At 42.3% G+C, this 264,746-nt stretch overlaps 8 protein-coding genes, 2 long non-coding RNA genes and 4 pseudogenes across 44 annotated transcripts; 8 read left to right on the forward strand and 6 right to left on the reverse strand.

Annotated features, from left to right (window-relative positions):
• Nucleotides 1–6,754: 6,754 nt before the first annotated feature.
• LOC147375225 (small ribosomal subunit protein eS27-like pseudogene) lies at nucleotides 6,755–8,192 on the reverse strand (annotated as a pseudogene). Its single transcript, XR_015158157.1, has one exon. The product of XR_015158157.1 is annotated as a small ribosomal subunit protein eS27-like pseudogene (transcript).
• Nucleotides 8,193–21,665: 13,473 nt separating this feature from the next.
• Nucleotides 21,666–23,348, forward strand: HPDL (4-hydroxyphenylpyruvate dioxygenase like). The gene has a single exon (XM_086385684.1). The coding sequence runs from the start codon at nucleotides 21,935–21,937 to the stop codon at nucleotides 23,105–23,107; it is 1,173 nt and encodes a 390-aa protein (XP_086241810.1). The 5' UTR covers nucleotides 21,666–21,934; the 3' UTR covers nucleotides 23,108–23,348.
• Nucleotides 23,349–23,914: 566 nt separating this feature from the next.
• Nucleotides 23,915–32,800, reverse strand: MUTYH (mutY DNA glycosylase). 17 transcript variants are annotated; one of them, XM_086385577.1, is made up of 18 exons: nucleotides 31,705–31,859; nucleotides 28,235–28,330; nucleotides 27,967–28,093; nucleotides 27,680–27,800; nucleotides 27,295–27,379; nucleotides 27,166–27,205; nucleotides 26,971–27,044; nucleotides 26,792–26,833; nucleotides 26,638–26,709; nucleotides 26,447–26,560; nucleotides 26,269–26,366; nucleotides 26,043–26,187; nucleotides 25,893–25,956; nucleotides 25,527–25,718; nucleotides 25,280–25,422; nucleotides 25,044–25,196; nucleotides 24,812–24,853; nucleotides 23,915–24,109 (listed from the first exon to the last, which is right to left on the reverse strand). In XM_086385577.1, the coding sequence occupies exons 1-18, from the start codon at nucleotides 31,738–31,740 to the stop codon at nucleotides 23,978–23,980; spliced, it is 1,776 nt and encodes a 591-aa protein (XP_086241703.1). In that variant the 5' UTR covers nucleotides 31,741–31,859; the 3' UTR covers nucleotides 23,915–23,977. The 17 variants fall into 17 exon arrangements, with proteins under 17 accessions (XP_086241703.1, XP_086241634.1, XP_086241615.1 ...); XM_086385508.1 differs by lacking the exons at nucleotides 27,680–27,800; nucleotides 31,705–31,859 and adding an exon at nucleotides 32,753–32,800 and having other exon boundaries at nucleotides 27,295–27,440; nucleotides 28,247–28,330; XM_086385489.1 differs by lacking the exons at nucleotides 27,680–27,800; nucleotides 31,705–31,859 and adding an exon at nucleotides 32,753–32,800 and having other exon boundaries at nucleotides 27,295–27,443; nucleotides 28,247–28,330.
• Nucleotides 32,801–32,899: 99 nt separating this feature from the next.
• On the forward strand, nucleotides 32,900–36,567 carry TOE1 (target of EGR1, exonuclease). Of its 3 annotated transcripts, none has more exons than XM_086385662.1 (8): nucleotides 32,900–33,102; nucleotides 33,827–33,969; nucleotides 34,056–34,096; nucleotides 34,242–34,338; nucleotides 34,467–34,625; nucleotides 34,896–35,155; nucleotides 35,356–35,515; nucleotides 35,594–36,567. In XM_086385662.1, exons 1-8 carry the CDS (start codon nucleotides 33,051–33,053, stop codon nucleotides 36,254–36,256), a joined length of 1,575 nt encoding a protein of 524 aa, XP_086241788.1. In that variant the 5' UTR covers nucleotides 32,900–33,050; the 3' UTR covers nucleotides 36,257–36,567. The 3 variants fall into 3 exon arrangements, with proteins under 3 accessions (XP_086241788.1, XP_086241795.1, XP_086241801.1); XM_086385669.1 differs by having other exon boundaries at nucleotides 33,013–33,102; nucleotides 34,284–34,338; XM_086385675.1 differs by lacking the exon at nucleotides 34,242–34,338 and having other exon boundaries at nucleotides 33,013–33,102.
• Nucleotides 36,464–174,178, reverse strand: TESK2 (testis associated actin remodelling kinase 2). Of its 8 annotated transcripts, XM_086385599.1 has the most exons (13): nucleotides 173,873–174,178; nucleotides 162,751–162,885; nucleotides 161,854–161,990; nucleotides 141,600–141,911; nucleotides 106,408–106,529; nucleotides 75,057–75,105; nucleotides 50,096–50,242; nucleotides 40,407–40,489; nucleotides 40,097–40,181; nucleotides 39,540–39,623; nucleotides 39,241–39,327; nucleotides 38,424–38,541; nucleotides 36,464–38,111 (listed from the first exon to the last, which is right to left on the reverse strand). In XM_086385599.1, the coding sequence occupies exons 4-13, from the start codon at nucleotides 141,819–141,821 to the stop codon at nucleotides 37,387–37,389; spliced, it is 1,722 nt and encodes a 573-aa protein (XP_086241725.1). In that variant the 5' UTR covers nucleotides 141,822–141,911; nucleotides 161,854–161,990; nucleotides 162,751–162,885; nucleotides 173,873–174,178; the 3' UTR covers nucleotides 36,464–37,386. The 8 variants fall into 8 exon arrangements, with proteins under 8 accessions (XP_086241725.1, XP_086241732.1, XP_086241737.1 ...); XM_086385606.1 differs by lacking the exons at nucleotides 161,854–161,990; nucleotides 162,751–162,885 and adding an exon at nucleotides 142,633–142,732; XM_086385611.1 differs by lacking the exons at nucleotides 161,854–161,990; nucleotides 162,751–162,885 and having other exon boundaries at nucleotides 173,951–174,178.
• LOC147375230 (uncharacterized) lies at nucleotides 72,013–92,113 on the forward strand. Its single transcript, XR_015158169.1, has 2 exons — nucleotides 72,013–72,148; nucleotides 91,924–92,113. It is a non-coding gene; the product is annotated as an uncharacterized LOC147375230 (long non-coding RNA).
• On the forward strand, nucleotides 80,825–83,331 carry LOC147375231 (NADH dehydrogenase [ubiquinone] 1 alpha subcomplex subunit 1 pseudogene; annotated as a pseudogene). The gene has a single exon (XR_015158159.1). The product of XR_015158159.1 is annotated as an NADH dehydrogenase [ubiquinone] 1 alpha subcomplex subunit 1 pseudogene (transcript).
• On the forward strand, nucleotides 87,738–90,821 carry LOC147375232 (BCL2/adenovirus E1B 19 kDa protein-interacting protein 3-like pseudogene; annotated as a pseudogene).
• Nucleotides 104,671–105,948, reverse strand: LOC147375233 (large ribosomal subunit protein uL30 pseudogene; annotated as a pseudogene). Its single transcript, XR_015161691.1, has 2 exons — nucleotides 105,581–105,948; nucleotides 104,671–105,344 (listed from the first exon to the last, which is right to left on the reverse strand). The product of XR_015161691.1 is annotated as a large ribosomal subunit protein uL30 pseudogene (transcript).
• A 4,952-nt stretch (nucleotides 174,179–179,130) lies between the features above and the next one.
• Nucleotides 179,131–182,539, reverse strand: CCDC163 (CCDC163 homolog). Its single transcript, XM_086385780.1, is given in 8 exon segments — nucleotides 179,131–179,422; nucleotides 180,496–180,563; nucleotides 180,855–180,922; nucleotides 181,034–181,220; nucleotides 181,382–181,463; nucleotides 181,548–181,738; nucleotides 181,877–181,910; nucleotides 182,011–182,539. Coding segments are annotated over 8 exon segments (912 nt in total). The 5' UTR covers nucleotides 182,182–182,539; the 3' UTR covers nucleotides 179,131–179,311.
• A 253-nt stretch (nucleotides 182,540–182,792) lies between these two features.
• MMACHC (metabolism of cobalamin associated C) lies at nucleotides 182,793–187,688 on the forward strand. Of its 4 annotated transcripts, XM_086385709.1 has the most exons (5): nucleotides 182,793–182,890; nucleotides 184,844–185,038; nucleotides 185,715–185,867; nucleotides 186,698–186,810; nucleotides 186,914–187,688. In XM_086385709.1, the coding sequence occupies exons 1-4, from the start codon at nucleotides 182,810–182,812 to the stop codon at nucleotides 186,770–186,772; spliced, it is 504 nt and encodes a 167-aa protein (XP_086241835.1). In that variant the 5' UTR covers nucleotides 182,793–182,809; the 3' UTR covers nucleotides 186,773–186,810; nucleotides 186,914–187,688. The 4 variants fall into 4 exon arrangements, with proteins under 4 accessions (XP_086241835.1, XP_086241845.1, XP_086241818.1 ...); XM_086385719.1 differs by lacking the exon at nucleotides 186,698–186,810 and having other exon boundaries at nucleotides 185,715–185,875; XM_086385692.1 differs by lacking the exon at nucleotides 186,698–186,810.
• Nucleotides 187,689–188,701: 1,013 nt separating this feature from the next.
• On the reverse strand, nucleotides 188,702–202,579 carry PRDX1 (peroxiredoxin 1). 4 transcript variants are annotated; one of them, XM_086385722.1, is made up of 6 exons: nucleotides 202,536–202,579; nucleotides 200,545–200,661; nucleotides 198,767–198,920; nucleotides 197,916–198,038; nucleotides 197,518–197,648; nucleotides 188,702–189,042 (listed from the first exon to the last, which is right to left on the reverse strand). In XM_086385722.1, exons 2-6 carry the CDS (start codon nucleotides 200,648–200,650, stop codon nucleotides 188,957–188,959), a joined length of 600 nt encoding a protein of 199 aa, XP_086241848.1. In that variant the 5' UTR covers nucleotides 200,651–200,661; nucleotides 202,536–202,579; the 3' UTR covers nucleotides 188,702–188,956. The 4 variants fall into 4 exon arrangements, with proteins under 4 accessions (XP_086241848.1, XP_086241853.1, XP_086241873.1 ...); XM_086385727.1 differs by having other exon boundaries at nucleotides 202,268–202,579; XM_086385747.1 differs by having other exon boundaries at nucleotides 201,859–202,579.
• On the forward strand, nucleotides 202,363–215,962 carry LOC147375237 (uncharacterized). Its single transcript, XR_015158165.1, has 2 exons — nucleotides 202,363–202,498; nucleotides 215,655–215,962. It is a non-coding gene; the product is annotated as an uncharacterized LOC147375237 (long non-coding RNA).
• A 21,164-nt stretch (nucleotides 215,963–237,126) lies between these two features.
• AKR1A1 (aldo-keto reductase family 1 member A1) lies at nucleotides 237,127–248,856 on the forward strand. The gene is made up of 9 exons (XM_086385808.1): nucleotides 237,127–237,232; nucleotides 242,679–242,767; nucleotides 245,762–245,881; nucleotides 246,052–246,203; nucleotides 246,806–247,001; nucleotides 247,334–247,533; nucleotides 247,782–247,854; nucleotides 247,994–248,080; nucleotides 248,702–248,856. The coding sequence occupies exons 2-9, from the start codon at nucleotides 242,684–242,686 to the stop codon at nucleotides 248,765–248,767; spliced, it is 978 nt and encodes a 325-aa protein (XP_086241934.1). The 5' UTR covers nucleotides 237,127–237,232; nucleotides 242,679–242,683; the 3' UTR covers nucleotides 248,768–248,856.
• Nucleotides 248,857–264,746: the final 15,890 nt, after the last annotated feature.

Genomic DNA, 264,746 nt, shown 5'->3' on the forward strand with positions numbered 1-264,746 from the left:
TTAGGGCTCAGTTCAGTTCGGTCACTCAGTCATGTCTGACTCTTTGCAGCCCCCATGGACTGTAGCACCCCAGATTTTCCTGTCCATCACCAAATCCTGGAGCTTGCTCAAACTCATGTTCATTGAGTCAGTGATGCCATCCAACCGTCTCATCCTCTGTAGTCCCCTTCTCCTCCTCCCCTCAATTTTTCCCAGCATCAGGGTCTTTTCCAAGGAGTCAGTTGTTTGCATCAAGTGGCCGAAGTATTGGAGTTTCAGCTTCAGCATCAGTCCTTCCAATGAACATTCAGAACTCTTGGGGCTCATACACACACAAAAAAGCTTTAATCTCCTTTAAATCAGAAAAAGAAGTCTTAATAGATAAAGATGTTTTAATAGAAATTCCATGGACAGAGGAGCCCAGTGGGTTGCAGTCCATGGAGTTGCAAAGAGTCAGACACAACTGAGCACGCACACAATACACAATATATTCATCTTTACACCAATGCAGTCATAAAAGATAATTTTAAAAGAAATGGTTCCCTAGGAAGGAGCAAGCCCACAAAAGTCCTAATGCTGTCCTGGTTGTATTAGTAAGGATGCTTCCTACCACAAATATCAAAAAGCCCACTCTCAATGGCTTCGGCAGGGACGATATTTAATTTCCCTTGTTCAGCATTAGGGTGGCCTCCAGAAATGACAGGAAGCTCATGCCTTCAAAGCCAGAGGCTCCTTCCAACTCTACTCTGCCATCCCTGCTGTTAGCTCCATCCTCAGCTGGGAGCACACCAGTGCAGTAGGTCCAGAACACATCCAGACTTATCAACATTCCCAGAAAGCAAGCTCCCGAGAAATGTCACGTCCAGAGAATGCTTCTCTCCTAGGAGTGAGAAAACCTTTCCCAGAAGCCCTGCAGCAAATGTCCTCTTAGTCTCACTAGGCAGATACCCCTTCCTAAATCAGCTCTGGCAAGAAGGAAGGAATTTATATGATGGGCTCAGACTAATCATCTGGGGTGCAATAGAGGTTAGGGGGTCAACCACAATGCCTTCTCTCAAAGACTTCCTCCAGGAGGTGGGACTAGAAACTAAAAGCAGGGATGAGCTCACCCAGGGAAGAGTGTTCAAGAGAGAGAAGCACAGAGGACCTAGGAACTTCAGTATGTCCATGTTATGAGGGCTTCCTCACTGATGGAAGAGACTCATCATTAAATACAGTTGCAAATGGACTGGAATGTGAAAGCAGCCTGGGTGTTGGAGGCCCAGGTGTATGTTAAAACCTGTGTGACTGGGTAGGTTTCTTAAACTTTCTGCCTCAGGTTTCCTCTCTGTATAATTCCCTACACATAGTAAATATCAAATAAACTCAGCTATTATTGTTTTATGGTCATCCACATTATTATTATATTTAGGTGATGGGAAGACACTGGAAGGGAATTGACAGGCAAGTGTCCTGGGCAGATTTGTGGCTAGGTTATATGGCTTGAGCAGTTGTGCTCTGTGCTGGGTTTCCTTTTCACTAGATCACTGCAAGCAACTCTCCAAGTTTCCCTCTGGCTGCCCCCAAGGTTGAACCCTACCAGAACCCTCCAGGCCCCAGCAGCATCTCTATAAAATCTCTGTGTTGGTTTTAGCTACACTCCTGTGCCTTGGAATCAGGATAAATTACTATCTCTCCTTTCACCCCTGCCCGCTTGCATTGCTGTCACTCAAAGAAATTAATCAGGTTTATTAAGCATGACCTCTCTTTTGTGAGCCTTGCTCCTGGTCTGCAGATCTGTACCTGTCTGTTGCTCTCCTAGCTCAGTTCCAGTTGGGGAGGCCTCAGCCTCTCTCGGTGTTCTGGTGGGGGCAGGGACAAGCAGCCGAGTGGCCACATCTTTTGTTATTTGTAGAGACTGACGCACTGGGCTGGATTGGACAAAGGCAGGATGCTCCGCTGTAGTGAGCACAAGGCTCTTTGTTGCCATGGCTGTGGAAGAAATAGGAACAGAAAGGATAAATGTTGCATCCAAATACACTAATAATTAACACTTAGCACCATGGATATAAAAAGCACTTAATGCTAAATTACTGTGATCATAATAGCTCTTCTTTATTCAGCCTGACTCCATATGGCATCATGGTTTGGTAGTTAAGTGTGTGTGAACTGGAGCCTGACTGTCTGGGTCCAAATCCTGGCTCTGCTATTTGCCAGTGTGGGCCAGTTACTTACACTCCTTGAGTCTGTTTTGCATCTGTAACACACAGACAGTGGAAGTACATAACCCATAGTGTTATGTGAGTTCATACTAAAAGCACTTAAACATGACCTGCCACATAATAAGCACTCAATAAATATCATATTTTCATATAAATTGGTGGGCAAATTTGGACCTCAAAACAAACTTATGACATAGATGTTATTATTATCCCTATTTATTGATTGAGGATTCCAAGACTCAGAGAGGTTGAGTAACTTTCCCAAAGTCACCCAGCAAGAAAGTAGCAGGACCGATTCTGACTGACCCTAAAGCCATGTGCTTTCTACCGCACATGTCACTGTCTTCCACGAGCTCCTGGCAAGAGGCCCCACATCAATGTGATGGTGCAGTATTGGTGACTTTCACAACACTCTTTCATCATAGGTGGTACAGACCAGGCATTTTCAGAATGAAGGACAGAGGAGTCTTGTAGACAAGGCAGCTTACTCAAAGTTTCTCTATTCTCTGGCCCAGCTTCATGCCCAGACCCCCAGGCTTCCATATGTACAATGCCCAGTTCTCTGGTGGAAGGTGGAAGGCCAGCTAGGGAAGAGCAGAGACATAGCCCAGGTCTGTCTCAGGCACCATCCGTCTGATGGCTTGGCTTTAGAGAGGAGTCACAGGGCAGAACTTGGCCATGGGACACCAGGCTACACCAACACCAGGTCTGACCTCAAGATGGTCCAGGACAGATCTTGCACCCCAAAAGTCTTTGGACACTACCAATAAAATAAAGTAAAACAGCACAGCCCAAAGCAACTTCATGCCAAAGAACTTAAAATTCTTGAGGGATGTCTGCATTTTTTTTTTTTAATGTAAAAGAATCCAAGTCTGGCTTTTCATACCTTCTGTGGAGTGGACATCTGGCTGCCAGACCAAAAAGTGCCCACAGGGCTCTGACCACTGTCTAGCCTAGTCAGGCCTCTGCCCATTCCTCCACACAACCAGTCAGGCCTCTGCTCATACTTCCACACAACCAACTCTTGTTATTTATTCAAAAGTAGTTCAATTCCTAAATGACCACCCGGGCAAAAATAAAACAGCCTTACAAATATCTCTGAGAAAGAGAGGCAACTGGCTATATCATTAATTGCAACCATTCACTGAGCCCAAACTCTAGGCAAGGCACTGTACTTACCATGGCCCTTGTCCAGGCCCTACCCATCCCTCACTTATCAAGTTTAAGTTTATGGCTAGCTCCTGATGGCTCCTCCTCTGTGATTCATGTTCAGATGTCCATTTGCAAGCCGGTAAGACGTGGCTGGGTTTACCCTTGACTCTGGGAAACACGGCCTTGAATATATAGCCTGGTGTCAGAAGAGCCTGTGAAGGGGGCTCCCTAGAGTCCACAGGCTATGCCCACCTCTACTTCAAGACAGCAGAGACTTCTCTTGTGTGGACAGGCAAACTCTCAGTGCTATGTGGATCCCCCACTCCTATGCAGGCTCTGATCACAGACCCTCTTCCTCAATCCCTTCCACCCACACCTGCCTCTTGCCTCCTCCTCACACCCCTGGGGCTCTCAAATGGTGACCAGAGAAGGAAGAAAATGGCCAGGCTAAAGATTCAGTGAAAATAACAGGAGCTTTATACTTGGACAGACATGGGTTTGAATTTCACCATGTTATTTAATAGCTCTGTAACCTGGGCTGGTCACTTGACTTCTCTGAGTCTGTTTTCTAATCACTGAAAGAATAATCTTCTGTATTCTTAGGGTTTCTGTGAGGATTAGAAAAGGTATAAATCAGTATGTTATGCTCAGTGATACTCAATAAATGGTAGATATCGTCAGATATAAGTTGGTCTCTTTTTTTAAATTTTTCAAAAGATTTTATTTATTTATGGCTGTCCTGGGTCTTTGTTGCTGTGCGGGCTTTTCTCTAGTTGAGATGAGCAGGGGCTATTCTACAGATGCAATGCTCAGGCTTCTCATCTCAGTCGTTTCTCTTGTTGCCAAGCATGGGCTCCAGGGCGCACTGGCTTCAGTAGTTGTGGCTTCCAGGCTCCAGAACACAGGCTCAATAGTTGTGGCAAAGGGGCTTAGTTGCTCCATGGCATGTGGGATCTTCCCCGATCAGGGGTTGAATTTGTGTCTCCCCTATTGGCAGGCAGATTCTTTACCACTGAACCACCAGGGGAGCCCTATAAGTTGGTCTCTTTCCATTCATTTAAAGTATATACACTTTCTCTCTCTAAATGCTTACAACCACCAGGCAACAGAGTCAGCCCACTAGTGATGCTGCTGTAAGGAGCTTGGCTGGGTTAGAGTATCTTTCCTGCTGGGCTTGGAGCTTAGTCTAGTACATATGTTTGGGTTTCAGCCCCTCTGTCCATGGTTTGGTGACCAATACTCTCGAGTTGCCTGAAGTTCAGCTTTGGGAAACCTGGTATGATTGGTCACCCTATCAAGAGAGTTGACCCAGAACAGATGGAGAAGGTGTGAGACCTGGAAAATAGCTGGGATTCCCATAACCTCTCCCAGTTTGCTGGACTGATGAGCCAGACTGGGCATCAACTCCACCCTTCCTTCTAGGTTCCCAGCCAAAGCCTAGTTAAACTGAAGTCAAGGGCGACACCTAGAGTCTGTGTGAAAAACTACAGGCTGGTAACCACCTACCTGGCCCCTGAGGCCTTAGTTGGTTAGTTCCTTTCAGTTCAAGTCAATTCAGTCGCTCTGTCGTCGACTCTTTGCAACCCCATGGACAGCAGTATGCCAGGCCTCCCTGTCCATCACTAACTCCCAGAGTTTACTCAAACTCATGTCCATTGAATTGGTGATGCCATCCAACCATCTTATCCCTCTGTCATCCCCTTCTCCTCCCGCCTTCAATCTTTCTGAGCATCAGGGTCTTTTCTAATGAGTCAGTTCTTCACATCAGGTGGCCAAAGTATTGGAGTTTCAGCATCAGTCCTTCCAATGAATGTTCAAGACTGATTTCCTTTAGGATGGACTGGTTAGATCTCCTTGCTGTCCAAGGAACTCTCAAGAGTCTTCTCCAACACTACAGTTCAAAAGCATCAATTCTTCAGCGCTCAGCTTTATAGTCTTTATAGTCCAACTCTCACATCCATACATGACTACTGGAAAAATCATAGCTTTGACTAGATGGACCTTTGTTGGCAAAGTAATGTCTCTGCTTTTCAATATGCTGTCTAGGTTGGTCATAACTTTTCTTCCAAGGAGTAAGCGTCTTTTAATTTCATGGTTGCAGTTACCATCTGCAGCGATTTTGGGGCCCCCAAAAATATTCTGTCACTGTTTCCATTGCTTCCCCATCTATTTGCCATGAAGGGATGGGACTGGATGCCATGATCTTTGTTTTCTGAATGTTGAGTTTTAAGCCAACTTTTTCACTTTCCTTTCACTTTCATCGAGAGGCTCTTTAGATCCTCTTCACTTTCTGCCATAAGGGTGGTGTCATCTGCATATCTGAGGTTATTGATATTTCTCCCCACAATCTTGATTCCAGCTTGTGCTTCATCCAGTCCAGCATTCTCATGATGTACTCTGCATATAAGTTAAATAAGTAGGGTGACAATATACAGCTTTGACATACTCCTTTCCCAATTTGGAACCAGTCTGTTGTTCCATGTCCAGTTCTAACTGTTGCTTCTTGACCTGCATATAGATTTCTCAGGAGGCAGGTCAGGTGGTCTGGTATTCCCATCTCTTGAAGAATTTTCCAGTTTGTTGCGTACACATAGTCAAAGGTTTTGACATAGTCAATAAAGCAGAAGTAGATGTTTTTCTGGAACTCTTGCTTTTTTGATGATCCAATGGATGTCGGCAATTTGATCTCTGGTTCCTCTGCCTTTTCTAAATCCAGCTGGAACATCTGGAAGTTCACAGTTCACATACTGTTAAAGCCTGGCTTGGAGAATTTTGAGCATTACTTTACTAGCATGTGAGATGAGTGCAACTGTGTGGTAGTTTGAGCATCCTTTGGTATTGCCTTTCTTTAGGACTAGAATGAAAACTGACTTTTTCCAGTCCTGAGGCCACTGCTGAGTTTTCCAAATTTTCTGGCATATTGAGTGCAGCGCAGCACTTTCACAGCACCATCTTTTAGGATTTGAAATTAGTTAGTTTAGTAAATATTTATTATTGAGCTCTCACCATGTGCCAACCCTTGTATTAAGCACTAGGCACAAGTCCTGGGTGCTGAGGTCCAGCCCCGGCTGATCCAGGGTATTCGAAGAAGAGACGGCCTAGGTGACTATTTATATGCTAATTAGAAATATAAGAGTAATAGAATGAGGATAGCTCAGTAGGAAAATTCAGTGGAGAAAAGAGGCTGAGTAGCTTGGTTTACGCGGAAAATCAACATAACCCGTGACACCAGGTTAGCTCTGACCACGGAGGCCACAGGTGCCCTCTCGAATAGCGAAGGTGCCCCACCTTAGACACCTTCTCGAGTGGGTCTTAGAAGCCCAGGCAAATAAATGGTCGCAGAGGATATCCACGCTCCAGATGGGAGACTTCAGCCAGAATGTGAAAAGAAAGAATGACATAGGGAGACCAAGCGCTGGTGAACAAGGCCCGTAGCTTTATTTTCAACAGGGGTTTTTATAACCTAAGTTACCCTAAGTTACACATAGAGGATAATAGGGGATGCAAAGTCAGCAGTTTTTGATCCTTATCAAAAACCAGGGTTTCTTTCCTGCAAATTTATCGTTCACAAATGGTATACATCATCTTCTGGCCAGAAGGCCTATTAACATTTTATGGCTCCTAACAAAGACTTATCAACCGTAAGACTTATTTTCTCTAAGAGTAATTATTTTAAGGTTTGGCGCCATCTTCCGAAGATAAAATTGCATTCCTATAGGGTGGATGTGTAATGGGTTTACAACAAAGGAAAGAATTTATTACCTTAAGGGTCTAAAGTTACTAACACCAAGGCCACTACTTATTTTTTCTACATACCAACTATTAATTAATACATATACAAGGATACAATTCAGAGGATGTGAAAACTTGGCAGCAAGCATTGGCTCATCAATGAAATCTTTTACTAGTTTGTTCTGACAGTTTCTAACTCTCTGAGAGGTTCTAAGCTATTTGAATATCTTAGGCTTCCCGTGCCTCTCGAGGCTGGGAGACTGTAAACAATCGTATGCATAGCTGTAGGAGTCCGGGTAAACTTGTCAGGCGAGTTAGAGAGCCATCTGAGGGGTTGGATTTAAACACTCCTAATCGCCCAGGAACTTTATTAATTGGAGTTGTAAGTTAACTCTTTGACAGAGAGAGCGAGATGGTGGTGGGGGACAGTCCCCAGTAAAGTCAGAGGTGAGAGCACAAAGCAATAAAGTAGGCAGACTCTGGTTTTTTGGGGGTAGATGCTCGAGAATATCCGGGGGGATTCCTGAGGCTCGATCCCGCCTTTGCATATGCCGAGCCTCCTTCCTCATGACCTTTGTCACGAGTGGAATGTTTCTCACCGGCTCCCGGCACCTGGGGGTCTTGGAAGACATCCTCAAACAAGTTAAATTTTTTTTTTTTTTTTTGCCCATAATCAAAACTTTATTGAAAAACTGACACCAAAATAGGAGAGTGTTGCTGTATACCTTACAAAATTAAATGTAATTACATTATCTTGGTAGATTAACTGGAATTACTGAACTGATAAGGCTTTCTGTGATAGAACACAAATTCAAGAAGTTGTGTGGATCATTAGTGTTGCTTCCTTCTAAATGAACAGCCTTCTGTGAGTCTGACTTTTCCTCCTGTTGGCTGGCACAGCACTGTTGAACAGCCTACGCAAAGCACTACTGTCTGAGCATGGCTGAAGACCGTGGTAATCTTGTAGCAACCTGGACATTTTACATCCATGAAGTAAGAATTTGGACTTTGAACCAGCCGTTTCTTTTTATGTTTTTTCTTTTCCTCGTCCAAGGAAGGATGCAGTAAATCTCTAGCTAAAGGCATGTTGATCCTTTCGCAAGCCCAGCCCGTGCAGATCTCTAAGGCGACAACCCCAGCGAGCAGCACTCGACGAAGCACGTGGCATCAAACAAGTTAAATTTATGTTGAGACATGAGGTTGGAGAAGGAAATGGCAACCCACTCTAGTATTCTTGCCTGGAGAATCCCATGGACAGATGAGCCTGACAGGCTACAGTCCATGGGGTTGCAAGAGATGGACACGACTTAGCGACTAAACCACCACCACCACCTATTGAGGTATTTGCTAGGTCAAGGCAGGAGGGAAAGAGTATTCCAGGCAGGAAGAAATAGCAAAGACAAAAACTCTGAGTGGGAAGGAGCATTAAACATCCAAGAAGCTAATCACAGTATGAAGGAGGGAGTCAGTGATGACAACAGCAGTTGGGAGGGTTACTAGGGCCTATAAAAAAAAGTCAGGGGATTTTTGTCTTTCAGGTTTTTTTTTTTTTTTTTTTTGGTCTTTACCCTAAGTGCAATCAGAACTTAGTGAAGGGTTTTAAGCAGGACAGTAACATAATACGGCTTCCCCAGTGGCTCAGTGGTAAAAAATACGCCTGTAATGCAGAAGCTGCGGGTTCAATCCTTCGGTCGGGAAGATCCCCTGCAGAAGGCAATGGCAACCCACTCCAGTATTCTTTCCTGGGAAAGCCTATGGACAGAGGAGCCTGGCAGGCTACAGTCCATGGGGTCACAAAAGTCAGACACAACTTACCGATTAAACAGCAATAACATAATCAAACCTGCATTTTTCAAAGCTTACTCTGGCTTGGAGAGTATTAAGTCTAAAGCCAGGGAGGCAATTAGAAGATCACTGCAGTGTCCAGATGGTCCACAGTCTGGACCTGGATGGTGCAGGAAGATAATGAGAGATGATGGTTTGAGAGATGTTATGGAGACAAATGGGCAGAAACATGGTAATTGATTGGAGGTGAGGGTTGAGGAACAGTGAAATTCAAAAATGACTTGCAGGTTTCTGGCTAGGATCACTGGACAGCAGTGGGACAGCTGCTGCAATGGAAGCACAAGAAGGAGAATGATGTTGGACACATGGAATCTAAGGGACCCATGGGACATCCACGTCAAGATGGCAAATAAGCATGTGAATAAAGATTTGTTGTTGTTCAGTCACTAAATTGTGTCCAACTCTGCAACCCCAAGGACTGCAGCACACCAGCCTCCTTGGTCCTCCACCATTTCCCAGAGTTTGCTCAAATTCCTATCCTTTGGGTCAGTGATGCTACCTAACCATCTCATCCTCTGCTGCCCTCTTCGCCTTTAGCTTTCAATCTTTCCCAGCATTGGGGTCTTTTCCAATGAGTTGGCTCTTCACATCAGCTGGCCGAAGTATTGGAGCTTCAGCTTCAGCATCAGTCCTTCCAATGAGTATTCAGGGTTGATTTCCTCTAGGATTGACTGGTTTGATCTCCTTGCAGTCCATGGGACTCTCAAGAGTCTTCTCCAGGTTAGGAAGAAGGAAATAATGTGGGGGTCATACACTTGCAGATGGTAACTGAAGCCCTGAGCAGCACCAACCTTTACAAGTGGGCAGAGGAAGACCAGGCAAGTATGGTATTATAAAAGCCAGGGCCAGAGTGTTTCAGAAAGAAAAGTGTGGTCAACCCCATAAAACATTTCTGAGAGGCAGTGAGATGAGATCCGGAAATTGTTGACTGGACAACATGAAGATCATTAGTAACCTTAGATCCTTTTAAAGTGGAATGATGGAGAGAAGTCAAGTTAGAGTGAGTTGTGCTGTGAACAGGAGGTGAAGAGGTGGAGAAAGTAACTGAAGCCAATTCTTTCAATAAATTTGGCTAAACTATTGCAACTTACCAGTGAGAGTGTGTGTGCTATATCACTTCAGTCATGTCCAACTCTTTGTAACCCCATGGACTGTAGTCTGCCAGGCTCCTCTATCCATGGGATTCTCTAAGCAAGAATACTGGAGTGGTTGCCATGCCCTCCTCCAGGGGATCTTCCTGACCCAAGGATCAAATCTTTTGTCTCCTGCATTGGCAGGCGGGTTCTTTACCACTGAGCTACCAGGGAAGCCCTAGCACTTCAGGCAGATGGATGTGCTAGTAACTTTAAGAATGTGAGAGTGTAATTAGGTACAACTTTTTGGAATGGCAATTAGGCAGAACTTATGAAAATTAAAAACACACATAGTCTTTATCCCAACAATTCTACTTCCAAGAAGTTAGACTATAAATGTACTTTACCCATGTACAATGACTTACAGAAAGGGTGTTTACTGTGGCATTTTATAAATAGCTAAAGTGAAATACAACTAACACATTCATCAACAGGGGGCTGGTTAAATTAGCTGTAATACATCCATGCGACAGGATGTTAAATGTCCATTAAAAAGAACATGTTAGATTGATATGTATTGAAATGGATACATACCTAAGACCGGATTTAGCAAGGAAAAAAGTATGCCATATATATGCTTGTATAAATGAACAGAAAATACTTAAAGTGGATACATAAGAAACTCTTCATAGTGGTTACTTCTGCAGAGTAGTCAATGTAAAAATTTTACTTTTCATTTTATGGTTTTTCTTATGTTTGGATCTTTATTGCGAGCAATGTACAGTGAAAATTTATGTAATTTATATATCTATATAATAATTGATATAACTATTTTAATGGGCAGCAGACTTAAATAGACATTTCTCCAAAGAAGACATACACATGGTCAGCAGGCACATGAAAAGATGTTCAACATTGTTAATTATTAGAGAAATGCAAATCAAAACTACAGTGAAGTACCAACTCACATTGGTCAGAATGGCCATTATCCAAAAAATCATAAATGCTGGAGAAGGCGTGCAGAAAAGGGAACGCTCCTACACTGGTGGTGGGAATGTAAATTGGTACAGCCATCATAGAAAACAGTATGGGGCTTCCTTAAAAAGCTAAAAATAGAGCTACCATGCAATCCAGCAATTCTGCTCCTGGGCAGGTTATCAGGGAAAGATGAAAACTTTAATTCAAACAGATACATCCAGGGAATCCCCTGGCAGTCTAGTGGTTAAGACAGCACTTTCACTCCCATGGGCCTGGGTTCAATCCCTGGTTGGGGAACTAAGATTCTGCAAACCATGAGGCATGGCCAAAACACAAGTAAACAAAAATGCACAAGAAGAAAAATGCACTGTAATGATTAAGAAACTAAAAAAACTAAAAAAAATTTGTAAATTTAAAAAATTTTGAAATTCCATCCTCTCCATTTACCAGCTGTCTGATTTGCTGACTTGGCAAATTATTTAACTCTTCTTTGCCTCAGTCTCCTCATCCACAAAGTAGACAAATTTATAGTATTTTTGCTTAATGAGTTAATGTGTGTTACAGAAGGTTTTGTTCTTATTACAAACACTCATTATCCATAATTAGATTAAAAGTAGAAGCAATGTCAAATGTGTGTGTGTGTTCTTAGCAGATCGTAAACTTCCTCATACATAGTATGAGTATAACAAATATTTATTAAATAAATGAAATACTAGAAAGAAAAAAGTACTTGGAAAATCATTTTTTGTTCTCATTTTTTTACTTTGCATATGTTAGTTCCATGAAATAATGTTAAATCAAAAAAAAAAAAAAATGTAGGGGACTTCTCTGGTGGCCCAGGGGTTAAAAATCTGCCCTGCCATGCAGGAGACATGGGATACCTGGTTGGGGAACTAAAAATACCACATGCCACAAAGCAAATAAGCTGGGCAGTGCAGCCACTGAGCCTGCATGCTCCGGAGCCTGTGTGCCACAGCTAGAGCGTCCACGCACCTCAACAGAAGGTCTCTCATGATGCAAGGAAGATCCCATGTCCCACAGCTAGGACCCTCTGCAGCCAATAAATTTGTTAGTGTGTGTGTGTGTGTGTGTATATATATATGTATGTATGCTGCTGCTGCTGCTGCTAAGTCGCTTCAGTCGTGTCCGACTCTGTGTGACCCCATAGATGGCCGCCCACCAGGCTCCCCCGTCCCAGGGATTCTCCAGGCAAGAACACTGGAGTGGGTTGCCATGTCCTTTTCCAATGCATGAAACTGAAAAGTGAAAGTGAAGTCACTCAGTCGTGTCCGACTCCTAGCGACCCCATGGACTGCAGCCCACCAGGCTGGAGTCGGACACGACTGAGCGACTTCACTTTCACTTTTAAGTTTCATGCATTGGAGAAGGACATGGCAACCCACTCCAGTGTTCTTGCCTGGAGAATCCCTGGGACGGGGGAGCCTGGTGGGCGGCTATCTATGGGGTCGCACAGAGTCAGACACGACTGAAGCGACTTAGCAGTAGCAGCATATGTATATATACACAATGGAATATTAGTCAGCCATAAAAAGAATGAAATATTGCCATTTGCAGCAACATTCATGAACCTAGAGAATATCACACAAGGTGAAGTAAGTTAGAAGAGAAAGACAGATATTATGTATCACTTATATGTGGAATCTTGAAAAATACAAAACAGAAACAGATTCACAGACATAGAAAACAAACTTATGGTTACCAAAGGGGAAGGGGATGGGGGGAGAAGGAAAATAATCTGAAAAAAAAAATATATATATATATATAACTGAATCACCCTGCTATACACCTGAAACTAGCACAATATTGTAAGTCAACTTTACTTTTAGAAAACTTATTTTCACAAGTTTGACTCTGAAAGGGAGGAGAATTACACAGAAACAGTTGTAGAAGTAAGCAGGATAGAAGAGAAAGGAACAGTTTGGGTTCTTTTCTCTTTTTAAGATGAGAGACAGAGCAGGGGGTGCAGTGGCAAAATAGATGACACATCTAACTACAGAATGGAAGATTCTAGATGAGAGAGAACTATTGATCTCTTAAGAGGGAAAGAGTAAAGATATATAGGAGAGAGAGGAAAATCAGTAAAGCAAGTTCACTAATTTTAAAGGGATTTCCAACTGTGCAGGGATTGTCACCCCAACTCTATCCTTTTCTTCACCACCTGTGTTGTTCATGCATGCATGCTAAGTCACTTGAGTTGTGTCCGACTCTGTGTGACCCTATGGACTGTAGCCCACCAGGCTCCTCTGTCCATGGGATTCTCAAAGCAAGAATGCTGGAATGGATTGCCAGTATCACATCAGTGTCACTGATGATGTGAGTGTTGGTAGGATCCAGTGCCCTTGTTAGTCCAGCAGGTCTTCAGAGCCTGGCCCTAGGGCTATGGAAATGAAAACACATTCCGCCACTCCCACCCTCCCAGGAAGCTCCCAATCTAGGGGTTTAATTAGTTGACCCCTGAACAACACAGGGCTTCCCAGGTGGCACTAGTGGTAAAGAAGCTGCCTGACAATTCAGGAGACATAAGAGTCACGGGTTCAATCCCTGGGTCTGGAAGATCCCTGGGTCGGGCATGGCAACCCAATCTAGTATTCTTGCCTGGAGAATCCCATGGATGGAGGAGCCTGGCGGGCTACAGTCCATAGGGTCACAAAGAGTCAGACACAACTGAAGCGACTTAGCATGCATGAACAACACAGGTGGTGAAGGAACGGATGGGGTTGGGGTGACAATCTCTGCACAGTGGGAAATTCCTGTAAAATCTGCATATAACTTTATAGTCAGCCCCCCATATCTGCTGTTCCAATCCTTAGATTCAACATACCATGGATGATGTACTAATACAGTATGTATTTATATATAGTATGTGTATTACGATGCCAAAACCATCACAAAGAAAAAGAAATGCAAGAAGGCAAAATGATTGTCTGAGGAGGACTTACAAATAGCTGAGAAGAGAAAGGGAAAGCAAAGAAGAAAGCAAAAGATATACTCAACTGAATGCAGAATTCCAAAGAATAGCAAGGAGAAATAAGAGTCTTCTTCAGTAAACAATGCAAAGAAATAGAGGAAAACAAAAGAATGGGAAAGACTAGAAAACTCTTCAAGAAAATTATACCAAGGAAACATTTCAGGCAAAGATAGGCACAATAAAGGAAAGAAATGGTATGGACCTAACAGAAGCAGAAGAGATTAAGAAGAGGTGGCAAGAATACACATAAGAACTTTACCCAAAAAGGTCTTAATGACTCATATAACCATGATGGTGTAATAATCACTCACCTAGAGCCAGATATCCTGGAGTGTGAAGTCAAGTGGGCCTTAGGAAGCATTACTACAAACAAAGCTAGTGGAGGTGATGGAATTCCAGTTGAGCTATTTCAAATCCTAAACAATGATGCTGTTAAAGTGCTGCACTCTATATGCCAGCAAATTTGGAAAACTCAGCAGTGGCCACAGGACTGGAAAAGGTAAGTTTTCATTACAATCCCAAAGAAAAGCAATGCCAAAGAATGTTTAAACCGCACAATTCTGCTCATTTCACATGCTAGCAAGGTAATGCTTGAAATCCTTCAAGCTAGGTTTCAACAGTATGTGAATCGAGAACGTCCAGATGTACAAGATGAATTTAGAAAAGGCAGAGAAACCAGAGATCAAATTGCCAACATCCACTGGATCGTGGAAAAAGCAAGAGACTTCCAGAAAACATCTACTTCTGCTTCACTGACTATGCTAAAGCCTTTGACTGAGTGGATCACAACAAACTGGGAAATTCTTAAAGAGATGGGAATACCAGACAGACCACCTTACCTGCCTCCTGAGAAACCTGTATGCAGGACAAGAAGCAACAATTAGAACTGGACATGGAACAACAGACTGGTTCCAAATTGGGGAAAGGGTATGTCAAGACTGTATCCTGTCACCCTGTTTATTTAACTTATACGCAGAGTACATCATAGGAAATGCTGGGCTGGATAACTCACACACTGAAATCAAGATCACCCTCAGATATGCAGATGATATCACCCTAAAGGCAGAAAGTGAAGAGGAGCTAAAGAGCCTCTTGATGAAGGTGAAAGAGAAGAGTGCAAAAGCTGGTTTAAAATTCAGCATTCAAAAACCTAAGATCACGGCATCTGATCCCATCACTTCATGGCAAACAGATAGGGGGAAAATGGAAAGAGTGGCAGATATTACTTTCCTGGGCTCCAAAATCATGGCGGACAGTGACTACAGCCATGAAATTAAAAGACGCTTGCTCCTTGTATGAAAGCTATGACAAATCTAGACAGCACATTAAAAAGCAGAGACATCACTTTGCTGACAAAGGTTCATATACTCAAAGCTATGATTTTTCCAGTAGTCATGTATGGATGTGAGAGTTGGACCATAAAGAAGACTGAGCATTGAAGAACTGATGCTTTTGAACTGTGGTGTTGGAGAAGACTCCTGAGAGTCCCTTGGACAGCAAGGAAATCAAACCAGTCGATCCTAGATGAAATCAACCCTGAATACTCATTGGAAGGACTCATGCTGAAGCTCCAATACTCTGGCCACTTGATGTTAAGAACTGATTCATTGGAAAAGACCCTGAAGCTAGGAAAGGTTGAAGGCAGGAGGAGAAGAGGACGACACAGGATGAGATGGTTAGATGGCATCACTAACTCAGTGTACATGAGTTTGAGCATACTCTGGGAGATGATGAAGGACAGGGAAGACTGACATTTTACAGTCTATGGGGTTGCATAGAGTCGGACACAACTTAGGGACTGAACAACAACAGTATGTATTTACTGAAAAAACCCCGCATATGAGTGGACCTGCATGTAAGTTTAAACTCATGTTGTTCAAGGGTCAACTGTACTAACAACTGTGAATCATCTACACTTGCTCTCACCTCCCAGGCCTTTATATAACCTGTGTCCTCCACCTGGAGCACTTCACTACCAACCTCCAACACATAAAGTTACCCCTCACCTTGTCAATTCCTACTTAAAAATCTGGTCTCAGCTTCCCCTGGAAGCCTTCCCTAGACCTCCAGATAATGTTAGAAGCAACAGTTTCTTCACTGGCCTCCCCAGTCTGCCCTGGCACCCCTCCAGCCTATTATCAACTCAGCAGCCAGCTAGGTTCAATGAAAATGCAGTCTGATATGTCAGCCTTCATCTTAAAACCTCCAATGGCTTCCTATCTTGTTAGAAAATGAAAGTGTTTTTTTTTAAGCGAGTGTTAGTCACTCAGTCCTGTCAGACTCTCTGAGACCCCATGGCCTGTAGCCCGCCAGGCTCCTCTCTGTTCATGGGATTCTCCAGGCAAGAATGCTAGAGTGGGTAGCCATTCCCTTCTCCAGGGCATCTTCCCTACCCAGGGATCAAACCTGTATCTCCCACATTGCAAGCAGATTCTTTACCATCTGAGCCACCAAGGAAGCCCATCTTACTCAGAGGAGTAAAAGCCAAAGTCCTAACAGGCTAAAAGCCACTATTACCTCTCCTCCCTATCTTCTTCCAGCTTCACTGGTCCTTTGCTCCAGCACACCAGCCCCATTCCTGCCTCTGAGCCTTTACGTTTGTTCCTCTTGCCCCACACTTCCTTCAAGAATTAATTAAAAAGTCACCAACTCGGAATTCTGACATGTTACAACATGGATGAAACTTACAGGCATCAAGCTAAATGAAATAAACCAAACACACACTGCCCAATTTCACTTACATGAGGTACCTAGAGTAGTCAAAATTATAACAGAGACAGAAAAATAGAAGAGTGGGTGCCAGCGGCTGGGGGGAGGGGCGAGTGGAGAATTATCTAATGGGTAGCGCTTCAGCTGTGGAAAAAGGGTTCTGTACTTGGAAGAGGTGCTGGTTGCACAACACGAATGTACTCAATGCCACTGAACTGTATCTTAAAAATGGAACATGGTAAATATTATGTGTATTTTACCACACACACACACACACGCACAAAGTCACCTTCTTTAAGGTCTTCCAGCTCACTCCTTATAAAAAGTCAAGGACTCAAGGAGAACGGAATCATGCGGAAGAAGGGCGAGGGCAAAGCCAGAAAGGAGGGAGCTACAGAGGGAGTCTCCTTGAAAGGGTGGGGGCCCGGAAGAGGCGCCGCCTGAAAGGCGGGACCTTCCTGGAGCGTGTTTCTGAGGAAGAGAGTAAGTCCGGAGCTTGGGAGGGGCGGGCTCGGGGAAGGGCGGAGTCGGGCGCGGTCAAGGAAGGACGGGGCGGGGAGGAGAGGGGTGGGAGGGGCTTGAACGGTGAGAGCTCTTGTGAGTAAAGAGGCGAAAAGTGGGAGGGGAAGGGGTCGGGGAAAGAGTTGGAAGCTGCTGAGGAACGGAATTTCCTCTGAGGTAGAGGGCACCTCGGATAGCCGGCTTCCTAGACTGAGCGCTCCACGAATTCGACCTCTTGGCCCTCCACACCCCCCACCTCGACCTCTTCTGACCTTGTCGTTGTAGACGGCAGATGTGTTAGACGTGGCGTCACCACCTCACCTCTCGGACCACGCGCCCTCGTGTACTACAGGCCGGTTTGCTCAGGTCTCCACCCTCAGCATCAGTAGCCCCAGTCAGTCAGTCAGTTCAGTCGCTCATCGTTTCCGAATCTTTGCGACCCCATGAACAGCAGCACGTCTGGCCTCCCTGTCCCTCACCAACTCCCGGAGTCTACCCAAACCCATGTCCATTGAGTCAGTGATGCCATCCAACCATCTCTTCCTCTGTCGTTCTCTTCTCCTCCTGCCCTCAATCTTTCCCAGCATCAGGGTCTGTTCCAATGAGTCAGCTTTTCGCATCAGGTGGCCAAAGTATTGGAGTTTGAACTTCAACATCAGTCCTTCCAATGAACACCCAGGACTGATCTCCTTTAGGATGGACTGGTTGGATCTCCTTGCAGTCCAAGGGACTCTCAAGAGTCTTCTCCAACATCACAGTTCAAAAGCATCAATTCTTCGATGCGCAGCTTTCTTTATAGTCCAACTCTCACATCCATACATGACCACTGGAAAAACCATAGCCTTGACTACTACTACTAAGTTGTTTCAGTCGTGTCCGACTCTGTGCTACCCCATAGACGGCAGCCTACCAGGCTCCCCCGTCCCTGGGATTCTCCAGGCAAGAACACTGGAGTGGGTTGCCATTTCCTTCTCCAATGCATGAAAGTGAAAAGTGAAAGTGAAGTCGATCAGTGGTGTCTGACTCTTCTCGACCCCATGGATTGTAGCCTACCAGGCTCCTCCATCCATGGGATTCTCCAGGCAAGAGTACTGGAGTGGGGTGCCATTGCCTTCTCCAATAGCCTTGAGTAGACGGACCTTTGTTGCCAAAGTAATGTCTCTACTTTTTAATATGCTGTCTAGTTTGGTCATAACTTTCCTTCCAAGGAGTAAGCGTCTTTTAGTTTCATGGCTGCAATCACCATCTGCAGTGATTTTGGAGCCCAGAAAAATAAAGTCAGCCACTGTTACCACTGTTTCCCCATCTATCTGCCATGAAGTAATGGGACTGGATGCCATGATCTTAGTTTTCTGAATGTTGAGCTTTAAGCCAACTTTTTCACTCTCCTCTTTCACTTTCATCAAGAGGCTCTTTAGTTCTTCATTTTCTGCCATAAGGGTGGTGTCATCTGCATATCTGAGGTTATTAATATTTCTCCTGGCAGGAGTGCAATCCCTGCCAGGCTCCAAGGACCCATCTTGGGAAACTTCTGCAGGGTCCTGATGCCAGGAGGACAGGAGTCCTACGTTGGGCATGGCCAGAAGCCAGCAGAGCTACAGGAATTAGAGTCTAGTTTTCTACTCCCAGCTGGTCTCCAGACCCCAGTCTATGCCCCGGACCCGAGACAAGCACAGTGCCCTTGCAGGGCAACGTGCCACAGTTGAGGTCATCCTTTTCTTTCAGACAGCCCTAACTTAGCCTCCAGAAATCTACCCTCTCCCAGGTCAAAAGTGATGGGCCAAGGGTCCTGTTTCTGTTCCCTTTGTCCATAACTGGGGCCTTTCAGTGGAAATTCCTTCTCCTGGACCAAAGACTTGGAAGCTGCTCCCTTGGTGCCCTAATCATGAGAGCTGGGGCAGAACATCACATTTTAGGTACCAACCCTCAGAACCCTATTCCCATGGTTCCTTCCCTCAGAATCTACAACCAAAGCCAGAACCCTCCCAATGCCTTCCCAGTGCTCAGGCCTAGGAAGGAGTAGCCCTTTCACCCCACAATTGGGCCCAGGTTCACAGGCTAAAATTGGCGTCTTGCCATATACTATCAGTTCAGTTCAGTCCAGTTGCTCAGTCATGTCCAACTCTTTGCGACCCCATGAACTGCAGCACACCAGGCCTCCCTGTCCATCACCAACTCCCAGAGATTACTCAAACTCATGTCCATTGAGTTGCTGATGCCATGCAACCATCTCATCCTCTGTCGTCCCCTTCTCCTCTCGCCTTCAATCTTTCCCAGCATCACGATCTTTTCAAATGAGTCAGCTCTTCGCATCACGTGGCCAAAGCACTGGAGTTTCAGCTTCAGCATCAGTCCTTCCAATGAACACCCAGGACTGATTTGCTTTAGAATGGACCGGTTGGATCTCCTTGTGGTCCAAGGGACTCGCAAGTCTTCAACACTGAAGTTCAAAAGCATCAATTCTTTGGCACTCAGCTTTCTTTATAGTTCAACTCTCACATCCATACACAACTACTGGAAAAACCATAGCCTGAACTAGACGGATCTTTGTTGGCAAAGTAATGTCTCTGCTTTTGAATATGCTGTCTAGTTTGGTCATAACTTTCTTTCCAAGGAGTAAGCGTCTTTTAATTTCATGGCTGCAGTCACCATCTGCAGTGATTTTGGAGCCCCCAAAAATAAAGTCTGCCACTGTTTCCACTGTTTCTCCATCTATTTGCCATGAAGTGATGGGACTGGATGCCATGATCTTTTTTTTTTCTGAATGTTGAGCTTTAAGCAAACTTTTTAACTCTTCTCTTTAACTTTCATCAAGAGGCTCTTTAGTTCTTCACTTTCTGACATAAGAGTGGTATCATCTGCATATCTGAGGTTATTGATATTTCTCCCAGCAATCTTGATTCCAGCTTGTGCTTCATCCATATACTATACCACATACTATTTCTTTTAATCATAACAATCCCATGAACTAGGTAATATTATTATTCCTATTTTTACAGATGAAGAAACTAAGGCTCAGAGAGGTTAAGCAACTTGCTCAAAGTTATACAGGTGCTAGTCAGAATTGGAGGTGAATTTTAATACCAGGTCTTAATGGCTTCTGAAGCTCATGTTCTCAAAATCACTGGTGTGCAGAATAGCACAAAGTGCCTTTCACCACTAATGACCAGCTTCCAGGTACTGACTTACTGACTATAGGCCTGAACACTCAGCCAGGCCTTTTGCTAAGCCCTGTCTCCTCGTTCCATCCTTCTTCCTCTTGCCAATGAAACTCAATAATAAGTTGTCACACCAGGCCGCCTGATAAAGGAATCTCTTTTACAATGCCTCAGACCATAGCATCCGTCCCACTGTCTCCCCAACCTTATGCTCCATGGGTCCTCTGAGGGCTTGGCTCACACTCCTCACTGAGCTTTTATTTATGCAATTTGCCCTTCTTGGAATGCCCTTCCAATCCCTTCAAGAGTTACCGGTGAAGTTCCAAAAGACTCCTAATTTCCTCAACCCAGGGATCTCACACTGTTCTGAATGACAAGACCAGAAGTGCCCCCACTAAGCTTCTCTGGCCCAGTACCCAATCAAGAAACTGCAAAGAGCAGGGAGGGCTTGTTCAATCCTAAGGCTTTCCTGGTGGTTCAGCTAGTAAAGAATCCACCTGCAATTTGGGAGACCTGGGTTCGATCCCTGGGTTGGGAAGATCCCCTGGAGAAGGGAACAGCTACCCACGCCAATATTCTGGCCTGGAGAATTCTATGGACTATTCCCTGGGATCTCAAAGAGTTGGACACAACTGAGTGACTTTCACTTTTCTTTTAATAGAGTCAGGAGGGTGAGAAAGGACACCCATGCAGCTGTTCCTTTCAGATCCTGAGCCACTGTTTTTTTGTGTGTTTTTTTTTCCCTGTAAATCTTGTTTAGGATAAGGAGGGTAAACCATATTAAGGGAGAAGTGGGATTGAATAAAGAGGTGCAACTGAGAGATTTCCCAAAAGATAGATGCATGTAGGAGCTATATAAATGGTTTATCTTCCTATAACATAAATTTCTCTACACTATTTTGGAGAAAGAGTGAAAATCTGTAACTTAAAGCATTTTTTTTTTTTTTAAGTTTTAGGAACATTAGGACTTAAAAGCAAAATTCTCCAAATATTTTAAGCTAAAGCAGGAAAATTGCTAAAAAATTCCGTGCTTATAGGGAGAAAATCCGGGCTTTTCCCCCAACTAGAGCTGATTCCCTTTGCTCTGAGGTTGGGCATGAATGGGAGCCCAATGCCTGGAATCTAGTGAAGGCAGCTATTGTGATCTCGAGAGTTGGGGGGAGAATCAGTGCCCAAGGGTGTGTGGCCCAGACAGAAGCCATGGGAAGGTCAGTGCTCAAGGGTAAGGCCCAGCCAGAGGCCATGGGAGGGGGGCAGTCCTTTGTCCCCGGGGTACCGTCTGCGACACAGGCTGAGCAGAAGGTGGAGAATGGCAGGCACTGGCTCCGCCCCCTCTCCCGCCCCTTTCCTGCCGTGCCTCCACGTGGTTCTCAAAAGCCGCAGCTCAGACTTGGTGGTCCCCAGGCAGCTCCAGTTTGTGGTAGCTCGGCAGCAGGAACTGCAAGCCCCCAAGGGGGTCCGTCTGTGGCTTCTGCCAGAAAAAGATCGAGGAAGGTGTTTTGCCGGCAAAATTGGACTCCACCGGCTTCCGACGACAAGACTGAGAGTCTCGGAGTCCTGAATGACAAGTGAGTGTCCCCAGGGGAAGGACAGGCCAGGGTCGCCATACAGACCGCTATGGCCGCGCCCGTCCGCCGTCTGTGTCATATCGCCTTCCACGTGCCGGCGGGGCTACCCCTCGCCCGGGATCTGCAGCGCCTCTTTGGCTTTCAGCCTTTGGCAGTACGGGAAGCAGACGGCTGGAGGCAACTGGCTCTGCGCAGCGGCGACGCTGTCTTTTTGGTGAATGAGGGCGCGGGGCCCGGAGAGCCACTGTATGGCCTGGACCCGCATCATGGGATACCCAGCGCCACAAACCTGTGCTTCGACGTGGCCGACGCGGGCGCTGCCGCCCGGGGGCTGGCAGCGCTGGGCTGCAGCGTGCCGGTGCCCCCTGTCAGCGTGCGAGATGAGCAGGGCGCTGCCACCTATGCCGTGGTAAGCTCGCCGGCAGGCAACCTCAGCCTGACTCTGCTGGAGCGCACTGGTTTCGGTGGGCCCTTCCTGCCTGGCTTTAGCCCTGTGCCCTCCACACCCGGCCCGGGCTGGTTCAGCCACGTCGATCACCTGACCTTGGCCTGCAACCCCAGCAGCTCCCCAAAACTGCTGCACTGGTTCCACGACTGTCTAGGCTTTCACCACCTGCCACTGAGCCCAGGTGAGGATCCAGAGCTGGGGCTGGAGGTGGCAGCAGGGTCTGGGCTTGGCGGGCTGAGGCTCACCGCCCTGCAGGGCCCTGTCGGCAGCGCTGTCCCCACCCTTGTGCTGGCAGAGTCCCTGCCAAGGGCCACCAGCGGACAGGACCAGGTGGAGCAGTTTCTGGCCCGGAACAGGGGACCTGGATTGCAGCATGTGGGGCTGTACACACCCAGTATCAAGGAAGCCACTGAAGGGGTGGCAGGGGCTGGGGGTCAGCTTCTGACTCCTCCTAAGGCCTACTACCAGCAGCCAGGCAAGGAGGAGCAGATCCTGGCTGCAGGGCAGGAGCCTAACCTGCTGGCCCGACAAGGGGTATTGCTAGATGGTGACAGAGGCAAGTTTCTGCTTCAGGTCTTTACCAAGTCCCTGTTTGCGGAGGACACTTTCTTCCTGGAGCTGATCCAGAGACAGGGGGCCACTGGCTTTGGCCAAGGCAACATTCGGGCCCTGTGGCAGTCTGTGCAGGAGCAAGCTGCCAGGGTCCAAGAAGCCTGCAAAGGGCCCAAGCTGGATGCAGCCGGCTGTCCCGGAGCATTGGAAAGTTCGGCATAGGGCCTGCTGGAACTGAGGGACATTCACGGAGGCCTGGAGTAACAGCTTTTGTCTTTAGGGGCTTCCATCTCATCAGTACCTGCCAGAAGTTGAAACTCTCACAGGGGTCCAGAGAGGTGGGATTTTTTTTTAACTGTGAAACATTTCTCATATTGTCTGTATCTAATATATATGCAAAGTGTAAAGAATAGCAAAATTATATGATTAGGAAATAGAACATAACCAGTATTTCTGAATCCTCTTTATGTCTTTCTGACCTCATTTCTCTCCACCACACCTCCAATTTGATTTTCTGCATTGTTTCACTCCATATATAACGTATTCCTAAACAAATGATCTAAATGGCAACCCATTCCAGCATTTTTGCCTAGAAAATTCCATGGATAGAGGAGCCTGGTGGGCTACAGTCCATGGGGTTGCCAAAGAGTCACTGAGCACAGGAGTCTAAGGCAAAATAAATTCTCCTCTGTACTTCCCTGTTCCCTAGGGAGAAGGCACTGCAGGAAGGAGGGGCTGAGTCAGGGCTAAGCCCAACCACCTGCTCTAGGGTGATAACGCAGCTCCAATCAGAGACCTGGCCGGAGAGTGCTGGATGTAAGCCACTGGCAGGGGCTCTCTGCAGCTGCCTTCTCCCTTTCTGGGGTTGGAGGAGGACAGATCACTCAGGACAGAACACCCCCTCCTCCATCTGCCCAGGGCTGGCTAGGAGCTCAGCAGAAGTCAGCACCAAACAGAGCTCTACCACTTTCTGGGTCCCTCAGAGGTGAGGAGTGAAGGGGCTCAGGAGAGGGTGGGAAGCCTCCAGAATGACTACAAAAATAAGCATTTTATTAAACAGGATTCTCAGCGGGGTGGAGGATTCCAAAGGCATCACTGGGCTGCAGTGTTGAGGCTGGGTGCATCAGTGGGGACGTGGGGCCAAAAGAAACTCTCCAGGACTTGCTGGCCTGGACTGGGCTTTTTCCGTTTGGACAGGGTGGCCACCTGGGATCTCTTGGAACCCTGTGCAGAAGACAAAGGAAGGAAACACCAAGGTGACAGTAGAGTCTTCTCCTTCTACCTCGCCCTCCCCGTACCACTGATCTAGCTCAGATTCTAGCCTTAATACTGTAAAGCTTCCATCCTGTTTCCAGTATCTAACTCTTCAATCAATCAATTCTTTAAAAGGCAGCCTGAGGTAGTCTTCCTAACAGGCAAATCTGACTCCTCTCTCCGCCTAAAATCCTTCAGGGCCTAGTGTTCACGGCCTTAACTGGCCTGGGCCAGTCCTGCTAACTCCAACTAATCCAACAGCTCACAGGCTGTATGGTATTTCACCTTGGCTCACACTACTCTTGGGCCAGGAAAGAACATCTTTACTGCTGATTCTCCTTCCAAACCTGGAGAAAATAATTTAGTTCTAGGACCTAGATTACCAGCTGCTTCTTCCAAGCATCCATTCCTGATTCTTCCAGATAGATACGATAGCTCCCCACTTCATATCCCACAAAACTGAGTACATTTCACACACTGTGACACTACTGTCTCCATCATTTGCTCCTGTCCCCTCTCTACCTGTAAGGTCTTCAGGTCAAGAACTATTCCTCTCGCCCCAGTGAACTCTGTCATGGAGACTGTTCACCCAAACATGCATCACTTAACTCACTGAAAACCTGTAGATTTGGCCCTGGGGAGAGATGGCTGGGTGAGGGCCAAGAGACTCACCTTGCAGGTGCCAGGCTGTTGGCCCTCATACATGCGGAACACCTAGACGAGAAGAGGGAAGTGCAGGGCTGGCATCTTTCCCGCAAAGAGACAAACCTCTGTATTCTACCCTTAACTTCATGCCCCAGCACTTTTGTTTAAGATATGTTTTTCATTTGTTTACATAGTAATAGGTTTACTTGGAACACGCAGGGAACACGAAAAAACACAACGAAGACAACAAAGGTAGTGCCTTTTTCATGGCGGTGGAGACGGCTGCAGTGTGAAAGTCCTCCCGGGTCAGCCAGCGAGCGGCGGGTGGTACAATGGTCACTGGGGTGTGTTCTTCCAGGGCCAGACTGTATACTTGGTATGTCATCTTGATGTGAGAGAAGGTGTGGACCACCTAGGGGGTGCCAAGAGGCTGAAACAGACCCGGAGATGGGGCCACAGAAGCCATCATTCCTGGTCACTCCTCTCCTCACTCACCTGCCCCAGGTGCTGAAGGCGTGTGTCCGGGAGGGGCCCCACCCAACTCTGCAGTTCCTGCAGCAGGGCCGCCCGCTGATGCTGCCCTGAGGCTTCCGCATTCACACTCACTGACGGGAACTCCCACAGTCCTGCCAGCAGACCTGAGAGGGAGGGCAGCCAGCTGTGGGTGGGGCCTTAGCTGCTGCTGCCTCCATTTCTTCCCTGTTGCTCATGCCACCTCGCTGCACTGCCAGGGACCAGGTACCTGAGTTGGGCCTCTGCACCAGCAGAATGTGGGCACCCCCAAGGGCCTTGGGCTGCTCCAGAACACAGATGGCAGAGCACTCCTCCCTGGGGGGCTTGCGGCTGGCCTTTCTGGGAAAGTTGGTCACTCCCAGGGTCTGGTCCCAGGGCTCTGTGGGAGGCGCACACAGAGGGCACTGTCCAGTGTTGGGAGCTGGGAAGAGAGATCCAAGAGCCTCACTCAGGCCAAGTGGGCTTGGGTACCAAGCCCAAAGAGCAGGTCTTTGCCCAGCTCTGTAGAATCTGACTCGGTTGTAGGATGAAAGGGAATGAGGCTGCCACAGGCAGCTCCCTGACAGCACAGGGAAGGGCTGGGGCTGCCACTCACCACACTCCTCCACGTCACAATTGCCTGGCAGGCTCTGTGAGGCTGAAAGCTGCTCCCGCTCCACCTGAGAGGCACAGACAGGGCAGGATGCCATGGGGCAGGGGTCACTCCCTAGGACCCCTGACTGCCTCCCTTCCTTGGGTGGCTCACCCTCTGGCGTGCCCGGCACAGGTTCTGCACAGGGCAGTGGCTGCAGAGTGGGCGCTTCGGGGTGCACACTATGGCCCCCAACTCCATGGCTGCTTGGTTAAAGTCCCCTGGCCGGGCTGGGTCCACCAGCTGCTGGGCTAGGCTCCTACAAGAAGGGAACATTGCTCTGAGCCAAAGACCCTTTGGAGACACCTTTCCAATTTTCCTCTTTACCCCAGTATCCTACCAGAGGTGCTGGGAGACAAGAGTGCTGCTGGAATCAGCACCTATGGCTCGGACACGGCACAGCACCCGTATGACGTTCCCATCCACCACTCCGGCGGCCTGGCACAGAGGAGTCCAGAGTCAGCCTGGTCTGGGAGTAAGGTGGGCATGCACAATATGGGGGTGGGCAGTGGGCTCACCTGGCCAAAGGCTATGGAAGCAATAGCTCCGGCTGTGTACCGCCCTACCCCAGGTAGGAACTGCTGCAGGGTCTCTGCTGTACGTGGCATGTGGCCCCCTAGCTCCTCTACCACCTGATTGGAATGGGAAGGTTCATGATTATGAGGCACCCAAGGTCCTGGGGCTCCCAGACCCCTCGTCAACCCCTTACCTTCCGGGCTCCTTCCTGTAGCCACCGGCCTCGAGAGTAATAGCCCAGGCCGGCCCAGAGTTGGTTAACTTCCTGTGCGTGGGGTCAGAGGTCAGAGGGGTCAGGGATCGGTCCTCAGTAGTCCCCATTCCCCCTACCCTAGGGTGGTTCTCACCTCCAGGGAAGCACTGGCCAGGTCCTGCAGCGTTGGCCACTTCTACAGCCCGAAGGCAGACAAAAAGAGATGAGGCCAAAGGTGAAGGAAGTGGAGGAGACCTTATTTTATCCCTACCCCCAAGGAGTCATCTGGGGTCTGGACCATGACTGACCCTTCCCTTTGTTCCCAGAAGTCACCTGCATCCATCGGGTATAATAGTTGATCACCGTGGCAACCTGGGTCTGCTGCAGCATGACCTCTGCGACCCACACTGGGGAAGAGCAGCTGGCATGAGGACACTGCTGGCTGCCCTACTCTTAGCCCACAGCTCCTAGACCCCAAACCTGAGGTCGTCTAGGCAAAGCAGCCCTGCTCCAAGGAGATGTACTCACCAGCGTATGCCCGCCTGTCTAGGTCCACCTCACCCTCCACCTGCCAATGCAATCCCAGATGGGCAGTTAGTGTGGAGGGGGCTGGGCACCAGCCTCCTACCCACCCCCTCACATCCATTGTCCTCCTACCAGCCTTCTCCAGGGTAGGTCCCGCTTCTTTCGGTCATACCAATCCAGCAAGCTCTCCTGGAGGGCTGTGACCTCGGCCACATCTCTGAATAGATGGTATGAGGAGACAGAGGCCTGCAATAATGCCTTCTGCTGCCTGGCCGGCCCTGCTGGGGTTTCAGAAAACTCAGGGATCGTCCCTGCACAGGCTGTGCACCAGAGGCCTGGTTTCAGGCTGTCCACTTAAGGCTTCACCCACCCCAATCCCTTGCTTGAGCTCAGACTGGGAGGCTCTAGGGTTTTGTAGCCTAGGTCAAGTTTCTAGCCTTTATTTCCCCAGGGAGGTACCCCTGGCTCCTTTGTCTCTGGATCATAATGAAAATCCAAGTTTCTGCCAAACATACACCTGTGGAGGGCCTTCCCATTCACAGAACACTTTCGGGCTGATAAACTCGTTGGATCCCGTGAAAGCCAAGTGAGGAAGGAAATGCACAGACTACTGCTCCATGTCACTGATAAGAAAGCATCTATTCAGAGCAATTATCCCAAAGTCACAGAGCAAAGTCAGAATTAGATCCTTAATTAGTCCCTTAATGACTTGATACATACCATGCTCTCTTCCCAGCCTGAATTTGCCCCCTTTCACGGCCAATTAAACCAGCCCCTGAGTCTGATTAGGACCCAGATCCTTACCACTGGGGGCAGAAGGCTTGGCCTGGCTGCTGCCGAAGGCACATTTCTCCTTTCCCTCCTGGCTGGATGCCTGCTTCCTGCGACCACTTCGATTCCCCACAGCTGCTCGTGACTTCTTCATGATCAGCTAGAACAGAATGACCCAGCCAAAGTATGTCAGTCACCATGAGGCTGAATCTTAGGGTCCTGTAAAGGGTAAAGCTACCTCCCTCCCCACACCATTCATATAAAGTGTCTAGCTTTTCTCAAGCACTCCCTGGATACTCACGGGCTTACTTACTCCTGGGGGGCTGTGGTACTGAGATATGACCAGTAGGGCTGAACTTCTGCAAGTGGCCTTAGTGGGACCAGCATTAGTATACACCTGGAGACATAAGTAAGAGGCCAGAGCTGGGCTGAGTCAAGGACCAAAGCCTCCTGTGCAGGAGCATATGTGTACCCCTGGGAGCTCAGGTATAAGAGGTTTATCTCCTTAGAGATGTAGCACATTTACACTGAAGCAGCTTTTTTTTTTTTTAATTGGAGGCTAATTACCTTACAATATTGTAGTGGTTTTTGCCATACATTGACATGAATCAGCCATAGGTTTACATGTGTTCCCCATCCTAACCCCCCTTCCCACCTCCCTCCCCATTCCATCCCTCTGGGTCATCCCAGTACACTAGCCCTGAGCACCCTGTCTCATGCATTGAACCTGGACTGGCGATCTGTGAAACAGCCTTTAGTAATCATCTAGTCTAAACCTTCATCCTATAGAAAGGAGAAACCTCAATGATGATTTTAAAGATAAAATGCAAAGGGAAAAAAAAACAGAGAAACTAAGGATCGGAGAGGGTAAAAGATTTGCCTGAGAGCAGATGGCAAGTTGGGAAGAGGGGGAAATGAGCTATTTTTATTTCTAATCTACTGATTTAGTAAATCGCAGCTGCCTATCCACTAGTAATGAGAAAACATCTGGTTTATCTTCACTGCTCCCTAACTGTTCTGGCTGCTGCTTTTACCTTTTATCTAACAGCTAAGTTAGTGAGTGTTATACATGCCAGACCCAGCGTAAATGCTTTACCAGTTTTCTTACTTAGTCTCTTAACAATCTCATGAGGTATGTTCTAGGATTACCTCCATTTCAGTTATGAGGAAGCTGACGCTTGTGATTAAGCAACTTTTTGATTCAAACTCCAAAGATCGGCCTGCAGAGTTATACTTGACTATACTGCAGTCCCTGCTGAAACTCTGGTTCAAACCCTCTCCTCAAACTTTTTCCTTCACACCTGATTTTTTTTTTAAATTGTAGGATAATTGCTTTACAGAATTTTGCTGTTCTCTGTCAAACCTCAACGTGAATCAGCCATTCAGTTCAGTTGCTCTGTTGTGTCCAAATCTTTGTGACCCCATGAACCACAGCGTGCCAGGCCTCCCTGTCCATCACCAACTCCCGGAATCCATCCAAACCCACGTCCATCGATTCAGTGATACCATCCAACCATCTCATCCTCTGTCGTCCCCTTCTCCTCCTGCCCTCAATCTTTCCCAGCATCAGGGTCTTTTCCAATGGGTCAGCTCTTCGCATCAGGTGGCCAAAGTATTGGAGTTGCAGCTTCAGCATCAGTCCTTCCAATGAACACCCAGGACTGATCTCCTTTAGGATGGACTGGTTGGATCTCCTTGCAGTCCAAGGGGCTCTCAAGAGTCTTCTCCAACATCACACTTCAAAAGCATCAATTCTTCAGTGTACAGCTTTCGTTATAGTCCAACTCTCACATCCATACATGACCACTGGAAAAACCATAGCCTTGACTAGATGGACCTTTGTTGGCAAAGTAATGTCTCTGCTTTTTAATATGCTGTCTAGGTTGGTCATAACTTTCCTTCCAAGGAGTAAGCATCTTTTAATTTCATGGCTGCAGTCACCATCTGCAGTGATTTTGGAGCCCCAAAAAATAAAGTCTGACACTGTTTCCACATCTATTTCCCATGAAGTGATGGGACCGGCTACCATGATCTTCGTTTTCTGAATGTTGAGCTTTAAGCCAACTTTTTCACTCTCCTTTTTCACTTTCATCAAGAGGCTTTTTAGCTCCTCTTCACTTTCTGCCATAAGGGTGGTGTCATCTGCATATCTGAGGTTATTGATATTTCTCCCGGCAATCTTAATTCCAGCTTGTGCTTCCTCCAGCCCAGTGTTTCTTATGATGTACTCGGCATAGAAGTTAAATAAGCAGGGTGACAACATACAGCCTTGACGTACTCTTTTTCCTATTTGGAACCAGTCTGTTGTTCCATGTCCAGTTCTAACTGTTGCTTCCTGACCTGCATACAGGTTTCTCAAGAAGCAGGTCAGGTGGTCTGGTATTCCCATCTCTTTCAGAATTTTCCACAGTTTATTGTGATCCAAGGCTTTGGCATAGTCAATAAAGCAAAAATAGATGTTTTTCTAGAACTCTCTTGCTTTTTTGATGATCCAGCGGATGTTGGCAATTTGAATCATCCATAGGTATACATATATCCCTCTCCTTTGAAACTCCCCTCCCGCCCCACCCCTCTGGGTTAATACAGAGCCCCTGTTTGAGTTTCCTGAGCCATACAGCAAATTCCCATTGGCTATCTATTTTACATATGGTACTGTAAGTTTCAATGTTACTCTTTCCGTATCTTACCCTATCCTCCCCTCTTCCAATGTCCATAAGTCTATTCTCTATGTCTGTTTCTCCACTGTTGCCCTATAAATTAATTTTTCAGTACCATTGTTCTAGATTCCATATATATGTGTTAGAATACAGTATTTATCTTTCTCTTTCTGACTGACTTCACTCTGTATAATAGGTTCTAGGTTCATCCACCTCATTAGAACTAGCTCAAATGTGTTCCTTTTTATGGCTAAGTAATATTCCATTGTGTCTATATACCACAACTTCTTTATCCACTTATCTGTTGATGGACATCTAGGTTGCTTCCATATTCTAGCTATGCTTCACACCTCATTTTCATCAAAAGAGCTCGCTTCCGCTTTCAGAAAAAAGAACCAATGCATAAACTTCCCCCCATCTGCACTTTCCTTCTCCTTTATCCCATTATATGGAGGAATGTTCTCTCCTCCTCCTCCTCCAATCCCATCCACAGACACACCCACTTCCTAGCAAAACTTCTTGACCAAACTCACTGACTTCCATAATTCCTTATGGAGTGCCTACTAAGTCCAAGCAGTTTTAGGTGCCTGGAATACTTCAATAAGTAAAACAGCAAAGGTTTGGGCCTTCATAGAGTTTATGGGATCTACAAAAAATAATGCATAAAATCAGCCAATTATATAGGATGTTAGGTGATAAAAACCAGCATAAACAGTCAAAGTAGACTTGTGAAGGGGATAAGAAGTAAGTGAGGGTGGTGGAATGTTGCAATGTTAAAGAACGTGGTCAAGGTGGGCCTTGTTAGAGCAATATTTGACCAATGACTTAAAGCAGTTAAAGGAGTTATCCATACGGATGACTACCTGTGCTAGTGCAGCAGGGTTCCCGGTGTGTTTGTAGATTGAAGAAGTCAGTGTGGTTAGAAATGGAATAGGAAGGGGTGAGTAGTAGGTGAGGTCAAAGAGGTAAAGAAGGGGAAACTGAAAGTCGCTCAGTCATTTCTGATTTTGTGACTGTAGCCCTCCAGGCTCCTCTATCCATGAACTTCTCCAGGCAAGAATACTGGAGTGGGTGCCATTCCAAACAAGGTGCGGGGAATAGGATTACAAAGTACCTTGTAGGCCATGAGGACGTTGGCTGTCACACCCATTGCTCTCAGGAGCCAATCCTCTTAACGTATCTTTGCAGGATACAAACAGCTCAACCTGCCTCATCCCCTCACCCACCGCGCTCCAGCCATGTTTGCCTGAAATAGTTGCTTCAATTCCCAAAGTGTCTGTCCACCTTGAGGCCTCACCCAGTTCATTTCCTCTGCTTGGACAGCTCTTGTCCTAACATTTATTTACTCTTCAGGTCTTGACTTAAATGTCCAAATCAGATCCCCCCCAGTCTTACCCTCTTCTGTACTTCTCCACTGTTGCTCTTATACCAATCATAATTTCATGTTTATTTGTGATTCTTTGATCAGTGTCTGCTTTCCCCACTTAACTGTAAAATTCCATGAAAGAAACTTGGGTGTCTTTTGTTGACTGTTGTGCACAGTGCCAGGCAAACTGCATTAAAAGTACCCCTTTTTTCCAGAATGGGAGAAATCCAAACAATTCAGAATGATGATGAAAAGATTCAGTAGAAAGGATGAACTGGAAACAGCAAATAATCAGAGACAGAAAAGGTTCAGAGTCCTTGGTGGAAACCAGAGCTCTTGAGAAAGTTCTGGTCTACGGTAGGGACAACTCTCAGTAGCAGAAATCAAATCCCAAACCCCTCAGGAACAACTATAACTCCTAATTGCTTACAAGCTGTCACTGCTGGAGCCTAATTCAAGTCCTTATTATCACGCGCGTCTATTGTTTCAAAAGTGTCCCTGCTAGCGGTCGCTTTCACCCTCCGCAGCCTCATCTCCTGTCCCCTTCCCCGCTCCTTTCACTTGCTGGAATGCAACGCTCTCCACCCTCCCTAAGAGCTAGCCTTTTCCCAAACCCTTTTTCCACCCACACTCTCTAGTCTGCATAACTTCTACGGTTGCTTTAAGCTTAGCTCAGGTATCATCTCATCCTCTACAGACATAAAAACCCCAACCCCCACCCCGGGGCAGAGTCGATGAAGACAGCATAACACGAAAGCCTGCGTTCCCGCCAGGTCGCACAGGAAGAAGGAATTACCTCCCGCGCGATCTCCCGCGCCAAGCTCTCCGACGAACTCCAGGGGGCGTGGCCCCGGCCAATATTGGCGGCAAGCCGATCCACGCCGGCCAATAGGATTCCAGCGCGCGCCAGGCTGCCTCTAGCGCGCCAGGCTGCCTCTTCCGCACCAGACCCAGGAGATCTTAAAGGAAGTCCGACTGTTCGGCGATTCTGGGCATGAGACCCCGCCCCAACCCCGACTGCAGGAACCGAGACAGGAGACGAAGCGGAAGTCCCCCGTGCCCAGTGACTATACTAGCGAGGGACCCGCGGTGTCATGGCCGCCGACAGTGACGATGGCGCAGCCTCAGCTCCCACGGTCTCAGACGGTGAGTGGCTTTCCCAGGGGCCGTTTTCAAAGCCTGTGCGCTCCGAGGCAGCGGAGGGCCTCGGACTCATAGTTCTAAGAAACCTGCCTCAAGTTTCGGAGGACTAGCGCCTTCCTTTTGGATCAGCCACGAGGAGACTACATGTCCCGGTGTGCACCGCGGTCCCGCCTCCAAAAGCCTGGAGTGTTGGGAGGATAGTTAGGACCCGTCGGGGCATGTCGGGAGATGTAGTCTGGAGTTTATAGCGCTGTTATTTGGGGGAGGTTGGGAGTTGTGGTCCACAGGAAGTGGGACGGATTGGGGCGTTATCTATTAGGCTCTGGCACATACTGGCTACTGCCACTTGTGGCTCTGAGGCACCATGGGAACGGTTACAGAGCTTTGTGGGATATCAACGGGCCTGAAGTCCTCAAACCTTGCAAAATATTTCCTGCAGGATATGGGGAAAAGGAACCTCAACAGATTATCTAGTTCAGCCTTCCACTTTTACAGGTCTTGATGCTAAGGGGAAACATTTTCCCAGAATTTTACATTAGCCACTGGAAGGCCCAAGCTTTCTCTCCCCAAATTCAGGGCACTGTTCACTCCAATCCTGTGTATAAAGCATATGCAATATAACTCTTGAGGGGGAAGCTGCCCCTGCTCCCAGCCATGGCCTAGCTTGGTGTCTGTTCCCTTGGGCTCTTCCCTGTGCATTAATATCCATCACCCTTCTTATCTCCAGATGGTGTCCGCCAAAGCACAAAATCTGGAGAGGAGCTAGTAGTCCAGGTTCCCGTGGTGGATGTGCAAAGTGACAACTTCAAGGAGATGTGGCCATCCCTCCTCCTGGCCATAAAGACAGCTAACTTTGTGGCTGTGGACACGGTGAGAGCTAGGGAACTGGGAGAGCAGGTGGTGGTTAAAGGGCTGGTACTGCAGAACCTAACAGCTCTCCCTTTACTGATCCATAGGAACTGAGTGGGCTTGGGGACAGGAAGTGTTTGCTGAACCAGTAAGTATAAGCCCTGATCTCTTTAGTCCTAGCCTTGCCAGGAAGGGCAGACCTCAACCCTAGAGTGGAGGTCACAGTCCTGGGTGGTTTGGGTCTTGCATGAGGCTAACTCCCAGCCACAGCCACCCCCAAACCCAACCCCAAGGTGCATCGAGGAACGTTACAAGGCCGTGTGTCATGCTGCCAGGACCCGTTCCATCCTCTCCCTGGGCCTCGCTTGTTTCAAGCAGCAGCCAGACAAGGTATGGGTTACTGTCACCCCCATCCCAGGTCTGTGGCAAGGGAAGGAGGGATTGAGATACTGAGGAACATCAGCTATAAGGTTTTTTTCTCCTAAGGCTGGATGTAGTAGAATCTCTTTTTCTCCCAGGGTGAACACTCATACCTGGCCCAAGTGTTCAATCTGACCCTACTGTGCATGGAAGAGTATGTCATAGAACCAAAGTCTGTGCAGTTCCTGGTACAGCATGGCTTCAACTTCAACCGCCAGTACGCTCAAGGAATCCCCTACCACAAGGGCAATGACAAGGTAGATCTTCAGCCTTGAGACTGCCTCTTTTGTGAATTCATTTCTTAACTACTCTAGGGTGGGTACACTGGGGAGGATCTGCTTCTTAGGAGTATGGGGACTCACCAGTGACAGAGCTGGAGAAACAAGATTGATAAACCGGTGAATAGCAATAAATTAGATGAAAGCAAGGGAGAACTTTCCAGGTGAGGCTGCCTGGGACAGGTGTCCTGCAAGAGAGGTTCCCTAAGGCACTCTATCCTTCTTGATGACCCCTTTCTTTCTACCTAGGGTGATGAGAGTCAGAGACAGTCAGTGAGGACACTGTTCCTGGAGCTGATCCGGGCCCGCCGGCCCCTGGTACTACACAACGGCCTGATAGACTTGGTGTTCCTCTACCAGAACTTTTACGCACACCTGCCCGAGAACTTGGGAACCTTCACTGCTGACCTTTGTGAAATGTTTCCCGCTGGCATTTATGACACCAAATATGCTGCCGAGTTTCATGCCCGCTTTCTGGCCTCCTACCTAGAATATGCCTTCCGGAAATGGTGAGGAACTGGTTGAGGGAACGGGGTGGGGCCTGGCATAAGCCTGATTATTTCATTCACTTAAGATGTTAAGTGAGTGCCTACCATGGGGCAGGCACTGCTTTAGTGCCAAGGGTTCAGCAGTGAACAGAACAGACAAAAACCCCTACTCTCATGGAGCTTACATGCTAGTGGATCCATATCCTCTTGTGATGTTGCAGTGAGCGGGAAAATGGGAAGCAGCGGGCAGCTGGCAGCCCACACCTGACCCTGGAGTTCTGCAGCTATCCTTCTAGCATGAGGGCCCATATTGACTACCGCTGCTGTGCACCGCCCCCCACCTACCGTACTCATTCCACCAGCATTTGTGACAACTTCTCGGTGAGCACACCTGCCCATTTCCTGGGGAAGGGACTTTGATGCCTGGAAACCCTCTCTAAGCTTCTTTCCTACCTCTAGGCCTATGGCTGGTGCCCCCTGGGACCACAGTGTCCTCGGTCCCATGATATTGACCTTATCATTGACACTGATGAAGCTGCGCTGGAGGACAAGAGGCGACGGAGACGACGCAAGGAAAAACGGCGGAGGGCTTTGTTGGGCCTGCCTGGGAAACAGCCTTCTAGGGAAGCTGAAGACAGTCCTCCCACCAAGCAGGTCTGTAAGGACAATCGCAAGCCTGAGGAAACTGAGCAGGAGGTGGCTGAGGATGAGACTGGGACCCAACCTGGCTCCGAGCAAGGTCACACAAATGACCTGGAGATGGAGCCTAAAGCAACAAGTGCTGAGACAACTGACACGGCCACCTCAGAAGCACCAGAGAGGCAAGTCACAACTGACATGGCCACCTCAGAAGCACCAGAGAGGCAAGTCAGTCCTAACCCAGTGCCTGGGGATGGACTGCATCGGGCTGGTTTTGATGCCTTTATGACAGGTTACGTGATGGCCTATGTGGGAGTGAGCCAAGGATCCCATCCCTGTAGCTCTGAACCATGGCTACCTGAATGTCACAACAAGGTATACCTGAGTGGCAAAGCTGTCCCCCTCACAGTGGTTAAGAGCCAGTTCTCCCGTTCTTCCAAAGCCCACAACCAGAAGATGAAGCTGGCTTGGGGTAGCAGCTGACCCAACTTCTACACAGCACTCAGGGCCTAGGAACAGAAGCTGAGAGTGGATCAGAGGAGTCTGGATCCCTCTAGCCTGTGAGTGACTTAATCCCAACTACTCGGGGATAGGATGGCATCCTGGCAGAGATACTGTTGCACTGCTCTGGCATTTCTGCCTTTACCCCAGAGGCTGAAGAACAAGAGTACAAGTAAGAAGGCTGACCAGCACCTGTAACACCGACTTTATTCATTTTTAAATCTCAAAGTGTCCTGGGAAAGTTTTACCAAAAAAAAAAAAAAGAAGAAAACCAGAAACAAGATATGAAAATATCTGACCAGCTTCATCTTTGGTTATTTCTTATTGTGGTTCTATTAGGACAGACTGTTCCCATAGCTCTGGCCATAGCAGAAAGGGAAGAAATCAGTCCATGTATAAACCAGTTGGGTGTATCATGTGTCGACAAATTCACAGAGCAGGCCCTAGGGCCTACAAAATCAGCCCCACTCCCAACCACAAGGTTGAAAGTCTTTTAGGGCAGAACATTAAGACTCCTTCATAAATATGAAAATAGATTAATCAACTGGAAAAGATCTTTGAATAGGTTAGCTGAGAGCCACGACCACCACTCTGCCTTGTCTTGCATAGAAATGTAGTGACATGGTCTGGCCGTGCAGTAAGTGCAAACAGCAATTATTATTCAAGTGTCTTAGACATTCTGGCAAGAAGCACCCCAGTCTTCAGGTCTGAGAAATAGCCATGCCCTTTATGATCTCCTGGTCAGCTACAGGTTCCATCCATTAGCTTATATGCCCCAGGAAAGGGCAAGAAACAGACCTGGGGTAGGAGAAGAACCTGGGGTAATAGCTGCCTGCCAGCTCACACTAGAACTAGGAATCCTCTGGTCCTGTCGGGAAGTCTTGGGGATCTGGTGGGAGCCAGAGCTCCTTGCTGGATTTCAGAGGCTTCGTATCAGCCATTGGCCCTAACTAGGAAGGCCTCTCATGGCTGCCTCGCCTCACAGATAAGTCTGGCTTGGCTTAGCTTGTGTGCTCTCTGGGCCCCCGGGAAGAGTCTAGGCTTTGCACCAAGGGGGCCCTGTGGCTTCAGCTGAAGGTCTGTCCCCAAGGTGAGGTGGGGATGAACTCTGCTCACCCATCCTGCTCTCCCTGGGTCCTCAGGCCCATGCCTGAGACAGAGAAGGGGACTGGAGCCAAGTCTCTTGGCCTTTCTTCTTCCACTTCCATCTCCTCAGGGGCACCTGCAAGGCACGGACTGACCCCTTGGGGCCTGGGCCCAAAACCATTTTCTTCCTGGGCGTTGGAGCAGTCCATGGCCTCATGGGCTGGAGCAGCTGGCTGGGCAGATGCTCGGAATGGTGGGATCTCCCTTACTCTGTACTTGTGACTGCTGAGGCGTGGTGGGGGCCCATCAGATAGTGATTCTTCCCGGCCCACAAATGGACAAGCCTCCTGATGCAAGAACTCAGGTGAACTAGGCAAAGAACGCCACCGGCGAGCAGGTGGGCCCAGGGGCTCCTGCCAGTCAGCCATGGGGATCGTTCCAGGCCCTGGTGCATCTAGGTCAAATACCAGGGAGATGACAGACTTGCTGGGCAGGTCAAAGAACTTGATCTTGCCACCTTTGAGGTCCTGGCGAGCACTGAAAGGGTTGATTTTGGGGGCTCGGGCAGCACCAACTCGTTGTGGCTGGTAGTAGGGATCTAAGACGTTCACTGTACGTGGGGGCTTATTGGAGAAAATGTCTGACTGGCTTCGAGACAGCCAGATGGTACGTCTTGGGCGTGGGGACTTGGGCGGTATCTTGTCATCCAGTAAGCTCAGTCGCTTCACCCCAGGTCCTTTCTCCAAGAGTCCTGAAGAATAGTGAGTCAAGTCAGGGTTTCTCTCTAGTCATAACAAATAAAAGCAATATCTCATACACAATGTTTTACCACTTGAGAAAGCAAAGGTAGGTACTGTTGTCCCCATTCAACAATGAGAAAACAGAAGGGAGGCGGTATGCTAGTGCAGAGCTCCAGGACTTTTCCCATCATCCCCTGCTTCTTTACCTTTCTTCTGTACATGGGATCCTGTGATCACAGCCCTAGAGGGGAAGCCCCTTCGCCCCCCACCATCCTAATATCCTCCCATGGGTTCAGGCTGGACATTCTAGTTTCATCTCTTACCCTTGGCTGTGGGCTGCAGCTTCCTGTCCCTCTCCAGCTCTTCCTCCTGTAGGCGGCTCAGAATTTCCTCCAAGGTCTTCCCAATCTCCACAAAGGATGGGCGTAGTTTGGGGTCCATCTGTAGTCATCCACACCAGCCATTAGCCCTGACCTCCTATCTTCCATCCCGAGGATGGCATTTGAGTCTGTTTCTGGCATCTTTTAAGAGTCAGATGTGTATCGAAGAGATCTTTTCTGAAGGTTCCAGACCGTAAGACTGAGCCCCAGAGTGAAGGTCAGGGAAGATGCTATTGTCTAGTACCCTCCCCTACCTCAGTGGCCTTTCTATGTCTTGTCCCCTTGTTTGGCATAGAACCCTCCAAAAGGGAGTGTTCACATTGGTTGGTTCTATTCTTTGAGTTCTGCAGCTAACATGTTTCTGGAAGCTACCTGGACCAGTCCCAGCTACCCCTTAGTCATAACTGGTAGGTGCGGCCCCAGACCTAAAATGCTAACAAGAGCCTTTCTTATGGGCTTTGGACCAGTTGGATGCATGGTCCAACTAAAACCTGACCAAAGCTCCATCAATATCCAAGAAAAGGGTAGTAGGTTTACATTACAAGCTGAGGACTGGATAATACAAAGCAATTTTCCTTTCCTTGGTCCAAGGCTTTGGGCCAGAGTCTGACAGGCCCAGAGGAAGGAACATAGGCACGGCCACTCATCATTGAGACAGAGGTCCCTCATGAGGCTAATTAGCAGCCTCTCCCTGTGGTCCTAACCAGGTGAACAGGGTTCAGCCAGCCCCAACCAAAGCCCAGGAGAAAAAGATACTCACATTACAGCAGTTGAAGGTGAGCTGCAGAAAGTCTGGGGGACAGTCTCCCACCATGTGCTGGAAAGCATCATAGTCTAGCCCGAAATTCTGTGGATGGGTATGGTGGAGAAGGAGCAGGGACATGGGTAGACAGGTCATTAACCCCTCCACCCATCCTGGCCTGCTCAGGAGAGGTGGAGAACTGCCCCAGAGAAGAAGCCACAGACCAAGTTCCAGGAACTCCACCCCAAGAAAATAAAAAATTCCATGGCCTCGAAAGCAGCCATCCCAGTGGCACTGATCCCCATCCTGGAGCTCACCTCTGTTCGGGGAAGATAGTCTGGATCAGCCTGGATGCGGGCGATGATCTCACAGAGGATGATACCATAAGAGAACACATCCGCCTGGTGGGTAGTGAAATCTCAGTTTCCCTCGATCGGGTAAGAGGTGGGGTTTCTGCCTCTCATGTTCACTAGCCCAGGCTTGGGCCCTACTGACCATGTGCTCAGTTGCTCAGTCATGTCTTAACTCTGTGACTCTGGACTGTAGCCCGCCAGGCTCCTCTGTCTGTGGGATTTCCCAGGGAAGAATACTGGAGTGGGTTGATATTTCCTACTCTAGGAGATCTTCCTGACCCAGGGATCAAAACCACATCTCCTGCATTTGCTGGGGGATTCTTAACCACTGAGCCATCAGGAAGTGGAATGAAATACTGACCATATTTCATTCAGTTCATTCACCAGGCAGCTGACAGGTACCAGTGCTGATTTTGCAGGAAGGATATAGATCCTTACCCTATACGTGAAGGGTGATCCAAGGCACTTGATGCTAAGAATGGATTCTACAGAGAATCAGGCCTTGGGGTCCCCAGACTCACCTTTTCATTGTAGGGCTCATCTCGGAGAACCTCAGGTGCCATCCAGAAGGGTGAGCCCACCACAGCTAGCTTCTCACCGCCTGTGCTGTGGGGTAAGAATGTATGGAAAATGAGCTTGCCACTGGTGGGTGCAATGGGAGGTCTGACCATTGGGAATTTCTCTCCCCCAAGGATGGGCACACCAAAATTGACTGAATTTAGGGAGCTGAGATTGGGCTGTGACCAAGTCCTAGCCTCTGAAGAGGACACTGGAGTCTTCCCCTTTGCCTCAGTCCCTTCAGTGACCCCAGCACCCATTAGGGTTACCCACCTGATATCAGGGATCTTCTCAGCCAGGCCAAAGTCAGCTACCACTGCAGAGTAACCATTTTCATCCCTCTTTATCAGGCAGTTCTAGGGTTCCCAAAGAAGAAGACATGTGGATCAGAAGAGGGGACCAGCCAGCCATAGAGTTTCCCACCACCCCTCCCTACTACCACAGGGTACCTTGTCCTTTGCTTCTTGGTGAAATCATGCTCTTGGGCTGACCCCAGTGGGGCTCTGATAGCCATGTGAGGTGAGTTAGGCCTGGATCTTGGGTGGCTGCCCTAGGATTCATACCATGCTCCAAACAAATATTTATCTTTGTTTTCCATGTGCTAGGCAAGGTTCTAAGTATCAAAGATATCACAGTAAACAGAAACCCTTGTTCTCTTGGAGCTTATAATCTAGTGGAAGAAGACAGGCTATCAGACCCTGGCCTCCATTCTTCTCTCAGAACGTAGAGACTCAAAGACCAGGCCTGACCTTGCCAAGTAATGTAAGCACAGGACAAGCCTATACCAACTTTCACTGCCCACAAGATTACAACCACCCTCTCCTCTGGCATTAAAATTCCACAATCTGGCTTTGTTCTGTGATCTGAGCCCCTGGTGCCCCTATGTACATATCTTCATCCAAACTTCTTACAGACAAGCCTGAACAGGCCCTTCAAACCTTTGTCTTTGCTTTTACTTTTTCTTTCCATTTGGAATATTCTCCCAATTCTTTTTTCCTCAGAAAATTTAGTGTGCTTTAAGGTAAGCTTACCTTTCCAGTCCTGACCTCTCCAGTTCTCACCTTCAGCTTTCTCAACTCCATTAACTCCTCTCTGCCACTTCCTCTTACAGCCTAGCAGAGAGGCCATCAGCCTCTCAGGGGCAAATTCGGGTTTGGGCCTTCCTTACACTATTCAATTTATGAGAGAGGTTCAAGACAAGCTTGTTGAACAAATGCTGCTGTCTCCAGAGAATGGATGAACCCAAATGACTTTAAACATAAAGCAGCAACGAGCTCTCCTCAAATATTCAAAATGGACCTACACCACTCTGGCTCAGGAGGCATCTCATTCGATCCCCCCTTCCTCCAGGGGCAGCACAGAACAGGGATCCTTGGCTCACAGGGACATTTCTGGGACTGGCAAGGCCCTCTAGCCCTCCCTCTTCCTCACCTTGGCACATAGTTGCCAAGGCATTGCCAAGTCACCTGGTTACTTCGCATCAGATACAAATTAGTCCCTTACTCTGGCCTTGATGTGATCACACTATGCTCTCTTTTTCTGAGCTGGAAGCAGCCTGTGATTTCATTACATCTATTGCCCTTGGTTCCTGATAGACTGTCTCTGGCTTCTAAGCAGGCCTCTCCTTGTGCTTGTCCTGGCTTCAGCCCTTCCATCAGTCCCCTGGCTCAGCAATCCACCCCCACCCCAACTCCCTGACTTTACAATCTATGAGAAGATGGGTTCTAAGCCAGCCTGTCTATTAGACAGCTGAAGTCTAGGCTATTGGGCACTGGCTTGTGAGGCAGTGGCGGCTCAGATCTGTTGCTTGTTTTTCTCCCCTCCTCTTCTTTCATCAACAACTCAGGCTCCTGTCTCCAAGGATCAGTCTGAAGTCCTGTTTACTACTGGCTTTTCAGCCCTTAGAAACAATCCTGCGAAATTCAGCTTAGGCGCAGCAATAAGGAACAGAGCATGGCCGGTACCCCTTATCAAAGCTCTTCAATTTCTGTCCCATCTTCACAGTCATGAAGCCCTCTCATACACTCACTGTAGACCAACCATCCAGGAGGAAGCGACTTACAGTAGCTTCTCTGAGCCGCTAAAAGATGGCTACGGCAAGGTTGATCAGGGCCCCACAACATGGATAAGCCTGCCTAGCCCAGTCTGCCTCTGATCTGGAATGTGACCCCTGCCTCTCTTAAAGCTTCTCCATAGCCAGCAGCCAGGGACTGGAGCCAAAGACAAAGATGGAATACTGAAAACCAAAAGAGCCAACTTTAGGAGTCTGTATCTGAGGTGATGAGGAAAATGGGGAGGATCCCTGACCAGGATTAGCTCCTATGGGGTTTTTCAATAAACTCCTGAGCCTGCTCTTAGTGGAGTCTAGACTAGTGAAGTCTGGCTTGCAACACTTGCTGTTTTTACTTCCTCATCTCCCACCCCTTCCTCACTGGCTTCTGCTGGAAGTGTTCTCCGGGAGGATCCCTCTGAGTTCCATGTCATTAAACTGAGTAGACAAAATCAGTCCTTAGTATTACTTGATTTTGCTGCTGTTGACATTGCTGATTATTTCCTTCAGCATTTTTATATATGATTCAGGGATCCTATCAATGCTGGACATGTAGAGACTAAGCCATTGTGGCCCTGGAGCAAACAGACTAGCTATCAAAGGCTGCTGCTAAGTCGCTTCAGTCGTGTCCGACTCTTAGCGACCCCCTGGACTGCAGCCTACCAGGCTCCTCCATCCATGGGATTTTCCAGGCAAGAGTACTGGAGTGCCATTGCCTTCTCCGATCAAAGGCTAATTACAAGCTATTTCTGTTGCTTTTGATTCTTCTCTCCTGGCTTCTGTGACACTATAGATTTCCTTCTCTACCTCTGGCTACTCTGAACACTCTAGGGCTTTTCCTCCCACCCCCGAGGGTGATGGTCTCAGGGTTCTCCTAGGCCTATAGCTGTGGAGACTATTCCACATTTCTTTTCTAATTACCACTTCTGTACTGATGACTCCCAAATGTATATCCTCTGCACTGACCTTTATTTCTCAATCTTCAGCTTTGCACATCTGGTCTATATCTGAACGACATCTGGATTATTCACACTTAACTCTATACATGCAAAGCTGAACTCATCTTTTTCCCCAAAAACTAAATCTCTAGCTGTATTTTTATGTCAGCTAGTATTGCTGTTTTCCACCCAGTTTGCTAAGCTAGAAACTTGGGATTCACCTAGACTTTCCACTCTTAACTCCAAATAATTTTAGCTTCTAAATGTTTTCAAATCGCCCCCTCCTTTTTCATCCCCATGACTGTTGCCTTAATTCAGGTCCTCCTCTGAATACTCCAGTATTCCAAATGGTCTCTGCCTAGGCTAGGCTTGATCTCCATAATCCACCTTCCTCACTTCTGCCAGCATGATCTTTGTAAAATGCAAATCTGTTACTCACCTACTTAAAAGCTAGCAATAATATATTGTATGATTCTATTTCTATGAAATGTCCAGATTAAGCAAAGCTATAGAAACTGAAAAAAGATTAGTGGTTCCCAAAGGCTGAAGGGAGGGGAGAACAGGGCATGGGGTTTTCCTTTTGGAACGATGAAAAGATTTGAAATTAGATAGTGGTGATAATTGAATATACTAAAAACCACTGAAATGTATACTTTGAAAGGATGAATTTTATTTTATGTGAGTAATATCTCAAAAAAGTTGTTATTTAAAAGAAGCCAACAATGGTTCTTCATTTCCTATCTAGAAGATAAAATCCAAGTTAGATAGTATATCATCAGACTCCTCTGCTTTCAATTCTTATCCCCTACCACTTCAGCCTCACAGTCTGCATATCATACTGTTCATGTCTCTATGCCTTTGTTTATACTGTTCGACTGATGTGATCTGGAATATAACCCCACCACACACACAATGTGGGTTGCCATGCCCTCTTCCAGGGGATCTTCCCAACCCAGGGATCGAACCCAGGTCTCACACACCAGGGCTTCCCTGGTGGCTCAGTCAGTAAAGAATCTGCCTGCAATGTGGGAGACATGGGTTTGATCCTTGTGTTGGGAAAATCCCCTGGAGGAGGGCATGGCAACGTACTCCAGTACTTATGCCTGGAGAATCACCATGAACAGAGGAGCCTGGTAGGCTGCAGTCCATGGGATCACAAAGAGTCAGACATGTCTAAGCAACTAAGCACAAACACACAATACTTACTAAGTAGAATTCAATTTTCAAGATTCAGCTCAGGCATCACCTTCTCCAAGAAGTCGTCTCTGTACCCTCAGGTTAGGTTCAATATCCTTTTCCAAAGTATCCTTTGCATTCTCTTCTCTCTAACCTTAGTATTTGACCTAAGTGTCTGTTTCTATAGTCCCTTCCTATAGCTATAGGCTGTACACCATATACTAAAAGATTCAGCAAAGCAGCAATATCTTAAGAGCGAAGTGCCCTTGAGAATATTTCCTAGCCCCTTGTGCAAGGGAAAGACTGTCTACTTCTGCCTGTGTGGTACCTTACGAATTAATTATAAAACAGTATTCATAAACTAGTCCAAGTGATTCAAACAACCTTGTCAGGTGGGCAGATCTGAGATTTTTACATTTAAGATGAGAAAAGTGAAGCTTCCAACTATGAGTGGTAAAGCTGTGGGTCTCCTGATTCTAATAGGATCATCCCCTAATGATTCTGACCTTTCCAGAAAAACTGGTTGAAAAGCTTTCCACTAGAGACAGCAAGGCTATGGCAGGAACAATGCAGTCTTAAGACAGAAGCAGAGGCCCAGGCCCATGGAGAAGGCAGCACTGTTTGTGCAGGCAATACAGTAAGACCCCTTCATCTGGGATGCTAGCCCCCACCTCCAAAGCTGATTAATCCAAGGGCGCCTACTGTAATGCTTGCATTTCTCACCCAACTTGGACATGGCCGCAGTACAGACTGACGGTACAGAGCACAAAATATGAACTCAGACCACTGTGGGGTTCTGAAGAACCCAGACTAATTTTCAGGCTGTGTGGGATACAAAGTCCATTAAATCAAGCTGAAGAATGCTTTATTCAAAAGTATGCCTGGAGTAAGCAACAGATATAAGAAAGGCCCAGTCAGACTTCCCTGAGGTGAGAGGTGACCTTTTCTGGTTCAAAGAGGAGCCCAGGCACTGCTGCCACCTGGCTCCCATTCCTCTTTGTCCTTCCTCCTATTATAATACATCACACAGTAGCAGAGGCTTACAAGTCTGCCTCTTCAAAGGGCAGGGACTGATCCTATTATCTCTGTATCTCTAACCTAGCACAGACATGCAGAAAGAACTCGGCCAAAGTTTGTCATGTGAAAGTCTGACGAATAAAGCTTCTTTTGAAAGCAAGTGAAAAGGCACACACTAATCATACATTCGACTCTCCATGGTGGGGACCAAGCTGACAAGAGATTCAAAAGGTGGCCATGAACGCATTTCTGTAAGCCAGCACAAACCCTTCAGGACTGCGCCAGAGGAGACACCTGAGAGCAGATCCTGAGGGCTCCTAGAACAGCCGCACAGCCTGTACTGGCACTGAATAAAACGACCCAAACAGAGAAATGCCAGGTCCATTTGTAAGTGTTAGCTCTAAGTGAAGTGAAGTCGCTCAGCTGTGTTTGACTCTGCGACCCCATGGACTGTAGCCTACCAGGCTCCTCAGTCCATGGGATTTTCCAGGCAAGAATACTGGAGTGGGTTGCCATTTCCTTCTCCAGGGGATCTTCCGACCCAGGGATCGAACCTGGGTTTCCCGCATTGTAGGCAGACACTTTACCGTCTGAGCTACCAGGGACCTCTCAAAAAGCTATTTCTATAACAACAAAAAATGGCTTTCCATGTGCCAACACCTCTTTCCCCTTACCCCCAACAAATTCACTCCATAAATCCAGTTAGAAACAAAGTACTGATTCTATGTCTCAAGAAAGGTTAAAAGTTTCTTTTCACAGCACAGCCAGATCAGAAATTGAACTCCCTCCTAAATATCCCAGAGACAACTAGAGTCCAACTTGGAGAAGATTATCTGGTTTGCTATAGTGTGTCCTGTCCCTTCCTTTCCACTCCACCATATGATCCTATACCTTCTCCATAGTTCTTGGGAAGTAATCTGCTCACATATCTGAATCTCCAACTTGACTCAGAGCCCATGGATGGTATAGATTAGGTTCTAGCAATTTCTATCTCCTCTAACAGCACAGTATAAGTGGTTCCAAAAGGCTAATGATGGTTCTCATTATAAAAAATGACTACAGAGTGCCCTAACACACACTCTCTACATCCTCCAGCATTCAACTGTTTCTAATTCATGTTCTCTTCAGTCTCTGAAACCACTCTCTTGAGTTTGATGTGTGACACAGGGAACCCAAAGCTAGTGCTCTGTGAAAATCTAGATGAGCGCGACGGGGAGGGAGCTGGGAGGGGTGTTCAAGAGGGAGGGGACATATGTATACCTAATGCCAATGTATGTTGATGTATGGCAAAAACATCACAATATTGTAATTATCCTCTAATTTAAAAAAATATATATTTAAAAACAAAGAAGCCCTCCTTAGCTGCCCTTAAGAGCAAGGCTCACATACAACTGAATCAACTGCTTCTAGCCTGCATGCAGCTGTTGCCACTTCTTGATGGAGCTCAAGAACTGAATGTTTTTAAAGCCACACAACCTCCCATTTCCTTCTAAGTAATCAGCATTGCCACTGCACAAACCTAAATCAGCCTGTTTCTTAGAAGTAGTTACAAAATTAGACTGAACAGCTATATGTGACAGACTTTTCATTCTTGAAAACAGTGTTTCAGTAAACAATGATGTGTGAATTCTACAAAGGCAACACTACTTTCAGTAGGCACTCAAAACTAGGATCCTCTCTGCCACTACTCTGGGCCCAGGATCATTTGGAAAATGGCATATGCTTCTCTCTGTCCTGGTTTACCCACCTGAAACACACTGCCAGTATTCTAAATCCCTCTTATTAGCTCTGGTCTGAGAAGCCAGGGCTGATGTCAATAGCCCAAGAACACTGAAGTCATTTAAAGAGGTGGAATAAAACTGGATGTGGGACTCAAAATCTCAGTTCTCAAGCAGATGTTCTGGCCTCTGTGCCATCAAGCACATTTTCTGCAAGAGGGCCAGGAAGCCTCTACTCTGATAGGCTCTATGTTAGGTGCTAGGGGGAAAAAGGTGAATAAGAGCAGCACTTGAGAAACTCATGTGTTGGTGGGAGACACAGACACAGTATACCATCAAATAACTGGAAATGTACACACTAAAATATAAGTAAACCTTTTACTGCACTTAAATTCAGATCCAAGGCTGACAATGAGGAGATAGTTTGGAAATTTCAAAGCCCTGCTCTGTCCCTTTAGCCTTATTTTTCCCTTGGGATTCTCATTCTTAGAGTCACTGTCACCACCACACAGGTCTCCTGGGTGGGGCTGCTTTGGTCTAGGTGTGAACATACAACCTCTCCTTAATCTCTGCAACACTGTGAAGTTGAAACATTTGGATAAAAGGGCAATAAATAGAGTCTCTCAAATAGGATGGTCTGGCTTATAAAATTTGCTTGTTTTTCTTCAACTTGAGATTCCCTAAAGTGTAGTTCCCAGCCTGTCTTCCAGTTGCAAAGTCATTTGTTCTCACCACCACCTAAAGTTCAGACGCAAGAAAGTACACCAATAATACCAGAGAATTTTTCTCCTAAATTCCCAGTTTCTCATCTCAAGCCAGCTGACATGGGAGCACCCACCATCAACTAGGAAAACCAAAGGACAGTGGTCTTACCCTAAAGATCCAAAAAGGGTAGTCATTTTTACAATACATACAATATGACAAACTCAGAACCACACTAGCACAATGGGATAAAATATTTTGGGTGCACAGAATGGAATACAATGAGTTCCTCCAGAAAACCTAGGTACCCTGGTTTACTGATTTTTTTTTGCTGAAAACCCATAGTCTATAGCTAAACACTCAATTATAAAATGCTATGAACTTTTCTTCAGTTATTTGCCAATAGACTATCTCTGGTCAGAACTTATCTTTCTCGAATATTCCTTCATGCATGGTGCCAGGCACAGAAGACACTCATGTGGGTGTGTAGGAAATATCTGTGTGATTGATAGACAACTGGTCATGACCTCCCTCTATGTTAGAAGACATGATGCTCTCTGAGTAGGAAGCAACAATTTTATTTTAGTTGCATGCCCAAGGTAAGGATATGCCATCAACTTAAGACAGTATCTAAGTTGATACAACCCAACCCATCTGCCAGGAACAGGTGCAATTTTCTAAGTCTTGACTTTCTAAAACATTCTAAGGAAGGAGAAGAGGCTGATGAAGGGATAAGATACCACCTTCCAGCTCCCAGCTGTCCAGCTCTTGCTTATACCATTGAAGATAAAGGACTTCTCACAACTAGGTCTCAGCTGGTCACCAGATTCCACCAATCTTAGGGTTTCTTCAGTAACAGTGCAGCTGACTACAAATGGCACTGCCACACCTAGAGCCCTACGAGCACTACTTAAAGCTATTTTCTGTGTAGTAGTCACAAACCAATGGCCAGGGTCCCTTGGGGACAGTACTTATGTTTAGAACACCAGGTCTATTGGCTCTGAGAGCACAGCCTGCTTTTGTTCCCTTTGCAAACTTTTTCCTGTAACAGGTTTCCTTACCCCTCATCCATGACAGAAGAGCTGCACGAATATGTATATGCATGTGCATATGCATGTGTTAAGGGTGCAGATTGAAGTGACCACTGTTCTTGGATGGTCCATATACCTCCCCTGCGTGCATGTGTGTGTGCTCAGTTGCTTAGTTGTGTCCGACTCTTCGTGACCCCATGGACTGTAGCCCACCAGGCTCCTCTGTCCATGGGATTTTCCAGGCAAGAATGTTGGAATGGGTTGCTATTTCCTCCTCTAGGGGATCTTCCCAACCCAGGGATCGAACCCATGTCTCCTGCATCTTCTACATTGGCCGGTGGATTCTTTACCACTGAGTCACCTAGGAAGCCTCATATACCTCCCTAGGAGAATTTTAAATCAGCTTCTGAACACAAGTTATATTAGATGATTTATAGTTCCCATATCAATGGTCAAACAGTATTATTTTAAAAAAAATTTTTATTGGCATATATTTACAATGTTATATTACTTTCTGCTGTACAGCAAACTGAATCAGTTTTATATATATGCATATCTCCACTCTTTTTTAGATTCTTTTCCCATATGGGTCATTACGGAGTATTGAGTAGAATCACTGTGCTATATAGTAGGTCTTTATTGGTTATCTATTTTTTATATATAGTAGTACAAACAGTACTATTTAAATAAGCCTTGTCATGTGGTATCCTGTGCTACTTGGCCCTGAGGTGTCTGCCTTGTAGTATAGCCAACTTCCTCTAAAAGCAACTCTTTTCTAACCTGGTCACACAGCAATTTGGACAGCAAGAGAATACTACAAAGACCAGCTGATGCCAAAGAGGAACTGGCAGGATGGCAGAAACTCAATCACACAGAAAGAAAATGGGTCAGTACATTATGGCCTCCAAAACCTGTACTCAAGTGACTAAAAATCACAGAACCCCTGCTGGAGACCATGGGAGAGAATACAAAGAGGCAGGTTCCCACACAGCCTTGACTGCTGTCACCCCTAAAGGGCAAGAATCTCTTATGTGTTCTCGTGCCATCTATTCCTGCAACATACATTCAGTAGTGAGTGAAACCAAGAATAAACGTTCTCAAGATGTATGTGCTGATGGACTCAACAATGAAAGGAACCTGCTGTGAGCCAAGTTTGGCTTTCTAAGGACTAGCTATACACAGTAATAAGCTGTATCTTCCATGATTAAATGTTGAATTTATAAGAGATCTCCAACATTCCAAAGCTCATTAATGACTGGTTTCTTAATGCAGATTTCTTGGTAAATGGAAGATAGTGTCTCAAAGAGTTGTCCAAGTAAAGCCTTCGTACCTTAGAGGTGAGGTCCCGATGGAAAATGCCTTTGAAGTGAAGGTAGCTGAGGCCCACTGCTATGTCATAAGCCAGTTTCACCCTCACAGTCCAGGGCAAATGCAGGTTACTGTCTAGCAACTGTTCCAGGTTTCCAGAGTTGATATACTGCAAAACAGAAGGAAAACCCAGCTACCATTTGTCAACAACGTTTAGGGTGGGGGTAAAACTGCTGGAGGGTAAAAACCTAGAAGACAGAGACTGTTGTTTTTCTTTTTTTTTAAGTTACTGAGCAGTTATTCTGCATCTGGGCACTATGGTAGATGCTGCACCTTCCTTTGAGATCACAATCTATTAAGGGATATAGACAAACAATATCATGTAGTAAATGCTAAAAGATAGCTTTGTACAGGTACGACAGCACAAAGGAAAAAGGTACAGACTCAATCTAGGCATGTCAGAGAAAGCTGCACGAAGGAACTGAGGAGTTCAAAGGATGACTTGGGGGAGCAGGAAAGAAAGTCCACACAGAGGGAACAGCAGACATAAAGCTATAGGTTAAGAGCATGGTGTATTCAGAAAACTAATTTACTCAGTATGGCCAGAGTACATGAGAGGTGAGGCTGATACGCTTTGCTAAAGTATATGGACTTTATCCTATCTATAGGGAACAAAAGAAGCCTTTTAAGCCAAAGAGCAACATGTTCATATTTGTTTTTTTAAGGAAAAGATTATTTCAGCAATGGTAGGATGGATGGATTAGAGTGGAGAATATGGAGAAGGAAAAATAGGTTAGGAAATTATTGCAATAATCCTGGTGAAGGAAGAATGCCTGAGTTAAGGCAACAGTGGAGGCACTGGAACAGAGCAAGATTCAAGATTTTAGATGGCAAAGTCAAAAAAACTTGATGAATGCCTTGATGAGGAGGAGGAGAACAATGAAAAGCTCCTAGGTGGATTGCAGGCTATTGGCCCCTGTGTGCCATTATTAAATACCCAGAATATAGGGAGAGGAGGTTTTTAGAAGAGGCAATGTTAAAAAACAGGGAGTACAACTAAGACATGCTGGGCTTAAGGGCATGTGGAGATACCCTATACCAAGTCAGTTTGAAGTTTAGGAGCAAAATCTGGGCTAGAGACTAACATTTAGGAGGCAATGACATTGAGCTGAAGTAGTCACTGAGGCTAAGGAATATATGGGATTGCCCAGGGGTTAACATATAAGGTGGGAAATTAACAGAATCCCAAACAACTGGAACATATACAGAAGCAGGCAGAGGAAGAACCACCAAACAAGAATGTCACCACAGAAGCCAAAGAACGAGAACATTCCAAAAGAGAAAATGACCAAAAGTATCAAAATGCTACAGATCAAGTAAGATGAGCCTGAAAAGTGTCTACTGAATTTGCCTCTAACAAGTCACCGGCAGGACTTCCCTGGTGGTCCAGTAGTTAAGAATCTGCCTTCCAATGCAAGGGATGAGGGTTTAATCCCTGGTCTGGGAGCTGAAAATCCCACACACTGTGCCTCAACTGCCGAGCCCACAATCTGGAGCCCATGGGATACAACCAGAGAGAAGCCCATGTGTCACAACAGAAGATGCTGCGTGCAGCAAGACCCAATGCAGCCAGATAAATAAATAAGAAGTCACTGGCAACCATGGCCAGAGCAGTTTCAGTAAAGTGGTTAAGACCAGAATAAGATCAAAGTGAATTGAGGAGTGAGTAGGAGACAAGGCTAAGTGGAAACTACGTGAAGATATACTCGTTCAAGAAATTTGGCTGTCTGTCATTCCTACATACCCACAAAGAGCCGCTTTGTTTTGTTTTGTTTTTAAAAAGAGCAAATACCGAGATAATAATAATAACCACAATAGCAGTGGCAGCTGCTATTAGTTGGTGCTTACTTTGTGCCAGGCACTACTCTGAGGACTTACCATTAATTACATCATTTAATCTTCACAAAACCTCTAAGCCTAAAAATAAGCACTTCATATCTTTTCGGAGTGGGGGGTGATATTGGATTTACAAAAGAGTAGGGAACTGATGGGAGAGAAGACAAGAAACCTGAATTTTAGTCCAACTCTGCCTCTTAACAGCCATTTTACTTTGGACAAATAGACTAATGAGGCTTTCCTTCTGTTTTCCCATATATACAATAGGTATTATAATCCATGATCCATATACCTCATGATGTTATTATAAGAATTGAATACAAATACATGAAAGTGCTAAGAAAAAAATAATAGAAGTTTCATATAATCTTAGATTCTCTGATGTGGTAACATGAGTACCAAAAAGAACCAGTTGGGGGCAGCATGAGGCAGCATTTCAGATCCTTGGATGAAGTAGATCAGGTTTGGCAAGGCAGAGAGAATGGCTAAAAATACACCAAATTTCTCAAAAGGGAAACCTGTTGATCTGCTTCATCTTGTTTGATAATCCATCTTTGGAAATCTCAAAACAAAGCATAATGACGATATTAGCATAGCACCTTAGCCTCTTCACTCCAGTTGAATTTGTTCATGGTTCACATCTGAGGTGCCCATTTGCTAAAAGGAAAGTGAACTTGCAAATTCCAAGCTATAGAGGGGCAGTGAAGCTGACAGCTAATCACGTAGACAAATTTCTCTAGCTCTGAGAGTAGAAAAGGTGTGACAAGGTTGTAGTCCACTTGTCTGGCACCGTGACAGTGTGACATGGAAGGCTTGACTTCAGGAGCCACTCAGGTTTCCCACTGAGGGCCAGGCAGAAAAGACGGGTAAAAAGCCTGTATGTGTACTCTGTGGGCCAGGGTAAGCCAGGACTCTTGGTTCAAACACATGTTTACTCTGTCCCGCCATGTCTCTGAAAGTCTGAGAAATCCACAGACCAAGCCACAGGGTGGAGAGCAGAGGAGAGAGGTGAGACAAGGTGAGGAATCACATTGGCTATTTGGCTCTGACTATTCCAGACAAGATGGAAAAAAAGCACAAACCCAGGACCAGAGAGGGAAACCAAATGGAGTTTACTCACTTGCCTGCCTTCAGTGAACACTTTGGTGGGGCTGATAAGCCTCTGGGGCTCTCAGAAACCACAACTTCTCAATGTCTCAAGACCTTTGCATATATGAGGAAAGGAAGTTTGAGATCTGCCAACAAGGAAGATTTCTAAGTTGCTACACACTCTGTGTGCCATTAGTCGGAATGTCCACTTCCCCATAAGCAACGCCACGTGCAGACTCAGCTGGTGTGTGCTCTGTGGGAAGCAGAGGCAAGAACAACTGTCCCCGCACATTCAGCCTTCTGGGCTGGGGATAACAGCCACTTTGCTTTCATTTTCTTCCAGACCACTCCCTTAGCTCTACGAAACAACCAAAGGCCTTGGCAACACATTTAAATACCTACCAGAGAGAAGATTTTATAATTTTTATTGTTGCTCTTTTTAACTTTCAAGTTCAGAAAACTATAATATCAGCCAATCAAATGTGTCAGAGGGACTTAATACCTCTAAGTGACTGTTCCCCAAGTTCACCTACACCAAAACCTGCTTCTCCTCCTCATGGTTTAATAAAATGTTAAGAGTTTCTGCCATTTCATTTGTGTGATATTCGATTTCATTAAAGACTTTTTTCTTAAAAGGCACCAAATAGACAAATATGTGTTGGTGACTGAACAATATTACTATGTATGTAAAAAATCATATGCCAACACTCTAGAAAATGATCAAAGGAACAGGTAAGCACACACTCAGTTCACCACTCAGGAATATCAGCTTATTTCTCCAAATACTTATTGAGCACTCCTCTCCTTCCTACCACCCCCATATGAGAATAAGAACTTGTCCATTTACATCAACATTATATCCCCCAGTGATTACAAGAGACCCATCCACACAGTAAATGTGGGTATATAAATACTCAGTTTATACCATTAAGAAAGAAATACTCAGTTTATACCATAAAATGTGTCATGAAAGACACATTGGTAAACAAATAATACTAATAACCTTTTAGCAGAGGTAAATACTTGGGGTATAAAAGTAGATATTGAGGAGTTTGGAAAGTTTCAGAGAAAAAGTAATATCTGAGTTGGATCCTAAAAGGCTGAGAATGGCTCTTTCCATATATGCCCTATAGAGTCTGATGGTACCACTCAAACACAGACAGACACATAAACTTGTACATACAAAGAATATTCTGGAGCAGGACTAGGCAATACATACCTCTCCCTGAGGTAACATGCACTACACCCAGGACTCCTGTTCTCGATTCCTGCTGATTCTAATCATAACCTCACCCAATCATAACCAGTCAGAAGAACAAGAAAAAATGGTTACCCTTTCTTAACTCTGAATTATCAAAGTAGTGATATCTATAATCAAACAAACTTATCTATGAATAGTAGTTCAAAGGCATATTCAGAGAGGTACTAAAGAAAATATCAACTCTAAGAATTATTATTCCTTTGTGAAAAATCTACCCAAATAGCCTAGAGCTAGGGCACTTATCTAAGGCAGATGAATGTGCCTGCCATTCCACTAACAGACATCATTTGCTGCCACCTAACTAGCGGGATTGTCCCGAGAGAGATCCACCCACCTGTATCCATACACCTACAGAAATACTGAAAACCTACTACGTGAAAACACAAAACTAAGTAGGGCCAATCCCTGCCCTTAGTTCACAGTCTAGTAGAGATGACACAAAAATTAACGATTTTTTTCACCCAGGACAATGACTAGATGTGCTTTAGAAATATCATTTTAACAGTAATGTAAAAACTGTACAGAAAGGTCAGGAATTGAGACTGGGAGAAGAGTTAGGAGGCTTCTGGAATCCAAGTGAGAAGCAACAAAGGCCTGAAAAAGACTGGGAGCGAGAATGGAAAAGAGGTTAATATCTGGAGACATCTCAGAGGCAGAACCAAAGTGATTTGGTGTTTAATCAAAGGCAGAGAAAAATAAAAAGAGATAAGATATACAAAGTATTAATGTGTCTAGCACATGCTTAGCTTAGCTCACAGTATACAACTCATTCTTTCCACTATTAATATCTTATCATCATTCCTCCCCTGGGTTACTCTACTAGCTTTCGAAGTAGTCTTCTTTCCTTAGCATGTCATACATGTCTTTCACTCCTGTTTATAAGGGTCTGATCCCTGCTTACTTGCACATTTGTGCACATTGCTGGCCCCATTACCTGGAATACCTTTTCCCACTAGGCCTGGCTCATCACCCATTGAGGATTCAGTTCTATTTCCTGGAAGCCCATATACAGGGTTGGGAGTAATAAAGATATACTATACAAAAGGAACACCAAGTTCAGCGATTAGTAGTTATTCTTCTCTTTTTTGTTTCCCTGCATGAAGTATAAGCAGGGGAGAAGAATGAAGTTAAAAAGTGAAGCCAGGCAGTGCAATATAGTGATGAAGCCCACATAGTGCAGAGTTAGGCTGCCTCTGATTGAAACTCACCTCTGACTAGTTGTGTGACCTGGGTTGGTTACTCTTTAACATTCATCTATAAAATGGGAATAATAATAGAACCTAACCCATAGAGTTATGAAGATTCAATGAATTGATTACCTGTGAATGTGACCTTATTTGAAAATAAGGTCTTTGGCAGATGTAATCAAGTAAAGATGAGGTCCTTATGGAGTAGGATGGATCCTTAATCTAATATCTTAACAAAAAGAGGAGAGGAGACACAGACATACAAGGAGAATGTCAGGTAACAATGGAGGCAAAGATCCATTTTCATGTGTCTATTAGCTAAGGAACACCAAGAGAAACCATGAAGAGGCAAGGCTCTTCTTCCTTTAGGGCCTTCAGAGAGAGCAAGACCCTGCCGACACTCTGATTTCAGACTTCAAGCTTTCAGAACTATGAGAGAATAAACTTGTATCATCATAAGCCACTCACGTTGTGGTGCTTTGTTATGGCAATCCTAGGAAACTAATACATGACAGAAACTACATTTTAGAAAGCTCATGGTGTTAACAGAAGAGAGAAGGACCTAGAGGGAGGTTTAAAGGCTACTGCATCAGCCCAGATGAGAGATGACCAAATACCTGACTTACAGTGCTATTACAGGCATGAAAAAGTAGTCTAGAGTTAGAATAAACAGAAGTAGAATCTAAATGATTTAGCAACTGAGTAGTAGATATGAGAACTAAGGGAAAAGAGTCAAAGGCAACTCAGAGATTCCAAATAGAGGTTTTTGGAAACAATGGGAAGAAATCCTACAATGTTACACACCAAAAGTAAGTCAGAAAGCCCATCAGAAACCAGCATCAATACCAAACAGCCAAATCAGAGGCTTGTCCAACCTCTGTTCTTTGGATGGGCCCTCTGCAGAGGAGGGCCTGGGCCACGACCTACTTTTCACTGAAGCCCAACAATGCCATTGTACTGGTCACTGTATGTTTGTTGGTTGGCTCCAAACACAAAGGCTAGCAGACATCCCATCCTGCTGGCTTGGTGTAAAGAAGAAAAGAAAGCTTTGTTACTGCCCTGGGTAATTCCGGGACAGGCATCCCAAGAGCGCCCTGTGGGAGGCTCATGCTCCGAAGGAGCCCCCTGTTCTCAGCTCGAGGTTCCACAGCCACCACACAAGTGCACATCCACACATCTGCCAAGGCCTGAGTTCACCACGGTTCAGCCTCCACTCCAGGAGGTCCACCGGGACCTGCGTGACTCAAGCAGGCAGCAGTAATGAACTGAGTCAAAGAGAAAGGGAACCCAAGATGTATTTCAGAATATTTAAATGTTAAACTCTCTCTGCCTTCATATATGCTTAAGTACTATGCAGAATACTCTTCTTCCCCTTCATAGCTTTGCTAATTCTTATTCATCCTTCTAAACCCAACTCAAGTCGCTTATTTTGGAAAGCATTTCCTGATACCCCATCCCATCCTCTGTGCCTCTTGGGTCCCTTGTATTTCTACCATTGCTTATCATATTGTACTATAACTTTGATGACAGGGACCAGATCTTTCTCAAGTTTGTAAGTCTAGTATCCAGTAAGGTAAATAATGAATCACTGAATTAATAAATGAATGATTAAGTACATTTAAATAATAGAGGCAGGTTTTAAGTTCCCTCTTTTATTAGAAGCCCTCCCATTTCTGTCATTACTGTAATTTAAGATAAAAAAGAGAGATGTACTTTTAGAGGAATTTTCTGATAAATATCATGCAAAACAAACATTTAATAATGCCTACTTGAAGGCTTCTCAGATGGCACTAGTGGTAAAGAACCCACCTGCCATTGCAGGAGACATAAGAGATGTGGATTGGGAAGATCCCCTGGAGAAGGGCATAGCAACCTACTCCAGTATTCTTGTCTGGAGAATCCATGGACAGAAGAGCCTGGTGGGCTAAGGTCTGTGGGGTCGCAAAGAGTTGACACAACTGAAGCGACTTAGCACACATGCACTATATGGCAGATACTATGGTAGCAATAAATACAAAGCAAAATACAAAACAGCCTGTCTGGCCACTCAGTGGAAGGAAATTCTGAGGATCTTTTGACCACTCTATCTGCAGACTCCTTAAAGTGATCAGAATCACATGGACTTAAAAATATATCTAAGATCTCTTTTTGAAAATTAGAGAAGGCATTTCTTTTATCAGTAGCTGAAAAAACCAGTTAGAAGAGGCCATAAAGATACCACTCACTTTTTCCTCATACTTCCTGCAGACACTAAGTATAACCCGCTCACCACTTTAAGAACATGTTTGTTTAATGCACCTGAAGTAGTACGAGTGTTTTTCTATGCACATAAACTACTATAAACATCAAAATGACTGTTTACCCACAAGATTCAAAAAAGTATGACTAAGCTTCTCCCACAGATCTTTAACTCTTAATGTAAACATCTGTAATCAAAATCAAATTTGTTTAAAAAAGTAAACATTAAAAGATAAATCTGTAAAACTAATCTTCTCAAAGAAATGAACTAAGATAACACTAAGACTATTTTATTTGCCCCATAAAGCTCTACTAGCAATCAATGGTCTCAGACATGATTTAAGATCAGCCTAGGTCTGCTGACTACTCTATCCAGTCTGCTTTCCTATCCCCACCTCCATGATATCTTCACCAGTGACATAGTTATTAAGGTCATGTTTGAAAGTTTTCTTCTATACTTCAATAAAAATTTTTTTAAATTCAAATCCAACTTGCTACCCCATATCTACTACAACCTCACATTTTCCAGATTCTGACAAGAACCTCTGACATTCACCTCGTGATTGAACTCACACTGAACAAAGCAATCTGTTAAGGAAGACAACAGACCCTGCTTCCCCCTTCACCAGATCTCAAGAGTAAGGGCTTGACAATGGACAAAATGAAAATGGAAACCAAAAGAGGTTTAAGTTTCTAATTAAGATGATTTATATCAAAGGAAACTACAGCGTGGAAACTTACATTGCCATACGTAAAATAGATAGCCAATGGGAATTTGCTGTATGGGTCAGGGAACTCAAACAGGGGTTCTGTGACAATCTAGAAGGGTGGGATGGGAGGGGGATGGGAGGGAGGTTCGGGAGAGAGGGGACATAGGTGTCCCTATGGCTGATTCATGTAAATGTTTGACAGAAAACCACAAAATTCTGTAAAGCAATTATCCTCCAATTTAAAAAAAGGCGGCGGGGGGGGGGGAACGCTATCATCAAATGAGCCAATCATTTCTTCCACTTCTTCTGTCCATATCAACACACAACTTGGCCTATGGATAAGGAAAAAGTCGAGCAAAATTTAGAGGCAAACTATAAGCCCAGATGGTATCTTCTAGTGGCAAATGGTAGGTAGAAGGGCAAAAAGGGAGGAAAGGTTTCCAATTTGCTATGTGGAAAACAGCTTCCCAACTCAACAGTCACTCCAAGTGCAGGGAGAAATCTCCTCTAAAGGCTAAGGGTTAAATAGGTAACTAATTACCTGCAAGATCACAAAAATTCACAAAGACTAGCTGGAGTTATCAAAAGTAGGGGGCGGGCAAAGAGGAGTCAGCCAGTTTAGTTTCAACTGCAGAGAAAACAGATTTGAGGTCTGGTGTATACATAAGTGAGCTTCCCAGGTGGCTCAGTGGTAAAGAATACAGGAGACACAGGTTTGATCCTTGGGTCAGCAAGATCCCCTGGAGGAGGAAATGGCAACCCACTCTAGTATTCTTGCCTGAATAACCCCATGGACAGAGGAGCCTGGTGGGCTATAGTCCATGGGGTCACAAAGAGTCAGACATGACAGCGACTGACCATGCATGTATACATAAGTATCTACAGCTATAAAGAAAGAGAGAAAGCCTTTTCTTTGGTTTCAGACCATCTCAAATGTTGGAATTATGTGCCCTCTGTAATGACAGAGTAGAGAATTCCTGGGTGGTCCAGTGGTTAGGATGCCATGCTTCCACTGCAGGGGCACAGGTTCGAGCCCTGGTTGGGGAACTAAGATCCTGCAAGCTACACAGGAAAAATGAGAAAGTAAATGAGAAAAATGAGATGATTAAACTTGAGTGAAGTTAAGTCTAGATTTTTTCTATCAACATGTTCCAAATTATCTTTTCTCTATCAGTCACTGGACTCTCTGAGAAGCAGCTAACGCTGGTCTAAGGCCAACTCTCAATTCAAACAAAGCAGCAGATCTGGATATGATATCACTCAAAGGGGTTTTGCGGATACTAAATTCTAAGAAATTTTTCTAAATGGCTAAAAGCAGAGAATGACCAAGGTGCTGAATTCTGAATACTTTTCCAAATAAATTCAGAAGGTTCTAATGTACAATTAACTTCATTTCTTGAGTTCACTGAGATTCAATGCCATTGCTAGATCAGTGTAAGCCTCAATAAAAGGTAATTGAATTAATGAACAAATTAAGCATCTCCAACCATTTATCTACATATAGAGATCCCTTCTACACTCTCCATGAATCTACTCTCATCAGCTACCTCAGTCTTCAGAGCTTAGACCAAAAAGGTCTTGTCCACGGAAGGGCTTTAAGATGCAGTGATGTGTTATCCTTAAAAAGCTCAAAGACTGAGTCTGGTCTTTCACAGCAAACAGACTATTCTGATTAAGTGTTATGTTAAAAAAAAAAAATCTCAGGTAATACATACATGGCCGAGTAGGCATTCCATCAGCATTCTGGAAATTTTCCAAATCTCAGTAAATGAAACAACCACTCACCTAGAAAATGGGCCTCATTTGATTCCTTACTCTTTTTCTTATCAAAGTCATAAGACCTTGTGTTTCTATTTCTAAAAGAGACCTTTAAAAATCTTCACAGATACCACTCCAGTTCAAGCTACCCACATTCTCTCATATAATCTGTGTGTTTCTTTCCACTGGTCTCCTTGTCCTCACTTTTGTCCCTCTACAATCTGTTCTCCACAGCAGCCAAAGTACTATTTTTTAATACAAATTGCATCCTACTGTTCTCCTATCTAAAATCTTTCAATTGCTTCCTGCTGTATTTAAAATAAAATTCAAAATCTTCACCATGTTCTATAAGGCCCTGTATCATCCAGCCTCTATCTCTCAAATTTTTAATATTCTTTTCTCTAATCTTCATAATGTCTCCTTATCTTTTACGTATTCCCAGAAAAGTATTTCTATGAACTTATGTACAGGATAAGTTAGTCAGTATCAACATAGGTACATTTTCCTTCCTGATTTCATGCATGGATCAACAATTTTTTCAAAGATACTCATGAAAAAAACAATGCCCAAGGGTATGGAATAACAATATAATATGGTGGGATAGACCTGAAAGGCAGTCCATGCTAAACTCCACATTATACAATTGAAGTCCTTCTTCATCCTTGCCTAGGGGCCGAAGTAACCCATATTAGCTTTGTAAAGAGCTAAGTTAGAGAAGAGAATAATCACACTAAACACAATGGTCCTCCTTAACTGTGGTGCCCTCTAACTAACACTCCAACTTTCCAGCATCTAAGAATGTGGTCTTTAGCTTCCTGAGCTTAATATAAAGGCAGTAATTGAGGAGGTCCACTACTTCCTCTACCAACCCCATGCTCTTCAATGACCTGCTACTTACTTGTTGCTGGTGGTAAACAAACAGAACATGGTCCCAATCCTACTGGAATTGATATATGGGAGAGGGACAATAAACAAACATCAAATAAATAAAGAATTATATGTTATGATATGTGCTACAATGAAACAGGGAAGAATACTATCAATGAGAATAATAATCTAAGTAATGATCTAGATGCGGGGGGAACCATTAGGAAAAGCCAATATAATGAAGTGAAAATTTAAACTAAGACTTGAAAATTGGGCTAAGTAGATAAAATGAAAGAAGAGCTTTTCAGGTACTATTTAATCTAATTCTCAGCTTCTTTTTACATAAGATAGCAACAATAATGACTACATCTCACAGGGTTGTCAAGTCGTCACAGGGTGAAAAAAGAAAATGCATGCCAAACTTTACATTCTAGAAATATTAACTATTTCTTTAATAAGCATGTGTGATTTCATAATCAGAAAAAAAGTTATTTTTTAAAAAGCATCTGACACTGCCAAGTACAACAAATTATTGGTTAAAAATTAAAATATTTCCTCATCCTAACACTTAAGTTGACTTAAAGACTTATTGGGGAAGTCATATGTCTATTATTTTATTTCTAAGTCCAGTATTCAGTTCTGTTCCTTCTGAGCATATCAGAAACACGTTTGACTAACTAGCTAGTCTGGGTAGAAAAGAAATTGCCGAGTGAATTAGTTACAGAAGGAAAGGATAACTATGCAAGAGGTCTTACAATTGAACAATTTAAGAAGTCATTTAGAAATTATTCCATTCTTGAGGCAAGAATTCTACACATTCGTACAGGTACTAAAAATCACTGGAAGATTTTTCTCAATTTCACTTTTTTGATGACATAACATGTTTACTGTTTGCTTCCTTCCCTCCCTATTCAATCATTCAGCCAATACCTATAAAAGTGTCTTCTAAATATGAGGTACTGTTGGGAGATTAGGAGTATACATCTGAGTAAGACACCATGTTTGCCATTATATAATAACCAGCAAGTGATTTTACAAAGCACTTTCACAGTTACCTCATTTGAACTTTGCAAGATCTTGAAACATTCTTGTCATTGTTTTCTACCGAATGAAGAAACCAAGCCCAAAGAATTTAACTAACTTGCCTTTGGCTATTCAATGGATCTGAGATAGGGATCTGAACCCAAATCTTCGGACCCTGAAGTCTGGGTTCCTCCTTTACTCTAGGAGCTTACACTGCTGCAAGAAAACTAAAGCAAAAATAGCTTTAATACATGGTGAAATGTGTAATAAGAGAGGTACCAAAAAAAAAAAAACTGTAAAAGAAGAACAATGGAGGGAAACATTTTGACTACCTAAGGGAAAGATAGGGAGGTGTAGCAATGGTAAGAAAACAATCAGGAAAGGTTTTATGCAGAAAATAAGTGGTCTTTGAGCCAAGTCTTGAAGAGGGGGAAGATTTCCATAGGATAAAGGGTAAGAGTATTCTGGGTTGAAGAAATAATACAAATAAGGAGGCAGGAAAACACACACTGCATTTAGTAAACACATAAAGCCTACTTTGCCTGAATTATAGAGTACTTGTTAAAGAGGAAGAGAACTAGAAGAAAACAGGCAGGATGATGCTAGAGCAGAGAGGACTAGATACCAGGCTAAGAGTTTATTTTGAGTTCTATGTTTTAACCCTAGCTGTGCACTAGATAACCTATGGTGCCCTATTAATTTCTTTTCAAATACAGATGCCTGGGTCTCACCCAAGACTTTAACTCAATAGGCCTTGTGTGAGGTCCCAGCATCTGTACTTTGTAAAAAACTCCTAAGCAATTCTAATAAGCCACTAAGGTTACAAAACTACACTGTAATCAATGAGGAAATCACAGACTACTTTTGAGCCAGAAAATGCCACTGATTTCTTATTCATTCAATCAACAAATATGATAAGCAGTTATCATTGTCAGGCACTATGAAGGAACCAATGGAGGCCAATGCAAACAAAACAGACCCTGACCTCAAGGAATTTATAATCTACATATAAAGTCAGTTCAGTTCAGTCACACAGTCATGTCTGACTCTTTGCAACCCCAGGACTGCAGCACGCCAGACTTCCCTGTCTATCACCAGAGCTTGCTCAAACTCATGTCCATCAAGTCAGTGATACCATCCAACCATCTCATCTTCTGTCGCACCCTTCTCCTTCTGCCCTCAATCTTTCGCAGCATCAGAGTCTTTTCTAAGTTCTTTTCAGTTCTTCACATTCGGTGGCCAAAGTACTGGAGTTTCAGCTTCAGCACTGTCTTTCCAATGACTATTTAGGACTCATTTCCTCTAGGATTAACCAGTTTGATCTTGCAGTCCAGGGACTCGGAAGAGTCTTCTCCAACACCACAGTTCAAAAGCATTAATTCTTCAGTGCTCAGCTTCCTTTGGGCTTCCCTGATAGCTCAGTTGGTAAAGAATCTGCCTGCAATGTGGGAGACCTGGGTTCAACCCCTGGGTTGGGAAGATCCCCTGGAGAAGGGAAAGGCTACCAATTCCAGTATTCTGGCCTGGAGAATTCCATGGACTGTATATAGTCCATGGGGTCACAAAGAGTTGAACATGACTGAGTGACTTTCACTCACAGCTTTCTTTACAGTCCAACTCTCACATCCATACATGACTACTGGAAAAACCATAGCTTTGACTAGATCGACTTTTGTTGGCAAAGTAATGTCTCTGTTTTTCCATATGCTGTCTAGGTTGTTCATAGCTTTTTTTCCAAGGAGTAAGAGTTTTTTAATTTCACAGCTGCAGTCACCATCTGCAGTGATTTTGGAACCCCAAAAAATAAACTCTGTCACTGTTTCCATTGTTTCCCCATCTATTTGCCATGAAGTGATGAGACCTGATGCCATGATCTTCGTTTTCTGAATGTTGAATTTTAAGTCAGCTTTTTCACTCTCCTCTTTCACTTTAATCAAGAGGCTCTTTACTTCCTCTTCATTTTCTCCATAAGGGTGGTGTCATCTGTGTATCTGAGGTTATTGATATTTCTCTTGGCAATCTTGATTCCAGCTTGTGCTTCATCCAGCCGAGCATTTCGCATGACATACTCTGCATAGAAGTTAAATAAGCAGGGTGACAATATACAGCCTTACCTACTCCTTTCCCAATTTGGAACCAGTCTGTTGTTCCATGTCCAGTTCTAACTGCTGCTTCTTGACCTGCATACAGATTTCTCAGGAGGCAGGTAAGGTGGTCTGGTATTTCCATCTCTTTAAGAATTTTCCATAATTTGCTATGACCCACACAGTCAAAGGCTGTGGGATAGTCAATGAAGCAGAAGTAGATGCTTTTCTGGAATTCTCTTGCTTTTTCTATGATACAATGGATGTTGGCAATTTGATCTCTGGTTCCTCTGCCTTTTCTAAATACAGCTTGAACATCTGGAAGTTCATGGTTCACATACCATTGAAGCCTAGCTTGGAGAATTTTGAGCATTACTTCGCTACATACACAAGCAAAGAGTAAATTAAAGTCAATGATAAATACTATGGTATTATGGAAGCATATAGGAGGGATGTCTAACTAATCTTGGGAGATTAGAAAAGACTTCCTAGAGAAAGTTATATCTAAGCTGAGTCCTAAAGGTTAAATAGGATTTGGCCAGGCCAATGAGAGACAGAAAGATTGTGTTCTAGGCAGAGGGAGAGCTGAGGCAGAGACCCAAAGGTGGAAAGGGTCACATCTCATTTGTGGAACTGAAGGAGAAAGAGGCTCAGTACAGCTGCAGTATACAACTGAGACCAGAACCAACAGATCAGAGAAGAACAAGCAGTGAGGATACAGAGATGGTGAGGGCCAGGGTTAGATATTTTGACTTTACTCTGAGGGCAATGAGGATCCATAAAAGGGTTTATGAAAGGAAAAACAAAATTAGCTTTGCATTAAACATTGTGGTGTTGGCATAAAGACAGACATATAGACTAATGGAATAGAATAGAAAGCCCAGAAATAAACCCTCATATATATCAAAGGGAAAAGGACAGTCTCTGCAACAAATGAGAAATGGAGAAATGCAAGTCAAAACCACAGTGAGTTACCACCTCACACCCATTAGAATGCAACTATTCAAAAAAAAAAAGAAAGAAAACAGTAAGCATCAACAAGGATGTAGAGAAATTAGAACCCTTGCACTATTTGTAGGATTGTAAAATGGTACAATAACTATGGAAAACAATATGCTGGTTCCTAAAAAAGTTAAAAATAGAACTATTATATCATTTAGCAACTCTGCTTCTTGGTATACATCAAAAAAAATTGAAAATGGGGTCTCTAAGAGACATATGCACACCTTTATTCAAAGCAGTACTGTTCACAATAGCCAACAGATGGAAGCAACCCAAATTTCCACAGATGGATGAATAGGTAAGTAAAATATAGTATGTATATACTTGTGATAGAATATTATTCAGACTTAAAAAGGATGGAAATCCTGTCACATGTTACAACATAGGTGAACCTTTAGGACATTAAGCTAAGAAAATGAGACAGTCACAGAAAGACAACTACTGAGTGATTCTACTTTTTTGAGGTACCTAAGTAATCAAAATCATAGAAACAAAAAATAGAACAGTGGTTACCAGGGACTGGAGGAAGAGGGAAATAGGGAGTTGTTTAACAGTACAGAATTTCAATTCTGCAAGAGGAAAAAGATCCAAAAACCTGTTACACAACAATATAAACATATTTAACTCCAATACTTTGGCCACCTCATGCAAAGAACTGACTCATTGGAAAAGACTCTGATGCTGGGAGGGATTGGGGGCAGGAGGAGAAGGGGACAACAGAGGATGAGATGGCTGGATGGCATCACCGACTCAATGGACATGAGTTTGAGTAAACTCCAGGAGTTGGTGATGGACAGGGAGGCCTGGCGTGTTGCGATTCATGGGGTCACAAAGAGTCGGACATGACTGAGCGACTGAACTGAACTGAACTGAATACTAACTATTGAACTGTACACTTAAAAATTGCTCAGATTGTTAAAAAATAGATTTGTATTTTAACAGGAACTCTGGCTGGCAATACGGACAATATGGATGCAAGGCAAGGAACAAGACTGATAGGGAGACTAGTTTAGAAGGTTGTGGCAAAAGATGATGATAGCAGAAGGAACTCGCCTGAGGTGAATGGATTCAAGATAGAAAGGAGGCAAAATGGTCAGGACATGATGATTGATAAGATGTAAAAAATGCGAGAGGTCAAGGAGGAAGGGAACAAGAACTCTAGTTTTAGAAAAGCTAAGCATTATACTAATACTTTTACAAGTTATTAATTAATTTAATAAACATTTATTAAGGAGCTATTTGTGCCAAGTACTTCAGAAGGCTTTAGACAATTGTTCTGCCACCTTCACAGAGCAGCTTCTCCTCTTGGAAGTTCATCTAAACTAGCCCTTGACACAGTGTCTCCTTATTTGTTGAAAAGGATATAGACACGAGCAATTACTATGAGAAGGTCAAGTGTACTAAAATGAGCATGTTGAAGAAAGAAAAGCTTATGATTCATTTTGGAAATCACTGACCTAAGAACCTACTATATAAGCAGGCAATGGTGACTGTGATAACAAGACCAACATAAACAGCAAGGAAACACGGAGTAGAGTGATTAGGTATCAAGTGTAGGAATGCTGAAATGCCCTGAAGTAGTAAGAATGTGTGAAAGGTACGTCCTCCCACCATCGTCCTATTTGCTACAGAATCCAAAGTAGGAGAAGCTCTCGAGTCAACACAGATCCAACTCTGATGAATGATACCACCTATCAAATTAAGAAAAACATTTTTCAAAATTTCTGTTAGAAACAGGTTTAGTCTAAACTCACAAGGGGCTCTATGAATTCAAATGCCACACTAGTTTCACAGTCATGGAGAGGATTAAAAGAAAGATTAGCTAGAAATCTCCTGAACCATTTTGTAAATCCTTTGTCCTATCACTATCAATCACTGAAAAGATTCGTCAGTTGCCCAAAACAACCCTGAAAGAGGCAGATGTCTGTGGCTAACAGCTTAATGGCTGGAAGTTCAAGTGTTGGGAAGCAGTGTCCACTCATTCATCTATTTATCCATTCACCCAACAAATATTTATTGCATGCCAGTTACGTGAGATTCAACAGTGAACAAAATAGCCAGGATCAAGGAGCTTAAAGTTGAGTAAATGGGATTATAGTCAGGTAGAACTTGACTCAATCCCAGCTCCACTACTTAGCTAAGCAAGTGAAAGTAAAGTTGCTCAGTCGTATCCAACTCTTTGCGAGCCCATGGACTGTAGCCTACCAGGCTCTTCCGTCCATGGGATTTTCCAGGCAAGAATAGTGGAGTGGGTTGCCATTTCCTTCTCCAGGAGATCTTCCCAACCCAGGGATTGAACCTGGGTCTCCCGCATTGTAGGCAGACGCTTTACAATCTGAGCCACTAGGAAAGATCACTTAGCTAAGAGACCTCAGGTAAATTAACTTCTTTTTGAGCCTCAGATTTCTCACCTGTAAAATAGGAAAATACCACATATTCCATGGGATTGTATGCTAATGTATCCCCCCCACCCCAAAGGAGAGGCTTAGTAGGTCATGGCACACTTATAAGAAGAACAGCTTAATGTTCTTCTTATAAGAAGAATAACAGAAATAATAATAGAAAATAAATTATTTTTCTTATAATAAGAAAAACAGCTTAATGATTTTCATTATTATCACTCAGAAAGTGATACAAGCAGTTGAAAAATGCCTCCTTCTAAATCAATAAAATGTTTTCTAGTGAAAAAGCTGATAAATAGGATCTGCACAAGGAAGGTATCATTCAGAGCACTCCTTGAAATCCTGATGCTTTATGAAGTTATCTCCACTCCGATGTTCAGTAAATATCTCAAACTCAATCTATTCAAAACTGGCCTCTTGATTATCTTCCATCTTGTACCTCCTGAAGTCTTCCCATCTCCATTAACAGAAACTCTATCTTTCAGATGTTCAGGCCCAAAACTTCAGTTATCCTTGAATTATTTCATCTTTTTACTTCCCTCACCCACTGCATCAGGAAAGTTTGTTTTCTCTACTTTCAAAATAGATCTAAAATCACGAGGTTCACTGCTACCACTCTGGTCCAAGTCACCACTGCCTCTCACCTTTTTTGCATAGTCTCTATTTATTTCATGGACTCTGTTGAAACAGTCTCTCTTAACTAATCTTTCTGCTTTCACCTTTGCCTCCTTTTCAGTCTATTCACCACACAGTTGCCAGGGTGATCCTGTTAAAAGGTAAGTCATATCATGTTGTAATTCTACTCAAAAACCTCCAAAGACTTCTCAATTCATCCTGAGTAAAAGAGGAAACTCTCACAATGGTCTGTAAGGCACTTTGTGGGCTCTGGCCCATGTTTCTTCTCTGACTTCCGTCTACTACTATTCTTTTTATTCCTTCTGCTGCAGCCACATCACCGTCTTCGGAGTTCTTTGACCACACCCAGCACCAGGCATTTCTCCCTCCATATCTTTACACTTGCTGTTTCCACTGCCTAGAACACTTTTTCCTCAGATATTCACATAACTAGTTCCACTACCTCCTTAATTTTTATCTCTTCTGTGATATCTTCTCTATCCACACATTCAAAACCCCAGATCACATAACATCATATATACAATTTGTTTCTTGTTTAGTCTAACTCCTCTCCCACCCCTGATGATTACAATGTAATTTTCATGAGGGCAGAGATCATCATTTGTCCATTATTATATTCTACAGTCTTCCCTGTAGCTTAAATGGTAAAGAATCTGCCTGCAATGCAGGAGACCTGGGTTTGATCCCTGGGTCAGAAAGATCCTCTGGAGAAGGAAATGGCAACCCACTCCAGTATTCTTGCCTCGGAAATCCCATGCACAGAGGAGCCTGGCAGGCTATAGTCCATGGGGTCTCAAAGAGCTGGACACGACTGAGCAACTAACACTACACTATATTTCAAGTACCTGGAATACTGCAAGACACATGGTGGGAGCCAGTAAATTTTTTTCTTTAATAAGTAAATGAGCTAGAGGCATGCTAGCAAATCAGGGGGAAACTTCTTTAAGAAAAAAGTAAATTAAATGAACTCTTCTATTATTTGTAGGTTAGGCTGCCAACCTCAAATTCTTGTTTCTCAAATGTCTTACGGAGTTACTAAAAATAAGGGCGGAAAACATGTACCACAATTTATTTAGAGATTTTAAAAATTACTAAATGACCAAACCAAAAGTTAAATAAAAGCTACATTTTTCAGAAGTAAAGAAGACGCCAACATGTATTCATAGGAATGCTTTAGCTATTTTTACATGTATAAATGGAATGAATTTCTAATTGTGCAAGGACTTGGATGTAGCATTTCACACTATTTTTGACTGCTGGCTCTTTCCACTGCAGTTAATGAAGCTTCTACATGTACTATGGACCCAATCACACAGGGTATCATTATACAGACCCTATTTAAGAGACTGACCCTCACTAGAGAACTCGGAATTTGACATAACTTGGAAAGTGGAAGGGAGAAGAGAGACAAGGGCGTCCCAAGTCCTGGAAGGCATATCTAAGGCTAGCACATGTAGAAGATAGCAAAAAGACCCACCTAACAAAAGGGAGCAATTTGAATTCTGAAATCCGATTAGAGAAAGTCTAGAATACTAAACAGAAGTTTTTAAACAGAATCATCACATTATCAAAGTATGCCTAAGGAAGATTACTTGTGTAGTAACATATCAAACTGAAACAAAGGCAGACCAGGGACAAGAAAAGCAGCCACATGCTTGAAAGATAGAGGGCATGGCTATGCTGCCAAAGTTAACTCAAGGCAGGCACCAGACAACTTTGCATTTGGCTCAAGGTAAGTTAGACCAGAAGAATACTCTGTACTGGGTCACACAAAAATAAGAAAAGCAGTAGGCAAAACCAATGGCAATATCACAGCACACCAAGAAACTGGAATCGGGGTCTGGCTGCTCATTTGTATAAATAATGCATGAGTTTGGTTACTGAACCCACAGAGTTTCCTTTCATTGTAAGCTCTCTGATTATATAAAGGCTTCTTAGAGGTCTGACAGAAACCGACTCAGAAACAATACATATCAACCCACATAAACAAGGAATTTCCAAAGTAACTCTTCTTTAATAAAGAAAGTGGGGAAAGGGGTAGAAACGGTGAGTGAGAAGAGGATGAGGGCTTTGTGAATTAAAAATTCTCTTCAGCCACTTGCAGGGCTAAACATCCCCTCATGAGTAAAGAGCATTTCTTTCAGTACCAAGTATCTGACTGGCTGAGGTGACTTTGCTAAAGAGGCCAAGCAATTGCTCTGTTTATAGCTGCCATGCCATGTTCAGTTGCTTCAGTTGTGTCGACTCTTTGTGACACCACAGACTGTATCCTGCCAGGCTCCTCTGTCCAGGGGACTCTCCAGGCAAGAATACTGAAATGGGCTGCCATTCCAGAGGATCTTCCCAACCCAGGGATTCAATCTACATCTCCTGCATTGCAGGCAGATTCTTTATCACTGAGCCACCAGGGAAGCCCCCTTTTTACAGCTAAATGGCTCTTATAGCCACAGTGGAAAAAAGAATAGTTTTTCCACGGCAGAAATGGCAAGAAAGACCCCAAAACGTCCTATCAATTCTTTTGCTGACTCCCTTGACCAGAGTATTGTCACTTGAGGCCCATACCCCACAACCTTATACCCCGCTCATCCACCAAATTCCCAATCTTCTAGGCACTAAGAGGTTCTGCACAAAGAGGTCCCCCCCAAAAAAGAAGTTCCCCAAACTGTTTGATATGAGGATATTTCCCTCCTTGTGCTTTTCTTAACAAAGTAAAAAACAAAAAATATCCCCAAACAAAAACAAACCATAAAAACCATTATGAGATGACATGTAATCTGTTGTAACCATCTCTCTCTCCTCTCCTTTGACATCCCTCCTACCTGAGTATGGAATAGAAAATAGCATGTAAGTTGGTGGCAGCTACTTTTTGATTATGAATGAGAGCCAACCTTAGGACGAAGCTGACAATGTAAGCATAGAACAAAGAAATGGGGAGAGGTGGGGGGTCTCTGGATAACATCTATTTAGCTGCTGAATTAAACCAAGCTCTAACCTAGTAAGCTGCTAGAATTTCAGTTTATATGAGTCCTTTAGTTGTTTAAGGCCATTTAACTATTTTCTGTTACTTGCACCCAAATACATTATAATATATCCAATAACCAGAAAACAGCTTTCCCAAATAACACAAAATATACAAAGTTAGTCAGAAATGAATTCTACAAATACTATATGTGTTACACATACAAGAACCTGTGCTCAGGACTATGGGGAAACATAAGTGAATTAAGGACAGCATGTACAGACTTTGAGGTCTGATGAACCTAAATCCACATCCTACTTTGAGGAAGTCACTTAATTTCTCTAAGCCTTAGTTGTCTCATCTATAAAACAGAAGAAACAGAACTACAGAATTGTGAGAAGTATAGCTAATATATAAAGCACCAAGCATAGCACTCAGCCCACAGTGGGTGCTTAATAACTAGTAGTTATGATTTTTAAAATGAGAGCAAGTTTTACCCTCAAGTAGAGTAGAAAAGACAAATTATAATGTGCTAACTGGGATGTTTATAGGGTATGAGATATTGCAACAAAGGTTCCAATTCTTCACCCCTTACTGAATCAATGTTTTTTGACACAAAGAACTTTGCAGTATGCTCCCAGTGTGGATTCAGGCATGTGACTTGCTTTGTCCAATCAGATATTAGCCAACCAAACTGGAACATAAGCAGAGTCATGAAAAGCACTTGTACAAATGTGCTGGCACACTCTTGCTATTCTGGTATCATCTTAAGAAGGACAAGTCCAGGCTAGCCCATTGGTCGCAGAAAACAATGAGAAACAGCTGAAGCAAAGTGCCCACACAAAGCTCACCCTACAGCAGACCACCAGCAGACCTGCAGATAGATGACTGAGCGAGAGAGAGAGCAGCAAAACTGCCCAACTGGGCCACTGGGCCCAGTTCAGCTTAGCAGAGCCTCCAGAGGTATGAGAAATAGATGTTTATTGTTGCATGGTTTTGTGGTTGAATATTACATAGCAATAGCTAACTGACCATAGGGTTATATTTCTGTCTTTAAAAACCAAAGATTTCCACTTCCTTGATACTCATGACTAAATGAAAGGCAAACAACAACAACAACAACAACAACAACAACAAAAAAACAAAAAAAATAAATGAAAGGAAAGGTTAGGTCGTCTGAGTCAAAGACATACTTTGGGATTCTTAATTCAACTCATTAAACTCGAAAGTACCTGATCTTTCATTAAACTGCTTTCTCTTTAACAAATACTAATTTGTTAAAAAATTAGAAGTCTATGCTTACTGTAAGTAGTTTTAAAAAACACTCGTAAATGTCTGACTGTTCCAAGTTCAATTAATGTCTACAATTACAATGAACACTTGTAGAAATGCCTGAGGCCCAGAAAAGTCTGTATCACCATTGTATGTGAGAAATATTCTTCTTAATAATATCAATACTTTATAGGCATCAATAAGATCTGTGCTTCTCTACTGTAATTACTGACAAACTATTTTGAGAGAAATAAGGAATGGCGTTCACATTACTGTGGAGGACAGGAATTCCACCAATCAAGAAATATTTACTAAATATCATCCAAGTTCTAAGCAGTGCACTTGATGATATTAGTAATTTATCTTTATGATCCTTAGTGAAACCAACAGCTGTGCTGTCACGTCAAATTATTAGGCCATTAAACCAGAAATCTATGCCATGATGGCCTTTATTGAAAACAAGCAAGAACATTTGGATATTTGGGCTTCATGACCTTTGGCCTATTAATACCATAAAGATTATTAATATGATAAGTTGTATCAATATCTCATTAATTATACAGAAATACACTCACAAAGCACTTACTGTATCTTGCATATGACTATAAACAAGCTACAAAGCAACAGAAAATATTACTTAAGTGCAACATGGCCAAAGGAATGTTGCACTACAATCATCCATTTCTGCCCTTTCTACTGCATCCACTTTCAGATTTGAGGCATGATCACAGATTTTAAAGCATATTCTTATTTGTCAGTAAAACCAACACACAAGCTCTTCCAATGAACTCACATTTCAGAAAACAATGATATAAACAGGGAGTGCAACAAATACTTTTATAAGTGTTTAGTGTCAGAGCTCTGTTGGATAAAAGGCTTGAGAGGAGAGAGTTTTGTCTTTGAGGAATATATATACTCACTTCTGAGAAAAGAAATACACAGAAAATATTTCTTGATCCAGGATGCTGGTTATGGGTGTGTTCATTTGTGAAAACCTAGTGAGATACACATTTTCCATATGTGTGCTTTTATTTATACTTTGTAAAAGGTTTTAAAAATTTAATGACATAAACAGAAGTACAGAATTAAGTACTAAATGAAAACTACTGACAATTCGAGGAGTTCAGGAGGGACTGGTCACTGTTAATGCTATAATAGTTAAAATGTATTAAGCAATTACTGTATGCCAGTTACTGTATTAAATAAGCATTTTATATCTGTGCAGTATCACTGTGGTCATAATCTTACCAACAGCATTTGCCACAACTACGTAATTATTTCTTCCTCCTTGAAACCCCTTCCTTTCCATTCCAGGCCAACACACTCCTGGTGTTCTTATTTTCCTAGCTATTCCTTAATCTGCCTTTCCCACAAGACTTTAAAAATTCAAGTACTTTAACATTCAGCTATAGTCCTCTTCTCTATCTGGACTCCTAGGGATAGGTACTACTGTTATTATTCCTGTCTTACAAATGAAAACATTGCAGCACAGGGAGATTCAATTATTAGATTCAATTAGTTATTAGGGAATCCAAGAATATTAAGAGATATGGCAATCAACACTACAGAGCCCATGCTCTTCACTACCTCACTAACCCACTTTCTTTGGCCTTCCATACAAGAGGCAGGACATAGCTATACACATTCCACACTCTGGTGTTCTCAGTAATTGAGAAAAAAGACATTGAGTGAGGCACATGGGACCCTCCTTGACAATATATTAAGGATTAATACCAGGTACCAAGCCAGTAGGAAACCAGTGTTCTTGCAAATTCTGTTGAACAATTTTCCTTCTTAAATTCTTCACTTTTATTCTGGTGCTTCTCAAGGAGAAATGTGAAATCATTCTAGAAGATAGAATCTGAAGAGTTTTCAAGAATACCTAGGAGCCTTATGAAGACCTACTAAACCTAGAGTATTCTAGGAATCCAAATTTCTAAGAAGCGACCCAAGCAAATTATGAAGCTGGTAACCTAGTACCTGAATTTGGGAAGCATTTATTTGAGAGGGGATTCCCTGGTCCTCAGAAGCTAAGTAGTGACCACTACATATTTACCTGCCTAGAAGAGACTGAAAATGAAATGAGAATAGAGATGTAAACTCTACAAGGAGTACTTTCCTCCAGTCAGGAAACTAGAGCAGCAACAGTGGAATTTTAGATCAGGACCCCACACATTTCTTAATAGTCCGGGAATTTGTTGTCATGATACAGCACGCAGCCAAGTGACATCATCCCTTCGTTTAGGAGGGGGTCATCCAGGCAGCAACAACCAATATAATATTTGAGCACTCATTCCCAGTTCAGTTCAGTTCAGTCGCTCAGTGCGTCCGACTCTGCGATCCCGTGAACCGCAGCACCCCAGACCTCCTTGACTCATTCGCAGGGTACTCACCAAGTGTTATCAGGGAATCCAAGAGTATTAAGAGATATGGCAAACTGTCCCAAGGCTACAGAAGAAAGCTTTGTTAACAATGCCCTTTTTACATAAACATAAATGAATACATATTTTGCATACGTATGCGAGTAACAATTGAGTGGAACCATAAATGCTGAAACTAAGGCAAAGAAGTCACTTCAACACGCTTATTGAAGTCTTACCTCTGTGAGTGCATGCAACTGTCCTTGATGTACACACACACCCATGAACCTACAAAACAAAACAGATTTTTTTTTAAACAAATGAAAAGGACATGAACATAACTAGTGTAGTTGTGCATGCGTTAGAGACAGTCCAACACCTGTAAAGTCTACTGTCCTGAATAACACTGTAGCTTCTCAAACTTTAATACCACTCTTGTAAATTCTAAGTTTATCATGAAATATCTGGCTGTGGCAAGACCTGGTGGTAAAAAGCATTGGTGGAAGAGGGAGGTGAGCAAGCCTTTAAAAACAGCATGGTATCATGAAACAAGCACCAAGCTGGAACCAAGGAAACCTGATACTGGCTTAGCTTGGCCATTATCTGTTTACACGCTCACACACACAAAAAGGTCACTAACCCTATGGTTTCCTCAGTTTCCTCATCTAGGAAGTAAGTAGGTTGAACTACCCAATATGAAGGTCTGTAATTTACAATCAGTGAACTGGGGTTGGGAATACCCACATTTACTAGAGGACAGAGAGCTAACTTCCTTAACATAAAAAGAACTCTTCTAAATATGTAACTTTAAAAAGACCCAATAGAAAAATAAGCAAAAAGCACGTACATAAAAAATAAATAAATAAAAATCCACAGAAAACTAAGAATAAAGGGCTAACCATATAAAGATGTGCTCTCCCTCATAATTAGAGAAATGTATACTAAAACAAGGAGCTATTACTTTTTAAATCTATCAATGAATGAAGATTAAGAATGATAATGATTGGGAGAATTCCTTGAGATGGATCCAGTGGTTAGGACTCTGCTCTCACTGCAGAGGGTGCAGGTTCAGTCCTTGGTTAGGGAACTAGGATGCTGCTTAGGAACGCAAGCCCAACAGGGCAGCACCCCCCAACCCCCAGAAAAGAGTGATAATGCTAAGTGTTGTCCAGAAGGGAAGGAAACAAGAACAGGAAATACTGCTGAGTTCTCAGTACAACTTTTTCAAAGGGTAATTAATTGATCATCCTAGCAAAAATTTTCATTACTCCAACAATCCAGTTCTAGAAATTTATCTTACAAGTATACTCAATTTGGGTGAGCAAAAATTCACATAAAAGGACATCTACTTCACTAGTGTATGTGAATCTAAATACCCATCAAATAAAAGACTTGTTAAATATTTACAGTATAATTCATAGATTAGAATACTATACAGGCATTAAAAAGAATGAAGTAATCCTTACGCACTGACATGACAATATACAGAAAATATACTGCTAAATGAAAATGTCAAGCTTTAAAATACCATTTGTGTAAAAAAATTTTATATATTAATAGAAAATATCTAGAAGCATTAATAATAAATGGTATTGAGGGGGTAAAGGGTGATTTTTATTTTTCAGTGCACAACTTATGTTATATTTGAAGTTTCTTCAAACATCAGCTTACATTTTTAGGTAAAAATAATTTTTAAACAAAAATCACAAACCAATATTATGACTGATGATAATCATTAAGTGACAGAAGATAAATGACATAAAGCCAGTGACACTCAGGCCTTAGGTTGTCAAGAAAAGTCTCATTAACAATACCCACAAGGCCCAAGTAAGCTCTAGTTTAGAAGAGAAAAGAAAAGGGAAGAGATTGACTAAACTGATAGTGAAGGCACAGCAGAGACTGTGCTCGAAAGGACCATAAAGTTCTATGGAGGCAGAGTCCAGGTCATAGCACCTAACAGGGCCTAGCAAATAGTTTGCTTACTCAGTGAATAATTGCTGGGTGAAAAGGAACTGAGTGAGGGAGAAAGCCTGGTCAGCTGTAACACCACAGCAGTTTTAAAGACATGCTGCTCTAAAATTACCAATGTGAAAATTTCACAGTTTCTCCAAGAGGTGTTATCTAGACCACTGGTTTTCTCTAAGGGCATCCAGAGACACGATGGAGACTTGAGAAAGGAAAAAAAACCCAAGGAAATATCTAGGTAGTATTGAAAATAAGATGCAGGTTTCAATGACAGGCTAAAACTTACCTCTTGGGAATAAACAGGCTTAGGAATAAAAAGGAAGTGAAATAATAGAGTAGTTAAAAGAGGTCTGGAAAAAAAAAAAAAAGAAAAGAGGTCCTGGATTTCCCTGGTGGTACAGTGGCTAAGAATCCACCTGCCAGTGCAGGGGACATGAGCTGGATCCCTGATCCAGGAAGATTCCACCTGCCATGTGCCACAACTACACACACGTTTTAGTACCCACGAGCCCCAACTACTGAGCCCTCATGCTGCAACTACTGAAGCCCGGCACACCTAGAACTCGTGCTCTGCAACAAGAGAAGCCACCACAATGAGAAGCTTGCACACCACAACCAAGAGTAGCCCCTGTTCGCTGCAACTAGAGAAAGTCCACACACAGCAATGAAGCCCCAGGACAGCCAAAAATAATTACTTAAAACAATTAAAAGTACAGAAAGAAGATAATTGACAATCTAGATATCAATTTTAAAAAGAGCTCTGAAGTTAGAGGGTGTAGGTTCAAATCCCATCTCCACTTGTTAATAATGTCCACAAGGTAAGGTTGTTGTTAAGACTAAATGAAACAACTTTCGTTCACCGGTCAGTTTCTTTACTGTGAAACTCACTACCTAATATGGAAGAGAATGAGGTGAGGAATGTAGGACAGGTAAAAGTCTAAAGAATAATTAACATAAGTAACATAGAGTGCTGGAAGACTGAATCTGGAATGCTGAATGTTTCTGGGCGGCATGGCATAGTGTCTTTGCAGATACAACATCTGACAGCTTCAGTTTAACATCAGAAACCAGTTGGGTAAAAGAGGAAGCTGTACTAGAACAAAGGAAATCCGGGCAAGATAAATGAGAAAACAATCAATTTGGGGGAGCTAAAGTTTTAGAGGTATCTTTTTTTTTTCCTTATTAAAGACATTTCTTTTTTTTTTTTTGGTAATATTTTTATTGAAGGACAGTTGATTTACAATATTACATTCACTTCAGGTATACAGCAAAGTGATTCAGTTATATATATATATTCTTTTTCAGATTCTTTTCCCTTATAGGTTATTACAATATATTGAGTATAGTTCCATGGCTATATAGTAGGTCCTTCTTGGTTATCTATTTGATATATAGTAGCATGTATATTTGGAGAAGGCAATGGCAACCCACTCCAGTACTCTTGCCTGGAAAGTCCCATGGGCGGAGGAGCCTGGTAGGCTGCAGTCCATGGGGTCGCTAAGAGTCGGATACAACTAAGCGACTTCACTTTCACTTTTCACTTTCATGCATTGGAGAAAGAAATAGCATCCCACTCCAATATTCTTGCCTGGAGAATCCCAGGGACGGGGGAGCCTGGTGGGCTGCCGTCTACGGGGTCGCACAGAGTCGGACACAACTGAAGTGACTTAGCAGCAGCAGCGTGTATATTAAGGATTCATGGTGGCTCAGAGGTTAAAGCGTCTGCCTGCGATACAGGAGACCTGGGTTCGATCCCTGGATCGGGAAGATCCCCTGGAGAAGGAAATGGCAACCCACTCCAGTATTCTTGCCTGGAGAATCCCATGGACGGAGGAGCCATCCCCTGGAGAAGGAAATGGCAACCCACTCCAGTATTCTTGCCTGGAGAATCCCATGGACGGAGGAGCCTGGTGGGCTACAGTCCACAGGGTCGCAAAGAGTCGGACACGACTGAGCGACTTCACTTTCAGCATGTATATGTTAAACCCAAAATCCTAATTAATCCCTCTCCCCTTTTCTCTTTTGGTAACAATAAGATTGTTTTCTATGTCTGAGGGTCTATTTCTATTCAGTGTCATATATGTATACATACATATGTATGTATATATATATCCTTTTTCAGATTCTCTTCCATTATAGGTTATGACAAGATACTGAACATAGTTCCCGGTACTATACAGTGGCTCCTGGTGATTACCTATTTTGTGTATAGCAGTGTGTACCTGTTAATTCCAAACTCCTAATTTATCTCCCACTTTCCCTTTTGGTAACCGTAAGTTGGTTTTCTATGTCTGTGAGTCCATTTCTATTTTATAGATAAGTTAATTTTGTATTTTTTAAGAGTCCACATATAAGTGATATCATTTGATATTTACTTTTGTCTGACTTACTTCACTTAGTATGATAATATCTAGGTCCATTCATGTTACTGAAAATGGCATTATTTCATTCCTTTTATGGCTGAGTAATATTTCATTGTGTGTATATACCACATCTTCTTTACTGTAGAGGTATCTTTAAAAAAGGTCAGTGTTCTTTAAGTGTTTGTACAGTTCCTCAGTCACCAGAATTACAAGAGTCAGTATTTTATTCCTTTATTTAACAACTATTTGTTGAGTGGCCACTATGTGTAAGACATTAGGGACAGAACAGTGAATAAAACAAAGTCCCTGCTCTCGAAGCAGTTTCATTCCAGGGGTCATTCTATTGGAAAGCAATTATAATAAAAAGTTAAATGGATGTTTTGCAGAACGTAGTTAAATTGTTGTGCCATAAATAGCTGTATCTAGTGAACCTCTTACAGGAAGGATGCTTCCCTGAGATTACATGGTATTTCTGCCCAAGGATGATTCTATTCTCATTATCCCACCATAGCAAAAAGAGGTAAATAATACACAATATTCTTTTATTACAATATATAATAAGCTTTTATTACAAAAAATTTTTTATAATATTACAATAAGTAATATACAAAAGCTTCACTACAGCTTTCTAAACTATAAAGAGCACTAGCAGGGGTTAATAACTAAGGCCTACTACTTGTTTTTATAAAATTTTATTGGAACATAAGCAGCAGCAGCAGCAACATGGTATTTTCTGGGGCTGCTTTTGTGCTACAACAACAGATTTAAATAGTTGTGACAGAGACTGTATGGCTTGCGAATACTGAAACATTTACTATCTCATCCTTTACCAAAAGAGTTTGCTCATACTACCTTAAAAGACTGTTAGGAGGATAAAATGGGATATTTCAGGTACAATATCTAGCCTATGATCAAATAAAGATTAAATGTTTTTTATTATTATTAACAATTCTAAATTGTACCATCTCTTATATGACTATTAGAGTTACCTTTTCAAAACCTGAACTATGTAATTTCCTTCTTTATAAACCTTCAATGGCTCCCTTCTGCCTATAGAATAAAGTCAAAATTCCTTACCACAGCATTTGAAACTTTCCACGATATGTTCCAGCTTATCTTTGGAAGCTCACACTTTCCCATGAGCCTTATTCTTCACCCATTTCTCCCTTTCCTCTGCTTCTATCCTACAAATATATTTAAATTTACTCATCTTAAAAAATGCTTCCCTTGCCCCCTCTCTAGTGGTTCAACAGTAAAGAATCTGCCTGCAATGCAGGAGATGTGGAGATGTGGGTTCGATCCTTGGGTCAGGAAGATCTCCTGGAGGAGGAAATAAATTTCTAATGGCACTCCAGTATTCTTGCCCAGAAAATCTCATGGACAGAGGAGCCTGGTGGGCTACAGTCCATGGGGTTGCAAAAGAGTCGGACAGGACTGAGCGACCAAAACAACAATAAAAACAAAGCCCCTTCCTAAAATATGATCCTAAGTCATTCTTTGCATTTGTACCCAACCTTTAAGAGTAGGTTACATACACTATAGGGTTTCCCTAGTGGTTAAGACAGTAAAGAATCCGCCTGCAATGCAGGAGACAGGGGTTCAATCCCTGGGTTGGGAAGATCCCCTGGAGGAGAAAATGGCAACCCACTCCAGTATTCTTGCCTGGAGAATTCCATGGACAGAAAAGCCTGGCAGGTGACAGTCCATGGGGTCGCAAAGAGTCAAGTCGGACACAACTGGGTGACTTAACAGTTTCACTTTACATACATATTTTTACACTATCTGGCTTCCCTGGCGGCTCAGCTGGTAAAGAATTTGCCTGCAACGCAAGAGACCCTGGTTTGATTCCTGGGTCAGGAAGACCCGCTGGAGAAGGGATAGGCTACCCACTCCTATATTCTTGGGCTTCCCTGGTGGCTCAGCTGGTAAAGAATCTGCCTGCAATGCAGGAGACCTGGGTTCAATCCCTGCGTTGGGAAGCTCCCCTGGAGATCTTCATGGCTACAGTCCATGCGGACACGACTGAGTGACTAACACTTTCACTTTACATACATCTACCTATCTTTAACCTTCCTTTGTTCCTAAACTCATTATAACCTGCCTTCTGCCCACATAACTCTTTTTGTAACTTTCCTTACTGGGGAAGATTCAGAGTTTTATTTGTCTCTGCATTTCTAGTACCTAGTATAGTATCTTACACACAGTAAGCAAGATCTCAGTAAAGATTTGTTGAAGGGAATGAATGATTTTTATGACCTGGAAACTTAACTTCAAGCTCCTCCCTGAGCTGGAAGACTTCATTTACTTACTGAAAATTATCCTTCTAGGATAGCTAAAATTTCATTTTCTCTGCAATGATCTTTAGGATGCCTTCAGTTAACATTAGTACTCTTTCTCTTTCTTCCTGGCTCCCAGCAGTGCTAACATCCTTCTTTGCAAGACTGCTCATTAGCATAAGTCAAGAGGTCCAAGGTCTGGAGTCTGACTGCTTGGATTTGAATCCTGGCTCTGCTTACTGACGACCTCTCCGTATTTCAGGTTTTTTCCACATGCAAAATGGAAATGTTGGTATTATCCAATCTATATGGTTATTGTGATGATTAAAATAACTTGAGCTCTTAGAACATAATATGCACTAGAGAATGTTAGCTATTCTTTTTAACCTTTCTGACTTCTCCAGATTGGAATATAAGGAAGGCTTTTAAGAGTACAGAACTCATCTAATTTATTTCTATATACACACAATGCTTTGCACATAAGATGCTAAACAAGTATTTCTTGAATGAAAAGGCAATAATCACCAAATTACTTTCACAACGTAAACTCAAACCAAGAGGTATTTATTTTATTTCATCAAATATTTGTATAGAAGGGAGGCAATACAATGGCTACATTCTAAAGTTAAAAGGGTCGTCTAGAAACTGAAAGTACTTGGTTTGAGTGTGATCTACCCTTGCTTCCCATGCCCTCAGACCCACCATCACTGTTACCGCACCACCCACAGAGATGTCACAGAGGACACGTTCAGGCAGGCACTGGCTTCACGTGACAGTTTTTCCCACCCCCTGCTCACATCACCACATCGTAGTGGTGTTGCACAATTCTACTTCTACGTGAAACTTTTCTGCTAGACCTTCTCAACCTCATTTCCTTTCCACCACCACCACCACCACATCGAAAATGGTGTTAAAGAGCTGGCAAGCTGAGACAGGAATTAGCTTTCTATTGGAAGAGCTTGAGCAGAGCTAATCATTCGAGTTGCTATAAAAAGCATATACTTTTAAAAGGGAAATATTACTCATCCTTTAGGGAAGTGATTTACGCCTAAAAAGGCATTTAATATATCAACAGTAAGTTTTCACTGAAATTTTTATTGCTACTTTAATCAAAATCTAAAATGTGGCCAAAGCTGAAAATCTTTCTTGGTAAGAGACAGGATCTTAAAAAAAAATTACATTATGAATGATTCTTATTCTCCACCTCCACCACCCCAAATCATGCAAGCTTAAATTATTTAGCTCAGAAAGGGGGCATTTTCTTAATGGATATGCTTGAGAGTGAGTGACAGATTACTCAAATTTGTTATTTTTTATTTCATATTACACACACATTTGCATTGTCTTTTAGACCAGCGCTTCCTAAATTTTAATATGGAAACAGATCACCCAGAAGCTATGTAAACTGCAGACTTTGATTCTATAAGTCAGGGGGGGAACTGAAATTTTGAATTTCTAAAAAGCTCCCAGGTGATCCTAATGCTGCCTGGTCTATGGAGCATGTATTGAGTAGCAGGGTTCCGTCTAGACCAAAGACAGCTAGCTGATCACTACTCTCAAGTTACTGAAGGTGTTTGGCCTTTGGAACGGCGTCACGATGTGGTTTGAGGTTCTTCCCGGGATCGCCATTATGGGCGTGTGCTTGTTCATCCCAGGAATGGCCACCGAGCGCATCCACAGGTTCAGTAATGGGGGCAAGGAAAAAAGGGTTGCCCATTATCCATATCAGTGGTATTTGATGGAAAGAGATAGGCACGTCTCTGGAGTAAACCGTTCCTATGTGTCAAAGGGTTTGGAGAACATTGATTAAGGAAATGTTTTCCTGGTTGATGAAGAACAACTCAGTCATGCTCTTCTATCCCTGCTAGTAGATTATGCTGCATATTGTGTAGCATGCATTGTATTTTGTAGTGTGTAATAAAAATAAAGTTACTGAAACTATAACAGGAAACTCCCAACTCTGATGCTACTGGTAAACTAGAGTTTGACCAGAGACTTAACTTTCCTGTCTTTCTTGTAGAATGATTTACCATTCCCCATAAAGTATCATAACCACACTTTTCCATAACTTAACTTTTTTCCTCAGACTGTTTCCAATGTTTAGAATGCCCCACCCTTCATTTCCACGGAGTTATATTCTGCCCCATAGCTCATTTCCTTTCCCCAAAACAAATCTGGCTCTAAGTAGAAGTATTTCTGAACTAGCATGCTTCTGAATTACCAAGGCACTCCATCTACACCACACTGCTACATCATCATAATTTTCTACCTTTAACTGTTTTATAATATGCCTTATATTTCCCTTAGGAGACCATAAGCTTCTTAAAGCATTCTCTTGAGTGGCATACGATAGTATATAAACACTTGCTGGATAATTTAAAACACAACTCTGAACACTCAAATAGTACTGAGTGCCAGCTATGTGCCAGGCACCAGTAATGATCATAACAATTGTAAGAACTAACTCAAAGAGTGCTTACCATTGTTCTAAGCACTTTATGTTATATTCATTTAATCCTCATAATAACCCAAAGAAGTAATACTTTTATTAACCTGAATACATTGATGAAGAAACTGAGGCTCAGAGAAATTAAGTAACTTGTCCAAAGTCACACAGCTAACAAGTGGCAGAGTCAGGAGTCAAATCTAAACAGTGGGTTCCAAAGTCTGTGTTTTTTTTTTTGGCCCGGGCGGGGGTGGGGGTGGGGGTGGGGGAGTGGTGCGTGCCATGTGGCTTGGGGGATCTTAGTTCCCCCTTCCAGGGATCGAATCCAGGGCCCCTTGAAGTGCAGGCATAGAGTCCTAACCCCTGGACCACCAGGGAATTCCCAAAGTCTGTGCTCTTAACCATGATGTTATAATACCTCTCCGTATAGTTATAAAGAGGCTATAAAAATGAGTAAGACACAACCTGTTCACTTAAGAAGCTATTGGCTACTCAAAAAAATTGTTGTGGCAGCTCAGAGCTTCTGATATAAGTCCAAACTCCTTAGCATGTTATTCAACAGTCTTAATGATCTGACCCAAACCTCTCTGTATTACATCCATCTGCATTCTCGATGTTTTACTGTAGTTACATAACCAGCTTCTCCTAAATATGTCCTGAATTCTCCCACTTCCACTTCCATTTTGTTGCTGGAATAAGTCCATCTTTCTCATCAAAATTAATCTTTCTCTTCCCTATACACTCAAATTACTCCATTTAAACTTCTACCGTAACACTAACCAGGCTTGCCTACTACATGTTTTAGTTATGTCCACCTTTTCACTCAATTAGAGGACTCTTGAGGGCAGAGATGGAAGAGTATAGAAGAGATGGTTACTTGTTAACTTCCCTTTTCCTCTTGAAGTAGGCTACATTTCCCAACTGGTTAAGATTGTAACACTGAGTTCTGGCCGGTGGTACAGGGATAGAAGTGATTATATCATTTTCAGGCCTGTCCCATTAAAAACCTCAACATCATCCTCCATATTTCCTTCCTTCATCTGCCAGCAGATGCGCAGGATCCAATAGAGGAATCTGAGGCCCTGTCCTAGGTTAAAAGGAGCCCCCCTTCAAGCTCCACTCAACATGCATTGGATTAGAATATGAGTTAAGAAACAGCTTATAAGCCAATAAGATTTTAAGTTAGCCCACCTGGACTAAATACATCTTAGTTTTGTTTCTCTATATATACCCAAAACACTGCGTTATTCATAATTCAGTTCAGTTCAGTCACTCAGTCATGTCCGACTCTTTGCGACCCCATGAATTGCAGCACGCCAGGCCTCCCTGTCCATCACCAACTCCCAGAGTTCACCCAAACCCATGTCCATCAAGTCGGTGATGCCATCCAGCCATTTCATCCTCTGTCGTCCCCTTCTCCTCCTGCCCCCAATCCCTCCCACCATCAGGGTCTTTTCAATGAGTCAACTCTTGGCATGAGGTGGCCAAAGTACTGGAGTTTCAGCTTCAGCATCAGTCCTTCCAAAGAACACCCAGGACTGATCTCCTTTAGAATGGATTGGTTGGATCTCCTTGCAGTCCATGGGACTCTCAAGAGTCTTCTCCAACACCACAATTCAAAAGCACCAATTCTTTGGCGCTCAGCTTTCTTCACAGTCCAACTCTCATATCCATACATGACCACTGGAAAAACCATAGCCTTGACTAGATGGACCTCTGTTGGCAAAGTAATGTCTCCGCTTTTTAATATGCTGTCTTGGTTGGTCATAACTTCCCTTCCAAGGAGTAAGCGTCTTTTAATTTCATGGCTGCAGTCATAATCTGCAGTGATTTCGGAGCCCAGAAAAATAAAGTCTAACAGTGTCTCCATTGTTTCCCCATCTATTCCCATGAAGTGATGGGACCAGATGCCATGATCTTAGTTTTCTGAATGTTGAGCTGTAAGCCAACTTTTTCTCTCTCCACTTTCACTTTCATCAAGAGGCTCTTTAGTTCCTCTTCACTTTCTGCCATAAGGATGGTGTCATCTGCATATCTGAGGTTATTGATATTTTCCCCAGCAATCCTGATTCTAGCTTGTGCTTCTTCCAGCCCAGCGTTTCTCATGATGTACTCTGCATATAAGTTAAAGAAGCAGGGTGACAATATACAGCCTTGACGTACTCCTTTTCCTATTTGGAACCAGTCTGTTGTTCCATGTCCAGTTCTAACTGTTGCTTCCTGACCTGCATATATGTTTCTCAAGAGGCAGGTGAGGTGGTCTGGTATTCCCATCTCTTTCAGAATTTTCCACAGTTTATTATGATCCACACAATCAAAGGCTTTGGCATAGTCAATAAAGCATAAATAGATGTTTTTCTGGAATAATTAGTGTTCAGTAAATATTTAGAGTCCAGTTAAGTTAAAATTCTTATTGCAAAGCAGAAACTTTCAAGACTCTATTAAAACTAGCGTATGAAAGAGATTATTCATGGAAGTATGGGAAGAAAATTGAAAATTTTACTTTTTTTATACAAAAAAGAGAAATGTTTACTAATATTTAATATGGGTTGATAGTAGCACCTGGGATGGGCTCAAAAATGTTTTCCTAATGGGATTCTATGGGAGACAGAAGATATCCAAAGATGTTCATGTCCTAATCCCTAGAACCTGTGACTATGTTGGATGGCAAGTAGAATAAACTTTAAAAACTGCAGATGGAATTAAGGCTGCTAATCAGTTGACTTTAAATTAGGGAGATTATCCTGGATTAGCAAAGTGGGTGCACTGTAACCACAAAACGTCCTCAAAGGTGGAAAGAGGGAGGCATAAGAGTCAATATCAGAGGGCTACAATATGAAAAAGACTCAACGGGTCACTGCAGGCTTTGACGATGGAAGGGGACTACAAGCCAAGGAATGCAAAACAGTCGCTAGAAGTTGAAAAAAGTAAGAAAATAGATTCTCCCCTAGAGCCTTCAGAAAGGAATACAACCCTCCTTGAATTTAGCCCAGTAAGATCTGTAAGATAATAATTTTCTGTTATTTTAAGCCATTAGGTTTGTGGCAATTTGCTATAGCGGTCCTAGAAAACTAACAATCAAAAAAATCTAAGGGTCACTATTTTATGTTATAACGTTCACAGATCTAAGATAGATTTTGGGTTTTGACTCTTTGTAAAGAAGCATAAGGAAAATAATAACGTTATTTTCTTTGGTGGCATTTACATCTAGTAGGTCAAATATTTATTGAACTCATAGTCATGTATAAAGCTCAGAGTTAAACACTAAAGTTTAAATGTTATCCCTTCTCAAAAGTTTATTACCTAAATAGAAGAATAAGGGAGAGGTATGGTAACAGTCTAAAACACATCTATCCTCCTTCTAAAAAACAGAACAAAACAAAACACTGACACTACTATTTTGAGTGGGACTTCTTCAATTCCGCATAACAGGACCTAGGAAGAGAAATGTAGCCACTGCATCAAAGCTGTCAAGAAAATTACTCTGTGCTGCTCACCTGCAACATACCTGGAAACTGTGCTAGGTGTTTTATAGATACTACCTGATATGAAATTACCCCTATTTTATCATCTAGGAAAATAAGATTCAGGGTATTTAAGTGACTTGACAAAGACTAGAGAAGGTACTGGAAAATGGATCCATTTGGCTCAAAAGCCTATGTTTTGTTCTGTGATAATCGGTATGTATGAAAAAGGCCAGTAGATCAAGAATAATTTTATTTTTGATTCATAAAAAAGAACTATCTATCTGCAAACCAATGAAAATCTGACTAGTTTGCTTTACAAGCCCTTCTACTGCCAACTTTGAGCAGTAAAAACAGGACTCTTATTATAAAAGTTTTTCTGACCTGTACTGGTCTTTCCGGAAAAATGTCTGACTCCAAAGTTTGGTAAAAACAATTAAGAGGCCTGAAATAAACCTATAGCAAAATATTAGAATGTGGGCATGATTTTTATAATAATATGCTTTCTAAAATGTCTGCATTTGAAACTTACTTAGATTGGTTTACTTTTCTTAAAAAAAAAAAAAAAAAGTTTTTCCAGAAGTTTGAATATATTTTTATCTTATTTCCTCACATAATTTTGGAAGGCAAGGCCCTGGAACATACTCCACCAGATTCCACTAAGCTGTAATGTGTGGCACTAAAAGGAACTGCTTTGCATTTTACTCCCAAATAAAGCAAAGATACCAACACTCTCTCTTGGACTAGAAAAAATTACCAATAACCAAAAAGGAGAAGAGGCAGAAACAGCTCAAATCTTAAAGTCCCAAAAGAGCTATGAATCCAGACCCATAAAAAAAGGAGTAATATCCTTGGGTAATTAAGGTTTGCTGGAGTTCAAACGTGTTTTAGAGGTATTACATCACGGAAAACTGGTTGTACTGGGTCCTAGATATGAAAACTCATAAGGAAAACTCAGCTGAACTGACATTAACCACCAGAGCTCACATCAGATGACAATGAGCAGAGCTGGTTCAGTCTGGTTTTCTCTTTTCTGCCCATAGCTTTTATAGTCCAATTTTAAGATTGCTAAAGGCAGAATAAACATGCCTCAGCCATCACTAGGTTATATCAATAGCACTACATATAATAACATAAGGATGAATCAAGTTCATGTTCAAATTTTACTTTTTATTAGTAAAACAATACAAATATCTAAAAAGTTAAAATGAGATCTGCTTGCTTATAAATATTATACCAGTTTAATAAATATAAAAACATCCTAGATTTCTGAGAGAAAAATATCCTCTATCTTGAATAACAACTGAAAAATAAAATGAGACTAAGAATAAATTCATTCTGTACTTTATTTCAGAGAAAATTTTAAACCACATTGCTCAAAACAGTCATACAAGCAGCAAAATACCAAGTCTCCTGACAAAGGCAGAGCTATTAATAAATATATGGGCAGTGACTTAAAAACGTCCCCAGCGTGCTTTTTGTTTGTAAACCCAGGAAGTTCAGAAGAGAACTAAAATCCACAAACCCAAGTATATAGATTGTCTCCCTAAGCACTGAAAAAGCTTCTTCCTCCTTCCCAAATTTATCCTTTAGCCTACAATTACTCATAAACTCATGCCAAAATCGCAAAATACAAACACAAACTTCAATTTATGTGAACATACTTTTGAAACAACACTCTCCCAATGATTTATTTCTTCCCCAATTCAACCCAAGAAATACTATGTGCAAATACTTGTACTCTCCATGGATAAACAGAACACTTAATTTTTTTTCACTGCCTGTCACATATATATAAGCACAGTGCCAGGCAATAAGGATCAAGTAAGGTCCGTCTAGTGAAAGCTATGGTTTTTCCAGTCAGGTATGGATGTTAGAGTTGGACTGTGAAGAAAGCTGATCGCCGAAGAACTGATGCTTTTGAACTGTGGTGTTGGAGAAGACTCTTGAGAGTCCCTTGGACTGCAAGGAGATACAACCAGTCCATCCTAAAGGAGATCAGTTCTGGGTGATCATTGGAAGGACTGATGCTAAAGCTGAAACTCCAGTACTTTGGCCACCTCATGCAAAGAGTTGACTCATTGGAAAAGACCCTGATGGTGGGAGGGATTGGGGGCAGGAGAAGGGGACGACAGAGGATGAGATGGCTGGATGGCATCACTGACTCGATCGACGTAAGTTTGAGTGAACTCCAGGAGTTGGTGATGGACAGGGAGGCCTGGCGTGCTGCGATTCATGGGGTCGCAAAGAGTTGGACACGACTGAGCGACTGAACTGAACTGAGGGGCCATAGAAATAAATATAAATAAATCCTTCTTTAAGGAGCTCACGGACAAATAATGATAATAGTAGATAACATTTACTGAGCACTTATGTGTCAGACACTGTTCTAAATACAGGATTTACCTCATTTAATCTTTATGAAGATATTATGTAGTAGGTACTATTACTCTCTCCATTTTACAGACATGAAGACCGATTAAGTGGCAGTCAGAAGTAGATCCTTAACTCTTTTTTTTTTTTTTTTTTTTTGCTTAACAAGTTATCTATTTATTGTTGTTTGAATCCTTAACTCTAAAGGTTATGCTATAGAGCCTCAATATATAATGCTTCAGATGATTATAACAGCAACAATAATAAAAAATAATAGTTAAGATTTAGTGCCTTGCATTGCGATAAGTTGTTTGTGGACATTATTTCATTTAATCATCTCCATAAAAGCAAGCAGGACCCTGGGCACACAAGCCTTTCAAACAGTTGCTAATCTGGGAAGGGAGGGGATGCTGAGACAAGGGAGGAGCAGTCAGGAAACAAAGGATAGTGTTGCTACCAATCCTTCTGGGGCTGCAGCTCTTCCAGCTGCCCCAACAGCCCCCGCCCCCCGACAACAATAACAACTGTGTGGAAGGTGAACAGTCTCTGCCTCTGCCAGCCAGCCTCAACAGTTCCTGGGCACAGCGCCCCAGGAATAGCAGCAATGGCAATGATTATAACAATGGGGAAAATAGGGGGCTAGAACAGGTACCCTCCTCATCCTCTATCCACAATGGAGACATGGAAAAGATTCTTCTGGATGCACAACATGAATTCAGAGTAGTTCAAGAGACAGTTCTCACTGCAACAGCCCTTTCCCACCAGAAGAGGGGGAGATCATGTTTGATAGGAAACAGCAGCAGGGACCATAGCTCTCAGTCAGAAGAAATTGCAGAAGAGAAAGATGTGGGTGCACTGACGAAAATTGCAGACTGGGTGTCCAGCTGGTCTAGCAGACCTGAAAACATTTCACCTGAGGAGTCCCACTCTGGCACCCTAAATAGTCCATTTCCTTAAGCATGAGGAAAAGTGGAGCCATGAAAAAACGGGAGATTTTTTCTCCGCACAATTTCTTAAGGTATTCATTCCATCTCTCTTCCTTTGCCATGTTCTGGCTTTGGAGCTAGGCACCTACATTGGAAAACGACTAATCACGATTACTGCCAGTACCTACTGAAGGAAAAGAGCCCCTGGGAAAGCGTGTGACTTGTATTGTCAGTAGTTTATTTGAACTTGAGACCATTGTGAGCATGACCCAACCTATACCCTGTTTTTATATATCCAAGTAGTTCTAGTAATTCTCAAATCCACTATTTTATTCAAACTCAAGGCATAGAGTTTTACTAATCTCATTCTCTTTTTGACCTAAAAAACACTTAGGAATTTCTTAACAAAGTTTACTGTTGTTTAGAAATTTGCAAGGGCTTTTTTTCTGCAAATGCTACTAGCAAATTATGATTTTGTCAACAATGCTGTGGTTTCCTTTTAGTTCCACTAGACTTAGACTTGTATCATTTGTGACACAAATTTTACTCTTGCAAGATAATTTCCATCTTTCTTTTTAAATGAGACCAGGTTAGCAAGTGATATAAAAGCTTTGTTGTTTTTCAAGACAAAGGCAAGTTTGAATTTATAGATATTAAAAAAGAAAATAAACAAAAGAAGACACAATAAAAAATATCCTGGGCAATAAAAAATTATTTTAAACCAGAAAAGAGAGAGAAACAAAGAGTAGTTTTGGGGCAGGGTCCTGCTTCCACCTCAAGAGATAAAACATAGTATCTTTGAGCCCTTCTACAGAACTAAAATTTCCACCAAGTGGAAGATGTTAGCATTCTTCATTCCAGAGGAGAACATAGTTTGATTAACCTCAAGAAGACAAAGAGAAGACCACCTAAGGCCAGATAAAAGAAGTACAAGCCCTGCACACACCTTGATCCTTATCAGCAACCCTGCCCTTGAACCGTTGCTATAAAACTCACCAATTCTCCCTGGATTGGGACACACAGGTTTTTCCAGAGCATGAGCCTCCTGTGTCCCTCTTTACCTGGCAAAGAAATAAAGCTATTCCTCTTCCCAAAACTGTCTCCAAGATTTGATTCAGCACCACTGCATAGAGGCTGAATTTTTAGCAGCACCACCAACCTGGTACAGTAGTACTATTATTCTTTTCTACTTCACAGGTGAGAAAACTGAGGTTATAGAGGTTACATAACTTACCTAAGGTCCCCTAACTATTAAGTGATAAAATCATCCTGAACCTCTCCTCTAAATTCCAGACTTGTTTACCCAACTTGCTCCGAGAGGAGCAACCCCACATCCATGGACCAGAGGCTGCGCGGGCACAGGAGGGCTGAGAGGAGCTACTCCATGTTCAAGGTCAGGAGGGGTGGCTGTGAGGAGATACCCCTCGTCCAAGGTAAGGAGCAGCAGCTGCGCTTTGCTGGAGCAGCCGTGGAGAGATACCCCACGTCCAAGGTAAGAGAAACCCAAGTGAGACAGTCGGTGTTGAAAGAGGGCATCAGAGGGCAGACACACTGAAACCTTAATCACAGAAAACTAGCCAATCCGATCACACGGACCACCGCCTTGTCTAACTCAATTAAACTAAGCCATGCCATGTGGGGCCACCAAAGATGGACAGGTCATGGTGGAGAGGTCTGACACAATGTGGTCCACTGGAGAAGGGAATGGCAAACCACTTCAGTATTCTTGCCTTGAGAATCCCATGGACAGTATGAAAAGGCAAAATGATAGGATACTGAAAGAGGAACTCCCCAGGTCAGTAGATGCCCAATATGCTACAGGAGATCAGTCGAGAAATAACTCCAGAAAGAATGAAGGGATGGAGCCAAAGCAAAAACAATACCCAGTTGTGGATGTGACTGGTGATAGAAGCAAGGTTCGATGCTGTAAAGAGCAATATTGCATAGGATCCAGGAATGTCAGGTCCATTAATCAAGGCAAATTGGAAGTGGTCAAACAGGAGATGACAAGAGTGAATGTTGACATTCTAGGAATCAGCAAACTAAAATGGACTGGAATGGGTGAATTTAACTCAGATGACCATTATATCTACTACTGTGGGCAGGAATCCCTTAGAAGAAACGGAGTAGCCATCATGGTCAACAAAAGAGTCTGAAATGCAGTACTTGGATGCAATCTCAAAAACGACAGAATGATCTCTGTTCGTTTCCAAGGCAAACCATTCAATATCATGGTAATCCAAGCCTATGCCCCAACCAGTAATGCTGAAGAAGCTGATGTTGAATGGTTTTATGAAGATCTACAAGACCTTTTAGAACTAACACCCAAAAAAGATGTCCTTTACATTATAGGGGACTGGAACACAAACGTAGGAAGTCAAGAAAAACCTCGAGTAACAGGCAAATTTGGCCTTGGAGTACGGAATGAAGCAGGGCAAAGGCTAATAGAGTTTTGCCAAGAGAACACACTGGTCATACCAAACACCCTCTTCCAACAACACAAGAGAAGACTCTACACATGGACATCACCAGATGGTCTACACCGAAATCAGACTGATTATGTTCTTTGCAGCCAAAGATGGAGAAGCTCTATACAGTCGGCAAAAACAAGACCGGGAGCTGACTGTGGCTCAGATCGTGAACTCCTTATTGCCAATTCAGACTTAAATTGAAGAAAGTGGGGAAAATGACTAGACCATTCAGGTATGACCTAAATCAAATCCCTTATGATTACACAGTGGAAGTGAGAGAGATTTAAGGGACTAGATATGATAGACAGAGTGCCTGATGAACTATGGATGGAGGTTCGTGACATTGTACAGGAGACAGGGATCAAGACCATCCCCATGGAAAAGAAATGCAAAAAAGCAAAATGGCTGTCAGTGGAGGCCTTACAAATAGCTGTGAAAAGAAGACAAGCGAAAAGCAAAGGAGAAAAGGAAAGATATAAGCATCTGAATGCAGAGTTCCAAAGAATAGCAAGAAGAGATAAAGCCTTCCTCAGTGATCAATGCAAAGAAATAGAGGAAAACAACAGAATGGGAAAGACTAGAGATCTCTTCAAGAAAATTAGAGATACCAAGGGAACATATCATGCAAAGATGGGCTCGATAAAGGACAGAAATGGTATGGACCTAACAGAATCAGAAGATATTAAGAAGAGGTGGCAAGAATACACAGAAGAACTGTACAAAAAACAGCTTCACAACCAAGAAAATAACGATGGTATGATCACTCACCTAGAGCCAGACATTCTAGAATGTGAAGTCAAGTGGGCCTTAGAAGGCATCACTACAAACAAAGCTAGTGGAGGTCATGGAATTCCTGAAATTAAGCTATTTCAGATCCAGAAAGATGATGCTGTGAAGGTGCTGGACTCAATATGCCAGCAAATTTGGAAAACTCAGCAGTGGCCACAGGACTGGAAAAGGTCAGTTTTCATTAAAATCCCAAAGAAAGGCAATGCCAAAGAATGCTCAAACTACTGCACAACTGAACTCATCTCATACACTAGTAAAGTAATGCTCAAAATTCTCCAAGCCAGGCTTCAGCAGTACGTGAACCGCGAACTTCCAGATGTTCAAGCTGGTTTTAGAAAATGCAGAGGAACCAGAGATCAAATTGCCAACATCTGCTGGATCATAGAAAAAGCAAGAGAGTTCCAGAAAAACATCTATTTCTGCTTTATTGACTATGCCAAAGCCTTTGACTGTGTGGATCACAATAAACTGTGGAAAATTCTGAAAGAGATGGGAATACCAGACCACCTCACCTGCCTCCTGAGAAACCTATATGCAGGTCAGGAAGCAAGTTAGAACTGGACATGGAACAACAAACTGGTTCCTAATAGGAAAAGGAGTACGTCAAGGCTGTATATTGTCACCCTGCTTATTTAACTTCTATGCAGAGTACATTATGAGAAACGCTGGGCTGGAAGAAGCACAAGCTGGAATCAAGATTGCTGGGAGAAATACAGTAACCTCAGATATACAGATGACACCACCCTTATGGCAGAAAGTGAAGAACTAAAGAGCCTCTTGATGAAAGTGAAAGAGGAGAATGAAAAGGTTGGCTTACAGCTCAACATTCAGAAAACTAAGATCATGGCATCCAGTACCATCACTTCATGGCAAATAGATGGGGAAACAGTGGAAACAGTGGCTGACTTTATTTTTGGGGGTTCCAAAATCACTGCAGATGGTGACTGCAGCCATGAATTTAAAAGATGCTTACTCCTTGAAAGGAAAGTTATGACCAACCTAGATAGCATATTCAAAAGCAGAGACATTACTTTGTCCACAAAGGTCCGTCTAGTCAAGGCTATTGTTTTTCCAGTGGTCAGGTATGGATGTGAGAGTTGGACTGTGAAGAAAGCTGAGCGCTGAAGAATTGATGCTTTTGAACTGTGGTGTTGGAGAAGACTCTTGAAAGTCCCATGGACTGCAAGGAGATCCAACCAGTCCATCCTAAAGGAGACCAGTCCTAGGTGTTCATTGGAAGGACTGATGTTGAAGCTGAAACTCTAATACTTTGGCTACGTGATGTGAAGAGCTGACTCATTTGAAAAGACCCTGATGCTGGGAGGGATTGGGGGCAGGAGGAGAAGGGGACAACAGAGGATGAGATGGCTGGGTGGCATCACCAACTCAATGGACATGGGTCTGGGAAGATTCTGGGAGTTGGTGATGGACAGGGAGGCCTGGCGTGCTGTGATCATTGGGTTGCAAAGTGTCGGACATGACTGAGCGACTGAACTGACTGGACTGAATTGTTCCCCAAAGCCTCCAATAGAACTGCAAAGTTTTTCTGAACATGAATGTCCATCCTGTCAAACACATCTGGGAATCTATAAATTATTTCCTCAGACTCCACTGCCCAATATCTCTCCTGAAGTTCTTGATCCTCCCACTCCAGTTAGACTACTTATTCTCTAGACTATTGCCCAGCAGTCACCCTGGACTTGCTATCACCCTTCTTTCCAGATCTTATGCCTTTTCATTTTTATCTGTTGTTTTGTTTGCCCCCTTACTTTTGATGGGACACATAGTCCAGCAGCTTCATAAGAAACAGCTCACGAGAAGTAACATTTTCAAAACCATGCATGTCTGAGAATGTCTTTACTCTCATGCCTGACTGGTAGTTTGACTGGATAAAGAATTCTAAGTAAGAAATAATTTTCTCTCAGAAAGTATTGTTTTACTGGTAGAGCTTCCAGAGCTGGGTTTCGGTATTTTTTTTAAGATTTATTTATTTACTTTTTGGCTGTGAGTCTTCGTTGCTGCACGTGGACTTTCTCTAGTTTCCACGAGTGAGGGCTACTCTTCACTGCAGTGTGCAGGCTGCTCATCGTGATGGCTTCTCTCGTTGAGGAGCACAGGCTCTAGGCGCAAGGGCTTCAGCAGTTGCAGTGTATGGGCTCAGTAGTTGTGGCCCATGGGCTTAGTTGCTCCGAAGCATGTGGGATCTTCCCAGACTGGGGAATCAAACCTGTGTCCCTTGCATTGCAAGGAGCATTCTTAACCACTGGACCACCAGGGAAGCCCCCAGAGCTGGTTTTGAGAAGTCTGATACCATTTGAATTTTCAGTCCTATATATGGCCTCTGGTTCTCTCCACCCCTATGCTGTAGAAGTATTTAGAATCTTATTTTTATTACCCATATTCTACAATTTCACAACTATATGCTCTGGGATGGGTCTTTTTCTTCATTCATTGTGCTGGGCACTTAGGAGGCCCTTTCACTTTGGAAGTTCATGCCCCTTGGTTGTAGAAAATGTTCTTGTATTAGTCAAAAACAGACTTCCTAGATTGATCCTTTACTTTTTAATTCTTTTCTCTCTTATTTTCCATCTTTGATTTTTCACCATTAATGGATGATTTCCTCTTTATCTCCTTGGCAGGCCAATCAAATGCTTTAAATAAAGCCATAAATAAATAATCATATGAAACTATATATAAACATATAATCATATTTTAAAATTTTCAAGAATCTTTATGGCTTTCTAATTACTCCTATTTTATAGTATACTATTCTTATTTCATAGATGGATTTCCTTCTCAAACCTCTCCTAGAAGAAGCATATTTAGAAGATAATAATTAGTTTTTTTGCTGGTTACACTTCAAAGTTTTCTTCTTTTACTTGGGGCTCTTCAGTTTCTCCAAATCCACCAGTTTCCTGGCAGGTGTGGGTGGGATGGGGATGATTCCTACCTGCTTAAGAGTCAAAGGATAGAAGAGGACTCGAAGTCTCAAGAGCCTCACCATTCAGTACACAGACAGTCCCTTCATTTCCCTCTTCTTAGGATAACATTCCTTCTCCATCAGCTGTCATACTAGATGCTTACCTAGTATGAAGCATGTATGGTTCAATTGTTTTCCAAAAATAAAAATTCACCTCTTGTTGAGGTAAGTGAGACTTAACTGATTAATTGCAATGAATGGAGATGGTGACTTTTAGGCCCAGTTACCCCTGAAAAGACTTTCAATAGTCCTCCTGTTTTCAGGCCAAGCCTGACATCCACCTTCAGTTCCAGAGCTGAACTGTAGGTTTTGTAGGTTCTGTGATGCTAACTGGCTTGCTTCTATCTAGCATCTGCCTCTATAGACAGTACTTTCAAGGAACTCACCCTATCTGAAGGCTACAAACAAAAAGTAAACAAATAAGATATTTTCAAAGACGGTAAGAATGATGTAGACAAAGCATAATAACGAGGGGGTAAAGAGTGATACTGGATGGCTATTTTAGACAGGCTAGTCAACAAAAGTCTCTTTGAGGATGGGATATCTCAGAAGAAGCATGCTAAATGATTCTGGAACAAAGACATTATAGGAAAAGGGAAAAGAAAGTACAAAGACCCTGAAGTATGAAAGAGGTTGGTATATCTGAAAAACAAAAAGGCCAGTGAGGGTGGTTGGGATGGTGTAAGCTAGGAAAGAGTGATCAGAAATAAGCTCAGGGACTTCCCTAGCGGTCCAGTGGTTAAGACTTTGCCTTCCAATGCAAGGGGTGCAGGTTCAACCCCTGGTCGGGGAGCTAAGATCCCACATGCCTTGTAGCCAAAAAACATAACCTCATAGCCAAAAAGCATAAAACAGAAGCAATATTGTAACAAATTCAATAAAGACCTTAAAAATGGTCTACATTAAAAAAAAAAGAAGAAAATAAGGTCAGAGAAGCAGATAGGTCAATTCATTTAAGGTCTTGTATGCACACATCTCAACATCAAAGCCCAGGGTTTAGACTTTATTTGAAGAGTGACAAAAAGTCATAGAAGGAAATTCAGCAGAGGTGGATGGTATGATCTGATTTACCTTTTTCAAGTTCAAACTGGCTACCATGGAACAAGAGAGGAATCTGGGAGATCAACTAAGAGTGTTGAAGTAGGATGGTGGCTATGGAGCTAATAAGTGGTAGTCAGACTCAGGGCATATTTTAAAGATAATGTTAAACTATTTGAAGGTTTGAAGTATGGTATAAAGGAAAAATATTAAAGATGACACCTAAGGTTTTGGCATAAGTAACAGATGAATGGTAATTCCATTTGCTGAGAATGGGAGACATCTAGAAAGTAAAACATGTGGGTGGGATAGGAATATGATCAACAGTGGCCCATAACAGGTGCTCAGTAATTGGTACCCATTGTTTATATTAACAATCATCTTACATTGTATGTCAATTATATCTCAATAAATTTCTTAAAAATCACCTTCTTTCTGGGGTTATACTATGTCACTATCCACAGACAATAACATAAATAGTACTGAAGCTGATTCCACCTTTATTTTAAACAAAAACTTTCTGGTTATATGACATTAGAACTCAGACTCAATTCATAAGTCATCAGACTTTCTAGCATAGTACAGAGAAGAGAAAACAATATTAAGATCCCCTTACCAACGTGCAAGTGTTATAAATTTGCTTTGACGGCTATATTGACACTCTTTCATTTAGTTACTCACTAGTATTACAATGATAAAATCAAAAAGGTGAACTTTAATCCATCATTTTTAAATGCTTCCCATTTATTCTGAACAACACGTGCACACACACAATGCAAACACACCCTGAGATAATATATTTTTCAAACCTGATCATTTAAAAACTATTCAACATTAATTCCGTATGATTTCTAAGCTGATCCATTCTCCTCATTTAACAAAAGCAGAAACCAAAGCCCAGAGGTCAAATAACTTGTCCAAGAGAACACAATTAGGAAATCACAGAGTGCATAAGAATGTGCATAAGAATACCTGAAGATAAGGCTAGAAAAATAGAGCAGACGTTAGCTGTCTGTCTAAAGAATTTCTGATTCAATTCTGAAATAAATGGGAGCCACAAAAAGTTTTTAAGAAATGTTCAGTCGCTAAGTTGTGTCCGACTCTTTGTAACCCCATGAATTGCAGCACACCAGGCTTCCCTATTCTTCACTATCTCCTGGAGTTTGCTCAAATTCATGTCCATTGAGTCAATGATTCTATCTAATGCACTCACCCTCTGCTGCTCTCTTCTCCTTTTGCCTTCCCTTCTCTTCTTTTGCTTTCCCAGAATCAGGATCTTTCCCAGTGAGCCAGCTCTTTGTATAAGCTATACGATTAGAGTTATGTATCAGGAAAAGTGAAAAGGAGGGCAAAAAGAATAATTCATTCAAGGCAAAAGTGAAGAGGATTGAACTGACAGATGCATAGGGGAAGAAGAAGATGCTAAAGTCTTTGAAGGTTTAAAATCAAGAGCTTAGTTTCTGATTAGAAGCAAGGAATAAAAGGAATAACTAGAGATGAATTTGGGATTTTCATAATGGGTAACTGGAAAGACTGCTATCTTAATAATGAGGTTGGGAAAATACTCTGACACATCCTCATAGCATTAGCAGATACTAGTCTGTTTCCTAGGTATACAGTTTGCTTCCTAAGGAGACCATCTGGGAGGTAACAGCCCTCTACTTCTCATCTATTCACCATGGTATTACCTAGCATGGGGTTGGACTGAGTAGTTCTAAATAAATATTTGGTGATTTGAAAGCATATTCTTCATTTTAACAAAATGGCAATCATATTGTTGCATATGGATTCTGAAGAGGAGTTAATTCTGAATAAAAATAGGTAGATAGGAAAATAAATTCAGAATGTGGCCTAAAAAGAAGTAAACATGAGATTGTAAACAAGGAGTCTAAAAGAAATATTAAATTTCTCATGGCATGAAGAATAACAAAGAGGTATGAGAACAAATCTTGGTACAAGTCTTCAAAAAGGCCATTGGGGAGTGGAAGTGAGCAGGGCACAGAATTGGGTTACAGATCTTTGAGCATAAGACTTCCTGGCATAAACAACCTTATTCACAAGAGGTCCAAACTATCGGTCCCTGCCCTCAACAAAGCAGTTTATTGTTCTTTTTCTCAACTGATAAGTTAGAGCAACTGATGATAAAACAATCTTAACTGTATCCATGTATTAAAAAAATATAGACATACAAACAAAATACACACATCTACTTGCCTCTGTGTCTCACCAGGGCCACTCTCTTCCTTCCAACTAGAAATCTTAGGAGGGAGAAAGATAAAAAGAAAAGAGGAAGTAGGGAGGCTGGGGTCAAGAAAAAGAGAGAAATAAAACTGCAAAGGTTCAGCTCATTCACTCATGCTGGGCACAAAATAGCTGTGCCAGCAGAGGACCAATTCACGCCCAGAGGATCAGATGCTCACCATTTGGCAGCTCATGCAGATAGCCTTTTTTCCCAAGTACACCTTCAAAATCACTAATGTAGCAAATTTCAACTTTTTCTTTGTTTTTAAGTAGGAGATCTTTTCTGTAAAATTCTTAGATGGAAGTTCAATATAAAACAGCTTCTCTGGCTGGATGAAGCAGAGATGGAAACCGAAAGGCTCATCTGCTCAGCCACCTCCCTCCTGAGGTTAAACCCCTGAGGACACAAGTCGGTGAAAATCCTAGGGTTCCAAGAAATGGATTCTTCCCAATTTAAATCTCATAATGAAGGAAAGCTTTGGTGCATATTTCTGTCTCAGCTTTTGTACCTCTAAAAACAAACTAACGTGTACTAACAGCTTGAAAATAAGCTAAGAGCCATACTAACGAATGGGAACAAAAAATTTGAATCACAAAAAATATAAACTATGAACAGTAAATTCCTAAGACGATTAGAAAAGCATTCATGGAGAAGAAAATGGCAGCCCACTCCAGTACCCTTGCCTGGAAAACCCCCATGGACAGATAGTCCATGGGGTCACAAAGAGTAGGACACGACTGAGCGACGTCACTTTCACTTTCACTTGTCCTCACCTCCTACTCTACTCTGTCTATAAAAGAAACTGGCATTCAGACCCATATAAGATCATACGCTGGGGCACTAGCCTGCCATCTTCTAGGACGCCTAGCTTTCCAAATAAAGTTGTATTCTTTGCTTCAGCAAAAAAAAAGAAAAGCATTCAGTTCAGTCACTCAGTCGTGTCCGACTCTTTGCGACCCCATGAACCGCAGCACGCCAGGCCTCCCTATCCATCACCAACTGCCAGAGTCCACCCAAACCCATGTCCATTGAGTCGGTGATGCCATCTAACCATCTCATCTTCTGTCGTCCCCTTCTCCTCCTGCCCTCAATCTTTTCCAGTATCAGGGTCTTTTCAAATGAGTCAGCTCTTCACATCAAGTGGCCAAAGTATTGGAGCTGCAGCTTCAAAATCAGTCCTACCAATGAACACCCAAGTCTGATCTCCTTTAGGATGGACTGGTTGGATCTCCTTGCAGTCCGAGGGACTCTCAAGAGTTCTCCAACACCACAGTTCAAAAGCATCAATTCTTCAGCACACAGCTTTCTTTATAGTCCAACTCTCATATCCATACATGACCACTGGAAAAACCTTGACTAGACGGACCTTTATTGACAACATAATGTCTCTGCTTTTTAACATGCTGTATAGGTTGGTCATAACTTCCCTTCCAAGGAGTAAGCATCTTTTAATTTCATGACTGCAATCACCATCTGCAGTGATTTTGGAGCCCAGAAAAATAAAGTCAGCCACTGTTTCCACTGTTCCCCCATCTATTTGCCATGAAGTGATGGGACTGGATGCCATGACCTTAGTTTTCTGAATGTTGAGCTTTAAGCCAACTTTTTCCTTCTCCTCTTTCACTTTCATCAAGAGGCTCTTTAGTTCTTCCTCACTTTCTGCCATAAGGGTGGTGTCATCTGCATATCTGAGGTTATTGTATTTCTCCCAGCAATCTTGATTCCAGCTTGTGCTTCCTCCAGCCCAGTGTTTCTCATGATGTACTCTGTGTATAAGTTAAATAAGCAGGGTGACAATACACAGCCTTGACGTATTCCTTTTCCTATTTGGAACCATTCTGTTGTTCCATGTCCAGTTCTGACTGTTGCTTCCTGACCTGCATACAGGTTTCTCAAGAGGCAGGTCAGGTGGTCTGGTATTCCCATCTCTTTCAGAATTTTCTGCAGTTTATTGTGATCCACACAGAAAACCATTAAGGAAATAAAAATTCTAAGAATTTGAGACTGGGACACAGTTGTGCATCCTCAGTTCAGTTCAGTCGCTCAGTCGTGTCCGACTCTTTGAGACACCATGGAGTGCAGCACGCCAGGCCTCCCTGTCCATCATCAACTCAAGGAGTTTACTCAAACTCTTGTCCACTGAGTCCGTGATGCCATCCAGTCATCTCATCCTCTGTCATCCCCTTCTCCTCCTGCCTTCAATTTTCCCAGCATCAGGGTCTTTTCAAATGAGTCAGCTCTTTGCATCAAGTGGCCAGAGTACTGGAGTTTCAGCTTCAACATCAGTCCTAGGGAAGTATAATAAATGCTTCTACTACTATAGGACTCCTCTGGCTAACAAAAGCCAAGAGGACTTTGCTTGCTCTAGGCCCCCTTGGTAGGATAATTTCCTTCTGTTGTATTCAAAATATACAATGAAAGTAAAGGCATGAAAACATGAAAGATATAAACAACTAGAACTTCTTTTAAAAAGTAATACACTCCCAGGCTTTTAACTGCACTATATTTGAGACAGATGGCTTATGCAGGACAAAAAATGTCACCATCAAAATGAAAACCCACCATGGTTAATAATCAGTATAGTAATTTTCATGTATTATATGCTTACTGTGGATTACAACAGATCTATAGATTTTATATACATAATCTCATTTGTTGGCTTATTGTGAAGATCAAGATAGAATTAACATTACATTTTATATGTTAGAAAACTTAGCTCACAGCAAAGAATATGATTTTTTGTAAGTTAAAAGGGAAGGGCGTGTCATTCCTGAACAACGAGGTGAAAAAAAGATAGGCTGAGAAAGTAGACCAAGGAGACTTGGTCTAGGAATAGTATAGACTTGGAATAGGAATGGTATTCAACAAGAGCAAAGATGTGCATAGACTGAAAGCCCAGGATTATCCAATATAGTAGCTGCTAAGCTTCCTGTGGCAATTTAAATAAAATCAAACAAAAAATTCAGTTCCTTCTTTGTACTAGCCACATTTCAATGCTCATTAGCCACATGAAGCTATTGAACAGCACAGATAAAGAACATTTCCATCATTTTAGAAAGTTCTATTCTATTCAACAGCATCACTCTAGCAGAAAACTCTTGAATGTATTAGAAACAGCAGTAGACCCTCAACAAATGTTTGGTGAGTGAATGAATGATAAAAGACAGATGGGATGCAGTGAGCCATTTAAAGAACTAGCCAGAGGAAAAGAAACTAATAATAATAGCTAACATTTACTGGACACTTAACAAAACCAAGTACTATTCCAGGGTGCTTTATATGGATTAAATTAATCCTCAATAACAACTCTACGAGGGATTTACGGTCATTATCCTCATTATACATGGGAAAACTAAGGATCTCAGAGGTTAAATAACTTTCCCAAAATCCAGGATTTGAATTCAGGCAGCTTGATCTGGAATCCAGAGCCTCCATTTTTAATCAGTACACTGTATAGTATTCTACTTCTTTATATAACAACTACATATTTAAACTTTGCTGTGAGGAAATAAAATTTGTTTAGAGTCAATCTTCCCATGCAATTACCAGTCAAGTTCATAGTGAAGAGAACAAAAAAATAAGTGATGAATAAAGAAGATTGGCAGAAAATATATCAAATGTTAATACTAGCTTGATGCCTAGATGCTGAGATTAAGGACCATTTTTTATTTTCCTGTTTTTGCGAATACTATTTTCTCAATGAATCATCCACAGTGATGATGTATCATTTCTACAATAATAATAAAACACTACTTTTTAAACGAGATGAAAATATAATCAGCTTAAAAATTCCTAAGCAGAACATCAAATCAAAACTCAACCATCTCGAGGAAATGACAACCCACTCCAGTATTCTTGCCTGGGAAATTCCATGGACAGAGGAGCCTGATGGGCTACAATCCATGGGGCTGCAAAGAGTTGAACACAATTTAGCGACTAAACAACATATACTATATGGTATACTATATATTAAATAGTAAAAAAAAAAAAAAAGGACTCAACCATCTGAAACACTGATGTCCCCTAACTGATCTCTTGGCCACCAGTCTCCTCATCATTAAACCATTCTGAATTTGCCATTAGTTACCCTCTGTCATCTAATCCCTGCTCAGAATTCAACACATAAAACATAAAATATAATCTTCTTGGCTTTGGGCAAAACATTTCTGCATAGAATGGCCCAGTTCTACCTTTCCAAATTTATCTACCAATGCTATCCCGTCAAATCCTTTAGGAGAGACATGAAAGAAAAAGTTCTTCTAGGAGAAACATGGTAGAAAGAGTCCTACCTCAAAGTTACAGACCTCAGACAACACATATCTCTTGGCCTCAGTTTCTCCAATGGAGAAAAACTGTGAAAATTAAATCTTTAAACAGCCAAAACAGCCAGCATACAAGGAAGACTTCAATAAGTGGTTTTCTCATTGCTGTTATTATTAACAAAATTTTTTTCAGTCCAATAAATTGCTCTATTTATTCCCTGACCAGATCACAAAAATAATCATAGTAGATATCTTAGTTCATCCTTTGAACAAGCTGTTGATCTAGTCTTCTCTGTGGCCAGCATCTCTACCTTCTACAAAATGTGTGGTCTTTTCCTTCATTCCACCTCATGGAGAAGAGAATTTGAATGGCCACAAGAAGTTGTTTCCTTCTTTGAAGAATTTTCCAACAGTATAGGTCTTATAAATCAGATCCTCCATGTAGATAATGCTATATTTACCAAGACATCAGGCAATCCATGTGTTATTTGTCAGGGAAATTTGCTTCTTGTTGATTTTGTCATAACCACATCTGTAGATCAATTCATCTACTGACTGCAGGTTTGGTTACCACCACGCAATATGTGGTTCCACGGTCCATGGCATGTTAAATGGAGCATAGTCAATCTTAACAAAGGTGCCACTGAAGACTTGACAAAGGTGAAGAAGTTGCAACGTCTTTCAGATCTGTGAACTCACAACACTGATGCCTCTGATCCTAATGACAAATGCCAGTTTGGGCTCTGCATGTGCATAGAAGCTGCCAGCTTTTCTTGCCATCCTAGCCATCAGAATCGCAGTTCTGTACATCTGCCTATACTCTTTGTGAGAGCACCTAACTTCTTTACAGATAAGCTTCATTCCTTACCTTTTGAAGGATCTTTTCGGCAAATTTCTTTCATAGGCACTTGATCTTCAGCTCTGCAAAATTCCTTCCCATTTCAAAAAATATATTTGTTTTCTAATTTTATTTATTTTGCTGTGCCAGTCATAGTGGCAGCACACACAATCTTCCATCTTTGTTGCGGCATGTGGGATCTTTTACTTGCAGAATATGGAATCTTTAGTTGTGGCATGCAGGATCTAATTCCCTAACTAGAGATCAAACCCAGGCCCCCTGCATAGGGAGCATGGAGTCTTAGCCACTATCCACCAGTGAAGTCCTCAAAATTTCTTCATTTTTTTCTTAAGGGTTTCAGTAGGAGCCTTAGTTTTCTCCTCTTCTGCATACTCCATAGCCAAATGGGCTTTTAATTCACTGACTCCTTAAAAAGCTTTGGACTTTTACCTTTATGCTTCATTTGTTATTATTTTGTTCCTTTCTGAGTTTCTAGAAGACTCCTGAGAGTCCCTTGGACAGCCAGGAACTCAAACCAGTGACTTTAAGGAAATCAACCCTGAATATTCATTGGAAGGACTCATGCTGAAGCTGAAGCTCCAATACTCTGGCCACCTGATGCGAAGAGCCAACTCACTGGAAAAGACCCTGATGCTGGGAAAGACTGAAGGCAGAAGGAGAAGGGGAAGACAGAGGATGAGATGATTGGATGGCATCACCAACTCACTGGACATAAATTTGAGCAAACTCCGGGAGATAGTGAAGGACAGGGAAGCCTGGTGTGCTGCAGTCCACAGGGTTACAAAGAGTCAGACACAATTTAGCGACTAAACAACAACTTTGTTCCTTTCTGAGTTCTTTCCCTATCTTCTAAAATCCTATTAAACTTCATGTTCCAATTTGAGTTAACCGCCTCCAAAAAAGCTTTCTGGCTCTGCTAAGGGAATTCCCAAAAGTTGCCTTATTAAATGCAGTTAATTACCAGAAAATTAAGTCTCAACAGGTAGAAAAAGACCTACAGCACAGCTAAATTCCAGCAAGACAGATTCAGCATGAAACCTGGAATCCCTCTTTTCAGCTATTAATACTATTCTAACAAGTCTCCAATAATGTTTCAGCTTTCTCACTGATCTCTGGAAGGAAGGAAAAGCCATTACCTAAGGATGTTGGGATGGGAGAGTCTATTCATGAGCTGCACTTCTTTCAGCATGTTTGCCCGGTTACTGCTCAACGTGTTCATCTTAAGAGCCATCACCTGGCCGGAAGCTCGGTGGCGCACCTAGAAAATAAAATAAAACAAGAGACTCAAGGACGGCAGCTGTATATGAGGTCAAAGTCTCCACATGTAGAGCATGCTGAGATGTTTTACTGCCAATTCAGATAAAACAGACATGGTAAGGGATGTTTTTCTATAAAATCTGATTACATAAGGGTTTCACAACCGTTAACAAAGATGGATTTATTCCTTTGAAGACCAAAACTGTTTCATATTAAGCTGGCTAGAAAATACATGACTATACCTCAAGAAATCATGACTTCTTACTTTGCTGTCCACCTAAAACTATCAGAACATTGTTAACTGGCTATACTCCAATACAAAATAAAAAGTTTACTTAAAAAAAAAGAAAAAAACCACGATATCTTAAAAAAAATACCTTAGAGAAAAATGGGGAAAATGTCTTAGGCTGGTTCCTCATGGCCAATGCTTCTGAGCCTTAGGACACTAACCAGAAATTCTCTTTCGTGGAGTTTTATAACATTTAATGAACTATAAAACTGTCTTTATAGGACACTAAACCCACAGCCTCAAAATCTCTCCCAAGCACCATAAAATGTATATCTATACAGAAAAAATTATTGCATGTTAAATATAGAAAGAAGGCAGTGAATCTTCTGGACCTAATATTGAGTAACCCAACCCAAAGTTCCTTATAATCATTTACACACAATCAAGTCAGATACAAAAAAACCTGAGCCACACCACTTACGCCATTACCCATATACACAGAGCAAAGTCTACTTCTAAAACATTCATCCTCTGTAGAACTCAATCTATTTTACATGTAAAAATATTATTTTATAATTTCAATGCATACTCCACAGGTTTAAAAAACTCAACACTTTGTCTGCAAGAAAATTAACTATGTTTTCAGTCTCCAAAAGTAGTCTCAGGCGTATCAAAATGAGAGAGAATCAAAATGAGAGACTAACAAAATAAGAGAAAATATTTTGTCTTAACCAAAAGAAGCTCAATTATTCACTTAGATATGTGTTTCCTACTGGGCAATTATGAATGAGGCTGTAGAAAAGTTACAAAGTACCAAAGACCTCATTGCTGATGCTGCTGCTGCTAAGTCGCTTCAGTCGTGTCTGACTCTGTGCGACCCCATAGACGGCAGCCCACCAGGCTCCCCCATCCCTGGGATTCTCCAGGCAAGAACACTGGAGTGGGTTGCCATTGCTTTTTCCAAAAGACCTCATTACTTACTGGTTAAAAAAAAATTCATTTCAGATCATGTACAACAGGGACGTGCCATGCACAACTGTCATCATTCTATGGACTTTCAGAGTATCATTTCAGGATATTATTTCTACTTCACCAAGTGGAAATTCCAATAGAAAACACAAAAATCTACTTAACTCTTCAATCTCCAGAAATTCTTTGACAGGACAACAGCCTCAGAAGTTTAGTATAGCTATTAATATAGGACAGACAACACAGCTTATCTTAAAACTCAAAGGTACAATGTTTCAGAGTGTCTAGACAGAAGAAGGGGAAGGAAGAATTAAAACACTCAGAGCCACAGGAACCCTGATCAGAAGAACTGAGCACAACACTGGCTGTCTCTCCCCTCTTCTAGATCCCTGAGTGAGATTTGGAACACAACTCTCTTCCGAGTGCATCAATGATTCTGTTGTCATGTACCTCGTGACTGATGAAAGAGAAGTGGCTTTCCTTTTCAGATCCTGCGTGGATAAGTTAAAAGAGACATTTATATACAAAGAACACACTGACAGTATTTTTCCAGCTTTATTTACAGAAGACATCTGTTTTTTAATAAGGGCTCTCCATTCTGAAAGTCACTCCTCTTTTTTTTTTTTTTCTATCATCTGAAAACTATCACTCTTGAGGTCTTTTTTTTTTTTAATGTCTGCTTTTAAGAAACTTTGATAAAACAATGTGTGAAATTTAGGGATAAAAAAAGTTGTTTCAAATTAATCACAAAAAACCCTACTTCCTTAAACAAGTGGACAAGGAGATGAACATGTTCATTAACACTGTATATCTTTCATGTGCATAAAATATTTTCCTCTTTCTTCTAGCCCCTCAAATTCTACCTATCTTTGAAGGCCACACTCAAATATCCCCTTCCTCTCTGATGTCTTCCTTGTCTGTCTCTAGGAACTGTTTGTGGTTTCCTTCTTTATACTGCCTCAGAACAACAGTATACCACTGAAGACACAGTTCTGTGCATAAATATATCCTCACTAGGCTACAAACCATTTTGAGGCCAGGATCTATATTGTATTAATTTCTATTTTGCAGTACCTAAAACGCCTGGCACATCATAAGAGCGCAATAAAAACAACAACAAGAATGGTTAGTTAAATGATACTTCTAACATACTTTTTAAGGGCCAGTGCATCATTCATTTATCCAGGTAATTTCTTTCGGGGTAGTGCTTTTCTTTTTCTCTTTTTGGTGGCAGAGGTACAGGGGGAGGATATAAACAGAAAAGCAGTACAAGATTTGGCTTAAATTTTCTGGAATTAGCCATCTAGAAAAGGACAAACAATAAGCAATTTGACCAATCAGTAAAGAAAGAGAATAAAGACTCAAATACATCACAAGAGGTATCTATATGAATGTTGATACACTTAGGGGAAAACTTCATGGGACTTCAGTGAAATCTCCAAGAATTAATAGATTTGGACAGATTTTTGAAGCACAAAACTGACTACAGGCGATAAAGAAAAAGGTATCATCCAATATAGAGGTCCACAGGATTTCCCTGGCAGTCCAGTGGTTAAGACTCCACATTTCCAATTCAGAGGATGTGGGTTCAATCCCTGGTCAGTGAACTAAGATCCCACATGCCTCAGAGGAAGGCAAAAAAACAACAAAAAAAACCACATAGAGATCCACTAAACATAGGGAACCTGTCTAAATCCAGGAGGATCTTCATTCCAAGTTGTCAAAACCACAAAAAATTGTTAGCCCTCAAACCTACTTAGATTTTCAAAATAAAGGGAAGGTCAATTTCTGCTTAAGTTTGTCCTCTACACATAGATCATTGTTACTACTACTAAGAGGATTTCCAAGAGACTGATATCTTTAAATACCTTTAAAAAAAAAAATTAAAAACAGAACTGCCATATGATCCAGCAATTCTACTTCTAGGTACAAACCCAAAAGGACTGAAAAAGGGTCTCAAAAAAATATTTGTACACTCATGTTCAAAACAGCATTATTTATAATAACCAAAGGGCAGAAGCAACCCAAGAGTCCATCAACAGATAAACAGATAAACAAAATGTGGCACATGAGGGAATATTATTCAGCCTTAAAAAGGAAGGAAATTTTGGCATATGCTATTACATGGATGAACCTTGAAGATATTATGCTAAGTGAAGTAAGCCAGTTAGGAAAAGGCAAATACTTATGATTCCACTTATATGAGGTTCCTTAGATAGTTTAATTCAAACAGAAAGAATGTAGAATGGTGGTTGCTAGGGGTTGCAGGGAGGGGAAGAATTCAGAACTGTTTAATGGGTACAGAGTTTCAGCCTTGCAAGATGAAAACAGTTCTGGAGAATGGTGACACAAAAATAGGAATTGAATTGTACACTTAAAAATGGTTAAGATGGTAAATTTTATATATACTTTACCACAAGTATAAATAAAGAAAGGAAGAAAAGAAAGAAGAGATAGAAAGGGAAGAGAAGAGAATCACCAAGGTAAGAAAATTACTATCCCTCTTTGATTTTTAAACTTAGCTGATGCTACCACAGGATCTTCAAATCTATTTTCTAAACAAGAACATAGCAGAGTGGTGAAGTACTCAAGCTGTCAATATTAGCAGATCAAATCCAAGTTTTAATGCTTAGAGTGACTTCTTTTTGAAGTTTTCTGTTGTAAAATAAAGAGAATGATAGTCTCTATCTCCTTTGGAGGATAAACTGATGTTGTTATGTTAAAGAAACAAAAAAATGTGTATAAAGTACTTAACATAGTGCTTGGCACATAGTATTCAGATAAATAGGTATTGTTTTTATTAAAGATAAGAAACTATATGTTTGTAATAGTTTAGCATATCAGGTGATTTTGAGATGATATAGAAAATGTATACTAATTTTAAGTGAAAAGAGCAATATTCAAATCTGTATTGGCCTCCAAGATGATTTATTTATCACAAAGGGGAAAAGATGACCTTTATAATGGAGAGGTCTGGCAGCTAGCACCTTAATCAAGGGGTTAGAAATTCAGTTATTAGCAAAAGTGAGACATGCAACATTATCAACGTTCTGAAGCAATGAAATATACTTGCCAAATGTTTAACTCAAATCTAATCATAAGAAACTGACTCATCAGAAAAGACCCTGATGCTGAGAAAGACTGAAGGCAGGGGGAGAAGGAGATGACAGAGGATGAGATGGTTGGATGGCATCACCGACTCAATGGACATGAGTTTGAGTAAACTCCGGGAGTTGGTGATGGACAGGGAGGCCTGGCGTGCTGCAGTCCATGGGGTCGCAAAGAGTTGGACATGACTGAGTGACCGAACCGAACTGTATCATAAGAAAAAAATTAGACATATTCAGAATATCTAAAAGACAACTGTACAGTACTCTTCAAACAAACAAAATGTGGGGGAACATTCTAGATGGAAAAAAAAATTTGGCCATACCTCATGGCATGGGGGATATTAGTTCCCTGACCAAGGATCGAACCCATACCCCCTGCAATGGAAGCACAGAGTCTTAAGCACTGGACTGCCAGGGAAGTCCTGGAATATTCTAGATTAAAAGAGATTAACAGTCATAACCACTGAAATGAACAGATGAAATCTTAACTGAATTCGGGATCCAAAAGTTATAAGTTGTACATTAAATTATTTTACTGAATTAAGGTTAATTGTCTAATGTATAAATAATGATATGGCTTTGTAAAAGAATGTATTCTTAGAAGATACATACTAAAGTATTTAAGTGTTATGATGTCTGCAATTTGCTTTCAAGTGGTCTGTCCAAAAAAATACAGATAGATAAAGCAATGTAGCAAAATATTAACAACTGATGAATCTAGATGAAGGGACTTAGGAGTTTATTGCATTATTCTTTCAATTTTCTATAGATTGAAAAAGTTTTCAAAAGTTGGAATAAACAAGTAAAAACTGAATTTTATTTCCTTACATGAATTTAGGAAATTAGGAAATAAAGATTAGCTTTTAATTGTAGGGAAAAAAATTCTGCATACGGCATATGCCTAAGTTTATGTCAAAACAAAAAGAAGTAGAAGTAAGTTTATAAAATATTAATGATGCTTGTCATTGACAGTAGATCGATGATTATTTTCTTGCTTTTGTTTCTTCATTTTCTACTTTCTTCCATAATATACTTGCTTTAATTTTCTAATAGAAAACATTGAATTTATATTCATTTTTAACTAAATAAGTAATACATGCATATATTTTCTTTGTAACACATTAAAACAATACACATAAGTAAAGTCCCTTTTGACTATCAGATTCATTAATCCCAATCTTCTGTGCTCATCCCCAGAAGCTGTTATTATTTCAAGCTTGACTAGTACCTTTCTGGGCCTTTTACAAAACGCACTGACCAAAACAACAACAAATCACTGGTGTGTATAACGTACACATGATCTAGATGAGGGATATATTATGTATATCAGAAGATGAAAGCTCTACAAAACAGAGGCTTCTTTCAACATGCTCAGAAGTCCAAGTACCCTATATGTCCTAAGTCCTAAGAATGTTTCAGTAGTAAGCTGAAACAAAAAAAACAAAAAAGCCATAGATACCATCACCACAATGAGAAACCTGAGAACCACAACAAAGAGTAGCCCCTGCTCACTGCAACTAGTGAAAAGCCTGAGCAGCACTGAAGACCTAGCAGAGTCAAAAATAATTGATTGATTTTTTAAAATAATAATGATTAAAAAAGAAAAAGATCCAAAAAAAAAATCAACAAACAAACACTACAAACTAAGCCAAGAACTAAGAGTTGGCCAAGTGTGTGCATGCAGCTTGAAAGTAACTGATAATATTTCATTAGTCTTCTCAGTCACATTCAAATAGCAAATACTATCAGTCCAGTTCAGTTGCTCAGTCGTGTCCAATTCTCTGAGACCCCATGGACTGCAGCACACCAGGCCTCCCTGTCTCTCACCAACTCCCAGAGTTTACTCAAAATCATGTCCATTGAGTCGGTGATGCCATATAACCACCTCATCCTCTGTCATCCCCTTCTCCTCCCGCCTTCAATCTTTCCCAGGATTGGGTCTTTTCAAATGAGTCAGTTCTCATCAGGTGGCCAAAGTATTGGAGTTTCAGCTTCAACAACAGTCCTTCCAATGACTATTCAGGACTGATTTCCTTGAGGATGAACTGGTTGGATCTCCTTGCAGTCCAAGGGACTCTCAAGAGTCTTCTCCAACACCACACTTCAAAAGCATCAATTCTTCAGCACTCAGCTTTCTTCACAGTCCAACTCTCACATCCATACATGACCACTGGAAAAACCATAGCTTTGACTAGATGAACTAGAGGATGTCTCCGCTTTTTAACATGACGTCTAGGTTGGTCATAACTTTTTTTCCAAGGAGTAAGCCTCTTTTAATTTCATGGCTGCAATCACCATCTGCAGTGATTTTGGAGCCCAGAAAAATAAAGTCTGACACTGTTTCCACATCTATCTGCCATGAAGTGATGGGGCCAGATGCCATGATCTTAGTTTTCTGAATGTTGAGCTTTAAGCCAACTTTTTCCTTCTCCTCTTTCACTTTCATCAAGAGGCTCTTTAGTTCTTCTTCACTTTCTGCCATAAGGGTGGTGTCATCTGCATATCTGAGGTTACTGATATTTCTCCCAGCAATCTTGATTCCAGCTTGTGCTTCCTCCAGCCCAGCGTTTCTCATGATGTCCTCTGCATGTAAGTTAAATAAACAGGGTGACAATATACAGCCTTGACATACTCCTTTTCCTATTTGGAACCAGTCTGTTGTTCCATGTCCAGTTCTAACTGTTGCTTCTTGACTTGCATACAGATTTCTCAAAAGGCAGGTCAGGTGGTCTGGTATTCCCATCTCTTTCAGAATTTTCCACAGTTTGTGGTGATCCACACAGTCAAAGGTTTTGGGATAGTCAATAAAGCATAAATAGATGTTTTCCTGGAACTCTTGCTTTTTCTGTGATCCAACGGATGTTGGCAATTTGATCTCTGGTTCCTCTGCCTTTTCTAAAACCATGTGGAAGTTCACTGTTCACATACTGTTGAGGCCTGGCCTGGAGAATTTTGAGCATTACTTTACTAGCATATGGAGAAGGCAATGGCACCCCACTCCAGTACTTTTGCCTGGAAAATCCCGTGGACGGAGGAGCCTGGTAGGCTGCAGTCCATGGGATCGCTAGAGTTGGACACAACTGAGTGACTTCACTTTCACTTTTCACTTTCATGCAGTGGAGAAGGAAATGGCAACCCACTCCAGTGTTCTTGCCTGGAGAATCCCAGGGACGGGGAAGCCTGGTGGGCTGCCATCTCTGGGGTCGCACAGAGTCGGACACGACTGTAGTGACTTAGCAGCAGCAGCAGCAGTTACTAGCATATGAGATGAGTGCAATTGTGCAGTAGTTTGAGCATTCTTTGGCATTGCCTTTCTTTGGAATTGGAATGAAAACTGACCTTTTCCAGTCCTGTGGCCACTGCTGAGTTTTCCAAATTTGCTGGCATATTGAGTACAGCACTTTCACAGCATTATCTTTTAGGATTTGAATTAGCTCAACTGGAATTCCATCACCTCCACTAGCTTTGTTCGTAGTGATGCTTTCATAGGCCCACTTGACTTCACATTCCTGAATGTCTGGCTCTAGGTGAGTGATCATACCATTGTGATTATGAGTCATGAAGATCTTTTTTGTATAGTTCTTCTGTGTATTCTTGCCACCTCTTCTTAATATCTTCTGCTTCTGTTAGGTCCATACCATTTCTGTGCTTTCTTGAGCCCATCTTTGCATGAAATGTTCCTTTGATATCTCTAATTTTCTTGAAGAGATCTCTAGTCTTTCCCACTCTGTTGTTTTCCTCTATTTCTTTGCCCTGATTGCTGAGGAAGGCTTTCTTATCTCTCCTTGCTATTCTTTGGAACTCTGCATTCAAATGGGTGTATCTTTCCTTTTCTCCTTTACTTTTCACTTCTCTTCTTTTTACAGCTATTTGTAAGGCCTCCTCAGACAGCCATTTCACTTTTTTGCATTTCTTTTTCTTGGGGATGGTCTTGATTCCTGTCTCCTGTACAATGTCACGAACCTCAGTCCATAGTTCATCAGGCACTCTATCTATCAGATCTACTCCCTTGAATCTATTTCTCACTTTCATTGTATAGTCATAAGGGATTTGATTTTGGTCATACCTGAATGGTCTAATGGTTTTCCCTACTTTCTTCGATTTAAGTCCGAATTTGGCAATAAGGAATTCATGATCTGAGCCACAGTCAGTCAGCTCCCAGTCTTGTTTTTGCTGACTATATAGAGCTTCTCCATTTTTGGGCTGCAAAGAATATAATCAATCTGCTTCTGGTATTGACCATCTGGTGATGTCCATGTGTAGAGCGTTCTCTTGTGTTGTTGGAAGAGGATGTTTGCTATGACCAGTGCGTTCTCTTGGCAGAACTCTATCAGCCTTTGCCCTGCTTCATTCTGTACTCCAAGCCCAAACTTGCCTGTTACTCCAGATGTTTCCTGACTACCTACTTTTGCATTCCAGTCCCCTATGATGAAAAAGACATCTTTTTGGGGTGTTAGTTCTAGAAGGTCTTATAGGTCTTCATAGAACTGTTCAACTTCAGCTTCTTCAGCATTACTGGTCGGGGCATAGACTTGGATTACTATGATACTGAATGGTTTGCCTTGCAAATGAACAGAAATCATTCTGTCATTTTTGAGATTGCATCCAAGTACTGAATTTTGGACTCTTGTTGACCATGATGGCTACTCCATAACTTCTAACGGATTCTTGCCCACAGTAGTAGATATGATGGTCATCTGAGTTAAATTCACCCATTCCAGTCCATTTCAGTTCGCTGATTCCTAAAATGTTGATGTTCACTCTTGCCATCTCCTGTTTGACCACTTCCAGTTTGCCTTGATTCACGGACCTAACATTCCAGGTTCCTATGCAATATTGCTCTTTATAGCATCAGACTTTGCTTCTATCACCAGTCACATCCACAACTGGGTGTTGTTCTTCCTTTGGCTCCATCTCTTCATTCTTTCTGGAGTTATTTCTCCACTGATCTCCAGTAGCATACTGGGCACCTACCGACCTGGGGAGTTCATCTTTCAGTGTCCTATCTTTTTGGCTTTTCATACTGTTCATGGGGTTCTCAAGGCAAGAACACTGAAGTGGTTTGCCATTCCCTTCTCCAGTGGACCGCATTTTGTCATACTATCATCTTCCATATATAAATCACTGTGCTAGATGCTGAGAAGGCTATTACATATCAACATGAGACATCAGTTTGTCAGATCTCCCAGCAATTTTTGTTCCCCAATTGCAAAGTTATGTTGTTGCTCTCCAGCTTAAAATTCTTCAGTGGCTCACCATTACCTGGGGAATAAAGTCCAAACTCCTTTTAGCAAAACTAAATCCATCAACTTCTCCCTGTATATTCCCACCATCCTCTCCCCTTCAGTGCTCAGTGTGTGCTCAATTATGTCTGATTCTTTGTGACCCCATGGGCTGCAGCCCACCAAGTTATTCTGTCCATGCAATTTTCCCAGCAAGAATACTGGAATGGATTGCCATTTCCTCCCCTAGGGGATCCTCCTGACCCAGGGATCAAACCCAAGTCTCCTGCATGGTAGGTGTATTCTTAACCACTGTGCTACCTAGGAAGCCCTTTTTTCCCCTTACCTTTAGTTATTATATAGTAATACTTGTAATTATTTCTAAATGCATCACCCTATCCACTTTTCCTTTCCTTGACACATTCTATTCTCCTTGCCCTGATGTAATCCTCAACCCCCTAACCCCTATCCTAATTTCCCTTCCAAATTCCTTTCAATTATTCAAGTTATAAGAAACTTAAACTTAAGTTTAAGTTTTTCCCGAGAAAAATCTCAGTTCATTTCAAGAAAAGTTAGATGGCTCCACTCTGTTTTCTTAATACTCTGTTCTTATTTATCTCTGTTACAGCACTTGCATATTTTTTCAAAACGTTTATTTGGCTGCGCCAGTCTTAGTTGTAGCACTCAGGAGATTCATTTTCATTGCAGCACACAGGATCTTTAGTTGCAGCATATTGGATCTAATTCCTTTACCAGGGATCAAACCTGGACCCCCTGCATTGGAAGAGCAGAGTCTTAGTCACTGGACCGCCAGGGAAGTCTCAGCACTTGCATATTGTATGCTCTTAGTCTGTCCACTTATCTCCAATATATCTAAGGGCAGTTCTGATTCAAGGTGGCAACTAGGAAGATCCTGAACTTACCTCCTCCCAAAAACACAGAATGCATATGCAACAACTTCCTATATGCTTAAGGGCAAAAACTGCCTTATTCATTATTCATTTATTCCGAGAATAGCTATTCAGCTCCTCCCACCATCCACCCGCAATACACACCTTCTGAGAAGCAAGACTTCTTTTCAGATGGACAAATCTAGATTTTCATCAAAAATCATTAAAAGCTAATCAGAAAAGAAAAGCATGGCAATTATTATATAACTATCAACAGACACTAGTAGATTGCAAACTGTAGACTCAAAAGGCAGATTACAGGTTATACATAATCTTATAGCCACTAGTTATTACTTTACCCGTTTTTATCCCATTCAAGTAAGCATATTAACATACAAGTGACAATGACAGTAAACATAGGTGCTGCTGTTTAGTCACTCAGTTGTGTCTGACTGTGACCCCATGGACTGTAGCCCACCAGACTCGTCTGTCTATGGGATTCTTCAGGCAAGAATACTGGAGTGGGTTGCCATTTCCTTCTCCAGGCAACCTTTCCAACCCAGGGTTCAAACCCGTGTCTCCTGCATTGGCAGGTGGATTCGTTACCCACTGAGCTACCAGGGAAGCCTCAATTGGGGTGGCTCTGTGTGTGTGTGTGTGCGCTTAGTCACTCAGTCATGTCCAACTTTTATGACCCCATAGACTGTAGCCTGCCAGGCTCCTCTGTCCCTGGTATTCTCCAGGCAAGACTACTGGAGTGGGTTACTGGAGTGGGTTGCCATTTCTTCTCCAGGGGTGCCTCTAATTCAGCTCTTAATTTATATTTTTCAAATTAAATTATTTGCATATGCTGGTACTTCAGTAATTTAAAACAACAAACTACATGCAATAACTTCAGCTTTAGCAATGTGGTATGAAACCAAATTGAGAAATTCTTCTCTGGCACAGTGCCTAGCATCTAGTATCTGACTGCTCAAAAAATGTTTGTTGAATTTAAATGGTTAACCTGAGTCAGGACACTTATTTTCTAGAGGGGAAGAAAAGCATAAGCCTCTGACCAGCTCACAGAAATACTAAAGGGAGAATTAAGTAATAAAAACGACAACAATGCAAGAACTGTAACAAAGTAATTAATCATGAAGTTAACTATTAGACGAGTAGCTTAGGACTTCCAACCAAGAAGGCACAGTGAGCCTGTAGTAAATATACAGTAAGCTGGTATAGCAACATTAATATTAGGCAAATAAAGTTTAAACAGTACTCTTCAAAGGAAGCTATAACACCTCACTTCAGAAGTGTTTTTGAAGTTTTTGGGTGAAATGTTTTGGTTCTAACAATGACTGGGGGTAGGGAGTGCTGCAGGCCTGAGATGCTAAGACATCCTGCAGCTACAGGACTGTCATGTACAAGGAAGCATTGTTCCATGTGCTGTAGAAAATGCAAATGTCTTACCAGATATTCATGTAAATAAAGAACACATTTATTATTATCTAAGCTTGGATTCTAACTCCATTTTACATTAAAAACAAAGTCACCTTGCTTGGTATTAGTATAGACCGAACTTCCTAGGAATGCAACTAACTACCTGTAAATTAAGGAAAACTGCTTTTTGTTTTGTTGAGAATATCACTAAGAATTGGTCCTCATTTCAGAAAACCAGACCACCAATGATAGTGCTGCTCCTGAATCCCAATATAACACATCTGTATCAGATCCATTTGCAATTTTTATATTTATGGTGATTTATTTAGCCTTTAAAAAAAAAAAAACACTTTTTATTTTGTATTGGGGTGTAGCCAATTAACTGGAGAAGAAAACAGCAACCCACTCCAGTTTCATGGGAAATCCCATGGGCAGAGGAACCTGATGAGTTGCATGCAGTCCATGGGGTCACAGAGAGTCAGAGAGGATTTAGTGACTAAACAACACCAACAGCATAGCCAATTAATAATGTCGTAACAGTTTTCCGTGAATAGTGAGCGCAGAGACTCAGTCATACATAAAAATCTATTCATTCTTCCCCAAACCCTCCTCCCATCCAGGCTGCCACATAACATTGAGCAGAGTTCCATGTTATTTAGCCTTTTTTAAAACACCAAACATACATAGGACTTTCCTGGTGGTCCAGTGGTTAAGAATCCTCCTGCCAGTGCAGAGGACACGGATCTGATCCCTGGTCCAGGAAGACTCAACATGCAGGGCTTGTGTGCCACAACTACTAAGCCGGTGTGCTGCAGCTACTGAAGCCTGCACGCCCTAGAGCTCATGCTCTGTAACACGAGAAGCCCGTGCTCCACATCTAGAGTAGACCCCTCTTACCAAAACTAGAGAAAGCCTGGGCACAACCACCATGACCCAGCACAGCCAGAAATAAATAAATACAATTTTAAAAGTATATATGTATAAAGTGTATTTTTGCTTTGCCCACAAACTTATCATTGTGCCTATTCTGCCAACTTTTTTCTCTAATGAAACATTCCAAATTAAATGAACATCTGATAAACTTGGCAAAAATATATTATACCTCCTTAATCAATCTGTAATTTGTCTTGGCAAGCTATTCCTATTTCAACTGAAGTTCCTATTTCCTTTATCACATACAAATAAGTCTGGTCTATTAATTACACTTTTATTCTAATATTCTATGGCATCTCTGTTCTTTTTTTTTTTTTTGTATGGAGTGGCTTCTGTCTTCTCTTAAAACTAGAACTAGTCATGCTTAAGAAGGTAAAAGCATCCAACTATTTTATTATGTATTCCAGCATGCTGCTGCTATTACTGCTAAGTCACTTCAGTCATGTCCGACTCTGTGCGACCCCACAGATGGCAGCCCACCAGGCTCCCCCGTCCCTGGGATTCTCCAGGCAAGAACACTGGCATGGGTTGCCATTTCCTTCTCCAATGCATGAAAGTGAAAAGCGAAAGTGAAGTCACTCAGTCATGTCTGACTCTTCGTGACCCCACGGACTCCAGCATAGTCAGGCCCCAAAATGTGCATACTGAAATCTATATTTTTACTAATTTAATTTTACTCTTCTTTTATCATACAATTTTATCAATGATGTTTACCATTGATCTTATATAATCAATTATGTTTACCCTTGATCTTATATAATTATAAACAACAGAACCACAGATCCCTATCAATTTCATTTCAGGGTAATTAAGAGTTAGGTTTTAAAAACCTGTTCTAACACCTAAAATTACACCACTTGCTACATACTAGGTTCTGTTGTGTAACTGCTTTATATGTTTTAACTCAGCTAATCCTCAAAATAATTCTATGAGATATTACTAACATTTCCCATATTACAGCTATGGAAACTGAGGCAAAGAGAGATTAAACAAGACTTTTTCAGAGCTCCAGCAAATGGCAGAGCCAGCAACTGAATTCCGATAATGCAAAGAACAGTGGACCTGAAAGCGTTCAAAACAAGTGTTCTAAGGAAAAAACCACTGCATGCACGAGAAAACAATTTACCAAATGCATGGATACTACATCATAATGATTGAATCACATTCTCAGACCACAATGAAATAAAATTTAAAATCAACAATAAAGAGATAAATAAAAATAAGCATAGTAGGCAATACTAATTGTTTACCCAACATCTATTGTCCCCATTTCTTGACTGACATAACTCCAATTAGGTGGCTTAATTAAAATGTTCAATCTTCCCTTCCCTGCAGCTAGGGTGGACAGATGTCCTAGTCTTAGTAAGGACATGGAAGTGGGAATTGCTTGGTGGAGGATTCTCGGAATGCTAATGTTTTCCTGATGAAATTGTTCTTTTTAACTGCTGAAGCATAGATGTGGTGCTTGCATCAAGAGCAAGAGGACAAAAGCCACAAACTAAAGAGAACTAGTGGAGGCCTAGATTGTTGATGACTTCCTCAAGCAGTTGTAAAGCATAGGAATTTCTCAAGATTTCCTGAGAAAAATTAATATATTATATGAATAAGCCATTGTGTTCTGATTTCTGTAACATAACTGCCAAAGACAGTCCTAACTGATCTGTAAAATATTAAAAATAAATAATTTAGAGTTCAACCTAAAGATTCTAGGGAGGACTTCCCTGGTGGTCCAGTGCTTAGGCATCCACCTGCCAATGCAGTGGCCATGGGTTCAGTCCCTGGTCTGGGAAGATTCCTCATGCCACAGGGCAACTAAGCCCATGTTTGGCAACTACTAAGCCCATGTTCTAGAGCCTGTGCTCTGCAATAAGAGAAGCCACTGCAGTGAGAAGCCAACACACCCAAACTAGACAGTAGCTCCTGCTTGCTGTAACTAGATAAAGGCCTGTGAGCAGCAAAGAAGACCCAGAAGAGCCAAATATTAAAAAAATAATAATAATAAAATAAAGATTCTAAGGAAAAGAAAAAGTATAATAATAAAGATAAAAGTTAATGAAATAGAAAATGAAAAAATAATAAAGAAGGTCAACAAACCAAAAGCTGATTTGGGAGAAGAAAAAAACTAATAAAGAAACATATCTCCAAGGGCTTCCTTGGTGGCTCAGTGCTAAAGAATCCACCTACCAATGCAGGAAACATGGGTTCAAACCCTAGTCTGGGAAGATCCCACATGCCAAGGAGCAACTAAGTCCATGCCCCACAACTACTGAGCCTGTGTCCTAGTAGCTGCAACTACTGGAGCCCAAGCGCCTTGAGCCCATGCTTGGCAACAAGAGAAGCCACAAGGAGAAGCCTGCACATCACTGTGAAGAACAGACCCCCCTGCCCGCACTGGCCAAAATTAGAGAAAATCCCAGGCAGAAACAAAGACCCAACACAGCCAAAATAAATAAATAATAAAATTATTCAAAAAAGAAAACATATCTCCAGAAATCTTTCATTTTCAGGTCACTGCTTACCTTTCTAGACTCATCACAGGCTTCCCACTTCTTTCCATGCTCGCAGCAGACTTGAACCAAACCCATTTCACTCACCACTCTGAGAATATTCCATGCTCTTAATCCCCTGTGCCTCCACAAATGCTTTTCTTCCTGCTTGAAATACCCTTTTCCCTGGTTGTCTTCCTGACAAGCTCTTTCTTCCTCTAGAAAACTCACTGGTGACCTCCTCTGAGAAGCCTTCTCTGACTCCTTTAAACAAAGTTTGTCCTGGAGGCCCATATTAAATTCCTTGGCAGCCTTTGCATACTTTCACACACTTACTAACTATATATTAAGTAATTTGAAGCTCTTGCTACAGGCTCTGTTTTAGCAAGTACTATATTTTAAATATATTTCCTTTTTTTCACCCTAAGCAAAGAGCTCATTTAGGGTGAGATTTTATTAATTTCTCTATCCCTAACACTAGCTCAATGTCCTATACCTAATGAGCTGCTGCTGCTACTAAGTCGCTTCAGTCGTGTCCGACTCTGTGTGACCCCATAGACGGCAGCCCACTAGGCTCCCCCGTCCCTGGGATTCTCCAGGCAAGAACACTGGAGTGGGTTGCAATTTTCTTCTCCAGTGCATGAAAGGGAAAAGTGAAAGGGAAGTTGCTGAGTCATGTCCGACCCTTCGCTACCCCATGAACTGCAGCCCACCAGGCTCCTCCGTCCATGAGATTGTCCAGGCAAGAGTACTGGAGTGGGTTGCCATTGCCTTCTCCAATACCTAATGAACACTAACTATATATTTGCAGAGTAAATGAATGAATGATTAAGATAGCAAATAAATGCAATGTTTATTACACACTCAAAGTATCAGCAGAGTGTTATGAGATCTCAAAGGGGAAGCAACCAACCCTCTCACCTTCCTTACTGCAAAAATAATATGCTTTAAGATAAGCTTTTTTTTTTTTTTTTTTGGCTACACCACAAGGCCTGCAGGACCCTAAGTTCCCCAAGCGGGAATCAAACCTGGGCCTTTGGCTCAGTTCGAAACAGAACACAGTTTCTAACCACTGGACCCCCAGGGAAATTCTAAAATCAGTGTTTTATATCTCTCACATGCCTTCACATATATCAATGTCAACAAAAATACACCCATGCACTGAGTGAATCCAAGTTGTACATATAACTTCTGTGCTTCCAGTTTTTGTTTTTCTAGCTGGATTATCAATTAAGGTGAAGGATCTTGGGAGCTACTTCGGCATAGCAGTACACACACAGTAAAACTCTCAACCTGATAAATCATCCCCCGATGTTACCTAGTGCTGAGTTCATCCCCCAGAGACATCTGCAAAATTCTTTACTAATCAGTAGCCCAACTTTCCACATCAGCTCTGGAGGAAATAGTAAATGGATGGAATACGGCCAAAAGCTACAATCATACACTACTGTGAGTGAACCTTAAGAATAAATGTAAAAAAAAAAAAAAGAATAAATGTGATACAAATAGTCTCCTTTAAAACATACCACTTTACCCCAAAACCCTGAACCTCCACATGAGAGCTCCCTCTCTGAAACCTCACTGTACCTCAAAGAGGTTGCAAAACCAGATAAATGCAACAAGAAAAACAGCAGGAAATTTAGCAAGAAGCAGTTTTGACAGACAGCAAGGATATGTAACAAGGACCATTTCCAAGGTACAGAGCTCTAAGAAGCCTTGGACTGCTATCATCCTTTCTCCCGGGGTTCTCAATGCTAAACTCCTTTTAAAAAGGTAGTGGGAGATGGGAAGGAACTTCTCTCTTCTCTATTCTCTTTTGGAAATCTCTGTAATACAGTGTTAGCCCCTTGGATTCATCACAGGCAAAAATAAATAAAATTATTTTTTAAAAATTAAAGAAGAATTAAAGAATTAAAGAAAAATTAAAGAAGAATTCTGGTGGGTCAGTAGCTAAGACTCCATGCTCCCAAGGCAGAGGGCTGATCAAGGAACTAGATCCCACATGCCACAACTAAGAGTTCACATGTGACAAAGATCAAAGATCCTGCATGCTGCAACTAACATTGGGTGCAGCCAAATAAATAAAAATAAATACTTGTTAAAAGAAGAGTTAACTGCAACCTAAATACAATGATGTTACATAAGACTGTAGCCCATAACTTGCTAGGAGACTCCCATGTTTGCTGGCTTTGAAGAATCAAGCTGCCACATGGAGAAGGAAACACAGCAAGGAGCTACAGCCCTCAGTTCAGCAGTCTGCCAGGAACTGAATGATGCCAACAACCACATAAGCTTAGCAACAGATCCTTCCCCAGTTGAGCCTCACATAAGACAGCTGCCCTAACTGACACCTTGATTGCAGCTTTGTGAGCCTCTGAGGCAGGGGACCCAGCTAAGTCATACCTAGACTCTTGAACTACAGAAACAGATATAATAATATGTGTTCTTTTTAAACCACTGCATCGGTGGTAAAATTGTTATGCAGCAATAAATAACTAATATACTATCCTTCCCATTGTGTGGCAATTACCCTTGCACTTAATTAATGTTAATATAAATGATTACCATCGGATTATAATTTCCACAAGGTCAGGATTAACAAGTTTTAATCATCAGTGTATCTTAGCACTTAACACAGTGTCTGGTGTGAACAGATGGATAGATGGATGAATAAATGCCTACTCTGTTCCAGGCATAATGCTGTATCTTAGAGAAACAAAGGTAAATAAGACATAGTCCCTGTTCTTATGGAGCTTGAAGCTAAGTAGGATGACAAGACACTTAATCAGATGATTTCAAAAGACTATGTTAAAGGTAACATAGGCTTCTGTGAAGACACAGTATATGGGCTTTTAACTCAGACTGCATGGGTCCAGGTACGGGAGAGGAGAAAATCTTCTCCCCAAGAGTAGAAAGACAAACAAGGCTGTGGGGGGTATGATCAAATCAGTGCACTATGAGTACTACTCTGTCAAGATTGACATCATTATCAATAATGTCTTCATAATCTAGTCCCAAAATGACAAGGTATTCGGTATGCTGCTGCTGCATCGCTTTAGTCGTGTCTGACTCTTGGCAACCCCATGGACTGCAGCCTACTAGGCTCCTCCGTCCATGGGATTTTCCAGGCAAGAGTACTGGAGTGGGTTGCCATTGCCTTCTCCTGAGTATTTAGTATAGTGGGATTAAAAACAAGGACCCACACCTCTTGTGATGTGAGAAGACACATTTTAGGCACTGTATTAGTTACAAGAAAATCTGATATCAAAGAAATTCAATTAATCTTCTAAAGGAATGTTTGGGGATTCTCAATAGATCAATAAAATCAAGATTTATATTGATCAGGCAACATGATATTATGTATAGAAAATTCTAAAGAAAAAAAACTACAAAAACTATTAGAATTAATAGAAGAGTTCAGCAAGGTTATAGGATACAAGATAAATATATAAAAATCAAGTGTTTTCCATACTGTGCTGTGTGCGTCCATCGTCGCTCAGTCTTGTGTCAGACCCTTTGCAACCCCATGGACTGTAGCCAGCCAGACTCCTTGGTCCAAGAGGACTCTCTAGGCAACCCACTGAAGTGGGTTGCCCATGCCCTTCTTCAGGGGATCTTCCCAACCCAGAGATCGAGCCCACGTCTCCTGCACTGCAGGTGGATTCTTTATATCATCTGAACTACCAGGGAAGCCAGTTTTCTACACTAGGAATAAGCAATCAGAAAATGAAATTAAGAACATAATTTTCCTACAACAAAACTGCTAGAAACAAAGACCGAGAACCTCAGGACTTTGAACCCAAGGTAGCTACAGCATTATCCGTATAGCACATAAAGTTCTCTTCTAGAGGAGGCAAAAAGGTTGCTGCTCTGCCTGTGTTTTTCCCTACAGTATCCCTTGCTGTCACTCTGGAAGACACCAACTGACTTTTGCCTGACACTGACATTCTCAGTTTGATCTCAGTCACTGCATCCTTCCAACACTTAGACTCCTGAAGTTAAAGAAAGGGTCCTCATTGCTTGAGTATAAAAATCCTCCCAAGTGAAACATCACTCTTAGTTTTCTTTTTAAACCCTCTTTCACTGTAATAACTTTTGTTTTAATAAAATATTCCTTTTTTTTAAGACCTAGGAAGGAAGGGAGGAACACAGAAAGAAAGGAAGAGAAGAAAGAAAAGACAATTCCACTTACAATAGCACCAAAAGTTAAGAGCTGAAATGACAGAACTATTAGAAAAAAACATTAGGGGAAATCTTCACGACATTACATTTGGCAACAATTTCATGGATATGACATCATAAGCACAAACAATGAAAGGAAAGCTATAAATTGAATCTCAACGAAATTAAGAACTTGTGTGCATCAAAGGACACTAAAGAACTACAACTCAACAAAAACAACCCAAGTTTAAAAAAAAAGGAAAGGAAGGAAGGAATATGCAACAGATTAAAGACAATCTCTTCAGCAACTGGTGTTGGGAAAGCTGGACAGCTATGTGCAAATCAATAAAATTAGAATACTCCCTCACACCATGCACAAAAATACTCGCTTAGTTTCATGCTTAGTGAGATAAGCCAGAGAGAAAAAAAGACAAATACTATATTTTATCACTTACTTGTGGCATCTAAAAAAAAACCAAAACTAGTGAATAGAACACACAAAAAAAAGCAAAACAGACACAGAGAGAACAAGCTAGTGACTACCAATGGAGCAAAGAAAAGGGGCAAAATAGGGGCAGGGGTAAGAGGTACAATCACCATGTATAAAATAAACTACAAGCACATTACCTATAGCACAGGGAATATAGCCAATTTTTATAATAACTATACATGGACTATAACCTGTAAAAATTGTGAATCTCTATGTGGTACACCTGAAACTAATATAATATTGTAAATCAATTATTATCTCAAAAAAAAAAAGCTCATGAGAGCTACTTCATGAGCTCTCACACCTACTTCACACCCACTAGGATGGCTATAATAATAAAAAATTTTTAAATAATAAACAGAATAGTAAGTGTTTTGGTGAGATGTAGAGAAACTGGAACCCTTACACATTGCTTGCAGGCATGTAAAATGAAACAGCCACTGTGGAGAACCTCAGTACCTCAAAAAGTAAAATGAAATTACTATATGAACAAGACATTCCACTTCTAGATATACAGCAAAAGAATTAAAAACAAGTGCTCAAACAAATACTTGTATACAAATGTTCATAACTGTACTATTCACAATAGCCAAAAGAGGGAAACAATCCTATTGTCTACCAACAAATGACTATATAGACAAAACGTGGTATTTCATACACTGGAACATTATTGGGCTATAAAAAGGAATGAAATGTTAATACATACTATAACACGGATCAATGCTGAAAACACTATGCTAAATAAAAGAAGTCAGTCATAAAAGTCACATATTGTATGATTCCATTTATATGAAACATCCAGAATAGGCAAGTCTATAGAGATATGAAGTAGAACAGTGTTTGCCTGGAGATGGGGGAAGGGAGAAATGGACAATGACTATTAATAAGTACAGGATTTCTGTTTAGAATGATAAAAATATTTTTAAATTAATGGTGAAAGATGTACAGCCATGTAAATATACTAAAACCCACTGAATTATGTATTTTAAAAATGATAATTTTATATTACCTCAACTATTTCAGAGATTGAATTGCCAACATCTGGAAATGGATCATGGAAAAAGCAAGAGAGTTCCAGAAAAACATCTATTTCTGCTTTATTGACTATGCCAAAGCCTTTGACTGTGTGGATCACAATAAACTGTGGAAAATTCTGAAAGAGATGGGAATACCAGACCACCTGATCTGCCTCTTGAGAAATCTGTATGCAGGTCAGGAATCAACAGTTAGAACTGGACATGGAACAACAGACTGGTTCCACATAGGAAAAGGAGTACGTCAAGGCTGTATATTGTCACCCTGCTTATTTAACTTATATGCAGAGTACATCATGAGAAACGCTGGGCTGGAAGAAACACAAGCTGGAATCAAGATTGCCGGGAGAAATATCAATAACCTCAGATATGCAGATGACACCACCCTTATGGCAGAAAGTGAAGAGGAACTCAAAAGCCTCTTGATGAAAGTGAAAGTGGAGAGTGAAAAAGTTGGCTTAAAGCTCAACATTCAGAAAACAAAGATCATGGCATCCGGTCCCACCACTTCATGGGAAATAGATGGGGAAACAGTGGAAACAGTGTCAGACTTTATTTTGGGGGGCTCCAAAATCACTGCAGATGGTGACTGCAGCCATGAAATTAAAAGACGCTTACTCCTTGGAAGGAAAGTTATGACCAACCGAGATAGCATATTCAAAAGCAGAGACATTACTTTGCCAACAAAGGTCCGTCTAGTCAAGGCTATGGTTTTTCCTGTGGTCATGTATGGATGTAAGAGTTGGACTGTGAAGAAGGCTGAGCGCCGAAGAATTGATGCTTTTGAACTGTGGTGTTGGAGAAGATTCTTGAGAGTCCCTTGGACTGCAAGGAGATCCAACCAGTCCATTCTGAAGGAGATCAGCCCTGGGATTTCTTTGGAAGGAATGATGCTGAAGCTGAAACTCCAGTACTTTGGCCACCTCATGCGAAGAGTTGACTCATTGGAAAAGACCCTGATGCTGGGAGGGATTGGGGGCAGGAGGAGAAGGGGACGACAGAGGATGAGATGGCTGGATGGCATCACTGACTCAATGGACGTGAGTCTGAGTGAACTCTGGGAGTTGGTGATTGACAGGGAGGCCTGGCATGCTGCGATTCATGGGGTCGAAAAGAGTCGGACACGACTGAGCGACTGATCTGATCTGATCTGATCTGAACTATTTCTCAGTAAAGTGCTTATTAAAAAGAAAAAAAAAGTACCCTGATACTTTGTTCTGGAATAGGAGTCCAGGTTTTATAGGTTTGACAATACACACTAAAATACAGAATTATCTCATGGGGGTACTTTAGTTATCTCAAGAGACTGGAAAAGTCATCAGCCTACAAATCCTCCTTCCAATTATATTTCCAAACAAAACAAGGACTAGCATAAGAAGAAATTAAGAGCCTTCTACTGTAGCCCAACAGAAATACTCTTAATGTGAAAATGAAAAGGTTGTCAGCCACTGCCACACTGGAGCTGAATAGATTTTCCACTTACCAGAGGTAAGAGATTGGGGCCATTGTGCCATTTGGTTTTACATTCTTTTCCCTTTATAAATATACATACAAACACTCATGTCACCTCTATTTACACACACCTCAGTTCTTCCCTAAACAGATTTCACTAACATCCAAAATATCTAAGTCATTTTCTTAGAAATAACTGAAATTAATCTGTTTTATAGTATTTTTAAAATAAGAAGATGATTAACAGTCAAAGGAACTCTCTGAAGCTCACAAATGGTATTAAGTGTAAATCCAACCTATTTTGCTTCTAAAAGGGTATTTTTTTCTAATTTCAGTAACAGATGTTTTATATATCTTTTCTAGTGCTTTTAGGTCAGGGCTTTATAACCTCAGCACTATTAACATTTTGGGCCAGACAATTTTTGGTGGTGGACGGCTATCCTGTGCATTGTAGAACTGTTAGTGGTATCCTCTACCCACTAGATGCCAGTAGTACCCCTGCCCAGTTGTGACATTATCTCCAGACATTGCTAAATATCTCTTAGGAAGGCAAAACTGACCCCAGTTGAGAACAACTGCCCTAGTTCATCAGGCTTAATTATTTCTGGACTTCCCTGGTGGGCCAGTGGCATCCACACTTTCAGTGCAGTGGGCCTGGGTTCAATCCCTGGTTGGAGAAAATCCCACATGTCGCATGTTGTGGCCAAAAACAAGGAAAATGACAAATTATCTAATTGTAATTCATGAGGCTACTGAACCACAAAGTATACAATAAATACCATGAGGTTTGATAGTCATGGCTTTCTATCCTTCATATATAGCCAAGCAGTCTTTGTTACTTATCTAAAGACAGGCTTCAGAACTAAATTGAACAGATTAATATAACTAAAAATCGATTCTTAAGGAGGAATGACCAGAGGGTGCTAAATCCTAAAACTGAACTATTTTAAAGGAATATAAATAAGCTGCATAAATCCACATTCTTGGGACTTCCCTGGCGGTCCAGTGTTTAGGGCTCCACGCTTCTGATGCGGGGGCACAGGCTTGATCCCTGGTCAGGAAACTAAGATCCCACATGCCACGTGGTGCAGCCAAAACAAAAAACAAAAAAATAAAAAGTTCACATTCTTTAATATGAAATCATCCATCAGCCAGTTTTCTTTTGCTATCTAAGGCAACTAAAAGTCCTTAAGCTACCTGCATAATTCACACCTCCCACACCAGAAGTTAAATATTTTCTTTTATTGCTACTGATACATATTTTTTTATTTAACCTGACCTTTAAAGCTCTGTAATCATTTGTACTTTGTAATCAAAGATAAAAACTAACCATCACCTAGCTGTGCACTACAGAGCTAGTAGACCAGAGGTTGGAAAACTTTTTCTGTAAAGGGACAGACAATAAATATCTTGGGCTTTGAAGTTATATGGTCTCTGTTGTAACTACTCAACTCTGTCATTGTAGCACAAAAGCAGCCATAAAACATACGTTACCAAATAAGTGTAGATGTGGTCCAATAAAACTTATTTACCAATGCAAAAGGCAGGCAAGATTGGTCCCAAACCCTGTATCAGAATACTACATGTGAGAAAAAATAAAAATATTGATTCCTCTCTTTCCCGATGATGTTTTCATCATAAAATTAAACTAAGAACTTTCTAAAATACCATTAACTTTTGTTGTTGCTGTTCAGTTGCTAAGTCGTGTCCGACTCTTTGTGACCCCATGGACTGCAGCACAAGGTCCTCTGTCCTCCACCATCTCCCAGTGTTTTTTCAAATTTATGTCTATTGAGTCTGTGATGCTATCTAACTATCTCATCCTCTGCCACCGCCTTCTCCTTTGGCCTTCAATCTTTGCCAGCATCAGGTTCTTTTCCAATGAGTTGACTCAGCTGGCATCAGGGGGCCAAAGTATTGGGACTTCAGCATCAGTCCTTCCAATGAATATTTAGGGTTGATTTCCTTTAAGATTGACTGGTTTGATCTTCTTACAGTCCACGACACTCTCAAGAGTCTTCTCTAGCACCACAATTTCAAAGCATCAATTGTTCCGAGTTCAGCCTTTTTTATAGTCCAACTTACACATCCATACATGACTACTAGAAAAACCATACCTTTGACTATACAGACTTTCATAGGCAACATTCTTTCTAATATGCTAAGTTTGTCATAGTTTTCCTTCCAAGGAGCAGTATCTTTTAATTTGATGGCTGCAGTCACTGTTCACAGTAATACTGGAATTCAAGAAAATAAAATCTGTCACCAGGTTTTTCCCCTTTTAACTAGCTTTCTTCAATTAACAAGCTTTCTCCTATTTAGTAACAGGCATTCACAGTGGGATAATCCTGCACCCTATTGCCTTAAATGAAGAAAAAGAGCCAACTATGAAATCAGGCTCAGGATTGAGATTTGTACTTACCACTATACAGAAGCCTGACCCAAGAAATTAAATCCTTTAGGTTCAGATCCAGAACCTAAACGAACCCAGCAGAAACAATGTCAGACCTGTATATTAAAACACATCCACAAGCTAGAAAACTGCAAGGTAAAACCTATCTCCCTGAATATAGGCTCTCAATATAAAATTATAAATCACAGAAAAAATGAAATTCCAGCAGGTCAAAAGACCAAATAGTAAGATATCCACACCCTAAGACTTGCAACTAATCTGAAAGGGACTAAAAACAAACAAAAAAGTTTAATGGTCAAAATTTACTCATCTCTATGCAAATCTACTAGAAAACCTATACTAATAACATTCTCTTTTTTCAAATTTTTATTTATTTATTTTTGGTTGCACTGGGTCTTCGTTGCTGTGAACAGGCTTTCTTCAGCTGCAGCAAGCAGGGGTTGCTCTTCATTGCAGTGCACAGGCTTCTCACTGCGGTGGCTCCTCCTGTTGCGGAGCATGAGCTCTCCGGGCACAGGCTTTAGCAGCTGCAGCATGTGGGCTCAGTAGTTGTGGTGCTGGGGCTTAGTTGCTCTGTGGCATGTGGGATCTTCCCAGATCAGGGATCAAACCTGTGTCCCCTACATTGGCAGGCAGATTCTTAACCACTGGACCAGCAGGGAAATCTCAACAATAATTTTCTAGTAAAATATAATTACTGAAATTGACTTAGAAAAAACAAAAATTTATACAGTTAAACTAAAAGGAAAGAAAAAAATTTCAAAGTACTTGGCCAAGATTTGACAGAAGAATTCAATCAAATATTCAAGAAGTAAATTATTCCAATAATATTTCAATTGTTACAAAGCATAGGGGAAAAAGCTTCAAAATTATTTTTATGAACCAAGTATAACATTCCTAACAAAACCTAAAAACAGAAGCATGAGAGAAAAACACAGCCTATTCTCATAAATACTGGAATATAAACACCCCAGCAAAAAGAAGTTAGCAGCTCATTAAAGAATAATATACCACAAATGCAAAGATAATTTACTATTAGACTACTTACTAATATAATTCACTTTCCTGACAGCAAAAGACAAAAATACATGCATCATCATATATATTACAGTTCTTCAGAGAAACAGAACAGGATATATAGAGACAAAAAGATTTATCACAAGGAACTGGCTCACACAATTACAGAGCCTGATAAGTTCCAAGATCTGCAGTTGGTAACATGGAGACCCAGGAAAGCCAATGGTGTAATTTCTGTCTGAGTCTGAAGCCCTGAGAACCAGGAGAGCCAATGGGATAAGTTCCAGTCCAAAACACGGCAGTTCAGTTCAGTCACTCCGTCCTGTCGAACTCTTTGTGACCCCATGGACTACAGCATGCCAGGCCTCCCTGTCCATCACCAACTCCCAGAGTTTACTCAAACTCATGTCCATTGACTCGGTGATGGCATCCAACCACCTCATCCTCTGTTCCCTTCTCCTCTGGCCTTCAATCCTTCCCAGCATCAGGGTCTTTTCAAATGAGTCAGTTCTTCACATCAGATGGCCAAACTATTGGAGTTTCAGCTTCAACATCAGTCCTTCCAATGAATATTCAGGACTGTATTTCCTTTAGGACGAATTGGTTGGATCTCCTTGCAGTCCAAGGGACTCTTAAGAGTCTTCTCCAACACCACAGTTCAAAAGCATCAATTCTTCGGTACTCAGCTTTCTTTATAGTCCAACTCTCACATCCATACATGACTACAGGAAAAACTATAGCCTTGACTAGATGAACCTTTGATGGCAAAGGTCTCTGCTTTTGAATACACCTTTAGTAAAATCTTTAATAAAACGTCTCTGCTTTTTAGTATGTCATCTAGGTTGTTCATAGTTTTTCTTCCAAGGAGTAAGCATCTTTTAATTTCATGGCTGCAGTCACCATCTGCAGTGATTTTGGAGCCCCAAAAAATAAAGTCTTTCACTGTTCCCACTGTTTCCCCATCTATTTACCATGAAATGATGAGACCAGATGCCATGATCTTAGTTTTCTGAATTTGAGCTTTCATTTCAGTTCAGTCACTCCATCGTGTGTGACACTTTGTGACCCCATGAACCACAGCGTTCCAGGCCTCCCTGTCCATCACCAACTCCCAGAGTTCACCCAAACCCATGTCCATCGAGTCAGTGATCCCATTGAATCATCTCATCCTCTGTCATCCTCTTCTTCTCCTGCCCTCAATCTTTTCCAGCATCAGGGTTTTTTCAAATGAGTCAGCTCTTCACATCAGGTGGCCAAAGTATTAGAGTTTCAGCTTCAACATCAGTCCTTCCAATGAACACCCAGGACTGATCTCCTTTAGGATGGACTGGTTGGATCTCCTTGCTGTACAAGGGACTCTCAAGAGTCTTCTCCAACACCATAGTTCAAAAGCATCAATTCTTCGGCATTCAGCTTTCTTTATAATCCAACTCTCACATCCATACATGACCACTGGAAAAACCAAGCCTTGATTAGATGGAGCTTTGTTGGCAAAGTAATGTCTCTGCTTTTGAATATGCTATCTAGGTTGGACATAACTTTTCTTCCAAGGAGTAAGCATCTTTCAATTTCATGACTGCAGTCACAATCTGCAGAGATTTTGGAGCCCCCAAAAATAAAGTCTGACACTGTTTCTATTGTTTCCCCAACTATTTGCCATGAAGTGATGGGACCAGATGCCATGATCTTAGTTTTCTGAATGTTGAGCTTTAAGCCAACTTTTTCACTCTCCTCTTTCACTTTCATCAAGAGGCTCTTTAGTTCTTCTTCACTTTCTGCCATAAGGGTGGTGTCATCTGCATATCTGAGGTTATTGATATTTCTCCCGGCAATCTTGATTCCAGCTTGTGCTTCTTCCAGTCCAGAGTTTCTCATGATGTACTCTGCATAGAAGTTAAATAAGCAGGGTGACAATATTCAGCCTTGGCGTACTCCTTTTCCTATGTGGAACCAGTCTGTTGTTCCATGTCCAGTTCTAACTGTTGCTTCCTGACCTGCATACAGATTTCTCAAGAGGCAGGTCAGGTGGTCTGGTATTCCCATCTCTTTCAGAATTTTCCACAGTTTATTGTGATCCACACAGTCAAAGGCTTTGGCATAGTCAATAAAGCAGAAATAGATGTTTTTCTGGAACTCTCTTGCTTTTTCCATGATCCAGCGGATGTTGGCAATTTGATCTCTGGTTCCTCTGCCTTTTCTAAAACCAGCTTGAACATCAGGAAGTTCACGGTTCACGTATTGCTGAAGCCTGGCTTGGAGAATTTGGAGCATTACTTTACTAGCATGTGAGATGAGTGCAATTGTGTGGTAGTTTGAGCATTCTTTGGCATTGACTTTCTTTGGGATTGGAATGAAAACTGACCTTTTCCAGTCCTGTGGCCACTGCTGAGTTTTCCAAATTTGCTGGCATATTGAGTGCAGCACTTTCACAGCATCATCTTTCAGGATTTGAAATAGCTCAACTGGAATTCCATCACCTCCAGTAGCTTTGTTCATAGTGATGCTTTCTAAGGCTCACTTGACTTCACATTCCAGGATGTCTGGCTCTAGGTGAGTGATCACACTATCGTGATTATCTTGGTCATGAAGATCTTTTTTGTTCTTCTGTGTATTCTTGCCACCTCTTCTTAATATCTTCTGCTTCTGTTAGGTCCATACCATTTCTGTCCTTTATCGAGCCCATCTTTGCATGATATGCTCCCTTGGTATCTCTAATTTTCTTGAAGAGATCTCTAGTCTTTCCCATTCTGTTGTTTTCTTCTATTTCTTTGCATTGATCGCTGAGGAAGGCTTTCTTATCTCTTCTTGCTATTCTTTGGAACTCTGCATTCAGATGCTTATATCTTTCCTTTTCTCCTTTGTTCTAGGGATGGCAATCTGCTTTACTCCGTCTACTGATTCAAATGATAATCTTATTCAAAATGTACTCTCAGAGACTTACTCAGAATAAAATTTGACCAAATATCTAGGCACCATCTGGCCCAGTTAAGTCAACATATAAAATTAACCATCATGCTAGAGATTTTGAAAAGACATACAGTAAAAGTCATCATCCATACTGCATAAAAATAGTTCTTAACACAAAATAGGAGGTTTTTTTTTTATTACAATTTTGAAGATCGAACAGAAAAAGAAATATCTACTTCGACCCCCAAATCATATCATGTTTAATTAGGAAACACTACAGGTATTCCCATTAAAGTCAGGAACAAAGACAAGATGTCAAATACCAATATTATTTAACACTTTAGGAAGTATTAGTCAGTGCTGTTTATTGAGAAAAAGTGAGATAACAAATGGGAAATAAATTTATCATCATTCACAGATATGACTATATATCTGGAAAATCAAAGTGAATCAACTGAAAATCTATTGCAAACATTAAAAAAAAACTCAGTACACTGGATGCATCAAAGATTAATGTGTAAAAATTAGAAGTCTTCACAAGCAAACAACAAACAGAAGATATAACGGAAGTGCAGTTGACATTTACAATTGCAACAGACAAAAATGAATATCCAACATCAGAAGAAATGTGGAATTTATTTTTAATTTTTAATGTCTACAAAGAGACACAAAATACTTGAACATATGAAAAGGTATGCCATATGCTTATATAAAAAGATTCACTATCATCATAAAGATAATAATTCTCTAAATTAATCTATAAATTTACCAAAATCTCAGTAAAAGGGTAATAGGATATTTTTAGAAACTGACAAATGCATTTTAAAACTCACAATAAAAATCAGGAAGAATTGCCAAGAAAATTCTGGAAAGGAATAATAATGATGAAGAAGACTAGACTAACCAGATATTAAAATAAAGTTGAAATGATTAAATTATTATAACAGTGTATTATGGTAGACAGGCCAATGCAACAGAATAAAGTCTAGAAAGATACCAAAATACATACTGAGGACAATTCAGGATAGAACAAAGGTGACACTTGCAATCAGTGAGAAAAATATTAAATATACATTAAATGTTGCTGGTACAACTGAGTAGACATCTTAAAAAACAAATTCCAGATAGATCAAACATTTAAACATAAGTAGTAATACCATCAAAGTGATAAGAAAAAAATTATAGTGTTTTTTATAACATAGGAGTATAGAGAGATTTTTTAAATAATAAAAGAAACAGAAGACAATAAAAAACAAACTGAACTATTTCTACATTGCAAAAATTGTTAAAAACTAGCTTAAAAAGCACTACAGTCTTAGAAAATATAATTCATAGCACACATAAAAAGTTCTACAAAACTAAGATACTTGTAGAAGAATGAGTACTATATGCCATGTAGAATTCTAAGCACTCAGGATACAGCAGTGCAGAGATAAAGAGATTTAAAAGTTAGTGTAAGTTCTGCTGTAAGTTCTGTAAGATTTAAAAGGTAGTGTAAGTTCTGCCCTCATAGAACTTATACTACCTCTACCATGGAGTAGGTAAGTAAGTAGGTAAATAATAGATAATTGATATATAAACATCCACACACACATACACATACAGACATACATGTATTTGCTTACATAAGTACAAAATATCTCTAGAAGGACACATAAGAAAGCACTGAATACCAGTTACCTAGAGAGAAGAAAACTGAGGGGCAGAAAAAAGCAAATGATTTTTCACTGAATAACCTTTTACACCTTTTAAGTTTATACTATGTGATTTTTAAAATAAATTCAACTAAAATTACACAAAATTAGATGTTCAAAGAAAAGCAGGAACAGGATATTTGAAACAAAAGAGAAGTGCATTTAAGAAACACAAATAGAAAGTCTACAAAACTCTCATCACGAGAAAGAAAAAAGAATCTGCAAATACATGACGTGATGGACGTTAACTAAACCTATTATGGTAATCATTTCACAATATATATTCATATGAAATCATATTATACACCGAAAATTAATACACTTTTATATGCCAACTGTATCTTAATAGAACCTAAAAGAAAAAAGCCAAAAAAAGAGATAGTCTAGAAAAGAAAAACATAGCAACTGAAATTAAAAAATCTCAAAGGCAGTTTCAATTATAGAGTAGGCCCCAAATGAAAAGAAAGTAAACAGGGAAATAGACTGAAAATCACCACCACACTCCCCACTAAAAAAACTAGCACAAAAAGGCAAAGAAATAAAAACACGAGAGAAAAATTAAGAGACATGAAAGATAGCATGAGACAATCCAATATGTATGTAATGGGACCTTAAGAGGCCAAAGAAAAGAGCAGAATTTTAAAACATAAAATGTCCAAGAATTTTCTAGAATTTAAGACACATGAGTTCTTAAAATGAAGGAGTAAACCACATTCTAAGCAGAATAAATAAAAATAAATCAGCTCTGAGACCAATATAATCAAAACTGAACAAAGAAGAAAAAATAATTCTAAAAAGAAAGAAAAGGCTGATTAACTAAAAAGGGTAACAACCAAACTAACAACTAACTTAGCAATAGCAAACATGGATTTGATCCCTAGTCCAGGAAGATTTTACATGCTGTGGAGCAACTAATTAAAAAAAGAAGAAAAAAGGGAAGAATAATTTTAATGTGCTGAAGCAAATATTGTCCTAAATTCTATACTCATTAAATTATCATTTAAGAGTTTATTCAGTGTAAAGACAGAAGTAATAACAATAAATATAAACAGATTACAATTTCTCTGTCTCTTTATGGGCAAATTTAATTTTGGATCAAAAAAATTAAATATAAAACTATTTCATAGGACACATAAAAAATGTACTATCACAGACAGAATAAAAATAGAGATAGAAAAAGACATACTGGGAAAATAATAACCAAAACAACAGATAAATGCATACAGTGAGGAAGAAGGTACATAATATTGATATCAGATAAAGTAGAAATCAAAGCTAACAGCATAAAGTGGGACAAAAATAGAGAACTAGCATTTATAAAATATACAATCTATCTGTAGTATACAATCTAATAATAAACATGAATTTCTATTAATATATAGTTCACAAAATGGACTATAAACAAAATAACCACACTGACAGAAACACAAGGAGAATCTATAAACACATTAGGAAATATTAATAGACTTTTTTCAAAGAAATATATTAGACTATAATAAATAAGGTCATATAACATTTGAATAACAATACAAAAGCTTAATCTAATAGAGGTACACAGAACTTTATGCAATCAAACAAAAGAGAAATTCATATTTGTTTCAAATATATTTGTGGCATTCAAAAAAATCTGACCTTGTACTATATCAAAACAAAATCTAAATTATATTCCAGAGGCTTCCTTGATGGTCCAGTGGTTAAGAATCTGCCTTGTTGGACATCCCTGGTGGTTCAGTGGTTAAGAATTTGCCTTGCACATGGGCACATGGGTTCGATCCCTGGTCCAGGAAGATTCCACATGACACAGGGCAGGTAGGCCCTTGTGCAGCAACTAATGAGCCTGAGCTCCAGACCTTGCAAGCTGCCACTACTGAGCCCACCTGCTCTAGAGTCCCTGAGCTGAAACAAGAGAAGCCACTGCAAAGAGAAGCCCGCACACTGCAACTAGAGAAAGCCTGCTGGCAGCAATGAAGACCCTACACAGCCAAAAATAAACAAACAAACAACTTGTTTTAAAAAAAAAAAAAAAGAATGGGCTTTGCAATGCAGAGGACTCAGGTGATCAGAACTAAGATTCCACATGCCGAGGATCAACTAAGCCCCCGTAGACCACAACCAATGAGCTCTTGTGCCACAACTCAAGAGTCCCTGCCTGCACTGCAACGAAAGATCCTGCGTAATCCAATTAAGACCCAACATAGGACTTCCCTGGTGGTGCAGTGGATAAGAATCTGCCTGCCCATGCAGGAAACATGGGTTTGATCCCTAGTCCAGGAAGACTCTACATGCTGCGGAGCAACTAAGCCCGTGCACCACAACTACTGAGCCCACGAGCCCTCCTAGGGACTTCAAGCCACAACTACTGAAGGCCGTGTGCGTAGAGCCTGAGCTCCACGAGAGAAGCCACCACAGTAAGAAGCCTGTGCACCACAACAAGTAGCCCCTGCTGGTCCTAACTAGAAAAAGCCCACAGGCAGCAACAGAGCCAGAGCAACCAAAAAAATACATGAAATAATTAAAAAGAAAGAGCCAACACAGCCAAATAAATAAATATTTAAAAAAATAAATTATACTCCAAAGACAGACTTCATATAAGCCATTTTCTGTGATCATGATGCACTAAAATTAAAAATTAAATATCAGTTACCCAAAAGAAAATTCACCATGTAGACATTTTAAAATTTCATTTAAATAATTCTCATATCAAAATGAAATCAAACCAAACTACATTTAGAAGTGATGAGACCACACTGAAAACCTGTGATATGGCCAAGTCTAGAGGAAACTTTAAAGCTTAAGTGTATATATGAGAAAATAATAAACACTGGGAAAAACTGAGACAAGAATAAAATTCAAAAAGCTACAAAAAGAACAAACATCACTAGATCTAATAAGAAAGTAAACAAAAGAAAAGTAATACAGATAGAAGTAGAAAATAGTGAACCATAACACAAACAGAAGATAATCAGCAGAATCAAAGGTAATAAGCTGACTGCCAGGTTCCGCCCAGGGTGGAGTTATCAACAGGTGTGGAAACAGAGACAAACTTCCCTGGGACAGGTACAAGGGCAAAGGCAGGACCAGTGAGACTTCATAGCTATCCCCACAGGTCCCAGAATCCTATATTTCTTAAGCCTTCAGTTTATCAGTAAACGATACCTCTTTTTTTCCCCCCCGTTTTTGGCCACATCATGTGGCTTATGGTATCTTAGTTCCCCGACCAGAGGCTGAACCCAGACCTTGGTAGTGAAAGCACCGAGTCCTAACCATTGGATCTCCAGGGAATTCCCAACTAGCTCAATTTTTTTTTTTTAAGCAAATCCTTTGAGAAGAAACCTAAAATAAATTTGTGTTGTTTTATTTTTAAAATAGAAGACACAAATAAACCATATTAGAGGAAGGAGGCAGATATTGATACGGTACAAATTACACTAATTACACTTAGGTTTGTCTGCAAACAGAAGACCAAATATTAAAAGTCTTAAGATTTTTTTCTCACAAAGAGACTCTAGGAGATAGTACAGAACCAGGCCGCTCTCTTCCATGTAGGCATGGAAGATGCAGGCTCTGTCTTGTTGCTCTGCTACAAATGGCCTCCATTTGTAGGGTCACACTATGATCAAAATGTACAACAGCAAATATGAAGGAAAAACGGATATAAGAAGTGGCAAAGGAAGATTTCCAAAAGCTCCCATACGACAATTCTGCTCACATCCTATTGGACAGAACCACTCATTTAGTTAAACCTAGCTATAAGTAAAGCTAGGAAATGGCATCAGTGTGTCCAACTAAAAGATCTATTAATATGGAAGAAGAAAATACAGCTATTGCGGAAACAAAAAACCTGTGCCACATCAATTACATACAGTATTTATGCCCACAAATCTGAAAATTTAAGTAAGATTAATTATATCCTAAGAAAATAAAATTAACAAAAATTACTTAAGAAAGGAAAGATCCCACACAATGTGAAGCAATTAAGCGTGCTCTCCTCAGCTAATGAACCAACATGCTCTGGAGCCCACACGACACAACTAGAGAGTCTATGCACCTCAAAGAAAGATCCTGAATGAAGCAACGAAGACCCAATGCAGCCAAATAAATATTGAATGGAAAAAAAAATTTTTTTTTTTGGCCATGCCACAGGGCTGGTGGGTTCTCAGTTCCCCAACCACAGATAAAACACAGGCTCAGCGGTGACAGCACCGAGTCCTAACCACTGGATGACAAGGGAATTCCAGGCACAAAAGGACAAATATTATAATTCCATTATATGAGGTTCCTAGGATAGACATATTCATAGAGACATAAAGTAGAACAGATATTAACATGGGCTAAAGGTACTAGAGGGAGTTTTTTTTTTAATGCATACAAAGTTCCCATTTTGGATGATGAAAAATTCTGGAGCAGTGGAAGAGGCTCCTATGTTATTTTAATTTTTGATCAGTATGGATGATTTTTATAGTTAAAATAAATAAAATATCTTGCAAGTTAATAGATAGCTCAAGAGGAGTTTACAATACTACTCAAGATCCACAGCGTCCTGACAAGGCAAAGCCTACATCCTAATGAAACACAGCTGTGAACTCTGCAGTAAAACTGACCCTCAACAAGACAATATGAGAAAAACTGTTGCATCACTCACCTTGAACACTTCAGAGAAGAAGCCAGACCCTATTTTTTCACAGGTGAAGTCATCTAAACGTGTCAGTCTGGAAAAGGCACTTATAAGAGCTCGATATGAGGAGGGCCAAATTCTTCCCACTTGGGTCATGTTCCCATCCCCTCCACCACCTCCTTCAAAATCCTCAAGACGCTCCACACGTGGAGGAAATCCTGCAATTGAATTCCGTTTGCTCCGATCCATAGTCTTCAATAATCACTTTTTTCTTCTTTTAAGAATGAATTCCATACATAATAAGTTTTTGTTGAGTTTTACTTCTCTTCTGGCTCGACACTAAACAAGAGATCAAAATAATATTTCATTAAAACCATTAATAAAAATTAAACACATGCATACAGTAAACTATTAATGAAAAAGTATTGCCTCTCTTATATTCTAGTTACTGATTTTCAGATCTAAAAAACATTTTATGCCTTTACCTTCAAAAAACAATGATATAGCCATGATTTACTGAGCACCTACTATCTAGGAAACAGTATGAGAGCTGTACATATGTTATGTCATTTGATTCTCAAGTAACCCATGATACAAAGATTATAATGCTTATTTTGCAGAGAGGTCAAATAATCATACAGTCACTAAATGACAGAGATAAAACTAAAATGCCAGACTGTCTGATTCAAAAACTTGTACTCCTGCCAATGCCCTTCACAGTCTCATATAATTTTCTCTTCATTTGAAAAAGTCAAGTGCAAATATATAAAACAAGGATGACAAATATTTTACTTTTTAAAATTATATAATTTTAAAAGAAAAAAACTATATCCAAAGGCAATTTAAAAAGCCACTCTTGATTAAACAACCCAGTCTAGCAGAAATGACCACAGAAGGCTCTACCATTCTGGTACCTGACAAAGAATAAAAAAAAAAGCCCACTTTTTCTTTTAGTCTGTCTCCACTACTTTTTCCCACAAGAATCAATTATATTTAGGTTTAATTAATCCATTTTGAGTTTAGTTTGGTGTTAAAGAATGTTCTAATTTAATTTTCTTACATGTAGCTGTCCAGCTTTCCCAGCACTTATAAAACTCTTAGAGGAAAATATAGGCAGAACACTTGAAATAAATTATAGAATTACTTTTTCGATCGGTCTCCTAGAATAATGGAAATAAACAAATGGGACCAAGTTAAATTCAAAAGCTTTTAAACAGCAAAGGACACCATAAAAAAGAAAGAAAGAAAGAAAGAAAACAACCTATAAAATGGGAGAAAATATTTGCCAACAATGCAATGACTAAGTGATTAATCCCCAAAATTTACAACAGCTCATGCAGCTCAATTAAAAAAAAAAAATTGGGCAGAAGATCTAGACAGACATTTCTCCAAAGACACACAGATGGCCAAAAAGTACATGAAAAGATGCTCAACATTGCTACTTATTAGAGAAATGCAAATCAAAGCTACATGATATCAGGCTTCCCTGGTGGCTCAATGGTAAAGAATCTGCCTGCCAATGCAGGAGACATGGGTTTGAACCCTGATCCAGGAAGATCCCATATGCTGTGGAGCAACTAAAAGCTGTTCGCTGTAACTCCTGAGCCTGTGTTCTGGAGTCTGGGAGCCGCAACTACTGAATCCACGCACTGCAACTAATGAAGCCCAAGTGCCCTAGAACCCATGTTCCACAACACGTGAAGCCACCGCAATGAGAAGCCCTGGCACTGCAACTAGAGAGTAGACCCTGCCTGCTGCAACTAGAGGAAACCTGTGTAGCAACAAAGACCCAGCACAGTCAGAAATAAACACATTTTAAATATATATATATATTACCTCATACCAGTCAGATAAATACTGGAGAGGGTGTAGAAAGAAGGGAACTCTCCTGTACTGTTGGTGGAAATGGTACAGTTACTATACAGAACAGCATGGAGGTTCCTGAAGAAACTAAAAATACAGCTACCATATGATCCAACAATTCCATTCCTGGGATTTTTCTCAAACCTGAGAAAACCATGGTTCCAAAGGATACATGCACTCTAATGTTCATTTCAGTGCCATTTACAATAGCCAAGACATTGAAGCAACCTAAATATCCACTGACAGATGAATGGATAAAGATGTGGTACATATATACAATGGAATATTACTCAGCAACTAAAAAGAATGAAATAGTTAGGACCAACCTAGACAGCATATTAAAAAGCAGAGACATTACTTTGCCAACAAAGGTCCATCTAGTCAAGGCTATGGTTTTTCCAGTGGTCATGTATGGATGTGAGAGTTGGACTGTGAAGAAGGCTGAGTGTCGAAGAATTGATGCTTTTGAACTGTGGTATTGGAGAAGACTCTTGAGAGTCCCTTGGACTGCAAGGAGATCCAACCAGTCCATCTTAAAAGAGATCAGTCCTGGGTGTTCACTGGAAGGACTGATGTTGAAGCTGAAACTCCAATAATCTGGCCACCTGATGCAAAGAGCTGACTCATTGGAAAAGACCCTGATGCTGGGAAAGATTGAGGGCAGGAGGAGAAGGGGACAACAGAGGATGAGATGGTTGGATGGCATCATCGACTCGATGGACATGAGTTTGGGTAGACTCCAGGAGTTGGTGATGGACAGGGAGGCCTGGCGTGCTGCAGTTCATGGGGTCACAAAGAGTTGGATACGACTGAGCAACTGAACTGAACTGAACTGAGTCCCATTTGCAGCAAATGGATGCATCTGGAGATATCACGCAAACTGAAGTAAGCCAGACAGAGAAAGACAAATATGATATCACTTATATGCGGAATCTAAAAAAAAGAGAGAAAGATACAAATGAACTTATTTATAAAACAGAAATAGACCCACAGATATAGAAAACGAATTTATGATTACCAAAGGGGAAAGGTGGGAAGGGATAAATTAGGAGCTTGGGATTAACAGATATACACTGCTATATATAAAACAGATAATCAATAAGGGCCTACTGTATACCACAGGGAACTATATTCAACACTTTTTAATAACATATAAGGGGAAAGATTCCAAAACAGAATAGAGATATATACATGTATAATGGAATCACTGTGCTGTATTCCTGAAACTAACACAATACTGTAAATCAGCTGCTGCTAAGTCACTTCAGTCGTGTCCGACTCTGTGTGACCCCATAGACGGCAGCCCACCAGGCTCCCCCGTCCCTGGGATCCTCCAGGCAAGAACACTGGAGTGGGATGCCATTTCCTTCTCCAATGCATGAAAGTGAAAAGTGAAAGTGAAGTCACTCAGTCATGTCTGACTTCTAGCGACCCCATGGATTGCAGCCTACCAGGCTCCCCTGTCCATGGGATTTGCCAGGCAAGAGTACTGGAGTGGGTTGCCATTGCCTTCTCCGTAAGTCAGCTATACGTCAATAAATTTTTTAAAGAAAAAAAAAGATATATATACCCCAATGTTCATTGCAGCACTATTTACAATAGCCAAGACATGGAAGCAATCTAAGGCCTTCAACAGATCAATGGATAAAGAGGATGTGGTATAATGTGCAATTTTAAAAAAGGGTATAAAGGAACTTATTTACAAAACAGAAACAGAGTCATAAATATAGAAAACAAACTTATGGTTACTAGAGGGGAGAGGGTGAGAGGGAAAATTGGGAGATGTGGATTGATATATGCCCACTACTATATATAAAATAGAGAACTAATAAGGACCTCCTGTATAGCATAAGGGACTCTACTCAATACTCTGTAATATGGGAAAAGAATCTAAAAAAGAGTGAATATATGTATATGGATAAGTGATTCACTTTGTTGTACAGCAGAAACTAATACAACATTATAAATCAACTATACTCCAATAAAAAAAAAAAGATGTGGGGTATGTGTGTGTGATACACACATACAATGGAATATTACTCAGCCATAAAAATTGAAGTAATGTCATTTTTAGCAACACGGATGGAGCTAGAGATAATCATGTTAAGTGATTCAAGTCAGAGAAAGACAAATACATGATGTCACATAGGTGGAATCTAAAAAAAAATGATATAAATGAAATTACTTTCAAAATAGAAATACACTCACAGACATGGAAAACAAACAGTACCAAAGGGGATGGAAGGGGCAGGGTAAATTAGGAGTTTGGCATTAGCAGATACACACTTCAGTTCAGTTCAGTTCAGTCGCTCAGTCATGTCCAACTCTGTGCGACCCCATGAACCTCAGCACACCAGGCCTCCCCGTCCACCAACTCCCAGAGTCCACCTAAACCCATGTCCATTGGGTCGGTGATGCCATCCAACCATCTTATCCTCTGTCGTCCCCTTTTCCTCCTGCCCTCAATCTTTCCCAGCATCAAGGTCTTTTCAAATGAGTCAGCTCTTTGCATCAGGTGGCCAAAGTTTCAGCTTCAACATCATATAAAATAGATAAACAATAAGGACTACTGTATAGCACGGGGAACTATATTCAATATCTTATAGTAACCTACAATGGAAAAGAATAGACATACATATATATGTAAAACTGGATCACTTTGCTATACACCTAAAAGCAATACAACATTTTAAGTTAACTAAGCTTCAATTAAAAGAAATAGCTTAAAAAATACAATAGGCTAAAAAAGCAATACTGAGTGGAAGTGGAAAGAAGCAAGCTATAGTTCACAGTATCATTAAAACTGAACTGAAAACAATTTTTAAGAAGTTACCCAAAAAATTATAGGACTATCCCTATAGAATGATACCATTTTCATTTTTTAAATGTATTTTTAAAACATACAAGGGGGCTTCCCGGTGGCTCAGTAGCCACCTGCAAACACGGGAGATGCAGATTCAATCCCTAGTCCAGAAGGATCCCACCTGCCACAGAGCAGCTGGGCCTGGGCCAACTGTTGAGCCCGTGCTCTGGAGCCTGGGAGCCACAGCTGATTGAGCCCGCTGGCAGCATCTACTAAGGCCCACACCCCTGGAGCCCCTGCTTTGCAGCAAGAGAGGCTGCCACAGTGAGAAGCCCACAAACGGAAACCAGAAAGTGGCCCCCACTTGCAGCAATTAGACAAAGGCCCGGGTTGCAGCAAAGACCCAGCACAGTCAAAAGCAAATAAATGAAATAGATAAATAAAAATTATTAGATTAAGCCTGAATGACTCAACTACTGAGCCAGTGAGCCACAACTAGAGAGCCCACACACTCCAGAGTTCTCACACCACAGCTAGAGAGAAGCCGGCACGCCACAACCAAGACCTGATACGGCCAAAATATTTAATTAATTTTTAAATACATACAAAACAACATATATTTATAGAGAGGCAGGATTGATTAAAGATACACACTTGCTTCATTTGGGAGTTGACTGCCACAGACCTCAGGAAAAAATGCATCTTGCTTTTGCAGAGATCAACATAGTTCAGCAATGCCCAAGCTTCTTTTTCAGAGAGGTGAACCTCAGCTTAGAGGAAGGGCCAAGGAGGCTTCCACGCTGAAGGTGACATGGAGAAGAGGTAGTAATCACACGGGAGTCAGCTCAGGGAACAAATGGAGCGCATGGCCACCTGCTGCTTCCCTGTGCCCTGCTAGGAGAGCGCTGTGAAGCAGAGGCATCCAGGTTCCCAAGCGGGCACCAGCAACACCTCCAAAGCAGACTCGGAGGCCTCCCCGCTGGCGGGGACCTGAGGATGAGGTTCCAAAAGTAGTCCCTGCAGAGGCTAAGAGTCTAATCAGGAATAAAAGTAGACAAGCGGGGCGGGAGGTGGGAAACGGGGCTTGGTGTATGTGTGTTCAGTCCTGTCTGACTCTTTGCAACTCCATGAACTGTAGCTCACCAGGCTCCTCTGTCCATGGAATTTTCCAGGCAAAAATACTGGAGTGGGTTGCCATTTCCTTCTGCAAAGGAATACATGATTAAAGGTATAGCCTCCAGACAAATCTGGCTTCAAATCCTCAATCTGTAGCTTGCAGCTATATGAACCCAGACAAGTTATTTTAAAACCTCTACATTATTTACAAAATGGAAATAAACTAGTACCTGCATTATATGGACTTCTCTGGTGGCTCAGACGGTAAAGAATCTGTCTGCAGTGCAGAAGACCCGGTTTAATCCCTGGGTCAGAAAAATCCTCTGGAGAAGGGAATGGTTACCCACTCCAGTATTCTCGCCTGGAGAATCCAATGGACAGAGGAGCCTGGTGGACTAGTCCATGGGGTCGCAAAGTCTGACGTGACTGAGCAACTAACACTTTCACTTTATACTTCCTGTAACATTTTATATGTACTAATTCATTACAGTCACCATAAGGTTATTGGTTAAATGAACAGTGTCTGGCAAGTAGTAAGCATTCAAGCCCATTGGTTACTATAATTATTATTTTGTTGCTGTTGAGCCAATCAGTCCAGTCTGACTTTTTATAACCCCAGGACTACAGCATGCCAGGCTTCCCTCTCCTTCACCATCTCCTGGAGCTTGCTCAAACTCATGTCCATTGAGTCGGTGATGACATCCAACCATCTCATCCGCTTTCATCCCCTTCTCCTCCTGCCTTCCATCTTTCCCAGTATCAGGGTCTTTTCTAGTAAGTCAGTTCTTCCAATCAGGTGGCCCAAGTATTGGAGCTTCAGCATCCGTCCTTCCAGTGAATATTCAGGACTGATTTCCTTTAGGATGGACTGGTTTGATCTCTTTGAAGCCCAAGGGACTCTCAAGAGCCTTCTCCAACAACACAGTTCAAAAACAACAATTCTTTGGCACTCAGCCTTCTTAGTGGTCCAACTCTCACATCCACACATGACTACTGGAAAAATCATAGCTTTGACTAGACGGACTACTGTCAGCAAAGTAACATCTCTGCTTCTTAATATGCTGTCTGGGTTGGTCATAGCTTTTCTTCCAAGGACCAAGCGTCTTTTTATTTCATGGCTGCAGTCACCATCTGCAGTGATTTTGGAGCCCAAGAAAATAAAGTCTTTCATTGTTTCCATTGTTTCCCCATCTATATGCCATGAAGTGATGAGACTGGATGCCATGATCTTCATTTTTTGAATGTTGAGTTTTAAGCCAGCATTTTCACTCTCCTCTTTCACTTTCATCAAGAGGCTCTTTAGTTCCTCTTCACTTTCTGCCATAAGGGTGATGTCATCTGCGTATCTGAAGTTATTGATATTTCTCCCAGCGGTCTTGATTCCAGCTGTGCTTCACCCAGCCCAGCATTCTGCATGATGTACTCTGCATATAAGTTAAATAAACAGGGTAATAATATACAGCCTTGAAGCACTCCTCTCCCAATTTTGAACCAGTCTGTTGTTTCATATTATGTTCTAACTGTCGCTTCTTGACCTGCATACAGATTTCTCAGGAAGCAGGTAAGGTGGTCTGGTGTTCCAGAAAATTCTCTTTCAGAATTTTCCACAGTGATCCACACAGTCAAAGGCTTTGGTGTAGTCAATGAGGCAGAAGTAGATGTTTTTCTGGAACTCTCTTGCTTTTTCTATGATCCAGCAGATGTTGACAATTTGGTTTCTGCTTCCTCTTTTTCTAAATCCAGCTTGTATATCTAAAAGTTCTCAGTTCACAGACTACTGAAGCCTACTTTGGAGAATTTTGAGCATGATCTTGCTAGCATGTGAAATGAGTGCAATTGTGCAGTAGTTTGAACATTCTTTGGCAGTGACCTTCTTTAGGACTGGAATGAAAACACTTTTTCCAATCCTGCGGCCACTGCTGAGTTTTCCAAATTTGCTGGCATATTGAGTGCAGCACTTTCACAGCATCATCTTTTAGGATTTGAAATAGCTCAACTGGAATTCCATCACCTTCACTAGCTTTGTTCATAGTGATGCTTCCTAAGGTCCCTTTGACTTCACATTCCAGGATGCCTGGCTCTAGGTAAGGGACCATACCATCCATCATAGTTATCCGGGTCATTAAGATTTTTTTGTATAGTTCTTCTTTAAATTATTATTTAAAGGTACATATTTATGTACCTTAGTAAATGTCTAAAAGCAAAAAGTAGAAAGCCAGTCACTAAATTCATTGTAGTAGTTGCCTTGGTGGCAAAGAAGAAAAATGAAATAAGGAAGGAAAAAAAGGAGACTTGTATTATAGCAATAATGTTTTGTTCACTTTTATTAAAATACCAAAACAAATATGATATGTTTGCTAATTTTATTATTTTTTCACTAACTTGCTGTTATTGTTGTTCAGTCGCTAAGTCGTGTCTGACTCTTTGCAACCTCCCATAGATTGCAGCACTCAAGGCTTCCTTGTCCTTCACTATCTCCCGGAGTTTGCTTAAACTCATATCCATTGAGTCAGTTCAGTTCAGTTGCTCAGTCATGTCCGACTGTTTGGGACCCTAAGGACTGTATCATGCCAAGTTTCCCTGTCCATCACCAACTCCCGGAGCTTGCTCAATCATGTCCATGGAGTCAGTGATGCCATCCAACTACCTGATCCTCTGTCATCCCCTTCTCTTCCTGCCTTCAATCTTTCTGAGCATCAGAGTCTTTTCTAATGAGTCAGTTCTTCACATCAGGTGGCCAAAGTATTGGAGCTTTCAACTTCAGCATCAGTTCTTCCAATGAATATTAAGGGTTGATTTCCTTTAGGATTGACTGGTTTGATCTCTTTTCTGTCCAAAGGACCCTCAAGAGTCTTCGCCAGCACAATTCAAAAGCATCAATTCTCTGGCGCTTAGCCTTCTTTATGGTCCATCTCTCACATCCGTACATGGAAAAAAACATAGCTTTGACTATATGCACCTTTGTTGGCACAGTGATGTCTCTGCTTTTTAATACACTAAGTTTGTCACAGCTTTCCTTTCAAAGAGCAAGTATCTTTTAATTTCATGGCTACCGTCACCGTCCTCAGTGATTTTAGAACCCAAGAAAATAAAGTCACTGCTTCCCACTTTTCCCTCTTCTATTTGCCATGATCTGATGGGATTGGCTGCTATGATATTAGTTTTTTTAATGTTGAGTTTTAAGCCAGCTTTTTCACTCTCCTCTTTCACCCTCATCAAGAGGCTCTTTAGTTTCCTTTCATTTTCTGCCATTAGAGTGGTTATCACCTGCATATCTGAGGTTGTTGATATTTCTCCTGGCAGTCTTGATTCCAGCTTGTGACTCATCCAGCCTGGCATTTCACATGATGAACTCTACATATAAGTTAAAAGAGCAGGGTGACAATATACAGCCTTGTCGTACTCCTTTCCCAATTTTCAACCAGTCCATTGTCCCATGTCCAGTTCTAACTGTTGCTTCCTGACCTGCATACATGTTTCTCAGCAGACAGGTAAGGTAATCTGATATTCCCATCTCTTTAACAATTTTCCACAGTTTTCACTAACTAATATTTGTTAATACTGGGTGATAGTATATTGTACTTTTTACTATATTTAACTTTTCTAATAAAAAAGAATTTTAAGTTTGTTTGTTTTTTGCCAATACAACAGCTATGCAGTATGCTCAAGCCAAAAAAACTGACAACAATTTGGCAAATAAATAGCATCCCAATGTCCAAGCCAAGTCTTACGATTCTCAAACTTTTATTCAACAGTTCAACTGTAGTTCTTGGTCCAAGGAGCATTTATATTTTAAGCTAAAAACTCAGAAGCACTGGGAGAATTTTTGGATAGCTTTCCTTATTCAAATCCACAAACTCAAAATATAAAAACACTCATGAAAAACACTGATATTTAGTTGTAGAGCCCTTATTATATGCTAAAGCAATACTAATTACTAGACAGTTGAGGGAGGTGAGTGGGAAAGTACAGTCCCCTTATGGGAGTAAGAACTTTATCAATCCATTTTGGAGAAGTGCTGAGCATGGGAAAACCTCCAAACCATGCCTTCTGCTCCCCTGGCCAACATACTGAATGACCATATTTTAAATGAAACCAACCAAGTTACAAATAGCTTTCAATTTAATCTGATAAATTTTAATTTAGCCATAAAAGGCAGCAAAGGTGTGTATGAACAGACTCTAAAACCATATGCTGTTTTTTTTTTTAATCTGAAAATGACTAATTTTAAAATGAGACAATACATTCTTTGAAATGTGTGAGATTTTGTGCTATTTTCAGACTCTGGATTATCTCTCTTGGTGTCATTTATGGAATATTACCTTTTGATGTTAATGGTGCCCTTTAAAGTACACATTTTGGGTAGAACAGAAAAAAACAACTACAGTTACTCTTGCTATCGAGGCTATTTGATTCAAGAGACAGCACAGATCAAGAGACGGCACAAGATCAAGAATAATGAATTTTTAGCTTGTAAAAACTTGAAATTCCTAAATGGAAGCTGATGATACTGTGAGCTGCTTCATTAAATATATCCAAACGAGAGTCCCAGTGGTTCTCCATTAAGGGCATGTGAAAATTTAGGGGGAAGGAGGCTCTTCTCAGGGAGGAGCTATTGTCACAATGGCGGGGGTGTGGGGTGGGCACTTTTGGCATTTTAGTGGGCAGGGCCAGGGAAGCTAAATGTCCTACAATGCACACAACAGTCCTGCACAACAAAGAATTGTCTTGCCCTAAATGCCAATAGTGCCCCTGTTAAGAAGCACTGTGTGAGAAAAGCTTAATCAGTTTTGTTCTTAAACTAGGAAACAGCCTTCAGCACTCTTTCAAAAATGCCAAAATCATGTGCTTATAAGGACACAAAGAATTTTTTAGTGTGTTCTCAACTTCAATACTTACAAACTGAGAAGTTCAGAACTTTTTCCCTTTCCCATGAACAGGTTTGTCTTTTCAAAGGCTAATTTTCACTTATCTTGGGATTGATTTCTTTTTCACAAAGAAAGTACAATTAAAAGCTTTTATTGGAGAAACTAATTGGAAAAGCTGTCAATAAAAAAGTCAGTGAACTAAATATCCTATAAGATACATTTTATCTTTTCAAAGTAGGAATTCCACAAATCATTTTCCAGAGAATTAAGAAACTTTCTTAGGACTCCCAAGTAGACCATACACTCATCCACAATGCTTCTGGAAATAATAACCACAATCACCATTTACCATAGGTCATGGATTCTACCAAGTGTTTTTGCATTTGCTATCTCTAAGCTTTATGACTCCTGAGCGTCTCCTGGACAGCAAGGAGATCCAACCAGTCCATCCTAAAGGAAATCAGTCCTGAATATTCACTGGAAAGACTGATGCTCAAGCTGAAACTCCAATACTTTGGGCCACCTGATGCAAAGAACTGACTCATTGGAAAAGACCCTGATGCTGGGAAAGATTGAGGGCAGGAGAAGCAGATGACAGAGGATAAGATGGTTGGATGGCATCACCAACTCAATGGACATGAGTTTGAGTAAGCTCCAAGAGTTGGTGATGGACAGGGAAGCCTGCCGTGCTACAGTCCATGGGGTCGCAAAAAGTCGGACACGACTGAGCAACTGAACTGAGCTGAAGCTTTATGACAACTCTGCAAGATAGGTATTATCATCTCCATTTTAAAAAGAAAGAAATTACAACACTGAGAAATTAAATTCAAATAAATGTGGCTCAGCTGGTAAAAGATCTGCCTGCAGTGCAAGAGACTACAGGCAATACAAGAGATGGCCTGCAATGCAGGAGACCTGGGTCCCATCCCTGAGTCAGGAAGATCCCTTGCAGAAGAAAATGGCAACCCACTCCAGTATTCTTGCCTGGGAAATCCCACGGACAGAAGAACTCGCTTGGCTATCATACATGGGGTCACAAGAGTCAGACACAACTTGGCAACTACACCACCACCACCAGTGACAGACTGTATTCAAATTCAGAGTTCTAATACCAAACACTTCCACTACAGCGTGTCTCCTCCAGAAAAATAGCTAAATTTCTGTGAAAAATTGTTCATTAGCTAGGTACAAAGCTACTATTATTCTCCACCCTAACTTAACAGAGACTAAAGAATATACAGACAAGAGCTCCACTAGCCTCTGGAGCAAAAGCCTTCAGTCATTTAACCACATTCCACAGGCATAAAAATTAGCATTGGCTTAAGCAGACTATTTAAAGAACAGAGGCCAAGCTGACAGGAAAGATATGCAAACTCCCAATCAGTCCTTCTTTTCCATTCTTAAGTACAGTGTTAGTTGTTTCTTACCCTTTCATTCCACAGAAATGAAGTAGATCAAACTTCACAACAACGCAGATGCAAATAAAATCCTGTAACACATTGAACAGCTATCAACCATCAGGTAATTGGATATGGCCAAGTGTCAGCCAGCGACCATAATCTTCAACATCCATCCAAAAATGGAATCGTGTGCACGTAGTTGGTAATAAAGTTCCACAAAGTGAGTAAAAAAAGATTTCTGAAACTTTTATACCCTGGGTATAAAAAGCAGAAAAAGAATACAAACATAATGTCCTGCTATCCTAATTATACTTTGTTTTCTATCATCATAAAAATTCCCTAACTAATTCAAAATAAATGAAGGATTCATCATGAGTAAGATGGAGCCCAGAAAACTGGCCATTTTTCAGAGTTGGAAAACTGATAAGTACATTAGCTGTATATCAAGACCAACCACATGGCAAATCTATATCACAGGTCTACTCAGCTGCTATCCTTTCTATGGACCAACATAGCAAATACAGACACATTTCAGGATGACTGCCTAATTAAAAATAAAAGCAATACTGCTGAACTTGCCATCCTGCTGTGAAATAATGAGTTGCAGTTTCCATTCAAACCAAAAGCAATCTAACATAAAAACTGGCATCCCCTATTTAATTAGTCATGAGTATACACAATGGCATATATTACTGCCAGACAGATCAAAAAGCCAGTTCTTAAAACTGTATTGTCTCTTTTGGATAAGCATATTATATGCTGTTGTAACTACAATCCACCAGGCCCTAGGTCATGACATAAAACAGAAACTTAGGTTGAAAGTTGTAAAGGCATTTAAAAGAGGTTAACTAGTCCAATCTTTCCAATATTCATTGGAAGGACTGATGCTGAAGCTGAAACTCCAGTACTCTGGCCACCTGATGCGAAGAACTGACTCTTCAATCTTTCCCTGATGCTGGGAAAGATTGAAGGCAGGAGAAGGGTCAACAGAGGATGAGACGGTTGGATGGCATCACTGACTCGATGGACACGAGTTTGAGCAAGCTCTGGGAGTTGGTGAAGGACAGGGAAGCCTGGCATGCTGCAGTCCATGGGGTCGCAGAGTCGGACGCAACTGAGCGACTGAACTGAACTGAGTCCAATCTTTCAGCCAATTCAACAATCCCCTCTATTAAAAAAATCAAATGTTGGGTCCCCACTAGGTACAAGGCATTATGGTATGTGCTATAATATTTACAGAGCATTTACTATAATCCAGATATTCCTCCAAGTGCTTTATATTTAATATCCATATCAGTTCTATAAAACAGATACTACAGTTGATCCTTGAACAGTGGTGGGGGTTAGGAACTCTGACCCTTGATGCAGTTAAACATATATATATATATATAAACATATATATATATATATGGTCCCCAAGTTCCTCTGCATCCAACCAGTCTCAGACCATGTGTACCATAGTATTTACTATTGAAAAAAATATGCATATAAGTGGACCCATGCAGCTCAAACTCATATTGTTCAAGGGTCAACTGTATTAGTATCCCTGTTCTATGAATGTGGAAACAAAGACATGACATGAAGGAAGTACTTAACCTGCCCAAGTTCTTAGAGCCAAGACGTGGTAGAGCCAGAAATTCAAATCCAGAGCCTGTGTCATTAATCACTATACTATTACGTCTCTGAGAGGACATAGAAAACTGAATAAAACATGACTCCACCCCTCCAGGAACTTAGTCTCCCAGGAGAACACATGTAAATCAATAAGTACAATATAGCATACTAATTGTTAGTAACAGGTTAGAAGTAAGGAGGGCTTAATACTTATTGTTCTTACTTGAGGGTGAAGAAGTAGGAAAGGAAATATGTGATTTAAAAGAGGGGAACAAGGACTTTCCTGGTGGTCCACTGGTTAAAAATCTGCCTGCCAATGCAGGAGACACAGGTTCATCCCTGATCCAAGAAGATTCTACATGCCATGGGGCAACTAAGCCTGTGTGCCACAACTACTGAGCCTGTGCTCTAGAGCCCACATGCTGCAACCACTGAAGCCTGTGTCGTAGCTCATGCTCTGCAACAGGAGAAGCCACTGCAATGGGAAGCCCATGCATTGCAACTAAAGAGTAGCCCCAACTCACTGCAACTAGGGAAAGCTCATGCACAGCAACAAAGTCCCAGAGAAGCCATAAATAAACCAATTTTTTTTTTTAAAGATGAACAGAATAGGAATTCCCTGGAGACCCTCTGTAGCCTGGGTTCAATCCCTGGTTGGGGAACTAAAATCCCTCAAAGCTATATGGTACAGCCAAAAAAATTTTTAAATAAAAATCATAAATAAAATTAAATTAAAAGATAAACAAAAAAAACCCAAAGCAATCTACAGATTTAATGCAACTCCTACCAAATTACCCATGACATTTTTCACAGAACTAGAATAATCCTAAAATTTACATGGATCCTCAAAAGAGCCAGAACAGTCGAAGCAATCCTGAGGAAAAAGAACAAAGCGGGAGGCATAACCCTCCCAGGCTTCAGACAATGCTGCAAAGCTACAGTAATCAAAACAATAAGGTACTGGCACAAAGTCAGACCTATGATTAGTGGAACAGACTAGACAGCCCAGAAATAAACCCACACACTTTCAGTTAATTAATCAACAAAGGAGGCAAGAATATACAACGGACAAAAGATAGTCTCTTCAGCAACTGATGTTAGGAAAGTTGGTCATCCACATATAAATCAATGAAGTTAGAACACTCTGTCACACCATGCACAAAAATAAACTCAAAATGGTATAAAGACTTAAATATAAGACTACTACTACTAAGTCGCTTCAGTCGTGTCCGACTCTGTGCGACCCCATGGACTGCAGCCTACCAGGCTCCTCCATCCATGGGATTTTCCAGGCAAGAGCACTGGAGTGGGGTGCCATTGCCTTCTCCCATTACCATCATTACTTTCATGTAAACAATAGAAAAGTGTTATAAATGCTCGTCTATATTTAAAAGCTTGCAAATCTAATCTTTTCTTTGTTGGTGGTGGTGGTGGTGGTTTAGTTGCCAAGTTGTGTCCAACTCTTGCAATCCCATGGACTGTAGCCTGTCAGGCTCCTCTGTCCATGGGAGTCTCCAGGCAAGAATACTGGAGTGGGTTGCCATTTCCTTCTCCAAAATATAAGACATGACACCATTAAATTTTTAGAAGAGAACATAGGCAAAACATTCTCTGACATAAATCATACCAATGTTCTTAGATCAGTCTCCCAAGCTAATAGAAATAAGAGCAAAGTAAACAAATGGGACCTAATCTAACTTATAAGCTTTTGCAAAGCAAAAGGAAGTCATAAACAAAACAGAAACACAATCTATGAACTGAGAGAAAATATTTGCAAACAATGCAACCAATAAGGGCTTAATTTCCAAAATATACAAACATCTCATATAACTCAATAACAGAAAAACAAACGACTCAATCAGAAAATGGGCAGGGAACTTCCCTGGTGGTCCAGTGGTTAAGACTCCATGCTTCCTTTTCAGGGGCATGGGTTCAGTCCCTGGTCAGGGAAGATCACACATGCCCCATACCACCAACACCACCTCGCCAAAAAAAAGAAAATGGGCAGAAGATCTAAACAAACATTTCTCTAAAGAAAACATATAGATGGCCAACAAGCATATGAAAAGATGCTCAGCATCACTAATGATCAGAGAAATGCAAATCAAAACTACAATGAGGTACCATTTCATGCAGGTCAGAATGGCCATCATCAAAAAGTCTATAAATAGCGACTTCCCTGGTAGTCCAATGATTAAGACCCTGAGCTTCCAATGCAGGGGGCACTGATTCAATCCCTGTCAGGGTCACTAAGATCTGGCATGCCATGCAACACAGTCAAAAAACAGTCTGCAAACAACAAATGCTATAGAGGTTGTGGCAGAGAAGGCAATGGCAACCCACTCCAGTGCTCTTGCCTGGAAACTCCCATGGATGGAGGAGCCTGGTAGGCTGCAGTCCATGGGGTCGTGAAGAGTCAGACAAGACTGAGCGACTTCACTTTCACTTTTCACTTTCATGCACTGGAGAAGGAAATGGCAACCCACTCCAGCGTTCTTGCCTGGAGAATCCCAGGGACGGAGGAGCCTGGTGGGCTGCCGTCTGTGGGGTCACACAGAGTCGGACACAACTGAAGCGACTTAGCAGCAGCAGCAGCACAGAGGTTGTAGAGATAGGGAACCCTCCCACACTGATTGTGGGAATATAAACTGATACAACCACTATGGAGAACAGTATGGAGGTTCCTTAGAAAATTAAAAATAGAACTACCCAATGATCCTGCCATCTCACTCCTGGGCATATATCCAGAGAAAACTATAATTCAAAAAGATACATGCACCTCAATGTTCACAGCAGCACTATTTACAATAACCAAGACAATGGAAGCAACCTGAAAATGTTCATTAACTTAGCACCTACGGATATTCCAAAGAGTTTCCCAAAGTAGAAAAATGAGTCAGAGGTAACCATTTACTGAGTTGCTACTATGTTCCAAAGCCCAGTCTCTTTCCTGCCTCCTTAGCTGAGATTAGATAAGAGGTCAAGGGACCATCGGAGAAGGCAATGGCACCCCACTCCAGTACTCTTGCCTGGAAAATCCTATGGACAGAGGAGCCTGGTGGGCTGCAGTCCATGGGGTCGCGAAGAGTCGGACACGACTGAGCGACTTCACTTTCACTTTTCACTTTCATGCATTGGAGAGGGAAATGGCAATCCACTCCAGTGTTCTTGCCTGGAGAATCCCAGGGACAGCGGAGCCTGGTGGGCTGTCGTCTATGGGGTCGCATAGAGTCGGACATGACTGAAGCAACGTAGTAATAGCAAGGGACCATCAACACATACAGGACAAAAAGAAACAACAGGTAAGAATAAACCCAAAAGGAAGCATGTCACACAGGCCAAAGGTGGGAAAGACAAACATATCGAAAGTCACAAACCAGTCAAACAAAATGAAGAAAAGTGTCCATTGGATTGGAAACTACAGAGGCCACAGTTAGCTCAGCCTACTGAAACACTACCACTAGTGAGCTCTCTTTGAGCTCACTAATTCCTTCATCAGCCTGTTCTACTACTGGAAAGTTCTGATTGTTACAAAGTTTTTTCCCCCCCCAAGAAAAGCAGAGGAAAAGCACAGTATGGGGACTTCCCTGGTGGTCTAATGGTTAAGACTCTGAGCTCCCAATGCAGGGGGCACAGGTTCGCTCCCTGGTCAGGGAATTAGATCCCACATGCCACAACCAAAACCTGGCACAGTTAAATAAATATTAAGAAAGAAAGAAAGAAAAAGCATGCCACAATATTCAAATTCTAACTCTGAAGGAGAATTAAGAATATTAACAACCAAAACAATGATACTTGATTGAATCTCGATTTGAACAAACTAGGTATAAAAGACAACTGGGGAATTTTTAATAAGGACTATTATTAGCTGTTATCAGAAAGTTATTATTAACTTAAGTGTGATAATGATATTAAGATTATATAAGACCTATTTTTGGAGATACACACAGAAATAGAAGTGTAATATCATGTCTACATTTGTGCTAAAATACATCAGAAAAAAAAAGACGTAGCAAATTTTACAAAATGTTAATAATTGTTAAGATAGGTGACAGGTAAATGGGTGTTTGTTATATTTTTATCATAATAATAACAAAAACAAAAAAGGCTTCAGAAACAAAAGATGATAAACTTTTTGTCTATTAAAAAACAAATCAAGCAAATGAATGAAGCACAGAGCTCACAAACACCAACAACAGAAATGGAAAAACCAAATGGTCTTATGTTGTGTGAATGACTTCTTCTTGCTTAGAATAAAACTTCTAATAAAGTACCATATACATATTCAAAAAATGTGCTTTCTAAAACAGCTTAGAAACTAATAAAGAACCTAATGTATAGCACAGGGACCTCTATTCAATATTCTATAATGCCCTAAAGGGGAAAAGACTCTAAAAAAAGAGTTATTATATGCATATGTATTACTGATTCACTTTCATGTACAGCAGAAACTACTACTACATTGTAACAATTAACATAATATTGTAAATCCACTATACTCTAATAAAAATTAATTTAAAAAATAAAACAGCTAAGAGGAAAGAGCAGAAAATATACCATGCAAACTGTGCTAGATAATTAAAAAAAGACCCAGTGATAGCAAAGATACTGAGATTGAAAAAGCATGTAAATATAGATAAAATTTCATGAAATGAGAGCAGCGGGAGGGGGGGGACAATTTTTCTAAAATAACATATTATTACATATTATTTAAAACATGTGTATGTTCAATTCAGTTGCTCAGTCGTGTCCAACTCTTTGCGACCCCACAAATCACAGCACGCCAGGCCTCCCTGTCCATCACAAACTCCCAGAGTACACTCAAACTCATGTCCATCGAGTCGGTGATGCCATCCAGCCATCTCATCCTCTGTTGTCCCCTTCTCCTCCTGCCCCCATCCCTCTCAGCACCAGGGTCTTTTCTCAACTCTTCGCATGAGGTGGCCAAAGTATTGGAGTTTCAGCTTCAGCATCAGTCCCTCCAATGAACACCCAGGACTGATCTCTTTTAGGATGGACTGGTTGGATCTCCTTGCAGTCCAAGGGACTCTCAAGAGTCTTCTCCAACACCACAGTTCAAAAGCATCAATTTTTCGGCGCTCAGCTTTCTTCACACTCCAACTCTCACATCCATATATGACAACTGGAAAAACCAGAGCCTGGACTAGACGGACCTTTGTTGGCAAAATAATATCTCTGCTTTTCAATATGCTATCTAGGTTTGTCCTAACTTTCCTTCATGTGACCAAACTGACACAAGTTTAAAAAATTCTGACTCTAACTTAGTAGGTGAATGATCTTAGGCATATTAATTAACTTCTCCCCTAATTTACAAATTAAAGGTAAACATTAACTATACTTCACTGAGTTGTTATGATAATTAAATGAGGACATGCTAAGGAATTCTAAAAATGCATATGTGAAGGGACTTTCCTGGTGGTCCAGTGGTTAAGACTTCAAGCTCCTGATGCAGGGGACCATAGGTTCAATCCCTGGTCAGGGAACTAGTTCCCACATGCTGCAACTAAGAATTTGTATGCTGCAAGTAAAGATCCTGCATGCCACAGCTAAGACCCAGTGCCACTAATATAAAATTTTTTTTAATGCATATATGAAGCATGAGAAACGCTGGGCTGGACAAAGCACAAGCTGGAATCAAGATTGCTGGGAGAAATATCAATAACCTCAGATATGCAGATGACACCACCCTTATGTCAGAAAGTGAAGAGGAACTAAAAAGCCTCTTGATGAAAGTGAAAGAGGAGAGTGAAAAAGTTGGCTTAAAGCTCAACATTCAGAAAACGAAGATCATGGCATCTGGTCCCATCACTTCATGGCAAAAACATGGGGAAACAGTGGAAACAGTGTCAGACTTTATTTTTGGGGGCTCCAAAATCACTGCAGATGCTGACTGCAGCCATGAAATTAAAAGATGCTTACTCCTTGGAAGGAAAGTTATGACCAACCTAGACACCATATTGAAAAGCAGAGACATTACTTTGCCAACAAAGGTCTGTCTAGTCAAGGCTATGGTTTTTCCAGTGGTCATGTACGGATGTGAGAGTTGGACTGTGAAGAAAGCTGAGTGTCGAAGAATTGATGCTTTTGAACTGTGGTGCTGGAGATTCTTGAGAGTCCTTTGGACTGCAAGAAGATCCAACCAGTCCATTCTAAAGGAGATCAGCCCTGGGTGTTCTTTGGAAGGAATAATGCTAAAGCTGAAACTCCAGTACTTTGGCCACCTCTTGCGAAGAGTTGACTCATTGGAAAAGACTCTGATGATGGGAGGGATTGGGGGCAGGAGGAAGAGGGGACGACAGAGGATGAGATGGCTGGATGGCATCACTGACTCTATGGACCTGAGTTTGAGTGAACTCTGGGAGTTGGTGATGGACAAGGAGGCCTGGCGTGCTGCGATTCATGGGGTCGCAGAGTTGGACATGACTGAGCAACTGAACTGAACTGAACTGATGAAGCACAAGGCAAGTCCTAACACATAGTAAGCATGCAGTAAAAATGAGTTCCCTTTCCTCTCTCTCCCCAACCCCAACCTTAATCCTAGTTCTGGATGCTGCGAGTATATAACAAATTAAGTTTGGTTTTCTTCTTTATGATACCTTTTCAGTTACCAAGTTTTCTCCAGGGCAGATACACACAAGCCTTTAAGGTCTCCTATTGAACAGGGCATCAAGAGATTCCTGGTTATCTTCTTTAAAGTTTAGCCTTAATTACCCTCCAAATCATCAAAGGCCCTCTAAAACACAATAGCAAAAAAATGTACATGATATTACATATATGATCTAACTAGGAGAGAATTGAGGACTATTATTTCCCATAACTGTAATCTGGATATAAAAAGTTTTGTTTTCAATCTTTTCTTTTTTTTTTTTTGGCTTCTGGGATTTTAGTTCCCCAACCAGGGACTGAACCTGGGCCCTCAGCAATGAAAGCGTGGAGCTCTAACCCCTGGACTGCCAGGAAATTCCTTCTGATTTTCTTTTTTTTTTTTAATTTCTTTTATTTTTTTCAAATCCTTGTGTCATGGACTGACTTTCAATAAATCACAATGAAAGAACTGCTCTGCTACCCACAAAATCCCGACTCAGAAGCAAGTCGTCTACAAATGGTTTAGCACCAGGTTCCCCACAAACATGCGATGCATGACGGGCAAGAGGCTCATCTTCTAAGTACACCAAATGTATCTAAAATTTTGTATGCTGGAACATGAAGCTTGACACAGGATAAACTCATATTGGATCCTATTCAAATAAGCTGACATGCTAAAATACTAAGAGGATGTATGAATTTCCAAAATAATCTCTATTTTGATAAGTGTTCTCTTTTTTTTTTTTTTGGCCACTCAGCTTGTGGGATCTTCATTCACCACCAGGGACTGAAGCAGGGCCCTTGGCAGTGAGAGCACAGAGTCCTAACCACTGAACTGCCAGGGAATTTCCTGATAAATTTTCCTATTTGAATTTAAGAAGACCACTTAGGTCAGTTAGGCTACTCACCTCTTCTTTTGAGTTAGAAGGCTATTTAAGAGACTGGGGATAAAAGCAATCAAGAGAAAAGAGGAAGTTAGGTTCCTGGGGTTAGGGCCGGCTCTTCTACAGTTTACATTACAAAGTTGATGTCGAAGGAAAAATCTGATAAGAGGCAAAACAAAATTAGTAATATAAAGTATTGTCAAAAAATCTTCACCAAAAATATTTTTTATTCAATCTTATTTCTCTCCCAAATGTATCATTTCTACTAAAGGGAATACTTTACAGCCATTAAAAGTGACACTTAACTATAAGCACATAAAATATATATATACAAGAATGTATTAACTTACATGCTGTCAGTAACAGAAAAAAAACAAAAAAACTGGAGACAATCCAAATATCCATCAATAGGGTGGTTAAATAAACTGTAGTATATCCAAATAATGTATTATATAGTCATTCAAAGAATGAGATAAGTTCTATATATACTAACATAGGGAGATGTTCAAGTTTCACTGTCAAGTGACCATAGTATGTTGCAAAACAAAATGTATAGTGCAATCTTATTTTTATCTTTTAAATAGTAAACATTAATATATAACCAAAAAACAATTTAGAGGCATTCGTACATTAAACTGTCATCTTGGTGGAGGAGATGATTATACAAGACTCATTTTTGTATGGAATACATTTCTGTTCAGTTTTTTTTTTTTTTTCACAATTATCTTGCATTAGTTTTTGCTTTTAAAAATTTAGATTAAAAGGGGTTAGAAATAAAAATCACCCTTTCATCCCTACCACCACAGGAGCTTAAATGACATGAGATGAAATTTACGATATATGTTAAATGGGAAGAGGGAAGGGGAAAAATACAAAAACTGAATAATCAATAATTATATAAAATTATGCACTGGAAAAAAAGGAATTACACCAAAGTGATAATATTGTTTTGGGTGGAAATGTATGACTCATTCTTGACTCTTACCTAAACTATCTGTAATGCTATATTGATAATAAATATAGCAAAATGCAAATAATTTCACAGTCAATGTATAATGAACCTGAGTCTCTGAAAACATTCAATTATGAGTGTACAGAAATAAAAATATAAAAGATGTAGTAATTCAGTTAAGTTCGTATTAACCACAGCACGCACGCATGCATGCTCAGTTGCTTCAGTCGTGTTTGACTCTGCAACCCACCAGGCTTCTCTATCCATGAGATTCTGCAGACAAGAACACTGGCGTGGGGGGCCATGCCCTCATCCAGGGGCTCTTCCCAACCAGGGATCAAACCTGCATCTCCTGCACTGCAGGCAGATTCTTCACCCACTGAGCCACCTGGGAAGCCCAACGACAGCACACTACCTGGCATTTCTTCTACTTTCTGATAGGGATTTGCTTCCTTAAAATATTTCTTTCTGATTTAAATTCAGGAAAAATATTCCACTTCAAAAATAAAAATGTATTATTTAATGTAATTATGGAGCTTTAAGAGGGCTTTTGCAGGGTTTTTTTGGTTTGTTTTGGGAGGGTTTTTTTGACCATGCCAAGCAGCTTCCCCCACCAAAGATCAAACAGAGTGCCCTGTAGTGAAAAAGCAGTCCTAACCACTGGATAACTATTAACAAAAGGTATTTGCAAAAAATGCCTATTTTCATGGGTCTTCACTCTGTGTGTGTGTGTGTGTGTGTATGTGTGTGCGCGTGTGTATACTTTCCAAATAAAGGGTCATATTCCAGTCTGAAATTTCATTTGTTTAGAGACGATTTTATAACATTTCTATTATTTCACAGGCATAAAAGATTTCAACATCATTTCAGACTAGCCAGAAGGAAGCATTGAAGAAAGTGGGGAAAACCACTAGACCATTTAGGTATGACCTAAATCAAATCCCTTATGATTATACAGTGGAAGTGACAAATAGATTTAAGGGACTAGATCTGATAGAGAGTGCCTGATGAACTATGGACGGAGGTTCGTGACATTGTACAAGAGACAGAAATCAAGACCATCCCCAAGAAAAAGAAATGCAAAAAAGCAAAATGGCTGTCTGAGGAGTCCTAACAAATAGCTGTGAAAAGAGAAGTGAAAAGCAAAGGAGAAAAGGCAAGATATACCCATTTGAATGCAGAGTTCCAAAGAATAGCAAGGAGAGATAAGAAAGCCTTCCTCAGCGATCAATGCAAAGAAATAGAGGAAAACAATAGAATGGGAAAGACTAGAGATCTCTTCAAGAAAATCAGAGATACCAAGGGAACACTTCATGCAAAGATTCGCTCAATAAAGGACAGAAATGGTATGGACCTAACAGAAGCAGAAGATATTAAGAAGAGGTGGCAAGAATACACAGAAGAACTGTACAAAAAAGATCTTCACGACCCAGATAATCACGATGGTGTGATCACCCACCTAGAGCCAGACATTCTGGAATGTGAAGTCAAGTGGGCCTTAGGAAGCATCACTACAAACAAAGCTAGTGGAGATAAAGGAATTCCAGTTAAGCTATTTCAAATGCTAAAACATGATGCTGTGAAAGTGCTGCACTCAATATGTCAGCAAATTTGGAAAACTCAGCAGTAGCCACAGGACTGGCAAAGGTCAGTTTTCATTCCAATCCCAAAGAAAGGCAATGCCAAAGAATGCTCAAACTACCGCACAATTGCACTCATCTCACACGCTAGTAAAGTAATGCTCAAAATTCTTCAAGCCAGGCTTCAACAATACGTGAATCGTGAACTTCCAGATGTTCAAGCTGGATTTAGAAAAGACAGAGGAACCAGAGATCAAACTGCCAACATTCGTTGGATCATCGAAAAAACAAGAGAGTTCCAGAAAAGCATCTATTTCTGCTTTATTGACTATGCCAAAGCCTTTGACTGTGTGGATCACAATAAACTGGAACAGACTACCTACCTGACCTGCCTTTTGAGAAATCTGTATGCAGGTCAGGAAGCAACAGTTAGAACTGGACATGGAACAACAGACTGGTTCCACATAGGAAAAGAGTACGTCAAGGCTGTATATTGTCACCCCGCTTATTTAACTTCCATGCAGAGTACATCATGGGAAATGCTGGGCTGGAAGAAGCACAAGCTGGAATCAAGATTGCCAGGAGAAATATCAATAACCTCAGATATGCAGATGACACCACCCTTATGGCAGAAAGTGAAGAGGAAATAAAGAGCCTCTTGATGAAAGTGAAAGAGGAGAGTGAAAAAACTTAAAGCTCAACATTCAGAAAACTAAGATCATGGGATCCAGTCTCATTATTTCATGGCAAATAGATGGGGAAACAGTGGGGGAAGGCTCCAAAATCACTGCAGATGGTGATTGTAGCCATGAAATTAAAAGACGCTTACTCCTTGGAAGGAAAATTATGACCAAACTAGACAGCATATTCAAAAGCAGAGACATTACTTTGCCAACAAAGGTCCGTCTAGTCAAGGTTATCGTTTTTCCAATGGTCATGTATGGATGTGAGAGTTGGACTATAAAGAAAGCTGAGCACAGAAGAATTGACGCTTTTGAACTGTGGTGTTGGAGAAGACTCTTGAGAGTCCCTTGGACTGCAAGGAGATCCAACCAGTCCATCCTAAAGAAGATCAGTCCTGGGTGTTCATTGGAAGGACTGATGTTGAAGATGAAACTCTAATACTTTGGCCACCTGATGCAAAGAGCTGACTCATTTGAAAAGACTCTGATGCTGGGAAAGATTGAGGGCAGGAGGAGAAGGGGATGACAGAGGATGAGATGGTTGGATAGCATCACAGACTCAATGGACATGAGTTTGGGTGGACTCCAGGAGTTGGTGATGGACAGGGAGGCCTGGCGTGCTGTGGTTCATGGGGTCGCAAAGAGTCAGACATGACTGAGCAACTGAACTGAACTGAACTGAGAAGGAAGCAAACTGCAACCTGTAACAGTTCACACAACACATGACAATTTAAAAAATTCAACATTTATGATGGTTAAAAAAATTCAATGACATCTATTGCATATAAAATTTCTTAGCTCGGCATTCAAAGACTTTGCTCTACTAAAACTGGCCTAATTGTTATACCCCAGACTTAACCCTTCGTTCAAGTGTAGCTTTCCCCTCCTAACTCAGCTTAAATGATGTTCACCTCATTCCAGCTGTTGTATTCAACATCTTCTTGGTCTTCCTAACTTCATTCTCACACCTCTCCCAATTTACTCTCCAAAATGAATAAATCTGAGAATTTTTCATGTGTGACACAACGGCTCTTTGTTATTTGGCCCCTGGCCATATCTCCAGCCTCATCTATTTGTATTTCTTTACCCACAGACACAATCTGCTACAAACATAGGGAACTACTTAAAGTGCCCTAGTCATACTTCAGTGCCTAGAAGGAATATTCCTTCCCTCTAGCGTGTTTTTCTTGACCTCTTCTACATGGCTCTCTGGGGATCATCTCATATGGGAAGTGTTCTCTGACTCTTCAGTCTCTGCTGTGTTTTGATAATGCCTTGCACAAAGCTCTGTTATAACAGTTATCATACAGTATTTTAATGGCTGCTTATCTATCCCTTTCACTGGACTATGAGCTCCATGAGGAATTAGACTTGAACTTACTCACCTCCAAATGAGTATGGCATAAAAAATTTTAATATTACTGTATGAATAAAAATTTACAGCAGGAATAAACTAAAATAAATAATTATGTCATTGAACTTCCATACCTTCTATGTAAAAACATATTTATCCATCCATTCATTCAGTCAACAAATATTTATTTAGCACCTTAAGGGCCAGGCACTATGCCAAGCCATAGAGAGCTAGTGATGACAATATAGACACACACACAAAAAGAACCCTGAGAGTCTTTGAATTTGGGGAAGATATAAATAATTTAAAATCATCTCTATTTCCCAATTCCTTCTTAACAAACATGCATTAGTTTTATAATCTCACACACATACAAAGTGAAAGGTCCTCCCAAATTACAAATTCCTACCAATCAGTAAAAATATAATACCCAAAGTAAATAATGTGCAAATTTGTGAACCATAGCTAATGCAAAAGCAAAACAATTTTTAAGACCTTTTAGTCAGATTCCAATTATACCTAATACAAAAAAACAAGATTAAGTGTGCAAAAATACTTCATGATTTCCACAGTGCCTACTTTTGAAAAAAAAAAATACCATGCAAACTGTCCAAGAAAAACACTGACCACAAGATCAATACCATCCTAGTTTCCCACACTGCAGAAAAAAAAAATTGTCATCCTATTCCATCTAATTGGAGGAGGAAATGGTAACCCATTCCAGTATTCTTGCCTGAAAATCCCATAGACAGAGTAGCCTGACGGGCTATAGTCCAAAAGGGTGCAAAGAATCAGACATGACTGAGCGACTAAGCACATTCCATTCAATGCAGAAGAGGTGACATCCTCCATACAATTTGTTCAGAAGACAACAAACACCATATTTCATCTGTATAATGATTTACGGTTTGCAGTTCACTAAGCACTTTGACCTTTACAACAATTCTGTTTTCTTATTCCCATTGGACAGATTAAAAAACTAAGGGTTGAGATGAAGAAGGTCTTTCTAACTATAACTCAAAACCAAAAGTCATAAAAGAAAGGACTGATAAGTTTGTCTACATAAAAATCTAAAAGTTCTGCATGGGAATAAAAGAAGTCAGAAGACAACAGTCAAAATGGGAAAATATCTGCAATACTTCAGACAAAAAAACATGTATTTTATCATCTTATCATACATATATATGATACACAGTACATAGTACACATAGTGTTAGTCGCTCAGTCATGTCCGACTCTTCGGACCCCATGGACTGTAGCCTCTGTCCATGGAATCCTCCAGGCAAGAATACTGGCGTGGGTAGCCATTTCCTTCTCCAGGGAATTTCCCGATCCAGGAATCAAACCGAGGTCTCCCGCATTGTAGGCAGATTCTTTACTGTCTGAGCTACCAGGCAAGCCCATATACATATATAAATACACATATATTATAAATCAAGAGAAAGAGACTTACAGAACAGTAGGAAAGAGATCTATGACTCAAAAGAAAAATAGGTAAAGAATTTAGACACACAGTTTACAGAAATGGAAATATGAGTGATCAAACAATATAAAAAAAATCCTTGATCTTAATAACATAATATTTTAAAACTTAAAACTACTCTGAGCTATCATTTTTCTCTATCAGACTGGCAAAAATTCAAGTCTGATAACAGCAAAACATAATACTGCTAACACTGATCCTAGAGCCAGAGTACTTAGCTTGAGTTTCTGCCACAGTAGCTGTGTGATTTGGGCAAGGCATTTAAATTTTCTACTCATTAAGTATTCTTCTGAAAAATGGAGATAATAATTGCACCTAACCCAAAGGAGGTTATTAAGATAAAATGAAGTAATGTATATAGAGCACTTAGTATCTGGAACACAGAAAGCACCATGTAACTGTGATACAGTTAATGTTGGTGAGTGAACAGGCAACGTACATTTTGGAGCAGCAGCAAAGGAAAGCAATTCAGCAATATATTTCATAGTTATAAATGCATACATCGTTTAACTTAGAAATCCCACTTTCTACAAAGTTATCCCACAAATGGCCTTACACACATGTAAGATGGCATGCATATGTTCAACAGTCTCCATCATAGAACTACTTATAATATCACAAGACTAGAAGCAACACAATAAGGAACTAATTTATTTGACTAGAAATAAACTATAATACATCCATTCAATGAATATGATGCAAAAAAAAAATTTTTTTTAAGAAGCAGGAGTTCCCCAATGACCTAGTGGTTAGGAATCTGGGCTTTCACTGCCATGTCCCAGGTTCAATCCCTGGTTGAGGAACTGAGATCCTGCAAGGTGCGAGATGTGGCCAAAAAATAAACAAAGGGTAAGAGCAAAAACCGTAAAAATAAATTAAATTTTAAAAATTAAAAAAGCAGAAACTATGTACTGAACTGGAAAGATCTCTAAGATATATTAAGTGAAAAAGTAGTTTGGGGGTAACAGTTTGAAGGTGCAGAACAGTGGGGACCATGGACTAACTTCTGCATGAAAAGTAGAAAAAATTAGATTACATATTCATATTTGTAAGCATTTGCTTAAAGAAAGTCTCAAAAAATGTAAAGAAACTAGTAAAAGCAGTCAGGAAGGGAGCATGGGAGGACTAGGAATAGGAGTGAGATTTTTGCTGCTTACATAAAATATATAAATGGGCAACTAACTATTTGAATGTATTACCTTTACAAAAATTAATTTTTTAAAAAAAGCTCAGAGCATAAGAACTTTGCCTACAAGCATATAGTTAATCATAACAGGATGGATTACAATTTTGTCACACTGTCTTTCTGAAATTTTCAAGAATGTAAGATTTAAAAATCATCACAGGACTCCCCTGGTGGTACAGTAGATGAGAATCTGCTAGCCAACGCAGGGGCACAGGTTCAGTTCCAGGTCTAGGAACTAAGTCCATGCACTACAACCACTGAAGTCTGTGCGCCTCGTGTCTGTGATCCACCACATGAGAAGCCACTGCAGTGAGTCCGAGCACCAAAAGAAGAGTAGCCTCCAATCGCAGCAACTAGAGAAAGCCCCCACAAACGTAAAAAAGACCCAGTGCCACCAAACATTAAAAAAATAGTCACAAGTGAGACTTCCCTGGTGGTCCAGTGATTAAGACTCTGCATTTCCACTGCAGAGGGAACTAAAATCCCATATGCTACACGGTGTGGCCATAAAATAATAATAATGATGATGAAGTTTTTTTTAATAAAAATAAATAAAATAAAAATTATCACAAGTAAGTTTTTCTCTGAAACAACCACTCCCTCAATAAAAGTAACACCAGTGTGACCACACTGAAGTCATCTCCATATGATGACTTGGAAAATATATATAACAATGTGAGTCTAAAATATTCACCATCACCTACACTATTCAATGCAATAATTGGGCTTCATTTCCTGGAAGATGAAATTCTCATAAAAGCCCTTATCATAGGTTTCAAATTCCAATACAACGTTCATTTTGCAGAAAAATGAAATGTACGACACAGGAATTATATTCGTAAAAATTTTCACATGGAAAGAGAATCATTAAAGCAAGTCAGCTTTCTACTCTAAATAAGCCAGAGGATGAGTACATATAAATATGAAAATGTGTAACTTTGTTTTTATAAATAACATAAGTACAAAATGTTATTGGGGATAATGGGTTGGAAAGTCTAGCCTAGCTTCTCAACATATACACTTTTAAACAGAACTAAACAGGCCTGAGTTCAGTTGCTCAGTCGTGTCCGATTCTTTGCGACCCCATGGACTGCAGCATGCCAGACCTAAAATATTTTAAATTACAAGAGACTGTTTGAGACCACCATCCCAAATATATATATATATCTGTATGAGAGAATACATCATACATCCAGTGTATCAAGCAAGTATCTGAGGATCTCAACATTAATTCACTCACAAGCACACAAGTACTTGTACCACCTAGTACTGCTTTTGAACAAGTGACAAGGAGTGTCCAACTCAATTTTGGGTCCCTTAATTATGAACAGCCCCACATATAGGACCCAGCATCTCATCTGTTCCATTTCCTGCTTCATAGTGAGCAACTACGACATCCATATTGGTGACATAATATGTCATGTCCCTTATCCTCCCACTAGTTCAATAATCTCTATTCCCCTTCAACAGCACTGAGACAGTTACATCTTGTTTTTAGTTTTTACCTTGAAACTATATTTATATTGAACTCACAGCTTTCTCATTTTGTATTTCTTACAAAACCTAGTCTTCAACCACCTTTCTGATTGTCTCCTTATTCTCCAAGTACACTAGCCCCAATGAACGTTTTATTTCTTATAGCCCCAGCTTGGACCCTCAAAGTCCATCACATCTCCCACACTATCATTAGCAATGTAAAGTTACTCTCCATTTTATCTTCCTTTCTTGTAAATTCCACTTCTGGATCCACCCAATCATCTTTTTTGCCCTCTTGCTCTTAGGCTGCTGAAGAAGTATAAAATCCATGGTGCTAGGCCCCATTATTATAAATATTACTGGACCTACATGTGGTTAGCAATTTTTTGTTTGTTTAATCCTTAATCCACCCCTCTTTCATGTTCCATTCAAGATTTCCAAGGCCATAAAACTCAAGCCAGAAACTCACCATAGTTCCTTCAGTCTTCAAAGATAATTGACTTCTCCACAGATAAGCGAGCACATCAAGAAAATAAGACCATCTTTAAACTCGCTCACTTTCCCTCCAACCACATCAGTGTCCACACTTAATGTCTATTCTTGTGGTGTCAAAAAATGAAACACTCAACATATTAAAATTTCCCCATATAAATAAAATTTCCCTTCAACCTACAAAACTGTTTCACTCATACTAAGAAAAACACACATGTGCCATAGTGGAAAGAACATAGGTTTCAGAACTAGACTTTTTTCAAATTCTTGCCTATAGCCTTCCCAACCATAAAAGAGGGATACTGCTGATACTAAACAAGGCTGTTGTGATCTATAAAGCATCTTTATGACACGTAACCTATAGAATAACCTCAACAAAGGTGTTTCACTACTATCAGTTTTCCTTCACAACCACAGTTGCTGAACAAGGAATTTTATTCACTGTTCCACATTTGTTCCTCAATCCATCATGATCTGATTACTGCCATCCATCATTCCCACCATCAAGCTATCTAAAGTGTCTTTCAAAGAAAACAAGTGATCTCCTAATTACTAAATTCAGTGGTTTCTTCCTAATTCTCACTATACTGGTATCATACACTGATAGTTACCCTCTCCCTTCCTGAGATCCTTTCTTCCTTTGGCTTCTATCATAATGCCACTCTGTTCTAGTTCTTGTCCCATTCTTTTAACCTCTCTTTCTCAGTGTCTACTACCCTACAATGATATTCTTCCTGGTCCACAGCCCTTTTCATCTCTTCTTTCAGCATTACCATCCCATACTAAGGCTTCAAATATCCTGCATATATTCTTAGTTGACCCTCAAATATATGTATCCAGTTCCAGACTTTCTTCCAACTTTCAGACCCAAATTTCCACAATAATATCTGAAAAACACTTCAAACTAAACTTGTCCAAAACCAAATTCATTACCTTCCCTCATAACTGCTCCTTTATTCTCTATTTCAATTAATATTACCAATCCATCCCATCAGTCAGGTTAGAAATCTCCCACTAATTCTCTCCACTTTGTTTTGGGAGCACATGGAATCGCATGCCATTCTCTTCACTCTCCTCTGACCTGGATTAGCACATTACTTTCCAAACTACCTAGGCTGTCTGCCTCCAAGTCTTCACTTTGAATTCTTCCTCCATATTTTCACCAGAGGTAATCAACCATACCAAACTCCCGCTTACAAAAGCTTTAAAAGCTCCCCATACCTAAGGAATAAAGTCCAAATTATTTAGCAAGGTTCCTCACCCTGCCCAGAGGGATAAACTGACAGGTTTTTATTTTTAAATTCGACAAACCCGGTTTCACTTCTAGCTAAATCTGAATACTGGCTTAGTCCAGATAGTTCAAAGTGAAGGATAAAAGGCAAAGGAGGGAAAAGGAGAGATTGGGATAAGAGGGATGACAGGGGAGGACTGAAAAGGAGCTAGTAGTGCCTGAGAGGAAGAAAGTATCTTTTGAGGGTAGAAATGGATGAGGGAAGATTATGTCTGAGAAAAGTTTGACAGTACAGATCTCCGTCAGAGCCGACAGGGTGAAGCTTAAGGTCTCAGACACACGAGTTCTCCAAGGAAACGAAAGGGTCCTGAGTCTCTAAAGTGGGAAAAGTGCCTGAGAGGAGTCGGGGACCAGGTCCCACTTATGAACGAACTTCTCACGGGTTCCGGGCCTCTGAAGAGGGCAGAGAGAAGGCGCGGGGGGAGGGGAGAGAGGGGGAGCTGTCCCGGGACCCTGAGGGAAGTGAAAAGAGTAGGGGAAGGGGTCGAGGAGTTTCCCTAGCCGCTGAGAGAAGGGCCTCCGGGAAGCGATTGACTTCTGCCAGTGCTAAAACACCCGAGCACCAATGCTCCGGAGCCCAGGCGGGTAGCAGCAGCGCGCGCGGGCCGGGTGCCCTGGGTTCGTGCCCCACGCGCTCTCTTGGCGTTACCTGAGGCGGGACTGAGCAGCGAGAGGGGTGCCTGAGCAGGCGGGAAGGGGAGGCGGAGGCAAAGAGGGAGCATAGTACCCCTCACTGCTCGGAGGCGGCAGCGGCTCTTAGCCTGCGGAGGCGGTGGGGGTCCCTCTCGCAGAAGCCGACGACTCGGCGGGGCCAGCGGCGGCGGAGGGCGAGGAGGCTACTGCCATGACCCCCAAGTCGGGGTCGCTCCCCAAGCTTGTTCGGCGGGGCCAGCAGGATGATCCGGCCGGGGAAGCAAAGAAGGCAGCTGGGAGCGCCGCTAGGCTCCCTGGCCGCGAGCGACTGAAACGCCTGCCCCGCAGGGCAGGGGAGTTGGGGGCGGGGTTTAGTTAGCCCCGCCCCTCACCTCAAGCCCTCGCTCAGAACAGCCAATCAATTGTTAATCCTTGAAAAAAAACGAGCTGGTGGAATTGCCCAATTAGCGCTAGGAATACCACGTGGTATGAGGGCGGGCACAATGGGCGTTCAGAGAAGCCAATCATCAGCCCAAAGCTCCAACTCTGGAGGACTAAGGGAGCCAATAGGAAGAAAGTAGAGGTAAAAACAGAAGAGGCAGTGTGTGGAAAAGGCGGAACCAAGGAGGAGGGAGGGAATACACCTGGGGGAAACCCAAGTCCAAGAGCCTCTCAGAGGGCGGGACAGTAAACATAAAATGGGCCAATCAAAATGCCAAACATATAAGCTCTTGGTAATTGATAAAGCCAACAGAAAATGGACTCGACTGGCGCGGCTTTTGGGTTGGAGAAGGAACAGCTGAGTAAGAACTGTCTGAGTAGGCAAAAGCTGTATGAACGCAGAGTCCGACAGGATCTTAGTATAGTATGGGGAGAAAACTGATGTGAATTATTAGCGACCTGAGATAGTAAGAGCAATTAATAGAAATGCTGAGCGAGTAACTCATCTAAACCAAGAGATTCGATTTGGTGAGGGCTTCTTGGAGAAGGGAACCCTTGCTGCTGCTGCTGCTGCTGCTAAGTCGCTACAGTCGTGTCCGAGTCTGTGCGACCCCATAGATGGCAGCCCACCAGGCTCCCCCGTCCCTGGGATTCTCCAGGCAAGAACACTGGAGTGGGTTGCCATTTCCTTCTCCAATGCATGGAAGTGAAAAGTGAAAGTGAAGTCGCTCAGTCGTGTCCGACTCCTAGTGACCCCATTGGACTGCAGCCCACCAGGCTCCTCCGTCCATGGGATTCTCCAGGCAAGAGCACTGGAGTGGGGTGCCATTGCTGGCTTGAAAACAGGGCAAAGAATAGAATTTGTTCAGCTGTTCAACAGGTACATATTTCCTCTTGTTTTCCCTATGCCTGGACCTCAGGCAGTCATAATCTCATGCCTGAGCAGACTGGAATAGGATTAGAGCTTCCATGGGAAAAAAAAAAAGCAGGTAAAGAAACAAAGGAGTATGGACCTTCTTGCATCAATGCTCCCTAGGGTTGGAGACCTCTTTTCCGACATCTTTAGGCTTGCCTCCTGCTGGGTCTTGACAGATGAGTGGAATTTGAATAAGTGGATTGTGTGCATTCTTGGTGGCAATGTTTAAGAAAGGGGACTTCCCTCGTGGTCCAGTGGCTAAGATTCCACAACTCATAATGCAGGGGGCCTGGGTTCAATCCCTGATCAGAGAACTAGATCCCACATCCCACAACTAAGGTTAAATGTGAGTTCAGTTTAAGTGCCAGACTTGTCCTTTCTTTTTTATGCTGTGAGAATTATCAAAGGTTTTTTAGCAGGAGAGTAACCTTAACAGGATACTGTTATAGAAAGATAGATAGCTCACAGGATCTCTAAAGGGAGAAAAGAGATCAACATTGGCCCAGTTTCCTTGGCCAAAAGCCTTTTCTGTATCATTCTTCTGGCAGCAAATCATGTGCTGCCACCTGGTGACAGTTCAAATACCATTGTTCCACATTGCTATTGGAGCCCTGGCACCCTTGCAAACCCGTCTTCCACAGACGTTGATGCAAAAGAGTTGATAAATAAGCAGAGTACTGGTAGCAAGTAGATTAAATAATATCATTACGCCAGATGTATCACCTCCCCAGTCAAAGATGTAAAACACAGGGTTTCCTTGACCTGCTTCAGTAGGAAGATGAGCCTTGATGGGAAGTTTTGGGGGTTGTTTGAACAGGTTATATTTGACCCAGGTCTGATCTTTGTCATTCCACTCTCATCAATCTCCCTAAGGAGATTGAAGGGAAAGAAACCCTGAGGACTGCCTTATAGCTATTCAGGTGTCAGAGGCCCACTCTTCATGACTTGTCTGCTAGTTAAATCGGGGCCTTGAATGTACCCCATAACAGGAAATAGTTCCTGCCCTCCTCACCCCAGCCTTTTATTATGCTTTTATTTGAGATAACTGTCTCCTCTTCCTAGCTAGATTGAGCTAAGAGCTGGGAGTCCACTGCATACTTTTGTTGTTGTTCAGTAGCTAAGTCTTGTCTGACTCTGCAACGCCATGGACTGCAGCACACCAGGCTTCCCTGTCCTTCACTATCACCTGGAGTTTGCTCAGACACATGTCCACTGAGTCAGGGATGCCATCCAAACAGCTCTTCCTTTGTCGCCCTCTTCTCCTGCCCTCAGTTTTTCCCAGCATCAGGGTCTTTTCCAATGAGTTGGCTCTTCACATCTGGTGGCCAAAGTATTGGAACTTCAGTTTCAGCATCCGTTTCTGCCCTACTCACCCCCAGCCTTTTATTGTGCTTTTATTTCAGGTAACTGTCTCCTCTTCCCAGCTAGATTGAGCTAAGAGCTGGGAGTCCACTGCACATCTTAGCTCAGGACAAATACATACCAGGACTGGTATGCATTAAGTTCAAGAACCATCATCCATTTGTGTTAAGCAACTATACTCCATTAAAATTAATTTAAACAAAGGAATGCCTTTGAGTCAATTCTAATGAGGTGGATGAACCTAGAACCTATTATACAGAGCGAAGTAAGTCAGAAAGATAAATATCATATTCTAATGCATATATACGGAATCTAGAAAAATGGTACTGAAACATTTATTTACAGGGCACAAATGGAGAAACAGACATAGAGAACAGACTTGGGGAGAGGGGAGGAGAGGGTGGGCTGTATGGAAAGAGTAACATGGAAACTTATATTACCATAGTAAAGCCAACAGGAATTTGCTATATGGCTAAGAAAACTCAAACAGGGGCTCTGCATCAACCTAGAGGGGTGGGATGCAGAGGGAGATGGGAGGGAAGTTCAAAAGGGAGGGGATATATGTATACTTATGGCTGATTCATGTTGAGGTTTGACAGAAAACAACACAATTCTGTAAAGCAATTATCCTTCAATAAAAAATAAACTATAAGTTACAAAAAAGTTTAACAAAGAAGAAAAATCCACTTAGTGGATAAATAACATTATTTTGGCTATGTTTAGGAGAGGAAGAGACTTCATGAGACCTCAGTGAGATGCTACTACTTCTAGGGAAATCTTGGAATGCACTGTCCAGAATACAAAGCCCAGGTAAGGAAAAAGTAAAGCTTCCCTTACCTGCCTAGGAAGACATCCTTTCCAGAAAGCATCCAAGTGGAGGAAGGATCAGAACCAATAGCTAAAAAGCATTTTTTAATATAACAGGAAATATCAGAGCGTCTAACTCCTAGTAAGTACTGAATCATAAAATTTGTTTTGGTTAATAAATACAGACATGTATATTTACTAGGCTACAATACAATGTAAACTATTTCTTACTAGAGGTCCCAGTCAAAAAATCCTGAAAGCCACTGGATTAGAGGTTGAGGCTGAAAGACCAACCAAAGAGGAGACTGCTACACAATCACAGCCTGAGCTGCTGAGGATGAAGAGATATAAAGGGGCCAGAGAGACAGCCTCAAGAGGCAGAAGCTGAAAAAAAAAAAAAAGAGGACTCCTTCTATTGCCCAGGTCAAGGGCCCACCAGAATGTCTTGTCCTCCTCTGCATCCCCACAGCAGTACTGCCCCAAGCACTGGCCTACCTCATTCTACCCACCAGACTGGGAGCTTCCATCTCCTTCCAGTTTCCACTGAGCACAGGGTCTGTACTCAGAAGATACAGTCATAAATGCCCATGAACTTGGATTTCAGAGAGAGAGGTGGCAGGAAGCAGTCAAGTAACAGGAGGAAGAAAAGGTACAGCTGAGCCTATCCCATGTGGGTGCTGATTCACAAACACATGAGTTCAGTAGCTCAGTGGTGTATGACTCTGCAACCCCATGAATTGCAGCACACCAGGCCTCCCTGTCCATCACCAACTCCCGGAGTTCACTCAAACTCATGTCCATCGAGTCGGTGATGCCATCCAGCCATCTCATCCTCTGTCGCCCCCTTCTCCTCCTGCCCCCAATCCCTCCCAGCATCAGAGTCTTTTCCAATGAGTCAAATGAGTCAACTCTTCACATGAGGTGGCCCAAGTATTGGAGTTTCAGCTTCAGCATCAGTCCTTCCAATGAACACCCAGGACTGATCTCCTTTAGGATGGACTGGTTGGATCTCCTTGCAGTCCAAGGGACTCTCAAGAGTCTTCTCCAACACTACAGTTCAAAAGCATCAATTCTTCGGCGCTCAGCTTTCTTCACAGTCCAACTCTCACATCCATACATGACCACTGGAAAAACCAGAGCCTGGACTAGACGGACGTTTGTTGGCAAAGTAATGTCTCTGCTTTTTAATATGCTATCTAGGCTGGTCATCGGAGAAGGCAATGGCACCCCACTACATTTTCTTGCCTGGAAAATCCCATGGACGGAAGAGCCTGGTAGGCTGCAGTCCATGGGGTCGCTAAGAGTTAGGCATGACTGAGCGACTTCACTTTCACTTTTCACTTCCATGCATTGGAGAAGGAAATGGCAACCCACTCCAGTGTTCTTGCCTGGAGAATCCCAGGGATGGGGGAGCCTGGTGGGCTGCCATCTATGGGGTCGCACAGAGTCGGACACGACTGAAGCGACTTAGCAGCAGCAGCAGGCTAGTCATAACTTTCCTTCCAAGGAGTAAGCGTCTTTTAATTTCATGGCTGCAATCACCATCTGCAGTGATCTTGGAGCCCAAAAAAATAAAGTCTGACACTCTTTCCCCATCTATTTCCCATGAAGTGATGGGACCAGATGCCATAATCTTAGTTTTCTGAATGTTGAGCTTTAAGCCAACTTTTTCACTCTCCGCTTTCACTTTCATCAAGAGGCTCTTTAGTTCCTCTTCACTTTCTGCATAAGGGTGGTGTCATCTCAGGGAGGGTTAAACCATTTTATTGCAATTGGTAGACAGGGATGGACAGGCACTGACAAGCCTCAGTAGGGAGGGCAAACACCAACTAGATCAAGAGCGGAGCGGCAGGCAACTCAGAAACAGGACCTTGGAGGGGAAGATGAGCAAAGAAGACTTCATCCTACTATATCACAAGTCCTTACAGGTCACTTAGGAGTATCCTGGGCCCTTAAAGAATACATCCTCTTGCTCAAGGCTCTGGGCCTGGAGCTGAAAGCTGCTGGGCTCCGGGTTCGAAAGGGTATGCCTCTGGAGATCTATGAGGAGAGAAAGGGGAAAAAGAACGAATCACCAGCAAGCACTGTGGTACACACGGACCTAGACTTGGGCCCTGTTGGGGAGGGACATACAGGCCTGATGGGATAAGGAGCAACAGAGGTTGATAGATTTCCAAAGAAAGAGGCAGAGACCCCATTCTATCCAGTGTCAAACAATTAGGCAGCTGGCATCCAGGCACCACTCAGATTCAGCCTCCTGCCTTACCCTCACCTAGCTTCCTTAAAAGTTCCCTGCTACTGTTACTGTCCAGAAGCCTGACTTCAGAGGTAGATAAAGAAAGCGACATGGCGAAGGTGGGCTGCTTAGATTGGAGGACATGAACAGAAGTCCTGCAAAGGGGGAAGAATCAGAGGTAGACATGATGACAGTGGGTCAAGGGGGCCCTCCCAGCACAGACCTGACCTGTCCTCCTTCCTGAGGCTAGGATTCCAGTCTCTTCCCTCTTTATCCTCTAAATACAGAGATACCTCAGAGACACTGTGTCAAGTAAAGAAAATGTGCAGTACTGCCCATATGGGCTATAACCCCCTACCATACCTTCCCTACCAGCTCATGTCAAATCTGAGATAGCTGAACTTTGGTCCCCAATGCCTGGCCTCTGTGAGCCAAATCCCTTCCACAGCCATAAGCACCCACACCCCCTGACCTGAGGAGGTCATGCTCCTGCCAGGCATCCTGGACCTCTGTTCTGACAGCCTCCAGGTTGTGACCTTTGCCATCCTGGCCACTTTGCAGCTGATCCAACATCTGCCATACCATAGGGCCAGGTAGGACCAAACCTCTACCTCTCCAGGAGGAGCACCCGCCTCCCCATGATTAGCCTCTTGAGCCTGCTTGGAGCCCTCATGGGGACAAAGATAGTTTCTCATGTCCTTTAGCAGAGGGCTTGGGAAGAAGAGCTTTGGAGGGAGGTGGAGTCAGTACAAGGAAGAGATGGAAAGAGATAGGAGTAGGAGAGGGTATCCTGGCCTGTCTGCAAAACAGGATAGATATAGAAAGGAAGGGGCCTCCAAAGGGAGAGATGAACAGATAGGTCCGATCCTGGTCCTACCTTCCAGCTGCAGGCCTGAGCTTGCCGCCTCTCAGTTATCTGTTTCAGCAGCAGCTCCTGATGCTGGCCTGCAGATGAGAGAAAATGTGAGGGAACGTCTCCAACTTCCTTCCTTCCCCTTCCCTGCCTTGCACCCAGCCTGGCACTGAAAACGGACAAATACATTCTGGTCCAGCTACTGGGCAGTTTCCAAGCTGACTGGAGATGCACACTCATACCATATGAGAAAAGACAAAATACTCGGCCAGGTTTCTGGGTAGCTCAAGCTATCAAAGGTATGGTCATTTATAAGGAAAGCAAGAAGGCTTTTCAGAAAAGGGAAGAGGTGAATTCATACGCACCCTCAATCTTTTACTCACTCAGCTGGTCCCGTAGCAACTTTAGTTCCTCCCGAAGAATCTGTGACTCCTCGAACAGCAGTTGCTGCCTTCAGGGATAATAGCAGTGTCATTCTAAAACCAATTAACAAGCCCAGAGGAGGCTACCAGAGTACCAGGAGTTCAGGGCTGAAGAAGACAAGGTTTTGCCCATCACTTACTCATTCTGAAGCTCTTCGTGAAGGCCACTGGTGGCACTGCACTTCTGTGGTCCTGTCTGTATTTGGGCTTGGGCCTGTTCCTGCACCTGGCTTCGAAGGCCCTGCAGTTCCCTTCTCATCTCTTCCAGATGTTGCTCCAGGAGAAGGACCCTTTGCTCTGGGCCCCCCTGCAGCAACCTTAGTGATGCTACAGTGAGACAAGTAGGGGATCAGCCCCCTAAGAATATCACACATGAGCCTACAGACTCCACTTGCAAATCAAGACACAAGTGCACAGACAATAGAAGAGCCACAAAATGTGCACACACATTTGAGGCTGTGTATATGAAGAAAAGAATGATCAGATACCTTCCAGGGCAGAGATCTGGTACTTCTGCTGCTCTCGCTCTTCCAGCAGGCCCTGGACAGCCTGCCGTAGTGCTTCAGTCACCTACCCAGGCAGAAAAACCCCATGAGCTCCCCAATCACCGGTAACCTCATCAGTTACACACTCACACAAACCCCAAATATACACACCATGCCTCACCTGAGCCTGGGATCAAAGAATAGTAACTTCATCCCTGAGAGAAGATGCACTGTGGGCCTCAGCCCAGTTTAGCCTCTCTGGAAATACGGGAGCCTCTAGAGCCCAAGCCTTTTGAGCTTGGATTCCTGACTCAGTAGGCAAGTCACGAGGGGAAATCCAAGTCCCAGCCAGGTCTCCTGCTGAGAGAAAAAGGAAGGGACAAGTGGAAAGCCCCTTAGGCGGAGGGGGGAACAGATGTTTCTTCAGGAAAAGAAAAGTTGGAATTTGGAAGGAACAGTGGATAACACTGGAAAGAAAGGCTGAGGGACAATATTTACCCCCGGTAGAGACTCCAAGTGGATACAGCCGCTGCTACAAAAGAAACAAATGCACAGGTCAATGAGTTCTGTTTTGCAATCTATTAACTCACATCCCCTAAACAAGGGAGTAGGGGACTCAGGAGCCCCCTCACCTTAATCCTGTTCACATTTCGGTCCGTAGCATTGAGAAGCGCGTCGAGCTGCTCAGACCAGCTCAGGCTCCTACTCATAGACTGCAGCAAGGGTCTGGCTCCCTGGCGTCTTGTGCCCTTGCTCCCCACACTGTGGACACCAAAGACACAGCCCAGGGAAGACCACAACATAAGCTCTAAAGAGGTGAGTGGGGGGATGCAATACTAAAGGTAAGGAAGCATTAGTCAGACCAAAACTGCGTTTCTGGGACTAGTCGGGGGAGCGGCTTCCTTGCGAAATTAGGGGAAAAGCGGGATGCCCTGATAAACAGATATCAATTGGGAATTGAAGATGCTGAATCTTGGTTTAGACGTCCCCAGACTCACAACTCTGGCACCATAACACTGAAACTGTGCCAGTGACCACTGAAACCGCCCAGTTCAAACCTTACGGTAGGCGGGGAAAGCCCGACTTCGGACTGGCCTCTGCGGCGCCACTTGGGAAATTGAGTTCGCCTCTATTGGAGACAACCGGCGATGGAGGCTACCGAACTACGTTTCCCTGGAAGCAACACGCGCAGTCACAGTGCCCCCCCCCACCGTGAAGCTTGTCGGGAAACCGAGTTTTTCTGCTTCTGTAGTGGGTGCCTCTACGAACTGAATGAACTACGTGTCCCAGGATGCATCGCGCAGAGACGACACAGTCCCGCAGCTGATCCCCGTAGCTCTTGGGAAATGGAGTCCAAGCTGTCTCAAAGCGTAAAGTCCCGAGTAACCTTGAGACTCCATTCCCCAGCAGGCTCAGTGTGTAACGTGCACTATGGAGCCGCTAGTCGCAGAGCTGAAGCAGAAGATTGAGGACACGTTGTGCCCTTTTGGCTTCGAAGTTTACCCCTTCCAGGTTGGTTTATCCCTGCTGCGGTGCTAGGGCTAAGCGTATGGATGGCTTCGGTGCCACTGACGTGAGGCCCGTGAATTTTCTGATCTTTCTCGAGCTCCTCTGGCCGCGAGTCCGTTTAATTGTCGAGACAGGGCGCTTGGGCTAAATGGGTAGAGCAGCGTTGCAGGTTTGTTCTTTTGTTGTTTTTGTTCAGTCGCTCAGTCGTGTCCGACTCTTTGTCACCCCATGGACTGCAGCACCGCCAGGTTTCCCTGTACATCAGCAACTCCCGGAGCTTGCTCAAACTCATGTCCGTTGAGTCGGTGATGCCATCCAACCATCTCGTCCTCTGTCGTCCCCTTCTCCTCCTGCCTTCAGTCTTTCCCAACATAAAAGTCTTTCCAATGAGTTATCTCTTTTACCCTCCTACAATGCTGTATTGATGAGTGGGAGACACCATGTGATCCAGTAACCTTGTGGTTTTGTCACCCAGGTAATTTAGAGGAAGAAGGGGATCTGTGGAGCCAGAGTCACTTTGGAAGCTTCCTGAAGGAGTTTAGGAGAGGGCAAGGTCTGGGAATGTTTGTATGGCTCATGAGCAAAGGGCATTCTGGATGTTGAACAAGCAAACAGTTGGCTTGGTTGTTCAGTCTATCTGCAAAAGGTTACATTCATGATGTTGCCAATCATCAATGCTGGGCTGGGTTTAGAAACTGTACACTTGCCTGACACAGAAGTCTGGCATCAGGACCTACCCTTAGTCACATAGGTCCATCTTCCCCCACATCCAGTGCCCTCTGCACTGACCCCTGTGCTTAGTGCAGGGCTAAATCAACTCAACCTGAGCCTTTTGCCTGATGCTTAAGAGGCCACCCTTTCCACTTTCCACTGAGTGGCATACAGCAATGCTGGGAGAGGATTATAGAGGAAGAGGTAGTTGGGTCTAGCCTCAGAGAGGCTTCCCTGGAAAAAATGGAGTTGAGCTATATATGAAAAGATAGATTGGAAGGAAGGAGGGTCATGTACATCTCAAATATCAGAAATTGCTTGAGTAAAGGTATGGAGATAATGGTGGATGGCAGGTGTGGGAGAGATTGGAGATGCCTGTCTGATATAATCAAGAAGACTTTGGTAGAAGGAGCTGTGGTATTGAACAGTGCCTCTTACAGCCCTGCCAGTCATCCTGTGTTCCTACTTCTCTCCCCTTCCCAGCGCCACATACAGTCATCCACAGCGATCTTTAGGAATCTGTCTCCTAAATTCAACCTATCTATGCTCTGGTTCAGCCCACTATTAGTCATTTGGATTTCTGCAATAACTTCCTTGCTGTCACTTTGCCTCTATTCCTTCCTCCACACTGCAGCCAGGTTGATCTAAAACTGACCATGTCAGTTTGCTTCTTAAATCTTCAATGGCTAACCCCTCACTGTCAGCAAATTAGACCCATATTCCTTCAATTGGTATTCAAGGCCAGTCACAGTCTCATTCTTACTGATCTCTCCAGCCTTCTCTCCCTCTGCTCTCCTCCTCAGATGCTTCATTTCTATCAAACTAGACAATTTGCTATTCTCCAAGTATGCTTTGCATTTTTTGCCTCTTTGTTTATGCTGGGACCTGTTTAAAACACACACCAGATTCTCCCTCTCCACATCAGCCTGTAAGTTACCTTCCCAGCATCAAGACTCAGCTTCCAAGAAGCCTTTTCTAATTTCAGAGGACCTTCATTGGCCCTGTTATTGCACTAACCACAGTACAATCAATTTCTTCTTTTTCTTAGTTGTTTATGAATTCTTTGCCTCTCTATTATAACTGTCAGGTGAGTTCCCCACAAACACACATCATCAGGAGAATTTCATTGTTTGAATAAGGAGGCTGGACAATTTGCATGAAACCTTGAATGCCAGGCCAAGGTATGGGCCTGGCTAAGGCCTAAGTTAGCCCTCTTGTGTGGCCTGAATTTTCTCTCTGTTCCAGGTGGCATGGTACAATGCACTCCTGCCTCCAGCCTTCCACCTACCCCTGCCAGGACCTACACTGGCCTTCCTGGTACTCAGCACACCTGCCATGTTTGACCGGGCCCTCAAGCCCTTCCTGCAGAGCCACCACCTCCAACCACTGACTGACCCTGTGGACCAGTGTGTGGCCTACCACCTGGGCCGAGTTAGAGAGGTGAGCAAGGCTGGCTATAGCCTCACCTAGCTTCCAAATCTGCATCTGCTTCCAGTTCCTGTAAGCTCAGTATAGAATCTAGACCTACAAGGAGCCACTTCCCCGGCAGAAGGCTATCCTAAAGCCAGCCTTGACATCGTGATCTCTCCCCAGTCTGCCTTCTCATCTCAGGTTTAGCCACCCCCTCTAGCCAACAAGGTCTGAAACAGATCAATCTCACCCTTCCCTGATGGGCAACTTGATGAGCAGACTTCCCTTGACCTCCAAGTGAAATAGGAATAAGCCCCAAAATTCTCCACGCATCTCTCACCTGTCTTTGCCCTAGACCTGGGAGCCTTATGGGGTCTTTTGAGGACAGAACAGGACCCCTGCACTACATACTTTACACGTATACATAAATACGTATACATACACTGGGTCTCCCCAAAGCTGGACCGTCTTCCTCTGCACTCAGCCTCTGGAGGGCAGAGCCGTAACAGAGGTTTCTGAACAATCCTAAACAGAATTATCATTTTCTTCACACTGGAGCCTCCAATCCCACTCCAAGTTTAAGGTCATGTTTTCCCTTTAAACATGACTTCTAAAGACAGGGCCATGTTAACACAACTGAAGGCTCTGTTGAACATGATCATGATTCCTGTTGCGCTTAAAGTCTTCATCTTATCTTCTATCCCAGAGCCTCCCAGAGCTGCAGATAGAAGTCATCGCTGACTACGAGGTACACCCCAACCGGCGCCCCAAGATCCTGGCCCAGACAGCAGCCCATGTAGCAGGGGCTGCTTACTACTACCAGCGACAGGACGTGGAGTCTGACCCTTGGGGGACCCAGGTCAGAGGGCAAGTATGAGCAAATAGGGGCTGAGAACGAAAATGAAATAAAATTCCATCAAGATTTCAAGTCCCAGGAATTCCCTGGTGGTCTAGTGGTTAGGATTCCAGGTTTTCACTGCCATGGTCCCGGTTCAGTCCATGGTTAGAGAACTGAAATCCTGTTAACCACATGGCACAGCAAAAAAAAAATTTCAAGTCCCATTCTTCCACCTTCCCTGGGTAAAGGAGTTGCTGGGCACAATCCAGGACAAGAGTGCACCATGGTCAATGATCCAGTTCCATGATTTCGTCTACTTGCAGACACATCAAGTCAGAAAAAGTGAAGTGTTAGTCGCTTCAGTTCAGTTCAGTTGCTTAGTCGTGTCTGACTCTCTGCGACCCCATGAATCGCAGCACGCCAGGCCTCCCTGTCCATCACCAACTCCTGGAGTTCACTCAGACTTAGTTGTGTCCAACTCTGCTTTGCGATCCCATGCACAGTAGCCCACCAGGCTCCTGTACACAGAATTCTCTGGGCAAGAATACTGGAGTGGGTTACTGTTCCTTTCCCCAGGGGATCTTCCCAATCATACCCAGGGATTAAACCCATGTCTCCTTCACTGGCAGGCAGTTTACCATCTGAGCCACCAGGGATCTGGTTAGAGAACTAGTCTGTTCTTCTTTGTGACAGAATGGAGCAGGTAGAGCTGTGATTAAATCCACTGTGCGACTGGGAAGCTGAGGCTCAGCTTAAGGAAACTCTCCTTGGGGTCAGTGACTTCATGAAGAGTTGACGGAGTAGGGGAGCCCAGCCAAGACTGACAGAAGTTCACATGTGTGTGTATGCAGCACAGCTTTTGGGATCTTAGTTCCTTGACCAAAGATAGAACCTGGGACCTTGGCAGTGACAGCGTGGAGTCCTAACCATTGGACCACCAGGGAATTCCCTGACAGGCTCACAGGTAGAATCACTGTTGAATAAGAAGTGAACTAGCTTGCATTGATGGTAGTTATTGGTGCCCATATGACCACCATGACCTTGCTTTCTTTTTACCCTCTCCCCAGCACATAGCAGGTGTGTGCATACATCCCAGGTTTGGGGGCTGGTTTGCCATCCGAGGGGTGGTGCTACTGCGAGGAACAGAGGTGCCGAATCTGCCACCCACAAAGCCCGTTGACTGTGTACCCACAAGAGCTGACCGCATCAGCCTGCTTGAACGCTTCAATTTCCATTGGCGTGACTGGACTTACCGGGATGCTGTGACACCTCAGGAGCGCTACTCAGAAGAGCAGAAGGCATACTTTTCCACTCCTCCTGCCCAACGCTTGGCCTTACTGGGCTTGCTTCAGCCCTCAGAGGAGCCTAGCTCTCCATCCCAAGAGCTTCACATCACTACACTCTTATCCAAGAAGCCTCAGAATCCCAGGAGAGGCTGGCTCAGTCCCACAGTTTCCCCACCTATATCCCCTGGACCCTGATACCTTCCCTGCCTGTGGGATCCTCATTTAGGGCAGTGGCACCTACCTGTTAAAAGACTTTTACACTACTATTAATATTTCGCCAGGGAAGAAACTTATTTTGGGTATAAAATGATTATTTTTGATAAATTATTCTAGTAGAGATCTTAAAATAACAAGGCTCAGGAAAGTTTGGTTAAGACCAAAGTAGATCCAGACCTCCCACCTGCCTTGAAACATGGAATCGCTACCTGTTACCATTTCTCTGCAGTGCTTCGAAATGCTACCTGTTACAGGGCGTAAGGAGGAACTATCCCCTAAATAATAGTACCTGCTTCAGAGGGTTATCATGGTGACTGAATAAATGTGAAATTGCTTAGCATACAGTAAGCTGTTGTTGACGGCCCTGGGAATCCTGTACTACTGCCCAGAGGTAGGCTGGGCTAGTCGGGGTGGGGGGGGGGGTGGTGGTGGTGTCCGGAAGAGCACATACTAAAGGATCTTCTGTTGCAAATGTGCCCTAGCCTTGGGCCCAGGAGGAATCCACCTTCACCCCACTGACAACCCTCCCTCACGACACAGATACGAATGAGAACAAGTTCAAATGAGTCGCGTCCAAAGTCTTTGCAACCCCATGGACTGCAGCACGCCAGGCTTCCCTGTCCATCACCAACTCCCAGACCTTACTCATGTCCGAGTTCGTGATGTCCTCCAACCATCTCATCCTGTCATCCCCTTCTGCCTTCAGTCTTTCCCAGCATCAGGAAAGATAGGGCTTCCCTGATAGCTCATTTGGGAAAGAATCCACCTGCAATGCAGGAGACCCTGGTTTGATTCCTGGGTTGGGAAGATTCACTGGAGAAGGGGAAAATGCTACCCACTCACAGTTTTCTGGTCTGGAGAACTCCATGGACTGTATATAGTCCATGCAGTTGCAAAGAGTCGGACAAGACTGAGCGACTTTCATGAGGACAAGAACTATCCTTAAATCAAGGCTGGAAACCCAGGGAAGCCAAGAGGTGCTCACCACTGTTCTCTTGACACAGAAAGCCAGCCCTGGGTTTGTCTCCCTCTTTCAGTTCCAAAGGTACCTAAAGCCCGTAACTGTAATCTTTCATAGATCCAGTCCCAGGCATTCATCCAGGTTTTCATGTAGCCCTCCTAGTACTGTAAGTGTCAGGCACCTCATTGCAACCCAGCCTACAGCATAAACTGCAGCACCTTGGCTGATACTGTAGCAGGTCTTGCTCTTTTCTCTGTTGTCTATGTACATTTTCCCTCAATATCATTTCACGATTCTGAGGCAGCTCTCGCACCTCATTTTCTCCCAAAAAAGCAGACTAAATTCCTCTTAAAAGCTTCCCCTGCCCCACAACCAATGAAGAATCAACAAGGTCTCATTTCAAATTTAATACAACTACAAAAGATCAAGTGATACCCCCTTACAGTATACATCAGTTGGCCTGGCTCAGGTCTTTCCGTCCAGAGGAAGAAAGGCTGGCGTCCCCAACCCCTGCAGGAAAGGCCCGTCCTGTCCCACACCACATCCTGGCGGAGTGTAAGATCATGGTTTTAAGCACAAAAATAGGACAAAAGAGGTTTTGTTTTCAAGGCCGCCTACTGCAGCCTGGCCCTAAAACGGCCGAGCGCTCACTTCTGCTTAGAGAAATATTCTTTGCTCTTCTGGACATCAGGCTTGATGGTATCACTGCCAGGCTTCCAGCCAGCTGGGCACACTGCAAGAGGAAGGGTACTGATTAATAACCAGATCAGTGGTAAGCTCCACCCTCCTAAGGACAACTGGATGCCTAAAAAACCAAATCTGAGCCCTAAAGGGCTTCAACATTCAGGTGCCAGGAGGTCTATCCTCCAGTCAGATCATTCAGCCTATCAGTACAAAACTAAATATGCAAGTTAATCCTCACTGTAGCCCGAGTTACTATACTTAATTTGTTCATGCAGTAACTGAAATTTAAAGAAATTAACAACAATGATGCTGGTCATCTATTCATACCATATACAAGAAATTTACTTAAAAACACATCAACAACCTAAATGGAAGAGCTAAAACCATAAATTCTTTATTTTTTAATTGAAGGATAATTGCTTTACAGAATTTTGTTTTCTGGCAAACCTCAACATGAATCAACCATAGGTATACATGTCCCCTCCCTCCTATCTCCCTCCCCATCCCACCCCTCTAGGTTGATACAGAGTTCCCTGAGACATACAGCAAATTCCCTTTTGCTATCTAATTTACATATGGTAATGTAAGTTTCCATGTTACTCTCTCCATACATCTCACCCTCTCCTCCCTTCTCCCCATGTCCCTAAGTCTGTTCTCTATGTCTTATATAAAATTTTTTGTACCATCTTTCTAGATTCCATATATATACGATCATATACGATATTTATCTTTATCTGACTTACTTCAGTTTGTATAATGGGCTCTAAGTTCATCCAAAAATCCATAAATTCTTTGAAGACAACTCACAGAATGGGAAAAAAATATTTATAAATCGTATCTAATGAGGGATTAATAGCCAAAATTAAATCCAAACTCCCACAACAACAAAAAGACAATTAAAAATGAGCAACGGACTTGAAAAAAGATGTATCTCCAAAGATATACAAATGATCAATAAACACATGAAAATATGCTATCACTAGTCATTACGGAAATACAAATCAAAACCACAATGAGATACCACTTCATATCCCCTAAGATGGCTAGTCAAAAAAAAAAAGTAAATGCTGGGAAGGATATAAAGAACGCTTGGTATTGCTGCTGCTGCTGCTGCTGTTAGTGATGTAAAATGGTACAGGTGCTGTGGGAAAGTCTGAAAATTCCTCAAGAATCTAAATACACAAGTACCATAGGACCCAGAAATTCTACTCCTATGTATATATTCAAAGTAACTAGAAACGAGGATTCAGATATATTCACCAGTATTTTACCAACATTATTCACAATAGCCAAAAGGTGGAAAAAACCTGTTAACAGACAAAATGTAGTATACATATGAAAAGTCAAAGTTGCTTAGTCGTGTCCAACTCCTTGCGACTCCATGGATTATAACCCAACAGGCTACTCTGTCCATGGGATTCTCCAGGCAAGAATACTGGAGGGGGTTGCTTTACCCCTCGCTCCAGGGGATTTTCCCCACCCAGGGATTGAACCTGGGTTTCCTGCATTGCAGGCAGATTCTTTCCTGTCTCAGCCACCAAGCATACATATACAATTAAATATTATTCAGCCTTTAAAAAGAATGAAGTTCTGATACATACTGCTGCAACGAAGTTGCTTCAGTCGTGTCCGACTCTGTGCGACCCCATAGACGGCAGCCCACCAGGCTCCCCCATCCCTGGGATTTTCCAGGGAAGAACACTGGAGTGGGTTGCCATTTCCTTCTCCAATGCATGAAAATGAAAAGTGAAAGTGAAGTTGCTCAGTCGTGTCCGACCCTCAGTGACCCCATGGACTGTAGCCCACCAGGCTCCTCCATCCATGAGATTTTCCAGGCAAGAGTACTGGAATGGGGTGCTATTGCCTTCTCCCTGACACATACTACAGCCTGGATAAACTTTTGAGAACCTTGAAAACATTATGCCAAGTGAAAGAAACCAGACACAAATGGATAAACATTGTATGGTTTCACGCACATAATATTTAAGATAGGTAAATTCATAGATGCAGAAAGTTGAACGGAAGTTACAAAAGGCTGGAGGGAAAGGGGAATGGTGAGTTATTTCTTCATGGTTACTACTACTACTGCTTATTTGGGATGATGAAAAAGTTTGAGAAATAGTGGTGATATACAACACTGAATGTAACTAGTACCCAAGAATTATACACTTAAAAAGGTAAATTCTATCATATATAACCACAGTAAACACTGACCAAAAAAAAAAAAGTGACTTACCCCCATTCCCAAGAAAAACACAAGCTAAAAAATGACAAAGTTAGGACTGTGTAAACCCTAACACTAAGCTGCTGCTTCTATCAGCTGGCTCTTCAGAGATATGAAGGCAGCACTTTGTCTTCAGTTCAGTTCAGTCACTCAGTCGTGTCCGACTCTTTGCGACCCCATGAATCACAGCACGCCAGGCCTCCCTGTCCATCACCAACTCCCGGAGTTCACCCAGACTCACGTCCATCGAGTCAGTGATGCCATCCAGCCATCCCATCTTCTGTCGTCCCCTTCTCCTCCTGCCCCCAATCCCTCCCAGCATCAGAGTCTTTTCCAATGAGTCAGCTCTTCACATGAGGTGGCCAAAGTACTGGAGTTTCAGCCTTAGCATCATTCCTTCCAAAGAAATCCCGGGACTGATCTCCTTCAGAATGGACTGGCTGGATCTCCTTGCAGTCCAAGGGACTCTCAAGAGTCTTCTCCAACACCACAGTTCAAAAGCACCAATTCTTCGGCTCTCAGCTTTCTTCACAGTCCAACTCTCACATCCATACATGACCACTGGAAAAACTATAGCCTTGACTAGACGGACCTTTTTGGTAAAGTAATGTCTCTGCTTTTCAATATGCTATCTAAGTTGGACATAACTTTCCTTCCAAGGAGTAAGCGTCTTTTAATCTCATGGCTGCAGTCACCATCTGCAGTGATTTTGGAGCCCCTCAAAATAAAGTCTGACACTGTTTCCACTGTTTCCCCATCTATTTCCCATGAAGTGATGGGACCAGATGCCATGATCTTTGTTTTCTGAATGTTGAGCTTTAAGCCAACTTTTTATTCTCCACTTTCACTATCATCAAGAGGCTTTTTAGTTCCTCTTCACTTTCTGCCATAAGGGTGGTGTCATCTGCATATCTGAGGTTATTGATATTTCTCCCGGCAATCTTGATTCCAGCTTGTGCTTCTTCCAGTCCAGCGTTTCTCATGATGTACTCTGCATAGAAGTTAAATAAGCAGGGTGACCATATACAGCCTTGACATACTCCTTTTCCTATTTGGAATCAGTCTGCTAACTGTTGTTTTCTGACCTGCATACAGATTTCTCAAGAGGCAGGTCAGGTGGTCTGGTATTCCCATCTCTTTCACAATTTTCCAGTTTATTGTGATCCACACAGTCAAAGGCTTTGGCATAGTCAAAAATAGATGTTTTTCTGGAACTCTCTTGCTTTTTCCATGATCCAGCGGATGTTGGCAATTTGATCTCTGGTTCCTCTGTCTCTTCTAAAACCAGCTTGAACATCAGGAAGTTCACGGTTCACGTATTGCTGAAGCCTGGCTTGGAGAATTTGGAGCATTACTTTATTAGCATGTGAAATGAGAGCAATTGTGCGGTAGTTTGAGCATTCTTTGGCATTGCCTTTCTTTGGGATTGGAATGAAAACTGACCTTTTTCAGTCCTGTGGCCACTGCTGAGTTTTCCAAATTTGCTGGCATATTGAGTGCAGCACTTTAACAGCATCATCTTTTAGGATTTGAAATAGCTCAACTGGAATTCCATCACCTCCACTAGCTTTGTTCGTAGTGATGCTTTCTAAGGCCCACTTGACTTCACATTCCAGGATGTCTGGCTCTAGGTCAGTGATCACACCATCGTGATTTATCTGGGTCGTGAAGATCTTTTTTGTACAGTTCTTCTGTGTATTCTTGCCACCTCTTAATATCTTCTGCTTCTGTTAGGTCCATACCATTTCTGTCCTTTATTGAGCCCATCTTTGCATGAAATGTTCCCTTGGTATCTCTAACTTTCTTGAAGAGATCTCTAGTCTTTCCCATTCTGTTGTTTTCTTCTATTTCTTTGCATTGATCGCTGAAGAAGGCTTTCTTATCTCTTCTTGCTATTCTTTGGAACTCTGCATTCAGATGCTTATATCTTTCCTCTTCTCCTTTGCTTTTCGCTTCTATTCTTTTCACAGCTATTTGTAAGGCCTCCCCAGACAGCCATTTTGCTTTTTTGCATTCCTTTTCCATGGGGATGGTCTTGATCCCTGTCTCCTGTACAATGTCACGAACCTCATTCCATAGTTCATCAGGCACTCTATCTATCAGATCTAGTCCCTTAAATCTATTTCTCACTTCCACTGTATAATCATAAGGGATTTGATTTAGGTCATACCTGAATGGTCTAGTGGTTTTCCCTACTTTCTTCAATTTAAGTCTGAATCTGGTAATAAGTAGTTCATGATCTGAGCCACAGTCAGTTCCCGGTCTTGTTTTTCTTGACTGTATAGAGATTCTCCATCTTTGGCTGCAAAGAACATAATCAATCTGATTTCAGTGTAGACCATCTGGTGATGTCCATGTGTAGTCTTCTCTTAGGTTGTTGGAAGAGGGTGTTTGCTATGACCAGTGCATTTTCTTGGCAAAACTCTATTAGTCTTTGCCCTGCTTCCTTCCGTATTCCAAGGCCAAATTTGCCTGTTACTCCAGGTGTTTCTTGACTTCCTACTTTTGCATTCCAGTCCCCTATAATGAAAAGGACATCTTTTTGGGGTGTTAGTTCTAAAATAGGTCTTGTAGGTCTTCATAGAACTGTTCAACTTCAGCTTCTTCTGCGTTACTGGTTGGGGCATAGACTTAGACTACTGTGATATTGAATGGTTTGCCTTGGAAACAAACAGAGATCATTCTGTCATTTTTGAGATTGCATCCAAGTACTGCATTACAGACTCTTTTGTTGACCATGATGGCTACTCCATTTCTTCTGAGGGATTCCTGTCCACAGTAGTAGATATAATGGTCATCTGAGTTAAATTCACCCATTCCAGTCCATTTGAGTTCGCTGATTCCTAGAATGTCGACATTTCAGTCTTGCCATCTCCTGTTTGACCACTTCCAATTTGCCTTGATTCATGGACTTGACATTCCAGGTTCCTATGCAATATTGCTCTTTACAGCATCGGACCTTGCTTCTATCACCAGTCACATCCACAGCTGGGTATTGTGTTCTTAGACAAACACTAAGTTTGTCTTAGTGTTCCTTAACTCTGCCAAACAAGAATGCCTGAAACAAAGGGGCAGGACCTCCACAGAAGGTCCTGCTTGTTTCACTAAGTAATTGCCTTCTATACATTGGTAAGCAAAGGTCTGAGTTTGAATCTCTCAAATACTTTATGCAAAAGCATAATCTTCAGTCTTTCCTATCACCCTGAGTTAGCAATGCTCCCTGGGAAAACCTGAGGAAAGTGAGATAAGGGGAGTGATCTCTGATATTCCACTCTTAACCTGTTGTTTTGTCTTGCAGGAGACATGTAGTCACCAAAGTCCAGTAACGAAGCAGCAAAAGTCTCACTTTCTCAAGTGAGTGAAACGAAGCCCTTTTCTTCCCCTCTAAGGATGTCATTGGAGAAGGCAATGGCACCCCACTCCAGTACTCTTGCCTGGAAAATCCCATGGATGGAGGAGCCTGGTAGGCTGCAGTCCATGGGGTCGCACAGAGTCGGACTCGACTGAGCGACTTCACTTTCACTTTTAACTTTCACGCATTGGAGAAGGAAATGGAAACCCACTCCAGTGTTCTTGCCTGGAGAATCCCAGGGATGGGGAAGCCTGGTGGGCTGCCGTCTATGGGGTCACACAGAGTTACACGACTGATGCGACTTAGCAGCAGCAGCAGCAAGGATGTCATAGCCTCAGAGGTCAGATTCTACAAACAGCCGTCTGCGAACAAGGTATGTATGCACTTAGCTGCTTTACAAAATCTCCATTTGATCCTTACATAGTCATTGGCTTTAGTGCCAGCAAAGGGTTAGAGCACAGGTCATAAGTATAAACAAGCTTCTGAGAATAAAGAGCAGCATAAAATCAGTGACCAGACCCAGCAGTTTACCACCAGGAAAACCAAAGATTCTTCTGTCCAGGAAGAAAACACAGCTTTAGAAGAGCCCAATTACAAACCACGACACCAAGATAGAAGGAATAATGAGCCAGAAAGAAGAACCTTGACAACTTAGTATCCTTGCACTAAGGCCTCTTGGCACTTAAGACTGTACCAATAATCAATGACAGGAAAGAAAGATCCACACTTGGGACTCATACCCAACAGTGCTGGATTTTAAGAATATGAAGCTCAGCAGAATTGGCTGAGTCCCACATTGACCAGCTTTCAATAGAACCTGAAGTACAACTCTCCCTAACACAGAAGGCTCTAAACAATGCCTTTCTCATCATTTTAAACTATGTAAAAAAAAAGAGGGCTTTGAATTTTGATCCCAGTTCTACCATTAACTGAATACATACAGTGTTTAAATAGTGGTTTATTGGTCCTAAAAATAGAAACACAGGGGCTTCCCTGGTGATTCACTGGTGAAGATTCTGCCTGCCAACACAAGAGACATTTCCATCCCTGACCCAGGAAGATCCCACATGTCACAGAACAACTAAGCCCGCACACCACAACCATGGAGCCTAATTTCAGAGCCCAGGAGTCACAACTACTGAAGCCTGAGTGCCCTAGAGCCCGTAGTCCACAAGAGGAGCCCCCACAATGAGAAGCCCTCACACTGCAACTAGAGAGTAGCCCCCACTTGCAACTAGAGAAAGCCCAAGTAGCAATGAAGACCCAACAGAGCCAAAAATAAATAAATTTTTGAAAAATTTAATTTTTGAAAAAAAAAAATAGGAACATAGGATTTAAGTAAAAAATTTCTTTGTAGTATTGTCAGTTCACCCTTTTCTCTGCTAAAATGTAATACAGGTTCACTCAAAGATCCCCCCAAAAAAAGTGTAAATTCAAGATAAAAGAAATTTTAAAGCAAAATAGGAATGTAGGATATACAAATATCAGATCATTATGTTGTATACCTGAAACTAACATGTATCTCAATTTTAAAAACAGGACTGTAGGATTATTTGTCAAATAACATGACAGCACCTGGTAGAGTGCTTGATATCCACAGGCAATCAAATACTATCGTATTATAAGCCATTAAAGACTGCACACAGAAAGCTGTGCTTGTTTTAGTGGGATGGGAAGCACCGGAGGACAAGAGTGTGAAGAAGCAAGCTTCACAACTCATGAAAACTTGGGTTCAAGAGTCTATTGCAGTAAAAATTAATTAAAAAGTCTATACTACACATGCAAGGGAAAGTCCAATAAAGGGCCAACTTTGCCACCCATTTCCTCAGCTCCTTCCATCTTTGTTCTGAACCATTCTCCACCAGAGGGCAGTCTCAGCTGCTGTCTGCTTCAATCCAGGGTAAAGCCTACACATACTTCTGCAAATGGTGCCTTCTGATTGCCATTACCTACCAGCCTTCCACTCCAGCCAAACTAGCACTTTTGGGTCCCCCAAACACCACTAATCCAGACTCTTAACTTCCACCTCCTGTAACTCATGAGATCCGAGCAGTGATCACAACTATTTTATATCCTCAATTACATTAAGCTGGGGTGGCTGGGTGGGGTTCAAGATCCCCTTCCCCCTACATATCCAGCACTTGCAGCAGACTGAGGAGCTGTTCTTTAAACTCTTAGCTGGAATAAGGTGGTCTCATTAAAAGCAACAACTCCACTGGGCCAAAGTGGGGAGTTTTCAGAAGCTACAGTCTTATAAACTGAGAACCTGGGAGCAAGCAGTTCAGGACTTTATCAAAAACACTTCAAGGGGACTATTTCAGATGAGAGGACTTTATCAAAAACACTTCAAGGGGACTATTTCAGATGAGAAGGACCAGAGCAGTAAGAAAGACCTACACTCTAGCGAATGCTAGACAAAAACCATAAATTGAATCTTCTCAGTCATGTTTAGATTTTACAAGGACAGACTCAACAAAAACATCGTCCTGAATCCTGAAACTTCTCTAAGGACCTAGAGATTTCACCTCAAACCTTCTTGCCCTCATCCCTCCTCAAAAAAATTTTTCTATTGAGCATTTATATAATTTGGTATTTGGTGACTATAATTCTTATAGATACAAAAAATATCCTGCACAACAGAATGAATTTGTAAAAGACAAAAATGTTAACACCTATGAAATCCTCCTACACTTTAACAAGTTGAATCTGCAGCAGTAAGTAATTCTAAATGAGCAGGGTAGAAGCTGGGAATATGCAGTTGGAACAAAAAGCCTTTATATTCTCCTCCCCAAGCTTTTCTATTACCTCACCCCCACAACCCACTATAATCCAGAGACTGCAATTTCTTAAAGAGACATAATAACCCTTTTCCTGTCTGGTAGACTTTGCTCCCACCATCTTTCCCACCCTATCACTCCACTGTCCTGTCACCAGGCAAACTGGCTTACCTTCCCCATGTTTGTCAGTAAACTGGAAGGCCTGAACTAGTCTCAGCGTCTCATCCACAGAGCGGCCAACAGGAAGGTCGTTTATGGTGATCTGTCGAAGGATTCCTTTATCATCAATAATAAAAAGGCCCCTGGAAGAAAATATTTAAGGTCAGAGGGAGAGAGTACAGTTTTAGAAATTGCTGTTAAGAGTAAATCAGCAGAAACTGGCCTTCCCCTTAGGTCCTGCATAAAGAATGAAACCATTATGCCATCCACCTTAAACTTACACAGTGATGTATATCAATTATTTCTCAACAAAACAGGAAAAAAAACAAAATAAGAAAAGTCTCCACAGATCACAGCTCTACTTATAAAAGATCTTCAGCCAATCAGCCAGTTTCCTGGTGCATATATACCTGAATGAGATGCCTTCATCAGCCTTTAAGACCCCATAGTCCTGAGCAATGGTGCGCTTGGGGTCTGATATCAAGGGAATGTTCATGGGTCCCAGTCCTCCTTGTTTCTTGGGTGTGTTGATCCTATAGTAAAAAAACACACATACAATCACACTCATTAAAATTCTTCTATAACAAAAGCATTAACTGTATCTATCCCACTCCAATGTTGCTAATCTAACTGCCCAGACAACTTAAAATAAATTTTTTCCAGCAGTAAATGATGGTTTAGTCCCTAAGTTGTATCCAACTCTTGGGACCCCATGGACTGTAGCCTGCCAGGCTCTTCTGTCCATGGGATTTTCCAGGCAAGAATACTGGAGTGGATTGCCATTTCCTTCTCCAGGGGATCTTTCGAACCCAGGAATTGAGCCCGGGTCTCCCGCATTGCAGGCAATTCTTTACCGACTAAGCTATGAGGGAAGCCCAGCAGTAAATGGCTGAGGCCAATTAAAATCACCAGGTACACTCAGTTGCAACCCAAGCTGCTTTCCCTCTGCTGCTAAGTTATAGGAGCAACAAGAGGAAGTCAGAGCATTTGTACTCCTTCCATGAGGAGCCAGAAGTCAATACTTGAAAGTCTATTGCCAAAGCCTCCGGGTTCTAGTTGCTGCTTAAAAGTTCCTATGCCTGGACTTCCTTGGTGGTCCAGTGGTTAAGACTTCTACCACGCTTCCACTGCATGAGGCAAAGGTTTGATTCCTGGTTGGAGAATTAAGATCCCACATGCCACACAGCACAGCTACCAAAAAAAAAAAATCCATAATAAATTTTCTACAATAAGCCCATGCCAAATGGACCAAGAGATTTACCATGCCAGGTGACAGAAGTGAGAATCCACAGAAGCACCAATCACTTGGCAGTTGAGTTTCTTAAATTCTTCTGCCCTATCACTGAAAGCAATGATCTCCGTGGGGCACACAAAGGTGAAGTCAAGTGGGTAAAAGAAGAACACAACATATTTTCCTGAAAAAAAAAAAAAAAAAGCCCATTATCCTTTGAAATAGACTTCCTTGCTTTGCAGAGAATGTAAACCTAAAAACATTTTCCTATGGGAAAAAAGTAGCCTTTTTAAACTGATGGCAGACAACTGTTAAAACACCAAGATGCTCAACACAGATGATGCCTAGCAGCTACTGTAGAACCTCGGCTGTAAGAATTTTCCTTCTTCCATGTTAGCTGCCAACTACAGATAAGCACTGTTCAGTCTAATTTTGATCTTCTCTGGGTAGTTAAAATTAACACAAACACCAAGTTCTTCAGTGAAGAAAAAACAAGGATGCAATCATCTACTGCCAATACTCATATAATCAGTGCCCAGAAAGAGCTTAATGGCTGGATTCTCTGCCACAAGGCAACAAGACCAACAAGAGAAAGTCAGAGCCTTTGGTATTCTTCCACAGTGAACCACAGTAATGTGATAGGTAAGGTCTAAGTGATACCTAAATCATCACAAACATGGTTCAAATAAGTCTGATAGGATGCACAAGCAAAGAAAAAATTTCTAAGACAAAAGTTCCCAAAATTCTCCTGGTAGGTAATAGGATTTCTAGTTGGAATTTTATGAAAGTCATTCTGATTACCAATTGAAGTAGATCTTCAACCTGTCAAGCAGTCTCTCACCAACAATTCCAAAGATTCACATTTCCAGATACCAGCAATGTTTCAAAATCAAAATAAGCTGGTCCTTTTGACATTCACTTCAACCTTCCCCCAGGGTTTTGCTAATAAGCTTCAGCAGGTCAAGCCCAGGAGGGCACAGAGCAACTCTTCCTAAACCTCATGCCTTTACCCTTGGGCCAGGGTCACCTCCCTATGGTGCTACTTACTTTGTTTGCCAGGAGGAGCTTCCCTCCATAGGGCCCCACTTATCTGCTCTCATTCCAACCAGTATGTGGAATTTGTTAAGAAATCTAGTCATAGGTTTTACCCAAAAGCTAACTCTATGAACTGCTATATCACCAAGAAAGGTATACTTGACACCTGAGTTCTTAGGTTTAAATGCTAGGAAATCCGTATTTTGAACCGTCCCAGAATACCTTGCTATTCTAGGACAATAAAGTAAAAAGATCCTCATTAGTATTTGCCTGGTGTCTACATGAAACTACTTAACAGAAAGGAGAGTTGTTCCAACTGTGACATCAATTTTTCTGTGGAGGTAAAATGTCAAGGGAACATGCCTAAACCCTCAGTCGTGACACACATTTTTGTAAACTGAACAGTTTCACAGCTCCAAAGACTTGAGCTCTGAGACTTTAAATTGTCCGAGGCTTTAAACTGTAACAAGATAATGAGTTTATCTCCAGTAAAATAACTGAGGAGCAATATTGGGAAGATAATTGAGATATTATATCCAGATATAATGAAGTATGCACATGCCTTCTCCAGAAGTTGTTTGGACTTGGGAGATCTACCCTATGTTCACTGATGATAATCACCACTTTAATTCAATAGGAAGGCAACAGCCTCTTATCCTAAAGATGTAAAAATCATTTTACACTCAAACATGACAAGAGATACAGAGAGTGAACAAGCCCTCCCTAGATTGTAATATAATTTCATATTAATGAACCTAATTAACTACTCTTACCTTTGTAGTCAGCTAGGCTGATATCCTTGAACTGACCATCTGGCATAACAGCTGTTGCTTTGAACTGGGGGGCACGGTGCCCAATTTTGGCATTCCCTGAAGACATATTGCTATCAGCTGGAAAAGACGAGAGAAAGTGAATTAGAAACAAGTCTTACTTTTCTAGATAACAACCTTCATTTATTTAACAGACTCAGCTGTAGAAATTGTCCAGTGGTCTTGAATATACACATAAACTTTTATAACAGTAAGAAGCATGAACTGAGCTTTCCAACTTTTCAAACAAAAATATTACACATCTCTGAATCTCAGCTCTGTTTTCATTTTTGAGGGGAGGGACTGTTCATTTGAGATTTTTAAATTTTTATTGGAATATAGTTGATTTAGGAAAAGGCAATGGCACCCCACTCCACTACTCTTGCCTGGGAAATCCCATGGACAGAGGAGCCTGGTAGGCTACAGTCCATGGGGTCGTGAAGAGTCGTACTCGACTGAGCGACTTCACTTTCACGCATTGCAGAAGGAAATGGCAACCCACTCCAGTATTGTTGCCTGGAGAATCCCAGGGATGGGAGCCTGGTGGGCTGCCATCTATGGGGTCGCACAGAGTTGGACACGACTGACGTGACTTAGCAGCAGCATAGTTGATTTACAATGTTGTTTTCACTTTAAAATGGGAATTTCTTTATAAACTGAACTCTTCCTGAACCATCATCTGTACAATTGCTTTTTCTTGTGTACGTTTATTATACAGGTGTACAGAGAGAAGAGAGGAAACTCTCAAATCTGGGCCCAAATGTGCAATGCCATAAACACTGAGCACCCAAGCCCCAGAAGCTGCCATGATGCCCTTTCCCTGGCCTGCACCTCCATCTGCCTTCAGAACGTGGGAAGTACCCTTTAATCTTTCTCTGGGTAGATTTCCCAAGACACACACCCTAAAGCCAATCCAATTTTTTAAGAGGCCAAGTCCAAGATTATGGCATCTGCTCAATTTCAAAATTCTAAGTGTTGTGTTTAAAGCCCAGAAGTCCTTTCAAAAGTGAGTTTACCGAGGGACCAAGATCCTGGAAAAATGGTAAGTAGAACAAGAGTCAATTTATCGCCAAAAAGCAATATAACACTGGATTCACCCTGGTCAAGACCAAGGTAAGATTTAACCCAGTAAGTCATCAGTTTGATAATCCCAAGAAGCTAACTTTTCAAGTCCCCAAATTCTTGGTTCATAATACTACAACCATAAGAAAGACTTAACATCGACTGCGACAATTAAAAACCCAACCAAACACAGGAGGTGACCCTCCTTATTCAAACCTGCTTTTCCAAGGGATCCCCACGCCCACTAAAGCACGACCAAGAGCGGGGGGCGGGGATGCTGCTGGAGTTCCACCGGGTGTGTCCCCTTCAGGAAATCGCCCCTTGAAGGTCCCTGGTAAAAGCCACACCCTCAAAACCCGCTTCTTGTACCCTCCCTGCCACTCCCATCATCACCCCCACCCTAGCACCTCAGAAAGCTCAGCAGAAGAGTGCTCAGTCTTCACCGAGGGCATTTAGAATCACTACAAACCCCATTCTGCAGGTGGAAAAATAAAGACGGAGAACGGAATCTTAGGTAACTTTCCACACCTGAAGATGGGGAACAGCCTCTCCCTCTACTACACGACCGACGGCTAGCCCTCAGTTCCTGATCAGTTTGCAGATTCACTCGAGAAGTTTCCCTTACCCGCCCGTCAGGAGACTCCATCACCACCAACCCGCCCAGACGCCACGCCAAGCCAATCACCGCTTTCTGCTTGTATTGCTGGGGGTAGGGGAGACTCAAGCTGCCGTTAGCCTCGGGTTTCAACCTCGTCCCCGCACCCAAAGGAGCCCCACATGAGGATCGCTTCGCCTGGCCGCCTTCTTTGTCCGAGGAGCCCAGCTGAGTTCGGCGGGCCCCGAGAAGACGGAAAAGGTGACGGGCGGGGCGGGGGCGCTGCCCTTATACTCACCAGTTCCACTGAAATAGGACCGACACCAGCGAGGAAGAAGACACGTGAGGCGTGCGCGAGGCGCTGCCTTTATAGCCTGTAAGGCTCTCGCGAGAGTCAGGGCGGGCCGGGGGTGCAGGCGGGGGAATGGGGAGGGGGATATGGCCAGAGCACCGCCCCGACCCAACGTGCCCCGCCAGGATGACTCAGCGCTTTCTCTTGCTGGGGGCGGGCTCCCGCCCTTAGAGTACCAATCCCCCTCCTCGCCGCCGACGGTTGAGGTCGGAGTTTGAGGGGTTCTTTCAATCCTTTCAGAACACGAACGCCTCCTCCTTGTTCGTAAGGCCCAAACCAGGGTACGGGCCGTCGCTGCTGCTCACGGAAGACTACGTCTAACCAAACCCTGAAGAGAACGATCTCTTCAAGTATTTCTGAAATATTCCGCCCCTATTTCCGCAGCCTCTGCTCTAGTACTGATCTTCCGTAACCCTATTTAGACAGCCTCCCTTATTGTTCTTCCTTATAACAGGGTTGTTGCATTCCAGCTCCCCTGCATGAATTCCTATCCCATCCACTCCACTGCGGCTGGAGGAAATCTTTCTGAAATCTGATCTCATTCATTCACCTCTTTGATTTGTGGTTCATAGAAACTGGGACTCTGTCTTCCTGGGTTAAAACTTGTTATTTTATGTGTGGCCTTCAGGCAAGAGTCTTAATCAATTAGCCTTACTTTTCTCGCCTGTAAAATGGGAATACTATGAATTCTTTGTTGAGATCATCTCTAGCTTATTTAGCAATTCTCATATATTAAAAGTGTTAGCTGTTGTTATTAGTGTAACTCTTCTTGCTCCTCTGTTGTAACTCCTAGGACAGAGAGTAACTGAAACCTCAGGCTTTTGTTCGAACATGCAGAACCTGTTCTCTCCTATTTGGCCTGCAGAAAACGTGTCAGCTGAAGCATTACCTTCTCGTGAAACTCTTCTGACTTTCACTGATCCTCAGAATTCATTCCATCCTTTCTGCCCAAACAGTAGCCTGCTTGGTCACAACCATCTCTGCACCCTCAAGTCACAACATAGCACCGGATATAAAATAAAGGGTATTGAATACATATGTTAGGTAGTTAGAATAGGAAACAGGAGCCCAGAATGGCGGTGGCTAAAAGACAAGGAAGGGAAAAGTCCGCGAAAATAGAACAAAGAAAGGTAGAGGACTGGAGTGAGGACCTCAGGTGGAACAAACAGCACTCCAGGCTAGCCCAGGGGGAGGAAAAAACATAACACATAGTTCTGTGTTCCGCTTTCTGCCCACAGCCCCCACTATCTTATCTCCTTTGGACCTTATAGCAGGATAAAAAGTAGGGAAGTGCTGTGTCATTCTGGTTAAGCATCTCAAAATTTTTTCACATTTATCATCCTACTGCACAACAGTAGTGATTTTTTTTTTTTTTTCCTTTTTTTCCTTCTCTGCCTGAGACCAACAGTTATTTGGCCATTACTCATGTCCTTCTTTTTTTCTTTTTAATTGGTCACAGCCATCCATTACTGTGCTCAATCAAATTTTATTCTTTTTTTAATATCTTTAATATTTTCATTTATTTGTTTATTTTTACTTGTGCTGGGTCTTCGGCACTGTGCCAGCTTTCTTTACTTGCTCTGGGGAAGGGGATTGCTACTCTTTGTTGTGGTGAATGGGATTTTTATTGAGTTGGTTTCTCATGTTGCAAGCATAGGCTCTAGGCATGCAGAATTCAGTAGTCACTGGCTCAATGGGCTCAGTTGCCTTTTGATCTTCCTAGACCAGGGAAGATCCATAACTGAATCCATGTCGCCTACATTGGCAGGCAGACTCTTATTCACTACGCCACCAGGGAAGCCCCTCATTTACTTCTTGAGGGTTCAGGGGAAAAAAGAAATTCAGAGTTTAGTGTTTTTGTGTAATCAGCCACTAAGTCGTGTCCCACTTTTTTGCGACCCCATGGACTGTGGCCCACCAGGCTCTTCTGGCCACTTTTTTGTCCATGGGAATTTCTCAAGCAAGAATACTAGAATGGGTTGCCATTTCCTTCTCTGGTGGATCTTCCTGACTCAGGGATCAAACTTGCGAATCCTGCATTAGCCTCAGAGCTTAATAGAGTATGGTTATTGTTGTTAAACCAATAACACACAGTCCTACTTCACTCAGAAGAAAATTACCATTTATTGTATCTACCATGTGTCAGGCCCTGGGCTGGGCACTTGAGTTTGTCTTATTTAACAGCCAAGAGTTATAGTGGCCCAGGCAAATATTAATATCCAGTTCTTGTGGGAATGTAAAAAAAAGAAATAGGACAGTTCTGACAAGAGAAGAAATCTATTGAATGCATGTGTAGAGTCTCTTTCTGCAAAGAACTGTAAAAAATTTGGAAATGGGGGCAGGGGAACTTTATCCTTCTACGGGACCTTTGTCCTCCCTGTTCACCAGTAGTTCTGGGAAGGATTTTATGTTTTATTTATATTTGTAATACCAGAACCCATCATGCTAACTGGCCTAGGAGATGTGCTTAATTAATTTTGGAAGGCACTGCAGAGTTTTGAGATGTGGAGTTGACTTACTTGAACTACGTTTTAAGATGAGGATTCTAGCACTTGTGTGATAGATAAACATAATGACTTGGAGACAAAAGACCAACTGGGAGGCTACTGCAATAGTCCAGATAAGAGAAGTCTCACAGGGACTTCCCTACTGACCCAGTGGCTAAGAATCTGCCTTTCAATGTAGGAGGCACAGGTTCGATCCCTGGTTGGGGAACTAGGATCCCACAGCAATCATAACTAGTAATGAGGGGCAACACTGTGAGCAATTAAGTGCTCGAGCCACGTCAAAGATCCCAAGTGCTGCCTCTAAGACAGAATGCAGCCATATCTAACTAAATAAATAAATATTTTTAAAAAGAAAAAGAGAAATCTCAGAACTGTAATGACATTGGCAGCAGGAAGGGAAAAAGAAGAGAAAGTGTATTTATACAGGTTTTTGGATTAATTGCATTTAGGGTAAGAGGAAAGAGGAGGTTCAGTCTGATTCATTGGTTTTATAGGAAACACATAGGAGGAGACAATTTTAGGTTAAAAATAGCAATGAACATTTGTTGAGTACTACGTGTTTTATAGATGAGATGCCTAATGCCCAAAGAATTTAAGTAAATTGTCTAAAGTCACAGCTAAGTGGTGTTGGAGCCAGATGCCATCCAGGCCAGCAGAGCCATCATGTTGCACATGAGGCAGATGTAACATTTACATAGACCATAATGTGAATGGTGCCCCCTGGAGATGTGCCTTACAGTGGTTTGCCCAGGCTGACTCTGGAGTCTACCTTATTACTGACTCCTCTCTTAAAGGAGACAATAATCAGTTTTGTTTGAGGCAAACAGCACTGAGATGCTCACAAGACATCCAGGTAGAGGTATCCAGAGTTGCCGTTTGGAGATGAACATTTGAATATCAACAGCACAGAGGTTTAGTTACATATTTATTGTTTTTCTATCTTTAGGAGGCCTATTCTCTACTAGGTAACAGACATGCAAAGATATTCAAAATGCCATCTACTGAGGTGTTTTGAAGTGTCACTAAAGAGTTGGCTAGGGCTTCCCTCCCTGGTGGTTCAGTGGTTGAGAATCTGTCTGCCAATGCAGAGGACACAGGTTCCATCCCAGGTCTGGGAAGATCCTACATGCTGCAGGGCAACTAAGCCAATGCACCACAGCTACTGAGCCGCACTCTAGAGCCTGTGAAATGAAACTACTGAAGTCCACACACCCTAGAGCCCATGCTTTGCAACAAAAAAAGCCACCGCAATGAGAAGCCTGCACACCACAACTAGAAAGTATCCCCCACTTGCTGCAACTGGAAAAAGCCCTCATACAGCAACAAAGACCCAGGACAACCAAAAATAAATCAATGAATAAAAATAACTTCTTTATAAAAGAGTTAGCTAAGGAGAAGGCAATGGCACCCCACTCCAGTACTCTTGCCTGGAGAATCCCATGGACGGAGGAGCCTGGTGGGCTGCAGTCCATGGGGTCGCTAAGAGTTGGACGCGACTGAGCAACTTCACTTTGACTTTTCACTTTCATGCATTGGAGAAGGCAATGGCAACCCACTCCAGTGTTCTTCCCTGGAGAATCCCAGGGACGTGGGAGCCTGGTGGGCTGCCGTCTCTGGGGTCGCACAGAGTCGGACATGACTGAAGCGACTTAGCAGCAGCAGCAAGGAGAAGGAGTTAGCTAAGATCCAACCAGTCCATCCTAAAAGAAATCAGTCCTGAATATTCATTGGAAGGACTGATGCTGAAGCTGAAATTCCAATACTTTGGCCACCTGATGTGAAGAACTGACCCATTGGAAAAAACCCTGATGCTGGGAAAGATTGAAGGCAGGAGGAGAAGGGAACAACAGAAGATGAGATGGTTGGATGGCATCACCGACTTAACGGACATGAGTTTGAGCAAGCTCCAGGAGTTGGTGATGGACAGGGAGGCCTGGCGTGCTGCAGTCCATGGGGTCGCAAAGAACAGGACACGACTGAGCAACTGAACTGAACTGAACTGAAGGAGAAGAAAAGTGTGGAATGAGTTCCAGGCAGAGAAAACAGCAAAAGAAGTGGAAAACAATATGTTTGGGAAAGCACAAAAAGTTGAATACTAGTAAAATGTAAATGCCAAAGTCTAGAACGTAGAGACTAAGAACACAGAGATTCTTTATGATGTACTCCATAAGCTAGGCTGAGGAGCTTGAATTTTATCCCAGGGGGCAAAATTGAATATGGAAGTATAGAAAGAAAGTAAGAGTTTTGAATAGGAGAATAACCACATCAGGTTGTATTATTTATCATTCTGGCAGCTGCAGCAAAAATAGATTTAGGGGACCAAGAGATAAAGGATAAGGGAGACCAAGAAGGAAGCTATAGCCATGACTGGGGGAAAGAGGTCAAGAGCCTGAGGGAAGACAGTAGTGCCAAGCGTGGAAAGATGGGGTCAGATGGCAGAGTTTGCAAGACCTGAGCATCAGGTACAAGAATTAAAAGAGAGGAAGGAGTCAAGGATGAGTCCCAGGAAAACTGGGTGAAGATGGTGCAATAAAGACATAATGAGTCCACTTCGGGACATGCTGAATTTGAGATTCCAGAAGGAGATGGATAGGGGGATGTTGGAAATGTAGAAACTTGAGTGTAAACCTGTGGAAAGGCAGGGACCCTGCCTATCCTGTTCAGCACATTATAACTCTAATACTTAGCAGCATGCTTCCAGGCACATGATAGGTACAGTAGATATTTGTTAAATGAATTAATGCATTACATTTTCTGGCATAATTTGTGATATCAAGGATATCTGAAACTGTAGGAGAAAATGAAATCCCTAAGAAAGTGGAGAGAGGAGAGCCAAGACCAGAATCTCAAAAATTTTCTATGAGGATAAGAGGAGGGACAAAAGCAGTTAAAGGAAGTTTAAAAAACATACCCCAAAACAAAAAAAGAAAAAAAAAAAAAACATACCCCAAATCAAACCAAAAAAATGCAGCATTTTGTACGCAAAGGGTCATTCATGAAGATGGACTGTTTCTACCCAGAATAATTTCCTTTGATCTTTACCATCAGCACTGAAGTTTATTGTACCTGGCAAAGGATAACAAAAAAGCAAACAAACAAAAAAAGGGATGAGTTATAACAGGTCATTCAATATGTAGATATATATGCCACCCTTGAGATTTACTGCTGCATTTTCTCTAAAATCCTTTAAATTAAAAAAAAAATCTGTTACTAAGTTGCTGGTTGCTAAGGACTTTAAGTGGGGCTTTATTAAAAAGAATTGCTTCAGGTCAGGGCAGCTGCTCAGTACGGCCCTTAACATTTTTCTCTGTCTAATTCAAATAAGGATAGCTCTCTCCTGGGCAAAGCGCTGGTTCCCAGCACAGCTCTGTAAAAAATTTAGTTCTCTCCATAATATTAAAATAGTATTCTCAAACAAAAGTAACGTTAGGGCCCTTATGAAAAGAAAAATATTCATGAGGACCCCCAATGTTGCTTTGATTTATTAAACTTAATTATTTAACTTTCATTAATTTTATTTCATTTTAAAAATTCAGAATACATATGTATATGTATTCTATATGTGTGTGTGTGTACATATAGTAGCTTTGGTTGTGTCCGACTCTTTGTGACCCTTTGTACTGTGGCCCACCAGGCTCCTCTGTCCATGGAATTCTCCAGGCAAGAATACTGCAGTGGGTTGCCATGCCCTCCCCCAAGGGATCTTCCAGATCCAGGGACTGAATTTGGGTCTCCTGCATTACAGGTGATTCTTTACTGCTGCACCATGGGGGAAGCCCCATATATACGTATGCTGCTGCTGCTGCTAAATCGCTTCAGTCATGTCCAACTCTGTGTGACCCCATAGACGGCAGCCCACCAGGCTCCTCCATCCCTGGGATTCTCCAGGCAAGAACACTGGAGTGGGTTGCCATTTCCTTCTCCAATGCATGAAAGAGAAAAGTGAAAGTAAAGTCGCTCAGTCATGTCCGACTCTTAGTGACCCCATGGACTGCAATCTACCAGGCTCCTCCATCGATGGGATTTTCCAGGCAAGAGTACTGGAGTGGATTGCCATTGCCCTCTCCATATATATGTATACATACATATATATGTATATATATATACATATATGAGTGTGTGTATATATATATGTATATCAGTTCATTTCAGTCACTCAGTCGTGTCCGACTCTTTGTGACCCCATGAACCACAGCACGCCAGGCCTCCCTGTCCATCACCAACTCCCAGAGTCCACCCAAACCCATGTGCATCAAGTCGGTGATGCCATCCAACCATCTCTTCCTCTTTTGTCCCCTTCTCCTCCTGCCCTCAATCCCTCCCAGCATCAGAGTCTTTTCCAAAGAGTCAGCTCTTCACATCAGGTGGCCAAAGTATTGGAGTTTCAGCTTCAACATCAGTCTTTCCAATGAACACCCAGGACTGATCTCCTTCAGGATGGACTGGTTGGATCTCCTTACAGTCCAAGGGACTCTCAAGAGTCTCCTCCAATACCACAGTTCAAAAGCATCAATTCTTGTGCACTCAGCTTTCTTTATAGTCCAACTCTCACATCCATACCTGACCACTGGAAACACCATAACCTTGACTAGACGGACCTTTGTTGGCAAAGTAATGTCTCTGCTTTTTATTTATTTATTTTTTCTTACATGATATTTTACATGTTTGTCTCTGCTTTTTAATATGCTGTCTACTTGGTCATAACTTTCCTTCCAAGGAGTAAGCGTCTTTTAATTTCATGGCTGCATCCGGTAAGTGGCCTGAGGTGACCCCTAAAAATGGTGCACTATTCACTTGACCCAGAAACCCCCACAAAATCATGCAAATTAAGAGGTTCAAATCTTTGTGTTCATTTTAAGAACACTCGTGAAACTGCCCAGGCCATAAAGGGTATGCATATCCGAAAGGCCACCAAGTATCTGAAGGATGTCACTTTAAAGAAACAGTGTGTGCCATTCCGTCGTTACAATGGTGGAGTTGGTAGGTGTGCACAGGCAAAACAGTGGGGCTGGACACAGGGTCTGTGGCCCAAAAAGAGTGCTGAATTTTTACTACACATGCTCAAAAATGCAGAGAGTAATGCTTAACTTAAGGGCTTAGATGTAGATTCTCTGGTCATTGAGCACATCCTAGTGAACAAAGCCCCCAAGATGCAGCGCAGGACTTACAGAGCTCATGGTCAGATCAACCCCTGCATGAGCTCTCCCTGCCACACTGAGATGATCCTTCCTGAAGAAGAACAGATTATTCCTAAACCAAAAGAGGAGGTTGCACAGAAGAAAAAGATATCCCAGAAGAAACTGAAGAAACAAAAACTTATGGCCCGGGAATAAATGCTACAAAAAATAAATGCAAGTAAAAGTAAAAGTGTTGGTTGTCTTAAAAAAATAATAATTTCATGGCTGCAATCAGCATCTGCAGTGATGTGTGTATATATATATATATTTTGCCACATAGTGCAGCATTCAGAATCTTAGTTCCCTGACTGGAAATCAAACTTGTGTCCCCTGCATTGGAAGCACAGAGTCTCAACCACAAGTCCTCCAGGGAAATCCCTATATTCAGAATATTTAATATTTTGATAGGTTAAGCAATATTGAATATAATTTAAAATACTGTTTCATGAAAATGTTCTTCTTGTTAGTCACTACTGTACTTGCTTCTGATGAATTATTGCCAGTTATAATATACAAAATGAGTTTATTTTAAGCAATACCCTTCATGAATATGGTCCCGATACTATTATAGTTCATTATAGTTCATCATCTCCTGGGTTCTGCATACTTTTACTGGCCAACACATGTGTTGGTGACTCAATTCTCCTATTACCTTTCTCTGTTCAACTAGCCATGAAACTGGTTCATACCGTGTTTTTTTACATCATCTGGCCCTCACTTAAAGCAGTAATTACATCACAGTACTAATTTGCTGTGGTGAACACAGTTAACCAACTCATCAACAGCAATTGCCCCCTTCTTCATATTAACTAGATGCAACAGGTAAGGTAATTCAATGTGAGTATAAAGCAGATGTGGAGAAGGCAATGGCAACCCATTCCAGTACTCTTGCCTGGAAAATGCCATGGACGGAGGAGCCTGGTAGGCTGCAGTCCATGGGGTTGCTAAGAATTGGACATGATTGAGTGACTTCACTTTCACTTTTCACTTTCATGCATTGGAGAAGGAAATGGCAACCCACTCCAGTGTTCTTGCCTGGAGAATCCCAGGGACAGGGGAACCTGGTGGGCTGCCGTCTATGGGGTCACACAGAGTCGGACACGAATGAAGTGACTTGGTGGCAGCAGCAGCAGCATAAAGCAGATTTCCCAGAGCAATGAGTATCTTAACCTTAGGACTTGCTAACCTAATAGCAACCTGTCATAAACTTATAAACCATTAAAGTTAAACCTGTAAACTATTAAAGTTAAACCTATAAACCATTAAGGTTAAACCTATAAACTATTAAAGTTAAATTAGTTCAATTCAGTTCAGTCTCTCAGTTGTGTCTGACTCTGTGACCCCATGGACTGCAGCACGCCAGGCCTCCCTGTCCATCACCAACTCCCAGAGTATACTCAAACTCATGTCCATTGAGTCAGTGATGCCATCCAACCATCTCATCCTCTGTTGTCCCCTTCTCCTCTGGCCTTCAGTCTTTCCCAGCATCAGGCAGGGTCTTTTCAAATGAGTCAGCTCTTCACATCAGATTGCCAAAGTATTGGAGTTTCAGCTTCAACATCAGTCCTTCCAATGAACACTCAGGACTTATATCCTTTAGGATGGACTGGTTGGATCTCCTTGCTATACAAGGGACTCTCAGGAGTCTTCTCCAACACTACACTTCAAAAGCATCAATTCCTCAGCGCTCAGCTTTTTTTATGGTCCGCCTCTCACATCCATACATGACTACTGGAAAAACCATAGCCTTGACTAGACTTTGTTAGCAAAGTAATGTCTCTGCTTTTTAATATGCTGTCTAGGTTGGTCATAACTTTCCTTCCAAGAAGTAAGCGTCTTTTAATTTCATAGCTGCAGTCACCATCTGCACTGATTTTGGAGCCCCCCCAAAATAAAGTCTCACTGTTTCCACTGTTTCCCCATCTATTTGCTATGAAGTGATGGGATCAGATGCCATGATCTTAGCTTTCTGAATGTTGAGCTTTAAACCAACTTTTTCACCCTCCTCTTTCACTTTCATCAAGAGGCTCTTTAGTTCTTCTTCACTTTCTGCCGTAAGGGTTTTGTCATCTGCATATCTGAGGTTATTGATATTTCTTCTGGCAATCTTGATTCCAGCTTGTGCTTCTTCCAGCCCAGAGTTTCTCATGATGTACTCTGCATATGAGTTAAATGAGTTAAACTAAAGTTAAATGCTTTAATGTAATTGTAACCACAAATACAATCATAGAAATAAAATCCCAGGGTCGTATTTAGTTATGAGTGCATCCAGATAATTTTTAAAAGATTTATGTTAATTTTTTAATTGTCACTGAAAGAAAAACAGTACATTTAACAGCTCTCAAAGAATACTTGAATCCTTTAATTTACAAAATTATATTAGGGATACACAAAGGCCTACAAATCCCAACAGAAATACTGTTATCAAGGATATGTTTGTTAGAATTGAATACAGCTGCAAATAACAGACAACTCAAATAACAAACTCAACCAAATAGAGGATTAATTTTTCCCATTTAATAAGTCAGCAGTCCAAGGCTGCTCTCAGGAACCCCGAGTTTTCACTTTCTCTTCCCAAATCTCTAGCATGCAGCTTTTATTCTTACAATTACCTTATAGTCACAAAATGTCTGCTCTACCTCCAATCTTATACCTACACTCCAGGCAGGGAGAAGGGAAAAGGCAGCCAAAAGTAGGTATGAACTCTAAATGGGGAGGCAAAGCATTCCCAGAAAACCTCAGTTTATATAGTATTTGCCTGAGTATGTGCACGACTGCTCCTAGCTATAAGGGAGTCTGGAAATTGTGTCTATTAATTGGGCATACTGCCAATCCAAACACAATTGAGATTCTGTTAGGAAGGAAGGGAGGGAGGGAGGGAGGAAGGGTATTAGATAGGCAACTGACCTTGATGAATAGGACAATAGAAACAGGATTCTGACTGTAGCCATGTAACAATGTTGAAATGCTAGAAAAAGAGACTAAGTTATATATTTTTCCTACTCTTGCTACAGATGGCAATTTGTTTTATTTGCCAAATTTCTACATTTTCAATCAGATTCCAAACCTTAAATTCATGTATGATTTGATATCTGTTATTCTTCTATGATTATCCTGTTTTATGTTAAGCTGTTGGTCATAATTAAATGAGGCAAATGTTTAGAATATCAAATTCTTGATTTTAGGCTCAAGTTTTCACCCCTCCATACCTAACTAAAAATCAACATCAAAGTTGTTTCTTCTCTCTCTCTTTTAAATGTTTATTTTTTTGGCTGAAATGAGTCTTAGCCGCCACATGCAGGATCTTTAATTGTGGCATGTGAACTCTTAGTTGTGGTATATGGGCTCCCGTTCACTGACTAGGGATTGAACCCAGGCCCCCTGCACTGGGAGAGCAGTCTTAGCCACTGGACTACCAGGGAAGTCCCTGATTTTCTTTCTCTTCCTCCATCATCCTTCTCCTCCAATTTTAGGAGAGCTGGAATAAACACACAGATACATCCAGACCAGAACAGTAAAGCAGAAGGAAGTGCCTAAACTGGATCAACCATGGTGCAGCTGTAAGTTAGACTTGTAGAGGACTTGCAACCTGTGTTCATAGAATTAAAATTGGTTTTCACCTCTAACTACCTTGTGTATCAGGAACTAATACTCAAACCCTCATCCACTCCAACCAAATCTTTATAAACATAAGCACTTATCAGTTATTTCTCAACTGCAGTGCCATCAACATACCGCAGTGCCATCAGCATCCTGAGTCTAATAATATTTTGTTGGAGGGAGGGGCTGTCCTATACATAATTAGATGTTTAGCAATATCCTAACCTCCAGATGCCAGTAGCACCCCCTCCAACACATTGCCAAATGTCCCCTGGGGACAAAACTGCCACAGGTTGAGACCCTCTCAGCTAGAGAAAGTCAATAAACAACTTGAAGACTCCTGGCCTATCTAAACTTCTGGTTCATTTATCCTGGCTGGTAGGGTCTTCTCTGCCTGGAAGCAGGGAAAAATACATTTTATTTCTTTCATGTATTCATACTTTATTTCTAGATATCTTGGCCAAAGCTTCCAGAAAAGAGTGCCTTGCTCATCAGAAGAATGGCAATTAGGAGAACGATGATGTTAAGGCCAGAAAGACTCACACCCATTGTAATGACTCTTTTGGCTTTTTTTCTGAGCACTTCTCTGTCAGTGACAGCTGGGAAAGGGAAACAAAGGATTAGAGGATCAGAAAGCACACAGATGGAAAAGGAGAGCTCTACCTCTGGGCAAGGCTTCACTGATTCATTCCTAGCCTCAACCACACCTCTAACCACAAGCTGGGGTCCCGCCTTTCCTGGAGTCCTTAGTCATGTTCCCCTGACCCTCTGCAAGCTGTAATTCTGCAACTAAAGGCATGTCCACATTCTTTCCTACCACCTTCCCCCGAGGAACAGCAGGGCTGACAAGCAGACCCCGGTTGGAGGACTTGTAAGACCAGAGCTGGATAGGAGGCAGGGCCATCTCAAATGTTTGAACCATTTGGCCACTGACCTAAGAGTCTAGCTAACCTGCTTATAGTGTGTAGTTTACCAAACCAGAATAAAAGTTGGCCCTTTCTGGACTTCCCTGGTATTACAGTGGATAAGAATCTGCCTGCTAATGCAGAGGACCTGAGTTCGATCCCTGGTCAGGGAAGATTCCCCATACTGTGGAGCAACCAAGCCCATGTACAAGTAATGCCACAACTGCTGAGCCTGCGTGCTGCAACTACTGAAGCCCGTGCACCCACAGTCTCTGCTCCGCAACAAGAGAAGCCGCTGCAATGAGAAGCCCGTGCACCACAGCAAAGAATAGCCCCCACTCTCTACAACTAGAGAACGCCCATGCACAGCAACGAAGGTGTAGCACAACCCAAAATTAAACTAATTAATTATTTTATAGCTGACCCTTTCTGATTCTGAAGTAACATAATAAACAGATCTTAAAACATTTCTCCCTCCTAAGTCTTCTCTTCTTCAATGTAAGTGGTCCTATTTCCCTAACAACTCCTATGTGACTTGATTTCCAACCCCCTTGCTGATATCTCCCCACAGCATTTAGCCTGGCAAGTATTCAGCATAGTGTTTCTTATCTTGACACACAGGCCCTCTACCCATCTGATGTCTTATCTCTCCTTCCTCACATATAGCACAAGCCGCTCTAACCATAAAGCACTGTGTGCAATCCGGAGTATATCATGATGTTACAGATCTCCCATATCCTGTTTGGTGATTCTTCCTTGCCTGTCTCTTGCTTATCTCTCAGAATTGGGCTAAAGTGTTACCATTCGGGGATACCTTTCCTTACAAGCTCTCCATTCTCAAATTGATTTTCTGTGCTTCTCCCTCTTTATTTCCAGCATGCTGCTGCTATCGTGTCCAACTCTGTGCGATCCCATAGACGGCAGCCCACCAGGCTCCGTCCTTGGGATTCTCCAGGCAAGAACACTGGAGTGGGTTGCCATTTCCTTCTCCAAAGCATGAAAGTGAAAAGTCAAAGTGAAGTCGTTCAGTCGTGTCTGACTCTTCGCGACCCTATGGACTGCAGCTCACCAGGCTCCTCAGTCCATGGGATTTTCCAGGCAAGAGTACTGGAGTGGGGTGCCATTGCCCTTTCTGCACCTTAGGCTAGCAAGATCAAATATAAAATAAAAAACAGCCTTCCCAAGTTTTTAGTATTACTTTCTGAGTTCCCTGGGGGCAGAGAGTATTATGAGTCAGCTCCATTAAAATGGTATCAACCATATCCACTCTGGTCTGAACAGTGGCCTGGAAAACTAACAGGATAGAGCTTCACTTTTATTTAAAAAATTGAAATATACTTGATATACAATATTTTGTTAGTTTCAGGTGTGGTATATAGTGATTTGACATTTACACATGTTATAAAATGGTCACCATGATATCTAGTTACTGTCTGTCCCTATACAAAATTATTATAATGTTATTGACCATATCACTTATGCTTCATATTACATCCCCATAGCTTATTTATTTTCCAACTGGAGCTTTGTATCTTTTAATCCTCCTCATCTATTCATCACCCACCTCCCTTCTGGAAGGCAATTATTTTCTATACCTATGAGTCTGTTTTTATTTTGTTTATCTGTTTGCTTTATACTTTATTTTTGGTAGCGTCCTATTTCCTCGACCAGGAATTGAATCCAAGCCCCTTGCAGTGGAAGCACAGAGTCCCAATCACTGGACCACCAGAGAAGTCCCTCTTTTAGTTTTTAGATTTCACATGTAAGTGATGTCATATGGTATTTGTCCTTGTCTGATTTATTTCACTTTAGCATAATACCCTCTAGACCCATCTATGTTGTTGCAAATTGCAAAATTTCATTTTTATGATTAATATTTATAAATATATATCATACATATCATAATATATATACCACATCTTCTTTATACATTTATCTATCAATGGACACTTATGTTGCTCCCATATCTTGGCTATTTTAAATAATATTGCTATGAATGTTGGTATGCAGATATCTTTTCAAATTAGTGTTTTTGTTTCCTTAGGGTAGGAGGGAGCTTTACTTATACGGAATTAACCTGGGCATGAGAATTGCATTGTGACTTCTGTCCTTCTCCTTTCTAGAAAAAAAACTGCACGCATTTTTTTAAGTATGTAAGAATTGGGCCCCTAGTACCTTAGCTGGGAAAGGCCAAAGTGGGGATTTTTTTTGGGGGGGTGGCGGGTGGATTTTCACTGGAGAGTTTTGTTGTTGTTGATGTTTTAATATTTATTTATTTATATTTATTTGGCTGCATTGGATCTTAGCTGCCACATGTGGGATCTAGTTTCCTGACCATGGATCAAACCTGGGCCATCTGCATTGGGAGCACAGTTTTAGCCACTGGACCACCAGGGAAGTCTCTCTCACTGGAGAATGTTTTCATCAGTGTGTGTTATAAACTGGATTTATTACCTCAGACCCAAGAGGGTTTCCACATGGGGCCTGGCCAGGGAGTTCCAGAGCTCTAATTAGCTACTAATTGGCCATTTAAGTATCAATAATAACAGCTTGGTTTGTCCAGTGTTCAGATCCTAAAATATTTCATCTGATGAAGAAACTGTTTTCCTTCCTAGTATCTTACAGGAAGTCCAGGCTTATGTTGAAACTTAGTGTTTATTTACTCTTATTTCTGGAGACCTTGAAATCTTACTATCCTATCACCCCTCAGAAATGGACTTCAGTATCTCTCCTCTAATAGAACACAACCAAGCAGCTTAGCTACAGTCGGTCTATGACTAAAAGGACAGCCTTTTCGCAAAGGCTTATCTGTCAAGTCCCTTAGAAAAAAGAAATCAGACTCCCAAAGTCCAGCACTAGCAGAGCCCAGGCAAGTCACCTTCAAGCCCTAATAAAGTGGGAAAGGCACCAGAATATACCCGAGGCTTTGGGTATATCCTCATCCTTTTTCTGCTGGTGAAGGAAATCCAGGCTCCAATGCAGGTATCTGTCATAGCTGTGGCAGAGCTGAAGGAGAAATGCCCATCCCATTCTGGGCTCTGGGCTCAGGGCCAGTCTCCTCCCTCATCATATACAACCTTGATCCAGAAGCAGGAACTGGCACCTGGGCCTTCTGAGGCCCGAGGAGTTTGATCTTTGAATCTGAATGAACTGAACACAGCTAGTGCCAAACCTGCTTTTGGTGACCTCCTTTCTGTTCTTTGTTTTTTTTCTCCACTTAACAACACACCCTGGAAACTTTTCTACAACAGTTATGGATCTACTTTATCCTGTGGCTGTATCGCCTTTATTGTGTGGATGCCAGTTCCCTTCTTACGAACACTTGGGTAAATTTTCTTTTCTCTAAACAATATAATAAACCACCTTGTCACTTTTATTATTATTATTTCCTTTGACTAAATTCCTTAAAATTCCTGGATCAAAGGGAAAATCAGAAGAGATGCACGTTGAAATTTTAATATATATTACCAAATTATAGAAGGATTGTACTATTTTGGACTCCCATCAACAACAGTGTGTGAGTAGGTCCCTTTTTTCACACTGTCTCCAACACTGGGGCTGGCTTGATCTTTTTCTTTCTTTCTTTCGCTTTTATTTTTTTACCGGTGGCCCTGGGTCTTTGTTGCTGCACAAGGGTTTTCTTTAGCTGTGGTGAGCGGAGGCTACTCTTTGTTGTGATGCACAAGCTTCTCCTTGCTATGGCTTCTCTAGTTTGGAGCACAGGCTCCAGGCACATGGCCGTTGGTAGTTGTAGCACACAGGGTGTTGCCCGGAGGCAGGTAGAATCTTCCCAGACCAGGGATCAAGTCTGTGTCCCGTGCATTGGCAGGTGGATTCTTATCCACTGTGCCACCAGGGAAGTCCCAATCTTTTTAATTTTTTCAATCTGACAGGGAAAGTAATCTGCATTTCCTTCATTGCTAGTGTATTTAAATAACCTTTTTATAGCCATTGTTCTTCCTCTATTGGGAACCACCCTGTTAAGAATTTTGTCTATTTTTATCAAAATATTCTTAATTTATTTTCTATCAGTTCTTTACAAAGTAGTACTTGAATCCTTCAACCATTAAATGGTGCAGACTCTTTTCTTACTGTCATTTGTCTTTTTGTTTATGCTTTTTGTTTATGTCTTTTGCTGCAATTTTCACTTTTATCTGTGAAAACTGTCAATATTTCCCTTTACACTTTCTAACTTTGGTTTTAAAGTTAAGGAAAGCCTTTCCCACCCCCAAGATAGTGCAAATATTCTCCTATTTCTTCTTTTAGTATTTTTAAGATGTTTCTATTTTATATTCAAGCCTTTTTTTGTTATTTATTTCTTTTTGGCTGTGCTCTGCAGCTTGAGGGATCTTAGTTCCCTGACCAGGGATCAAACCCTGGCCCCTGCATTGAAAGCTTGAAGGTACCAAGTCCTAACCACTGGACCACCAGGGAATTCCCATATTCAAACTTTTAAACCTCCTGAAATTTATTTTTGTGTCTAGTACAAGGCAAGAGTCTAAACTTTATCTTTTTTTCCAAATGGTTAGTCAGTTATCTCAGACATTTTAGTGTGGTAATTAAGGCTCTTTATGAACTGGTCTTATCCTACCTCTCCAGTTTCATCTCCCACTTTTCTCCCTGGAATTCTGTGCTCTCTTTTTATCAAATTACATGTAGTTCATGGAATTAACATCCTATTTCACCCCACCACAACTTAACACGTGTTAGTTTCTCTGCCCAGACTGTCCTTCTCCAGCTCCCTTTAGCTCCCTGACCAACAACTATTTCTTTAAAAATTCTTTATTTATTTATATATCTATTTGGCTGCTCTGGATCTTTTAGTTGTGGCACACAGGATCGTCAATCTTCACTGCAGTATGCCTGATCTTTAGTTGCAGCATGTGGGATCTAGTTCCCTGACTAGGGATAGAACCCAGGCCCCCTGCACTGGGAGTGCAGAGGCTTAGCTACTGAATCACCAGGGAAGTCTCCCCAACCAACAACTATTCAGTCTTCCAGAAAATTCCTGGCACATGGTAGATATCATTAAATGCTTGTCAATTAATAAATCAATCACTTCTACCCACTTTTAGCAGAGAGTGGCCTCTGTGGTAGACATGTGCAATGGAAGGATGTAAAAATTGGGAAGTGAAGTTGACAGGGGAAATCCGAACTGCCATATGACTTAGACCATCTGCTTCCTGCTGTGGTTCTGCTCTTCCCTTGTCAGGCCTGCCCACAGTACTTACTCCTCTTCCCCACCCTTTTCCAGTCCCAGACCAATAGTTTCAGTTGGCTGCAGCCTCATTCCCGCCACTGAACTGCAACATTGATCTTTGTGCCTGTATATCTCTGCCCTGATATAAGTACAGCTGGAGCGCTGCATAAATGTGTGTGCACATAGGTGTGTGAATGTGAGAGAGAGAGAGAGGGAGAGTGCAACCCTTCTGCAGAGTCCTTTTCCATTCAGGAGTCTTGCTGTCTTTCTAAGATCTAGGGAGGAGTTTCAGCATCTTCACCGGTTGGGGAGGGGACTATTGGAAACCACACCTGCCTAGCCTGCAAACAGTCTATTGTGAATACAAACAATAATCACAACCATTCACCAAATCCCTACTATATACTATCAGACATTTTACTTCCATTGTTTCATTTAATCCCAAAACATATAAGCAAGGTAGATATTAAAATCTCTATTTCAGGACTTCTCTGATAGTCCAGTGGCTAAGACTCAATGCAGGGGGCGTGGGTTGGATTCATGGTCAGTGAAGTTCCGCATGTTGTGCAGTGTGGCAAAAAACCCCCAAAAAACCCTGTATTTCATAAATAAGGAAATATGCCCAAGATCACACAAGGGGTACAGGAAGGATTTAAACACAACTGCATTTAAACAACACTTGTAAAAATGAATAAATAAATAAATAAACAACACTTGTTCTGGTTAATTCACAACCTGTATAGTTGGGCAGCCTCAAGGTTGGAGGTTCAGGGCTATGAGATTCCCCGTTCCCCAGCCTGACATTCCAGACACTCCACAGCTACTATCCAGCTTCTTCTTCTTTTTTTTTTTTTTAATATTTTAACTTTTTACTTTATATTGGAGTATAGCTGATTAACAATGTTGTGATAATTTCATGTGAACCACAAAAGGAGTCAGTCATACCTTTGCAAACTCCCCTCCCATCTAGGCTGCCACATAACGTTGATCAGAGTTCCTTGTGCTATACGGTAGGTCCTTGTTGGTTATCCATTTTAAATATAGCAGTGTTTACACATCAGTCCTAAACTCCCTCGCTATCTCTTCCTCCCATTCTTCCCCCTACTATCCAACTCCTTGAGTAGTACATTTCTGTGCACACTCTCATTCACTGATCGAACAACCTTTCTGATCTTGGTGAAACAGGCACTCTCTGAAATTAGCCGCATTTTTTTTGGCCTCTCCACAAGGCTTAAGGGATTTTAGTATACTGATCAGGCAAACCCAGGGCAATGAAAGCACGAAGTCCTAACCACGAGAATTCCCTGAAAGTGAAAGTCACTCAGTGGTGTCCAATTCTTTGCAACCCCATACTATACAGTCCATGGAATTCTCCAGGCCAGAATACTGGAGTGGGTAGCCTTTCCCTTCTCCAAGGGATCTTCCCAAACCAGGGATAGAACCAAGGTCTCCCGCATTGCAGGTGGATTCTTTACCAACTGAGCTATCAGGGAAGCCAACATTTTTAATCCTATCTTCATTATTTTGTTATTTTAAGCAAGTCACTAAGCCTCTCTAACACTCAATTTACCCCACTTTAAAATAAGAATAATAATACGAACATATTGGACTACCAAGAGGATTAAATGAGATACAGGGGATCAGGAGGCATCAATCACTTTAAAAAGTATTTGTCAGGGAAATTCCCTGTCAGTCCAGTGGCTGGACTCTGCTTTCACTTTTGAGGCCCTGGATTCAATTCCTGGTCAGGGAATTAAGATCCCTCAAGCCATGTGGTGCAGCCAAAAGAAAAACTATTTATCACTGTGCCCTCCGATCTGAGGCAGATGACCGACGCTCTCTTGCCTACTCAAAAATGTTGCTATTGCAATTATTTTCTCTTTCTCCTGAACTGTCAGTGTTTCTCACTCTGATGGATCCGCACATAACCTGCCATACTAGTGTGTCTGCCAATTCAGGGGGAAAAAATATCCCACCTTTGACTTCATTACACATCCAACTACCATCCCATTTTGCTATAGCAAAATTCCTAAGTTACTTATATCCACTTTGTCCACTTCCTTACCTCCAGTTCTTTTCTTAAATTGCTGTAAATGAGCTTTGTCTATACCACTTCACTGAAACATCTATTGTTGAGATCGCCAATGGCTGCCATTATGCCAAACCAGTAGTCAAGCCTCATTCCTCATCTTAAATGACATGTTGGCAGCATTTGTCCTGGTTGATCATTCTTTCCCTGAAAAGCTTTCTTTACATGACTTCTGGGATTTTTCGTTCTCCTGATTTTTCTTTCATATTTTGGTTGCTTTTCCTGGGTCTTTTTCCTGACTTCTAAATATTGCAGGGCCATCCAGAAGAGTGTCTTTGTTCTTCATTTCTCTTATGTCTCATTCATTCCCTAGGTGAGCTCCTCCAGGTTCAAGATCTCAGACATCATTTATACAGTCCAAACTTCATCCTTGGGCTCTGCACTCTTATACCCAAAGCCTCCTTGGTTCCCGTCTTTTATGCTATATAGACATTTTAAACTCAGTTGTCCAGAAAGAACTCTTTTCTCCCTACCACTCACATACTGCTTTTCCAGGTTTCCCCATTTAGGAAAAGACATCAACATTTGCCCAGTTGCTCAGGTCAAAACCCCAGGGTAACCCTTTATACCTCTCTCCCTTCTTATCTATCAATAATAATGTTGTCCAGCAGTTAAGACTTCAAGCTCCCAATGCAGGGGACCTGGGTTTGATCCCTGGTCAGGGAACTAGATCCTTCATGCTGAAACTAAAAGATGCATGCCACAACAAAGATCAAAGATCTTGCATGCCACAGCTAAAATCCAGCACAGCAAATAAATCTAAAATAAAAGTAATGATAACCCAACTGGTCAGCTCTCTCTTCAAAATGTATGCCAAATCTGACCACTTCTCACCACCTTATTACCTCCACCCTTTTCTAAGTCATGATCATCTTAAGAATGGTTTACTTTTAGAGCGTCCTAACTGTTCCTCACACAGCAGTCAAGGATGCAGGCCTGATGCCTAGGCAAGACTTACTTGGTCACTGCAGCCCAGGGGATTTTTATTAGGGAATCCTAGCTCAGGGGATCTTACCAGCATTTACTCAGAAAGGACTAATATATAAATTAGAAAATCAATATATTAATTCACCATGGAAAGATTTCTTTTCAAGGATGCATATATGTTCCTGCCTGCCCTCCAGAACACTCTCTTCTTAACATTAAGAAATATAGAGGACTTTCCTGGTGGTACAGTGGATGGGAATCTGCCTGCCAATGCAGGGAACACGAGTTCAATCCCTGGCCCAGGAAGATTCCACATGCCCCAGAGCAACTGAGCCGGTGCACCACAACCACTGAAGTCCAAGCATCTAGACCCTGTGCTCAGCAACAAGAAAAGCCACTGCAATGAGAAGTCGCAGCACTGCAATGAAGAGTAGCCCCCACATGCCACAACTAGAGAAAGCCCTAGTGCAGCAAAAAATAAATAAATAAATAATTGTTTAAAATATAGAAAGCATAACACTACTAAGAATTTTGCTTTGATGTATGTGGAATTAGGGAAAAGGCCACGAAATGGTTCCAAGGACTAATTCCCTCCGAGTTAAGGAAAACAATATAGTCTCTCAAGTCCACCAAGCCCCCAACAGAAGTGCCTTGGCCAGTGACTCCTTCCCTTCCATAGTAATTTAACATCTTGATTCCATTGTCGTTGTTGTCGTTGAGTCGCTAAGTCATGTCTGACTCTTTGTGATCCCATGGACTGTAGCCCGCCAGGCTCCTCTGTCCATGGGAATTCCCAGGCAAGAATACTGGAGTGGGTTGCCCTTTCCTTTTCCACAACCCAGGATTGGAACCTGACCCAGGGATGGAACCCGTGTTTCCTGCTTGGCAGGCAGATTCTTCCCCAATGAACCACCTGGGAAGTCCAGTTATTGTCATTCAGTTCAGTTCAGTCACTCAGTCCTGTCCAACTCTTTGCGACCCCATGAATCGCAGCAAGCCAGGCCTCCCTGTCCATCACCAACTCCTGGAGTTTACTCATGTGCATCGAGTCGGTGATGCCATCCAACCATCTCATCCTCTGTCATGCCCTTCTCCTCCTGCCCCCAATCCCTCCCAGCATCAGGGTCTTTTCCAATGAGTCAACTCTTCACATGAGGTGGCCAAAGTATTGGAGTTTCAGCTTTAGCATCATTCCTTCCAAAGAAATCCCAGGGCTGATCTCCTTTAGAATGGATTGGTTGGATCTCCTTGCAGTCCAAGGGACTCTCAAGAGTCTTCTCCAACACCACAGTTCAAAAGCATCAATTCTTCGGCACTCAGCTTTCTTCACAGTCCAACTCTCACATCCATACATGACCACTAGAAAAACCAGAGCCTTGACTAGATGGACCTTTGTCAGCAAAGTAACGTCTCTGCTTTTTAATATGCTATCTAGGTTGGTCATTACTTTTTTTCCATGGAGTAAGCGTCTTTTAATTTCATGGCTGCAATCACCATCTGCAGTGATTTTGGAGCCCCCCCAAAATAAAGTCTCTCACTGTTTCCACTGTTTCCCCATCTATTTGCCATGAAGCAATGGGACAAGTTATTGTCATTAGAATGGTGTTAATTAAGTTGGTCCTTAGGTACGCTATGACAGATTATAGTTTGTTAGAGTTTTAGCAGAAGTTTGCAATCCTGGTGCTTTTTCCCTTTGACTTTGGAGACAGACAAGGATTGTTCACTTTATTCTAGTAATGAAGTACCTCCCTAACTCAGACTCTTATAACACAGGCTTGGGCCTTGTGCTGTTTCTGATTTCTAACCAAAACTGCATCTATTTTTTATGTTTTACCCAATTGATCTTCCCAATGTATTCCTCTAATTGGTTTGTTGTTTGTTTTTTCCCACTTAGAAACCTTTACTATCTCTGCAAAGTCCAAACTTCTTGGCTAAGCAGACAATGTTCTATATGAACCTACTCTCCAGCTGAAATGGCCCTCTGGCTAAACATACTTTGGTTCTTCTTGTCAACCTGACTTTGCTAACTAATGTTCGAGAATGTTCCCTCCCTCCATTTCAGCCTATTAAACTGATACAAACATCATGGGAAAATACCGTCTCTAAAGTAATAGCTTTCAGTCTTTTTCTAACTTATGTCCTATGACTCACTTTCCAAACACCCTTGATCCCACTATTACAGAATTTTTTAAAAAATTTATTTTCCCCAGGAACTTCACCGGAGGTCCAGTGGTTAAGACTCCAAACTTTCAATGCAGGGGGTGTGGGTTCCACAGCCAAACAAACAAAATCTATTTTTCTCACATTCACAAGCATCATGGAGAATAAACAGAATTTCTATGAATTAAATCACAAACAAATAAATAGAATAATTATTTTAGTAGTTTAGACTACAGCACAATTCAAAACATAAACACACACTCAGAAAAACCCATAAACACGAAAGCAGGAAATAATTTCTCATATGCTATAATAGTGACTGTCATTAAGTAATTGGACTGTTGTTTTTGTATTTTCAAAAGTTGCAATAAGGGGCTTCACTGGTAGCTCAGTGATAAAGAAGCCACCTGCTAATGCAAGAGACACAGGTTTGATCCCCGATCTGGGAAGATCCCATATGCTGCAGAGTAACTTAGGCTGTGCGCCACAGCTGTTGAGCCTGTGCTCTAGAGCCTGGGAACCACAACTACTGAAGCCTTCACACCCTGGAGCCAGTGCTCCACAACAAGAGAAGCCACCAAAATGAGAAACTGGCGCACCAGCTAGAGAGTAGTCCACTCCCCGCAACTGGAGAAAAGCCTGGGAAGCAACAAAGACCCAGCACAGCCAAAAATAAATAAATAAATAAATAAAATTACTTTTTTTAAAAGTTGCAATAAACATTGTAAATAAACTATACTCCAATACAAATTATTTTTTAAAAGTTACAATGAAAATATGTATTGGTTTTATAAAGAAAGCACACTATTTTTTTTAAAGAAAAGAAATACCTAAGTATGATATCTTTTGTTTGTTTTTTTTTCTTTCAAGTATTATATCTTAGTTGAGACCACTTGAAAGTCAGACACTGAGACTAGGACTTAGGTACAGATCATTTATTTGGGAGACGACCCTAAGAATTAGAAGGAAGGGAGTGGGGACATAAGACAGAAAAGGGGAAAGGATTAATACATCAACTACTTAATACTATGGACAACCGGAATCAATCCATGTAGGATTCTTCTGAAAAACTCTGGAAACCACATATCAAAATTATCCCAGTGACGGCTGGGGAGGCTGGAGTATTACCCCCAGGCCCCTTCTTTCCATTTTCTGAGGGTTTCCTCTGGAAACCATAACTCCCTCACACTTTCAGATTGCAGCTGCACACAGCTGAGCTGCCTTCCACAGCATGGAGAAAGCCCTGGGGCAGCAAAGCAGAGAGACAATGGTACATGGTTGACGCAGTAAGTTACTGACCTCAGTCATGTTAGATCAGGCAGGTTGAGGCATTACACAAATCTCCTACAACAAGAAAGACAGAATAATCGTTGGAAAGTTCTGTGCCCAAGAACTCACTTCTATTTCCAGCTGATGGTAACCATACTAGTGCCTAGAGGTGTGTGCCTTCTGTCAGTGGTACTCTCAAGAACCACTGACCTACGAAGGCCCGACTCTAGTCGCTGCTAATCCCTACTAGTTTGTTACTCCTTTGAGTGCGTGTTGGACCATGCTGCTGCTGTTGCTATGTGCAAACAATTTTCAGAAGTTTATTCACTGATCCCTTAGTATGAACCAAACATCATGCTTAGCAGCAGGGTCACAGAGATCAACAACCCACTGCAAGAGGCAAAAGAGTGTCCTGGAAAAAGCTTCCCTGCCTTTGTGACTTTGGAGTTACAGATGAAGGTTGCAAGAGTTCCATTTACTGTCAAAATCATTTAGCCTCTTCTCAGCTGCAAAAGGGGGATAATGGTCCCTACTTTCAGGGTTGTTGTGAAGATTAAGCAAAGTAATTTCTATGAAATATTCAGTACAGTGCCTGATACATATAAAAAGAGCCCAATAAATATTAGCTATTGTTTTGCTATTTAAAATGGTAGCTAGAAATTCCCTGGTGTCCAGTGGTTAAGACTTCATGCTTTCACTGCCAGGGCTCAATTTCAGTCCTTGCTCAAAAAACTAAAATCCTATATGCCTCATAGTTTGGCCAAGAAAATTTAAAAAAAATTTAATTAAACAATAAAAAGATAGCTAAAGCAAGCTTCCTGAATCGATCTCTGGCCTCAAAGAGATGGATGGTCCCCGTGCTGTGGGTAGCATAGGATAGAGCACAGTCTTAGTTCACAGTGAAATATGGTACAGTGGAGTCATGCACTGGTGCAATGTCATGCTGGGGAAATGAAGGGATTAGAGCTTGAACCTAGATTGATGAGGAAGGAGTCTGCCTGGTATAGTTCTGAGGGTCTGATGCCAGCCTTGCTCCCTCAGCAGGGTCTTAAATTGGGTCACAGGATCCAAGGAGCTGAGGAAGAGAATGATGCCTCCAAATATAAACCCAAGGACACTCCCAGTAGCTACTGTGGCAGGGAGTCTCACTCTTAGGGAAAATTAGTCAAGTCTTATCAAGCTGTATCATCCATTTGCTGGAAGTTTCTGCATCAAGGGCTGGTTTCTGAGCTGTCCAGTGTTTAGAAATAATTCTGCCCTTTAGGGACATTCATAGATTGGAAAGAATTCAGGTGTTCCTTAAATATACCCTGCCCTGTACTATTATGTCACTAGAGGGTCAGCTCGAGAAGGCAAGGTCTTATTTATGGTATCCCCAGCGACCTAGCAGAATATCTAGCACATGGTAGGGGCTCAAGGCTCAATAAGTGTTAGTTGAATGAATGACTGCTGAATGAAAAAGCACTCAGCCATGAGCACGTGAAGGTGAACCTAGATTTAAGGTCTCCCTCTCCTTCCAAGAATTCTGACAGATAAGCGGTTCGCATCCAAGAGTTTGAGAGGCCCTGCTGAGGGCCTCGCTTCATGATCTTGTCTCAGGTTCCTTTCATCTAGATAAGGTATTTAGGCCCCTGCTTCTCCTGGCTACAAGTTTCCGGAGTGGCTTTTTATTGCTTTGATTTGCATAAGGCTCCTCAGTGAACTTGAACTTTGTTCTTGAATTCTCAGATAATCCAATCCAAAGTAAGCAGGAACTGCCAGTAAATTAGCCACTGGTATAGATAGACTCAGAAACTTGGAAAGAGTTCATTTCCTCATCCCTCTGACCTGACCACATTCCTCTCAGATTCTATTATAGACACTTGCCAAATGCTGAAATGCTCGGTGAAGCAGGGCTGAGAACTTGTCCCTCCCATCTAGTAGTCCAGAGTGGGGCACGCCATCCCCATTCCTAGGAGACCCCTCTTACTTTCCAACTCTTCATCTGTTTGAGCCTTGTCTCCCCTGCATTCCATGATGCTGCCTCTGTGCACCCATCTCGTGGTCTGCTTTCCACCTCTTTTACTTTAGCCCCTCTGAACTGTGAACCTTAAAGCCAGAGGACAAGTCTGATCCATTTTTGTGTCCTTCTTTGCACCTAGAAAAAGACTAGGTGCTATAGTCTGAATGTTTGCCTTTCTGCCTCTCCATTCTCGTTAATATGTTGAAATTCTAGTACCCAAGGTGATGTGGTAATTCCCATGGGGTATCTGGGAAGTGTGTAAGTCATGTGAGTGGAATGCCTTATAAAATAGGCTCTGGAGAGATCCCTTGCTGGTCTGCCATGTGAGGCATACAAGAAGTCTATGATCCACAAGAGGGCCCTTACCTGATCATGCTGGTCCCTGACCTTGGACTTCCATCCTCCATTGCTGGGAGCCAGCACAGGAGATCCCACCCATGACAAGGTCATGCGGAGGAGACCTGAGAGGCAAGGCGGATCAGGACTCAAGGGGCTCCCCTGGACCTGCTCGAGCATCAACCCCGAAACCAAAGTCTGTCTGTCTACTGTTTACTATATTATGCCTTTCACCAACTCTTCTGACATTAACAGGGGGCTATCCCCGACCACCTTTCTCTGAAGAAAATCAATTTAGGGCTCTAGTTAATAAGTCTCCTGGGCTTGAAAGGAGTATTTCAATTCTAACCCCTCTGTTAGCATTTTAGCTTGCTTGGCAGGTTTATCCATCCTCTTGCAACTAACACACATGATTGTTTACAACTTCCCAAACATGAAAGGCACAAAAAGCCTAAAGCATTCTAAAAGTCCTAATGGGCATAGAGCCCTTTGAGGGGTGAGAAATTATTAGATAATACTGATGGAGGGCTTCATTGTTGAGCCAATGTTTGCTGCCAAGTTTCCTTATCCCTTACCCATTGTGTGCCTGGGAGTGCATTAGTTAATATAGTTAGAATGTAGAAAAATAAGTAGTAGCCTTGATAATAGCAACATAAAACCTTTGAGTTAATAACTTCTTTCTTTGTTGTAACCCACTGCACCTTTGCTCCATAAAATGTAACTTTATTTAGTACTTTCTGAGGGTGACACTGATTGGAAAAATAAAGAAAAAACACTTTAAAGGAAAAACAAGTTTTCTGATTGACCAGCCTTTATCAGGAAAATGTCATAAAATGTCAATAGGCCTCCGGGCCAGAAGATAATGTACATAATATAAGACACTTGCAAGTGGAAAGGTATGCAGAGAACATCCTGGTTTCAATAAGGGTTAAACAGATGTAATTTTTGAGCTGACTCTGCATGACTTTGTATCTTTCACTTCTGGAAATGTGTAACTCAGAGTATAAAAGCCCCTTTTGAAAATAAAGCTGCGGATCCCACTTCACCAGAGCTCTGGTCTCTGTGTCTTTCTTTCTCTTTCTCTCTCTCTCTCTTCTTTTTTCAGGCAGATTCCCTGGAACACAGAGGCTCTCTGAGTCTTTTTTGCCCGGGCTTCTAAGACCCAATCGAGAAGGTGCTCTGCATCTTCACCCCACAGAGAGGGCGCCTGTGGCCTCTGTGGACAGGGCAAGTCCCGTGTCAGGGACTTTATTGGCTTTCTGTGTTAACCAAGGAACATCAGCCTCTTTCTCTCTCCCTTATTCTTTCTCTTTATTTTTATTTTGACCCCGGACCACCAGGTCCCAATCCATTATAAGACCCGTGTCATCTCTCTCTCTCCAACGCCGTCCTTCCTGAGGGTACCCTAGGATCCTGCTGGGGCTGGACCCCGGCACTCTATAATGGTTGGCAATAAATTTCTCCTGTTTGTAAATCACCCAGTCTGCCGTATCTGAAGCAGTCTGAAAACAGACTAAGATAGTAGTGCTTAGTAAATTCTCAGTAAATGTTAGCTAAAAGCATGATTCCTCCCATTATTCTCTCTCTTTTCATAGCTTTTCCACTTTCTTCCACTGGACCCTTCCCTTAGCACAAGTTCATGTTCAAATTCCCCATATTGTGAAAAACTCTCCCTCTATCTGCTTTTCTCTCAAGCCACTAATCCATCACTTTCCTTCCCTTCTTTATTTTCTTGAGAAGTCTGCCCTCTGATTTTCCACATCTTAATCTTCTCTTCACCCCTAAATCCAAGCCATCTGGCTCAGGATTAACCAACCATTCCACTGAGCCAGCTCTCCACAAAGTCACCAGTGATTTTCATGCCAATTGAATTCAAAAGTTTCTGCTGTGAAAATTAGAGAACATAAATGTAAAGAGTATGGCAGATAGTAGATGCTTAGTAAAATGGTAATTGTTTTTACCTGTCTTAGTTTCCCTAACATTACTCACTTCTGTTATCTCTTTTAAATCATTTTCCCCTCCTTCTCACCACTCATTGTAAAAGGTATATAGTTTTATCCTAGCCTGTTGCCCTGGAAAACCAAAGCTCAGGGCAAAATTTACATGCTAAGGCTTATTGTGATGTTCAATAAACAATATTCAGGGCAAAAATAAGGGAAAATCAGGAAGGAAGGGAAAGAAAAGTAAAGGTGGTGTGCTGCAGAGCTAGCCACAGATTTATAAGATACAGCTAATTGCTTAGTTATATAGGACTGAGAGATCATGTAAAATGCCTGTATCATGTCTAGGAATCATTTCTCAGGGAGAGGAAGAGAAAACTGCTGACTCTTCCCTTCTATCTTGCATGGGTCAACTTCCTTACACCATGTGTGTGTGCTAAGTCCCTTCAGTTACGTCCGACTCTGTGTGACCCTGTGGACTGTAGCTGGCCAAGCTCTTCTGTCCATGGGATTCTCTAGGCAAGAATACTGGAGTGGGTTGTCATGCCCTCTTCCAGGGGATCTTCCTGACCCAGGATCAAACCCACGTCTCTTGCGTCTCCTGCATTGGCCGGCAGGTTCTTTACCACTAACACCACCTGGGAAGCCCTGAATGAAACATTAACTGCCTTGTACTTCCAGATTATATCATGGATCCGCAAGGCAGTCTTGAGAGATTGATCTCAATCCATAGCAAGTGATTCAGCTTATTTTGGAAGTGGTGTTGAGTGAGATTTTCTGTGGATCTGGTTAAGTCAGATATGAGTGTCATAGCTGCTGCAGCTCCTGCTATAGCAGGTGCAATAAAGAAAGTACAGAAGTCTGGCCCACATACTTGGGGAAGCTGAAGCAGACTACTGCATCAGGAGATAGGCTCACTGTAATGACTAGCTCTCCACTGAGTGGAGAACAGGAAGCAGGTGGCTCCAAGTGAATCTGGAGAGGTATTCGACTGGATTCAATACAAGAGCTATGTTTCAAAAACTTGATAAACACAGAAGAAAGACAAAATAACCTCTTCATCCAGAAGTCAAAAGCAATGCTGCAGTTATTTTGGTATTGCAAAAGACTGGTATTTTCCAGTCTTTTTCCTTACACATATAGGTTTTTCTTTTTTTTTAATTTGAAAGGATTTTCTTACTTTCTGATTGGAGTGTAACATATGGAAAGTGAACAGATTAAGTGTATAACTTGATAAATTTTCACAAATTCAATGTTTCTTTTTAAATTAAATCAAGAAATAGATAATAACTATCACCCCACAAGTTTCCCTTCTTGCCCATTTCCAGTCACTATGTCTCTAAGGGTAATCACTATCCTGACTTCTAACAAAATAGATTAGTTTGCACTGGTTTTATACTTTATAAAAATGAAATTATACAATATATATACACTTTCATGTCTGCTTTATTTCACTCAACAGTTAGTTTGGCAAATTTATTCTTGTTGAGTGTAGGAGTAGTTAATTCCTTTTCACTGTTGTATAATATTCTATTTCCAGCATTTCTATTTAGGACATTTTGGCTCTTTTTCTTTCATGCCATTGCATCTTTTTTTTTTTTTTTTTACTTGTAATATTTTTACTAAATTCATATTAAATGAAAAAAGATTGCTAACATCATTTATATAATATGCATTTTGAGAGTAAACTCAGATAAAGAATTTTCTTTTTTTAATTAATTTATTTTTAATTGAAGGATAATTGCTTTATAGAATTTTGTTTTCTGTCAAACCTCAACATGAATCAGCCATAGGTATACATGTATCCTCTCCCTCTTGAACCTCCCTCGTGCCTCTCTCACCATCCCACCCCTCTAGGTTGATACAGAGCCCCTGTTTGAGTTTCCTGAGACATACAGCAAATTCCCATTGGCTATCTATTTTACATATGGTAATGTAAGTTTCCATGTTACTCTCTCCATACATCTCACCCTCTCCTCCCCTCTTCCCATGTCCATAAGTCTGTTCTCTATTTCTGTTTTCCTATTGCTGCCCTGCAAATAAATCCTTCAGTACCATCTTTCTAGATTCCATATATGTGCATTCATATACGATATCTTTCTCTTTCTGACTTACTTCACTATGTAAAATAGGCTCTAGGTTCATCCACCTCTTCTGAGTCAGTTTGGGTTTATGGGAAGCTAAAGATTGTTTCTGATGGTCTTAGGGAAGGATTGTTCCTCACTCATTTGAGAGCTCTCAGAAGTTAGTTCTCTGAAGAATGTGGTAGTTGATATGAAGGCCAGAAGTGTCATAATCATTTGCCACCATGAGGAGGTCAACTTCAGGATGAAGATGTGAGACTGAAAAGCAGAAAGAAGAAATGGAGAGAAAATGGGATCCTGATGACACTGTTGAGCTGCTGGATCAAACCAGGCTTGAAGCCTGTCTATGTAAGCTCATAATTTTCCTTTATTGTTGAAGCCAATTTAAATTAGCTTTTCTGTTAAGGGCAACATAGAGTCTTAACTTGTCTATGGGTCAGTACAGGGAGCTTTGGGAACACAGAAGAGGGGCACATAACTCAGTCTGAGTCAATCAGGGTGAGAGAACTAATTCTTAGGTAGATTGTAAGGAGTCTGGGGCCCTCAATGAGGAAGGGGTCTGGGGCCCTCAAAGAGGAGAAAGGGGTCCAGGGTTCTTGAGGTAGAGAAAAGGACAAACATTTTTTCTACATTCTTTTGTCTTAATCACAGATAATGTTTTTTCTTTATGCCCAGAGCTAATGGCTCAACAGTATGTTTTTCCTCAAGCTCTGTACTAATGATTATATAATAAAAATGTATCTTGCTCTGTACTAATGATCATATAATAAAAATATATCTTGCTCAAGGACATGTTTCTTCTTCTTAACAAGAACCTTCTGACTAATCTTGTTATTTTCAGAGGTATGTTGTGGGAGTGGGTCTGATAAGACCTATTTATTGTCCTAATCTTGTTAATTTAACATGTATATTATTGGAGTGGGTCTGGTAAAAGTATATAAGGCCTTGATAAGACTAGCAAGTGGGGCATTCTCCATCCCCCTTCTGATATCTATTTCAGAAACTTTTTCTGTCCTTTTTCACTGTAATAAAACAAAAGCTCTGAGTAATCAAACCTTGTCCCCGATCCTGAAGCTGAATCTTCTTCTTCAGAGATCACAAATCTGACACAGTTTGCTGTAAGCTGTCAAGGGGAGGCTTCCTCAGTAAAGATGTTTTGGAAGTAGCGGATATTTAAAAGAAAGTGTGTTGTAGGTAGGAAGAGCATATGCAAAGACCCAAAGTGAGAGAAGACATGGTGTGTTTGGGAAACCATTCACCATCCTCACCATCCTCATATGTACTCAAGCTGGAAACCCAGGAGTCATTCCAGTGTTTTTGTTTTTATTAAAGTATAGTTAATTTACAACGGTGCGCCAATCTATGCTGTACAGCAAAGTGACTCAGTTATACTCATAGGTACATTCTTTTTTTATATTCTTTTCCATTGTAGCTTATCATACAATATTGAATATAGTTCCCTGTGTTATAACAGAAACTTGTTTTTTAATCCATTCTAAATGTAACAGTTTGCATCTACCAACCCCAAACTCCCAGTCCATCTCTCTCCCTGCCCCCCTTCTCCTTGGCAACTACAAGTCTGTTCTCTGTTTTTTTTTTAATCTCCTACATCTAGTGGATCACATTACATCTAGTGCTGCCAATTATACTCCTAAATATTTCTAAAATGTGTCTCTACTCCATGATGAGAATGTGAGCTGCTGTCCTAAGACAGACTTTGGAAGAATACCCTCCATAGACAGAATTGTAGTCTATCTCAGAAGGTGAGGATGGTCCTGAAATATGGGAGTGGTTAGTTTTTATGGCTGGGTAATTTCATAGGCTAACAAGTAGGAGGGTTATTCCAACTATTTCAGGGGAGGGGGTGGAAATTTCCAGGAATTGGGCCATCACCCACTTCTGGCCTTTTATGGTCAGCCTTGAAACTGTCATGGTACCTGGGGGGTGTGGATTTAATATATGTTAATATATTATAATGAATGTATAATGAGGCTCAAGGTTTACAGGAAGTTGAATCTTCCACAATCTTGGGCTTAATAGTTTCTAACCAGTTTTTGTTGCATCCTCAATGGCTATATCATTCTCCTAAAGGTTATGCCTTGACTCTTCCCTCTTATCTCAGTTCCTCTTACATTTTATACAATACCTGAATCATCTCAAAAAGATCTGAAAAAACATATTCACAGTTTAGTATAAAATCCTAATTTGACATTTCCTCTTTCCATCACCTTTTTTTGAATTACCTATGATTTACTTCTCCTTGTAGCCTCTGATACTATTTTTACTTTCTTGTGTCTGTTAGAGTTCTTTAGTTGTAAGCAGCAAACACTGGCTTTATTTAACCAAAGAAAAATAATTTTTTGGAAGGCCATAGGAAAATTGCAGGATCAAAGGGAAGGCAGGGCATGGGATTGGCAGAAACCAGGTGACTTCAGGGAGGCTTCCCAGATGGCATTAGTGGTAAAGAACCTGCCTACCAATGCAGGAGACTTAAGAGATGCTGGTTCGACCCTTGGGTGGGGAAGATCCCCTGTAGGAGGGCATGGCAACCTGTTCTAGTATTCTTGCCTGGGAAATTCCACAGGCAGCAAAGCCTGTTGGGCTACAGTCCATAATGTCTCAAAGAGTCAGACATGACTGAAGCAACTTAGCACACACACACAGGTGACTTTCAGTTCAGTTCAGTCACTCAGTCGTGTTTGACTCTGCAACCCCATGAACTGCAGCACACCAGGCCTCCCTGTCCATCACCAACTCCCAGAGTTTACCCAAACTCATGTCCATTGAGTCAGTGATGCCATCCAACCATCTCATCCTCTGTCGTCCCCTTCTCCTCCTGCCCTCAACCTTTCCCAGCATCAGGGTCTTTTCAAATGAGTCAGCTCTTTGCATCAGGTGGCCAAAGTATTGGAGTTTCAACTTCAACATCAGTCCTTCCAATGAACACTCAGGACTGATCTCCTTAGGATGGACTGGTTGATCTCCTTGCAGTCCAAGGGACTCTTAAGAGTCTTCTCCAACACCATAGTTCAAAAGCATCAATTCTTCGGTGCTCAGCTTTCTTTATAGTCCAACTCTCACATCCATACATGACCACTGGAAAAAACATAGCCTTGACTAGATGGACCTTTGTTGGCAAAGTAATGTCTCTGCTTTTGAATATGCTGTCTAGGTTGGTCAAAACTTTCCTTCCAAGGAGTAGGCGTCTTTTAATTTCATGGCTGCAGTCACTATCTGCAGTGATTTTGGAGCCCCAAAAGTGAAATGTTGGAGACTTAGTTCATCAGGACGCCACTTCTACTGGAGAGACAGTGGGGAGTAATCTGGGGTATAAACAAATGATGGGGAAGAACTTCCCCTGCGGTCAGGTGGTTAAGAATCCACCTTCCAATGCTGGGAGCCAAAATTGGATCCCTGGTTTGTTAACTAAGCTCCCATATGCCTCACAGAGTGGCCTAGAAAGAAATAAGCTTAAAAAATGGTTAGAGTCGCGCTGGCAGAGTACAGAGGGGCAGGAAGGAGGTGAGGGAGAGAAAGAGCTACACCAGGACAAACCTGCTTCCTGCCCATTCTGCCAAGGAAAACATAAATTCAAGACACCTCTGAGTCCGAATGGCAAAGCTATTTCAAATCTCAGAACTGCAATTTAATAGCTATCTTACTCTGAACAAGGTAAAGCCTGCTAAGTCTGCACAATCTGTAAAGTGGGACGTGAATACCTTCCTCACAGGAGACTGACTGCAAGTGCGCTGGATGCTGATTACAATGAAAAAGAAAAAATCAGAGTTGAATGTTTAAGATTTGTGCATTGTTCTGTATGTATTAATGAATAAAAAAAATATTGACAGTCTAAAAGTTGAATTATGTTTTATTTGGTGGAGTGAGGGAACAGCCCACTGCAGAAGAAGCCGTCACTAGGCCGCCGGATTCTCCCTCTGGCTGGAGAAAGAGCTGGGACCGCCCAGAGCAGCCTTACAGGCGGCGCGCGGTGCAGTGTGGGCCAGGCAGAGGCGCGGCCTAGTCCCGCCCTCGGGGCCGCCTACATGATCCGAGGCGCGTGCATCTTTCACGCGGGAGTTCGCCAAACCAGCGGTGTGCAGTGTCCAAGCTCCACAGTAGGCCACGCTGTGTGGACCCACATTCCGCAGGATGCTCGTGGGCAATCCACTCATCACCGTGGTGCAGCCTCCTAGCTCAGGCTTCCACTCCTCAGCTTCTTTCTGGAGGTAGGGGCGGGGTCCACCACGCGCGTGATGCTGAACGCCCGGCCCCCGCCACTCCTCTGGGAGGAGCTTCCTCATCACCGCCAGGCTTAAGTGCCTGCATCAAGCTTGGGCGGGTGTCTCCTGCTGCCCACCAATCCCGGAAGCTGAGGCTCACTTGGTGGCTAGCAGGGCACAGGACTGAGCTGGGAAGCCACACTACCCTGTTAACGCTCTGTACCGAGGTGAGTCTCTCCTCTGCTGCCCTGTTTCTTTGGCGCAGTGGAGATGGCCTCGAACCTTTACTCCACATGTGTCCGCCCCCATGTTTAGAGCGAATAGCAAATGCTCTGGAGGCGGCCAGACTTGGTTTCGGATTTGCGCTTCCTCTTATTCTTTAAATGATCTTGGATAAGTCCTCAGTTTCTCTGGCCCTCAGTTTTCTCAGCGGTAAAATCAGTTCCTACATCAGAATTGTAGCAAGAGTTAAGTGAGATAAAGCTCTTAAAAGCTACATGCACCGATTGTCAGTAAGTTTTGGTTGCCATCTTCCTTTTTTTGTTTGCCCACCGACACGGTTTTTCCCGGAAATCTGGCTTTCCTATAGAATCTGCGATTCCATAGGAATTATGAAATTAATAAAACCTGACGTGGCAAGAGGGGCGTGGGTTCGCTAGCTTTGGGACCTGCCTTGGGTTTGGGAAAGCCAGGGCATGTTTCTGTTTTGCCCGAGTGCTCTTTTCAGACTGAAATCTGAACCTTCACCGGATGGGGTTATTGTTAATTAACTCTTTTCCTTCAGCCTGTCCATACTCAGGGCCGCACGACCTCCCTTAGAAGAGTCTTGAGGGTTCTGATCAGTCTTGTTACTGCCCCCCATATCTCAGATTTCTTATCTGTAATACAAGAGCAATGCCTAATGTAATCACTGGGATTTTTTTTTTTTTTTTAATCGGAGATGGTAAAGTGCTTTGTTATTTTCCAGAGATCGTTGTTGCCAGGTTGTCTAAGAAGTAAAGGAAGAAAGTGATGGGGGCAGTGACTTTCTCAGATGCACCTCCAGCTGTCAAGATCTCCCCTGTTTGCCTGTGTGTGGGGTAGGGGAAATGGGCAGCAGGCACTGTAGCAGCTACCAGGTTAGATAAATGGCAGGCCCTGACCTTGAGGAGTGCTTAAATTTCTGAGGGAAAATGAGCACACAAATGCAGTGTTGTGCACAGCTGTCAGTACATGGGAGGAGCCAGAAATTTAAAGCTAGCTAAAGGGTGAGCTGCAGTTAGCCAGGCAAGGGTTGGACTTGTGCAGAAGGGAAGTGTGCAGAGGCCTGGAATCAAGTATGGTGGCTGCTTCTGCAGAGTCTGGAATATGTTGTCTTAAGTGAAGAGGTGGAGAGATGGGGGAGGTGGGAGCTAGGTTATAAAGGGTATTACTAAGGAGTCTGGACTTTACCCCTGTGGTAGGAGAGAACTACTGGAAGAGAGCCTGGGAGTCACATGGTCAGATTTGGGGACTGCTTTGTCGGGGAGAGGGGCCTCACTGGATCAGAGCAATCCCTGGTTCTGGGAAGGGTGGTCACAGCTGGAGCAGTGGCCCTGGAGGTGTGCTGGGTAAAGTGGCCTGGAGGATGGGCTGGGTAAAGATTTAAGGAGTATATATTTTAAAATTCTTTTCACATACATCAAGAAGTCCAGAGAGTGGTATTGCAGTCTTAGGTGTTACATTACAGTTTAGAGCAAACAGTATCTTTTTAAAAATATTTACAAGTATTACAGGATTTTTAACCCAGCCAGATAGACCAAATCTTGGCCACTGTTTCATATTTAAGGTGGCTTTCTGTGCTGGCGTCTTCAAAGTTCAGAAGCTATATTCCCCTTCCCACTACCTGTCAAAACCCTAATCTTATAATACTCAGAAATGCCTCAAACAAACTGAAATACTTTAGATGGCTTTTGTAAGACCCCCCCATGGATTATACTGTGATTGGATTTGTAAGACCCCCCATGGATTATACTGTGTTGTCTGGTTTGCTTTCACACTTGTCATCCAGGGCCTTGAGTCCTGGGGAGACAGAGTATATAGAACAAAGAACATGGTCAGGCGCTGTGCAGAGGGCTTTAGGCATAATATCTCTTCAGAATGGAGGAGCTGAGATTCAACCCCAGGTCTGTGCAACTCCAGAACTTAAACTATTTCCTCGTGCTCTGTTGCTGGATTTGATAAGTTTAGTTCTGGACATGTTAAGTCTCATACCTGTAGGATATACTGGTGGAACTGTCCAGAGGGAGGTGAATATATAGAGCTGGGGTGGGAAGAATTAGTGATTAAAGTCATCACTGAAGCTTGACTAGGGAGCGAGAAGGGATTGAGGACAGAACCCTGAGGGACACCAATATTTTTTGTGGGGGAAGATGGCAGAGAGGGAAGGCCTATGCAGCCAGGGAACACTCATGTGAAGACTGCTTCTTCTTCCTGTGTTTTCAAGTTTCTTGCATCCTGGCAGCAACTACAGAGCCCTTCTCTGAGAAGGGAAGATTAAGCCCCAGAGAGGAGGAACCTAGGCACTGACTTGGGATTAATAAAACCTGAGTCCTGATACTGCCCTCACCCGCCCCCCTATACACTCAGCTTCTCTCTTCCACCTTGAACCTCTCCCAAGATAACATGGGGGTGTCTGAATGCTGCTAGAGGTCCAGCTAGGCAGATGTTGACAAGCTCAGAGCCTTTTAACACAGGGCTAGGTTGAAAGGCTGATGCACAGGCAGAAGATAAGGAAGTCAGGAGCCAGCAGAGGATGACTTCCTGTCCTCTGATAGAGAAAAACATCTATCTTCTGCCTTCCATCTGTCCTTTGGAGCGTTTGTTCTTTGAAGATCTGTGTTTACTGTTTCTGCCTCTGATCCCTGCCCCCCAAGCCTTAGCCTTTTTGGTTTTCAGTTTCACCAGCAAAAGAAAGGGGAGAGGCAAGCTTCAGGTTTCTTCTTCCTTTTCCCCCAGGCCAGGTTTTTGTTCACACTCTCAGCCCAGGTGTGATTTCAAAGCCAACCCTTGTATTCTGAGAAATCTGGCAGAGGCCAACAGGTCACAGGTTGAAGATCAAGCCCAGGAAACCAGCCATTGTCCCTGGTAGCAGCTGGCAAGCTAGTTCCTTCTGTGAGATACAGACATGTTTGCCTGATTCTGGGCAGTTTGTGTCCCTGAGAAGTTTGGTAACAGAAGATTGCCCTCAGTGGTCCATGGTTTGCTGCCCAAATTGAACTGTTTTCATTTTAGCAGAAAGGATGGTCTCCAAAATGTTGTGTGTGTATGTGTGTGTGTATGCGCGCGCGTGCGTGCTTAGTCGGGTCCGACTCTTTGCTACCCCGTGGACTGTAGCCCACCAGGCTCCTCTGTCCATGGAATTTTCCAGGCAAGAATACTGGAATGGTTTGCCATTTCCTACTCCAGGGGATTTTCCTGACCCAGGGATCAAACCCGCAGTTCTTGTGTTTCCTGCATTGGTAGGTGGCAGTTCTTTCCCACTGAGCCACCTGGGAAGCCCACTAGACTATAATATTCTTCCTGGTGGTCCAGTGGTTAAGACTCTGCACTTTCCCTGCAGAGGGTGCAAGTGGGTGTGGGTTCGATCCCTTGTCAGAGAACAAAGATCCCGTGTGCCATGAGGCAAAAATAAATAAATAAAGTAATAACCTTAAAAAAAATTCTTCTGAGTCAGAAATGTTAAGGACAGTGTTGGTGTGTCAGTTATACTTGCAACTTATCCAGTTACCTACTCTACCATAATATTCTTATGTCCTTTCTGAACTTGGAAACAAAGGTTGTGATAATAAAAGTACTGACCAGCAATGAACGCAATCCTGAGAGTGATAGTTACAGTACTGATGAGAGCAGGGGAAAAGGATGTTTCTATATTATTGATTCTTGGGGTGAGCCCTCTTTCTCCTTTCCCTTGGATAAATCCTATTCATCAAAGCTCGACTCACATGTCACCTCCAAGAAGCCATCCCAGCCAGGTCACTTTTTTCTTGTAGCCCTTGTGCAGGTTTTGGTCCCGTCTTGTGGGTTGTGATATCCTCTGTCCTCTCCTGACCAGACCATGAACTCCCAGAGAGCAAGAACTATTTGAATATGTGTGTCTCTTGTGTCTAGCATAAGACCATGCATCATCTGCTGACTGAATGAGTGTTCTCAGGCCACTGGAGACTTCTGATTTTCATAGCTTTCCAAATAGGGTTGTTGCAGTTACCACGTGCTTTGTTCAGTTGGAAATTTTCAGATATCTGTGATTTACTGCTTTCCACTGCACTGAAGTCATGTGTCTGGTTCCTCTTCCTGGAAAGCTTCTTTTACTCTTTTTTAAAAAAAAATTATTTATTTTTGGCTGCACTGGGTCTTTGTTGCTTTGCACAGGCTTTCTTTAGTTTGGGCTAGTGGAATCTACTCTTTGTTGCAGTGCTTGGGCTTCCCATTGCGGTGGCTTCCCTTGTTGCAGGGCACAGGTTCTAGGCAGCAGAGCTTCAGTTGTTGAAGTATCTGGGCTCTGGATCTGAGGCTCAGTAGTTACTCCGGGGCATGTGAAATTTTCCCGGACCAGGGATTGAACCAGTGTCCCCTGCACTGGCAGGTGGATTCTCATCCATTGCGCCACCAGGGAAGTCCTTCTCTTTACTCTTGGGACAATCCAACTCATTCTTAAAAACCAGTGTTGGGAATTCCCTAGTGCTCCAGTGGCAAAGACTCTGCACTCCCAATGCAGAGGGCCTGGGTTCAATCCCTGGTCAGGGAAATTGATCCCACATGCTGCAAATAAGAGTTATGCTGCGGCTAAAAGATCCTGCATGCCACAGCTAAAGATCTCGCATGCTGCAATGAAGATTGAAGATCCTGTGTGCTACAACTAAGACCCAGTGCAGCCCAATAAATAAATATTAAAAAAAAAAGACAATGTCATTATTCTCTTGTCCTTGCCCTACAGAAGTCACTTGCTCTTCTGTGACACAGTGTACATGTGTCTTCTGTGAGGCATAGCATATGTAGTTTATTGGTCTGTGTTCTCTTGCCTTTTCCTGCCTTTTCTATCAGTTCCTTTTTGAATTGTTGACTCTCTCTGTCACTTAGCTGTTGATTTGGGGCAAATATCTTTATCTCTCTGAGCCTGTTTTTTTTTTTTTTGTAATCTAAAAAATAAGATACTTCGCTTGTAAGAGCCCACTCAGGCCTGGTAGCATGGCTGATCAGACCTCTGAGAGGGACTCAGTCTCTGTAGTGCTAACAGTCTCCTGGAACATTCATCCTTCGATTCTGAGCCTGTCACCTGGTCTCCCTTTGTCTCATAAAGGCCTTTGCTTATCTTACACTGGCTTGAGACCTCATGTAGTCAAGGTTGAGTACTTCTGGGGAGCCACCTCGCCTTTGTTTTTAGGTTTAAGAACTCTTTAACCAGACCCTTAGCCTGGTGAAAGGAAGGGCAGCCAGACTGGTGGTCCTGTTAGTGTTTGTCTGGGAGTTACTGGCTTTGGTTGGTTCTGGCTGCCCTGTCTCAGCTGCCTTTGCTCCCAGGCATATACACATGACCCAGTGTCTGTTCTCCTGCCATCTCTGTGCCCCCTTCCTCCCATGTTTTACAGGATCCTTGACCAGTCGCCCCAACAGCAGCACTGACCCTCACACCATTTTCTTCCATCTGTGTTTCAGGGGCAATGGCGGCTTCCTGTATCCTCTTACACACTGGGCAGAAGATGCCCCTGATTGGACTGGGCACCTGGAAGAGCGACCCTGGCCAGGTGAGGGATGGGGGCAGAAGGGGGTTCTTGCCTGTCTTCTAGGGAAAAGGCACTGTTTGGTAGAGGGTCCTTGTGTTTTCTCTATCACCCCCATCCCTATACTTCACATCTGGTAGGGATAAGCCTGGAGGGCGGTGGGAAGAAACAAGGGAAGAAGGAACCCATAGTGAGCTCTTGGTTTCCCCAACTGATCCAGAGCAGTGGTAAGGGGCCCAGCAGGGCCTCAAGCATAAGAAGGAGCCTGTTCCCTGATGATCTGTGCTGAGTGCTGTGGAGATGTGGCACTCCTTTGTGCCTGACCCTGGGCTGACCCCAAGGTGCCGTTTATCACCCTGTGCTGTGATCGTGTCTTCCGTTCCACATTTGGTTCCTTACACACAGCAGGTTGTTGCTGTTCAGTTGCTGAGTCCTGTCCGACGCTTTGCAACCGCTTGGACTGCAGCACGCCAGGCTTTCCTGTACTTCACCATCTCCTTGAGCTTGCTCAGACTCATGTCCATTGAATCGGTGATGCCATCCAACCATCTCATCCTCTGTCGTCACCTTCTCCTCCTGCCATTCCAGTATCAGGGTCTTTTCCAGTGAGTCGGCTCTTTGCATCAGGTGGCCAAATTATTTGAACTTCAGCCTCAGCATCAGTCCCTCCAATGAATATTCAGGATTGATTTCCTTTAGAATTGACTGATTTGGTCTCCTTGCAGCCCACGAGACTCTCAGGAGTCTTCTCCAACACCACAGTTCAAAAGCATCAATTCTTCAGTGTTCAGCCTTCTTTATGGTCCACCTCACATCCAAACATGACTACTGGAAAAACCATAGCTTTGACTAGACGGACCTTTGTTGGCAAAGTAATGTCTCTGCTTTTTAGTACACTGTCTAGGTTGTTATAGCTGTTCTTCCAAGGAGCAAGCGTCTTTTAGTTTCATGGCTGCAGTCACCATCTGCAGTGATTTTAGAGCCCAAGAAAATAAAGTCTGTCACTATTTCCATTGTTTTCCCATCTATTTGCCATGAAGTAATGAGACTGAATGCCATGATCTTAGTTTTTTGAATGTTGAGTTTTAAGCCAACTTTTTCACTCTCTTTCACCTTCATCAAGAGGCTGTTTAGTTCCTCTTCACTTTCTCCCTTAAGGGTGGTGTCATCTGCATTATTGATATTTCTCCTGGCAGTCTTGATTCCGGCTTGTGCTTCATCCAGCCGGGCATTTTGCATGAGGTTCTCTGTATATAAGTTAAATAAGCATGGTGACAATATACATCCTGATACATGTGACAATATGCAGTCTGATACAGGGTGACAACATATAGCCAGATAACACACAGCAGGTATCAGGGTTAAAGAACAACTTGGTCAACTGTTTATACCAAAGGTCAGCAGACTGTTTCTTAAAGGACAAGGTGGTTAATAATTTAGATTTTGTCAGACAACTTGCAAAATGCAGGTGGTTATGTACTTATATAACTATTTAAAAATATAAAACTTGTTCTTAGCTCAAGGGCTGAAAAAAAAAAAAAAACAAAAGCCAGCTGCTAGCTGGAGTTTAGTAACCCCTGCTATAGACCTTCCAGCCCAGGAGAGCCTGGGAATGAAAACTTGCTTTCCTAGATGGACACAGGTAGAGACTCAGCTCCCACCCGGGGTGGAGCAGCTCCCACCTGGGTGTTCCTTGTTCTTGGAATCTGAGTCAGAGTTGAGAGAAGTTTGGGAGGAACTCTGGCAGGGACAATGGCCTCTTCTGTCTGGGATTTAGGCTGGGATGGGTGGCGTGGTTGAATGAACTCTGTCTGCCTTTTCTCCCTTTGCTTTCCTTCCTACAGCTGCCTAGAGTCTGGTGCTGTAGGTGGGCACTGACACCGCCTGGGACAAGTCCAGGAGCTAGGCGAAGGCTGGGGGTGGAGGCCAGAGCCAGGGCCAAGATGGGTCAGGGATGGAGGGGTGGGAAATGGGATGGAGCAGGGTCGGTGAGAAGGGCACATGTCCGGATAGTAACAACTGCACCTAAGTGGGGATCTTGAGTTGCAGGGGGCCTAACACCCTTGGGTCTGCTCCTAATGCCATGTTTCTAGTCTGGTTTTTAACAAATTGACCCATCAACCTCCTTGGTGCCTGCTTTATTCTCTTCTGGTGGGGGCCTCTGGGCCCAGCTTCCATCTCACTTTTCCACCTTCCTTAGTTTTCTGTTCTCCCCCCCTCACCTCTTCTGCTTGTCTGAGCCATGGTCTACATGGCTTCCCCTTTAAATATATACATATATTTAAAATGGAATTTAGATTTATATATATATATGTGATTTTTTTATTTACATTTTTTTGGCTGCACTGGGTCTTTGCTGCACACAGACTGTCTCTAGTTGCAGTGCAGTGAGCGGGGACTGCTCTCTACTTATGGTGCATGGGCTTCTCTTATTGTGCAGCATGGGCTCTAGTCTCCCCAGCTCAGTAGCTGCAGTGCACAGGCTTAGTTGCTCCATGGCATGTAGAATCTTCCTGGACCAGGGGTGGAACCCATGTCCCCTGCTTTGGCAGGTGGATTCTTAACCACTGGACCACCGGGGAAGTCCCCACATGGCTTCTAAGGATCTGTCTCCATGTGGTCTTGCTTTAGGAACTACTTACCTGTGTATCACGCTTCCCTAACCAGCTCTTCAGGGTTGGGACCTATCTCCATGACTGTACTTCTACTTTCTGTCCTATCAATGTATCCATCCATCTTCTGAGCATGTAGCAGGGAACATAGTTTTTGCTGGGCCCTGCTGAGATTGCTTGGATAGGAAGGAACCTTGGAAGTTAGTGGTGAGGAGGAAAAAGGGTTTGGGGTCTCCACAGAGACTTCTGATCCCCAAGACTGGAGCCGTCTTCTATCTTCTCACTTCCACCGTGTGGATGACTACAGTGGTAAATTCCTGCCCCCTCACCCCATCAGTGACCCTCAGGAGGGCACTTTCTGGTCCAGGCCAACAGAGTTAAAACTTTCGCTTTTCTCACCTGGCAGGTTAAAGCAGCTATTAAGTATGCCCTGAGTGTAGGCTACCGTCACATTGACTGTGCTGCTATCTATGGCAATGAGACTGAAATCGGGGAAGCCCTGAAGGAGAATGTGGGACCTGGCAAGGTGAGGACTGGGGCTACAGAGAGGTGGGGTGAGAAGACTCAGAGGCTGGGGCTAAGGGCTGACTAGAGGGATCTGGCATCAGCTTCCTTCTAGTTCTTCTCCCAAAGGTGAGGGTGGGCAAGACTGGGTGCCCTTGGCTCTTCTGACTGTGGACTCTGTCCCCTGTACAGTTGGTGCCTCGGGAGGAGCTCTTTGTGACTTCCAAGCTGTGGAACACAAAGCACCACCCCGAGGATGTGGAGCCTGCCCTCCGGAAGACACTTGCTGACCTGCAGCTGGAGTATCTGGACCTGTACCTGATGCACTGGCCTTACGCCTTTGAGTGAGCCTTGCCAGGGTCTTCATCTAGGAATCAGGGGTTGGGGGAGTCATGTTAGTAACTTTTTGTAAGTTATAGGAACAGAGCAAGAGAAGAGCACTCAGTCTTTTCTGCTACAGTCTAGCTACAGAAAAAAGGAGTGCCACTTCACAGGGCATGTATCCTAGGGTGTATATGGATGAGTCCTCCTGTTGCCTTTATACACTGGGGAAATGTTCTAGCTTTTGCTGCGCTCAGCCTTGGGGTTGCAGTAGAGTAAGCTCCCACAGAGGGTGTGGGAGGAGACGACCATAGCTCCATGCTGTGTACTTGAAGGAGGCTGTAGGAGCCTACAGTGCAGTTTCCCGAGGTGGGGCAGAGGGAGTTAAGGATGACTTCCCAGAGGGGAGGGGATATAATCTGTGTCTAGGAAGAAGGGAGAGGGGATGGGCATTCCATATGGAGTTAACACTTGGATCATGACCTGGAAAGGTGAAAAACCATGCTTGTTTCTCATTCTTGGCCCTCTACCCTTTCTGGGCTTCGACTGTGGGATGTAGAATGGCTGGACGGGTAGGTAGACAGGAGCCTACATGCCCACACCTGGGGGGCTGTCTCTCACTCAGGCGGGGAGACAGCCCCTTCCCTAAGAATGCTGATGGGACTATACGCTATGACTCCACCCACTACAAGGAGACCTGGAGGGCTCTGGAGGCACTCGTGGCTAAGGGGCTGGTGCGGGCTCTGGGCCTGTCCAACTTCAACAGTCGGCAGATTGACGATGTGCTCAGTGTGGCCTCTGTACGCCCAGCTGTCCTGCAGGTGAGCACAGCAAAGCAGATCAGTTGGTTTGGGGATGGTATGCATGTATGTGTGTGTGTGTGCATGCGTGTGTGTAAATGAACATGAGTGAGCAGATGATGAGTTTACTTCAGGAAATAGCTAGAAAGTTGTCAGAAGTGTTGGTGCAGAAATCCTCCGAAGTGTGGGAAGAGAATGAAATAGACAATGGAAAACTGTCTAGAGAGTGAGAAAAGCAGCGTGAGGGGAACTGGGGGTCAGCAATTCAGGGTTGGTCAGAATGTGTGTGTCCGGGTGGGGCCACCACAAGCCAGCTGCGGCCACCCCTGGTGATAGGTTGTTTCTTGGTTTAGGTGGAATGCCACCCATACCTGGCTCAGAATGAGCTGATTGCCCACTGCCAAGCACGAAACCTGGAGGTGACTGCTTATAGCCCTCTGGGCTCCTCTGATCGTGCGTGGCGTGATCCTGAGGAGCCTGTCCTGCTTAAGGAGCCAGTGGTCCTGGCACTGGCAGAAAAGCATGGTCGATCTCCAGCTCAGATCTTGCTCAGGTATGAGCAGTCTTAGGGAAAGACAGTCAGGTTAGGGAGAGGGCTCCTGGGCTGGGAGGCACGGGTTGAGGGGTTCCAAATGCCTGAATGAGGCTGAGAATCTTGCCGTGTCATCTTAGGAGAGGCCATTCTGAGGCTCGTTCCCTCTTCCAGTGGGGCTTGGGGCTCTAGGAGCTCAGAGAAGGCTGCATGGAGGACAAAATGCTCATGAGTAGTGACTGTTTCGTTTACTTCCGTCTCCCACTTAGGTGGCAGGTCCAGCGGAAAGTGAGCTGCATCCCCAAGAGTGTCACACCTTCCCGTATCCTTGAGAACATCCAGGTACTTGATGTGTCTGTCCTGTCTTCTTTAGCCCATTGGGACACAGTCTGACCCTGACTCTGGCTAAGAAGGCAGTGATCTGGAACCCCAACTTCTACTCACAAAAGTGGCTTTCCTGACCCCCGCCTTCCATTCCCAGGTGTTTGACTTCGCCTTTAGCCCAGAGGAGATGAAGCAGCTGGATGCCCTGAATAAAAATTTGCGATTCATTGTGCCCATGCTTACGGTGAGTGTGTATCACCCCCCAGAATCAGGGAATCTGAGATTCGGGGCAGGATTCTGGCCTAAGTCTGGCCTCCATATTGCTGAGTAGAGGCTTGGCAGGATGGTATTGTTGGTAGGATTGCTGTCCTGGACACAGTGGGCTGTTTTTTATTTATTGAGCTCCCAGAAGGAATCTGGTTCAGGGATAAGGCAGTTAGCCTGTGAGTTCCAGTCCTGACTCTCAATACCTTGTAACCTAGAGCAAGTGATTTAACTTCTCTAAGCTTTAGCTTCCTTTGTGTAAAATGATCCCAGTTCCTGACACATAACAATTTCTCAGTGTAAATGGGGCGTTCTCAACCTTGTTAGAAAGGGAAATAAATAGTTCCTTATCCCAGCTGAGACTGTAAACTCTTGGGGATAGAGTCAGCCATGTACCAGGCTGTGGGTTTGGTGCTGGAATGCTGTTGGTACTGTGGCATTCTCTGAGGCTAGGTCCCTGTCACTGACGTCTGTCATAGTGCTGTACACAGGTGAGGCTGTTCAGGAAGATTCTTGGGAAAAGATGTCCTGGAACTAGGAGGACGGGCAGGATGCGGGAATGTCAACTCCTGCTAATGGAGTCATCTGTCTGTCTTTCCAGGTGGATGGGAAGAGGGTCCCAAGAGATGCAGGGCACCCTCTGTACCCCTTCAATGACCCATATTGAGACCACAGCTTCCTGGCTTCCTTTTCATCTCTCTGCTGTAAGGTCCTGCTGTCTACAGAAAGGAGTTAATAAAGCCCTTGGAGTATCCATCCATGCTACTCGCTTGTCTTATTGTCTGGTCAGACTTGGTATGGAAATTGTTTCTCTTTGGGATGCTGGGTGTTACCTGCCCTGAGCCCAAACCCCCTTATTTTCTTGGTTCTGGAGAAACAAGCATGTAGCTGAAGTCCATTTCCACTTTCATCAGATCAGATCAGATCAGTCGCTCAGTCATGTCCGACTCTTTGCGACCCCATGAACCACAGCATGCCAGGCCTCCCTGTCCATCACCAACTCCCGGAGTCCACCTAAACCTATGTCCATTGTGTCGGTGATACCATCCAACCATCTCATCCTCCGTTGTCCCCTTCTCCTCCTGCCCTCAACCTTTCCCAGCATCAGGGCCTTTCCAAATGAGTCAGCTCTTCCTATCAGTGGCCAAAGTACTGGAGTTTCAGCTTCAATATCAGGCCCTCCAATGAACACCCAAGACTGATCTCCTTTAGAATGGACTGGTTGGATCTCCTTGCAGTCCAAGGGACTCTCAAGAGTCTTCTCCAACACCACAGTTCAAAAGCATCAATTCTTCGGCGCTCAGCTTTCTTTATAGTCCAACTCTCACATCCATACATGACCATCGGAAAAACCATAGCCTTGATTAGACGGACCTTTGTTGGCAAAGGAATGTCTCTGCTTTTTAATATGCTGTCTAGGTTGGTCGTAAGTGGAGTATCGCCATCTAGTGGCATCTATTAGCACCGCATGCCGCCCCAGAGTAGTCTTTGTGAGAATAACAAAAATTAGTCATTTATGGACTGAGATCAGAGTCCTGTGGTTTCTTGGCCCTGCTGGGCATGGGTCTTGAGTTCCCACACCCTGGCCCTCCTCCTAGTTAGTGCCTAGATTTAGGAATTCAGTTCCGTTCAGTCACTCAGTCGTGTCCGACTCTTGGCGACCCCGTGAATTGCAGCACGCCAGGCCTCCCTGTCCATCACCAACCCCTGGAGTTCATTCAAACTCACGTCCATCGAGTTGGTGATGCCATCCAGCCATCTCATCCTCTGTCGTCCCCTTCTCCTCCTGCCCCCAATCCCTCCCAGCATCGGAATCTTTTCCAATGAGTCAACTCTTCGCATGAGATGGCCAAAGTACTGGAGTTTCAGTTTTAGCATCATTCCTTCCAAAGAACACCCAGGACTGATCTCCTTTAGAATGGACTGGTTGGATCTCCTTGCAGTTCAAGGGACTCTCAAAAGTAAATTCTGAAGTTTGGGAGTCCCAGCTTGGAGAATCAGGACAAAGGCTTTTTCTCTCAGACACTATAGTCAATGTGCATAGGCTACCTGAAGGAGGCAGAGTCAGCACCAAAACTTGTCACTGTACCTAAGGTCCTATCTTACATAATTTATGGTCCCACCAGAGACATCTGAGATTTTAGGAGGGTTTTTGGAAAAACCCTCTAAACTCCAATCATACAAAACTCATTTTAGTTTTCTAGTTGAACCATTGCTCTTCATTCAGAAGATATTAATGGAGTCCTTATATGGGTTAGACACAAATGCTAGGCCCTGGGGATATAGCTATAACTAAGACACAGGTCCCTGCAGTTTACTTGAGACGGACTAAGTAATTGCATAATTAGTTTAATTACAGTTGGGAGAACTGCTGTGAAAAAGCAGAGCAAGAAGCCTACTGATTTAATTGGCTAAGATCTGAAGGATGAGTAGGGGATAATTTGTTAAAAGAGGTGAGAGTGGTAATGGTGTTCCATGCAAATTGGATAGCTTGGGGGAAAGCTTTGTAACTGGAAGAAGCTATTGGAAAAACCTAAAGAAGCCTTCTGTGACAAACTGAAAACGAGGTGGGGATGGTGGGGTGTGTGGAATAGCATGAAATAACGCTGGAATAAGATAGGGACCTGATGCTGGAAAGCCTAGGAGACTGGGTTAAGAGTTTAGGTTTTTTAATCCTGAATGCAGCAGGAAGCTATGGAAGAGTTTTAAGCAGGAATAACATGGCATAATTTGTATCTTAGAAATTCAGCACGGCTGCTCTTGCCTTCTGAGATGGCCCATGCTCTGTGGAATGTGTTTCTCTCTAAATATATCCCCTTCTTGTCTATCAAAAAAAAAAAGAAGAAGAAGAAATAACAGCACTAGAGCAGTGGGGAAAATGGATTAGTAGAGTAAAAAGTTGTTGGAGGCATGTTGCAAGTTAGTCTTTTTATTTTGTTAATAGTATGGTCAAAGCTATGGTTTTTCCAGTAGTCATGTATGGATATGAGAGTTGGACCATAAAGAAGGCTGAGCACTGAAGAATTGATGCTTTCAAACTGGTGCTAGAGAAGACTTGAGAGTCCCTTGGACAGCAAGGAGACCAAACCAGTCAAGCCTAAAGGAAATCGACCCTGGATATTCATTGGAAGGACTGGTGCTGAAACTGAAGCTCCAAAATTGTGACCACCTGATGCGAAGAGCTGCCTCATTGGAAAACACCCTGATGCTGGGAAAGATTGAGGGCAAGAGGAGAAGCGGGCAACGGAGAATGCAATGGTTGAATGGCATCACTGACTCAATGAACATGAGTTTGGGCAAACTTCAGGGTATAGCGAAGGACAGGGAAGCCTGACATACTGCAGTCTGTGGGGTCGCAGAGTTGGACATGGCTTGGCAACTGAACAATAGTTGATTTACAATGTTGTGCCCATCTCTGCAGTACTGCAGTGACTCTGTTAAATACATATGTACGTTCTTAGGGCTTCCCAGGTGACACTAGTGGTAAAGAACATGCCTGCCAAGGCAGGAGACAAAAGAGACTTGGGTTCAGTCCCTGGGTTGGGAAGATTCCCCTGGAGGAGGGCATGGCAACCCACTTCAGTATTCTTGCCTGGAAAATTCCACAGACAGAGGAGCTTGGCAGGCTATAGTCTATAGCGTCACAAAGAGTCAGACACGACTGAAGTGACTTAGCATGCACATGTACATTCTTTTTATGTTCTTTTCTGTCATGGTTTATAACAGAATATTGAATATAGTTTCCCATGCTATACATTGGGGCTTCCCTGGTGGCTCAGACAGTAAAGAATCTGCCTGCAATGCGGGAGACCTGGGTTTGATCCCTAGTTCAGGAAGAGCCCCTGAAGAAGGCAATGGCTACCCACTCTAGTATTCTTGCCTGGAGAATTCCATGGACAGAAGAGTCTGGTGAGTGACAGTATGAATACACTAAGACAGTCAATGGATACATCCATTCTAAATGTAATAGTTTACATCTAGCAACCTGAGAAGTTAGTCTTTCATCTTCGGTTCTTTTCTTCCTGGAACCTATTAGCCCACTGTTGGATGAACATCTATTATTAAACATTCCATTTAGCTGTCACTTCTCTGGAACATCTTTCCTGATCTCACTCTCCCCAGGTGGCTTGCTGTATGCTTCTGTAGCCTCCTTATACCCTTTCATGACCAAGTTTCCACAGTTAGGAGGTAATGTGAGTTTGAAGTGTATTAGTTTGCTGGGGCTGCCGTGACAGTACCACAGAATGGGTGATTTAAACAACATAAATTTGTTTTCTTACAGTTTTGGAAATTTAGAAGTCTGAGATCAAAGCATTCCCTCTGGTGTAAGAGAAGGGTGGTTCTAGGCCTCTCTCCTTGGCTTGTAGATGGACATCTCCCTGTGACTTCATATCATCTGTCTTCTGTACGTATTTGTGTCCAAATTTCTTTTTTTTGTTTGTTTGAGTTTTTTTGTTTTATTTTTTGGCCATGCTGCCTGACTTGTGAAATCTTTGTTCCCCGACCAGGGATTGAACCTAGGCCCCAGCAGTGAACAGGTAGGGTCCTAACCACTGGACTCCCAGGAAATTCCCTGTGCCCAAATTTCTTATAAGGCTGTCATATTGAATTAGGGCCCATCATAATGATCTCATTATAACTGAAGACCCTGTCTCCACGTACAGTCACATTCTGAGGTATTAAGGGTTAGTACTTAAGCATAGGGGCTTCCCTGGTGGCTCAGAGGTAAAGAATCCACCTGCAATGTAGGAGGTGGCCTGCAGTGCAGGAGACAGGGGTTCGATCCCTAGGTAGGGAAGATCCCCAGGAGAAGGAAATGGTAACCCACTCTAGTATCCTTGCCAGGATAATCCTATGATTATCCGGATGGGCTGCAGTCTATGGGGTCATAAGAGTTGACCCTACTTAGCAACTAAACCACCACCACCATAAGAATTTAAAGGAGGTGGACACAATTCAGCTCATATCAGGAAGTGAAAGTTGTTATAACATCAAATTATTCACGAGTAAACTGACTATATTTAGAAATCATTCTTGACTCAGACATCTCACCCTGCTAAATGTTAGCATTTAAGGAAAGATATAAACATTTGAATGCAGAGTTCCAAAGAATAGCAAGACGAGATAAGAAAGCCTTCTTCAGCGATCAATGCAAAGAAATAGAAGAAAACAACAGAATGGGAAAGACTAGAGATCTCTTCAAGAAAATCAGAGATACCAAAGGAACACTTCATGCAAAGATGGGCTCAATAAAGGACAGAAATGGTATGGACCTAACAGAAGCAGAAGATATTAAGAAGAGATGGCAAGAATACACAGAAGAACTGTACAAAAAAAACTTCATGACCCAGATAATCACGATGGTGTGATCACTGACCTAGAGCCAGACATCCTGGAATGTGAAGTCAAGTGGGCCTCAGAAAGCATCACTACGAGCAAAGCTAGTGGAGGTGAAGGAATTCCAGTTAAGCTATTCCAAATCCTGAAAGATGATGCTGTGAAAGTGCTGCACTCAATATGCCAGCAAATTTGGAAAACTCAGCAGTGGCCACAGGACTGAAAAAGTCAGTTTTCATTCCAATCCCAAAGGAAGGCAATGCCAAAGAATGCTCAAACTACCGCACAATTGCACTCATCTCACATGCTAGTAAAGTAATGCTCAAAATTCTCCAAGCCAGGCTTCAGCAATATGTGAACCGTGAACTTCCTGATGTTCAAGCTGGTTTTAGAAAAGGCAGAGGAACCAGAGATCAAATTGCCAACATCCGCTGAATCATGGAAAAAGCAAGAGAGTTCCAGAAAAACATCTATTTCTACTTTATTGACTATGCCAAAGCCTTTAACTGTGTGAATCACAATAAACTGTGGAAAATTCTGAAAGAGATGGGAAAACCAGACCACCTGATCTGCCTCTTGAGAAACTTGTATGCAGGTCAGGAAGCAACACTTAGAACTGGACATGGAACAACAGACTGGTTCCAAATAGGAAAAGGAGTACGTCAAGGCTATATATTGTCACCCTGCTTATTTAACTTCCATGCAGAGTACATCATGAGAAACGCTGGACTGGAAGAAACACAAGCTGGAATCAAGATTGCCAGGAGAAATATCAATAACCTCAGATATGCAGATGACACCACCCTTATGGCAGAAAGTGAAGAGGAACTAAAAAGCCTCTTGATGAAAGTGAAAGTGGAGAGTGAAAAAGTTGGCTTAAAGCTCAACATTCAGAAAACGAAGATCATGGCATCCGGTCCCATCACTTCATGGGAAATAGATGGGAAAACAGTGTCAGACTTTATTTTTCTGGGCTCCAAAATCACTGCAGATGGTGACTGCAGCCATGAAATTAAAAGACGCTTACTCCTTGGAAGGAAAGTTATGACCAATCTAGATAGCATATTAAAAAGCAGAGACATTACTTTGCCAACAAAGGTCCATCTAGTCAAGGCCATGGTTTTTCCTGTGGTCATGTATGGATGTGACAGTTGGACTGTGAAGAAGGCTGAGCGCCGAAGAATTGATGCTTTTGAACTGTGGTGTTGGAGAAGACTCTTGAGAGTCCCTTGGACTGCAAGGAGATCCAACCAGTCCATTCTGAAGGAGATCAGCCCTGGGATTTCTTTGGAAGGAATGATGCTAAAGCTGAAACTCCAGTACTTTGGCCACCTTATGCGAAGAGTTGACTCATTGGAAAAGACTCTGATGCTGGGAGGGATTGGGGGCAAGAGAAGAAGGGGACGACAGAGGATGAGATGGCTGGATGGCATCACTGACTCGATGGACGTGAGTCTGAGTGAACTCCGGGAGTTGGTGATGGACAGGGAGGCCTGGCGTGCTACGATTCATGGGGTTGCAAAGAGTCGGACACAACTGAGTGACTGAACTGAACTGAACTGAATATACAAATGTCAGAGTGCAGATGATCTTCAAAGAGGAAAATCAACAGAACTTGTCATGAACATTCTAGAAGTAAACATCTCAAACAAAGAGATTTTCAATGTTTTACTGCTTTGGACAAATGTGAGGACTCTATAGATCACATTTTCCTGGACAAATATTGTGATCTCTTTCAAATGTATGTTATTAGTCCCATTTTTCCAAGTATTCTCTTTCGGCCTGACTTTGACTGAAAGGTTCACATTCCTTCTACAGAACATCACAAGGTCTCATTTTTCCTACTTGAGTGTGAGATAGCCCCTCCTCCTTGCAGACCACAGAGCAGTTTCTGAGAGAGGTTTAAGATTGTACTTCTGTATGAGGAATTTTGATATAAGGAAATGGAATGTACTGGTGCTAGCCTCTGACTGGTGAGCACTCCCTTCCTTCTAGAATGTAGTCTTATAAAGGCAAGCCTCATTTTAAAATGAGTCTCTGGTCTTTTACTCAAAACAGTCATATAAAGAATCCTTTTTGCAAAACTACTTAAGGACCTTATAGTTTGTTGTTGTTGACAGTTTGTTGTTGTTGTTTTGGGCTGTACTGAATGGTACATAGAACCTTAGTTCCCTGACAAGAGGTCAAACCCACATCCCCTACATCGGAAGTTCAGAGTCTTTACCACTGGACTACCAGGGAAGTCCCAAGGACATCATGGTTTTCTTAAAGTCCGTCCTTAATACCTTGATAAGCCAAGTATCTTCTTTTGAAGTCTAGTGTCTTAATCTTTGATTTTCTTTTCCAGTAACTGTCAGATCCTCACTTTTCTATTGCTTTGGGTATGATGTGTTAAGTTCCCAATATCACTTCATTGCTTCATAAAGACTTGTTATCTTTTGCAAGATGTGCAGTTTCATTTTTCAGTGGATATGCACTGTACTGCTCAGTGATTTAGACAAAGATGTCAATCAGATCAGATCAGATCAGTCGCTCAGTCGTGTCCGACTCTTTGCAACCCCATGAATCGTAGCACGCCAGGCCTCCCTGTCCATCACCAACTCCCGGAGTTCACTCAGACTCACGTCCATCAAGTCAGTGATGCCATCCAGCCATCTCATCCTCTGTCGTCCCCTTCTTCTCTTGCCCCCAATCCCTCCCAGCATCAGAGTCTTTTCCAATGAGTCAACTCTTCGCATAAGGTGGCCAAAGTACTGGAGTTTCAGCTTTAGCATCATTCCTTCCAAAGAAATCCCAGGGCTGATCTCCTTCAGAATGGACTGGTTGGATCTCCTTGCAGTCCAAGGGACTCTCAAGAGTCTTCTCCAACACCACAGTTCAAAAGCATCAATTCTTCGGTGCTCAGCCTTCTTCACAGTCCAACTCTCACATCCATACATGACCACAGGAAAAACCATGGCCTTGACTAGATGGACCTTTGTTGGCAAAGTAATGTCTCTGCTTTTTAATATGCTATCTAGATTGGTCATAACTTTCCTTCCAAGGAGTAAGCGTCTTTTAATTTCATGGCTGCAGTCACCATCTGCAGTGATTTTGGAGCCCCCAAAAATAAAGTCTGACACTGTTTTCCCATCTATTTCCCATGAAGTGATGGGACCGGATGCCATGATCTTCGTTTTCTGAATGTTGAGCTTTAAGCCAACTTTTTCACTCTCCACTTTCACTTTCATCAAGAGGCTTTTTAGTTCCTCTTCACTTTCTGCCATAAGGGTGGTGTCATCTGCATATCTGAGGTTATTGATATTCCTCCTGGCAATCTTGATTCCAGCTTGTGTTTCTTCCAGTCCAGCGTTTCTCATGATGTACTCTGCATAGAAGTTAAATAAGCAGGGTGACAATATACAGCCTTGACGTACTCCTTTTCCTATTTGGAACCAGTCTGTTGTTCCATGTCCAGTTCTAAGTGTTGCTTCCTGACCTGCATACAAATTTCTCAAGAGGCAGATCAGGTGGTCTGGTTTTCCCATCTCTTTCAGAATTTTCCACAGTTTATTGTGATTCACACAGTCAAAGGCTTTGGCATAGTCAATAAAGCAGAAATAGATGTTTTTCTGGAACTCTCTTGCTTTTTCCATGATCCAGCGGATGTTGGCAATTTGATCTCTGGTTCCTCTGCCTTTTCTAAAACCAGCTTGAACATCAGGAAGTTCACGGTTCACATATTGCTGAAGCCTGGCTTGGAGAATTTTGAGCATTATTTTACTAGCGTGTGAGGTGAGTGCATGAGGCTATAAATATGCCTTTACAGATGTGTCTTTGTTTTATTTCCCTGGCCCTTGGGCATTTGGCTAATCAAGGTTTAAATAGGTTGTTTTATACAACATGACAAGTAAGCCTGAGCTAGTGTAATGAGTACAGGAGAGCATTTTTTTTTCAGGATAATTAATGCACTTTTGTTATTATTGTTGTTGTTTAGTTGCTAAGTTGTGTCTGACTCTTTTGCAGCCCCGTGGACTGTAGCCTGCCAGGCTCCTCTGTCCATGGGATTTCCCAGACAAGAATACTGGAGTGAGTTGCCATTTCCTTCTCCAGGGGATCTTCCCTACCCAGGGATTGAATCCATTTCTCAATTACATTTAAATCGCATTCTGCTTCATTTCCCTACACCCAGGATCTATCTGAATTAATTAAACAGTTCTCAATAGAGTGGAGAACAAAGACTGTTTAATTTTAGAGATGTTTCTTTTGTTTTTCTTCTATTTTTTCCTTTCTTGTGTGGGATCTTCCTGGACCAGGGATTGAACCCATGTCTCCTGCATTGGCAGGTGGATTCTTTACCACTGAGCCACCTGGGAAGCCCTAGGGATGTTTCTTTCTAATTGACTGTACAGTTTAATAATTTGTGTTGACAACAGTGTAAACATCACCATGAGCTATGAACATGAGGTCAAGAGCCATTCAATTCTGCCAAAACAGAGGTAGATGATACTTGTGTGTGTGGAGATCCAGGGTGTCACTTTTTGCATTAAAGCTTTGCTCTAATATTCCATAGATCGGAGAAGGCGATGGCACCCCACTCCAGTACTCTTGCCTGGAAAATCCCTGCTCCGGGAAGATCTCACATGCCTTGATGCAACTAAGCTCAAGCTCCACAAATACTGAGCCCCTGCTCTAGAGCCTGTGAGGTACAACTACTAAGCCTGAATACTGCAGTCAGTAAAGCCTGAGCGCCTAGAGCCTGTGCTCCGCAATGAAGAGTAGCCCCCACTAGCCTGTGCAAAGAAACAAAGACTCAGCACTGCCAAAAAAAATATTATCCTAGAAAAGCTTTTTCTCCTCTTCGTATGGAAATGTTTCTTGAAAATATGTTGTGTGAGTGTTAGTCACTCAGTCGTGTCCAGCTCTTTGCGATCCCATGGACTGTAGCTCACCACACTCCTCTGTCCATGGAATGTGTTTACCTCACCTATAAAGCCATCTGGGCATTTGAGGGAAATGGTAATTCAACTACCATTTTCAAACGTGTATTATTTATTGATCTGCTTAAAGTCTCTGTTTCTTCTTGTGCCAGTTTTGGCACTTTTTTCCTAGGATCACTCCATTAGGTTTTCAAATTTATTAGCATATAGTTATTATTAATACAATTATCTTTCCATTGTACTTACTTCTTCTGCATTTCTTTTGTATTTGCCATCTGTATTTTTCTATTTTTATAATTTTTTTCAAAGAACTAGTTTCTAGTTATGTTAATCTTTTCTTTCTCTCCGTTGATTCCCGCCCTGTCTTTCTTATGTCCTTTCCTTCTTTTTTAAAATAATTGATTTTTGGTTGCACTAGGTCTTCATTGCTGCACCAGGGCTTTCACTGGTTGGAGCGAATGGGGGCTGCCCTTCATTGCAGTGCTTCTCATTGTGGTGGCTTCTCTTGTTGTGGTGCACAGACTTAGTTGCTCAGAGGCATGTGGAATCTTCCCAGACCAGGGATTGAACTTGTGTCCCCTGCAGTGGCAGGCAGATTCTTATCCATTGTACAACCAGGGAAGTCTCCTTCATGTTTTAACCCAAGGGCTATTTATATTATTTGTACAATATATAGATGTTAATTTGCAAATACAGGGACTTTCCGGTGGTCCAGTGCCTAAGACGCCACGCTCCCAAAGCAGGGGGCCTGGGCTGGAACCTTGGTCAGGGAACTAGATCCCTCATGCTACAACTGAAGACCCTGAATGCTGCAACTAAAGAAAAAATGATACTGCATGCTACAACTAAGATCCAGCACAGCCAAAAAATAAATATTAAAAACAGCAAATGCACATTATATTCAAACATCATAGATCACTTACAAAAATGGACCATGTGTTAGGCCACAAAGAAAGCCTCAAACATTCTAAAGAATCATTACCATGTAGACTATCTTCTCTATCCACAAAATTTTATTGCATTGCAAATTAACCAGAATGTCATCATGTGAGCATTTCTAGTTCCAAGAGACATTGACAATTTTGGTGTTTGTTCTGGTGGCTATGCACTAAAATGAATGCATAAATAAATTAATAAAATCAGGTGGAGAAAGAAATGGCAACCCACTCCAGTATTCTTGCCTGGAAAAGTCCATGGACAGAGGAGCCTGGTGGGCTGCGGTCCATGGGGTTACATGATTGAGCATGTGTGCATGAGGGTGGAGGGTGACGGGTTGGTAGCAATAAACTGGTAGAACAACAACAACAAAAAAAATCAGGGTTCTATTTACTACTATAGGAGAGAAAAATAGATAGTGGAAGACAACTAGGAGTCTATCACAAGGTCTCAGTATTTTGTATGTGGTCATTCATTTAATCCCTTTCTTTTCTATATACTTCTTCTACCCTCAACTTTCACTTAGTTCAACCTCCTTATTGTTTTACCCTCTCCAAAAAACAAACTTCCAGTTTTCCATTGCCTTGGGGAAGACAATTTGTTAGCCTAACCTGCTTTTTAAAGCCCTGGGAGACACAGGTTTGATCCCTGGGTCAGGAAGATCCCCTAAAGGAGGAAATGGCAACTCACTCCAGCATCCTTGCCTGGAAAATTCTATGGACAGAAGAGCCTGGTCTGCTACAGTCCATGGGATCACAGAATTGGATATGAGTAACTGAGCACGGCGGAGAAGGCAACGGCACCCCACTCCAGTACTCTTGCCTGGAAAATCCCATGGACGGAGGAGCCTGGTAGGTTGCAGTCCATGAGGTCGCTAAGAGTTGGACACGACTGAGCGACTTCACTTTGACTTTTCACTTTCATGCATTGGAGAAGGAAATGGCAACCCACTCCAGTATTCTTGCTTGGAGAATCCCAGGGACGGGGCAGCCTGCTGGGCTGCCGTCTATGGGGTCACACAGAGTCGGACACGACTGAAGCGACTTAGCAGCAGCAGCAGCAGCAACTGAGCACGGACGCATGCACTTCTTCCCATACTCTTAAATGAACCTGCTGCAACCAATTCATGAGCCTTTTGTGACTTCTCTGTTGTCAACCTAATTGCTTCTTGGCTTTCCTATTGGGATTCTCTCTCTCTTTAATGATTTTATTTATTTATTTATGGCTGTGCTGGGTCTTCATTGCTATGCAGGGACTTTCCCTAATTGTGCGAGCAGGGACTACTTTTTAGTTGAGGTGCATAGACCTCAAATTGTGGTGGTTCCTGTTGTGGCCCAGCATGAGCTCAAGGACATTCAGGTTTCAGTAGTTGCGGCTTGAGGGCTCTAGAACACAGGCTCAATAGCAGTGACTACTTGGCTGCAGCAAGTGGGATCTTCCTGAACCAGGGATTGAACCCATGTCTCTCGGATTGGCAGGTGGATTCTTTATCACTGAGCCTCAAGGGAAGACCAAATTCTCCTTTCTTAGGTGCTAGGTCAGTTACTACTTGTCCATCTCTTTTCCAACTCTAAAAATTTTGTTGCTATTGCTTCCTTTCCCATTCTCTGTGATCTTCCCAGTCTATCTTTAAAAACAAATTTAAAGCTTCTTTATTGCTATGCAGACAGGTTTCAAAGGGAATGAGTATAAATGTGTTTAACACACCATCTTTAACTGAAGTCCTCCCTAAATCATGTTAAATATAATTTTAAAATTACTTACTATGAAATCTTGTGGCTTGTTTTGTTTTAGGCTGCTGCTTTTGGGATCATATTTCCCCGACCTTGGTCCTTAGCAGTGAAGCATAGAGTCAAGCACTGGATTGCCAGGAAATTCCCCAGATCTTGGTTTCTATTTTAAGTAGATATATTTTAAGTGAAACTCTTTCCAGTTCTAATTATGATTATATTATGATTATTTTATTCATTCATTCGATAAGTTCATTTTGGACACCTCCTATGCATCAACCACTGATAAATCCATTGGGCATTTAACTGTAAATAAGACAGAAAAGGCCACATGAAGCCTATATACTTAGAGGTGGTAAGAATAAAAGAAAAATGAATAACTTCAGATTTTGATAAGTACAATGGAAGAAATAAACACTAGGAAGCTAACTTTGATTGAGTGGCTAGGGAAGGTTTCTTTGGGGAAGTAATACTTGAGATGAGGCCTAAAGGAAGAATCAGTTCAGTTCAGTTCAGTCGCTCAGTCATGTCCGACTCTTTGCGACCCCATGAATCGCAGCACACCAGGCCTCCTGTCCATCACCAACTCCTGGAGTTTACCCAGATTCATGTCCATTGAGTTGGTGATGCCATACAGCCATCTCATCCTATGTTGTCCGCTTCTCCTCCTGCCCCCAATCCCTCCCAGCATCAGGGTCTTTTCCAATGGGTCAACTCTTCACATGAGGTGGCCAAAGTATTGAAGTTGCAGCTTCAGCATCAGTCCTTCCAATGAACACCCAGGACTGATCTCCTTTAGGATGGACTAGTTGGATCTCCTTGCAGTCCAAGGGACTCTCAAGAGTCTCCTCCAACACTACACTTCAAAAGCATCATTCTTCAGCACTCACCTTTCTTTATAGTCCAACTCTCACATCCATACATGATCACTGGAAAAACCATAGCCTCGACTAGACGGATCTTTGTGGACAAAGTAATGTCTCTGCTTTTTAATATGCTATCTAGGTTGGTCATAACTTTCCTTTCAAGGAGTAAGCGTCTTTTAATTTCATGGCTACAGTCACCATCTGTAGTGATTTTGGAGCCCAGAAAAATAAAGTCAGCCACTGTTTCCACTGTTTTCTCATCTATTTCCCATGAAGTGATGGGACCAGTGCCATGATCTTCATTTTCTGAATATTGAGCTTTAAGCCAACTTTTTCACTCTCCTCTTTCACTTTCATCAAGAGGCTTTTTAGTTCCTCTTCACTTTCTGCCATAAGGGTGGTGTCATCTGCATGTCTGAGGTTATTGATATTTCTCCCGGCAATCCTGATTCCAGCTTGTGCTTCCTCCAGCCCACGTTTCTCATGATGTACTCTGCATAGAAGTTAAATAAGCAGGGTGACAATATACAGCCTTGACGTACTCCTTTTCCTATTTGGAACCAGTCTGTTGTTCCATGTCTAGTTCTAACTGTTGCTTCCTGACCTGCATATAGGTTTCTCAAGAGGCAGGTCAGGTGGTCTGGTATTCCCATCTCTTTCAGAATTTTCCACAGTTTATTGTGATCTACACAGTCAAAGTCTTTGGCATAGTCACAATGGTGTGATCACTCACCTAGAGCCAGACATCCTGGAATGTGAAGTCAAGTGGGCCTTAGAAAGCATCACTACGAACAAAACTAGTGGAGGTGATGGAATTCCAGTTGACCTATTTCAAATCCTGAAAGATGATGCTGTGAAAGTGTTACACTCAATATGCCACCAAATTTGGAAAACTCAGCAGTGGCCACAGGACTGGATAAGGTCAGTTTTCATTCCCATCCCAAAGAAAGGCAATGCCAAAGAATGCTCAAACTACCGCACAATTGCACTCATCTCACATGCTAGTAAAGTAATGCTCAAAATTCTCCAAGCCAGGCTTCAGCAATACATGAACTGTGAACTTCCAGATGTTCAAGCTGGTTTTTGAAAAGGCAGAGGAACCAGAGATCAAATTGCCAACATCCGCTGGATCATTGAAAAAGAAGAGAGTTCCAGAAAAACATCTATTTCTGCTTTATTGACTATGCCAAAGCCTTTGACTGTGTAGATCACAATAAACTGTGGAAAAAGGAAGAATAGGAGCTAGTTATTCAAAGTATTGGTAGAAGAGCTTTTTAGGTAGTAAGACAGCAAGTGCAAAGTCCCCTGGATAAGAGAAAGGGCTTGTGCATTCAAAGGAACAGGGAGAAACTGTGGTAGGAAAACCAGGTGAAGGAAGAGTAGTATAAGATGAATTTTGGAAAGGTGAATTGGAGCCAGATCATGTAGGACTTGTAGGTAATGATAAGGAGCTCAAAATCTCTTCTAACAGCAATGCAAAGCTATTCCAGGAGAGTGACATAATCTGATTTACACTTTAAAATATTTTTCTGGAGAGGGTTAAGCAGAGATCAGAAGGTATGCAGTAGTACAGGCAAGAGATGAGTGGTGGTAGTAAAAACCGAAAGTGGATGGATTTAAAATCCATTTTAAAATCCATTCTTTATAAGACTGAATTCCTCAAAGGCAGAGACCATGTATTTTGTCCTTAGGACTTAGAACAAAGCCTTGAAAAATTATAGCTGTTTAGTGAATATGAGTTTAATGAGGGACTTCCGTAGTGATCCAGTGGTTGAGAATCCATCTGCCAATGGAGGGGACATGGCTTCGATCCCTAGTCCAGGAAGATCCCACATGGCATGGAGCAATTAAGCCTGGGTGCTGAAAACTACTGAAGTCCACACACCCTAGACCCCGTGCTCAGCAGCAAAAGAAGCCACCTCATTGAGAAGCCCAAACACTTCAACGAGAAATTAGCCCCCGCTGGCACAACTAGGAAAAGCCCCTGCACAGCAATGAAGACCCTGCGTAGCTAAAAATAAAATAAAAATCTAAAAAAAATTAGTATAAGGAATGAGTGGATCACACAAGTTTCTGGACTGGATTTGTCAGGCCCTACTCCTGGCTGCAAGGACTCTGGGGAGATCTCCCCTCTCTGGAGCTCAATCCTCCAGTCACTGTGTTATCAGACTGTTGTAGCCATTTAGTAAATGGTTAGCATGACCCAGGCATAGTGCTGATTGTTGAAGCATCATCTCGAATTCTCACAATATTCTTAAAGAGTGGATACTGATATTGTCCTCATTTTACGTTTAATCTTACATGGTTACTTGACTTGGTTCAAGTCACCCAGCTAAAAACGGGGGAACCCACATCTGTTTGCTACAGGAATTGGCATTTACAGGTCCAGCTCTTTTTCCCTAAAAATTCCCAACTCCCTGAGTCTTGACAAACTGTAATAAGAATACTCCCCAGGAATCTTTCACAGTATGTGTGAATCTGGACGAAAACAAAATTACTGTTCAGATCACGGTAGGCAAGGAATGCCATGGTGGTAGGCAATGGATGGTGCTCCAGGTGTGAGGAAGTGCAGTCATTTCAGCCTGCCAGTTACCTTCCACGCAGCCAGTTGCAGGAAACGAGGCACACTACTTCCCATAAACGACTTGTTTGCAACTTTCTGCGCTAGTCAAACCTTCTCTGAACTTTGATTTCCATTTCTACCAAATGGGGCTGAGAACACCGTTGTCACTAGTAAGCTTTGGTGTAAAGTAAGACAGTTAATAGCTTTAGATGTTTAAGCACAGTGCCCCCGCATGTAGTGGAGAAACGATAAGATAAATCGAAGCTCGATAAATCGTTATCAGCTAGTCAGATTT

The sequence above is a fragment of the Bos grunniens genome, chromosome 3 (assembly GCF_055505025.1).
Source record: "Bos grunniens cultivar Pamir isolate PY7600 chromosome 3, Bosgru_T2T1.0, whole genome shotgun sequence".
Classification (NCBI taxonomy): Eukaryota; Metazoa; Chordata; class Mammalia; order Artiodactyla; family Bovidae; genus Bos; species Bos grunniens.

Coding starts and splice junctions, on each gene's coding strand:
- HPDL (XM_086385684.1), top strand. CDS start 21,935: ATGGCCGCGCCCGTCCGCCGTCTGTGTCATATCGCCTTCCACGTGCCG.
- MUTYH (XM_086385577.1), bottom strand. CDS start 31,740: ATGGGTGTGACAGCCAACGTCCTCATGGCCTACAAG. Junction 27,206..27,294: donor ACCTACCCTGGAGAAGGCTG/GTAGGAGGACAA, acceptor TTGCATTGGCAG/GTGGAGGGTGAGGTGGACCT. Junction 26,561..26,637: donor TACAGGAAGGAGCCCGGAAG/GTAAGGGGTTGA, acceptor CATTCCAATCAG/GTGGTAGAGGAGCTAGGGGG.
- TOE1 (XM_086385662.1), top strand. CDS start 33,051: ATGGCCGCCGACAGTGACGATGGCGCAGCCTCAGCTCCCACGGTCTCA. Junction 33,103..33,826: donor AGCTCCCACGGTCTCAGACG/GTGAGTGGCTTT, acceptor TCTTATCTCCAG/ATGGTGTCCGCCAAAGCACA. Junction 33,970..34,055: donor ACTTTGTGGCTGTGGACACG/GTGAGAGCTAGG, acceptor ACTGATCCATAG/GAACTGAGTGGGCTTGGGGA.
- TESK2 (XM_086385611.1), bottom strand. CDS start 141,821: ATGGATCGGAGCAAACGGAATTCAATTGCAGGATTTCCTCCACGTGTG. Junction 40,490..50,095: donor ATCGGGACCTCACCTCTAAG/GTACGAAGGCTT, acceptor TGGGAACCCTAG/AACTGCCTGATAAAGAGGGA. Junction 39,624..40,096: donor ATGAGCCCTACAATGAAAAG/GTGAGTCTGGGG, acceptor ACTACCCACCAG/GCGGATGTGTTCTCTTATGG.
- MMACHC (XM_086385692.1), top strand. CDS start 182,810: ATGGAGCCGCTAGTCGCAGAGCTGAAGCAGAAGATTGAGGACACGTTG. Junction 182,891..184,843: donor TCGAAGTTTACCCCTTCCAG/GTTGGTTTATCC, acceptor TCTCTGTTCCAG/GTGGCATGGTACAATGCACT. Junction 185,868..186,913: donor CTGACCCTTGGGGGACCCAG/GTCAGAGGGCAA, acceptor CCCTCTCCCCAG/CACATAGCAGGTGTGTGCAT.
- PRDX1 (XM_086385722.1), bottom strand. CDS start 200,650: ATGTCTTCAGGGAATGCCAAAATTGGGCACCGTGCCCCCCAGTTCAAA. Junction 198,921..200,544: donor CAGCCTAGCTGACTACAAAG/GTAAGAGTAGTT, acceptor TTTTTTTTTCAG/GAAAATATGTTGTGTTCTTC. Junction 197,649..197,915: donor GATGAAGGCATCTCATTCAG/GTATATATGCAC, acceptor ATTTTCTTCCAG/GGGCCTTTTTATTATTGATG.
- AKR1A1 (XM_086385808.1), top strand. CDS start 242,684: ATGGCGGCTTCCTGTATCCTCTTACACACTGGGCAGAAGATGCCCCTG. Junction 242,768..245,761: donor GGAAGAGCGACCCTGGCCAG/GTGAGGGATGGG, acceptor CTCACCTGGCAG/GTTAAAGCAGCTATTAAGTA. Junction 248,081..248,701: donor TCATTGTGCCCATGCTTACG/GTGAGTGTGTAT, acceptor CTGTCTTTCCAG/GTGGATGGGAAGAGGGTCCC.